Source organism: Thermobia domestica, chromosome 9, assembly GCF_964235325.1.
Source record: "Thermobia domestica chromosome 9, izTheDome1.hap1.1, whole genome shotgun sequence".
NCBI lineage: Eukaryota > Metazoa > Arthropoda > Insecta > Zygentoma > Lepismatidae > Thermobia > Thermobia domestica.
Window position 1 is genome coordinate 161,201,880 of NC_137462.1, and position 237,383 is coordinate 161,439,262.

The 237,383-nt window shown below is 35.7% G+C and overlaps 2 protein-coding genes across 5 annotated transcripts; one reads left to right on the forward strand and one right to left on the reverse strand.

The window, feature by feature from the left end:
• Positions 1 to 36,488: 36,488 nt before the first annotated feature.
• On the forward strand, positions 36,489 to 103,398 carry e(y)3 (PHD finger protein enhancer of yellow 3). 2 transcript variants are annotated; one of them, XM_081772086.1, is made up of 14 exons: positions 36,493 to 36,815; positions 46,763 to 52,242; positions 56,491 to 56,703; positions 58,462 to 58,561; positions 69,478 to 69,695; positions 71,119 to 71,238; positions 72,761 to 73,001; positions 74,953 to 75,090; positions 75,987 to 76,159; positions 83,491 to 83,638; positions 87,754 to 87,892; positions 92,158 to 92,219; positions 97,975 to 98,081; positions 102,923 to 103,398. In XM_081772086.1, exons 2-14 carry the CDS (start codon positions 46,803 to 46,805, stop codon positions 103,045 to 103,047), a joined length of 7,224 nt encoding a protein of 2,407 aa, XP_081628212.1. In that variant the 5' UTR covers positions 36,493 to 36,815; positions 46,763 to 46,802; the 3' UTR covers positions 103,048 to 103,398. The 2 variants fall into 2 exon arrangements, 1 of the variants encoding a protein (XP_081628212.1); XR_014133118.1 differs by lacking the exons at positions 83,491 to 83,638; positions 97,975 to 98,081; positions 102,923 to 103,398 and having other exon boundaries at positions 36,489 to 36,815.
• Positions 103,399 to 119,828: 16,430 nt separating this feature from the next.
• LOC145695150 (uncharacterized) lies at positions 119,829 to 183,422 on the reverse strand. Of its 3 annotated transcripts, none has more exons than XM_081772089.1 (13): positions 183,272 to 183,422; positions 177,014 to 177,211; positions 176,063 to 176,247; positions 163,341 to 163,414; positions 160,579 to 160,762; positions 147,064 to 147,155; positions 143,521 to 143,611; positions 142,158 to 142,491; positions 139,454 to 139,758; positions 137,553 to 137,714; positions 135,639 to 135,804; positions 134,579 to 134,683; positions 119,829 to 126,298 (listed from the first exon to the last, which is right to left on the reverse strand). In XM_081772089.1, exons 2-13 carry the CDS (start codon positions 177,129 to 177,131, stop codon positions 126,036 to 126,038), a joined length of 2,079 nt encoding a protein of 692 aa, XP_081628215.1. In that variant the 5' UTR covers positions 177,132 to 177,211; positions 183,272 to 183,422; the 3' UTR covers positions 119,829 to 126,035. The 3 variants fall into 3 exon arrangements, with proteins under 3 accessions (XP_081628215.1, XP_081628213.1, XP_081628214.1); XM_081772087.1 differs by having other exon boundaries at positions 142,158 to 142,506; XM_081772088.1 differs by lacking the exon at positions 183,272 to 183,422 and adding an exon at positions 183,013 to 183,152 and having other exon boundaries at positions 142,158 to 142,506.
• Between the last annotated feature and the right edge of the window lie 53,961 nt (positions 183,423 to 237,383).

Genomic DNA, 237,383 nt, shown 5'->3' on the forward strand with positions numbered 1-237,383 from the left:
TCCACTGTAAGATAGTTAACTGTTTTTCATTGATCATTTTCATAAAAACAATATTGAGTGTTTGAACAAAAATGATTATACAATAACTATTTTTTTTTTGGAAAAATCATGCGTAAAAGTAAACACTTTTTCTTTTTTTTAATTATGAGAAAAAATTTCTTTCATGAATGCAATGAGTTCTGTTTTGTTAAGTTTAGGATCCAGCTTATTCTTGATTAATGTCTGAAGTATCGTTGGGAAACGTGCATGACAGAATTAAGTTGTGCTGAATTAGTTCGTAAAAAAGCATTTAATTCATTTAATTCGACGTCTTGTTCTGAATGTTGTGTATCATCTAGAGGAGTAGGACGTTTTGCTTTGATATATGCACTATTGTTGAAGGAAGAAGGTTGAGTTGTTTCCTTATTAAAATTAGTGGTGTTATTCATTTCCTGATTTTGTTTAGCTATACGACTGAATGGTTTTCTTGCTGGCAAAAATTCTGGTTCCTTGCTTGGGAATGAAAATACACTACCTTCTTTTCTTATAGGCAGCGATTTCCGCAACCAAGATTTGGATGAACATGCTTGCTCCGTATTTGCATTTAATTCTGTCTTTGTTAGTTGTTTCCTAACTATGGGGTTTTTTGAAAAATTCCCAATGGCTCTATTTATATAAATATTTTCGTTATAATTTTTCCGTTTCTTCTCTGGAGGGCTGCTTGTAATGTCCTCCCTGGATTTGTCTGATAATTTTGAAAAGTTCCTAGAAACCACAGTTGAATATGTATGTAAATTAGTTCCTGAATCTACTGATGTGTTAAAAGACACATTTGAGCATCCGGTAGAAATTTGAGATGGCCCTACTTGTGGAAAGCTTTGAGTCAAAGCTGGCGGTCGTTTAATTATTATATTTGCTTCGTTGAAGGATAGTTTCTCCTTCGCCATTAAAAGCATAATTTGTTGTTGACGTAATCTTTCTGGACACTGTTTATAGTCCGCTCTATGATTATTACCACAGTTAACGCATTTTGTGGTATTTGTACAAGTGTCTAGAGAATGCGGTTGACCACAATTTACACAAGTTAGTTTTTTAGAGTGACAATTAATACGCCTGTGTCCATACCTATAACATCCCATGATGCATTGTTTGGTGGTGGGTATATAAAGATGGACATCTCTTTTTAAATAATACAACTTGACTTCGTTTGGAAGGTGCTGGGAGTCGAACGTTAGGATGATGGTAGAAGTGGGTTGTAATACGTCATGGTTATCCTTTTTGTGTATACGCCTTACTGAGGTTACAGGAATATCACTTTGAATATCATTTAGTAAATCATCCGTAGAGATGTCAGTGTCTATGCCATAAATTACCCCTGTTGAATATAATAAGTGATTGGGGATGAAAGCCTCCCATTTGTTTGTAGTGAGTAAGGGATGCGAAAGAAAGTTATTTGCTTCGGCTCCAGATCTGAACTTGACTTTAATCAAGTTGCGTCCTATTTTGTCGATTACTTCTATGCCAGGTATTTCTGCATAGTATATTTGTCGACTTATTGACATTATATGCCGTTTACCCAATTCTTCTGTACTGGAACGAATGAAAACAATGTAAGGAGCTAAGTGATGATCCTTATATTTGTTTATTCCTACTTGCGTAGCATTAGTATGAGGGTTAGTTATATGTTTGTCATTTTTGACTGGTGATTGGATTACTGGCAAAGAATTTATACTAGATTGTGAAGTTTCGTTCTCCTTAATCTTACAGGAGTTTTCATTTGTTGATTCAATTTCCATAATGGAACAATTTGAAGTTTTTGGAATGTCTAAAGATTCTGTGTTAGTTTCCATCATGGCGCCTTTAGCTTCCATGTATTAGAACATGCACATTTTTAAACATTGTTTTTATATTTATTAAAGAGAAAATTGATAATAAAGAGAAATATTTATTAGGCACCTGAGTGGAAAAGTATTTTCACACTTTAAAATAATTAAAATTGGTCTCACCTATCTGGAGCAGTAATCCTGATTTTATCGTTTGAGAATGTTCTAGTAACGTTGATCACTACACTCAGCTCAATGCGAATGTATTGTCTGTGATTTTCGTTATTCTACACTCCACAGTTTTATGCTTACAAAGAATTAATTATTCTTATTACACGTAGCACACACTGTAATAATTCTGTTGGAAATTACTTCAGAAATTAATATGTATTACCAATCTTCGCTTAGCCACTTTCACTACATTCCGCCATTCGCGCGAACCTCTAAATTTTTTCGAGGTGTTTGCATTGACGCATTTTACCTTCTATTTATCATTCATATGTCTCTTATGGTTCACGAATTTTTCAGTCAGAATTAGGAAATTATGGATTCTCCCTCATTTTCCTGTCATTATCTTTTCTATATCAATTTCCTTAATGTCAATAATTATCATAAAAATATTTGTATTAGTAGCTATGTGTACTAAAATTCCAATTTTATTCAAACAAATTCTAATTTACTTTAGAATTTTAAAAACAGCTTATTTTCTTTCAAATATTTTATTATTATAATACTTGCTTCTATGTTGTTGCCTGCTGAAATTAGTTGAATGTTAAAAGGACCGTGGGAAAAATGAAGATAGGGTAATTTCAACATAATTTTCTCTGAATGTGGTGTAAAGTTTACACTGAAGTATTATACGATTTAATAATGAACATATTTCTAATGAGCAGGAACGTAGTGGTGAATCCGAACGTTTCATTACGTACAGTCTTTTTTTTTCGGAGTGAGACCATTATTTATTCTAAATATCATTATCTATATAATATCACTTATGTTTCATTTTTAAATCTAGAAAGGAGGAATTGTGAATTGATGAGTTGAATAGGCCATTAATGTTTTTCTGGACCTTGTCGAGATGTTATCTTGCTCACATACTTGCTGCGTGAGTCCTTAGCTAATTCGTCAGCCATTTTTAAAATTATACCAATATTCGAGGGAACTTGGAAGTTATTTCGTATCCCCCCAAGAAAAAAAAATATATCAATAATTGACCAAGCAACGTTGTTTTGATAGGTGAAAATCGCCACCACTCAAATATTTTAAAATTAGACTTAAATATTGGTTTTAAATTAAACAATCGATTGTGTATCTTGTGTGCTCGACTGGCCTTTTATCAATGAAAATAAAGGAATGAGAAAAAATAAGTTACAATGGTTGTTTAACGTCAAGTGGAAATCGAAATTTTACACTAAATAGTTTACAATTAACCCGTCAGTGACTCAGGAATTTAAATAGCCGCTATTACGGACGGAAGTGTATTTAAATTTTATACCTTTAACTCACATTTCCAAAGCATCTCCTTTAACACGATAAACTCTGACATATGTCAAATAATTTGAAGTTATGTCATTCCAAACATTGAAGTACAAAAGTCATTACGACATAATGATGTTGGATTCATGTGAAGTGTTACCTTCCTTCAAGAATAATTTGGGAGTTGGTGTTTCCCATAATGACGTATAGTGGTTTTCCGTATTAAAATAAAATTTATTTCAAGACTATTTCCACATCTCCAATCGGCATACTTTCCCCTTGCGGCATATAAAATAGGCCACTTTTGACGATGATGTTATAGTACAGAGAGGTAAAAGTGCACAACATGTAGAAGTTCACTGCGCCATTATCTTTCTTTCTGAGCTCGCTCGTGGCTAAGCGGTTAGTGTACACGCTTTTGGCGTGAGAGACCCGGGTTGGATTACCGGCAGGAATCCATGTGGTTCGGATCTCACGTTAAGCTGTAACTCATATAGCCTCGCCGCTAAGCTGAAATCAAATAAAAAGCCTTCTTTCTGCATATGTGAGTTTAACAGAAGAGACGTTGTAGAAGGTATTACGGCAGTTTGCTATACGACATAGTCACAGGCAGTTGGAACCAACAACGCCGGAATCTTAAAATAAGTTTCATTTTTTATGGTTCTAATGTAATCTGTTTTTATTCTTTGGAATGTATACTATGTAAGAAGAAATTAACAAAAGTAAATAATTGATTAGATATTCATATTAAGTAATATTTGATTTGTGAGATGATATGTTAGATGAATTTAATTGTCCTCTGCAGAGACTAGCTCGCAAATTATGCTGGTACAAAAGTACGCACATGGCATTAATATAAATTATCGTTTGCCAACTTAAGAAAAAAATAGGAATTTCTTGTTAATGTAATTGCTAAAGATATGATTTATTTATAATAATAATTGAATCCAGTTCCACTTCTTATTGAATGTTAGAGGAAGTGTATATATATTTCGATTTGTGTTTCTATGTATACAATTGTAAGGAAACGCATGATATAATAAGTGTAGTTTAACAAGTATTCTTTAATAATTTGTATTTCGTTTAATGTCAAAACAATTTTACATTGTACAATATTATATAACATTAATTATTTTATGCTTGTGCTGTTTTAAGTGAACATTTACCCTACCGATGGCGTAAAATGACTTATTTGTCGTTTGTTATATTATCGTTTTTCGCAATCAGAATATTAATATTATTAATATTAAACATGCTCAAACTAGAAAAAGAAAGTTCCAAAATTGTCAGGCGTAAGTTACGAGCGTCTATTTCTCTATACAATGGAGATATGAATATTTAAACACTATTCATGCCCCATTCTATGTATGAAAACATAATTATACGTAATGTATTTCAACATTATTCTTTGTCCGCAAAGAAAAAAAAATACAACTGTAATACTAACAAACTGAGTCAACCTTGCTGTGAGTATCGGAAAAGCAATGAGTTGAGAAAGTAATTTTTCAAAGTTCAGTTTTTCCGTCGCCTCCAAAAACATGAAATTTCCTTTGCACTGCCAACAATTTATTTTAATACTTATGTCGATCGAATAAAATTATGTATATGTAGAACGTATGAAAATTATGTTTCAGTTAAAATGTTTAGTCCTGGAAACTGATTCTATTATCAATCAACTAGATACCATGCGATCGGTGTTCGCAGTGGTTTCTTATGTACTTCAACATGTTTCAAACTTAATATATAAAAATGAATAACGAATCACAAAATGTCTATATATGATTAATGTAAAAAATAGTTCAGCCCAAATAATATATATATATATATATATATATATATATATATATATATATATATAGTAGTAGAAAATGGATCGATCTGGGCCAGACCTGAGCCAGTTTTAATCAACTCACAAGCCCCTGGGAAAATGACCACCTTGCACCGTGAGCCCACGGCCTTTTACGACCTCCATTTTAGGGGTGAATTTTTCAACCCCTACGAACACATAACAGAACATCAGACTACGTAACATAACGAACATACAGCAGAGCAGATTGAACTCGTACCCTTTTATGAACACTTTTTCAGGGGTGAATTCATTCTCTTTTATGAGCATATTTTTCAACCCCTATTTTAACATAGGAGATAACACATAAGCTTACGAACACATAGAAGAACAGATAACACATAACACTACGTAACACACAGCAGAGCAGATAACACATAAGACTCGTTCCCTTTTACGACCTCCATTTTAGAGGGTGTACTCGTTCCCTTTTATGAGCACTTTTTCAACCCTTATTTTAACATAGGAGATAACACATAAGATTACGAACACATAGAAGAGAAGATAACACATAATACTACGTAACACACAGCACAACAGATAATACATAGCACAGCTAATAAAAGAGCATGGCGTATTTTCCAACCCCTATTTTAAGATAACAGAAATTACGAACACATAGAAGAGCAGATAACACATAACATAGCAAGGGTGGACTCGTTCTCTTTTATGATCATATTTTCCAACCTCTATTTCAACATGACAGAGACTACGAAACATGGCGGACATAGCACAGGGGGTGTATTCATTTTCTCCACCCCTAATTGAACATAGCAGAAATTACACTGAGAGTACGTAACACACAAAAACCTCCATTTTAAGGGTGGACTCGTTCTCTTTTATAATTACTTTTTCAACCCCTATTTTAAGACAATGAATACCTATGTAACATAGCGATTGGATACGCTCTTTGAACCGTTTTGGATGAAACTCAGCATATGGGGGTTTTCGACCATGCTGACTACAAATATCATACATATTTTTACCTGGGTCCTATAGTTTATGTGGCATACGCCCTTTCTATGACAATTTTAACCGATTTGGATGAAACTCAGCATATGGGGGGTTTCGACCATGCTGATTACAAATATCATACTTATTTTTACCTGGGTCTGATAGTTTATGTGGCATACGCCCTTTCTATGACACTTAAAACCTAATAACTCGAAAACGGAGCCAAATATCGAAGTGGTGTTTCCACATTTAGCAATAGGTCATCAGGTACTACAAGTTCCAAAATTAGTGGTCATCGAGGTCAAAGGTCAAAATACTTAAAACCTAATAACACGAAAACTGAGCCACATATTGAGGTGCTGTTTCCAAATCTAGTAACTGGTCATCAACTACTACAAGTTCCAAAATAATGACCATCGAGGTCAAAGGTCAAAATACTTAAAACCTAATAACACGAAAACTGAGCCACATATTGAGGTGCTGTTTCCAAATCTAGTAACTGGTCATTAACTACTACAAGTTCCAAAATTAGTCGCCATCGAGGTCAAATGTCAAAGTACTTAAAACCTAATAACTCGAAAATGGATCCACATACTCAGGTGCTGTTTCCACATTGAGTAATAGGTCATCAACTACTACAAGTTCCAAAATAGATACCATCGCGGTCAAAGGTCAACATACTTAAAACCTAATTACTCGACAACTGAGACACATATTGAAGTGCTGTTTCCACATTTAGTAATTGGTCATCAACTACTACAAGTTCCAAAATAATGATCATCGAGGTCAAAGGTTAACATACTTAAAACCTAATAACACGAAAACTGAGCCACATATTGAGATGCTGTTTCCACATTTAGTAATCGACCACCAACTACTACAAGTTTCAAAATAGTGATCATCGAGGTCAAAGGTCAACATACTTAAAACCTAATGACTCGAAAACTCAGCAAAATATTGAGGTGCTGTTTTCACATTTAGTAATCGGTCACCAAAGACCACATGTCTCAAAAGTGTCAACCATCGAGGTCAAACTCGAAAACGGAGCCAAATATTGAGGTGGTGTTTCCACATTTAGTAATAGTTCATCAATCACTGCAAGTTCCAAAATAATGACTATCGAGAGCTTGTAAACGGAGCAACGGATAAATTTTGTACAAAGCAGAAAAAGTGAAGGAGGAATAAATTTGAGTGGCCTATTGAATTTTGTACCAACGAGAAATGCCATTTTAACTAGCTGAGAATTATATGTCTTCTTGTACTAATTAAATAAACGAAGGAATATTGTACCAATGAAAAATGCCATTTTTTCTAGACCATGTTCTAATATTTAAACAAACGAAGGGGTGAATTTGAGTGACCTATTCAATTTTGCACCAATGAGAAATAACGGCGTATTTTAAACAAACAATCGGATAAATTTAACCGGCTCAGAAGTGTACTATTTAAACAAACGAAGGTCTCTTGAGTGAGTGAGATTTCCAATTTTGTAGCAAGAAGGACTATTTTCTAACTCAGATACTCAAATTTGGATGGAGTGTTTAGTTTTGTACGAACCAGAAAAATTAGATTGGATTATTTCCTTAGGTACCAACTGGAAAAAGTGAAGGGCCATTATTCAAATAAACGAAGGAATAGAGTATTTAGTTTTTTACAGGGCAAAAGGGAGTGAAGAATTAATAAAATTTGAACGGAATATTTTCTTTTGTACCAACTGGAATGTTCTATTTTTGTATCAATCAGAAAAAAAAACGAAGAAGAGCCATTTTAACAAGTTCATAATTTCTGTAACGAAAGAATAATTTCGATGTTCTACTTTTTATACCAACGAGAAAAAATGAACTAGCTGAATATTTAAATATACGAAAGAATAAATTTAAGTGACCTTTGCACCATTTTGGAGTATTCAAATAAACAAAGGAGTATTTAGTTTTGCACCATTTTGGAGTATTCAAATAAACAAAGGAATTATAACTTGTGTCAACTCTAAAATTAATTAAACGAAGTAATGCATTTGAAAAACCGAAGTTGAGTATTTTATACCATTTTGTATTATTTCAACAAACAAAGGATCATTTTATATCATTTTAAACTAGTCTAATAAACGAAGGCATAAATATGATTGAGCTATTTAATTTTGTAGCTGAGTATTTTCACGAAACAACAAAATTGTACTAATCAGAAAAAGCGAAGAAGACCCATTTTAACTAACTGAGAATTTCTGTACCTTTTTGTACTATTTAAACAAACGATGGAATAAATTTAAGTGACCTATTCAATTTTGTACCAATGAGAAAAGGCATTTAACTGGCTCAGAATTTGAGTTGTCTATTTAGTTTTGTACCAACCTAAGAAGAAGGGCGAACAAGGACTATTTTATAATTTTACTACTCAAATAAGCAATGGAGTATTTAGTTTTGTACCACCGAGAAAAACAAAGAAATTACACCATTTTGGAGTATTCAAATTAACAAAGGACTTATAATTTGTGTCAACTTCAACAAACAAAAGGAAAAAGCAAAAAGGACCATTTTAAACTATTTAAATAAACGAAGGCATAAACATGAGTGAGACCAGAGAAAAACCGAAGAAGGTCCATTTTAACTAACTGAGAATTTCTGTACCTTTTTGTACTATTTAAACAAACGATGGGATAAATTTGAGTGACCTGTTTTTTGTACTAACCAGAAAAATCGAAGAAGGTACCTTTATACTAGCTCAATGAACGAAAGAACAAATTTGAGTGTTCTACTTTTTATACCAAACAAAGAAGAACCATTTTGTACTAATCAAATAAACGAAAGACCAATTTAACTAGCTCAGAATTTATATACGTTTTGTACCAGCGTGAAATGTCTTTTTAACCAGCTCAGTAGTATTCAAATAAACAAAAAACCGAAGAAGGATCATTTTAACTAGTTCAGAATTTCTGTACTTTTGTGCCATTCAAACAAATGAAAAAAACCAAGCAGGAAAAGAAAAGAATTTGTACTGACCAGGAAAGGCGAAGAAGGATTTAAATAAACGAAGGAATAAATTTGAGTGATCTATTCAATTTTATACCAATCAGAAGAAAAGCAAAGAAGGGTCATTTTAACTAGTTGAGTATTTTTGTGCTACACAAATCAACAAATGAATAAATTTGAGTGACCTATTCAATTTGGTATCAACAAGAAATACCATTTTAAATAACTCAGCATTTTATATCTTTTTGTGCTATTTAAATAAACGAAGAAAGCGAAGGAGATCCAATTTAGCTAACTCAGAATTTTATACCATTTTGTACTAATCAAATAAAGGAAGGAATAAATTTTTGTGACCTATTCAGTTTTTGAAAACAAGCAGGAAAAGGAAAGAATTAACATTTTGTACTAATCAAATAACCATATTAACTAACTCAAAGAAACGAAAGAATAAATTTTGAGTGGCTTAAGCAAAGAAGGTCAATTTGTACCTTTTGTGCTATTAAAACTGAGTGACCTATTCAAATTTGTTTGCAATTAAAAAAAACGGAGAAGGTCTATTTTATGTACATTTTGTACTACTCAAATAAACAAAGAAATACCATATTCTGCTACTCAAACAAACGACGGAATAAGCTCAGAATTTCTATACCTTTTTGTGTTATTCAAATAAACGAAGGAACAAATTTGTGTGACTTATACCAACCATGAAGGTCCATTATTTCATTTTTGTAACAATCAGAAGAAAACAGCTCAGAATTTTATACCTTTGTGGTGCTACATTTTGTATTATTTTTGTGTCATCCAGAGAACAATTTAAATTGACTCTCCCTGACAATTCAGTTGCCAGAGTCCAATGTTAGTTATCTACAATACTACAAATTGATCCAGTTAACAGTTCAAGTTCTTCTATTCTTACACAATCAAATGCATATGCTACAGTGGGCTCAGTGTTCATTTACAGAATTAAATAATTGTTTATCTTTCTCTAAAAACATTTCTACTATTTTGTTGATATAATAATCACACTCTGTAATGTATTCATATACCAGATTAAATTTTTTCTCCAAAGTATAAGTGTTCTTAATATTACAACCTTTAAAATGCTTCTTTAAATAGAGTTTATAAATTTTTTCTCTCATTTCACGTTTAATCAAGATTGTCCACACCTTTTGCAATAATTCGTAATCATACTGCAGCAAACAGTTGTGATCTTTTTCATTCTCATTATGTTTAGAACATGCTTCACATAATAATACTGAATTTGGTGTATACTCACTAAATAATTGTATAACACATGTATCACTAATAGTTTCACTAGTACAGTCACACTCATTAGCTTCCAGTTCAAAACAAGTAATATTTGAAACACTGTCATCATCACTTTCCGGGAGTATTTCATCATTATATCTATTATAGCGTCTAAAATAATACACTTCTTCTATTTCTTGTGTTGGATATATGATTCTCATTTTATCACATAATTCATCTGGCAAATCGGTGTCAGACGGGTGAATTAACAGTATAGGTTTCTCGTTTTCACGCTGAATTTCTTTTTCTCTAGGTGAAACATAAACAATCTCCGTGCTAGTCATTTTTTCTGCTCTTTATATATCTACAATACAAGCATTCTATGTTTCAAGCATTATAAAACATCATAATGTATGTTCTATTATTTCCAAATATACTCCATAAACTTATATTCCATTATAATAAAACACATAAATGCAAAAATATATATTTGTCTTTTTTGACTTAGACGAGGAAGGAAAGTCTATAAATAATTGAATCGTTGAGCAATAGGCAGTACCTTAGCAATACAAATGTTAGGTAACGCATTCATAACGTTGCTTAAATATCTGCTTTTCTTACTTTGATATGATCTTTTCTTCTGCTGTGATTCAAAATGGTCAAGTATGCTGTTACGCAAATTGCTATGTAGTCTGTTCTACACAATTATGACTCAACTCTGGTTTGTTAAATCTTACGTTCAATATTTTATGAGCCTTTCTTAGTGACGGGAGAGTCAATTTAAATTGTTCTCTGGATGACACAAAAATAATACAAAATGTAGCACCACAAAGGTATAAAATTCTGAGCTGTTTTCTTCTGATTGTTACAAAAATGAAATAATGGACCTTCATGGTTGGTATAAGTCACACAAATTTGTTCCTTCGTTTATTTGAATAACACAAAAAGGTATAGAAATTCTGAGCTTATTCCGTCGTTTGTTTGAGTAGCAGAATATGGTATTTCTTTGTTTATTTGAGTAGTACAAAATGTACATAAAATAGACCTTCTCCGTTTTTTTTAAGGGCCTAGGACAAATCTGCCAATTACCAAATGCGCCAATCGTGAAAATGGACAAATCTGCCAATGGACAAATCCGCCAATGGACAAATCTGCCAATTGACAAATCTGCCAATTACCAAATCTGCCAATTACCAAATCTGCCAATTACCAAATGTGCCAAACGCAAAAATGACCAAATGCGCCAATTGTGAAAATGGACAAATCTGCCAATTACCAAATCTGCCAATTACCAAATGCGCCAAACGCGAAAATGACCAAATGCGCCAATTGTGAAAATGGACAAATCAGCCAATTGACAAATCTGCCAATTGACAAATCTGCCAATTACCAAATGCGCCAATCGCGAAAATGACCAAATGCGCCAATCGTGAGAATGGACAGATCTGCCAATGGACAAATCTGCCAATGGACAAATCTGCCAATTGACAAATCCGCCAATTACCAAATCCGCCAATTACCAAATCCGCCAATTACCAAATCTGCCAACGGATAAGTCACCGAACTATCATTTTATTTTAGATGTATTCTTCAATCATCATCCTACAATATTACGAAAAAGAAGAAGAATTATTTATGAAAGAAAGCGGAAAAGGGTATTTTAATTTTGATGTGTTTTACTTTAATTAATTCGCAATTATGTTTCAAAATGAATGTTTACTGATGTTGGTTGTTGGAGTTTAGTATCCCATTGCTGTACATAGGTTATATGAGACGTGACGTAACGCGATTGAATTTTAATGCCCTCTTACTGGGAATCGAACCCGAAAAGACTAATGTTTGTTGTAATTATTCGATAGCCAACAAATAATTTTCAGAGTAAGTTTCTCTTTATGTAGTTAATACGTTTAAAGTGGATTGAATATGATCCAAGATTAGTTCATATAAAAGGAAAATTAGTATAATTGAGTTCACTTCGCATCTATTAGTAAATACACATTAGTAACTGGTGTTTTGTAACTTGTATGCTTAGTGATTTTGTAATAATTTTGTGGTCCTGATTACAGATTTCTAAAGTGAAAAATATTAACTGTTAACAATCGGATTGTACGTTTTGTTACTTGATTTCTCTTAACACTGACACACATATTTCCAAGAATGAAACGCGTAGTTCTAACAGTCTTCCAATGACGAGACATATATCATTCCATTGATAATATTGAGGTAAACAAAATGTTATACATGCATGTAAAAACCCATGTAAACTTTTCTAGAACATGTAGTAAAATATCGTATTCGTAGATATGAACATTGATGCTCTGTTACAGCTACTTACTGATATAAAAGTGAAATTGAATTATATCGTCATTAACCATGCACACTGATCTTGGAATTGGCCTCCCTGGATGTAGATATCTTTATTCGAATTTGTGACAAGGATATACACATATTTCAATACCTCCCCAAAATTATACAGAAGTCGTCGTCGCTGTCATTAAGATCTTTATTACACCAATTCTAAGACTACATTACTAAGTTAATGAGATATAGTCCACACTGTTGATTGATTTTCTTCCTTTAAAAATAACATTGTCAAACACATTATATATGTATAAATCGATAAATCACATCGAACCAAATAAAATGAGATGCTCGAATACAAGTTTAGTTTATAAAAAAAAAAAATATGCTGCACTAACAACTGTATCTTTTGTTGCCAATAATCAGTGACAGCTTTCATTCATTGTCCTGGTAGTAGTGAACTAGCAGAGTTTCCTTGTCTTTTCGTAAGGTGACACATACACTTTTTCGAACATGATAGTTGTAATCGTAGGTAATAACAATCAAGTTAATTAAAAAGTCTTGGTAATAAGTATTTTCAAATTGGTTAAAATGAATACGAACCTGTTTTCGGAACGGGTAATTTGAATAGGGACATCAAAATATAAGCCGTCACTTTAGAATCTTTCTAAAGAAAATTACAAAAGTGTTTACTTAAAATATTTACTTTATATTTTACAAGGCTATGAAAATATTTCTTCACATTCTTTCAAATATTCACAACTTTCACAATTACAAACTAGAATTTCTCATCAAGTACAAGATCGTATAAAAAATAAATACCAAAATTTATAGTTGTAAAAGAATTTTTTCTGTTATAACTTTCGATTTTAAATTTCACGACTGTAAATCAAGTCAAGAGGACAAAAGTTACTTGTAATATGGGCAAAGTTCCTACAATCTAGAACCCCGCAAACCTGACTCTTAATAAATTATATAGAAAAAAAAACTATATATTCTAAACGTTCTAAATAGAGTACTCAAAAAAGATCTCAAGATACGTGTTTGCAAACAAGTCATGATTATACTAACTACTGCCTACTTATTAACGATGTTATTATTGCTAAAATAATTGCGTTTCTTCTTACTTTCCTTATCCATTTTCTGTTAAAGATTATCGATTCTTGTTCAAGACTTTTTATTATTAACTTTTACCGATTGTATTTTTCTACTTATAATAAGGAATACATATATTGGTTTATTTCGAAAATGTAAAAAAGAAGCCGACATCCGCTTAATGAATTAGGTCAGCCATGGACAGGGCTGCTCGTATATTTCATGGTCTTTCACACAAATTCTATGCGAGGTCCAACCAAACTTGTGAAATCTCCATCCCCGTAAAGGTCGTCAGCACAGTTGCAACTTCGTTTTTGTTGAAATAGTCAAGTAACAATATTTATATGGTTCAAGTCCTTTTTCTTTATTATTTCTTCTACTACTTTTAAATTTGAAAATTGAAAGAGCTTTTGTGTAAAGTGTATCCCTCTCATAGTGGGCTACTTACATGATGATGCACCACAGGCACTTCGTCGGTAACTTCAAACTTGAAATACTCATAACGGAATAAATTGAGTTGAGTTGATTTTAGTTTAGCGTCCCTTTCAGCAGCGAGGCTATATGAGACGTGGACCTACTGATTAACGTGGAATCCGAACCACATGAGCTCCCGCCGGGAATCGAACTCGGGTCTCCCACGCCAAAGGCGCGTACGCTAACCGCTTAGCCACGGAGGAGCTCTCATAACGAAATAAACCAAATAAACAAAGAAAAGAAATAAACTGGCTCCCCAAAGACCCGCTTTTCCACAATATTAGCCACGGTTACCCCCTTTGCGGTCATATTAGTAAAGAAACGCAGTTTGTCCTTTACAAGATAATATTTCCTCTACATACATTTACAGTCTTTTTAAAATTAAATAATATACAATAAGCCAATACATTACTCATATATTTATCTTCGTATTCTCTTGTATTTCTTTCATTATAATATATTCATGGGCATATACAGATTGATCCTTTGGAACAAATGCTATAACTTCAATAAAAGTATCACAAATTGCCTACTTATAATACAGCATATATAAAGTATATTCTCTTATTATTTGTGTAAGTGTTATTCTCTTACATACAATTTTTACTTTATGGTTTTTCAATGAATAGGTTAGGTTCTCTAAAATAACGATGTGTATGACATGTTCCCTTTTCTGTACTTATAAATTTATTTATACAAAACTTAACATTTCGACTCATATTTCTTTGATTTACTAACTAGTTATATATTTTTCATTATTCATTTCGATAACCTGAGAATAGTTGTAAACTATAAATTTATAAAGTAAGTAGTCATAACTTCGAAATCAACATGTTTTCTTCTTCCATTTCTCATTCAGTCACTTTCTTTTAGAAAAAATGTACTGTGTCTTTTTTACAATTGCAAACGTAATATAGAGTCACAATGATACAATTTAATGGCATATAAATATTATAATGTCTTAGGAATGTTCGTTAAAATGACATACATTAAAGTTTATACATACCAAGTTTTTGATAAAGTTATTACAACCCATTATGTATCAATAGTGGCACCTTAGGAAGAAGGGCAATGCATTATACGACATCACATTAGTTGAATCGCTTTTGGCGTTCTTTTAGGTACCTCATTGCAACCACAACCTTGAGCTACACCACGAGATGTAGAAAGAGTAGAAACAACATTCTAGATAAGTGTGTTAAGTCTGGTGAAGATACTATTATAGTATTGAAACTTTACAGTTTATACAGTGTTTTTACTAAAAAGTGCTGTACCTTGTCATGACAATTGAGTTAAATATAAAATTTGTTTACAAGGTCTACAGGTGGTTTATTTAACGTTAGAAATATTCTTTGAACATACCGTTGTGCATGTTAAGGAGATGCAAAGAATTTTCACCTATACAAAATTAAACATCACTTTCATTAATGCTTACAGTAACTGTATACATATACTTAATTTTCAACTCTTATCATCTCTAAAGCAAAAACAGATAATTCTTCCAGATATATTTATTTCCTTTCTACAGAAAGTAATTTATTACTTGAATTATTAAAAGTAAACTAAAATATTGCTCTGAATTTTACCACTATTTATGTATTTATTTATAGACCATTCTCGTGGGTAATGATGTATATAGTTATTCGCTGTATGTCGTAAGTAAGACACGTGCGGATAACCATAATTGATAGGACGATCACTACCAACTTCATTGGAACATGTGTGGGCCCACGTGAACGCACGAACAGTAACCAATCTACTATTGAATCGCACGTTTATGTTCTTTTCCTACGATTTTTTTCCATCTGTTCATCGCTTACAGGATCTTCGTCATTGACTAGGCACATGGAAGACGCTGATATTTCGATAATATTGTCGTTTTACCCTTTAACACAATGGCGACTATTGAGTGTGTATGAATTTCGCATATAGGATGAATACCAAAATTTTACTATAGGGCATTAAGCTACATATCTCACACATCTGTTGTTCCGCTATGGGTGCTTTCATCCTCAATTGTCATCTCTATAAATATTTGAACAACTTTTTGCGATTTCATCTTCGAGGAGGATAACACACTTTCATAACATGAATCAGGTGTATTCTAGTCACTTTATACACCTTCTACTCTCGTTTGATAACCTACCCTTGGTTCATCAAACATAGCCCTAGCATGCGATTCTGACAGACACATGATTATGACAGCATTTCCTACGATCATCACCTAGCTACTTTAAGACTATATACCTGCTCAAATATCAGTTTGTATTTGTACTGGAAGGTGATATTAACATGAGTACTATGCGTTTTTTTACAGCCTTTATAACGTATGTCTGATGCGAGCAAGTGATGCAGTCATGAACACCAAGTTTCCCTTCTTCTTTTGAGCAAGCTTTCGTATAGATGAATGAATTCTTATTCTATGTATTTATCTTGAATGGGGGCAGGCATCAAAGGGTATAAGAGTTAAAATGGTCTAAAGCAAATATTGTAATCCTCGGAGTGTATAAGAGTTAAAATGGTCCTAAACTAATATTGTAATCTTCTAAAAGTCCTTTTTGCACATTTATCTACAATATCTATAAACCCTCCCTTTGAGCCTTCGCGTTAATCTAGTCGCTAGTACGTGAGCATTTTGTATAAGGGGTCCCGGCCTTGATTCCTGGTAAGAGATACTTTGTGATTTGGACTGTCCGTTACATTTCTGTTTGTCACTAACGTGTATGCTTAAGTTGAATTGCAACCAAAAAAGATGACTACACAGTCGGGTGTCGCTGTTGCAACTAATTAAAGGAAATTAAGCTGCTATAGTGGCTGGTTGGTGGGTTTTTGGTGTATGGGTCCGAGGTTTCATCCGCAGTGGAGATTCTCTGTGATTTTAACTGTCCTCGATCTTTCTGTGTCCGTGTCTCTGTCATGTCTCATTCAATACAATTAGAATCAAAAGATAATTACAGAGAATATTGTCTCAGTTGGGGCGAGTTAAGAGACTGACAGCTGCTCAGGAAATGCGCATTGCACATTTAAGTCGGCCATACATTGATGTATTTTTCGGTCGTAACCATAAAATTTCATACGCTAGTCTTGTTAGCAGCTGTCAATACGTTAGTGTATGGGACCTGGCGTAAGTTTACGTAACGAATTTTTATACGCTGGAAAAGTCTGTCTGCTTTTAACTTCGAGCGTAAATACGGCGCGTAAAAACGGCTCAGATGAAAGTTTTCAAGCAGCAGGTGGTCTCTTGCCCTTTCCAGGCCTTCTCCCCGTTCTGGTTTTATTGTTTTCAGAAGAGAAAACCTGTTCTTGTGTTGTCCTCTCGGATCGTTGCTGAGGTTTGCTGGCAGACTCACCAGAAATCATCATTCCAATCTAGTTTCAGTCTTTCTATACAATACATGATTTCAGCTAAATTAATATTTTCTATTGCACAAAACGAGATATTATTTCCTAATTAAAATTCATAATTAATTTTCAGTACATAGAGAAAAAGCTATTTAAATCCAATACTTCCTAATCAGAATTCGCAAATGATGAGAGCTCCTCCGTGGCTATATGGTCACCGTACGCTTCTCTGGCGCGGGACATCCTGTTCGATTCTCGGCAGGAGCTCATGCAGTTTGGATCCCACTTCTCATATAGCCTCGCTGTTTAAGAGGTCGCTAAATTGAAACCCAATCCAAGATGATGTCTTTCGACTACGAATTTAACATTAAATTTAGTATTTGCATATTAGTCCCCCCCACCAGGCATGTAGCCAAGGGGTGGGTCCGGGGGGTCCGGACCCCCCCCCCCTTCGAGACCAGAAATAAAAAATTAAGGAAGGACGAAACAAAAAGAAACAAGAAATAGGAAGAATCAGCGTTAAAAATAAAGCTAAAAATAAAAATAGTTTTTTATCATCGCTTCCCTGTACTATCAAACACGTTATTTCAGAAACGGTTTTCTACTGCTCCTTTAACTTGTCATTTGGAACAGACAGTAATTGACGGAATAATAAAAACAAAAAAGTTATGTGGAAAGCAAGTCCTGTTAACATTTGATTCAACAGAGAAAGGAACGCAGATATAAAATATTTTACAAGACGTTATTGGATAGTACTTTTTTTTTTAAATAGTTGAGGTCATAATGAAAGGAAAATGGTCATATTTTTTGGATGAACAGAAGGAACGTAGATATAATACTTACTAACATGCATGGGCGCCGATCCTGGGGGGCCGGCCCCCCAAGGGTCATGTGGACCCCCTTGTTGTATTTATAAATATACAATATATTGGCATATTTGAATGCAATTTGTCTTAAAATTCTCATATATGCCTTCTGCATCTGAATGGACCTTCCGAAATTTACAGAGAAATCGGCGCTCTTGCTAATAGGCCTATGTCCTAATTTTAAAGTCTTAACAAACCAATATATGTTGCTAGTAAAATAGTTTAAATGGATCAAGCCCCTGGTGTGATAACCACAATATTTCATATCAAACTCCCCCTCCCCCCCTCATCACGAAATCCTGACTAAACGAACCGATATATGTTACCAGTAAAATAGTTTAGAATAATCGAACTCTGGTGTGATAACCACAGTATTTCATGTCTCGGACCCCCCCTATTACGAAATCCTGGCTACGTGCCTGCCCCCACCCACCCACACACACAGAGGTCGAGATGGTTATAAAGATGAAGTCACACCTTTAGAATTGCTCATGTTCTGATATTAAAAAGAGAAGTATAACATGACTTTTAATAGGGTGTGACCAATTCTCGGCAAACTGAAAATGTCACGCTATTTATAAAAGAGAGAGAAAGCAAGAGAAGGGAAAGAAGGAAGGTTAGGGCAACCAACAGCAATGTTACTTCCAGATATACTTTCGGGCACTTGGTTCTCTCAGTCGAATATGAATAAAAATGTCCCCAGTAGCAAAGATAAATTACATTTCACTCTTGTGAAGAACACTTCACCAAATAATCCAAGTGCAGCTTTCTGATAGTTTGTTTTGTCCCACGCTACCCATACAATACTTTTAGAAGAAATTATCACCAGTATAGAGGCTAGAGGTACCTACTAGGTATATTTAAGATAAAAAGTAGTAATCCTGACCTTCAACAAGATACTATCTCGATATCTGCATGATAAAACTGAGCAAAAATTTGCGTTTGAGTATCGAAATTCGCTTAAAAGTTTTATGCTATTTCGACCACCTACTGCTTGTTATTTTAAGTACCTTCTCAATCTTACAAGAACTTGTAGCAAAATGGGTTCAGAAAGTCACTATTCTTTTTCTCGTGACTTTACTCGTGAAAAAGAAAATGTAATAAACCACAATACATAGCCTAATGCTTCTTTCTTTGTGTATTATTTCAAACCTCAGAATGTACACATATTTAAGTTTAATAGACCTAATAATTCTATTTCTCTATTAATGCTCACATACTAAGTATAAATAGAAGAATCATTGTACCGCTTGTTTTAGTGTGCTTGCTTTCCAGTGATAAAAGTTCTAGTTCAATCCAGGATAACAGCTATATTGAATATTTTTCAACATTTTATTATATCTCGTCATGATGGGGACTGTACCACCACTTACTTGAAAACTTATGTAGGTTTAAAACAGAACATACCTAACATCAAAATTTAAATGACACCCATTTGCAGGAAATAGGAATACACTCATAATAGTTCATGTTAACTTGTAGTATTCCGTTAAAGCATTTCTCAACCTTTGTGGTATGGTTACTATCAATCTTTCCCAGATAAACGTTAACTTAAGGTATATTACCACAAAATATTAAATAACAATGAATACCTGACACTTAAATAATTTCTTTCCTGAACAACTCAATCGTTTTACTGAGCTCCTACGTCACTAAACGGTTAGCGTACGTGTCTTTGGCGTGGAAGATCCGGGTTCGCTTCCCGGTGGGAGTCATGTGGTTCGGATTCCACGTTAATCAGTAGGTCTCATATCATATAGCCTCGCTGTTGAAAGGGACGTTAAACTCAAAATCAACTCAAGTTATATCGTTTTACTATGTTTGTAAGTAGCATGTCCATCACTGTCAGGAGAATTGATATAATAATTGACGCAACTTCCTACTTAATAGTGTGTTATTTTAGTGGTATTTTAACTGCTAGAGCTTCGAAATTAATTGATATTTAATTGTTTTCAGTTTCGTATAACATACAAGTTTGTTTACATTTTTCTTTATTACTGTGCTTAGTGAGTAATTAGATTTGAATCAAATTAAGTACAGCAAAGAGAGCTTTTGAAGAAAAGGGATATTACAACTGGATTTTCAATAATTACATAGGAATATACTTTTAATGAAAATATTCCTGTTGTCTCGTTAAGTTATTTGATATGTTTCATATCAAATCTAACTCAAAATTAAAATAAGGTTTATTTGCACTCACAGTAAAGGAAAAATATATTTGACGAACAGTATCACTGGCACGTACATATTTCATACCAAGGTTGTTCGGTCGCTAATAACGCCAGAAGCAAACATATTTTACAAGAGGGAATCATATAATCTTCCGTGATCTCAATATAAATGAATCGGTCGCTCATAGGACAGATAACAGTTCCTGTCGCTAATAGGACTGTCGCTTCTGGGACTAATTCACAAGGAATTCAAAACTTGACTTCTTGCAAAGGGCTTTGTTTCGAAAAAGAGCTGAGATAAGTATCACATCTAATTACGTAGATTATTTTCAAAAGATGTAATGATCATAATGCCGTTTACAGCAATTTGGGTGGCGTGTTGTTTGCAACGGTGTTGTTTGCCACGACTCGATTTTCGAGTTGTTTGCCACGAAGTATTTGCATTCCGATCTTATCATATCTTATTATCGTGAAAATTTACACACATCTAGAGTAAGAGGAAGGGTTGCCAGGCACCTCTGTTTTTGATCCTCTGGAACAAGTGGTAAATGTTCTCGCCTTTGGGATGAGATAGGTCTCATTAGAGTCGCTGTTGAAAGAGACTCAAAACAAACATCAAACAAGAGACATTAAACAAAACAAGAGACATTAAACTCAAAACAAATTAACACAGAACATCATTAATATCACAATAACTTAATAAATTGATATAATTGCATTTTCTCTTCTAACGGAGTTTTAATATTATCTCCTGTTGTATAATTTTCTGTTTTCAATTTCAATTACGCCCTACCACTGGCGCAAATCCCAGGGGGGATGAGGGGGACATGTCCCCTCCAAACTTGGAACTGAGGGGGACTGTCCCCCCCAATAATCTGACAAAAAGTGCTTTTTGGGAAAGTGTGATGATTTGTGTCTGACTTCCACAAAGGAATGTAAAATTAAATTGATTTCTCTTGGCTTTTCCATTTTTAAAAAAAGAATCGTATTCTGTAGTATTTCGAACTGAACTTCGTGCTGTAGTGCGTTTAATAGTCTCATCAATATGTATTAATTCCACTTCCGCTACTTGGGCACAAATTGCAATCAGTGTTGGGTAAGTTACTTGTAAAAATGTAACGCGTTACAAGTTACTTTACTTTCTCTTAAAATGTAACGCGTTAGTAACGCGTTACTTGCCCCAGAAAAGTAACTGTTACTTTACTTCGAAAGTAACGCGTTACTTTTAGGTCCGAAACTTTAAAAATGTGAAAAAAATATGACTTCAATTTTCCGTACTACTATTACTTATTATTATTATTATTATTATTATTATTATTATTATTATTATTATTATTATTATTATTATTATTATTATTATTATTATTATTAATTATAACAACACTGTATATAAAAATGAAAGATAGGCGGTTTGTATTTGAATATTAAAAAACTAGTTGATTGCCGTCCTCGGTAGTCGTGAAGTCTAGGAGTCAAGGACATTGTTCACGAGCTTCTGAATTTAGGTTGAGGGTCTCGGTTGAGTATTCGGGCTCGAGCCAAACAATGTTAAAAGTTATAGGTCACTGGCCAAATATCTTCAAAACTGCTCGGCCCGGGTTTAGAATTGTAAAGGACTCGAGCAGCTCGGCTCACAGCTCATTCACTATCGACCCGAACCAAGAAGTGAGCCGAGCCAACAGCTCACCCAACCGACTCGGCTACAGCCCTCGGCTCAGTTGAGCCGAATCGAGCAAATGGCTCATCCCTACCAAGCCAGCTCGAGCCGATGGTTCACCCCAAGTTAGCCGGCTCGAGCCATCTTCTCAGTTGAGCCGAGCCGAGCTGAGCTTCTTATAAAAAATCTCTTGTGATCTCGCTATCGAGACGAGACGAGATGCGAGCAGTGTCCCCTCTCGTGAGCAACATTAAAAGTATTCCATGTTACTGTTTAGCTTACATTTCTCATGGCTTTCGTTTTCTAGTGTAATCAGACCATGATTTCAAGACGACTTAAAACGAACTAGCCATTTATCAAACTCGACTTGGCTCGAAACTCGACGCGAAAAACTGAATCGGCTCGGAACTCGACTCGAGGATATTACTCTTGGCTTGACTCGAAACTCGACGCGAAAAACTGAATCGGCTCGGAACTCGACTCGAGGATATTACCCTTGACTTGACTCGAAACTCGACTTGAATTTGATTCGAGTCGAGTTTTAGCTTAACTCGTGCTCATCCCTATGCGTTAGAAAAAATGGTTGCTTATTAATATTTCTGCTAAACTAATTATATAATAATAACAATGTTGTTATGTAAAATTAAAAATAAAGAATATAGAGAAACATTACACTACTCTATAATCAACGGGACTCTGGGATAAGCAAACTGATCTGAAAGAACTCCAATATTACATACCATCAGCAAACTATTTTCTAGTAATAAAGTAGGCCTGTTCATCAGAACACAGTTTATTCATATTAACCACTTATTGTAAATCGTTAATTATGGCACCCTAGTTGTTGATAACTATTTTCTGCCGGGACACTTCAGACACTTTACTTTTAAATTCTGTCCACCATCATCCTCAGCTCTTAAGAAAAAAAAAATATCCTTTCAAATGTTCGAACGGTAAAAATATTTTCGATCTCCATCTTTATAAAAACAACACCAATCAAAGTAAAATAGACTACCGGTATCATTTCACTCCTAGTTCACTCACTGAATGTATTGATTTGGAGCTGTCAAAATCTACGACAAAATCTTCCAGGTGCTTGCAATCAGTACACGTGATTTCCCTAAGGCTGTCCTCATCTTCAAAAAACAGCAAGTGGCACTATGAACTTGTCTGTTTCTCTGTGTATCTGTGACTGTTGGTCATTGACATACGTAGTTCATGCTCGATTGTTTCATTCTGAGAAATTCACTTAAGGAAAGAAACATTTGGTTCCGAAAAAATATATATATATACATATATTGTAATTACTCATCCGAAATGTGACGCGAAAAAAGTAACGCAAACTATTTACGTTACTTAAAAATTTGTAACGCGTTACCGTTACAGTTACTTAGGAAAAAATGTAACGCGTTACTGGGAAACGTTACTTAAAAAGTAACGCGTTACAAGTAACGCGTTACTTGCGTTACGTTACTTCCCAACACTGATTGCAATAAATGCCAGAGGAGGATATGCCTCTCTCCTCATGCTGGAAAGTTGTCTCAGCTGTAGGCACGGGCACAAATTCCGGGGAAATGGAGAGACATGTCCCCCCAACATAGGAACTAGAGACTCTCCCAATAATCCGATTTGAAAAGTGTTTTTTGCAGATAAGTGTGATGATTTGTGTCCGACTGCCACAAAGGAAAGTGAAATGAAGTTTGTTTCTCTTGGCTTTTCCATTTTTAATGAAAATGAAGGCGTGCAACTGTGTGTGACGTAACCTGATATGAAATCTTATCTCCTCCTCTCCCCTAGGCCCTAGCACGGGAAGAGTATAGACTATCCAATGTCAGTAGAACTCATCTTTTCAGTAAATGCGTATTTAATCTATTTGTAGTATCAGCCTAGGCATCTGCTCATGCTTCGTAAGCTAACTACCTTTGTAGCCTATGGAACCCGGAGGTTCAATGCCGCGTTCACAAAAGCTCTCCACTGGCTTCTATCCTTAACCAACTGGATCCAGTTTCTACTTTGTATTCCTATTTTTACGAGATCCATCTTAATATTGTCTTCCCATCTGCGCCTAGGTCTTCCTAATAGTCGTTTTCCGATTTGTCTTACCGCTAACACTTTGAAAGCGTTCCTACTTTCTTCCATCCTGGCTATATGTCCTGCCCACCTAAGCCTCTTAGACTTGATGACCCTAACTATGTTTGATAAGCAGTATAATTTACGTAGTTCCTCGTTATGAAGTTTCCGCCATTTCCCATTCCTCTTGGGTCCGAATATTCGTCTGAGCATTTTGTTCTCAGATACTTTACGTCTATGTTCTTCCCTCAGAATAAGCGACAATTCCTCAACAGAATTCGCGACGACAAGAGATTTTGAACTGAATAATAACACGAATTTCCTGTTTTTAGTCGACATTTAATTTCTTCGTGAATAGGATTTTCGTCTGTTAATATTGATCCTAGATATTTTAAAGTATCCACTCTATCAAAAGTATTATTTAATATTTTAACGCATTCATAATTTCCCGTATTACGGTCCCGACGCACTTTCATGTATTTAGTTTTCTCTGCATTTATTTCTAAACCCTTGTCCCTGCAAGCGTTTAATAAGATCTCTGCAATTCTTTCTATTGTTCTCCTACCATCTATTAAATTTACATCATAAGCGTACGCATAACCTGGTGAACACCGTTCAGCTCTAGGCCCTGGTTGCTATCTTTGATTTTCCTTGTAGCGTATTCCAGGACAAAGTTTAATAATAATGGCGACAACGCATCTCCTTGTTTCAGGCCATTCTCAACGTGAAAGCTCGTGGCCAAAAATTTTCCTACCCGGACTTTATTTTGGGATTTATTTAAACATGCTTTAATTGATCTAATTAGCTTTTCCGGCATTCCAAATTCTGTAAGAACGTTGTACAATGTTTCTCTCCTAACCGAGTCGTAAGCCTTTCTGAAATCAATAAATAGTTGATGTACCGGGCTACTGTATTCCCACTTCTTTTCGAGTATTTGGCGAATGGTAAATATTTGGTCGATAGTTGATCGATTTCTTCTAAATCCACACTGATAATCTCCAATAATTTCATCTGCGTATGGGGTCAATCTTGCTAATAGAAAGTTCGAAAGGATTTTATAGGATGTTGACAGAAGAGAGATGCCTCGATAATTATTACAGTCAGTTTTGTCGCCTTTCTTGTGGATTGAAACAATGATTGATTCTTTCCACTCTTGTGGCAATTCTTCCTTGTTGTAGATAAGGAGAATGAGTTTGTGTATCTTGTTCCACAACTTTTCGCCTCCAGCTAAAATTAACTCAGCCGGAATTTCGTTTACACCCGGAGATTTGTGTTTCTTTAATTTCTTTATAGCGATTTCTACTTCTATTCGGTTGGGTTCTGGAATATACGGTTCTGCTGTGAGTATCTCCCTTTCTCCATGCACATTTGTTTTTGACTGGGTGTTAAGCAAATCGTCAAAGAAATCTTTCCATCTATTTAAAATGCTATCTGTATCAGTGAAAACTGTTCCATCAGCTTTCTTTAATATATAAGCACGAGGTTGATAGCCTTCCTTAAATCCGTTGATCCCTTTATACATGTCTCGAATGTTTTTATTTTTACTATTATTTTCAAGTTCTTAAATTTTAGCTTTCAAAAAATCGCGTTTCTTTGTTTGGAAGTTTCCCGCCTGATATCGACGAAATTTTGTGTAGTTATTTCATTCGGATTTTTTAGCCAACATAATTTTGCCTGTTTTCTCTTCTCTGCTAGATCGAACCATGGTTTGTTCCTACGTATTTCCGTGTACCAATTTTACTTTTGAGAGAGGATGCTTCGTAAGCAAAGAAAAGAATTCAATTGCTGGAATATTTTTCTCCATAATCTTAAGGTTACATCTGTTAACTAAAGAGTATATGACATGCGTTAGATTTCTATAACGATTCATATAGTGTTATTGAGATTATCATCATTTTGCTCAAACAGTATTGTTGCGTCATACATAATTGATATTCTTTCTTCATAGTTTTGGGGAAGTCATTTATATTATTATATTATTATAAAACAATTTTAACGTTGATCTTTGTGGATGCCTAATTAGAAATATACCAATTATAAATATGCGTGTATTCAGATTTCAGAATGTGTTCACGGCAGTGATTTGTAATACTGATATGTACAACTACTTCACCTACATCGCCTAATATATAATATACTCCACAACAGTTGATCAGATTCATCTACCGTAATATGAGTTTCATCTCCCTTCTCTAGAGTAAGGCGTACTTAGTGTTTTGTTTCGAGGGGCTATGCCCAACACAAGGAAGGAAGTGGGAGTGCAATTGCCCATCTGAGTTTGAGAATTAAATATATTTTAATTTATGCATAAATTGAAGTTATAGTGGCAAGAATTGCAGACCGATAAATCCTATATATGATATGATACAAAAACTTATGAGTGAATCTAACCCTTTATTCTATTCATACTAGAAAAACGAAGCATCCTCTTGGCCTTCCTAACTTCCTTGACTAATTATTCCCCCGTTTTGATTTTCTTTAATTCAAATATTTCCTTCTTTTAAAAATAACTAAACGATATATTTTTTCCTTTATTATAATAACTAAAGTCCTGTCATGTTGATATCCGCGCATGTTGGTGTGGAACACCAGTTTCTCTTATCAAATCCTCTTAGTTTTGGTGCTACTGACAACGGCCCACTTGAATCACAACTGACAACGGTCGATAAAGTATGATAGGCGAAATGAAAGAAAGTAACGTCCAGAAAAAGAAACAGAAAAGTAGAAAGGACGAAAGAAAAAAACAAAAGGACGCAGTTCTTACGTGGAATGAAATTTGACAAATACAGTATTATTTGTGAACAAAGAGCATAAGAAAATGGAAAGTCAATTGCATTCTTAGAAATGGCAAGAAGGATTATTGTTGTACGTGGAATGCGAAAAACTAACAAATTTATTTCGGGGGAGGGACTTGAGCCCGATAGCCTCCTAAATACGCCACTGAAGACAATTCTGCTCCTCTGATCCTTCACAGCATTGTTTTACAACTTCATAAATATTTTGAACATCGCTTATATATATATATGAGAACGGTCTTACTCGTCCCCCCCCCCCCCAATGTTGAAGACAGATTTGCGCCGATGCGTCCTACCCTTATGCCGTGTAAGCTAAAGGATATGGTAATGATAAGAATGAATGAAAAATAGTGTAATGAAGAAAATGGGAGGAAGAAGAACCCCGAGAAACCTCAGACACACTGTGTTTGTTCACCACAAAATCCACTTCGCGCGAGGAAATTCTGAAGTTCAGGAAACACAAATATAACATCAATTTATAGTTTTTATTGTGAAGATCCGAGAAAGTAGCTGCACAGAGACTGACTTATATACTTGTTTCTCTTTGACAAAATTACAACTGAAGTCATCAGAGTAGATTGTAATTAATTTCTTGATTGTGACACTGTCATCCAAAGTGTTTACTCTGAGAATTGCTTGAAAAGTCAAGAAAATATATCTCATTTCTGTACACCGAGAATCCACCTGAGATACGATCTTGTGTACGATTACATCAAAAAGCCAATATTTTAAATTGTTCTTCTCTGATTTCTTCTCGGAGTGGTTCAGTGTCAAATGCGGGATTCAATTTCTTACATTGATATGATCTAGATTTTATCTTCAAACGTCCGGAAGAATTAATGGTTGTAACTTAGAGAAATGTAACCTACCCGTTTCTTCTGTCATAGGTTTTATAGTCTTAAATCGTACACAGGGCTCCCTTGTGGCTATGTGGATAGCGTACGCGCCTTTGGTATGGGAGACCCGGGTTCGATTACCGGCGGAAACTCATGTGTATCGGAAACTATGTTAAGTTGTAGGCCCAAGGCTCATAGTCTTCTGCTGAATGGGATGCTTAACTCAAATCCACTCCAATTCGTGTACATTCCATCTTGTTTCAGAAATGCTATGGAGGGATTGCCGACCCTTGTATTTTAATAATCTCTGTGGGACAGATTTGATTTTCAGTCTTATCGTCCCGTTCAGCATCGAGGCTATATGAGACGTGGACCTACAATTTAACGTGGAATCCGAACCAAATAAGCTCCCGCCAAGAATAGAACCTGGGTCCCTACGCTAACCGCTCATCCACTAGGGAGCTCTTTGTGTGGACTTGAAAATACCCCAGTAACTATACATAAGTCACTAAATTTTTGTATTATCAATAGACTAAATTTTTCTCCTTTCACCAAAGGTGTTTAAAAGATCGCTAAATCCAGATTTTTAAATCTACTTTTTAATTTGATCTCTAGAAAGGATATGAAATATATATCTATATATATCTATATCTATATATATATCTATCTATCTATCTATCTATATCTATCTATATATATATATATATATATATATATATATATATATATATATATATATATATATATATATATATATATCTCGCGTATCGCGCCCCCTCTGGAAGGTTTGGGTCCCCATTTATCGGGATTCCTATACCCCCTTTATTGTTAGTCCTGATGATATGCCTAGATTTAACGTTGGCTACACAGTCGAACACAAACAAATTGTAGGCAATATCAATTTTGAAAATGTACTTGGAGAGTTTCTAAGCAAACAAATTATTATATTGAGTGCTTGAACTCACCTTGAATAAATTTAACTGTGGCGTTAACAGTCGATAGCGTAGTAACCCAATAATGTGCTTGGGACAATTCGTATTGTATGCATTCTGTTTATAATATAATAGATTTGATCATTATAATATGCTCATCTGGCAACCCTTAGCTTATAAGTCGATTTTGTATAAGTCTTCACGATTGTGGTATAAGATAAGCTAGAGAGAACAATACCGTGGCAAACAACACCAAAATGTAGTCATGGCAACCAACACGTAATAGCAATTTGATATTTTACATGGTTTAGGAGATGTGATAATGAATGTTAATGTTGGCAATACTGCTAAAAGTCGTGAAATTAGGAGAATATGTAGTAATCGCGACTCCCAAAAACTGTTGGTCAAGTGTCAAAAGTACGAAAACAAACAACGATCGTTTTAAAAATTTCTCGCAACTACGTCATTTTAAGAAGTATTGCCAACTGTAACAAGTATAGTGTAATGTCCAAGAGGTCTGGCACCCAAAAATATAACCTCAGTGCAGAAAGGGGGCAATCACTCCAGCAAATAACAAAAACATTCATTTTTAACAGTTATAAATTCATCAAAATTAAAATATAAGAACAAACAAATTATCTCATTGCGTTAGAGCATGTACGATTTATTGAACTTTTACATCATGTCTCTCCGGTCTTCATAAAATAACCAACTTTTTTTTTTTTTTTTTTTTACATATATTGAGTAAACGTTAATGTTATTTTAAATGGTTACCTCGTTCAATTCCTTAAATATTTGATTTGATTGCTTTCTATTAATTACTTTTAGTTTCTTGCTTGATATTCATAAATACTTTCTTTCTGTATGCTTTTTACTAGACTATCCGGTTATTTGATGATAATACAAACATAGTTCGGTGTTTTCCGTTTGGCAGATTTGTCAATTGGCAGATTTGGTAATTGGCAGATTTGGTAATTGGCGGATTTGGTCATTGGCAGATCTGGTCATTGGCAGATTTGGTAATTGGCAGATTTGTCAATTGGCTGATTTGTCCATTTTCACGATTGGCGCATTTGGTCATTTTCGCGTTTGGCAGATTTGGTAATTGGCAGATTTGGTAATTGGCGGATTTGTCAATTGGCAGATTTGTCCATTCTCGTCATTGGCGCATTTAGTCATTTTCGCGTTTGGCAGATTTGGTAATTGGCAGATTTGGTAATTGGCAGATTTGGTAATTGGCAGATTTGGTAATTGGCAGATTTGGTAATTGGCAGATTTGGTCATTGGCAGATTTGGTAATTGGCAGATTTGTCCATTGGCTGATTTGTCCATTTTCACAATTGGCGCATTTGGTCATTTTCGCGTTTGGCGCATTTGGTAATTGGCAGATTTGGTAATTGGCGGATTTGTCATTTGGCGGATTTGTCCGGGTCCCTTTTTTAATTGCAAACAAAATTGAATAGGTCACTCAGTTTTAATAGCACAAAAGGTACAAATTGACCTTCTTTGCTTAAGCCACTCAAAATTTATTCTTTCGTTTCTTTGAGTTAGTTAATATGGTTATTTGATTAGTACAAAATGTTAATTCTTTCCTTTTCCTGCTTGTTTTCAAAACTGAATAGGTCACAAAAATTTATTCCTTCCTTTATTTGATTAGTACAAAATGGTATAAAATTCTGAGTTAGCTAAATTGGATCTCCTTCGCTTTCTTCGTTTGTTTAAATAGCACAAAAAGATATAAAATGCTGAGTTATTTAAAATGGTATTTCTTGTTGATACCAAATTGAATAGGTCACTCAAATTTATTCATTTGTTGATTTGTGTAGCACAAAAATACTCAAATAGTTAAAATGGCCCTTCTTTGCTTTTCTTCTGATTGGTATAAAATTGAATAGATCACTCAAATTTATTCCTTCGTTTATTTAAATCCTTCTTCGCCTTTCCTGGTCAGTACAAATTCTTTTCTTTTCCTGCTTGGTTTTTTTCATTTGTTTGAATGGCACAAAAGTACAGAAATTCTGAACTAGTTAAAATGATCCTTCTTCGGTTTTTTGTTTATTTGAATACTACTGAGCTGGTTAAAAAGACATTTCACGCTGGTACAAAACGTATATAAATTCTGAGCTAGTTAAATTGGTCTTTCGTTTATTTGATTAGTACAAAATGGTTCTTCTTTGTTTGGTATAAAAAGTAGAACACTCAAATTTGTTCTTTCGTTCATTGAGCTAGTATAAAGGTACCTTCTTCGATTTTTCTGGTTAGTACAAAAAACAGGTCACTCAAATTTATCCCATCGTTTGTTTAAATAGTACAAAAAGGTACAGAAATTCTCAGTTAGTTAAAATGGACCTTCTTCGGTTTTTCTCTGGTCTCACTCATGTTTATGCCTTCGTTTATTTAAATAGTTTTAAATGGTCCTTTTTGTTTTTTCTTTTGTTTGTTGAAATAATACAAAATGGCCGTTTTTAGAGTTGACACACACAAATTATAAGTCCTTTGTTAATTTGAATACTCCAAAATGGTGCAATTTCTTTGTTTTTCTCGGTGGTACAAAACTAAATACTCCATTGCTTATTTGAGTAGTAAAATTATAAAATAGTCCTTCTTCACCCTTCTTCTTAGGTTGGTACAAAACTAAATAGACAACTCAAATTCTGAGCCAGTTAAATGCCTTTTCTCATTGGTACAAAATTGAATAGGTCACTTAAATTTATTCCATCGTTTGTTTAAATAGTACAAAAAGGTACAGAAATTCTCAGTTAGTTAAAATGGGTCTTCTTCGCTTTTTCTGATTAGTACAATTTTGTTGTTTCGTGAAAACACTCAGCTACAAAATTAAGTAGCTCAATCATATTTATGCCTTCGTTTATTAGACTAGTTTAAAATGATATAAAATGATCCTTTGTTTGTTGAAATAATACAAAATGGTATAAAATACTCAACTTCGGTTTTTCAAATGCATTACTTCGTTTAATTAATTTTAGAGTTGACACAAGTTATAATTCCTTTGTTTATTTGAATACTCCAAAATGGTGCAAAGGTCACTTAAATTTATTCTTTCGTATATTTAAATATTCAGCTAGTTCATTTTTTCTCGTTGGTATAAAAAGTAGAACATCGAAATTATTCTTTCGTTACAGAAATTATGAACTTGTTAAAATGGCTCTTCTTCGTTTTTTTTTCTGATTGATACAAAAATAGAACATTCCAGTTGGTACAAAAGAAAATATTCCGTTCAAATTTTATTAATTCTTCACTCCCTTTTGCCCTGTAAAAAACTAAATACTCTATTCCTTCGTTTATTTGAATAATGGCCCTTCACTTTTTCCAGTTGGTACCTAAGGAAATAATCCAATCTAATTTTTCTGGTTCGTACAAAACTAAACACTCCATCCAAATTTGAGTATCTGAGTTAGAAAATAGTCCTTCTTGCTACAAAATTGGAAATCTCACTCACTCAAGAGACCTTCGTTTGTTTAAATAGTACACTTCTGAGCCGGTTAAATTTATCCGATTGTTTGTTTAAAATACGCCGTTATTTCTCATTGGTGCAAAATTGAATAGGTCACTCAAATTCACCCCTTCGTTTGTTTAAATATTAGAACATGGTCTAGAAAAAATGGCATTTTTCATTGGTACAATATTCCTTCGTTTATTTAATTAGTACAAGAAGACATATAATTCTCAGCTAGTTAAAATGGCATTTCTCGTTGGTACAAAATTCAATAGGCCACTCAAATTTATTCCTCCTTCACTTTTTCTGCTTTGTACAAAATTTATCCGTTGCTCCGTTTACAAGCTCTCGATAGTCATTATTTTGGAACTTGCAGTGATTGATGAACTATTACTAAATGTGGAAACACCACCTCAATATTTGGCTCCGTTTTCGAGTTTGACCTCGATGGTTGACACTTTTGAGACATGTGGTCTTTGGTGACCGATTACTAAATGTGAAAACAGCACCTCAATATTTTGCTGAGTTTTCGAGTCATTAGGTTTTAAGTATGTTGACCTTTGACCTCGATGATCACTATTTTGAAACTTGTAGTAGTTGGTGGTCGATTACTAAATGTGGAAACAGCATCTCAATATGTGGCTCAGTTTTCGTGTTATTAGGTTTTAAGTATGTTAACCTTTGACCTCGATGATCATTATTTTGGAACTTGTAGTAGTTGATGACCAATTACTAAATGTGGAAACAGCACTTCAATATGTGTCTCAGTTGTCGAGTAATTAGGTTTTAAGTATGTTGACCTTTGACCGCGATGGTATCTATTTTGGAACTTGTAGTAGTTGATGACCTATTACTCAATGTGGAAACAGCACCTGAGTATGTGGATCCATTTTCGAGTTATTAGGTTTTAAGTACTTTGACATTTGACCTCGATGGCGACTAATTTTGGAACTTGTAGTAGTTAATGACCAATTACTAAATGTGGAAACAGCACTTCAATATGTGTCTCAGTTGTCGAGTAATTAGGTTTTAAGTATGTTGACCTTTGACCGCGATGGTATCTATTTTGGAACTTGTAGTAGTTGATGACCTATTACTCAATGTGGAAACAGCACCTGAGTATGTGGATCCATTTTCGAGTTATTAGGTTTTAAGTACTTTGACATTTGACCTCGATGGCGACTAATTTTGGAACTTGTAGTAGTTAATGACCAGTTACTAGATTTGGAAACAGCACCTCAATATGTGGCTCAGTTTTCGTGTTATTAGGTTTTAAGTATTTTGACCTTTGACCTCGATGGTCATTATTTTGGAACTTGTAGTAGTTGATGACCAGTTACTAGATTTGGAAACAGCACCTCAATATGTGGCTCAGTTTTCGTGTTATTAGGTTTTAAGTATTTTGACCTTTGACCTCGATGACCACTAATTTTGGAACTTGTAGTACCTGATGACCTATTGCTAAATGTGGAAACACCACTTCGATATTTGGCTCCGTTTTCGAGTTATTAGGTTTTAAGTGTCATAGAAAGGGCGTATGCCACATAAACTATCAGACCCAGGTAAAAATAAGTATGATATTTGTAATCAGCATGGTCGAAACCCCCCATATGCTGAGTTTCATCCAAATCGGTTAAAATTGTCATAGAAAGGGCGTATGCCACATAAACTATAGGACCCAGGTAAAAATATGTATGATATTTGTAGTCAGCATGGTCGAAAACCCCCATATGCTGAGTTTCATCCAAAACGGTTCAAAGAGCGTATCCAATCGCTATGTTACATAGGTATTCATTGTCTTAAAATAGGGGTTGAAAAAGTAATTATAAAAGAGAACGAGTCCACCCTTAAAATGGAGGTTTTTGTGTGTTACGTACTCTCAGTGTAATTTCTGCTATGTTCAATTAGGGGTGGAGAAAATGAATACACCCCCTGTGCTATGTCCGCCATGTTTCGTAGTCTCTGTCATGTTGAAATAGGGGTTGGAAAATATGATCATAAAAGAGAACGAGTCCACCCTTGCTATGTTATGTGTTATCTGCTCTTCTATGTGTTCGTAATTTCTGTTATCTTAAAATAGGGGTTGGAAAATACGCCATGCTCTTTTATTAGCTGTGCTATGTATTATCTGTTGTGCTGTGTGTTACGTAGTATTATGTGTTATCTTCTCTTCTATGTGTTCGTAATCTTATGTGTTATCTCCTATGTTAAAATAAGGGTTGAAAAAGTGCTCATAAAAGGGAACGAGTACACCCTCTAAAATGGAGGTCGTAAAAGGGAACGAGTCTTATGTGTTATCTGCTCTGCTGTGTGTTACGTAGTGTTATGTGTTATCTGTTCTTCTATGTGTTCGTAAGCTTATGTGTTATCTCCTATGTTAAAATAGGGGTTGAAAAATATGCTCATAAAAGAGAATGAATTCACCCCTGAAAAAGTGTTCATAAAAGGGTACGAGTTCAATCTGCTCTGCTGTATGTTCGTTATGTTACGTAGTCTGATGTTCTGTTATGTGTTCGTAGGGGTTGAAAAATTCACCCCTAAAATGGAGGTCGTAAAAGGCCGTGGGCTCACGGTGCAAGGTGGTCATTTTCCCAGGGGCTTGTGAGTTGATTAAAACTGGCTCAGGTCTGGCCCAGATCGATCCATTTTCTACTACTACTATATATATATATATATATATATATATATATATATATATATTGTGGTGTTTAATTATTTAGTTAATTGTTTAAGTTAATTAATTGTTAGTTTAAATTAGTTAAGATCGTCATTTTGTGTAATTAGCAACAATAGAATGCATCTATATCAAGGATCTTATAAAATCATATCAGACTTCTCCATTGTACATTTTCAGCACATGTAGCTTCAATAGCGTTCAACACTGTACAACTACACTTCACTGTTAGGTTTAGTGATGATAGTGCATTTTAAATCTGTACACATTTGTATATAGTGCTATTTATAATAAAATATTTTTATGCTGAGTTAGCAATATTGTTTCACCTATGGCAACAATGTTTATGGTTTTCGATAGGGGATTTTGTTCGCATTATATTATGCAACTTTTGTTTTGATTGCTTTAACAGTTTTTAAGATATTTACTTTAAACGTACATAATTCCATGATATAATTCTTTGGATATTCAAATTTTGAATCCCCGTAGCTCCTATCCTTCTGGTCCATAGCACCTTAAATTTTGCTCATGTTCATTTCTCACGATGCTCTATCTGATGTGCTATATGGCAATCAGATTTTAGCGACAACTTGTGGGATCTCCCGTGTCAGCTAATAATGCAGGTAGAGCCTTCAAACAAAAAATTGCATCACCAAATCGTATGTGTAGAATCCATTAAATATAGTGGCGTATCGTGAATATCTCCAACAGGGGTCATCTGCAAAATTTGACATGGAAACAGGGGTTGGTTGTACCTCCATTGAAACAAGCGCACAATGGGAAAAACGTCGAGAGGAAACGCCTTGGCATATTTTCCCTCGTTGGCAGCAACACGGTCGCATTACTAGGTGAAAGTCAGATGGGGCAAGGGTGTTTCCTTTGGACGTTTCTCCCATTGTGCGCTTGTTTCAATGGAGGTACAACCAACCCCTGTTCCCATGTCAAATTTTGCAGATGACCACCGTTGGAGATATTCACGATACGCCACTGGTTTCGTAACTATTTTTTATTGCATTCTTCACATACGATTTGGTAATGCAATTTTTTGTTTGAAGGCTCTACGTGCAGTATTAGCTGCGATATAGGCATGGTACGTTCTTATTGAATCACCCGGTATATAATTTTATTCTTATCCTTAAACAAGGTTTCTAGAATATGAACAACATTCAAAACGGTTTTTATCAACGCAACCCATACTTTGCGTTTTAGTTTGTTTAAACATATCAAATATATTTTGCATTTCAAAACGCTAAGAAATTTTTGCGAAAGTCGGAACGGAATTACGCCCCATGATTATATATTGAAGTGTAAATAAGATGTAGTTTTAGGCTACTTACTATACGGATCCATAGATTGTAAAATGCACAGAAATAATTTGTCAAATCTTTAATTTGCCCATTTCGGACCCTATGCAGAGTCGTTCTGACGCGTGATTAGTGTATACTAAATGGTTTGATTAACATATGTTTCCTGCAGTAGTCAGTCCTTTGGTAAGAGTTAATCATACTTCAAGCATAAAGTGGGGTTCATGTCGACAACAGAGCCCAACCACCCTTGGGGGCTTCTGACCCGTTCTACTACTACTACTACTACTATCTGTATAGTAAAACTGCAGGGTAAAATAATTATGAATGTCTGTTTCTTGCCTCTTTCAGAATTACCTTTCTTGTGATCAAACATTTTATATGTTTATAGTTGGCTCATTGCGTGAGAAAACTGTCATTTTCATTTTCATAATGGAAGAAGAAGAATTGTGACGCCACAGTTGGCACAATAAGGAACGTAATTACGGGAATATGGCGGTTGCTGTATTAAGTTTAAGAATCCACTATTTGGACATTCTTTTCAATTATAAGGTACGAATGTGTTTTTCAAGAATATTTGCTGAGTACTTCACACTATTCGTTAGATATACTATTATTTGACAGGTCTGGATTTAATATTTGCACTTGTTTTCTTAATTTAGCAATTTCAATTTATGCCTAATATTTACGTCAGATATAAAATTTTTAATGAAGTTCTTGTATGTATTTTCTACAATGTTGCACTGCATTGTTGAGAAGTTAGATTTTAGTGAAATTTAATAACTTTGAATTGGCAATACTACCTCGGTTAACGATAGTATCCTAGCTTATATTTTCTACGATTTAATTGTCTGTAGAAGTTAATTATATATATCAAGTTTGCGTATTATCGACTTCTCTCTGAACAAAACAATACCGGTAGTAATAAAATTAGAGTTTACTCGAGCAGATTGTCCTACCAAATAAAAAAAGTTGGACAATGTTTAGCAGAAGAGTTCCAACTATTTTTTCTAACAAATGGTACAATTTCTGAACTTTATGTTCACGTTAGGTTAGTTTAAGGTAGGTTAGGTTATGTTACTTTATGTTAGATTATGTTAGTGTAGGGATCCAGCTTAATTTCCGAACTAATGATGGAATTTCGCTTATTTCTATTAATATTAGGATAGTTTAGGTTAGTGCAGGTTAGTGTAAGTTAGGTTAGATTTCGTTATGTAATGTTAGGTGTAAGTACTTGCATCTTCCATTTCTTCCGTAAATTTTTGTAATTTTTACGTACTTCTGAATTCCGTTTGCTAAATGTTTACCCCTCGTTTTTGCGTATACCCCCCGTCGCTGATGCACCTGTTTCATACAGACGCACCCCTGCACCACCAATCGGGCATCCCTGATGCGGTCTTGCCCTGATTCTATTTGTGTTTATGCTGCTTAGTGGCAACTTAACACAAGTTGGTTCGTGTTTTATGCACTTCAGTTATGCTACACATCCACAATGTATTTATGCTGAGTGATCCTGAAGTCAGTTTGCAAGTAGTAGTGGAGCTACTCATTTAGTGGATGCTCTGCTAAAAGAAACTGGGCAAAACAGTAATATCCTGTCAGTACATAGTATTGCCGAGCAAACTTCAGCCTGTGAAAGCGGGTCAGAGCTCCGGAGGGTACGTTGTTTTTTGTCTTTTGTTCTTGAGAATTGTAACTTTTACTGCGGGAACCGGTTCAGATGTATCGGTTATTTTCACTGCCTTGCCTAAAGTAAAGACTTGCTTTAACGTGTAACAGTTATAACTGTATTTTGGCTTAATCGGACATAGTCTAGCTGATGATCCAAACTAGTTTAATTATTACATTATTTTAAATGAAAGTGTTGTTTTGCTGAGCTAGTAGTTTATATGCTATCTGAGGTGAGCATACTGGGATTAATGATATATTCACTTGTGTTAGGTGCAACTTACTTTATCAGTGTTTTACCGTTTTGTTTATATCAGTACAGCGTCCGGATATACAAGAAGCTGCGTTTCAAAAGGGTACATGTCCATCTGAAGCAGTTTTTCGCAATATGAAAAACTTCTACGGCCGTGATACTACTACATGCATACTATTTTTCATGTGGTAAACTACAGGTACGATAATTTTTCTGGTTGAAACTATTTTATTGGATAGAGAAGCAAACAAATTGTAATATACAAATAAAATATCAATTTGTGATTTTTAATGACATATGTACTATGTTTTTTGTTGTCACCTTCGCATACGCAATGAAAACTACGGTGTAAAAACCACAAACGGATCAGTGCTAAGTGCTCACTAAAAATCATGAATACCAACTGAGTCAGGGCAGGGCGAAGCTGGCAAGACCCGCACAGGGATTCTTCCATAGGGAGGAGACACACAGGGGTATACACGTAAAGAGAATGTCGCAAAAAACGTTTTGCCTTCTTCGTGTGTATATTTTAAAACCTACTGTCGTATATAAGGATAAATTAATAAGTTGCCTCGAATTGGAACATTGCGTTCATATAGCACTTGAGTTCATCATGGTCTCTTTTTGCAGTATTACTTAGTTAGAAGCATACACTTTGGATTACGTGTTGAAACATTATTAAGCATGTCAGAGGTAATATTTCCAAATCTTTTGATTCCTTACACATTGCTCTTGCGGAGAAAGAAACACTATATCTTTCCGTAAATTTTACAAATGTATGCTTACCTAAACTAGGATTTGATCACATTAAGTTTAAGTAGAAATTTAAGTGCAGTCGTTCTTGCTCAGGTTAAGTTTAGGGATTTATAATAATATTCCACTGATTATCTTACCGCTAAAAGATTTGTAGTAGGAAATACATGTGGATACTACTTTTCCAAGGAAGAAGGTAGGACACTTCATAGAGGTTAATGGAGAGGGAGAGTACCAGGTGTCCTTTTTTATTAATAACATAATACAAGTGTTTTTGTTAAAGAAGGAATCATATTTATCTAATTAATAAAAGGAAAGCGACTTAATTTAAATCGTGCAGCTCGATATCATATAATAATAAAAAATATCACTGTTCTGAAAAACCCATGGCTTTTTAAAAAGCCAAGCCTAAGGGGTTTTATTGGACAAAATTAGGTTTTGTTAAATTGGTACGTACATATAAAGCTGTATTCCTATTTAAAGTAACACTATGGCATTCGTGTTCTATTGTATTTGGAATGAAACTAATTCCATTCTCTCTAAACGGAATCCATAAAGACCCATCCAGGTTTCGTGGGGCATATTTTGTACTTTGCATTCAGCGCTTGTACTTCGAGTTGTAGAAAGGAGGAAATAGACAGTTTTGTAGAGTAACAGAGAATAAAAATAGAATCCCCTTTTATACTCAGTATTCAAGTCATCCGTCCTGACTGAAGGTATCGTTAACTTCCATCGAAACATTTTAGTTACCTCATGTCAGGAGCCAGAGATGAAAGAAAGCTGTTTTAGTAACCGTTTTGGTACAAACGCTGTCACGCACACAAATTACTAATTATCCCCTAAAACCTAGGTTACATGCTTGCTTGTAAATGATTTTTGATTGTCTTAATGTCCAAAGGATTAGGATTAGGATTTAGATTTCTGGGCTTTCGGCATCTAAGGCCATTTAGCCCGTCACGTTTTGAGGGATGGCGGCCCTCGGCGAGCACACTATCCGGGGAAAGGGAGGAAAGAAAGGATTGTTGAAGGAAGGAAGCGGCCTGGGACATATAAGTTACCCGGCACTTGCGTGGTGTGAATGAAGAAAGCCCAGGAAAACCTCATTCATTGTGGCTGGCCTGAAAAAGCGGTTTACACTTTTTCGACCGAGTGTCCCCACCGGGAATCGAAGCCGGAACCGCTCTTAATGTCCAGAGGGTATGATGCAGATGTTCGCTCTTTGGGGCTTGAAATAAAGCTGCACGTTTGGGGGTTGCGTAGAAATATTTCTATCTTTGCGTAGCAAAAATTGAAGGAAAAGAAAGTTCATGAGTATTTCTAAGTCCATAGTTCATGAGTATATATTAAGAAATAAACGTTATAGCATATCCCCGTCTTCTCTTCACATTCCACTCTTTACATTCAGAAAACTTTATATAATTTAGTTTTAAGGGAAACAAGGGTAGTGAGTGTTGGTTTAGCTGCTGTTACGTGGATTTGTTGCATTTTTATTAGCGAATGATAATGGGATGGTGTAATTTGAGTAATTTGCGTGGTATGTTAGAAGGATGAAACTGTTGTTATTGGGTTCGATTCTTCCATAGTAGCCTATCTCATTTGTATCGTCAAATAGGATTGAGAAATATTTTTACCCACGTAATTATTCTAGGTATTGCAATGAAACTTCGCATATGCATTACGTATAGGCCATAGTATTTTTTAAGGTAGATTATGTTCGGGTACCTGTAGCCGGCTTGCTTTAGAGAGCCCAAAACTTAACAAAAGAGATTCTTTGGAAGGATTATTTATTTATTTATTCATTCAATTTTACCCCAGTTTCCCTTCTCTAGTACATCACACACACATGCACATGCTACCATTTGAAAGCTTGTTTCGTTCTGAAGTAAATATCGTATAAACCATAATACTCAGATGAATAGTGATGAAGCAATTGGTACTCAATTGAAAGTCAAACTTTTCCTCTAAAAATGCAGGAATTTTGAAAGGGTGAAGCTAGCAAAGGAAGATGGTTTAATGCACACAATTGTAACTCCCAGATTTGATAGGGATAGTTAACTTGACGTTTTATTCATTTGCATTTTAGCAGTATGTCGTGCGGTCTCCTACAGAGCGGGCTCAGTTAAGAAAAATGGCACAAAAATAGTAGTATGTTGCGACAAGCGGTTTTCTGCAATCGATTTTAGGTATCGAGAGAGCATTCAATCACAATCCGCAACACTCCACCAAAACCAGAATTGGTTGAAGTTCAATTTCCGGTTTCAATACTGATTCCCATAGAGCAAAAACAACAAGAGGTATCGAGACCAGAGTGGAAAATGATCATGATTTAAAAAAAAATTTTTTTTTGATGATTTTTTTGGATTTAAATCGATTTTTTTTTATTTAAATCAAATCTTTCTCCTCGTATAATACAAGTCGCGAACTGAAGAAAAAGCATTACATAATTTCGGAGAGGGGATACGCCCTATTATCTGGGAACAAATATATAAACGCGCAAAGAAAAGAATCTTCTTCTTAAATGTCGATGGTGATTTCCCCGTTGAAATAGTTAACGATTTACGATATAAAAAACCCTATGTTACGAAGAGAAGAAAACAGGATTGCCCTGTTACCCGTTCAAAACGGGATTTTCCCTAATCATCCTCTGCATGACACTTGTTTTCATACTATGCTGTACATATTGTACATTTGAGTCTCATTGTATTATGATTATCATCTTCCATAATCGAAATAACAGAACAGAAACGGGACTTTACTTTAAATTCATAATTAATTTTCACTTTCAATTAATTCGGAATTTGATTTAAATCAACGATTTTTATTAAAAAAATCAAGTGGTTTGAAATCAATCCAACCTGATCGAGACGCAATATTTTGCAATCGAGTTAGCTTTCCAAGAGTAGGTTCTGTCTCCTCTTTAAATCATCTATTCAATCCGGGAACAGTTCAGATTACTGTTTCCAGTCTCAACTTCCATCGCCATAGAACAATAAAGTAAGATTTAACGAGTAATGGCCTTTCATGTGGATTCGGCGTCCAAGGATATGGTTCGGATCTTTTATATTATTAAACCTTTTAAATTATGGCCTTTTTGAGGTATTTTATAGACTTTCACTCAATCAGCTATTGCGTCAAGACTATTTATCGTAGGATCATGGTTCATACCTCGTTTTGTTTCTAATAAACCAGTTTCTAAGTGCATCCACCAAATTTCCATAATGTGTACCAAATGCGGTAAATTCCCGCTCAAAGTGGGAAAAAGGGATTTTCTGAAAAAGAATCCCTTTTTTTAATCGCGAATATCTTCCATTTGGTACAGGACACGATCATTCGAATGCTACTAAAAAGTTGCTTCATTGTGAAAAGAATGAGATACAAAGAGTGGTCCTGGGATGCATAGTTTTGATGCTACAGCCGATTTACAATACAATCCGTTGATAGTAAATTTTTAGTCAATTTCTATACTATCAGCTTTATCATCAAGACTGTTCATTGTGGGAACATAAATTGTACATCGTTCTCTTCGGCGTAAAGCAGCCTTTCAAACGGTACTACTTGCATGTGTGTTTTGTGTACCATAGTGGAGAAAATTCCCGAAAAAGTGAAATTTTTTAGAAAAATTCCCTTTTTCCCAATTTTGGGTCCCTCTAGTGGGCCCCTGTGTTAACGCACAGAGCCCCAAAGAATCTCAAGCATCCTACATACCATATGTAATAACTGTATGAAGTTTCAATGTTATATGTTCAAAACTAAGGGAGTGAAAATTTTTTACCCCATGTGCAAACAATAGCAACTTTTCCCTATGTGAGAAAAGGAAAACCGATTTTTATATAAAAAATTCCTGACTCATCCCTAATTATCGTAGAAACATGATTGGCGGAAGGTATCTTTTCCAACGGTACCACTTGCATGTCTCTATCATGTACCACAGTGGGAAAAATGCCCGAAAAAGGGAAATTTTTGAGAAAAATCCCTTTCCCCTTTTCGGGAATTGCGGAAATATTTTCCCTCTATTAGTTTTAAACATATAACATTGAAATTTCGTACATTTATTACATATAGTATGTAGTATGTTTGAGATTTTTTGGGCGCTCTGTGCGTTAACACGGACCGGCCAGAGGGCCACAAAATCGGGGAAAAGGGGATTTTTTCTCAAAAATTTCCGTTTTTCGGAAATTTTCTCTCCTATGGTACACGAAACAGACATGCGAGTAGTATTGTTTGAAAGGCTGGTTCATGGCAAAGAAACCGAGGTACGTATCATGATTTTAGGATAAATAATAATGTCAGGGATTTTTTGAAAAACCTTCTAAAATTGACGCTTTTTTAAAACCCATCGTCCATGTTTGTGACGTCCCTGCCCCCATGCAGAGCACGCGAGACAGCAAAATGCCCATAAAATATGTTCTATGATGCTTCCATGCTTGAATGAATGCAAAAAACCTGGTCTAAAAAACTTTACTAGAGACTTATAAGAAGCTAATTCCGAAGGTCGACGCCACGGTAACTATAGTTGCCATATAATTTAAAAGAGTAGTTATATATGTATTACATTGGAGCCAGTAGTTGCATATGTATTACTTCAAGTTCGAAAGTCTACTATAGTTTAACACTTTTAAACTAAACTCACTTGTTTAAGACTTCTGTACATGATCTCCGTGCAGTTGCACATTTCTTCCACGTTTTCTGACGTGTCGAAGGCCGTCATTGCAGATTGTATGGAAACCCACTGTTTCACCTTCATTGTGACGTTATCTTGTTGTCAATACTGCGACCCCGAATATTGTGAATTATTTCATTTGTGGATTGGGAAGAAGTCGCTTGGTGCCAGATAAGGAGAATAGAGTGGGTTCATCAATATTTCAAAGCACATTTAGTAGCTTCCACTGACACTACTTGGGATACATGAGCAAGCATATTGTCTCCAAGGAAAAGGATCTCTTTTTAACTTTCTCAGAAGTTAGTATGTACCAATGATAGTACCACTTTTCTGAAAGTAGGCTGTAGGGATGACCCCAGACAGTTGCAAAGCACCGAGAGCATGACTTTATCGGCAGACGTTTGCATCTTTGCCGTTTTGGGGGAGATAAGGAGGATTACTCCCACTCCTTACACATCTTGTTATCTCGTTTGTTTCAAGATCCTATTGATACATCCAACATAGTTATTAGATTTAAAATGAAAAGAAGAAAAACTCTAAAAGATTCGATATATCACACCGTTTGTCTCCGAAGCGAAGTCAGCAAACACGAAACCTAACATGTTTTCACCTTAGACATTGCAGTTCTTCATGAATTGTTTTCCACGTACCACCATTGTTGAGTACGCTTTACTGCATACTGTTATAAATGGTTATTTGTGTTGAGATTCAGCTGTTCGATTTTCCTTATTGTGGCTGCTTCGTCCGTGATTGATGGATGTTATGTCTTAGCTCATCTGTAAGCGACTTGTGACCAATTCGGAAATTCCTCTTCCACCTCACGGCCAAGGTTGTTGAAAATTTTTTTCAAAGCCAAAAAAATATATTTCAAAATTTGAATTGAAATGATACCCGTAATGTAATCATAGGGGGCTCGGTGGTAGAGCGCTTACTTCTAGTGCTTGCGGTCTCTAGTTCGATCCCCAACCAAATAAGTTTGTGGTGGACAACATCGTGTCCGTGGGTTTTCTCGAAGTACTCCCGTGTTTTCCCCACATTCTCATTTCACCAATTCTTCCATCAGTGGCGTAGCACATTTTTGCGCCCCCCCCTTCCGTAAAGTATAGAGAAGGGGCCCTAGTTGTAAAGCCGATAGAAGTAAGATTGAAGTTCTACTTCTTTAAATCTTTATTCATCGGAAGACTTCGGGGCCCCCTATACGTCAGGGCCCCCCGCACTGCGGAGGTTGCGGGGGCAGCTGCTACGCCACTGTCTTCCATGATCATTCACTTACCTTAATTGTCGTCTCGGCATAATCGTGGTATGTTAAACTGAAAGACTTCATTTCATTTTCATTTCCTAATCATAATTCAGGGGAATACTTATTTCATCAGGTGTTAGTTACTCTGTGTATATTTTTTAAATTCATTATTTCTCTTGCATTTCCTGTTAGTGGTTTCAAAGATCCTCGTGGGTCAGTTTTATCATGGCGCAAGTCGCATGACTAGGTAGTTCAAAATGGAGGTGAATTAAGTGTAATTTCCTTTTACTTGTGATAACTCGCAAGCTAAAAATTGTTCATGAATAATTAGCTGAAATGTGCGTTCTTCACATGTGGAGAATAGGTTTGTGGAAAGTATATGATCCCTCTTTCCCTTCTTAGGATTCGTATTTCAGTGAAGGTGTGATGAACATCCGTAATGTCAAACCTGACCAATGAGGGATGAACTTGGACTTAAACGGCATCGTGAGTGCCACTGTTCATCTCAGCCACTCCTAAAACTGTTTATTGAACACTAGCGGTGGTTTTAAATTATTTCTAGTCTCTTCTCACCCCTCCACCAATGCCGATAGTGTGATGAAACTTAAAATACATCATGGTCCATGTATCAAAAATTGTTGATTTCTGTGCAGCTTTCTAGGAAGAGTTGGTTGTAAACATATTTACATTTTATTTTTATTTATGTAGGGCCGCGGTGGCTCAGTGGTAGAGCGTTCACCTCTGGTGCTTGGGGTCTCGGGTTCGATCCCAGCCCCCACCAAGTAAACTTTGTGGTGGACAAACACCGTGTGCGTGGATTTTTGGGGGTTCTCCCGTTTCCTCCTACTTTCTTCATTCCACCATTTCATTCATTACTCATCATCACTGTCTCCTTTAGCCTAACCGGCATAACTGTGGGACATAAAACCCAAAGATTTCATTTCATTCATTTTTTTTTTCTCTAAGATCGGCCATATAGCAATTATACAGCATGGGCAGTTAGATGATCGACATACATTGACAGCAAAGTGATATGTTACTTATTGCTTTCCGAGTGTCTTTGAAGCTTGAAGATCAGTCCACCGAAAGTCTTCACTGTCTGACTTCCTTTTTAATAGCGAATACTTTGGAGTTTGTACAGGAAAGTGGAGTTCGTATTCTACCGCATCCGGCTTATTCTCCAGATTTAGTTCCGTGTTACTTTGCTTTCTATACAAAACTCATGAAAAAGTTTCGAGGACGCCGCTTTCAAACAAGTGAAGAGGCTATGACAGCGTATCATAATGAATTTTTCATATCCTAAAAAAATATTTTTTTAAAAATATTTGACGACGTGGTTTTTAAGAATGCAAAAGTGTATTTATGCTTGTGGGGGCTATTTTGAGAATTTGTAGAAGGTTTAATGTAAATAAATTGGTTTTCCAATGCGTATCTAAAAACTTTCGTCATGTCCCTCATAACTTGATCAATATTTCGATTGTTTCCCATACCTTGACCTTATACTAAATAGTAAAAATAAAAATCAGTGGGGAAAAAAAAAGCAAAAGGAAAGGAGGAGGAAATTATACCAATGCCAGTTACTCACACTGACCTTAAGTAGAATATTCTATCCTGGGGAAAGCGACAAGAAAATGGTCGAAGTTTTGATTAAGTTATTTATTAATCACGCAAAAATCCAGGTAACAAGTTTTATTATTCACATAATATTGGCAAGTTCAAGTTTCTGTAAATTCAGTGGAAGGTGTACGGTTTTTATATTAGCACAGTGTTTGAGCTTAGAGGTTGATTAGTAAACACTGATAAGCTCTTAAAAAGATACATACGCTTTACATGGTTTATTAATGCTATTAAAAAAATATAAAAAGTTAGTTGATAAACGTATATCAAACTCATATGTATATAACTCGTTTTCTTTTTATTTTTAGTGTGCTAATTATTAGCTGAAATCGCAACTGCCTCAAAATAATGGAATCAAGTAATGCCTCCGCATCTGGTGTAAAAGACGAGAAAGAAGGTGAAGTTTCTTCTTCGTGTGATAGTCGTCAGCCTGAATCTCAGAATGTGTCTAGAGACAGCGAACCCTGTAGTTCCAATGAACCTGACGCTACTACTGCCGCAGTTCGCATGGAGATCGAGGAAAGTAAAGAAGTATCTTATCCTTCGTCTCCCGACACATCCAATGCAGGTGTCACCGGAAGTAATCGAGAAGAAGGAACAAGTGAAAGTCAGCAAGATAGAATTGTAAGTCCGTCTAATAACGAGTCAACAGAAAACGAATCAGATACATTACAAGAGGTTAATGTGAACGATACAATGGACGAAGTAGAAGGTACATGCAGCAACGAGAAGGAGGCGGAAGAGGAGCTGTCGTCGACAACGGAAGGGACGAAAGAGACCGCTGAAAGTGAAAATGTAACCGAAAGCACTAGCAGTGGTACTGAATCGGCAGGTCAGGAAAGCATCTCTGATGGTACGGAAAGTGTTGAAATAAGTAATTCGGGAAATGATGCAGATATTTCAGTTACTGTTCCCGCGAGTGACGTAGTGAGAGAAGATAAGCCAGACAGTACGACTGTCGAATCATCTGAAGCTGTAAATAAGAATAAAAGTGTGGAAGAAGGAGAAACGTCAGGTGTTTCAACAACTGCTGATGATAGATCCGTTTCGCCAAATAGATCGCAAGTGTCGGAGACTGATAACCATACAAGTGATTCGCGGTTGAATTCTAGCGAGTCCGAGTCAACTTCAGAACCTATAGTGAATCAATTAGATACTTCAGGCAGTGTTTCAACGTCTGTAGAAAATAAGGCTGATCTTAAAGGTAAAACTGTTGTGTCTGTGAGTGTAAGTGAAGAGAACAACGTTCCATCAACTTCTAGTGGACAGAGTGTGAAAGAGCCATGCGAGAGTACAGGGAAACAGCATATATCTGTATCCGACGGGGAGGTGTCATCCAAGAGTACGGTATCTGAGAGTTCCCAACATTTGGATCATCCTGAAGTTAAGGAAGTAGCCGAAGTAGTGGAGAAGGACGTTAGTAGTGTTACATCTTCCGGTGCAAAAAGGCCAAAGCCTGCTTTAAACAATGAAGGTACTGCGAGTAATGTTACGTCAACTAGCACAAAATTCCATATGAGAGGAACAAGCATACCATCTGTTTCCAAGACTGAAAGAGCAGCATCGTCTGAAGTTCAACAAAGAACCGTCTCTCAGGGAGATTTGTCACCATCAGGTTGTGGAGAACCGCTTTCTTCAGAGGTGTTTACGAGTGAGGCAAGTAGTTCTTCGAAAGACGCAAAAGAAAAAGGACCTAAATCATTAGATAGTTACGTAAGTACTTCCGACAATCAGCAATTGGAAAACCGAAATAGAACAACTTCAGGAAATGAACAGAGTGTGTGCAGAGATTTTGAAATATCTGGCAGTAGTAATGCTTCCAGTGACATTCCTATCTCCGGTGTAAGCGAGATAAAAAGTAATACTTCTTCAGAGGAAAATAATCGGGAAGTGTCTGTTGATTCTTTAAGTGATCAGGCAAAGGGACACGGGTCTAAGGAAGATATGAAATCTTGCACCAGTTCCGGTATGTCAGCACAGTCTTCACTTTCCTCTGGAATGAAAGCAGACACTAAAGGAAGTCCTTTAAAAGTTGATGAATTTGAAGAGAGTGGTGGAGATACCAGTGTTTCGTCCACAGCCTTCAAACGATCTAAGGAATTAATTATGAAACGTTCAGCTACTGACCGTCATGAGGGTAATTCCATGGAAAGTAATGCTAGTAGTAGCACAGAAACAAGGAAAATTCAAAAAGTTTTTGAAGGTGATAGCAGTGTTGTTACGTCGTCAGCAGGAAAGGAGTCTACAAAAGTGTCTGTTGGTAATACAATAAGTAATGTTACATCTTCAAGTGTAAAGACTAAAACTATGTCATCAGGGAGCAGCCATCAGTCAACAAGTCCAGGGCCTTCTTGCATAGCAGAACAAAAGACAGGAGTTTCGTCGTCAGATGGAGGAAGAAAGACATCAGATGCGAATGAACAATCTTTAAATATTTCATCGTCAATGCCAATAACTGATAAACAGAAATCTGTTAGTAGTAAAAGTAGTACAGGTGTATCGCCTGTAACAGGTGAAACAAGGAAACCAAAGGAGGTTAGTTCAACTTCTGGCGGAGAGAGCAAAATCGATGAGCTTCCCAAAGATACTGAACTCGGTGACACAAATAATGAGAAAGAAAGTGGTACTGTTACATCTAGTAGTGAGAAGCAAAAACAAGTAATGAAGTCCAGGGTGTCAAAAACAAGTGAGTCGGATGTTAGCTGTAGTAAAGATACATCAAAGACAACAGTGTCATTGAGTAGCGCAGGTAATGCAAGAGTTGAAGATAACCAAGCAAAAGAAAGTGAACAGGTAGATAGTGCAGTTAATTCAACAGAACCTGTCAAAATATCGATGATATCTAACGAAGAACCCGAAAAGAGTGAAGAGGCAAATGATAACATTGGAATGCCTACCGATGATCGTGTTGCTGCAGAGATGTCTAGTTGCAGTACTGAAAATGATAATATTACTTCGTCTGTATCAAAGTCTACGACTTCACATGATTTCACGAAGGGAAATTTAGAATATACTGAAACAGCTGCTGAAGACACGGACGTTGATCGAAGTGAAAATGAAGAAAAGTCAGATGAAACAAGAAATACCGTTAAACAAACTGAACAAGCTGCAACAGCACAGAATGAAGGTGTGACGGCACAGACTGAGGAAGCTGCGAGAGCAGGAGAAGTTCAGTCTGTCTCCAATAAAAAAGACCAAAGTACTGCAGAAGCAGCCGGAGAATGCTCTCAAGACTTAACCAAAGGTGAAAATCTTCGACAGTCAGATAAAGAGAAGGATGAACATAAACCACAAGTGTCTTCATCCCGCGAAAATATTCGTAAAACAAGCGATCAAAATACAGACGAGGGAATGGTAGGAGATGGTAAAGAAGAAATTCAAGAAAAGTCTGCTTCGGAAGGGGTAGATGTTGAGAAACCAAGCGATCAAAATACGGAAGTGGGCATGGTAATAGATAGTAAAGAAAAAGTCCAAGAAAAATCTGCTTCAGAAGGGATAAATGTTTTGAAAACAAGCGATCAAAATACGGAAGAGGGAATGGTAATAGATAGTAAAGAAGAAACTGAAGAAAAATCTGCTTCGGAAGGGATAAATGGGGTGAAAAACGATCAAAATATGAAAGAGGGAATGGTAGTAGATAGTAAAGAAGAAAAATCTTCGAAAGGGATAAATGTTCAGAAAAGAAACGATCAAAATAAAAAAGAGGGAATAGATAGTAAAGAAGAAATTGAAGAAAAATCTGCTTCGGAAGAGACAAATATTCAGAAAAGAAATGATCAAAATAAGGAAGAGGGAGTGGTAGCAGATGGTCAAGAAGAAATTCGGGAAAAATCTGCTTCGGGAGAGAGCAGTGTTCAGAAAACAAGCGATCAAAGTACGGAAGAGAAAATGGTAGCAGATCGTAAAGAAGAAATTCAAGAAAAATCAGCTTCGGAATCGAAAAAGTTGAGTGATAATCATGAGTGCGAAGAAGCGAAGCCATCGTTAAGTAGCAATTCTCAGACTGTGACCCAAGATCCTGAAACAGCCGGTAAAGCAGTAGCATTAAGTGGTACGAGCGTAAAAAGTAGCATAAAAGATGACGAGAAAGATGATAAAGGAGATAAACCTAAATTTCCGAAATCTAGTAATAATATTGGAAGTTTGGATCATAAAACTAGTAAAACAATACACGAAAAAGTAGCAGTCGCGAAAGCAGGTAACATGGATGTTGCCGTTTCAGAGTCATTCGATAGTACGAGTAAAGATCGTTCCTCTGAGTCTAATATACTACAAAGTGAAGAGTGTGAGGAACATCTTAATACTGGTGAAAGAGAAGATAATTTGGAAAGACAAGAACTAAAGGAAGAGTTAGGACCTGACAAAATATCTGAAACACAGATGAAACTGCAAACTTCAGACGTACCAAGTGACAAAGGTGATCCAGATGCAAACAAGGAAACAAAACCGAAAAAGAAGAAATCTCAAGATAAGCAGGAAATATCCGAGAAGATTGTCGAAAAGAATGAAAGACTAGAGAAGGCCGCTAGCTTTGAAAGTTCTAAACCTGATGTTCACGTTACGGATACCAAAAGCAATAAAACAAGTACTGTTCAAGCTGGTGGTGAAGAAGGCACAAATTTAGAGTCTGACATTGTTTCGGTTGAGCAAGTGCAAGTAGCTGATAAGGCAAATAGAAAAGACGAACAGGAAATTAAACAGACTGAAATACCTATTTCTGCTAATACAAGTTCTGAAGCAGTGGTGGAAGAATCACATTCTGTTTTGTCAGATATAGTTCAAAGAGTTGCTGTTCATGAAGAACCCAATATTAATCAAAGTACTGTAGGAGCATCTGATGAGGCAGCTAAAGTAGAAAAGAAAGTAGAACTTGTGGTAAATACTTCGTCTGAGTCACGAGATAGTCCTGCTAAAACAGAAGCCATTAATATTGAAGCAAAGGCACTAAATGTCGAGGAAAGTGACAAGCTTGAAGTGAATGTTAATTCAAAAATAGAAAGAGAAAAGTTATCTAATATATTGAGAGCTGCATTAGAACAGCCTTCTGAATCTAAACAAGCATGTGTCGAATCACAGAATGCTTATTTGAAATCTTCAAGAGAGAAGGCACACGTCAAAGCAAAGAACGACGGACAAGATGAAAAATTAGGTGAAAGAAGTGGTGCTGAATCAAACGACCACGTGGTTGAGAAGAATGATACAGGGAACGCAGTAAAATCCCCAGAACTTACATCGAAGCCTCAGATGGATATTCAGACAGACGTGAAGCAGTCGGAAGCTAACGATACTCATGTGCTTCCTAGTGTAGTAGGAACCCCGGAAAAAGTTGAAAACGGTAAACCGACTACGAAACTTTCTGTTGCTAAGCTGAAGTCTGTCAGGTTACCTTTAAAGCGATCTCGAGATTCTTCGTCTCTGGAGGACGAAATTCAAGTGCAACCTCCAGCAAAGGTAGCAAATTATGAAACACCAGAGCCTGCTACAACATCTAAGGAAACCACGAAACCATTTGATTCTAAAAGCGCTCCGTTTGATGTTGATTATGATGAATTGATACAAGTGAAACCAATCAAGTCCGAGCCAGAGAAAGTGGAGATAGAAGACGTGAAACCTGAAATCAAAATAGAGACTGATGCTGCACCACAGGAAGTTGTGAAGCGTAGGAGAGGACGTAGAAGAAAAGGAGAGGGACCACCACCACCGTCGCCAGAAGTGCTTAGAGCGAAGCGACCGAGGAAAGCAAAAGAGAAAACAGAGGAAGAAAAGCAAGAAAAGAAACCCGGGAAGAGTAAGTACTAGAATAATCTTGATTTTTTTACAAAATACGTTTGTATGAATTATAACTCATTGATTCCTTTGAGGAATTGTTTTAATTCATTGACTTCTTTCCGATGATGCATTGTAAAGTGATTTAGGCATACAGTTGAAGTCTTAATAGACAACAGTCAGCAATGATGAAAGTAGTAGTAAATTTTTACAGAGGGGCTGAGTGGTAGAGTTCGTGTCTGTGGTTCAAGAGGACCCTGGTTCGATCACAGAGCATGTAGGTTTGTGGTGCACAGTGTCGTGTTGTTTTCCTTTTCAGGATTTCCTATTTTTTTAGTCATCATTCATTTCCATTAACGTACAAGGAATAAACACAGCGAAAAAAGTTCTCAGTTTTATTTTGGATAATTTCTTAGCATTAACATTTAAAAACATACGTTCCCTGAAAATTTTACTATAGAGCTAGTAAGTAAAGAGCATGAAATGACAGTAAATGGATTCAAACTATTCAGAAGTGCCCCATTCCTACTACATATAAAAAGCGGAGATAAAAAAAAAAAATGTTATTCTTTACTTAGCTTTCTGTTTGTAGTGTAGACTTGTGTGTGACATTGATGTTTTCTCACGTGATCATTATATAGTTTTCGTTTAATCGTATAACATATTTTCACGAATGTTCTTTCAGTAGAATATATATATATATGAATTAAGTTACCAATTCGTGTAGAGATCAAACATCGATCAGATTCATAGCTTTTGTTTCTGTGATATAAAAAGCATACCTTCAAAACTGCTGGAAGATGTAAACCTCCAGTTAAAAAAGTGGTAATAGTGATAGTGCTAAGCAAACTTCGCACAGTCATTACAATTAATTTAGTGACGTTATGTCTTACAATTCATTCCAAGTAATAACTTCAAAAATATGTGGACGTAAATGAAGCATAACATACATATAATGCTGCTTGTAGAAGTGCCTTAATTTGTTTGTATTAAGATTGCTACGTAGGAATGACCTCTGTTTGAAGTTATTTGTAGTAAGCGTCATAAAATAGTATGAGGTATCTGGTGGTATAACATTCAGGAGCAAGAATGATAGAATCAAAGAGAAATATTGATAGAAGCTGATGAAATTCATTCTTCAGGATACAACGTGGTTAAATTCATAAGTAGTTGTTATTTTATCAGTATGAAGCATTTTCTGAAGTATCCTACCCAAAAAGGTCGAAACCTTCGGGGAATGGAAAATACAAATATAATTACGAAGAAAGATTTAAGTTCTTGATCTTCGGCACAGAAGTTCCTGGTGGTGGATGCATATGTGGTTCTTATTCTACTTTAAACTGCAGACTACGTGTCAAGTAGCTTCGATGCTGAAAAGAGATATTACGTTCCAAAATTAAGAAAGAAAGATTTAGACTATATTATTCCCATGATGTGTTAGAATCTTATTATTTTAATGTTTCTTGCACTTGTCTTATAAACAAATAGAACCTACAGGAGATAATGTACGATTACGTGCGCTAAGCACTATCGTTCTAATCATCATTCAGCAGCTAGAGTCCTACGCCAGCCCCATATTGTTTTGTATAATTTTTTACAGAAGGACAAAAAAGGTGTGCTACAGTACTGTGTATTCACTCTCTAACCTATGGTGATTTTGAAATAATTTTATGTGTAGCAGAAACTCAGAGATCAGTTCACCCATTAGAAAATTAGTACAAAAAAAATAATATTTAATAATTTTTCGTTTGCTAAGACTTTTTCCATAATTTGGAAATAATGTTTGTATGAAATGAAAAGTATTTTAGTATATCACTATACGTTTAGTGTTATTCTGCATTAAAACTTAACATACATTTCAAGAAGTGCACGTAATGTAATAACTTACCTGTATTATTCCGTAATATCTTCTCAGGTCAGCAATCGTTTAATTAGTTTGGCATAGCTTACCATTCTTCCCCATCCTGAACAAGACTTCATTCCCTGTACTTTTTTTTTTACCTAATTGTGTATTATTTAGTCCGTATATTTCAGTCGAGGACTTCCTATAGATATTTTTTCCTTTTGCCGTTCCGTCCGTAGCTATTAGTGTCATTTCTCCATGTCTCATAATGTCTCCAATCATCCTCTCTCTTCTTTCGAGAACTCTTCTGTGATTGTGTGGTTAGCGTATGGGCTTTTGGCGCGAGAGACTCGGATTCAATTTCCAATGAGAGTTCATGTGGTTCGGTTCACACGTGTAGATTCACCTGTTATATAGCCTCGGTACTGAATGGAATGCTAAACTTCAAATCAAGCTCCTTCTCGAAATATTTTTCAGTATACTCGTTTCCCCTCCTACATATCCAATTCTTTCATTTGATAGCGTATCCACCCATCTAGTTTTCGACAATTCCTATAACACTATGTCTCGAAAGCTTCCGTTCTTTTTCCCTCTTCTAGAGTCCATCCCTCACATCCATGCAATTCTACACTCCGTACACATACTTTCACACACAGGCTTTTCTTCAGTTCCATGTCAGTGTTTACTGTTAGAAGCTTCAGTTTTTCTTCAGATGGCTTCTTCACCTGAACTATTCTGGCTTTTAAACCTTGTTTACGCCAATTATTGCTTGTTACTTTACTTTCAGATAATCTGTTTTGATATTCCTTTTTCTTGTTTCGGTTTAGTGTACATCTCATTTCATATTCACATTACTGCATTTTCTGTTAATATCACAGCATAATACATGTTGATCATTGTATCAGGCGTAGTGTTGTAAAATTTCCGGAAATTTTGAACCTGTTGGTAAAAAACCGTTTTTCCCCGGTTTCGGTCCGTAAAATTTGGAAAAATTGGGAAAATAAAAAATCTTTGTTATAGGTCACTTTTACTAGTAATGGGACCGTTTTTCTTCGAACGTGTGAAAAATGCAAGTTGAGAAATTTCAATATTCCGAATATTTAAAAAGAAGCATTCGAAAATAAAACTGTTGTATAATTATTCTTGAATATTGATAGTCTGCACTCATTTCCTTTATGAGCAAACTTTAAAGGAGTGGTGCACATATATTTGTTGCTACACATTTTCCCTATTCTAATACAAGAAACATAAGCACTCAATAAATTAACTGTAAACTAGTAAATATAAAATAGTTTTCATTTTAAAAGCATAACGTAGTAAAACATTCGAAAATTTCAATTTTCCCCAAATTTTCCGTTTTTTCCATGCTCGGTAAAAAAATTTTTTACCCAAAATTTCCGTCCACCCCCCTCAGGTCTTCACAACACTAATCAGGCGACTTCTTTATGACATACTATGAAGTTGAATTTGAATCCATTAGCCAGCTTGAAATGGATACTATCTATCGTCTAAAAGTCATTTCAAACAGATCAGACATTTTCCCGACTCGAAAACTATGAATTCTACAGAAGTCACAGTTGTTTTTGACATTTTTCACCTCTCCCACCCCACCCTCTGTAAATGGGATGAACTTGGACTTAAACGGCATTGGACGCGTCACTATTCATTTCAGCGAACTATGGATTCGATACTAATAGCGGTCATTTTCAATTTTTACGTGTCACAATCCCCCCGCCCCGCGCCTTGGGTGCTAATGGGGGTAGAACTTGAGCTTAAATGGCATCTGGAGTGTCATTCTTTGTGTAAGCGACCCTGAAAACTGTAGATTCGACACTGGTATCGGTTGTTTATCATTTTTATGTCAGCCCTACTATTCCCTTTAGGAGTGCTCAGGGTGTCTTGCCTTTACTTGAGGTTACTGCCACCAGTTAACTTAGCGACGCTGAAAACTGATGCTTCGACACTAAAATCGGTCGTTTTCGATATTTTTACTTGTCATTATTTTGTCCCCGCAGGTGCTAATGGGGGCTTAAATCGAAAGTGTCACTCTTTATCTAAACGATCGTGAAAACGATGGATTCGGCACTAATATCGGTCGTTTTTGATCCTTTTGTCTTCTCTGCCCCTTCAGGGCACTCTTACCCCAATTGGGAGCTGATTTTGAACTTACAGGACATCAAAACTGTCACCAATAAACTTAGGGACCCCGAAAACTGTGGATTCGACACTGATTTAGATTGTTTTCAGTTATTGGTAAATGTCATCATCCTCCCCTCACGTGTACTAATGGGGGATGAATTTGGATTTAAATGGCCATGGAAGTATTACTGTTCATTTCAGCAAACCCTGTAAACCACGGTCACGACACTAATATTGTCCATTTTCGATAATTTTATATTTATAAAAGTACATGTATGTCTGTTTCAGGAGGGAGAAAGAGGGGCCCGAAGCCTAAAGCAGCAAAGAAAGAAGCAGATATCCAACAACCGCAGGCACCTTGTAATATTGCTAATGGCGAAAATAATTGTTTAATGAATCTGGAAGATGTAAAACCCTCAGTTCAAATATTTGAAGAAGAAACTAGAATGAGTGCTGATAGTAACAGTAGATCACAGACACCGGCAAGGACATTACCTTTAGGTAAGTTTTATCAAAGTTCTAAGTACGTGAGAGAAATTGAGGGTCATGTGTCGATGACGTACTTATTGAGTGTATTTCTCAAATTTAATTCAAAAATTTGACAGAAATGAGACTACATCATAGAGATTTGACGAAGGAAAGAAATATGTTTATGAAAAATTATTAATCCCGATAAAATTGAGAGTCACGTTTTATTTTTAATTAAACTTGTAAAAAAGGCTTTGGAAAATTGATATATATTTAAAATGTTACTCCTGGAACATTGAAAACGGTTAAGTACTATTGAATAATAAAATTACTTTTACTGCGAATTTTTTTCTTTTCTGTTACTGGATCAATTTCGATTTCCTGATTTTTGAAATTTTCACCAGAGGTTCATAGTTATTGAAAAAAAAAAAAAAAAAACACACACACACAAAAAAAAAAGCTTTTTATTCACATATGATATTTCTTGATCTCTGTGAATTCGTGTTACTATTCGGTTCAAAATCTCTTGTCGTCGCGAATTCTGTTGAGGAATTTGAAGCTTAAAATATACAAAACGATAATCATGCCTGTTGTTCTGTATGGCTGCGAAACATGGTCACTTACTCTGAGGGAAGAACATAGACTGAAAGTATTTGAGAACAAGATCCTGAGACGAATATTCGGACCCTAGAGAAACGGGAATGGGGAATGGCGGAAACTTCATAATGAGGAACTACATAATTTATATGGTTTACCCAACATTGTTAGGGTCGTCAAGTCTAGGAGGCTTAGGTGGGCGGGTCATGTAGCTAGAATGGAAGAAAGTAGAAACGCTTTCAAAGTCTTGACTGGAAGACCAATCGGAAAACGACCATTAGGAAGACCTAGGCGCAGATGGGAGGACAATATTAAGATGGATCTCGCAGAGATTGGAATACAAAGTAGAAACTGGATGCAGTTAGCTAAGGATAGAAGTCAGTGGAGAGCTTTTGTGAACGCTGCATTGAACCTCCGGGTTCCATAGGCCATAGAGTTAGTTAGTTAGTTAGTTATCTTGATCTCTTCGTGATTTCGGGTTTTATGTTGAACACATAGAAATACCGGAAGAATTCTTACTTTGTTCGTGTGCTCCTAAATTTCTGGTTAAAAGATAACCTAATTATTATTATTATTATTATTTAACATTGAGTTATATAAAGTCTGCCGTATTTATGGAATGTTGAGTTTCATATGTGTACGCGCACGCATATAATTGAATTTATATTTTGTTGAAATAACGTCAGTTACTATTTTATGGATTATATTTTTCTACTTTTTGAGTAATCATTTAGTATTAAAACAGTATTGAAAGGCAACATTTACGAATAAGAAAACCGCGTTGTTTTAACACTAAATGGTAAAATCGATAGAGATTCTGAAAAACAAACAATAAAAAAAAAAAAAAAAAAAAAAAAATACAATAAAATTAATAGAATTACTGTTAGTGTGTATGTTTCTTTCTGTATTTCTTTTCCGTATCAATTTGCATTTCACCAGTTTCTGAAATCAACAGCGGCTCATGGTTTTAAAAGAAAAATTAGTTTCATTTTTTAAAGAAAAAAATATAATTTATATCAAATAACAACGTAAAAAAGAAAAGAGAAAAACAGAAAAATATTAATCTTATATTATTTCAAGTTTGGTGTTGAACTCAGAATCTCAGTCACGTAATGTCAGTTTATGTTAATAATAATTATACATTAATATGAGTGAAATTGTAATACGTAAGTAACAGCTTTGTGTTTTCTCTAGTTATTCCAATGGAAGAAGAATCTCAAGGAAGCATTATAAGCAATGGTACGACAGAAAGCGCTAAGAAGAAATCTAAAATGGAAGTCTTTGATCCAGATAGGTATGTGTCTATATTATCCAACTTGCAGTAAAAGTAAATACAAATAAGCGTAGATATCGTCATGGCTGGGTACGTGCAGCATATTATCCGTTAACACAAAATGCTTTTCTATATGCAAGTCGTCATACATAAGACTTAACGGGTGGTCTTCTGATAGAGAGAATCTCATTGTCCGTGCCTATATCACTTCAGGTAAAATATAGGTATACTGAATAAGCCTACCTATTCAGTCGTTTCAGATAAGTTATGCCTAGGGTAATTCTTAATAAGCTATATATATATATATATATATATATATATATATATAGATGGTGATCAGAAAAATGGAAACACCTATAGTTGGCAACACGTGAGATGTATGGGTTGGCAGTGGTGTCGTGGCGCCCACAGCGCCGGACCGCTGGTGGTGGTGTGTTAGGTCGGTCTCCATACTACGTCAGGCGCAGTGAAACAGCAGTGTCCAGAGGCTGCAGCAGACGGAGGTAGTGTAAAATGGGAGACCTATCAGATTTTCAAAGAGGGCAAATTGTTTGTGCGCGGTTATGTGGAGTGAGTGTGATGGCAGTGGCTACCATGTTAGGTGTGTCGCGTGGGACAGTGTCGAAGGTGATGACGGCCTACAGAACACACGGGAAAACCACATCGGGGAAGCGGAACAGTGGGCGGAAGAAAATCATGAGTGACAGGTCACGCCGGGTATTAAAGCGCATTGTCATGCAGAACCGTCGTGCCACTGCGGAGCAAGTGACGGAGGAACTCAATCAGTACCTCCCCCACCCTATTTCGACAATCACAGTCCGCCGCGAATTGCATAACATGAACTTACGGGGTCGTGTTGCACGGGCCAAACCGCTCATCACGGACCATAACGCTTTCGCACGCCGCAAATGGTGCCGCGACCATGCAACTTGGACCGTTGAGGGCTGGAAACGTGTGATACTGTCGGATGAGTCATCCTTCACCCTATTCACAACCACGGGCCCTGTTTATGTGTGGAGAACGCCCAAAGAAGCTTATGATCTGCAGTGTCTCCGCCCAATTTTGAAACATGGCGGTGGCTCGGTGATGCTGTGGGCCGTCATATCATGGTTTTCATTGGGTCCTGTGGTCACACTTAGCGGACGAATCACTGCTTCTAAGCCAACCTATGACCGGAGCAGCAGAGTTTATGGGTGTTATTACTTTTCAGCATAGTCCCCTGGCAAGTCAACACATTTTGCCCATCAGTTTAACTGGGTTAATGCCGCTGGTAAAAAATGATTTGTCGAAGGCGTGTATGACATCATCATCAGTGTTAAAATGAATACCTTCCAACCTGTTTTTGTGCTTTGGAAAGAGATGAAAGTCAGAAGGTACGAAATCAGGCGAATAATATGGGTGGAGGACCAATCCGCAGCTGCAGTCGTGAATTGCTGTCGTTGCGTTGACTAACTTGGGGCAAGGGACATTGTGTTGATGGAGAAGTACACTTGCTGTCAGTTTCCTACGCTACTTGTGCCGAATATTTCAGCGAAGCTGTCGTAGAAGACGTGCATATTACTCTTTAGTCTCTGTTAGCCCCTTTGGAAAATAATCCACCATCACTATCCGTTCCGAGTCCTAGATAACCATCACTTTTTCAACTAAGGGCACTGACTTGGCCTCCTTCGGAGCGGAAATGAGGGGTGTTTGCACTGCTTGGAACTTCGTTCGGACTCTGGTTGATAGTGGTGGACCCAGGTCTCATCCACTGTTATGAATCGAGTGCAAAAGTACCTAGATTTCTTCGGAAGAAGTGAAGATTGTCTCTTGAAATGTTGCGAGTGGTGAGCTTTTGATCAGATGTCAAATGTTTTGGCACCCATCTTGCAAAAACCTTACCATTCGCAGATGCTGATTGATAATTCGGTCAACGTTTGCAGTAGATAAGTCAACTGTCCCAGCAATCTGCCTGATGTTCATTCGCCGATCATTCATAATGATTTCATACACTTTGTCAATGTTCTCCTGAGTTAGTTCTTCCACGGATCTTCCTGAGCGTGTATTTTCAATGGAAGTTCTCCCCCTCTTAAATTAGGCTGCACAATTCTTTACTGTAGCATATGAAGGGGCACTATCACCTAAAGTAGCAACTATGACGGCGTGATCTGCGGCTTTAAAACTTTCTTGTGGAGATAAGCAATAACATATCTTGCCTTCAATTTCACCATTTGGTCACACTTTGCTCATTCTTCTGTCTTTCTGGACCTGTAACGACAGAAAAAAGTCGATATTAATACTAAATTTGGTAGGACATCATGGGAATTTTGGGAATTTTTAATAAATACGGCCTAAAAGTATTATATGTGTAATTCTAATATTTCTTGGTTAGGCTTAAAATTTATGTAACAACCCTCGTATATATATATATATATATACCTAATTCTATAGGTTGTACTTAAATTACGGGTTCATATCAAAGATAAAAAATCATAACAGTTTTCCCTCTTAGCAATTTATTCAATAAAAATGAGTCAGGTGAAATGGTTCTCTACATCAATTATTTGAGAGGTACCAAACTGGATACTCTTATCTCTATAATTTCCAAAGTATCCCCTAATATTTGTTGTCTATAGTGTACCTTAATTTCTCTAAATATAGGGCCTGTGGAAGAGAAGAGAAGGTTAGCTCTCATTAGGGACACTTTCCTTCCCAATTTACTGAAGGATTTCAACTTATTAATTTAAAATTCTGACCTAATCGTACCCAGTATCTTCCTTATAGTAGAAGAGCAGTTTAAAGGAAATCTATCTAAGCTTTACATAGGACAGATTTGGTCAGGTTAAAGGTTTCGCCGTATTAAGCCAGGATCTTTATTTAGATCCAATAGGGAAAAAAAAAAAAACCAGTTCTCCGTTATATAGGAAATAGATTCAAAAAACAACCAAGCTGTCGTATAGAAAATAGGTTCAAAAAGCAACCAAGCTATCAATAGTCTTCTAAATAAAATTACTTTAGGGATTATCGAACCCAGTACTTTAAATCCGACATCACAAAGAACCTAATTAGTTCCTCACTGATGGAACCAGAGAGAGCACTATACTCTTTTTTCTTAACAATTCCCATCTTAGACCGAACACGGTTTAGAAAAATGTATTCTTTATGTGTGAAGTACGTATATAACCTCTTCAGTCCCCGTGTCTCGTCTAGAAGACATAACCATAGAAGACATTTGTGACTCACTGAGTCCCAATGTCGCCTACAGGAGACATAGGCTTCCGACATTGGCAACATTGTAACCCGTTTCTTCCTACCACATGCATGCGCGCCAAAGCTATAGATGGAAACAAATACAGAAATTATGCTTACAGATACAGGACTGAACAGGTTAAAAGGAGCCCTTAATAATTTTGCGCAATATCCACGTAAACATGGAAAAAGCTCTCTCGGACGAATACATCCATTTCCCTAATTACAAAGAAGGAGATCTACCTACTTATTTGTACTCACTTGATGCAAAAGGCAAAATGAAGAAAAGTTTACTTACTCCCTATTCACTGGAAAGACCTAATATAGATTCCGAGATCTAAGCTAAAACTCCCTCTTATAAGAACTATAAGTGTAAGAAAACTGTAGCGGCTATCTTGACAGCAAGTAAACCACTGTTTACGAAAGAGTCAGTTCTCTTTCCCTTAATGCGGAACAATTGGGCAAGTAATCTTTTTCAGATAAAAATTATGATTTTCCTCAACATTAACAATTTATTGTTTAAGTTATTCAACATAAAAATAAATTCAACAATAACGAAATAAAGGTGCGTACACAAATATTCAAATCCAAACCAAAGTTAACCCTTTTCCATTTTTCAATGATAGTACGGAAGTTTGGCAACATTATCATTCCACTTTTCAATTATCTACATGCAATTTACAGATTATATAATTTAGAAGATTACTCATAGCAAAATTTACTACTAAATTGAATTTAATTTCCAAATACTTAACAACAAATGATTAAATATAGTGACCACAGACATACTACTCACCAAAAATTTCATGTAGTTGTCCAAAAGAGAAAAATAATAGGATAAAATTTAGTACTTAACAAATTCTCGTTGAGCAATATATCCCCGTTCACTTCACATATAATTTTATACTTTACTTCTGTTCACCTTAAGTGTAGGAGCACGATAAGCCAAAATCATACTGAAATTACACTTCAGTAATTTTCAATTTGACGAATAGAATTTTATGCTCCTACCCCTGCTTACCTTACGTTTCAATCTAATGGAAACATAATAGTTACGGGTAGATTACACAAGATAGATGGCGTTTCGATCACTTCAAACAAACGAATATCAGAACCCTGACATTGACCTACAAAGTCAATGTTTCCATACATAAGTTTAACTAATCAGCTGTTCGGAAGATGTCCAAATTTCTTCGACTCTTTTTTTTCTTTCTTCACAAGAACTTGCAGAGAAATGTATCATATTAAATTCCCCACCTCTCTGGATGATTTAGTTATAACAAACTTTAATTAACATTTCGAAGTAAGTTCATCAAACATTCGATGCACAACATGCAGTAAAGAATAATAGAACGAACTCACCGATGGAAATTCTCCAAGTTCAGATCGTTAGTTGTTTAGGAGCTCCTTTTAATTCATTGTCCAATTGATGAAGCACTCACCATAACTGCAGAAAGATAACAAGTTTGATGACGGCATTGTTCTTGCTTATCCACCTGATGGTCCTGATTTATCTCCAGTCTACTATGGGAAGGATCTTTAGGACAAACACAGCCATGGCTAGACACACCCAATTCCGAACCTGCAGAATTGCATAAACAGAAGAAAAAATGAAATGAAATCTTTGAGTTTTACGTCCCACGGTTATGCCGGTTAGACTAAAGGAGACGGTGATGATGAGAGATGAGTGAAATGGTGGAATGAAGAAAGTGGGAGGAAACGGGAGAACCCCGAGAAAACCCACGAGTACGGTGTTTGTCCACCACAAAGTTCACTTGGCGGGGGCTGGGATCGAACCCGGGACCCCAAGCACCAGAGGTGAACGCTCTACCACTGAGCCACTGCGCCCCCCTGCATAAACAGAAGAGCACAGTACACAAATAGATATAGCACATAACATATACAATAATTTTTAAGCATTGAAGTGGATTGTAAGTGTCACAAAGATTTTTACATACAACTTTAATTTTCATTGTTATTTTGTTTTGCTGGATAAAATTTCTTTATAAAACTAACATGTCATTTTACTTTAATTTTCTTGTCAGCTATGAGTTGCAACCAAACGGTATTTGGCGTTGGATAGCTTAAAATTTCATAAGGCCCTTGAAATTAACTATCTAATTTAGGTTGATAACGTTTCTCTAAAGAAGATTTAGTAACTTTCTTAACCAATACTTTCTCTCCAACAGGTAAATCTATATTTCTATGTTTTCTAGAATACATTTTCTCTTTCCTTTTCCATGCTAATTCAATATTATCTACAATAGTTCTAGTAATCTCATCTTTATCTTGCGTACTTTCAAGAATTCCTAGATCTAGAATCCAGTCCTATTCCTATCAAAGGGGTTAAACATTTTCTTCCTAAGTACAATTCACTAGGGCTTTTACGAGTCAGCGAATTTTCATTATTGTTTAATGTGTATTGAATCTGATAAATATACTTAGACCATTTAGGTTGATTTTTATAAATATATGTTTTCAAAACAAGCTTTATACTTTTGTGTCTCCGTCAAATTACTTGACATGGAATAAGAAGCAGTACAGATGTTCTTAATACCTAAACTAAATAAATAATGTTTGAAATAATCACTTTGCAAATAACTTGCATTATCCTGAATCACTTTGTTTGGATATCCGTAAGAATAAAAGATTTTAACTAACTTCAAACATATAGATTTTGAATTCAAATTTCTGAGAGGTTCAATAATGACAAATCTAGAAAAACCATCGGTTAAGACTAATACATATCTAAACCAATTACTTACCAGGCCAAGGCCCCATTACATCTAAAAATAGAGAATTATTAGGATATTTCTCTTTCTGAGTATAGTAGATACCATAAGGAAGTCTATTCCTATCTCTACACAGCTGACAGTAATACATCTTTGAACAAAATCTCGAATTTCCTGGAATAAGTTAGGAAAGGTATAGCGTATTGCCACCTTTGCTATCGTTCTCTGGACGCCACTGTGTTCTCCGCCCACGGTCTTTGTGGTGAAACTTAATTACACTATATTTAAGAGATTCTGGTATAGCAGCTCTTAAACCTCTATATTGTTTATCTGAAGTTTTCTTTAAAAGTATACCATTTTTAAGAACATGAGGTCCTTTACCCGTCCCCTCTGTAATTCTTGAATTATAGCATTCAAACTAGGGTCCTCTCTTTGATGATCTCCTAATGGCTTATGGAAAAAAAGGATTATTCCAAAAATTAACAGAATTTAAATGTACTTCTTTATCATCCACTTTATCAATTTCCACTATATCTGATGAAGGAGGTGTGAAATCGATATAATTATGCATTCTTGTTAGAAAATCTGCCATATTGCACTCACTCCGCAAATGAATAATATCAAATTGATATCGACACCTTTTCAATAAGGGAGCCATATTTTCTTTGACGTTTATGATTTTTAAGTATCCACGTCAAGACTGAATTATCACAATAAATTGTGAATTTCTTATGCAAGTACATGTCAAATTTGTCAAGTGCATGAACTAAGCTAGAAAGTTCAAGATCAAACACTTCGATGGAGGAACTCGTTTACTCAAATGTCTTAAAACCAAGTACGGCTTCACTCAGCCGGCCAGTCCACAATTACTACCTCTTAAAGACTTCTAATATTATCCTATTATGGAAGAAAGCTCCCGAATGGCTCACTCAGCCAAACCGTGTTATTCGACTACATTTTGGAGTCTCCCCTCCTCTGGAATAAGCTTATGTCTTACATTTATATAGGAAAGCTATTCATGAAGGAAAATAGTGTCGTATCTTAAATTAAACAGAAAAAACGAGCAGTTGAAAGGTGGGTTCTACCACCAGCAAAAGGAATTGTTTTCTGATGCTTTGAACGCCATTCTCAGAACAGGGTTGCTATCTAACTATTCTTTTATCTAAGAGGATTTTTTAAAAGTAATTGCTGAAAATAAATAGAAATAATATGGTATAAGTATATATAGTAAATATAATCAAGTACAGTTACACACAAATAATAATTATATGAATTTCCAGATCTGGATTCCTTAATCTAATAACAATAACTTAAGATTATATAAAATCCATACCAATATATATAGATATATTCCCGGTGGGGTCACTTGGTCGAAAAAGTGTAAAACGCTTTTTCAAACCAGCCACCCTGAATGAGGTTTTCCTGGGTTTTCCTCATTCACACCAGGCAAATGCCGGGGTAGTACCTATCTTATAGGTCCCAGGCCGCTTCATTCCTTCAACAATCCTTTCTTCCCTCCCTTTCCCCGGATAGTGTGCTCGCCGAGGGACGTCATCCCTCAAATCGTTACGGGCTAAATGGCCTTAGATGCCGAAAGCCCAAAAAATCTAAATCCTAAATATATAGATATAGAATAATATACAAATTTAAAAAGTAAAATTTAAATATAAAAACCAGCAAGGAATCCAAAAATGTCATTTACAACACAAGTACAGCTCACAGATGACGAGAAGAACCCTAAAACAGGGGTAGCGGGGAAAGGTCAACGACACAGTCAAGTCGATTTTCGGTTTTTGAGGTGTGGTCTATACTTAGATGTCGTCTGCTACTCCGGGTAGTTATCTGTGTGCTATTCCATGGTGTTATTTGAAACCCCCGTGCGAAAAGTGAGCGAGCCCATACCTACGTCACACTACTTCTGCTAGGGTTCTTCTCGTCTTCTGTGAGCTGTACGTAGTTAGTTGTCAGCACTATGTTATTTATTTCTAGTTTTTTAAAGGTAGAGCCGACTAAGATGTTGACTGTGAAAAGGAGACCATTGAATATGCCAGTACGGTGGAAGGATTATATAAATCAGAATTTCACATTGCAGAAATGTGTAACAACAATTGTGATTATATATATATATATATATATATATATATATATATATATATATATATATATATATATATATATAGAGAGAGAGAGAGAGAGAGAGAGAGAGAGAGAGAGAGAGAGGCTTGCCAGTGACCTGAAAAACCTGAAAATGGCAGGGATATTGATTAGTGTCAGGGAATTTTGTATACTGATGACATTATTTAAAAATATAAAAAAAAATATTGAAAAATATATGAAATGTGCGAAATCTGTCATGTCTTATTCTAAGTAAAATTTGTAGTAACCAAAGATGTATAATGTTCTTGATTAGCTCCATAACAAGAATACAGTTGTAACTGCCAAAGGTGAAAAAGTAAAACATCAATTTTCCAAATTGTGTGTTTCAACAATAAAAGAGGAGGAGGAATTCGAATTATTTACTCTATACACAGATAGGTTAAATGTCTTTTATTGCAGTCTGCTTGATAATTGTGAATTCGCTGATTTGTGAGACATAATTACAATGTTACTTGTCCTTTCCCATGAAAATATTTCCGTTGAGAAGGATTTTTCAGTTAACAGTAACATGCTGGTGGAAAATATGCATGAAGAATCTTTGATGAGTTATTCATGATACTATACAAAGTGCTGGAGGGCCCTTTGGTATTTATATAGACAAAAATGCTTCAGTACGTATGTGGACCATATGGACGTTATGAAGAAGCCATGCAAAGGAGAAGGACGGAAACCACTGTAAACGAATTAAAGAAAATGGAAAATAAGCGCATAGCTGATCAAATTACCATAAAGACTCCATTGAATGCAAAAATTTGAAGCATGAAATTGAGACCTTGAAAGCATCTCTAAGGTACAGAACTGTGGAAACTAAGGAAACAAGCAATAGTAATTTGTTTAGTGTGAACTTTCATAATAGAAATTATTTATGTATACTGTAATCATAAGTACGGTACTGTAATTTTATTATAATCAAAGAGATACGAGGGCTAGTCAAGAAAGACTTGGACTGATTTTTTTTTTTCTAGGCAATTTATTATTACTCAGCAACAGGCACATGATCCTTTTCAAAGTAGTCCCCGCCCATTTGAAATCACTTTTTCATTCGAGTCTTCCAGTCCTCAAACACGTGTCGCAGGCCATTCTTTGAGAGGTCCTTCAAAATCGCCTCCGATGCCTTCAGAACCTCGGAATTATCGGAGAAGCGGCGTCCACGCAGTCTGGATTTTAGGGCAGGGAATAGAAAAAAGTCGCACGGTGCGGTAGGCGTCTCCACCATCCTCAAACCTTTGCAACAGCTCCCTGCAAGTCTCCACTCGAACGGCCTTCTGCTCTGGTGTCAGGAGTCGCGGAATCCATCGCGCACACACTCGGCTCATGTGGAGGTGGTCATGCAAAAGTTTGAAGGCACTGCCATGAGATATGCGTAGTGCGGCTGCCAGATCGTCGATACTGATGCGGTGATCTTCTCTAACAATGACTGCTGCCGTGTTAATGTTCACCTCAGTAACAGCTGACGCTGATACACCTGGTCCACCAGCTTTCGTGATTGTCATTCGGCCCTCTTTAAACTCTTCGAACCACCAGAACACGGTACTTCGTGGCAGAGCGTCATCTTTGTAGGCTGCTCTCAACATTCCTAGAGTTTCTGTTGCACTTTTCCCCAGGCGATAGCAGAACCGTATAGCTGCAAATTGTTCATCTCGTAATGACTCCATTTCTTCTACAGGCGACTTCTAGAGGCGGCGCAGAACATCACCTGCAATAAAAAGTCGTGGTTACCAAACATGCAATGATTTCTTAACAACATTTTATATATATGCACAGCAAGACCCACCCTACTTGTATGCCAAACTATGAAGCTCCAGCGTTAACAGAACTGCCGGGAAAAAAATCAGTCCAAGTCTTTCTTGACTTGCCCTCGTATATCAAAGATTTAAATCTTCTTAATTGTGTATTTACAAAAAGTAGAGCTTTCCATTTATTCATTCTTTGGAGGAAGGAATTATGTCTGGAGAATAATAGATCTTGCCTGGAAAACGTGGAATTGTCAGGGAAAATTGATTTGAAAAATTCGTGGCACCCCTAAAAGGTTAACTTAAGATAAAGAGCACTTTAGTTTATCCAAAATCTAATATATATATATATATGATATTACAGGTACGTGTTCCTGCCCTGTACTATTGTGTACTGGTTGCAATTGATAGCAAATCACGTTTGAAACTACAAAATCTTTTTCGCCTTTTTTTTTGTCGTGCTATATCTTTATGATAGTGTGTATGTTCATCCATCTCCCTATAGGTAATGTTTACATATAAACTAACCTTCCAGTTGCATATTTCAGAATCGTTTTATTCGTTACCATTTTCGAGAAAATTAATAGTTGCCATGACTTTTGCAATGGCCCTCGTGTATATACACATCGGTTTCTACGGTGTCTCTATTGCGTCAAATATCCAGCGGGATCAGTTAATTCCGCATAAGGCAAGTGATTTTATACCATGCTTAGTAGGACGTTCATAGGTGCTTGTAAGTTATATAATTTTAAAAAAAAATGATCAAATAGTCCAATACTTAAATCATTCCCAAACTTCGATACCTGTTATTGATATGATACAGTATTTTTACAACGACGTTCATGTATAAAACTACACTATTTTTTCGGTCACTTTGATGTCGTTGTAACAAATTCAGCTGTATATGTAATTCACAACAATGTTAATTATTTATTCTCAACAATATTTATTAGTTTGTTGTGTAACAATAGTGATATAATCAGTTAAATTTAACAATTAAGATTTATTTTAAATGTATTTGATATTATGAATTATTGTTATGTATTTGAATTAGCATCGTTACTATCTCTAGTATTGTTTCTTGCAGTAATGTGGAAGTAACAGCAGAAACGCTAATAGAATATCAGTGGCCGTTAAATGATAAAACAGCTGAGCATTATATGATTCTGGACCAAGTGTCAGAATTCTTGGGCGTAAAATCTTTTAGACGTCGTTATCCAGATCTAAAAAGAAGGCAGGTTGAAGGTAGTGAGAAGGAATATTTACAGGAGCGAAATTTGATTTCCAGTACTCTCTGTGATATAGGTAAGAAAGTAGTTTAATTATAACGAAGGTTACTGGAATTGGAAATAGTTGCTAATTGTCCAATACAGTCGAAGGGAGGGAATATAGTGACGTTTAACATTGACAATAAAGTAAAAATATTTTATTTCAGTCTTCTAGCGGAATCTCATAAACATCCGTACAGTTTCACTCCACACTAACTAAATAATGAGGTGAGATATAAAAATACTTTATAGTTTAAACTTGCTAAAGTGCGCTCCATTAATTACACGTAGAACGTCAGGCAAAATTCAGTTTCTTGCAGTGTTCGCTCTAGAATCCCCGCATCTTTGGTTGGGATGACTGCAGCATTTCTTAATTTTTGGTCATCCTAATATATTCCCATGAAAAATAATGCGGTAGGGGTAGTGTCGGGTGAGCATAGTGGCTAATGGAGCTTCCTGCCCACCCGCGAAGAAATTTGGTATAATGGGCAAGATACACTCAAAATCAACACCTAAACGATAGTTCAGTCGCTTTCATTCTGGAAATGTCAATGTCCAAAATGCTACTCGTAGTGGGTGACCAATCACAGCCAAAGTAAATGACATTCTATCAAAAGTCAAGTAAGACTGGCATGGAAGTAGTCATGACCTAAACATCCATCACTGTACAGTGTTAATCATTTAGAGTTAGCTAAGTTCAAGAAGCTTGACGTTTAGCTGCGACATGATTAGACCCAGAAACATGCATTCGGCCGAATTCCAATCTTCGAATCTCTACTGAAACGTAACGAACCCGAGCCGTGCCTGAAGCTATTCTTCACGAGCGATCAAAAATGGATAACCTAGAACAATGTGCGAAGAAAATCATGATCGAAGCACAGAGAAGCTTTACAGTCAGTGATAATGCCCACACTGACATCCAGGAAGCTACTGTACGTTTGATGGGATTGAAAGAACATCGGGCATCACGAACTATTGCTGTCAGGAAGAAAAACTCGTATCCGTTCTGTCGACAATTAGTATGAGTACATCTGCTAAATTACCAGACCAAGTATATTTATAACGACACATCAGAAATCGAGAAAACAAGCTTTTAATATATCCACTGTGAATTCCGTACCTATATCCACTGTGAATTCCGTAGTCAGACTATCATTTGTTTGTCTGTGCAGAACTCCTTGGATGGTTAAGTTAGTTTCAGAGGAGGCCTAGGCCTCACTATTAAAGTTTTGTAGCAACAGGATTATGGTGTTGCCAGAAAAGTAGCAAATGATCAAACAAAATGGTGCATGTGTAACTTCATAATGTTGTATTTATATCATAATAAATGTATTCTCAGCTTTAACCTTCCAAGGCTCAATACTTTCTAGACATACTCATACATATTAATTTAATATATTAATATAATTTGGTATTTGTTGCTTGTTAATTTTTTTGAAAATCTCGTTTTGTTCTTTTAGGAGTAACAGTTGTTCCAAGTAATGAAGTATTAGATATTATGTTTGCCGATTTTCCGGAGAAATTCGAAGAATATCAGCGAGTATTGCGTGATAAACAAGCAAAGGAAATGAAGCAGAAAGGTATGTAAGACTTCATAATTTGTATTTTCAGTACATTTGTTTCATTTGTGTCTGTTTCAAGGTACAAAGTGCGTTTCCTAAATATAAAACTTAGTATCGATATCTTATTATTATAATACTATACTTGATGTATATAGAAAACAAAAGGAATATAAGGTTAAATATGTAATTAAAAAATCCGGAAACAGCATTTTACTTTACGAATTGCTTCAGTGTGGATTTACTTATTAGAAAGGCAGAAGTGGAGAATTTTACAAGTGCAACTAAGATTCGCAGTGCCGTGAAGAAAGGCAAAGCTATCATACAAGCTTATCGAGAAGAAAATAAATTAATAAATGAATCACGGATAACCCTCCGTGCACCTAAGGTGGAAATGTTGTGTGAAATGTAACTAATTTTCGATGCTTTTACACAGATTTCTTAACATAACAGCTAAATTTTACTATATTAACATTAAAAATAAATAAATAAATAGTGCCTAAGAATAGCTGACTTCTTTACTGCATAATTTGTATATCGTCTACAAATAAATGTGTCATGAATAGAGTAATGTTTGTAAGTGGTAGTGAAAGATCACAAGCCCATGTACCTACTATCCATTTCATAAAGATAGGCCCGTGACTTCGCGGTGCTGCCGTGACGTTCACTCAGAACTTATATTGCATTGTCGTACCTCGTTGAAATTGTTGGCTTTTCAATACTTAGGACATACAAAATTTCTGCGTACTACGTAGTGAGAAAGAAACAGGAATTAATGAAAAAGTGCGTATTTTATCGTACGTTTTTGGTAAATCAATGTTTATAGGACTATATCTCGGAAAGGAGATCACGTGAAATAATTTCCTGTGTACGATATGTAGATACATCGATTAACTGTAAGTTGTAAAAAGTTCAATTTTCATCACTTGATACTTTTTGTGTAATTAAAATAAATGTATGACGCTCTGATCTCCTTTACCATGGTAGGTAGAGAAACGTACAAAACACAGTTCGAAAATTTGGAACTCTAGTGTTCCAAATATATGAAACTATCCTATTAACGAAAAAGGATGTAGTTGGTAGAGTGTTTATTTTTAAAAAAGATACGTGTATTCCAACATATTCTCTGCGTTAAGCTGAGAGCCATGTTGCAGCTCAGCCTTTAAATTCCTCGCGCTTATTTGAAGAAACAGTATACAGAACTGGAAGTGCGGCAACACTGTTGTGCTCTGTTGTCGCGTTCAGGAAGCTTGTAGCGCGGAGCTTACTTCATGAAAAATTTGTAATCGAAATAAAACGTTAAGGTTAACACATCCAAAAATAATTTCTAGTGAGCGTGTTGATACTATTGTCCATATTTTTTTCGGATTGTCTGTTTCCTTCTATTTTATTCCACTAATTATCTTATCATAAACTTGTATTTTTAACTTCAGCATACAGGACATAAGGACGGAATGTGAAGCTAAAAGTTCCATTTCATTTCTCAAATATCATCTATTCAAAGAATACTTTCCTGTATTTCATGTATTTTGTACTCTTCCAGCTATTCCTGTCGAGAAGAATAAGATGGTTGAATATAAAGAGAAAGCAATAAGATCAGCAGCAGCGTGGAATGTGAACTTCAATAAAGAGAGGAAAGACGACAGACGGTGTTGCTTCGATTTACAGAGCTTTACTATACATTACCCAAAATCAAGAACTCAAAAAATGACCAAAGAAACCGAAAAAGTTGGTCATTATCCAATAGCTTTAATTCCAGGACAATACACAGACTTTTATAAGAGGTACGTTGAAGCTCGTATATTTCTTTTTTAGAGTATATCGATATTATAATTTTAACATTTTTTACTATGGTTCAAATTTTATGTGTGTGTTAGATTCGTGTTTCTGGGTGCAAAACCTAATTTTGTTCTCTTACGTTTTCTTAAGACTGTTTTTAAACTACAATTTTATAAAATCAATAACATTTTAATTGTTATATGTGTAATTGAAAATATATGGGAAGATGAGTTCATAGAAATAACTCAACATTTCGCCTAAGAATTTTTTTTTTTCGAAACTTTAAGTCTTTGTGTCAACGATTGGAGAAAACAACCGATTTTAAACACCAGCTCCTCTATAGGTGCGAATTCAGTGATACCCAGAGTGAAAAAGTGCATGACTGAACCAGGACTCGAAGCTGGACCTGAACTTTGGGAGCAGACTAAGTAGCGTAGTACTTAACGCATCTACACGTAGTAGCTAACGCACTTTTTTCACGTGTGTATCATTGAATTTTCACTTACAGTGGAGTTGGTGTGTTCAAGTTCGGTTGTTTCCTTCATTAGTTAATATAATGACAATACAGCCGTTAGAGGTGTTCTGAATATGGACACTGAAATGTCCAAGTACAGCAGGATGTTGTGGTACAGACCATGTGATTTGAGAAAGAACACCGATTTTAAGAGTGAGCGAGTGTATCGCTGCTCCAGGAGCGGACTGGGTAGTGGGTACAGTCTACTGAAGATCCTGGGTTCGAGTCTAGGTCCAATCATGCAGTTTTTTATTCTTCGTATATCATTTAATGATTTTGTCTTAGTGTTGTTCTTTGGGCACTAAACGTCCCATTGTTATCTTCAGTAAATGTGCATACATTAGGAAATTTTCGAATTTAAATATTGAACAGTGAAGGGATGTGGTACTTTCGACATTACGTACCTTTTGTACGTATTTGCAAACATGTTTAAGTAACTGGTGTCTGATGCTAGTGTAATGAACAGAGGATACATTCACTATCCGAAAATAGGAATAAGGATGAATTGGTTAGGTTCCATTATTTTCATATCTTACAACACCCTAAAAATGTAATTTTAGTGGAACTGCTTCTAGGAATAGGATTTCGATCTTTATTATTTAAACAAATTCACTTATTCCTGTTTGCAGTAGGGTAAGCGTCGATAATTCCAAATTTCATTGTCAAGTTTGTTTTATTAGAGTTCAGACCAAAATTTAAGAGCATTGAATAATTAGTTCTACTATTTATAGAATTGTGTTGTACGAATAACAGAAATGTTTCAGGAGTCAGTCCATTTCAGCTAAGCCATCACTGGTCGCTTGACAATCTCTTCCTCTCCTTAAGAGGGCTACCTCAGGTTAGAAGTTCAAAACTATAATTGTTTGGCTTCTGTGTGTTCTCTTCGTAAAGTTATGATCATGTTCATATCATGCTAACAAGCCTTTTTAACATTTTTAAATATTCATGCGAAATGTTTCACTGTTTTAATTAAGTTTTAGGCTGCACTGTAATGATAAGAGTAACCATAATTACTTGTTTCTTATGGCTTAAGTTTAAGCCTGAAATAAACTTTCTAAATGTAGTATAACGTATTTCAATAATTTTCATAATAAAAGAGATGAGCATCGGTCCCAAAACATTTAGGAGACGGAGCCGTGATGTAATGGTAGTCACATAATCGGTTCTGATATATTTTAAGAGTGAAAATGAACGCTCAACTTCAACAAAGAAACTAAGGAAGAGTTTTGCCGACACATACCTTATTCTTTGCTAATATGTAAACCCATTGTTTTCATTATGTCTTCCACCATAACCAATTTACCTTCCATCTTTTGAAGTGAAACAAGTAGAAAACGATACAATAGAATAATAAAGAGTACTATCCACTATCTATAGTAAGGTGACTGAGTGATCATTTTGTATAATGTAACTTCTATTTTTATTTATTTATTTATTTTTAGGTATACTACGGCCGAATTGAAATACTTCCCGTTGAACACAGTATTATACGGACCTATACGCTCCAAAGATTTGGAGGACCAAGGCTCTGATGTTAGCGATTCAGATTCTGATGAATCAACAACTTCAGATAGCAGTAGGTAAGTATAAGATTAATATACATGATACATATTAGTTAAATATACATATACTAGTTAAATATAATACATACATAACAGTAAGAGGACTTTCCGTTGCTCGGTTTGGCTAGACCATGAACAATTTTATATTTGAACATAACTAAAACCAAACGGCTTGGCGTGACAGTCCTTTATGGGCCTCAATCTCTCCAACGCCATCTGTTAGCGACCGGCTGAACTACAGCCTAGCGACTTACATGTGGACACAGCCATATCAGGAGCTTTCTAGACCTAGTGGCTGCGACGTTTTTATTCACGTGACTCTCCAGTTTGCCTCACGACGCCGAAAATTAGAAAGCACCGACCGGGAGTCGAATCCGGGTCCACGGGACATGTCTTTAGATTAAGAGTCCTGATACGCATGGCCCCTCGGTACATTCTAGCTTAAATATGCTTCATTTATTCCTTGAACTTCCAAATATACTTAAGTCTTCGTCGGGATTAATTAAACTAGAACAAAACTCCAACTGTTTGTTTGAATCACACAATGTTGTTGTTAAGACTATGAAGAGTCCTATAATAAGTAAAAGGTAAATATTTGAACTTGTAAACACCACTTCCATTCTTGAATAATGTCTACCATATTGGTACCAATGTTGCCATTTCCCAAGTCCGTGCAAGTGATTTTGGATGTGTGGAGAATTCCCTGTATTGAATATTGCTGTAAAATATTCAAGACGAAACGCACTTCAAGTAAATATTATGTCGTTATATGCGAGTGGATACAATCAATATGAAAAGAAACTATCATTTTATGCAATATATGATTAAATATAAATGACATCATCAACAACTGTTCGTAAATATATAAAATAATTTGATGAAAGTGTCCTAATTCTCTTTCTTCCTATATGTAGTAGTAGTTCGTCAAGTGAAGGATCCGAAGAATCGGAAGACTCTAAAGTTACTCCCGAACCTGAACCAGAGGAAATTCCAAGTGCCAAATGTAAAGTATGCAGTGGTGATCTCAATCATAATAAACAGGGACAACCAGAAGTACTAATACAGTGTGGACAATGCGGATCTCATGGTAAGTGTCTAAACACAAAATGAATCTTTGTTGCATTGTAGTTTAGGTAGTACAGGTAAATCCCGTGTGCAATTAAGGACTTCATCTTACTTTCGAAGCGTATAGGGGTGTGCTTGATCAATGTAACTTTGAAAATATTAGTTTTTTTTTGGAAAATTAGGTGTGGTTGTGTGATGAAGAATGCTTTTAGTAATCGATACAAAAATCTCAGAAATGGACATTCCTTATTTGCTGTTTGAGTAATATTATTGGGCAGAAGTTACCATCTACATCGTATTGTACACGTGAACGATTTCTTAGTATCACGCCTTCATAAGTGCTTGTGACTAACTTTATTTGCCTTCATGTAATTTGTTTGATTCATCGAATTTTCATTGGACTTCAGTCTTCATTTCCAAGATGTAAGATATTACATAAAAGGTAGATAGAAGACAAATGTACGGCACACCACTATATCTGATCTCCTACGCCACACCACTATATCTAATCCCCTATACATCTTTTATCCAATCTCATCTGTATATGTTATACCTTTTGCGTCTTGAAATACAGATAGAAAGTTAAAATTATATGAAACCAAATAAAATGAGACTCAAATATGACTTTTTTCCAGCAATTATCTCTACTGAGGTCGCTATGGATTTAGTCTGCCACTGCTTTTACTACAGTACTACTACTACTACAAAAAAGATGTGATATATATATATAATTTTATATAAATATCTATTTTTGTCAGTTGTTAGTAATAAAAAGAATGCCTAACTTGGGTGGTTTCTAAGAGATTTTATCAGTAATGATACTGGTAGAGTAATCACACTCGTTATTGAGAACCTGCTTGATATTCGATTTGTTCCTGCAGTCGATCCAAGGATTGTAAAATCGAATCATAGCATATCATAACTTCCAGTAACGTCCATATTACCAGTGTACCGAAAATGGTTAAGCTTATAAACTAGCAGTATTGTTCCTAAAAGTATTCAATAAATCTATATCTCTTTTATATTAGTAGAAATACATTTAAGAACACACCGTGTATCGTTCGGTTGGAGTGATAAATGCACCACAATACATGTACATACGGAGTGGTGAGTACAAAGGTCTCAGCACACCAACCGCTATCGAGAGAAGGCTATGGTTATTGTATTTGTAGAGGACATTCTTTTGGTAGTATGAAGGCCAACACGATGAACGTTCTTTATGTGCAGCTCCGTTGTGTTTGGATCATAGGTTATATCTGGAATTGTAGGCATGTTGACATTTAAGTGACGCTGTGACCATATAGTGAGGCTGAAAAGGCCGGGTAGTCTTTTCGCAGAATTGCCGCTTGCGTAGTTTGTAATGTGTCAGTGATCCTTGTTGTTGAACACGTTCAAAAGCACAAACATGAAGAATCAGTTGGTTAGAGACAGGTCGACATTTTCGCTTTCCTTTGACATCTACTCATCACTAAATACGTTAACGGAAGTATTGGTAGAGACGGCAGTGGCCGAGCGAATGGAAGGGGGTAGTATTCAGCGATGAGTCATTTCTGTCTCGTATGCAGTGACGGTATGCAGTGACAGTATGTGCATATCAGTAGCCATGCATGTGAGTAGCAAAATCTAACGTATGTCCGCGTTCACTATACAAGACCCACAACTGGTATTCTGGAATGGAGGTCGGTACTCTGTTCGCTGTATGCTTTGTATCCTAGATTCCTAGGTCTTTAGACCCCTAACGAGTAAATGAGGTTCATCGTGGACTGCGTCTGATCACCAGCCCACGTCCGACAACAACCGTTGCGCAGCTACACCAAAATCAACAGCGACTGTGGGATTCCAGGCCATTGGTTCCCAACCAGAGTCACAATACACCAGTGTGTTGACAGTCCAATAGGATATGTCACGAGATTTTAGAATTTAAAAATCATGATGCATTTAATAATTAGTTAAAATCAGTTTTAGATGACTGTACCAGTGAACACCTCCAGCATCAGCAACAATGGTTAATACTTTATAGAGTCATTAGTTTATAGAAGCTTATATGCTTACACTATTGTAGTTTATATATTATTAATTTTAAAGAAACAAATGAATGTGTCGCAGTGTTGTGGGCGTTCAGTAAAATGTGTGGCCAGTTAAAATAGGTTGGGAGGGCAGTTTTAGGCAGTTATCCTTTATTTGTAAGGCTGGGCACATGCTCGAACAGTTGGTTGTGTCCTGTGTGACATGTTCGGTATATACCATATTGGAATCACTTTGGGTCAGATTAATGAGTAAGTTCCTCCAGGAGGTGGACAAAATGTGAACACCTAGTAAAAGAGGAAATGTCATACCTGGTAGCGTTGGAGTTTTTGGAAACAACTTGGATCCATCTAGAAATGGAAGCATACACGTTTCGGATCGTGTTAATGAGATGTTCATGAAGAAAAAGAAGAAAGTAGCTCTTATTTCTTGAGAGATGTTGTTGGGGGGAGGGGGGATGAGACTTATTGTTTTCCAGAACGGATCGCATTGGCTCAGTTACGTTCAAATCAGGTGATGGTGAAACCCAGTGGAGGGTACTAGTTCCTGTTAATGCTGCCCAAACAACGTTTGGATATTCCTCGGAGCTACGTCATTCTGGTAGATTCCATTACATAGGAAACAGTCGGCTATTAGATGTAAATGCCTTACCAAAATAGACTCGTTACTCTTGCGGTTTACTAGTGAAAACATGCTCACAACACAAAAATATACTGTAATCTCTTTCACTGAATCGCTTCATCATGTAGGGAAGGAAGGGAATTGGAAGTTATTCCTTCTTCCCCCTCTTCATCTGAGAAGCCATTTCGTAGTTTATTTTTTGTGTTGTGATTATGTTGTATCATGTATTGATTATATATATGTATAAAAGTCACTTATTTTCAAATGTTCTGCAGATATGTAAAGATTGATCGGTATGTAGATTTACTCTTTTTGTAAACTAACTTGAGAATTTTTGACTAGATGTAGTGGAAACGGAAATGATGTTTTCTTTACTTTACATTCACGTACCATATTTTTAGTTACATTTTGCTGGAATTTTCTTTTATTTAATGATATTTTATAGTGGCATTTATGATTATTTTTCGGATTTGTTTTGTCGGAAAATTCATATAAATAACTACTTTTTCTGAAGGTTTGTTACATTTAAATTGTTATACGAGGGCTGCTGGAAGGCTACTACTAACAATGGAGCTAGTGTTCGGTTATTATAACATTTAGGAGAATAGACCTTTCTATGTTTAAGTATCTTTGTTTGTTTGTTTAAACCTATTCGTTTATTTTTCACATCAGTTTGAAGTAGTTTTGTGTGAGAATAAAGATCTTTTATAATTTCAAATATAGTTTAACACCAAAATAATGCTTCGAGGGATTTAATTTGGCTTTTGAGGATGAAGCACCACCCAGTAGGGCTGTGTACAATTGGTTTTCCAAATTTCAGCGTGGTCGCACATTTCGGTGATAAATTTCGTAAAGGTCGTCCATCCACGTGTTATTGCCAGCAGTATTGATGCTGTGTGTGAAATGATAGAGAGAGATCGTGACATACCGTGAGATTCAGACATTCTTGAACGTTAACATGAAAGCAATCCATACAATTTTGCATGGCCACTTGAACGCCGGAAACTTACAAGCCGTTTCATCTCACATAACTTGACCGAAGCACAAACACAGGCTCTTTTAATTGGTATAAAGAAATGCTCACAAAATTCAACCAAGGTAAGTCAAATTTGGTGCAGTATATCGTTGCAAGAGGCACAGCTTGGATGTATTCATATGAACACGAAACTAAACAGAAATCTACTGTTTAGATCAGCGTTTCCCAACCGGTGTGCCGCGGCACACTAGTTTGCCGTGAGTGGGCCGCTGGTGTGCCGCGAAGAATCGAAACAAAATTATTAATTTTATAGCAATCAAATTGTAAAACGTAGGGAAAATGTATATTTGTATTTCACATTACTATGAACCTCTAGTATGAATCTACAATTTTAAGTTTCATACCGTGTTACTGTTCTGTACATTTCTTATGTTGAAAAAAGTATTTGTTGTTATTGTTATGACCATTATTGCTTCTTTATTGTTGTAGACTATTTCGCAACTTGAAAATTTAAAATACCATTCAATCCTTTCGACAAATTACCTACATTTGTGTTTTAAAAGTAAAATAGATTTGTTCGTTCGTTCGTTATTTATTGATCTTCCTTCTTAGTAAAAGGTTGGATACAGTTTTTAAAAAAGAAAGCGTATTTCTAAAATCTGAGTCCAATGTTTCATTGTAATTGTTTTCTTAAATTAGAATGAAAAATAAGCATAGTGATTTACCACGGGGAAAAACCAGTGTTCGAGCTTTCTTCTCTGTAAGAGTGAGATCAATAATCACAGAAAAAATACCACTGTGTTTTATATTTACAAATAATATCTATAAGTGTGCCGCAAGAATCCAAGTAACACCCGTAGTGTGCTGCAAGTTGAAAAAGGTTGGGAAACGCTGGTTTAGATGTTGAGCCGACACAAACAAAAGTTGTTCATTTTAGGAGTACTGGCAAGCAAATGATTGCTTGTTTCTTCGATTATACCGTTACCGTCCAGTAAGACTATATACAATTGGTTTTCCAAATTTCTGCGTGGTCTCACATTTCTCAGTAATGTATTTTGTGAAGGTCGTCGATCCATGTCTGTTATTGCCAGTAATGTTGATATTTTGCGTGAAATTATTTAGAGAAATCGGCATATGTCATACCGTGAGATTCAGGCATCGTTGAACATTAACATGAAGCAATATATACAATTTTTGCGTGGTTACTTGAACGCACGGAAACTTGTTTGCCAGAGGACACCAATGAATTGCGTAAAACAAATTCAAATTATCGTATTATTATTCTCCACAACACCAGTTTCCACTTAGCACACCAACTGTTGATTTGTTGATTGTCCGTTGAAATGTCCAATAAAACTCATTGTTTGTACTCACCTGACTCGCTACCTAATGACTTCCTTTTGTTCCCACACATGAAAAATAAGATGGACGGTGAGTGATTTCTGTTGCCTGAAGCAGCTGAACAGGGTTTCCAGACAAGAGCCTCAAGAGTGGAAGTAATGCTTTCAAAATGAGTTTGATCGTATGTTAAAACGTGTCATCTTAAAGGTGAATACTTCGAAAAGCAGTAAAACCATTTGCAGAATTTCACATGTCCTTTTTCCTATTGATTTCAGAAACTTTTCCAGCAGCCTTCGTATGACATACTTCTGTATATGAAAATGATGTTAAATAGAGCAACTTAGTTTCGTTGGTTTTAGAATAAATTGTAAACAGGAATAATATGAATTATTTCATTTATAATACATACTAGGGAATTGCTGTATGAGTTCGTTAGTGTTAGATTTCTGTACAGTTTTGAAAATACAGTTGTGACTGTATTAAGTTAAATTATTACTATTATTATGGTATCTACCCGTTTTTTGCACAAAAATTCAAGATCACATAGTAATTCGTTTGTATAAGATTTAAGTATTACGGTAACTGCAACTTTTTACTCTTATTTGCAGTTTGTAGTCTTGTATGTGAAGCTCATAACCATCGTCTTTGTATTGGAGTTAATTTGAGAGTAAAATGCGCTTTTCATTCTCTCTTTTTTCTCTGTCTTATTCGTGTGTCTTGTTCTCGTATAGACAAGAAAGAATTAATAAAAAGTAACATCTTTTAAATAGATACAGTAAAATGCTTTACCAAATACTTTTGTAGTTTTAAATCAATTTCTTTGTCTTGAAAATAAGTTCTGTGGTAAGTGTGACGTGTCATGTTAACATTAAATTTACGGATTTCAAAGTGCACAGTTTGAATGTGCGTATCAATAGGTCGAAGGAGCCTGTTATACAGAGTGACGGATACAGCGTTCAATATGGATTTTTTTTTTTTTTTTGGTGGGGTGGGGAATATTTAACCAAGGGCCACCTCCTCACATTACGATTCCATTTGTTTCAATGTGATGCAAGAAGGGCGTAGTCTGTTTCAGATTAGTAACAAATGTCTTGATTGTGTGTTGAGCATTCCTTATATGCCTAGACGGTCCGGATTGAAAACTACAATTTTTGAATCTGTCTTTCAATGTGGTGTGTATACTGCGTTTTGTCATCCCTGCATTACGCTCGCACCGCATTCCACTTACTGATTATTACATCTAAGTTTGCCAAATCTTATGTTTTTACCAGATGTTTTACGTTTTTCTGGCTTGTTTTACTATGTGAAACTATACATGAATATCACATGTCGCCAGTAATCTTCCATTTTTTTTCTCGGAAAAATCTGGTAATCCTAAGCACATCCAACTTAGTGTAGGTGTTAAGAAAAGTTAATGTTAATAAACCTAGGATATACATCAATGATCTTGGCACCTTCGTTGAAAGGTTAAAATACAACTTGAGAAAGTAAGTAATAACATTTATTTGTGTCTTTGCTTATTGAAGTTTAGCATTCCTTTTCAGCGCCGAGGTCATATGAGAAATGGGCCTACAGTTTAAGGTGGAATTTGAACCACTATAGTACGTTCATTGCTCTCCTACCGAGAATCGAACCAGGGACCCCGTACACCAAAGGCGCTCTCACTAGCCACTTGACCAGCGGTAAGGTCTAGTAACATTTAGTTATAATAGGCAGACAGAAAGTATAATCTCTATAAACAAATACTTAGTGACAGTAATTACCATACTCAGTTGAATACATAATAAATAAAATAACCATCTGGAGCAGTTTTTACACATACATTTCCCAAGAATGGCAAGACCAGAGAAATCCTTCCCTTCATTTTTGCTTTCGATTTCTAATTAATCAAATGTGAGGAAAATTATTACACATCTAATATATATATATATATATATATATATATATATATATATATATAATATTCCTAAATTGATCTACAGTCTCCAAAGTGTGATAATCCTCAGGCTTTATGATTAATTTTGCGTTTCATAAAATTATTTTTACCCTTCCTACAGACATTTGTCCTCCAAACATAGAGATTTGTTTAAAACAAATAGTATTTGAGAAAGCTTTTCTCTGTATCTACCCGAAATATATACCTTTTTAATGTATATGACGAGAATAAGATCCAGTAATGAAATAAAAAATTAGTGAATGAATTATAACTATGAGGATCAGTTTAGTTCAGATTCCTCCATTTGTATTAATTGTAACAATATTGATCTTACTGCTTGTTCCATAATGTTTTCGTGAAGGTGAAATTTTTAATAAATAGTAATCGTTAATACCATCATTGTTGAATACTTATGATGTATACAACCAGCAGAATATTTGTATGTATTTGGCAGGTCATCCAAGCTGCCTGGACTTGACGCTTGACATGGTACCACATATCAAGTTATATGACTGGCAGTGTACAGACTGCAAGACATGCATAGAGTGCAAGGACCCGGCTGACGAAGACAAGATGCTTTTCTGTGACATGTGTGACAGGGGGTAAGACAGTACTTAGTTTGTGGATGAGTGTGTGTGTGTATGTATGTGTGTGTGTGTGTGTGTGTGTATATATGCATTTTTCATTCTTTTTCTTTTTGGGTTTCGTTGCTTTATTCGTAGTCCACGATATGTAGTTATATATGCTGAAGGTTTTTATTCGTAATAATTAATTGTGTAGAACTTAAAATGTCACACTTTTTTATTTGATTTCGGTGGATTGGTGTAGTTTTGTGTGCTTGTTTCTCGAGTTCTTCAATGTATAATCTGTGGAAAAAAATAGCAAATTTTCTATACGGTTTGTGTACGAAATTTGCAGTGTTCTTTTGTCGATAATTGAACGACTGCAATATCGATAAAAGAAATAGAATATTCTCTACAGTTACTGATATATTTTCTCTTTTGTTGTTTATGAGCTTTTCGAAAATATTATATATTAGTAACGTTTCGCTTGATTATTCATGTTGGTATTTGCATTTGTATGATTTATTTTATTTATTAATTGTTCGCTGTATAAATATAGTAATTATAAATTTGAGTAGTTTTCAAGTTAGTATAGAGTAAGTATTTAATTAAATAGTGTTTATTGTTTGTATTATTTTAAATGCAAATGGAAAGAGTAATTGTACAGTTTATTGTTAATTTTTTTTATTTAATTTACAAGTTTGTATTTCTCTGTTTTTGTGTGTAATTCCTATTATGTTTAAACTGCGTATCTAACAAGTGTTTCGGTAATATTGGAAGCTGAATAAAAGTCGTTTATTTCAAATGCATTTGGGTAATTCGTAGTCGAAGGCAAATATTGTGTTTGCCTTCGACGAAGAAAGGCCGGAATACATTCGAAATAATCGGCATTTATTAACTCCGAAACATTCTTGAAACGTTTGTTAGGCAAGAAATTAAAATGTAATATAATGTTTTCCCTGCGTTCAGTTTCTATTGAAATTCTGTTATCTTGTACTTAAAAATCCAAAACATAGAAATTAGTATTTCATTTGTTCGTACCAGGTAGTTGAGAAAGGTCGTGCCATGTCTATCGGTAAACTAGGCCTACTGTTGAGTAGGTTTCATATGAATTTCTGGTTTGCATGGCAGAAATTATCTATGTTTATATAGTATTATACTCATGATACCATGTAAGATCCTGTAGTATATTGTTCAAAAATTTAGGATATTAACTGAGTAAAAGTAGAACTTCGGAAGCCTACATCTAAATATCTTAATTCTGGGCTGCTGAACGCGTGTGGTCCTGAAGTAAGTAAGAGGTGGAAATAACTTGTTTCTGATAAAAGTCACGTAGTGGTTTGAGGGTTTTTCTTTAAATAGTAGATTGTGTCTCATCTAGCCTGATTGTTGAAATTAGACATTAAGTCCAGTCAGCCAACCACTCTAACCCTGGAATAGTTATGCATTTAGCTTTGGCGCTGAAGCTCCAATGAAACCCTAATCAGTCAATCAGTGTAGACTGTTCCAAACTCATGAACGATGTATTCACTAATTTAAAATAGTTCGTTCATAATTCTGACATTCTTTTTGGGATTGGTGGAGGTATGGCGGGATAAAGTAAGTACAGTGTCGAGAACATTCATTCTAGTCACCATCGAGGATGACTTTCGTTTGGACCAGCGTTATTAGTATGGCAGGTCCGTAAGTGCTTACAAGGAACTTCAGGAGAAATCCACTAAACTGTCAGATTACTCAGTCATCTGACAGTACTATTCCTTACGATCTGAGTCAGCTCCCCCTACGATTGGGGGCCTACCATCATTAGCAGTGACGCCACTGAAGGGTTATAAGACAGGCGCACCTCCTGCTTGGAGAACATAGCCCCAAGTTGACGAATCCCATGGTATGACCACAACCCGGCAGAGTCCAGCCGAAATCAGGAACACCAGGATAGCTTGGGGAAGAAGGGCTCAAATCCTGACTCTGCCGACCTCATTTAAAGGAAGAGGTACACCGTACGTTACGAATGGTGATATAGTCCATCTGTTCCTGGTAGATATTCCCATTTGAGAGGTATCAATCGCTCTTTGCCGGTGGGGACTGCTTCAATAGCCTGTCTCAATAACCTTGGTGAGGTACCACATACACTCCTAGCATCAATGGTCCGTGTCATTGTCTCGTTTGAAAGGCTGGCAGCCTCTTCTGACTCCCTCTTGGTGTGGCGAGTAGTATCAATTGTGCCTTCTTATTCTCGCATATGTCAAGACCAGAAATAGAACGATTTAAATGTGTATGAGATGATCCGAAAGTCTCGCTGCTCAATTTCGATAGTTTCCCTTTATTTGCTTATAAAATTTATTTTCATATGTGTATTTGTAAGAATGATACAGGTGCAACTATTGCATTTATTCATATTATTATTATTATTATTATTATTATTATTATTATTATTATTATTATTATTATTATTATTATTATTATTATTATTATTATTATTATTATTGTAAAGTTCATCAGTATTTTGTAAACACACCTTTTGATTTAAAAAGATTCTCAAATACAAATCAGAAGAAAGATCCGATACCAAAGAACTGATAGATTCGTCGACCATTATGAAAACCCAAAATTATCCTCTAAAACAGCATAAGCTTTGTTATTCTATTAGCGTTATTCATGCTGTCCAGCTTCTTCAGTTTCGCATCCTGTCGAAAAGAATAATCAGCTCCCATATTGTGCCTTCCCTAGCACTTCCGACTCTCTCAAACTCTTTAACTTTTGTGTGTTTTAAGTTAGTTCAGTCTTTATATTTTGTGTTAAATGTTCCGTTAGGTTCTGCTATAATTGTTTTTACTTGTTGTACAGTAATGATTGCTGCATTTACTTATTTTGTTGTGATAGATTCGGAGAAGTACGAATCGCTAACAGCAACAACAACAACAACAACAACTACTACTACTACTACTACTACAAAACTCATTATCATAGACATTCTGCTATTAAGAACAGCCCACTTGCGGTAAACTGAGAAGCTTCCTTACACCACGTCCCTTAGTTAACCGTCTTGACGTAATTTTCTGTTTTAAAACTGTCACTCAATTATAGATATTTCTCTTAACCTCAGTACCTCAACTATTTTTATTTTCTTTTTAATTATATCTGTAAATTCAAGTAAACCGTAGCTGATGTTCTTAACATTTCCTTTATGCGTTCACTAATATTTTAAGTTGTTTTGCATATATAATCTTTTCTCCCCTCCATTGCTAACTTCCTCATTCGTTTTCTGTTCTACCAAATTTGGTTTCTCCATTCTTACCCACACCCACATTTCGAAATTCCTTACAGTCCTATTTCGTCCCATTTGCATAATATCCCATGTTACGAAACAATTTGAGTCGTTTTCTTAACTATTCTGAGATCCACAAAATAGACTTTTCTAAAGAAATAATTACTGAGTAGTTTTTATTAACGTAAATGAAGTATTAGCAGTAGACAAAATGCTAATAAGGGCAGTTGTTTTAAATACTTGTAACCCGGTGACATGGGATTTTGTCAGATGCTGTGGAAATACAGCGGTAATGTATGTCGTTCTCGAAGGCAGACACGTGATAAGTCTGGCTTAAAGCTGTAACGGCTTGAAAATAACCTATCTTAAAGAAAGGACTAGAATAAGACTGTGTTAGTGTGTAATACGAACAAAATTGTGATGTGTTACATGATTACATTTTATTGATTTTATTTGATGTAACATTAAATTTCATTTAACATAGGATAACATACCAGTGAGGAGCCCAAACGGCTGGTGTGATTGGAAAAAATCCAGAATTTAAGAATTGAAAGCCACCTATTTCCAATAACTTGCTTCTTTTTCATTTTTCTCGTATAACGGAATTGGTCTATGACCCCAGAGCCTTTTGTTACATCCGGTATATTAACAGGTTTAAGCGCTATACTGTTAAGAAATACACGAAGTGCATAACTTACATATGCCATAGTTATTTATCTTTACTAGTTTATTGTTTATGTATCAAAGTAGAATATTCATTTTGAAAAAATAATAAAATTTAAACAGACTAAAAATGGATTAAGAGTAATATTTTGTCCTTAATATCAAGATAATATCATACAAATATAACTTCGTTTATTTATTTATTTACTTATTTATTGTTTTGTAGGTACCACATCTACTGTGTAGGTTTACGCCGAGTGCCTAGCGGTAGATGGCATTGTCAAGAGTGTTCTGTGTGTGGTTCTTGTGGCACTAGAGAGCCTGGAGGGGGAGAAGGGGATCCGAATGCCCAATGGCAGCATGAGGTATGGTCTTAAATATTCCAAATACTGGACTCAATTTAAAATATTGGCTTCTAGTTTCTACTTAAACATTGTAGTAGTGCAAATATCATTAGATTGATTATGTTTGCATTGTGTTTTTAGTCGATATAGGGTCTTTAGTTCATAATTGTTTCTGTTTTTCGTAACAACGTTGTCCTTAAGGCTGGATATCAATCTCGCCTTACTAACTACATGTTTCAAAATACTCCAAACAAAATATAGTGTTAAAATTTCTCTTAGTGGTTATTTAGTCATTAGAAATATTATTTACGAAAATAGTTTTTACTATCTATATATTTTCCACTTAAGTGAATACATCTTCAGATCAGTTGTGACATTCATAGGCTTAGACGACGAACTGGACAAACATGAATGTCATCTTTATTACATTGGTTAGTTTATTTAGTGTTAATTTGTACTTTTTATAAAGTTATACAGAGAAGAATGAAGACCACCTCACAAGCATTGATTAGTATACAAACCAGTGGTACTTTCCAATTTTAAAATGGGTTGTGCATAATCTGATAACAGATTTAGATAGCCATTCCGAAAGCATAATATATTTCAAAGTTGTAAGTGGCAATGGGTATAAATAATGAAGTTAGGGCACAATAAAGATTTGATAAAAGTGAGCTTACCAATAAATTTAGGTAACTTCGAAGGTATTTACGCATTCTATAAGAGTATTTAGTAACATTATACATACCAGAGGTTATCCAAAAGTATTATCAATGATGTAAGCCGAGAACTGGTAAATGAAATTCATTTTAATGATTTTCACCTCACTCTCTCGCCCTGGTTTAGTTATTTCATGATTATTTTGTTTAATTCATTGTGATAGTCTGTAATTTGTATGGTTGAAATACAGGGTGAGCCACGGGAAACGTGACACTGCCAAACTGAATCGCATGGTGACGCTAATTGCCATGCTTGTACATCACAGAGGTCTGCCATTTAGTTTACCATGAGTCGTTGGCCAGTGTACGTGCGTGTTCAAGTTGTGGAAACCTGTGTTTCCGAGAAGAATATAGTTGTTGTTTAGCGGGAGCTGAGCGACATGGACAAGACTGGCATTTTAGTATGCTAAACAACTGCTATCATTATTTTTCCAAATTAAAGCATCTAAACGGGGAGGGAAAAAGTCAGTGGTTGGGTCAGAATTAGTGCTTGGGACAAAACGGACCGAGTTCGCCAATTGCGATAGTGAATTAATGCTTAGTACATTGTAAGGTTCCTTATATTGTGCACATAATTTCTATTTCTCTTATATTTTAGGAAATCGAATACGTAAATCCTTTTGTTTGTTATTCATATAATTAAGCTATTAATAATACTTCTTTTGCAAAATGTGAAAATTTATGTTATCATTGTCATACGTATCTCTTAAATAGACAAATGCAACTTAAGTAAAAAATACGAGATTCGTGAGGTACGTTCAAGTTTGGATAGAAAAGTACCCATCACTTCATATGAGGAGATCGAATACACAAATCCATATTCACTGGGGTTTAACCTTTCTACTTCCGCTAGGGATTGGAACGAAATCGTAGACAAACATTGGGGTCCCTGGTGACCTCCTAATTATCATAGTCATAATTGATACATCGTTGGAAAGCTTATGGAATACAGATTCCAGCAACGTAACATTTGTACAGTTCCCGCCCTATTCGTAGAAGAAGAAGAAGAAACGTCCTAAAATAATATGAAAAAATAATAAATTTGAGGGCCCTGGCAACCCTTGTAGTCTCCCACAACTGACAAAATGATGCTAATATGTAGGCAATACACTTGTGGCAATAATATAAAAAATAGTAGCCATTGCTGCAATACAAAGAATAGCTATGAGTAGAAGAAAAATTCATTGAATTCAACATTACCCCCCCCCCCCCAATCACGTTATATGCAAATTATTATTTTCGCTGCACACATCATGTACAGTAACAAGAATTTTCAGTGAAAAGATATCGTGTCTTATATGGAATCGTCCTCAAAATAAATATTGGAATCCGAGACTTAAAAAATTGGCCAACTTTACCTCCCTTCCTCCTCCCCCATATAAGCAACAGGTACACATATAAGGTATTAGTATGTACAGGACTATTTCATTGCTTTGCACACCAATTTTTATGAGTACCCCAAAAGGTTAATGACATCCCCCCCCCAAAAAAAAATATGCGAAACAGAAAAGAAAAACGAACTTTACCCGCCCCCTTTCTGCCGTGGTAACCCCCCCACATAAACAAAATGCATATCGGCTGAAAGCTTTATCCTTCAGGAACATATTGATACCAAACTTACCTTCCTACCGTAATTCAGGACTGAGCTATTCAGGTGTAAAACCTTAACGCAGCAGTTGCGTCAATGGGCGTGTAAAGGTAAGCCCATACGTCCCGTAAAAAACGGGTCAGTCCTGATTTTGGACTCGGGTGTCTCGCTTCTCCGTAAATTTAGTCGGGACAGGCGAATGTCCCGTATTTTAATTCTGTCCCATTTCTGTTCTCAATATTAACTTATCGAAAAGTGAAAAATATAAAAATTTGTACATTGGCTGGGAACTGTTAGTAGTGAATGAACAATAAGCTGTGACAGTTAACAACTTGGAGCAAGTTATCATACCACCCTCTCTGATTTCATAGTGAGCAAACCAATAGACTCGCAGCGTAGAGTTGCAGTTGTCCGTCGGCAGTCAAAGGTATCTAGAATCTTTGAAAAAGTGCACCAGCTGAGCTATTGTTGATAACAGCCTACATCACAAGTGAAGTTTTCCAATTTTGTATCAGCGAGAATGCCTAAACCGAAATGCACGTTTTCTTCCAATTTAAAGAAGTACCCTTTCCTGAAAGCAACGGAATTGAACTATCAAGTTGACTAACAAAATTTGCCATGCTACTTTTTCCATTGCACACGGTTCAAGTTAACAGAAATTATAAATAATAGACTAGGGGCGTAGAATTGTGCTTTGGTTTAGGGCTGAGAAATGTGTGAATGCGGCCCTGACAATCACACACGACACAAGGAGGAAAATTAGCTAAGATGTCCCGTATTTTTATGAAAAAAATATTGCAGGCATATTTAACGGTTAATGTCGTGAAAGATCGTACGTATAATAATGTTAATAAAAGTGGTGTTTGAAAATTTAAAACTAGGAAAATTATGTGCATGTAAAACTTTGGTGAAGCTGTTGATATGCTTGTGGGATACTTACGATGAATTTTTATATACACGTAAATGTAAAAATCACCTACAGTATTAGTACTAACTTATTCCTAACTTCAAAGTTTGCACCTATCAGTGACTCCCCTCCCCCCCCCCCAAAAAAAAAAAAAAAATTGGATATTATAACGACAATCCTACGGCGAGGACCACCAAATTTATATAACGTATAACGAAATCCCCACAGTTCATATACATTTATATAGAACTACAAGGCTACTGATCTAACAAAATCCATTTACACACGACATGATATTACCTTTTATTATAGTATGTGGCACATTAAACTTTTACACTCTTTACTATCTCTGTAAAGCATATATGTACGAATATTACATAAATCAGCATCACAAATAAAGAGAAATGCATCTAAATCATACATCCACATAAAAAATCACGAATTACACACACACACACACACAGAGAGAGAGAGAGAGAGAGAGAGAGAGAGAGAGAGAGAGAGAGAGAGAAAAGAATAAAGACCTTCAATTTTAAGATTAACATACAATTTTCAACCTTTGCTCCAGCTTTCAACCACAAAAATTGTACATCCGTGACAGTATTTTGAAAAGATATGCAACATTGAAAAGATTAAAGATAGCATCAACGACATATAACGGTGATATTTAATATAGTGAATGTTCATATATTTATGCATCACACAGTGACTTGTTTATGGTAATAGTTATTTATTAAGAATATTTAAATAATTTTGTGTATACAAGTTCAAAATTTACTGAACTCAGTAGCCAGTTCAGCCTCAGGTACCCATTTTAAGCGTTCAAGCAAATAGAAGTTTTTTTTCTTCACTTTATCAACTTCACTAAACCACTATTGAAGAAGATACTAAGGAAGGTGTCAAAATCATTTTAGGTAAAATACTTCAAAATTAGGAACACTATAAGATTACTAGTAATACTGTAACACTTGAAATGTGTTCTTTGCATATAATATCTGATTGTAAAAGTGACCTAGCGTAGATAGATGTTTGAAGTACTATGTTAATTAATTATTTTTATTATTACTATTTTCAGTTTAAGAAGGGTGACAAAGGAATGAGGGTATATGCGCAGACGTTATGCGTTCCATGTTCTAAGTAAGTATCTCTCTGTTTTTTGTATAACGTTTTCCGATGCAAAATTGGTGTGAAACATAGTAATTAGTAATGATACTTGCTAATAAGAGTCGTTTTTGTAATTTGTGGTGTTTTAGACCTTATACCTGGATATTATTAATTTATAACCTTTAACTTTTAATTGACCTTTCAAGATAATGAGTGCTTGTCTTATGTTTTTGTCCTTATTTATACTGAAACAGTTTCGGTGGACATTACCATGTTACCATCTTTCGGCGAATATTCGTGCAAATACTATTTACATTTCTGATTTGTTTGTCGGTTTCTTCATTTCAGTCACATATTTCGTGGGCTTTCCTGCTGAATGTGTGAAGTTGTTCTACTTTACTCAAGTTGGGAAAACTATTCATATCCAATTCACTTACTGCAAATATCACACTGGTATTATAGCAGATTTATTCCATTAAATGTTACATGATAGATGTAAAAATTAATAAGGAAAAATTAAAACTAACACAGGTTCGTAATTAGGTGCATTGAGAGTCTTGATTGCCAAGTACAAATGTTATTTAGCGAATAAAAACATCATCTTGGAACTTTTCGCTGTGGAATTTTCAGTATTAAGACTTCAGCTTAGAATTTAGCTTAGAATTTATTGTAAGTATTATCATGGGTTAAATTTTGTGAATCCTGTCATGTATTATTTAAAATTTTGTAAAACTTTTATTTATAGTAAATTTTCAATCAGATGATGATTTGTATATTGAGGAAATTTAACATACAAATACCCACAACAAATAATAGCAAATTGTCAGCTGTTAGTGTTTACACTAAAAAGTCCATACTGAAAACTACAAGGTTATGTTTATTCGCTGAACAACAATTCTAGTAATGGACCTAGCATTTACTCCCGATGCATTTAATTACAAACTTGTGGTAGTTTCAAGAGGATGTATGTAAATGATCACAATGGTATAGTTATTTAATTTTTCGTTATTAGTTTTTACAGTTTATTATATCTCACAGCATATAATGGACTAAATTTACAATACCATTGTGATATTTGTAATAAGTGAATTGGAAGAATTCTGAATATTTTTTTCTTTTTCTTTTTCTTTTTTTTTCTTTTTTTTTTTTTTTTTTTTTCAATTTCATTATAGTAAAACAATTTATACATCCAGAAGGAAAGCAGTCGAAAGTTATGGCTGAAATGAAGAAAGCGACATAAACAGGGAGGCAAATAGTATTTATGGTACACTTTATGGTAGCCTTCATCGGAATTGTCTCAGTACAAATAACGAGAATAAAATAATAAGACATAGTAAAATGAGCACCCATTTTCTCTGTTTATTAGCATGCGTCAGTTGCGTACTCGTGACTTATTATGACTTTAATATTGTTTGCAAAAAATTTACTACCACCTTTAATTTTTGTATTTAAATGGTGAAGATATATGTGTGGAAATAAGCGAACACATTGTGTAGAACATAGTGCTTCATAAAATTGTTTTCGACAACTGCAAGATGAAGGAAAAGATTGTAGCATCTTGCCAAGTTATACATATCAATATCATCCTAAGTACGAGGGGAAATTTTTTACAAAAAATCAGTAAATTTTTTATCATCATAAATGCATTACCAAAAACATATTTTGAAGCATTAATATTCCTCTACTTTTCTAAGTAAAAGCCATTGACACACATTCCAATGTAACACCAAGTTTTCGATAACCGTGTGGTAGAATTCGTTCGACTGAGCACTAACCGCGACGCACAGCTGTGATTTCCTCACTATTCCTGCGGAAGTGTTGGCTGGCAAGGTGTTCCTTTAGCAGTCCGAAGAGATGAAAGTCTGATGGAGCTAAGTTTGGATTGTATGCTAGATGTATCAGAATCTTCCAATCTCAAAAGGAGGTCTTGCAAAGGAAGGAGTGGACATTTCTGCAAGATCAGAGAAAAACATGAGTAGACAGAATAGAGGGAGTTGACTACGAGGAGACTGTACTACTCGTACGCACTGAAAGGAAATCACGAGAGACCACCCGCCAACAGTCTTCTTACATATCACAAACGAGTACCTCTAATGAACTCCAGACATCATCTTCTGATGGCGATGAGTCAAGTGTTGATGGTTACTTTGCGAAACAACAGGATATTAGAGAAAAAAGAAGCAAGCAGCAACAACATGTCCTTAGAACTCTCGTTATGCTGGCAGACCGATTTGGAACATCTGATCGTGCACCTGCTTTGATAGCAACAGCTACATTGCAATCTTTTGAAATATTTGATCCAAAGAATGCTGGCCAGATAATAGACCACTCAACAATCGGCGAGAAAGGGAAAAGATACGACAAAAGGAAGTGCTAATGGCCAAAGAAAAGGTTCTTAGAGGCTAGTACTTTGATGGTCTTAAAGTTCAAACTCTGTGCAGGAAAGAGACTGGGGGTCGCTGGTTTTCAGTAAAAAGATATTCTACTTGTAAAGATGAAGCTCAACACGTGTACCTAAATGATAACTTCTTCAAGATACCTACCACAAAAGGAACGGCAATCCAAAATAACTGCTATTTCGCACACCCGGAGAATATATTACTTTCTATGGTTGACAATCGAAGACTTCACGTCAAAAAAGAGTCATGGAGAAAGATAGTCAACGCGAGGGAAAAGGCTAAGAACCAGAAGAGTAGAGATAATGACAGTAGCAACAGTAGGAAGACGAAACGAGGAAGCCCAGCTAAAGTAGACAATAAGCCACATGTTAAAATAAATTAAAAAAAAAAAAAATCAATGCAAACTATTAGACAGTCCTTATTAATTGGGAATCGGTTGAAGTAACACATCCTCCAGCACTGTCTTGTTTTCCAACAAAGAACTTGAAATTTACAGTAATAATCGTGGACATCCAGGTTCAAGAAAGCTTTGAAATATTCCTGTCAGATTAAGAGTGCAGAACCTGCGTGAAACTTGTTACAGAAGCATCTGCAGCAGTTTGTGGCAGAGATGGTTGTATCAAACTTAAATCCCGATCTGTAAACCCAAAAGTAGAAACAAAGGTAAACTATGCTCTATAAAGAACCAAAGATCTAATTTTGAACATATATGTATGGATGGTGGACATGGAAGGAACCCAACCTCCACCCACGTCCTCGTCGTGGGTCCTGAGTCATTTCACTGAAACAAGCAGAGAGGTGGAAAAAAAAAAAAAAAGTATTTTGTATTGAGTAGATTGTTATTTTGATCAAACTGGCTATTGTGTGATTCCAAATGTGCCTAAATCATGCAGAAAATATTTCTTAAATTTTATGTTACTTAAGAAATGTAGGTAATACTTTTGTTCATTTACCGTAGAAAACACAGAGTGATATGTACGGCGGGTTTGCATACCTTATGAAGTCACAAAATCTTTTTTGGCGATTCGCCACCCGAAGATATTCGATTTCAGCGATGAAATTTTTACACATCAATTGACAACTTTTCCCCACTATTGCGTTTTCGATATATAAAAAAGTAATTTTTCGCTCCGCCCTACTATTCATTAAAGAATGATAAAATCATGTAGAAAGAGAATAAACAATAAATTGGACCGTTGAAATAACTCAATTGACCTTACCGTTATTTCAATACTAAAACATGTAGGCCCTTATTTCACTTCGATTTCAATATGGTTTTCATGTATATGTCACGGATTATTGTTGTTTATTTTCATCATCGGACTAAGGTCGTGGTGTGGGAAGGACAGCAGGTTAAACATAACTTTGGTTCCACTGACTGATCCAACGGTTGAATGTCGAAATGTGGAAAGTCCTTATTTCAGCTGCAGTAGGTTTTTCGTGTAATAACTGTGGAAAACTTCTCTGCAGTGAATACTTAATATTACTACAAAAGTATCAGCATATATTTCTGAGACTTCGTAAAGGTTTTGGTAGTAAAACACCTTCAATATTAGCTCAGTGTCACTGAAATGTGTTTTAAAATTATCCTTGTCAATATGCGTTTATGTCAATATTAAACTTATAGTAAAGTTTTGAATAACTTAAGAAGCTACTTTGGAAAATTCCCGACAGGCTTCCACAGCAGAAAACGTTCTTTACGTGGAAACATGGTTAGCTTAAAGTTCCCAGAGCAGTGGACAATGTTACTAGTTCTGTTAATGAAAGAACATTATGAAATAAATGTATTTATATAATATTGAATGTAAAAAGGAGTACAGTAAATAGCAGATCTAGGAAACGTTGTATAATCAAGATAAGATATTTTGTCTCACTAATGTTTTCGCTTGTTGACGAAAAAAATGTAATATGAGAAATAGACTTTCTACTATGAATATGTATACTTAGCTAGTAACAAAATAACATGTTTGTGATGCCTAAGTGAAAACACTTTGCTCGAAGTTCAAAAGACTACAACTCGTAGAAATTCAAGTAAACATATTCATCTCGACATGCGCCACCAGTGGTACACGATTTTCATTCGTGGCTATAAGTTGCTTTTGGGTGTTCAGTTAGAAAAGTAGAACAGTGTTACGGACTTCCTATGTTATTGCACTGTGTTAAGTGTATATATTGAATACGATATTTTGAATACGTTGAAGGAAGAATGGCATGCGTCACCGATGGCTTACGTCGGGATTTTCGAAAAGCATAGTTTCTTCATTACTGTCAGATGTCGGGCTAAGCGTGTTAATAATTTAGTTCTTCAGGGCATTACGGGTAAAATATAAATCGAAAGTGTTGGTAAAGTTAAATAAAATAGTTTCTTCTACATTTTACATCCATAGAATTGGTTACAGTATCATAAGAACAACACCGAAAGATGATCATCGCGCCCCTTACGACGTCACCAGTGTGACTAATAAAAATATTTAAGAATTAAGCATCGATTCTGCTAAACAAGACATTTCAAAACAAATTAACATCGTATTGCGTTTTATGGAACTGCCTTTAAAGTATAGATTTGAATGTATTTTTGAGTTTTTTGTGCTTTCATTCGTCGTTTCTTGTTATTTCAATGATATTTACACATTTCAATTGATATTTATCTTTCACATTTACCTTAAATAACCACCCGCTTCTGACGACATCAGCTGGTGGCTGATGAAAGTACTTGAGGTACAAAAACAACGGTGTTTCAGTGGTCCGCCTACAGACTATTGAAGGTACAGTGATACCTGTCTATGTTGGCCACCACCGAATTCATTTGAAAGTTGCCAACTTACAGAAAATAAATGCATTTTAGAAGCAAAACCTATTACGTAATGTAAGTACTCCTAATTATTATCTACGTATTAGTTTGTATTTTATAAACGATGGGAAAAATTTCAGCAATATTGAAAACATTGGATATAATCTCAATCTGAGTTTGTTATTCATATGCTGTGTTTTAAATGTTATAATTTCACTTTCTAAACACCTACAAAATGCTGTACATTCTTTATTCTTTTCTCTGTCCCACTTATGACGATAAATGCAAGTAAGATCTTTACTCGTACGATGTACTCAAAAATATTTGTCTCACTCCTCTAAGCATCGAATCATGAAGGTCGACTGTGTTGTGCATTTAGAATCCACAAAAAAATTTAAAATATAGACATACATTATCTTGTTTTCTTTCATTTTAATGCTTTGTAATATGAACCCGGTCGTGTCATTCGAATTGGCATATATTTCAATAAGTTCCTCAAACAATGTGTTCGTATGACTTCCACCATAACTGTTTGTGATTGCCTTTAATTGTGGATCTTGCATGAAAGTTCGCTGTTTGAGGGGGCTCTTTTTCTCAGATTGTGGAGAAAAGGCAGATACTGTCAGATATGCTGTAGATGCTACCTAAAACCAGAGGAAGAAGATATGGTGAATTGCAGCATTTGCGACAGATGGATGCACACAGGTAATATTATATTATTTAACAGTTTAATTAAGGTGTCACGATTGTATTCTAGATCAGCCAGAATAAAATTAGTTTCTAAATGATTTGTGATTCAGCTCTAGGGGGGGGGGGGGGAGTCTGTGTATTGCACTATCATTTTCTTCCTTTTCCACTTGCATATTTAGTAGATTATCGAAGTACTGCTTCCACATATCCCAAAGGTGGTTCGAACGATGCATTAATATAGTACAATTATTCAGTTCTGTCGGAAAACACAGAAATAATTTGCAGGTATGAGAGAACTTTTAAAGCTGAGTTGTCAGTTATATTGTTACCTATCTTAAAAGACCGTTATCTGTTAATTTTGGGTTATTATTATTACTACAGAGAACTGGATCAAAATAAATATTGCCACTTGTAGAATGTAGTAACATCATCAGTCATAACGATTCCGACGTTTGTTTTGATTGCTTTATGCTGTCTGCGCGTTGGGCTGCTAACCGTGTGTATGTGTTTGGAGCAATTAATTTAGTAACGATTCTTTCTTATCCCCTTATAATGAGTTGAGCGGACAGTAACATAACGGTCTATGCTCGTAATCAAAGCCATTTCTACAGTCACCAGTAAAAAACAGTACATTTAGTGATTTTATATACATGATAGAAAAATACGAGGTGAACACCAAAAGTACGTGCCGTTTTCTAATTTCCAAGAACAAAGAAATACAGAGACTTAACGTGTATCTATTTCTTAACAAGCTCTCCCTCTTGATACACAGATACCATCGCTCTGTCCACTTTGTGTAGCATGAAGGTCGACTGTGTAGCATGTAGCATAGTCATATTTGGGGATATATTTCAGATACTAGAAACTAGCACTACCCAAGGATATCTACTGACAAAATGGCCTCCACGAAGAGAATCCTTGAGCTTTGGGAACAACCAGAAGTCACTCGGGACTAAATCTAGTGAGTAGGGTAGGTGTGGCAGAAGTTCATTACCATGGTCAGCCAAGGATGAGGTCAGAACACTAGCAGGATGTGGCGGTGCATTGCCCAGGTGGAGCATGAAATTGCCATTTGCCATTTGTGGTAGTTTCTAGTTTGGACAAAACTTCTGTATCCAAAAGTATACGAAAATACTTTCGTGTATTTGTATGATCTTTCAGAACAGGATGGGACAATATCACTCGTGGGAATTCCAGAAGACGTACAGCACTTTCTCTTTGGATGCCACCTAACTTTTTTTTTTTTTTTGGGGGGGGGGGGGGTATGATTCCACTGCATCGACTGCCTTTTTGTTTCTGGGTTGAATAATGAAATCTGTGATTCGTCCATTGGCACAACACTTTCCAAGAAATACTTCCCTCTTCTGAAGCGTGTCAAACTTGATCGATCAAATCCGTGTCTCTTTTTTAAAGTCATACGCATTCGTGGAATCCAGCGAAATTATTCATTCTACTGTTCCCATTGTAAGCTTCAGTGTACCGTAATGCTGAGCTTTGACATTCGTACGCCCTGCTTTGAACTCACGTACCCGCTTCCTAACAGTGTTTTCTGCACGCTCTCCAGTTGGCGATAAATATTGGCTGCACAGTGTCTAGTTGCGATGAGGAATGTCACAATTACCTGTTTCTCTTCAACCGAAAATTCCATGTCCGGGTAGTATCAGAAACACGTCTTATTCGTTCAGACACCACTCACTCAGCTGCTGCCACCTAGTAAACAAAACCTGCATTGCGTAGAGCGAAGGAAGGAGGTTTTTCAATGCCGCAAATGCGTTCCTCAGATGACAAAAAATGTAGACTTCAGTGCAAAATGGCACGTACTTTTGGTGGCACCTCATATATTAAGATTAGCATAGTTCTTAATAAGACTAAAAGGTGGAGGGCGTATCACTTTTTCTGGTGATTGAACAAACTTATATGGTGTACCAGCATCAAACACCGAAGGGTTTGATATGATTGGTCGTCGCCTTTTCATGTGAATACTTCAAATACAGGGTTTCGCAAGAAATGCCATACCATTTGTTTTGTTCATTACACATGTAATATTATAGATGGAATGTTGAAAACTCGTATATTTTGGAAAATTCATATACTTTGTTTTATGGAAGTCCGGTAGATGTCACGAGAAGTTAATATAGAATATTTACTTGGCGTCAAACAACAGTTTTCAAGATGGCGCATAAGAGCAGATTGAGTGTTGAACAGAAGGTGAAAGTTGTATTGTTTTATACAGGAACGAGGAGTTTCGTACCGACACAAAGACGTTTTCGTGCATAAAGGACTCCATGTAAACAGCTATTCTGAGATTGTATCGTTAATTTGAAATAACTGACTCTGTGGTGAAGAATCGACGGCGCGAACCAAGCGTCCGCACCCCTGAAAACATTAAGTAGTTCGCATTGCATTGACACGAAGTCCTACTAAACAAACAAGGAGGACGGCTGCAGGTCTCCCATTACAAACTCAATGGTTCATGCAAGACGGAGCCCGCCCACACACTGCAAATGTTGTTCTTGATAACCTGTATGACATGTTTGATGGGCGGGTAATGTCACATCGGTTTCCTGAGCGTCACCAAGGTGGAAGAGAGTGGCCCTCGAATAACCCCGACATCAATCCCTGTGATTTTTGCTTGTAGGGATGCTTGAAAGATAATGTCTTCGCAAGGAAGCCTGCAAGTGCAGCTCAACTCAGGGCTCTCGTCATGCAGTTGTACCGTCTAATTTCGGAAGACTTGTGCAAGAAGGTTATGACAAATATAAAGGTTTCCTTGCAAGAGGTTGTGAAACAAAATTGTGATCACATTGAACACATACTTCATTGAACTAAATTTCCATCTCATACAATTAATTCTGCACTAATTTTGTAATATTTTGATGATAAATACCTGTGTAATGAACAAAATAAATGGTATGACATTTCATGGGCCCCCTGTGTATATGATGGAGTTGCGTGTGTGAAATGTTCAAGAAACATGACCGGTGGCTGTGTTGCTGCTGTTAACATTATATTATAGTGTGAAAAAAAAAAAAAAAAAAAGTAGGAAGATAATTCCCTTTCTTTCAGTTATTTAAATAAATAAAATTTAAGCCATACCGCATATGTCAGACTATTCCTTAGTGAAACGATAATATTACAATGACTAATCTGTAGGGACAGGAGTTTTTCGCAATTTGAAATGAAATATTTCGCATTTGAAATTAAACACTTCGTATCTTGTCGCATTTTGAGATATAAAATTTCTCATTTTGTCGCTAAGTAAATTATTTTACCAAGTTCTAAGAAACAAACTCTAGTATAAATTATACAAACTAATGTAAGCCCAATATAATTAATAAGCAATAAATCAATAATTCTACGTAGGACAATGAAGTTATTCTTTATGCATTTGCTAACAAGAAATTACTTCCTTCTTCTTTTACAAATCCAAAAACTTAAAATACGCTAGCACAGTATCATCACAAAACACCACACATTGTATTAGTTATACACCGAAAACATGTATACATGTAAAAACACATACATACAATACATTAGTGCAGTATCTTCTAGTATATCTCGTCTGCAAATCTGATGAAAAGTACAGCATGTTGCATGTTTTCACATTTTCTTTTTTTCATTTGTAGCTTTCTATCGTTGATTACCAAACTGTATTAAAAAAAAAAAAAAAAAAAAAAAAACTTTCACAATCAGTATTCGTTATTGGAAGCCATATTGCCGACAGGGACAAGTTATTTAAGTTTAATTTTTTCTCCCCTTTGGAAAATTGTACTTTTTATTGATGTTTTTAAAAATTCGCAATTTGTCGCGTTTTGCGACACATTTCGCTCAAAATGTCAGTTATTGCATTTTGTCGTGACTTCAAAATAGCTATTTCCTTATTCAATCTGACGTAGTTCGTTGGAAAATCAACTCTCGGCTTTGTCAGAAAACTTTCGCGATTTCGCAACTTGCGAAAAACTCCTGCCCCTACTAATCTGCCATCATGTCAAATCGGCGTAGAACGGATTATTTTCAGAGAAGTGTCGTTACAATCAGTTATTAGAATTACTGCACACATTCCATTTCAACAGGATTGTGCCTGAAATCGCAGCAGTATTCGTCACATCATGCAAAATATTTCTCCCAGGATATACTGCTGGGAGTTTTATGGTTGTAACTTGACGTTCTAACAATAACATCCCCAACATTAAAGAATTTTCCAAACATCTTTTTCACTGCCACGAATCTCACAACTAGAAGAAATAAGAAATAGATATTGGAAGGAGTATTTTGTAGAGTGCGAAGAAAATTGCTATGATTTCGTGTGTTACGTTTGCTAAAAGGGAAATTCCTGATAGATTATTGTAAAAACGCTTGTCTGATATTAATGGAAATCAAGAAAAAATGTTTTATTAACCTTCAAGGGCTATGTACCACGATGATAAATAGGTGCAGAAGTATTTATTTCTCTAGTGAGCAGTGAAGTGTATTATAAAGCTTAGTCGGCTGAATAATTCATAACTGTTAAGAATGATTTGTTACATTCAAAAATATGACTTTTATCTTCAGATAACGAACTCATTTCTGCATTTATTTATTAAAAATGGCATATTAGCCATTAAAGTACTGTCGTTTCACCAAGGAATCATGTGGTATATTGGGTATTAATCTTTCATTGTCTATGCGCGAAATGCGCACTTTGTCAATGTTAAGAAATATTTATTTATATAAGGCATTTCAAATCAATAGAAATTATTTTCTCTCTAAATGAAGATACTACAACGAAATGTATCATATGCGATGATTTAATAATACTATAGTAATAAAAAACTTACTTGAACTCCGAATTAATTGTTCTTATATGTTTCTCTTAGGGTGCTGTAACTTAACTGGAAATGAAATCGAGAAGCTAATGAACTACATATGTGAATCTTGTCAAGAAAAGAGTCAAACAAGATTACCCTTACTTATAAAGACTGCAAAACCATTAAAACTGTGAGATTGCTGCCGGTGTGTGCTTGTGATATATATGTGTGGAGTGTAATATATATATAGAATTTCAAGACCAAACGTTTGTATTTACTTTCTGTGAGTATGCATTGCACTGTGAATTACATCTGCATACCTGTGCATATGTGTGTATATAATTATTATAATTTTTTTTGGTACTTAAGAAATATGTTGCGTTATTTTATATTCGCGAGTGGCTTCAAAGGCATCGTTACAGGAAGATTGGAATATCTAGAGGCAACTTCGCAAATTTATCCCTTGTAGATATTTTATGGTGGTGTATTTATATTGTGTGAATGTGCTGTCAGGAACATTTTCAGCAAATAAATCTTTTTATGTATTGTATAGTTTTCTTATAACAACGAAATCACAGTTCATATATCTATATAGAACGTCGTTACTCAAAGGTCCTCAGTTTGTGTATTTATATAAGCAAGGCTACGGAAAATCACCATAAAACATTTTACGCGCTGTATTTAAATATTACCTTTTATTAGGATACATAACAAATTAATCAATTACACTCCTTAGAATTGTTCATGTAACTTACACAAGATGGATCCTTTTTTGTATATATTTATTCTTCGTTGCTATGACAACTAGAAAAAAAAATTACATCTATATCTTTTCTTTTTTTCATAATCTTCTTCCTTTCTAGAGCAGCTTGTGCATAATTTAAAAGTACTTCTGCCCACAAATACAAATAAAAATATAATAAAGAGTGATGAAATGCAAGTATCATTATATATGGCGCCTTGAACTAAAGGACCTTTTTTTCTCTAAAAAAAATAAAAAAAGAGAAATCCTGGGCCGTTAACTATTACATATTAAGTACTGGAGCTTCCGAATGACCCTCATATATATAAAAATTATAATTCACATAATCATATAACATATTTTACTTTTATAACAATATTATTTTCATATTTTATGTTAAATTCTTAAGAGCCTGCCTTACTAAAAATAATACGAAATTTACCATTTTTCTTTTGCTTGATTATTCATCAATGAAAGGAGATAATGAAATGCAACTTACCACAATAATATATAATGCTATTCTACAACAGAAAATATGAACCTGAAGAATGTCCAGTGTTGCCATCCATAGATATTCCAGTGTTGCCGGAAAAACAATTTCCCTAAAATCTAAGTTAAGGCAGCGAGTAGAGGAACAAACTCAACTGTATTTGGTTACGTATCATATTGTTTTGGTTTCTTGTGAACTACTTTTTAATTAACATTATTATTTAGTTTTAATAACTGTATGTTAAAACTATTCTGTTTATTACAAACTAAATACAACTATTATTTAAAAAGTAGTTCACAGGAAACCAAAACAATATGATACGTAACCAAATGCAGTTGAGTTTGTTCCTCTACTCGCTGCCTTAACTTAGATTTTAGGGAAATTGTTTTTCTGGCAACACTGTAATTTCTATGGATGGCAACACTGAACATTCTTCAGGTTCACATTTTCTGTTGTAGAATAGAATTATCTATTATTGTAGTGACTTGCATTTCATTATCTCGTTTCACTGATGAATAATCAAGCAAAAGAAAAATGGTAAATTTTGTATTATTTTTAGTAAGGCAGGCTCTTAATCAATTTCATTGCAAATATTCATATACTTCAACGTTGATAACATAAGGTACATTGGAATAACGGCATAGAAGTAGTTTAATTTTAAGGTCCTTTTGGGGCCACTGATACATATTATAAGTTGAAAATAGAGAGCAAAACTTATTATGACATTTACATAATTGCTCTTTTACACAAGAAAGGATCAAATATATGATATGTTCAAACAAAATATAAATTAAGATTGAAATATCGATAATAATCAGAACATAACATAATAATTAACATCACAATAAAAATTAGTATTACGGTTTGAACAGAAGAAGTTCTTAGCAAGATCATGAATGTACGAATTGTTCCATTTATTGATTCACTGAATTACCTTCATAGAATTCAAATGAAATGCAAATAATAAACGAAATCATAACGGTATTTACAATGAAATAAAACAAAAATCAGTTGAATATATTCTCCTCGGACGGCGTAATTTTAGCTTAAGTTACATGACCAACGAATTCATTCAAGTTACATTGAAAATCATAAATCGGAATACAATGTTGCGCGTTATTTATTTCTATAGTTCTTTGTTTCCTATTTTGAGAATTTGTGCCATCTATGAAATTTCTACGAAATTCACTTCGAAGGAAATTAGATCTAATGATTACATGCTTTTTAAGTATAAGTAATCGTACTACACTAGGATTAGGTTCGGTTACGCGATTACTATTACTGTTACTACTAAGGTTAGGTTCGGTTATCTTACCGGTAAAATTAGGTTCAGTTCTCATTCGTTTTACTGGTGGAGAAATGTCGTGTTTCCTAACAGATCTGTACCTATTCTTTCCACAATATTCACGGTAATTTGTCCTACCACGGTTTTTGTTTCCTCTGTGATTAGGTTCGGTTACATTACCGGTACACATGAATTTAACATTACCTTTTACATTGAGATCACACTTCAATCTCACATGGATATTTCGAACCTGGTTTCGATTAAGGTTAGTTTGGTTCAGGTTAGTACTGTATTGCACCATTGGTGGATTTTCAAAATTTTGTAATATCATACCTAGGTGATTGGAGTCAACGCACTGCATCACGTTCGGTAAAATCACCATCTGATTGTCCACTACCATTTTGGCCTTTTCGTTGAGTGAACATTTCAACAGCTCCAACTCAATCGACCAATCACAAGCGTTGATGGGAACACACGTTCTCTTTCTGAATTTCACAAATACTGGAATCAACTTTCTTCCTGCTACATGAACCAATGTCGTGTACATATCATTAAACGGTTCTATTACCATTACTTCATCTCCAGAATTAATATCATGCTAAATATATCGTAAATACAAACAGACAATAGCATTCACTAGACGAAGATGACCATAACTTTTCGCACATTGATGCATACCAAATCTTCATTACACGCAGCATCAGTAAGGCAATCAAAAACATTAGAATGAAGAGAGAAGTTGGGATAATCTGATCCAACCAATACCGCATTATGTTTTTGCAAAAACTCAGTAAATTTCACCAATGCAAATTACGGATCTGCATTTTCTGTTTCTATGGAAGGTTCAGGTTCATTTGGAGCATTCATGTTAACCTGTGATGACATCTCTTCAGTAAACCTACGTATAATCTGTTCCATGTGCTAATTCATTTGTTCCATTTTTTCACCAAGATCTTGCCTTAATTGTCCAAACTGCTGATCGATTTTACTAAGTTGGTTCATTCGTTCCGTTTGTTGATCCATGCGATCACCAAAATCTTGCTTTGATTGTTTAATGAGATTGGCTAGGTCAGAAAAGTTCATTTCCCTGTTACCATTTGATTCTGTTGCATTTCCAATGTCAGGACGACTCATTTTGATATTTCTGAAAATTTTTGTGTCACTCCTTAATAAAGTGTACTCTGTTTTGATATTTTCTTTTAATAAAATCACTACGTAGCCTTAAAGTCAATCTGTACACTTGGAGTTTATTATTGAGGAGGTTGTCTACTAAACTTCATACAAATCTCCTAAGGTCCTGGCGGCAAAACTACCAAATTTTATAACGACAATCCTGCGGCAAGGACCACCAAATTATATAACGACGAAATCACAGTTCATATATCTATATAGAACGTCGCTACTCAAAGGTCCTGTTTGTGTATTTATATAAGCAAGGCTACGGAAAATCACCATAAAACATTTTACGCACTGTATTTAAATATTACCTTTTATTAGGACACATTACAAATTAATCAATTAGACTCCTTAGAATTGTTCATGTAACTTACACAAGATGGATCCTTTTATATATATATATATATTCTCGTTGCTATGACAACTAGAAAAGAAATCACATCTATATCTTTTCTTTTTTTTTTTATAATCATCTTCCTTTCTAGAGCAGCTTGTGCATAATTTAAAAGTACTTCTGCCCACAAATATAAATAAAGATATAATAAAGAGTGATGAAATACAAGTATCGTTATATTCTTTTCCTTCAAATTCGTTTACTCATCAAGAGCAATCTATATATTATAGCAGTGTCTGTAAACAAAAAACTTCAGATCCAAATTGAAAGTCACTATGTTTGTGACTCTCAATCTCTTGAACCACCCGACCGATCTCGATCAAATTTTTGACGTAGGTGCAGTTCTATCCTGGGAGTGTTTTTAGCTATTCACTTTGACGGTAGACTTTAGGGGAGGGGTAGAAGGGGAAATTATAAAATAAATAAAACTTAATAACTCTTGAACCAAACGACCAATCTCGATCAAATTTTTAACATAGATGACGTTCGTGCCCGGGATGGATTTTACCATTTTCTTTGACAGAACAACGTAGAGGATGGGAAGGAGGGGGAGATATACAAAAATCAATAAATACAAAAACAAAAGTGACCAAAAGTGTTCGTCAATTAGTAACTCTTGAACCACCCGATCGATCTCAATCAAATTTTCAACTGGGAAGTTTATTATTTCATTTTGATGTAGAACTTAGGGAGAGGAGGGGAAGGCAAATATATGAAAATGAATAAAACTTAATAGCTCTTGAACTACCCGACCGATCTCGATCAAACTTTCAACATGGATAGGTTCGGACCTGGGATGTTTTCATCATTTCACTTTGACGGCATAATATAAGGGAGAAGAAGGGGGGACATATGTTAAAAAAAAAAAAAAAAGTAACTGTCTTTGTGACTTCATCACGCTTAAACCACCGAACTGATCTTAATCAAATTACCAACATAGATGAGGTTCGGATGTGGAGTGGTTTTTATCATATCCCTTTGACGGTAGAACTTAGGGTATGAGGAGGGGAGGGGAGATATATATATATAAAAATAAATAAAACTTAATAACCCTTGAACCACCTGACCGATCTCGATCAAATTTTCAACATAGATGACGTTCGAGCCGGGATTTTTTTTTTTTTAATATTTTCACTTTGACGGTGGAACCTAGGGGAGGGGGAGATTAATATATAACAATAAATAGAACCTAAACCACCCAACCGATCTCGATGAAATTTTCAACATACTTATTTTTAATTTTGTATAAAATTATATAAATATTTTTAATTTTGTATCATATTCAATCATTCAGATAACAATAGTGTTCTGCGCTTGCGCAGGACGTGCGGGTTCGCTAGTAACTCTTTAATAGTGTGTACATTTTAATTATGATTGCTCTGAAGAAAACTTAGGAGAATAACAGGTTCGTAATCGCCTACTGTGAATTTTTTACGTATACAGGAGGGAATTTAAATTCTACTATCTGAAGTCCATCCTGTCTTCGCAGTTTACAAATTAAGTAAAGTAAGATTCTAAAACCTGTAGAAATCGTAAAATACCAGTATCCAGAATAGATTGGAGTGGAATCAAGATGGAACACTGTGAGCTGAAACAGGAAACCAGCTGATTAAAGGCCAATATCAAGTAGAATTTTATTGTGTGTTCGTTAAATAAGTCTTTTTTTAATGAGTTTCTACTCTTCAATATATATTCTAGTTTTCCATCTTCCTGAAGGACATGAGAGATTTGTGAGACATCAAGGACTTTAGTAACAAAGTACAATATGAACTTCTAAAATAATTTGAGTAAAGATGAAATTGCTACTTCTGCTTAATCATACACTTCAGCTTCTTGGATTTCTTTGTACCTGACTGGTGGGCGCTAAGGCGTGGTGTTAATTTTTTTACTGTTACAATTTGTGTAATTGACGGTTACAGAGGAAGAAGACCGAATAGGCTTTCAAGTATTGCAGATGATTATTCACAAATATTTATCTTCAGAGAACATGGAGATGAATGTTAAAAATATAAATAAGTAATCCGTACGTTCTTTAAGGAACGTAAGATTTTCCGTTTTTGAAGTGTTGCGAAGATGGTTATGTATTTTTATATTTTTAGTGGTTGCTCAGTAGATCGAAGGGGACGTCAAATTTAAATGCTGCTGTCTTTGCTTACGCATTCAGTTATAAAGTTTCATATACTGGATAGTTTAATCATAAAAGTAAACTCGCGAAACTCATGATTCAACGGAATCTTAGTTTTATACATATTGGAAATAGTAATGATTCTTTTTGTGTTTCTAAAGACTGAAGCATGATGGCACTTAAAATAGAAATTCAAGTTAACCAACAACATTCTCACCGTTCGTAATCACTAGAAACACAGACACTTCGATGGTACTTGTGCTAGGACTCGAATCAAACTCCGTCATCAGCCAGCATCCTTTGCCAACGTCCCTGTAGCTGCGCTAAGCCCGGCGATAAAACGTGGGGATATTGACGCAAAGAAGTCTGCAAGTTTGCCTTATTGTCGAAGGATTTTTCATGGAGTGATTGTCCGGAGAATGAAACAAGTGGCAATCTGATTATGCTAGGTCTAGCGAGTATGGTGAGTGACAGTAAATCCCAACCAAGTCGCTGAATGGTGACATCGGCCGTCCTTGTCGTGAAGGTACAGCTTACCTTTGCAATTAACCAACTCTAGTTCCTTTTGCTACAATGCATGTTGCACCCGTTGCAACTACTACAAGTACGGATTTGCAGTGCTGATGTGACCGGGTGAAGACTACTCATAATGCACTACTTGTCGACCAGTCCACCAGACACAGAGTATGGTCTTGCAATGATCTTGAGGTGTGAGGCACGGGGTCATTTTGTGCGAACCAATGTCTAGTACGCTTGTGAGCGTCATACTGTAACTACTTTTCGCCACTCGTGAGCACTCGACCAAATATGAGTGTGCTGCGGTGCCGAGTCAGCAACGACAAACCGGTTGTCACCCGTTTTTCTTTGTTGGTTACCGACAATATGTGGGTTACCCACTTGCTCAACTTGTACACATTCCTTTATGGTACAGGTGGTTTGAGTTTTCTCAGAAACCTGGAAGTTGTCAGCAAGTTCACCGCACGTTTAAAATGCATAGTAATGTGCTCGTTCGCGGTATTCCTCAAATGCCTGACATTTAACGATTTGACCAGGTTCCTAAGTGGCCCACCTGTAAATCATATAGCAAACAACTGCGAGCGAGCTGTTTCGATACCTCCATTTCCCTTCAACACAACACGAGCTGTGTTGCTGTAGGACAATGGTCACACTAGCTCCTTCTCCCTTCCCATCTTTTTTCCGGTGCTTAAGTAACATCGTTTCTTTTCTGTGAGCGCTTCATTACAAGAGACCACTAAAAGGCAAAAACATCTGGTTTCCTGGTAATCAGTGCACTACCCCATTTTTTTTCCACATCTCAGTCACCTTTTTGTTTTTCCAATTTTGAAACTTTTATTATCAAACTCGAGCCAGGTTTTGAATCACTACTTTGAGGGCGTATCCTATAGGAGGTATGAGGTTCAAAATTGTGGTGAATAGAGTATCTCGTGATTCCCTTAAGTAAGGAAGATTAAAATGTGAATTAAAACTGCTCACTACAAATAAGCGGACACATGATCTAGCATTTTTCAAAATTCCTGTTCTAAGGGGGGAAAAGTTGCAATTTATTTTCTTGCCACATTGGAATAAACTTTGTTTATTGTTTGTAATTGCATCACGAAAAATGGTTTACCCGTTTGAAATGAATCCTTAAACAATAATTTTAAGGTTTTTATGTTACATTGATTAAGGAGTGTATCCCAATGGGGTAAGGAAGTTTAAATTGTATTAAAAAAAATAGTGTATCTTTGGGTTTTATAATTACACTTCCATTGAAATACGTCCTAAAGGGAGGGAGGAGTACAAGTACACTTGTATTTTCCATAAACCTATTCTTCCCATGCAAAGAACGGGAATTCCAGTTAGTTTCCTCATAAAACTTTAGGGAAACAAGTGTACCTGCTCCTTAATGTTTAAATATGATATTTATCCTTTCATTCACAAGACAAAGTACAAAATAAAATAAAAAAATGTATATGTATGTAATAATTCAAAATGTTGAACTAATTTATATTTCAATCGTTTAAAAGCTTATTTTTTTCCATGATTATTTTTTTTCTAATAGAAAACATGATTCTATTGAAATGCACTTTTCAGTTATAAGTTTCATGTAGTACATTTTCTGACAAATAAAATATCTGTTAAAAAATATAACTTCATTAAGCAAATAAAGCTGTCTGTTTTCGTGAGAGAAAAAATATATATCGTTTTAAAAGTAACTTTTCTTATGCGGAACAAAATGTATTCAAGCTTTGGTTTATTTTCTGCTAGGTTGTAATACTGACATTGCAAAGAAATGTGATTTTGCTTTGTTCCTTGAATTTTCTAGCTCTTTTTAGAAACAAAGATCAATTTTGTCTCGACGTCCTATGGAAGAAACGGGTCGGATGAATCAGCATATACCGGAGAGCAGTGGAATGCTTTCATATATTCTTGCTTTTACCCTGCCTACTTCAATGGGTTGTTCATAAATTACTCCTTAATTTTGACTCTAAGGAAGGTAACTGGACAAAAATATGTTTTGGGGACACTTGAACTGGTAGTGAAACAATTAGCAAATCTCGTGAAGCAGATAGTTCATCATTGTTCAGAAATGATCTGTCTATATGCGTCCAATTTAAAACCACTCCTGCTCTCAGAATCGACATAACCGAATGATTCAAACAGCAGGAGAAAGCTAAACTCCTTTGGTATCGCGTCAGGTTCGGTGCGTATGATATGTGCAGCGTAGCTCACAAGGTGAACTGGGTTTGGGAAGACTACGTCGTAGCACTTTTCCACAACAAATTTTCCTCGACACAGATTCAAAAATAGGGCGCGGAAATTGGGGTCAACGACCATCAAGAACAAAATCGAAATAAACACCACAATGTTGCAGTATTACTTTCACCCAGTAAGGGGAGTAGAAAGCGACCGTGTATTGCGGTGACTTCACCTGTAGCTCTGCAGTTGAGCCGAATCCTACACATGTGATGATGTACGACGATTGCACGTGGCACAATCAACTATGAACCGCAATATAAGTGACAAATTAAAGCTCCGGATTATGTTTAGAAGTCCTGGACATGTTCTTACTGCGGCCCATCGGAGAGAGGAAGACCCAGTGCAGGCGCCTCTACGAATGCCATCTATCTCAAGAAAAGAGGAACTTTGTTGCCACAATCGATTAAGCATGGATTGCGGCAAATTTCGAGTCGTAATATACACCCCGCGAGACACAAAATTCCGTCATGACTTCCGTCAGTGCAAAGCAAATTTCTCCAAGTGATTTCTGGTTGTCGCTGGATAGTGCTATGAAGGCAAGTTAACTGCAAAATCAACCCATTTTATCAGCAACATATCCTCCACCAATTTGTATATAAAACCTGCCACATTCGTATGGAAATGCAATAAATCAAGACCATGTGCATATGGATAAGGCCTTATCACATACATCCCGTTCTACACACGAGATTTCTGCGGCAGACACCGGCATCCAGGCTATTCTCTTCCAGGACATATCAGTGAAGTCAAGTGATACCAGGCTAGTAGAGTTGTGCGGGTTTAGCCTATTGAAAAAAGCACTTGCAATCTCGTCGTGTCACTACTTTCCGTGGTCTCTGGAAAGCCTGCCAGGAGGAGTGGCTCAAAATTCTTGTTTCTGTACTTCAACGAAGCCTCCTACAATGGAAGTTACGGTGTAGGACTATTGCTAGGACACATGGTGCTTAAATCGATGGCAACCGGTGATAGTTCCGTGGTTTTTCTTAAGGGTTGGTAAGACGTCAAAATTGGATATACACAGACCGATCAACCTTCTGTAGTTATGATGTTTTCCCTACTTTCATTGCTTATTTAATCGTTGTAGGTTAAAAATATAAATACTGTATATCAAATTTGGGACTTAACCGTAATTTTTTGTATTGTAGCTATTTTGTTTGTCTACAACGAAATTTTCACATACATAGTGCATTATTATCGTTCAGTTTACACCCGTGATTGTGTAAAAAAAAAAATGCAGGGGGAAAGTCAGACCTAAAGGGAATTCGTGAGGATCTAGGGTCATTTTTTCGGACTTAGTTTTTGGAAGGTAGTGTAGGTTTTTGTGACCAGAAGTGTACAATCTGAATGGCTGGTCATTTTTAAATTTTTCGTTTGAAAATGTTTCAACTTATTGTAGTTACAACTGATATTCTAAGCTTATTGTTGGAAAATTATTATTAGTGCAATTTGATTAGCTGATCACTTTCAATTTTTTTTTTTTAGTTTGAAAATTTGCTTAAAATTTTTAGTTTGGAAAAGTCCCGATCACTGATTTTTTTAAATCTTTAGAATTGTAGGTCATTGATGTAAAAATTAGGAAACGCTCCAGGTAGTAAGAGCAAACTCATTGTCTGGTCACTTTATTTACTTTCGAACAATGAAAGAAGATAAAATTTCTAACTCCTAAGGTTTTTATAAAATTCTCCAGAGATTTTCGAACTTTTTGCTTACATCCAAAAATACGGACAATTTACTGACGGATGAAGATAAAAAGATTGCCTATTTTCTTAAAAACGGCTCTAACGATTTCATACATCAATATTTCATTGACAACCCTATGCTGTGGTATAAATAAATCTCTCTTGAAAAAATACAAAAGGGGTAATTTACTTATAGGGGTGGATTCTTTCTAGACGATTTTCTCAAACACGAGTCACTCGATTTTGTTCGTATTTCATAATGTTTTATCAATGGCCTGAGGATATGATGTAAGTAGTTTGCCCTGAAAAACACACAAGGGGTAGTTTTCTTTCTTCCTTTTTAAACAATTTCTCAAAGGACTGAGACGATTTTGTTCACCTTTAATAAAGAAATATTTCATTAATAACTATAATACGGCATAAGTAGTTTCTCATGAAATAGTCCACACGGGGTAATTTATTCTCAAATGTTCGTTTTTTATTATTATTATTTTGCAGTTTAACTCTTTGAGGCACGGTGGTACTTATATTATACCACCTTTTACATAACGTTTGCTAAACTCCGTGCCGCAAAGAGTTAATTCATTCATGTTTCTTATACTCAAAGAAAACTCGAACAGTGATGTTAGAAACAGTGACGGTTATCTTTTTCCTCTCTCTCCGCAGTGTACCTGCACTATCAAGTTTACATTATAATCACAACACAAACCTCGAGGTATAAACAAGCTAATGGTAATGGAAGAGAGCAGAGGGTAAAAAGGAAAGAACGAAGTATAATTTCTCAAGTGAACATCTGCATATATACTATGGGGTTACTTTGCACACGATTTAAGGAATTTTTTAAAAAAAGCGCATGTAACTTACAAACGTAATGATTTAGAACACTGTATTTTAAACATATAATAGGTAGACATATGTGGAAACCATTCGTGCAAGTTCATTAGTAGACATTCAGTATGACCATAGTTATTGAAATATAAACTTTGGTGCAAAGTAACCCCATAGTTGGGGTTACTTTGCACAATATACTAAAAAATATGTTAACATACGAATATAACATTTATGTGCAATGTTTTCCCTTCAGTGTTTGTACATTTTACTTTCTACACAAAACTGCACACAGTTTACAAATAATGATATTAGAATGAGGGTAATGGTATCGATACTTAGTATGAATTACCAATATTTGTGAAGAAAATTATGTATTTTCTGGTACCAGCACAGGAACCACATACTAGTAGTTTAGCATATGTCCCACACAAATGCCAACTCAGGAACAACAGAAAAAAAATCCCCGTCAACTGATTTGTCTTGGCTATTCCTTATGCCCAAGAATATCATCCCAACCATAATTAGTGGAAGATTTACGGAGTTTCTGACTTTCAAACTGAAGTCCACCCAAATTGCATGATTTCTTTTTTAAAAAATCTAATGTTAGTCATTCCTATGCGTATGAGCGTCAATCCCCGCCCCCCCTAAGAAAAGTCTAGTTATTTCTTTTAAAAAAAGCGAAGCCTTTGTGAGTGACCCCCTCTCAAACTACTCTTCTGGATCCGCCATTGTTCATAATTTATTTTCCAACAAGAAATTCATTCTGGCATCTACCTAAATAGGAAATTTACGTAAGTTTAGAATGCAGGAGGTTCCAGTAGTAATAATTACCTAAGAGGTATTTTGAACCTGTGCAAAGTAACTCCGATTAGAGGCTGAAACCACCACCTTCCAGTTTTACTTTTTTGGTTTCACATTTCAATTTCAACTATTGCATCAAAGTCCCATTATACACAGTAGTATTCTACGAAACTGACTTAACTTCGACGGAAATTCTTGTAGGTGATACCTTTCAAATTTTGTCGGCCTTTACAGTGACTGCTTTCCATGCCTCTACAACAACGAACCCTCCCGGTAATTAGAACTGATGTTAACTGCCAATATTATAGCCAAAATACAGTTAGATGTTCTATCTTACGGTGGTAGTTGAAACTTCCTTTTTACTGTTCATGGTTTTGCCGACAGAGGGCTGTGAAACTTTTCATATTTTGTGCAAAGTAACCCCGTTTTACTACAGAAAATATGATAGATAATGTAAAACAATATGGTTTTGTGAATGATTTATAGACATTCTACTTGACTTGTATGCAGTAATGTTCTTATATATTAAAAGTTATCGCCAATCTATTAACACTTCTACGTAGATAGTATTTTAAAATCAATTGTTCTTAGCATTGATGTTGTCAAGTGATAACTAACGCTTCTCTAGATTCAGCAAATAAAAGTGTGATTGTTGCATCATAACCATAACTATTCTCTGCTAGAACAGTTGAAAGTAGTACTATCATGCTACGATTGACAAAGTTGAATTGAAAACGAAAATATGTGTTAGATGGCGTAGTTGTGTCACTTGCCAGCAGCGTGCATCGGACAAAAACTGGGCGCCTGAAATTAGTTTTGCCAATCTCTGGTCTAGATGATCTCTTGTGTACTATCCATTTTACTCTTTACAATAGACAATATAGGAATTGAATTTTTTGTGTGTGTGGACCTGTGCTTGTGTAGATCTGTGCAAATTGAGAAAGATATCGGCCGAATCTTCGGGATTTGGCCTTTGAAAGCTTATTTTTTATATCAAGGGTTTCATTACGTATAAGTTTGCGCCAACTCAACGCAAGAGTTTCAGTTTGATAACTTACATAGCACTTATAATTGATTGTGCGTCTTTTTGTATTGTTGTTGCAATCCTGCAAATTTTTGTAATGTCTTATACAGAATGAGACCTCAGGAGAGTACAGTGTTTTACTGAATATTAAGTTTATTTGCTGAGAAAACGATGGAGCCATGAAGGACAATAGAAAAGAACCACCAACCGAGGTTGCTTATTTTGAGTATATATACGCATTGAAAGCCAAGAGAATGGTTCAGGATGGCTGATGCGTTGCTCTTTCAACTGGGAAATTCCCGAAAGGGTTAACAGTAGTTCATCTAAATACTTAAAGTGAGCAAATGAAATTACGTATATGCAGCATATATCAGGTGTTGCAAAATAAGTGTTACAACTCTTGGGAGGTGACTCCTGCCGCTGAGACAAGAAAAAAAGTTATCTTGTACTTTCGGTTATCGGACATAGTTTCAGATCTACAAGGTGCCGAAAGCGTGGAAAAATGACTTTCGGACGACAATAGTTCGGAAATTATCCAACGTAAAGAGGGCGGGTAAAAAATCACTGAAGAAGTCACACCTGTTGCATTGAATTTTACGTTTCGTAATCGTACGCGCAAGGGATTCCCAAAAGGAACGTAGGGAGTTCCGGATAATCTGCCAAATGAAAATTGGTCTAAATGGATATGAATTGATAGGGTTTCTAACAGGTATCAACAATTCGTTTGTATTAAGTCGATATCTGGAACAAATACAAAATGGCGGACACCATGCCTGTTGTGGGTGGTTGCATAATCGCCAGGCACGGATGCTGGCCAACAGTGACGTTTTGAGTATTAAGTGTTGCGAATTTGTACTCAATTTGCTCTAGAAAGACCTCTGGAGTGTCGGTAGAGCACAACAGATGAAGCAGGGTGATTCACATGTGTGGAAACACGTAATTCAAAATGCCCCGAAATGCACTCATACTCAGTAAACGTGAGTTGAAAGCGTCGAAAATGTAAGGAATAGCATCAAGAACATGAAAGGCGTTGCTAATTCACCAATAATATTCCATCAAACCGATGCAAGATGATGTTCACGGTTGCATACCAATAAGGATGCAACAACGGAGGTCAAGTTGAAATTGTGCAAGGGGACTCGCTAAGAAACTGGGTAAACTAACTGAATGTCCCATGATCGATATTGAAATGTGGCCAATGTGTGTGTTGATATCAACATGTAGCTAATGGACAAATGTCAACATGTCCCACTACTGCTGGGACACCGTCTCACGTGCGAAAAATAGGAAAATAACTACTCGGGTCTTGAATCTGAGGCTGTGGGCTACCAGTAGGATTGGAAACTGCGACCACGCGAGCGAAAGCGAGCGCTCTAGCCCTCAGGCTTCGAGGGAGCCTCTTTTCCTCTGTATTCATTTCTTTGAGGAGTACCCACTTTGTTTGGCAAGCGCTCTTGTACAGCCTCCCAACATGCTCGTGTGTTTCATTTTATTCCTACTGCACAGTTGTAAACAATCAGAGCTTTAAGACGTTTATTCCTATTTCTCATGTCGTTTAATTTTCCATATGTATGGTGTTCCAGCAGTAGTGTTACATGTACGAAATTGGTTCATTTTCGTCTTTGTCTTGGCATGTGCACTGTGTAAGATACGAATTTCTGGAGGTATTTTTCTATATTTCGAGAACGTCATATGTCCCAAAAGACGTGTGACATAAGTTTGTTATTTTCACGCTCTATCAGAATTTGAACCATGGATTTAGAGATTTCTTTCCATATGTGTCGACGGTGGGACAATGTCCCAAACAAAGAGGGACATTGATACAACCGTGTTCTAGTTACTTTCTACCAAAAAGTGCACCAGATGTAATAGCAGAATGTACAACGTTATTATCCTAGTTTTCGCACGTGGGACAGTGTCCCAGCAGTAGAGGGACATGTTGACGTTTGTCCATTAGGTACATGTTGATATCAACACACACATTGGCCACATTTCAATATCGATCATGGGACATTCAGTTAGTTTACCCAGTTTCTTAGCGAGTCCCCTTGTCGTCTGAATGAGTTATACTAAAAACCCTGAGCATACAAACAGCAAATCTGGCTCTTAGTGCTTTGCATACCGTTACATTATTGTTAGTACATCGATTTCGCGACATTTTGAACATTTCTTTTTTCTTAACTTCATGTATGCATTTGTTAAAACTTTTTTTTTTTTTCGAGTTCCGCGAAGCAGCTCAAAGGCTTCTTGTGAAGAAAAAAAAAAAAAAAAGACGGGGAACTTTAGTGAATATTATTATTGTACCAAGCATACAGACCCGAAGTAGCCCCAACTTGAATTTGAGTGAGAAAATGAAATCTTTGTTTAACGTCCAACGATTATGCCCTTTAGCCTTAGGAAGACAATTTAATTTAAATGAGATGGACAGTTTTAAGTTTGAACTGTCGTATTATATTGTACATATTAGTTTTATTATTATTTTCTTTAGTTTTCGAATTGCATTATTTAGTTTTCTAATATCTTTCAATTCTCCTGTTTACTGCTGCACCTCTCTCCATGCAACCAATCAGGACCAACTATCTTTTGTTTCAAACATTGTTACCATGATTTTTAAAGCTGACTTGCAATAACCTCGCTGTTTTTGGGTATGCTTCGTGGCCGTGCGCCATTTCACTAACTGTTATTTAAAATAAGAATCATACAAATATACCAAAGTTTCGCATCTGTAATCACATCATTAACCAAGTCTCCTGTGCAATTAAAAAACTCCTCATAGGTCCTGCAGATTTTGTGTTAAATTATGTCCCTTTATACGAGTTCGGGTACCTATTGGAAACATTTTTCTGCATCTAAATTAAATCACCATGGTAAGACACTCTTTGGAATAATGTAAAGCTCTCATCATGAAACATGTGGAAGTACACCTTTCATCTTGAATCAATTCATCCAACGTCGACAGAATCACTACTGATTGAGGTCTTCCGTTTTTGAGTTGCTCAAGGATGCTTATTTTGTCAGTCTTGTGAAATGTCAAAGCAATCTACAAGTGGTATTGACATTAATATTATCTTCTTTGTGTAGTCCACAGCAAAAAACCTGCAACATGAGCATATAAGTTTATTGTGAAACTATGCCTAACAGCGCAGGGAATCAACATATCGTCTAAGTGGCACGAATCACGTCAGGAGAAACATCGGCGTCCTCCCATGCACACTTATTTTGGTGCAAAAGACTTCGTCGTTTCACAATAAACTTACATGCTCATGTTGCAGGTTTTTTGCTGCGGACTGTACACATCTTTCAGGTTTCCATGCATTTATCATAGCGTTCGGATTACAGCATGCTACTTACAAAGTACTTTTATGAAGATTGGTCGGTCATAACTGTTCAACCACTGCAAAGAAATAAGATAAATTTCACTGCTGGTGGATAAGTAAATACACTTCTATACGGAAAAATATTACTAGCCAGAACTAAGGTTTATTGACTCGTCCTTGTATATTTCCTTAGGAACTACCGTTAGGAAATATGACCAAGGGTTATCGCCAACATTGCGTACACGAGTTTGCGATCAGAAATCACAAATGATGATATTTTCACTAGAAGTTTTGGTTATGAAATAGAATCACTCGATTTCATATTACCATTGAAATAGTACAAGTCCTATATAGCAAGAGAAAAAGCATTTAATATTCAAGAAAAATTAATAGTTCATATTTTTTAAAAATATTTTTACAATTGTACACTTACATAGTTCTCGCTCACAATTCGATCATCAATTAATCATTATGACTTAAATTGCTATACATATTACAAAATGAAAGTCATATCCACATACACATTATATACATACAGACTAGCAAGAAATACACATTTAAATGGTATTTTTCACTGCTATATATCTACATGCTACGACCCGTGCTAGAAGATCGAGAACATATCTTTACTTACATTATAAAATAAATTACAGAATGCCAACAATCTATAAAATCTACAAATAAACTGTTTTAGTTTCTCATCTTATAAAAAGCAAATTTCATTTTCAATGTATCTACCCTTTGAATTTTCTTACAACGTATGTTACACACAGTGAGAGTACTAATGTTTCTTCTAAAATTCTATCATATCGAAAATAAAACTACGAGTATCATTTTACTTCCCAACTAGTGTGCATCAATTTTAACACAACATAAAGCTTTTATTTTAGATTTCTGTGATACTTGATTAGCAATCTTCTCCGATTTAGAAATTATACGACACATGATTTGAATTCATTTACACGTGTGCAGAACTGCTGTACATACTATAGTGCGTTGCTATGATATTCAATCTATCACATATCTATCAAAGTTTTATTGTTACGTTTCTATTTTTTTTCTATTGGGACTAAAAAAATATTGAGCTCCAGTGTCACAAAAATATTTTTTTTTCTTTTTTCAATTTGTGTGTGTGTTTAGGATTGACTTCACATTGCGTAAGACCTGTTTCCATATACAGCATATATTTGCTAAGAACATTTACATTCTTCTTGAGAACAAAATATGGCAACTCAAATTCCTTTACATACAAAGATCGTACACACAATCCATGCCGTGATATATCACAAAACATTCTCTAACTGAAAACTAACAATCAAAGGCACTGGCGTTTAGCGTACGTGAATAATACGGCGTAGTAGAACGTTAAAACAAGCATCCCGAAGAAACGTCCTAGCTCTGTACTACTAAAGGCGTACACAAGAGAGACCCCTCCCCAAATGAAAAAAGCTTGCATTGGGTAACATAACCTTTTAATTCATTTTCAAGTATTTCTAATAGGTTTTGCACTTTTCTTTTCTTTAATGGTCTTGACGCTTCTCTAGCACGACAATTTTTACTGGAAAGTACTTTCTCGCTGTTCTAATTACATGTATATTAAAATATTTTAAAATTAAAAGAATTTAGTTGATTTAGCTACACGCTACGCACTACACTGCCCAAACCTTCTGTATTTAATTATGAATCCTTTGTCAAATATCAATTTTGTTCATTTACTTCACATTTATTACTACAACAGAATAAAATATGAATAATTTTGGTGAATCTTCTTTTTGCTGAAACAAAGAGCTCAGGGGCCTAAACTTCATAAAAGAATTATTTGATAGGAACTATACAACTGTTTTTCTAATGAAAAAAATAAACTGTCATTACGTTAGAGTAACAAACACTCTTTGATTAACATTTCACGAAAAAAAAAAAAATAGTGTGTCCTTTATTCAATTGTTAAGAGAATTTCATCATCATTGAATTTCTGAGAGTATTGTAATTTCATTTTGGAAATAAATAATCGATAACAATCAATTAAGATAATTGAAATTAAGAAAAAATGGCGAACGTGATAAGAATAGATAAATGCACAGTTTTCCGGTAAGAAATACCATACTTGAGTTTTCTATAAGATTTAATCAAAGAAAACTGTTTTGTTGTACTTAGAAAACATATTTATGAATTTGTTCTGGTTATAAACATTATATAGTATTTACAGTTTCTTTTTTCTTCGAACTAACTTCCGCAATGCTGCTAAATTACATTTCTTAAATACTTATCTCCAAAATTTCTTACCGGATGAGAATTAAAAGTTTAATTTTGTTAAAACGAATATGCATATTTATATTTTCTTTAGTAAATTGGAACCCATTAATTTCGGTATGGTATATGGCTCAATTTTTTACTTTTAATTTGCCTATTACATATCTAAACTATTAAAACAGCAATACCCACATCATACTCTTTATACTTGTTCACAAATGACACGTAAGAGGCAAAAGAAAGCTCACCGATTTCGTATGAGATCCTTCTGTATCAAACTTATTCTTTAGGCCTACCGTTTTACCACTATTGGTGAATACACGTTGAGAAAGGTATTCTTGGGTTTTAATTTAGTAAGAACAGAATTGTAGATTGTGTTTGCACAGCATCAAGTACTATAAAAATGGAATCTGAATAAGAACTCGACTTTATATCTGAGAAGCTGTACTCTCAGCAGGGTTTGAACCTTGAACTCCGTTTAAAAAGTGAGAACACTAGTCATGAGAATATGGAGAAGCCGCCGATAAGCGCACAATTATCTATCATAAAGTTTAAACAGTGCCTTTTTCTGAGAAACTTTTCGTTCAGCATAGTTCGTTGTGAATTCGTATTGTGAAAAGCACTGTTCTTGTTCAGTGCAGAATGAACAAAATCCCAAAAACACTTCCTTAGCTTCTATTTCTTAGAAGCTTGTAGCTGTGTATCCCGAAAATATACGGGATAAAAGTTCTCTCTTTCGGAAAAGGTCAACCTGACATTATAGCGAAGTTTAAGAAAATCATTATTTCATATTCATTTTGTGTGTCATTTTTCTTCTATATTTTATTCAAAATGACTGTTGCCCTGTTTATATATGTATATTGGGATTTCAATAAATTAAGTGTTTATCAGTAAATTTTCTTTCTCTCTACTTAAAAAGAGTTTGGACGGCACATCTTTATCTGTCAAAAGGCATAACTTATACGTTCCCTTTTGTATGTTTTCTTGCAACTACCTCAGCGAAGTATTTTCACCACTAATTTATAATTCCTTTAAAGAAATAATAAAATTAAACCTGTTTTAATTTCATTCAAAGTCTGTTAACGTGTGACAAAATAATTTTTCTAGGTAATCTATTCATGCCTAATGTTGCATGTTGCTTCCTATTTACAACATAACTAATGAAGTATAATTTGCAACTGCATTATATACTTTACACGAGAAGTTTGACTCAATTAAAAAGAAAAAGAAAAAAAATACTAATATTTACGTCATTAACTAAAGGTTTCTCTAATAATATCTTCAGCACCAACATATCATATGTACACATTTTACTTATACTTCATATATACATTCACTGACAACACTGCAACATCAAAGTTTAAGCTTTCGTACGTAGGCAATAAACCTTGCAACATACAATATATTCAAAAGAACTCAAGGAAGTCCTTTACTGCAAATTAATATTCCTTTTCATAGAAAGTTCTTATGAAAAACTCAGTAGTTATAGTTTTATTTTTGATAATTGTGTAACAGCGTTTAACAATTTTCTCCTGTAGTTTATGACTGCCACCGTAAGGCACTAACAATTCATTCGTGGTTTAATATGTGCAAACATTAAAAAGAGACGAAAAGAACTCAATATTTTTACAAGGTCAAATACTTTCTTATTTGTACGAAGCACATTCATAAAAGAAAATAGAGAAATCATACATATATATATATATGTATAAAAGCAATAATTCAATTGACAGTTTAATTTTCAATACATTGTCTTAGCACCAACACAATTAAAAAACAAAAAATGTGAACCCTTATAAAACGTGATCTCAACAATATGAATTATTACATCCAAATTTACAATAGTTTTATACTTAATATATATTTCTTTTATTAGTAGTGTAAAATTTTTATTAACAATCAACTGAAAATCTTTCTGCTCTCACACACATATATAGTCATACATCTTTCAAATCCGAAATTTACAACTATTATATAATCAATCAAATATTGGAAAAAATATTTTATTCAAATATATACATGTGTGTGCTAAATACATTCATGTAATAAATATAAATTTACACCGATTCGTTTTCTGCACGTACTTTATTCAACCTTGGTTTCCTGCTAACGTACATTTCTTTTTAAATACAAGGTAAGAAAACTGTATCCAAACGGCAAATAATACTATAAAACTGTCCCCCATATCTTCGTCGGACACAATATTATAGGAGGCTCGTTCGGAAAGTAACTTCCGATTGGTCACTGTGCGTGAAGTAGTGGGGGCAGCGCTAGCATCTTTGTACTACGTGAGCGGTAAATCACTCTGCATCCAGCCGTGGTAGAGTGAAGGTTGTTTGATCACTAGTTCCACTTTTGTAGCGTCTCAAAATGTTGCTGCAATAGAAAATCCCCCACCAAGTGCAAGGTGCGAGCTGTTCCACGTTTTCTTGTGGCAAAACAATATTGGGCAGCAGCTATTCATCGGGAACTTTGTGTCGTATATGGACCAAGTGTCATGAGTGAAGGAATGAAGGAAGTTGTTCGTGAATGGTTCATTCATTTAAAAGTGGACGAACAAACATTCATGACGAAGACAGCAGTGGCAGGCCATCAGTAGTCACTGATGAACTCGTTCAGAAAATTGATGGAAGAGTTCGTGAAAATCTAAGTTTCACAATCTCTGAGCATTTCGATGAATTTGCACAAATTTCCAGGACTGTGTTCACAGACTAGCTCAAGGCACAGGCGAAAGATTTTATGGTGATGGAATTTCTAAGCTAGTGCAGAGATATGATAAGTGCTTGAATGTTTATATGGAAACTATGTTGAAAAATAGAGCAAACAAGTAGTTTTCAGATGTATATAATAAATTCTTCGTATTTACTTTGGTGTTTCTTTTTTAATCAATCAGAGGTTATTTTCCGAACAGCCCTCGTACTTAGTAAGTGCGCCACTGTTAGGAGCGTGTCTGTCACCGTTAGAACAACTAACAGATACAATGTAATACTTAACTGTATTCTTTATATACACATATACAGTATATAAATAAATAATTTGTTCCAGTAAAAATTAAAAAAAAAAAAAAACTATCTATTATTATTGGCAACGAACGACATACTTTTCAGTGCCATAAAAATTCGTTTTTTTTTTTTTTTTTTTTTTGGATTTTCTCCAAAACTTTCGTAGAGAATTTACTCTCAAGCATCTCATTTTATTCACCTGGATGTGACCTATCCACTGATGTATTTCTCATCTTTGGACAATATTGTAGTTTAAGAGCCAATGATAATTTTGAGCTATATCTCATTCACCATACTATGTACTGTCGTCTTGCTAGTGTCATACTGAGAAACCTTACTGAGGCTATATTTCATTATCAGTTTCATCTTAATATGAGCGTGGTTATCGTACACGTTACATTATCAATTTTAAATTTAGAAAAAAAAATTGTTTATCTCGATTTTCTCGAAAATTACTCATGAGGATTTATACTCATCCATACATTTTTGTTAAACTCAATGAGATGCATCGATTGGTATGTTTCATCTTTGGGTCTTTTTTTTTTTTTTCTTTCGTCAAACGCTGATATATTGTAAAATAATGTCGGAGTTTCGTTGTGTCTTATTTTCCTTCTGTGTTACCATATTTTTTGTTCAGTTTTAGTATGACACTTTTCAAATAGTTATTTTTTTTAAGTAGTTCATCAATACTACAGTAGAAAACAGCAGAAAAAATGAAGTATTTCAGTGTAACGTCCTACAATTATGCCCGTTAGACTAAGGGAGACGGATGATTAAGTCAAGTGAATGATGATGGAAGAACGGATGGAATGAGAATGTGGGAGGAAACAGGAGCACCCCGAGAAAACCCACGAACACGATGCTGTCCACCACAAACTTTCTTGGCCAGGGACCAAACGCATCAGAGGTACGCACTCTACCACTGAGCCACCATGTCTCCTAAGACAGCAGAATCAAAGTGGAATAACGTACGTACAGTAATATAAGATTCTCTGCATTTAATTACGATTGGGGTCATATATATGTTATAGTAACTCTTGTCAATCCCATTAATATGCACAATGTGTACAATTTTTTAGAATTTTTATCATTTTGTAATATAAATTCATTATTTATAACATTCCACAATGAATCACAAACTCAGGATAAAAATACTACAAATAAAATATTATTTCCCCTATGAAAGATATTGAGCAACAGTTGTTAAAAATATCCATAGCCATCAACAGCGAACTTGACAAGAGACCGACAAAAGACAACGTCCTCCAGGAATGAGACTAACAAAACACACTGTACCAAATTAATTTCACTCATGCCTTAATCCACATATCGAGAGAAATGTTTCATTATTATGCAGCTGACACACGGGAATAATCGAGTGAATTAAATTAAATCCACATGCGCGGTTGAACACGTCTTGGATCTGCTGCGCTCGTAGCGCTTCCATTTTGTAGAACACTTTAAAACTACAAACTAACGATGGGTCTGCATCATGAAGCAACTTACATAAAATATAACTAAGAACTTCAGTCAAAGTTTCTTCAGTTACTTTGCTTCCGCTATCAGAGCCTGGAAAGCAAGAAATAAAAAGATTATTAAAGGAGAAGGAAAAAAAAAAAAGCTGGAACATTATTCAATCACAACTTCATATTTTATAAACAATTTGATAATTGCTGAGAAGGTGGTTGTGTATCGTTGCTGACCATAATTGAATATTGTACTAGAATGTTGACTAGAGATCACATGTTAGGCAAAACACATGTACCTATATATCTACAACCTCTGACAATAAAGTTCGGTGAATGATCCCGTAAACAGACAGCAGATACAATATGAATGAAACTTATTTTACTGTCCTTCGAAATAGTCCCCTCCTGCAGCTATGCAACGCTGTACATGTCCTGGAAACTTTCTGAGAAGTCTTCTTTCGGGATGGTGCTCAGGAGCATCGTCACGTTTCGTTGGATGTCTGGAATATCGTCAAATCTCTTTCCTTTCAACGCGAGTTTGAGGTGTTGGAACAGGAAGAAATCGGGATGATTCAGATCTGGATGGTGGATGGTCAATTTGCACCACCCACTTTTGGGCCAGGAATTGTCTGACGATATTGGCTGTGTGAGGGCGAGCATTGTCGTGAACCAGAAACTATGAACCTTGTTCTGAGGTCGTACTCTTTGTACACGTTTAATGAAACGTCTCAAACTTTCAACGTACGTAGCAGCATTCAATGTTTTACCCTCTGGTAGAAATTCCTTGTGGATTATACCATTACTGTCAAAAAAGGTGATTAGCATATTCTTGATGCGTGATTTTTCTGCTTTGACCTTTTTCAGACGAGGTGATGCAGGAGAACGCCATTTCATGCTTTAGTGTTTTGTTTCGAATCGTACCTCACACACACACCATGATTCATCCTCAGCAACAATACAGTTCAAGAAATTTGGCTTTTCATCCGCCATAGCGATAAAATCATGTGAGGGAAGCAAGCACACGTGCATGCTTCTGGTCATCAGTCAAGTAATGTGGCACGAGTCGATAATAAGTTTTCCTTTTCCCTAAATCATTCGTGAGGATAAGTCTCGCTGATTCACGGCTAATGTTCAATTCCTTAGCAATCATTCGCACAGTTAATCGGCGATCGTTTGTGATTAATGTCCTCAACTTTTCAATGTTTTCGTTTGTGCGAGAACCTGATGGCCTTCAGCTACGGTGGTTATCAGAAACACTATCCCGCCCTTCTCGAAAACGGCCGAACCACTTGTAAACACACTTCAAGGACACTGCTTGATCTTCATAAACCCGTACCAGCATATCACGGGTTTCTTTCAGTGTCTTGTGAAGCTTAAAACAAAACTTCAAATTGATTCTTTGTTCGTTCATTTTACTGTTATCAGTTTGGAAGCGGGAACACTAACACTTACTTGGTATAACGCGTCTCACACAGACCACAGTTGACTCACAACTGAACAACGGTGGGTGTACAATGGCGGCACCTATCGCTACTCGTGTGCAGTGTTTCGTTGCACCAGTGTAGCCAGGTCGAGCACAGCGACTTCGTTCACCGAACTTTATTGTCAGAGGTTGTATATCTATATAGGGGAAGGTAGTACACAGTGGATCAATTTTTAAAACTTTCAGCATAAATCCGTTTAATGTAAGTATTACTGGAATTTGTTTAGTGTAGAACATGGGCACATGTCTCCGCTACATTCGTAAGTAATTTATTAATTTGTAGCGCTGCTGTGTATCTTACAGTTACAGTTAACGCTAATGCTTGTAAAGTGATTCACTGTGTACCACCATCGTACACAGTGGATGATATGTGCGTACACAGTGGATCAAAGGAACAATGTATTGAAAGTAATGAATAGAAACGTATGATAAAGGTCCCCATCATTTGAAAATCTCCAAATCTACATAAAATTGTAAGCATTATTGTCAAAATCTGTACTATTACTCACAATACAAAATACATTTTAAAATTCTAAATAAAAGTTAGAACTGAAGTATTACAAGATCTTAATAGCATACTATTAATTTCAGGAATTGATTACCAAAATAAATAATACAAACTACTCTTATAAAACAAACGTTTTAGAGAATTAAGTTGATATCTTGTACACTCATTGGTTTCGGATTAGTAAATTTAGAAGTTTAAGTAATTATACACAATAGCATAAACAATTTGTTATAAGAATGGAGAATTTAACTTTCTGTACTGGATTCAATTTGTCTGATTATGCAAATTATTAGTCAAGAGGTTTTGGAAGCCCTCTTACTATGCAAATATTGTGTATGAGTGAAATATCTCGATTATTTGGTTGAATGAAACTTTCAGGTATCTTCTCGCTTCTTAGAAACGAAATCTAAAATCATTTTCACTGTTTTTCCTAGTCGTAATTTGACCAATGTAATGTGTCCGTGGAAGAAATCTTACAAGAACGTAATCACCAGGTTGGACTTCTCTTTGACTCTGTTTCAAATCATCATAAGTAGTAGTTTCTGTCTCTAAAGTAACATCGACCGTCTTCCTTAGGCTGAGGGACATAATCGTGTGACAAACTAGAAGATTTCGTTTTCTAAAGTATCATCATCATCTGAAGAATCTTATAATACAATTGGATGAAAATCGTCATTCTCCGTTGAACTACGATTTTCTTTCACTTTCTTCCGGACGGAACATCTTTCTTTTATCCTTTTTGTTTTAGATTGCTGCTGAATTTGGACTCCCTTTATTTACTGGCTTTGCCTTCAAAACGTTTGACTCTTTCCGGAGTGTGTGAAGAAACAGCTTCTGCCTTTCTTTCTACTATGTTTCTTGAGGTGACACAAAAACACTGTTTAAGTTCTTCTTTCTGGAAAGCATTTTCTTTTGAATCTGCATCTACATTCTCTACTTCTTGAATTAAAGGATTGTTGCTTAAGGAAGGTACATTGATTTGGTCTTCTATCTGTTTTTGCGTACATACAGCGTAAAAAAAAACCATTGTCTGTAAATACATTTTGATTGTAAGGAAACATTCCTGTCTTTCTAAAACCTGCTTTGATGTTGGTTGGAATCACTGCTCGTGCAAATACTACTCCCAAGATTGAGCTGCTTCGTATATTGACATGGGTACTCTTGAGTTTTGTAACAATCAAGTATCCACAGCTGCATTTTAATATGCTTTCAATGGTACGAAAATGGGCACATCCAACTGGTTGTATTTTATTGCTAAAAAAAGTAACAATTTTTCATTCATCCATCCTAATGAAGTTTTCAAACTAAGTGGGTTAGGCGATGCCTCACTGATCACATGCTGTTTAAAATATTTCCTGGGAAAAAAACATAGCTGGTGGCAAAAATATAAATGATGCTCACACGTCATAACGAGGACCTCATTTTCGCCACTCGTGCATAGATTGTAATTGCTTGGCTTCTTTTTCTGCTATTACTTTCTTGGATATCTGAACTGTTCAAGTTCATGTTTAAGTTGGAAATACGTGAAAGGCTACAGAATTTTGGATATTTCGTAGATAAATTACATAAATTACTAAAGAATGCCTAAATATTGTGTTTGTTGAATGACAATAATCTTGAGAGTCCAAGATAGACGCTTTCCAACACATCTTCGGGGTTTCTAATACTAACATCTTTATAACGATTCACTCTAGACCTGAAATTTTGCTTTTTTCCCAAGAAACAGGTATCGATATATTGTTGTTCTTGGCAATTTCATACTCCAAATGCCTCATGGGCACGGTAGACTAACATATTTTGTTGCACATTTTTATATATTTCGGAAATAAATGCTCCAACTCTGAAAAGAAAATTTGTCGTACAGAATAATTTGGCTTCATTTTAGCATTGTCACCTGGTACTTTTTTACTTTTTGACATGTCTGTTCAAAGTTCTGTAATCAATGTTCTTGAATTTACCAACACGTCTAATAGAATATCACTGCTCTACCACTAATTGCACTGCTTCTCTCATTGAGATGTCTTTTATGTTGCCTTGCGTGTATTTCCTCGTGGTCAAACCATTCATCTGTAACATGATAGTAAAAGTTCCGTAAGATCCCAATATTATGATGTGTTTCTAAATGAGTATGCCAAATACATGAACTTCTCTAAACACAATGAGGTACAGAGTGGATCGGTCCACTGTGTACCACACCGATGTGATCCACTGTGTACTTGTTGCTGTCAACCCAAACAATTTCCCACGCCAAGGAACTATTAAAGTAGAAGAACAAAATAAACAATGCTATATTACAAATACATTCTTACCTACTTCCCATGCCCATGATATTCTAAATTACAAGATAAATCACAAAGTCAGAGCATTCACTTCTGTTACTTAATTTTTTACTTTAGCACGAGGAAAACAGATATTTCACTTCACCACAAGTTAGAAGCATCCACAGTTGTTGACATTTCGTTAATAAGTGTGTAATCTGAAAACAGAATAACTGGCATGCTCTAGTTGAATTTGTGCAATAAACAAATGAATAACGCCTTCTGATCCACTGTGTACTACTTTCCCCTACATGTATGTGAACGTGTTTAAGTTCATTTCCAGAGTATTTGCTTCAATTTAAGCAACATTTATTTTCCCTATTTTGTTTAATTGTTATGCTGATTAAAATGCAGAATAGTGTACATATACTTTGCAATTTCTTCAAATTAGGATTTCAGCTCTTGTTTGAAAATGGTTTCTGTTGATTTCAAGAAAAATACATAGAAAGAATGTCTCAACAAAGAGTGACTGATTCTGTTCTGATTTACGTCCCTTCTTCGTAAGAAACACTAAGGTTTAATGACATTGCGCCTATCTCTGGTTCCAGGGATTCCCATTTCGATCATTTAGCCCAAACATAACTGCGGGGTGTTAAACAGGGTGTCTACTGGAATACCAGAAAGTAAATTCATGACTTTTTCATGACTTTTCATGACCTTTTTGTTCAAATTTTCAGACTATGGCGATAAAAATTTACCATTAGTAATAATAAACCCCTACCATCAGTGGTGCATCGGAACTATGCGGGTTGCTAGTCTTAAATATCACTTATTGTGAATCTTAAAGAAAGAATCTAAAATTCTGCCGCCTTGTGCTCGAGCACAGAATAGCACTTACCTAAATACGGGCCTGCTCTTACCAGTGAATCACTCTATACTGTATTTGAAGTTTTAATTCTGAGTATAATTATCCATCTAGCAGAAATTTGTCTGAAATTAAGCACTCAGAGAACTGCTCAAAGACAAAAATTATAAAAGAAATTCGTTTTTAAAAAATAGGTCATCAAATTTAAAATCTGCAAACTCAAACGAATAATATTATTTGCATAAGTCTAAAGGCCCAAAAATACACAATTTACATTTCTTAGAAGTAAAGAAATAGTAGATCAGAAAGTTGGACAGTAAAAAGTTGTTACTATATTACAGAGACTAGAAGATGAAATGGGGAGCAGCTAGGAAGACAGTAAAGTACCAGTTAGCCAGCACTAACTGGTGGGGGAAATTCTCACGATTACTGACCTGATACAACTGTTTCAGTACATGCAGTATGAGGTATAAAAGTATGAAGTATAAAAATATACTCTGAGATTTCAGATTTTCATGACCAGTTGGGTAAATAAAGGACTTTTTCATGGCTTTCATGACCACTAAGCAAAATATATGACTTTTTCATGACTTTCATGACCAGTAGACACCTTGTTAAAGATTTCAATTCACTGCATCTTCTTTATTACATTGAACTTAGAAATAATGCCATGCTTCTTTCTTTAAAAGATTTCTCTACAATGATTAGTCGTAGCTCTGGATTATCTGAACATTATTTATGACTTCATTTCAGTCTATTTGTATATCATTACTTAGATTTCAGTGCATATTTTACTACTTATTTCTTGAATTACGTACCCATTTGGTTGCCTATTTTCCATGTTTTTGGTGCATATATATAAGCACCTCGGACAAAATACTACGAAGTGTCAAGAAGGGATGTGACTGAGTGGCAAAAGGGAACTATTATCTTCGGGAGTGAACATGGGCATACCTTCCGCGAGGTGGCACAGTTCATTGGCGTGTTCGAATCCACGGTCAATACTGTCCATGCAGAGTGGAGGACGTCTGGTAGAACTCAATCCTCTCGGAGCAACAGTGGCAGAAACCCATCATGTCCGAGTGCGACCGTAAATGTCTGGGGGAGATTAGCGACGTCAACGGTTCCAAACCCGGCAGGAACTGCTGCAGGATCCAGTCGTCAAGTCTCTGAGCGAATACTGCGACAAGAACTCCATAGTGTAGGCATATTCAATCTCGTTTAAGAGCACGCTCCAGACTGAATGCAACACAGAAGAAAAGTTATCTGTCGTGGGAGAGGGATCACCGCCATTGGACTAGAGACCAATGGCGACGCATCCTCTTGGTCAGACGAATCCTGGATTTTGCCTCTATTCCAGTAACGGCCGCTCCAGCGTAACGCGGGACCCGGAAAAGCCTATAAAGCTGAGTGTGTGCAAAGGGTTGTACAGAAGGGAGAGGTCTAGTGTCATGTTGTGGGGGTGTATTTCGAATGTTGATGTGGGTCCCTTGATAGAGGTGCTCAACCGAATGAAGGCTGTAGATTACGTGTCCATTCTGAATAATGATGTGCTGCCATCTGTCCAGTTTCTGCGAGATGGACACATTCCAGAATCCCAATATCAAGACGGCAACATTTTCGAGAGTGCCAACATCGAAATATGTTTCTTCCAAGACCTAACAAAAAGAATGAGATCACTTCCACACTTGCATTGACAAAGAGTCCACGGATGTACACTCATGCCCAAAATGATTGTCGCATATCTATAACTGTCTTAATGATTTTGCAGAGTACTTTTAATACTGATACTACGTGTGTAATCGGGAAATGTATATTTGTGGTAAATTTCATAGGAAAAGAATTATAAATACGAAAATTAGTGAGTAAAACAAAATGTTGCTAAATGAACAAGAAAGTTTTATTTTCGCTTTATTGTTCTTATTTACTGCTCTTTTGACATGAAATTTGCCACATTGATATCTTTGCCGACTATACACACAGTAACATTATAAGAAATACCGGGCGAATTCGTTATCAAATTATATTTCTACAACAACATATTTATAGACATGCGACAATAATTTTGGACATGAGTGTACATTTGATAAGAGGACTAATGTAGATATATTGACCAGCCAAAATATTATCAAAGTATTATGGCCATCTCTACTTTTTAAACGAAGTCGTTAGGCTGATGCGAGAGGCACGGAGAATAGCATAACCGCTCACCACACGGTGACAGGGATCTCACTTGCTCATTCAGAGTGATGCTTGTGTATAGAATGGGAAAGGCCGGCGATATATCAGAATTTGATACGGGCCAGATTTTGATGGTCATATAGCTAGAAACGATCATCTCGGAGACAAAGCGACTTATGCGAGCTGCCGTGGTTAGTATCTTCCAAAGGTGGGCAAAAGACGGTAAAGCTAGCACTAAACCACAACACATGGGGCGGTCACATTTTATTAAAGATGTCGGACGTCGTAAACTCTCGAGGTTGGTACAGTAGAACACGGTGCAAAGCACAGGTGTGTCTGGGCACACAGTTCATCGTGCACTGTTAGATATGTCAGTGTAGCCGACATCCAACACGTGTACAAATGTTAACCGCGCGGCAATGGCACAACGTTGCAAGCTCCGACGAATCACGATACTGCATCACATCGATGGCTGAGTTACAATCAGTCGTCTTCCAGACTAACAGCTGCTCGAGATTTGCACAGGAGGAGGACAGACCAGTGGTGGCTCAATTCTAATTTAGGAAACATTTACGTGTCATTCATGAGCTCGGAAATCCTTATGGAGGACACCATGATGGCTCCTAAATATGGGCAGGTCCTAAATATGGGCACATATGGAAGGGAAGCCATTGGAAATACACATAGAATATCATAAAATGACAAGAAACTGAAAATTACTTAATTCTGACGCATTTCGTTTTATCGCGCATTGCGAAATCTCGTGCCTCTTCGGATGTAACTGAATGTCAGATCAGAGCTCGCTGCCTGCTATTCAGAATTTATAGGTATTACTTGAATTACGTGAGCAGATGTGGTATGCTATGTCTCTTGTCACCTACTACGTCTTATTGCTTCCATGTCAAACCGCACTACTGTTGTCCTGCGAGCCGAAGTTGGACATGTCATATATTAGGTAGGTGGTCAATGTTCTGGCTGGTCAGTGTGTATTTATAAGTTTCATCGAATTTTACCAAGTAATTTATAACGTTTATATAAATATAATAATCGGGTTATAAATTATCATAGGACACACAATTTCTTACCTCTTGAAACATAGCACACTATGGCAGACACATTATTTTCGTAATTCCGACGTCGTCGAATTGAAACCCTAATGTCATCCCCAATACAGTAGCCAGTCTCTTCATCTGTAAATACAAAGTAAATAAATTTGAAATCCCATAGTTGTGTGATTATGACATGGATGATGAATTTTTCATTGTTGATCTTCGGTAGACTTAGAAACTACAGGGATTTAATTTTGTACAGCAATTTCAATAGAGGAATAAGAGGAGATGGAATTTATTCTTGGGACGCTGACTCTATAAATAAATCTACTCTCGGATTGCTTATGATATGCTTTTGAAACTAAACAAGTAACTTCGTTTTAAATACAAAGAGTAGCTCTACGCTTCCGCAATACAGCCGTCTCTTCTAGTGTAGTGGCTAGAGTGTGTCTTTGCTGTACGAGACTTCGGATTCGATTCGCACTACAGTGTTTTAGATCCCACTTTAAACTGTAGGTTTCGTTATAACGTAAACACTTGAAAAGAAATGTTATCAATAACCTCAAAGATACTCACTATGTTTCCAATTATTATAGATTGTTTAACACACCATATTAAACGTCGAATTTTCTCTCACAGCTGTTAGAATTATCAAAACTTAACTGTAATGAAATGTATTTAGTAGGAATAGGTAGTATGAAAATGAATATTGGCATTCGAATAAAAAATCTTCTATTCTCGCTCCTGGCAAAGGACGTAAACATAAATCAATAGAATGAAACTTCGACATTCGATTATTATTATTGATGGTGCTGGACAACAATTAAAGTTTGTTGTCGTTATCCAGAACTTCTTGCGTTGTACGTTAACTTTTTTCAAATCATTTGTCCACAGGCACTTACTAACTACGTGCTGAGTCAAAGCCCATTACAAAGTTTAAAATAAACTCCTACAAGTATTGTTTAATTACAACAGACTTATAAGCTGAAATGTCACACTCAGTAAGTTTTTTTTTTTTTTTTTAATATTCTTTACATTATTTAACTATTTATTATTTAACTAGTTGTCCATGTACATATTAAACTTGCATACTTACATTCAAACCTAGTGTTGTGCCTATGTGCCCAAACATGCCATTCAACAAGAGCACCTCGCGGAAGATTCGAAACTACTAAGTAATCCATTATGGCATTATTTGTCCTCTTCTCCCACTCATCGCGGGCCTCAGCAACGTGTGAGGGATGCGTTACATAGCAAATACCCTTCAAAACAAACAAATTTATCTATAGTTAATGCATTAAGCAATCTTCGTAACAATGATATGCCTACCAATAAAATACCTTATGACTAAAAACTACAATGGAACTACTAAGGTGATGGTAAATAGGGATTGTATTTGCCCTTTTCCCTTTACACATCAATTATTCTCTTAGATATTTTATGTTGCAGAGATTCAGAACAAAAACATTTTAACTAATCTGACAAGGTACATTCGTGAAGTGTCCCCTCGGTATTCATGTAAAACTCATTTAAATGCAAAGTTCTACATGGCTCAATATGTATTGTACTAATTTTAGCGGCCCATACGGGTAATTTGCATTTGAGTTTAATAAACAAGCTGTATATCTTGCGATTTCTGACATCTCATGCGCAAAAAGTTTGCTACTTTTTAGACTACCAGATATATACCAGGGAAGCAAGAAAGTTCGTGCGCTTTTATACTATGAAAGAAAACTGTCAATTACAGGGATTTAATGGTTTATTTATTCGGCAAAATAGCCTCTATTTGCTTCTACAACCTTCTCCCGGCGCCCAACAAGCTTGTAAATGTCAGTTTTGTAGAATATTTGTTCCCGAGACTCGAAAAACTCAACAACTGCATTTTTGACGTCTTGTTCAGTCTTGAACTACCTGCCACGCATAAAGTTGTCCATGGCCAAGAATAAATGGTAATCGGAAGGGGTGACATCTGGGGAGTAGGGAGGATGAGGTAGAAGCTCCCAACCAAGTTCTGAGATTACCTCCAGCGTCTGTTTTACGGTGTGAGGGCGCGCGTTATCCTGGTGATAGAGCACACCTCTTCTGTTCACTAGTGCTGGCTGTTTCTGGGTCAGTTTGGTGGCTACCATTTTCAGTTGTGATGAGTACACATCTTTGGTAATTGTCTTACCACGTTCCAAGAATTCGTAGTGCACGATACGGTTTGTAGTCCACCAAACACAGAGCAAAACCTTGCGTTGATGGATGTTCGGTTTGGCAGTCAAAGGCTTCGGATCATTCGGTAATAGCCAATGGTATGACCGTTTTTTATTGTCATACATGACCCACTTCTCGTCACAAGTTAATATACGATCTAAAATTGGACAGATTTTGTGTCTCGTCAACAAAGATGAACAGATATTCAGTCTTAGAACTTGGATCGTAGCGGTCAGCTGGTGAGGGACCCATTGACCCAGTTTCCAGGTCTTCCCCAACTGATGCAGACTTACCCGAATTCTTTCCCTGCTTACCTCGAATCGGTGAGCAAGTTCCTCACATGTTTGACTGGAATCATCTTCAATAGCGGCCTTCAGGTAGTCCTTATCCACTGATTTAGGCCTCCCAGAGCGAGGCTTATCTTGCAAGGTCTCGTCACCAGTTGAAAAGGTCTGGAACCATTTTTTGTGCTGTACGTTTACTTATTACACCCTCTCCGAACGTAACACATATTTTTCTAGCTGCTTCTGCACCATTTGTCCCCAATTTAAACTCGTAAAGCAAACAAGCTCTAAGAACTTCATTTGACACTGACATGATCACGAGCAATTTTTACACACCACACTAACAAATGCGTTGTTGTATTCACCGTGGCTGATGCGTCAATGAATGAGCTTTCCCAAACAGTCAAATATTTCATGCTACGGCGACAGATGTCGCCGCAGCAGCCAAATGAACGCGGGAGTGATTAAAAAGCGCACGAACTTTCTTACTTCCCTAGTATTATGCTTGGAAAAAAACTTAGGTTTCATACCTGAACAACATCTCGTAGCTCAGTCTTTGAATCAATAGCCTTAATAATTCTCTCCACATGCCTTAGGGACAACCCGCACTGCCTTCGAACTCCCCCTTCGATTAGCTGCATTGTCCCAGGAACAAGTGCAATTTGACCCGCGACATATATGAAGTCTCCAACCTACAAAATATTTTGGATTTCATCAGTGTAACTAACCATTTCTTTTAAGCGCTAGGTTTAACAAATAGTGGACTTATGTAGGTAACAAAACTCAACGATATTATATACAAATAAGTACTGTGACATGTAATACGTATATACTTCAAAGAGAATAACACAAGAATCAAGACAGAACTATACAAGATTTCACTAATACCAGACCTAGTCCTACACATACTTTTATCACAAAGTGTAAAGAACGTTCAGTGTGAAAATAAAACAGATTGTTAAGCAAAAATGTTCTAGCGTGATTGATGAATGAAAATAAGAGTTTAGCCCTATCCACATATTGGAGTACTTTTATCAATAATAGCTAAAAATCTCTTACTTACGTAAAGTATAAGGAATGCGTAGAAATAGCAATTTTATCACTAGGTGCTCACTAGCAGACCAACCAGAAAGCGCAAAATCGAAGTTCAATAGTATACCAATGCAGTGAGCCGTTTGATTATTTTTGAACATATATTTCTTAGTTGAAGTTTATTTACATTCAGATGTTTTAAAGTCTTCCCTCGTTTCAGATCTTACCAATAAGATTCCTTGCAAGTTCCAGGAAAAATACATATAAGTACCACTAATAACTGTATCATCCCACCATTTACCTCTGATTGAGAAAGATTAACTTGCTGAACAGCGTACTAACACACACTGGACCTGGTAAATCAAAACAGTAGGTGACAATAGCCGCAGATCATCCCTGTGAATCCAAAGAGCTTAATACCACTTAACATTATTTTTGAAACAGTTTTCAAATTCAAATGACAAATGATCTTATTTATTTGCATACAATACCTTACGAAAAAAGTCTGTTTCTTGTTTTCGTACTATTTTTGTTATCACGGAAGTTAAACTGATACGAGTTCAGAACATTTAAATCATGCTTTCGATGCTTTTAATAGGTACATATATTGTTAAATTACTTGGCTTCATTATTAATGTAATAAGATGTCATTGATTAATTTAGTAACTAATCGTTTCCCTATTAAGGAGTGATGGGAATTAATCTTACATTATACGTATAAATTGTATTACGGTATACGTATTGTATATTTAAATCTCCTGCGAAAACAGAATGTTTATCTACTTCGGAAAGTGATCTTGTAACTCAGTATTTTAAATAATAATATTAATACAACTAAAAGAAAGACATGTGATCAACTTTTCATTGTAGACACACATGACAATTGTATTAATTTCTGTAGTTTTTCTTTCACTGGGAACAACGAAATCAATTTAAAAATCAGTAATGCAAAGTAAGAATATGCACTGATAGACTCCGTAGTGTAGAAAATTTAAGAGCGTGTGGAAAATTTTAAACGCATATACAATATGAATGATTTTTTTAAAAAAAAGGCAATGACAAATTTATTCTAGAAACTTTCCTTTTTCATTAAATTATTATTTTCGTATTATAGAAGTAGAAGTTTAAAGTATGTGTGTAACAGATTGAAGCTACCTGTACACAAAACAAACTCTAACATAAATGAAAAGAGATGAATTTCCATTACGAATTGACATTTCTACATATTACTTAAGACTACAGTCTTATTTACCTTTTCCTTCATCAAACACTTTTTCATTTTTCACATAATAACCTCTTGTTAACTCCCCTACATTCGAAGAAGCCAACTATAGTAAAACCGTTTATTTATTTTTTTCAAGTCTTCCAGAAACACACATTTCATTTTTATCTATCTTACCCTGACAGCTTGACTGTAGGGTCCAATATTAGCAGGTGCCCAATGAGACACACCCTGCACATGCATTGTGTGTCGAGTATCTCGAACATCTTCTACGGCCTCCTCAGAGGCACGAAAACCCACGGCTTCCACTAAAATAGGCGATTCCTTAGGAAGCGGAACTTCTACACAGATTCTCACAGGAGGATTAACACTAAAATGTCTAATATATTCTGCATTTACGCTAGCATACTGACTCATATCACTAACGTATAAACCCAAGGCAACGAGTTCAGAAACTAGCAGATCTTGACTTGATAGAAGAGCTGGAATGGAAAGGAGGAAAACAGATTATTAGTTCGATCGCTTGTTCGGATATGCGTGAAAGGCTTTCTTCGATCTCAGAAATCTAAAGCAGAATATAGTTATTACGAAGTGATAATAAATATATTCCTACCAGCACCATGTAGTTAATCCCAGTTACATCTCAAGTTCTTTATTAATCAGAGGATTGAAAACTGGGAACAAATTAAGTTTTAATTTTGTGAGGCATTATCCGACCAGTGTAATGTTAGTATCTGTATTCGACCACCTGAAGATAATGATGAGTCTTACCTGACCTTTAGATAGTAAGACTAAAGAACTAATTCACAATGTATACAGGGGTGGAAACGTATTTTAGAATATACCATTTAGACATTCGAACGAAATTAACATCGCAGAATGTGTGTCTCTAGATGACATGCTAATCTTATCTGAAGGTAATCGGACAAAACAAAAATGTAGCTGTGTGCGCAAATCCGTTGTCTGTTTTATCACAGTGCATCTGCAATGTCAGCACAACGCCAGGAAACGCTACTGTGAAATTAAGTGACTGAGCGTTGCCAAATAGTGAAACTACAAAATGCAAGATTGTCGTTCTGCCGAATTGCCGCCTGCGTAAATCGCGAGATGTAAGTGGTCCGTTAGAAGTGTACACGAGGCAGGGAGTTCTCACAACGATATATCTAAGGAAGACCTGGGTCGTTTGGGCCGCCCTAATTGTTGTTGGGAGCCAGCCTAAGTTCCTGCATCCCTTCTGCACGGTTACCCTTGACGTTTGGTCATCGCCATGGCAAACCGAATGGAGGATGGTGGTTCTCTCTCGAACACAGTGTCGGCCGTATGTGTATCCATAACGGTGAGGAAGAAAATCCAGCGTGCGTTCGCAGTCATGTAAGACCCAAAGCTAGTAATCTAATGAGGTGCAATAAGCTGCACATTCCTCTAACCTCTAGTCATCATTCAGCAGAGAGTGACTAGTGCGTCGTACATCTCTGACTTAGTCCTGTCTTCCAACCTTAACACTTTAAGATCCCCCCTTCCAACAGAATAAGGCGCGTCCTCATATCACCAGTGAGCAGATCAATCCAGTGTGCTCTCCTCGGCATACGCCTTTTATCCTGGGTGCTTTGTCTCCAGACCTCGATCCTATTGAGAAAATGGGGGACGGGTATGACCGACGGCAAACTCTGCAAGGACTATCGACCAGCTACGCCGAGATCTACAGCGAATGTGGGATACTAACATCAGAAAAATATTCAAGATCTGTGTGACTGTCTACTTTCCTTAATAGCTGCTTGTGTGGGCGCTCGGGTTGACTGCATTTTATTTATTTATTTTTTTTATTTATTTATTTTTTTTTTTTTAAATTTATATAACGTTCTGTACAATAATGTTCGGAAAGTCCCGAGGCTCTATGTTGAGACCACAACCATTTACTTACTTACCTTTTTAACTCCTTTGTGCCAGATCCTTGAATTCATACGGGTATTTTTAAATATGTTTCCCAAGTGTAGTTAACTGATACTATATTAAAGGGAGGATCTATCGTACGTAACTTTGAGTACAAAATAATAAGAAGCCTATAAAAAATAATCTGAAAATATCTTACGAATGATTCTAATAATGCGCATATAATTCAAATAATGCATATAATCTAACAATTTTCTTTTCTTTCTTTCTTTCATTAATGTTCGCAGTATACAGTAAATCATAATTATTTCTTTGCTTGGAGGGAATTGAGAGTTATACTTCAATTGCTAAAACTCGCAATCACTGTCCGAGCCAAAACTAGGAAAGAAAAGGAAATGTGATAGATTATGTTTATGAATATAGGAAGCTCCAACGGTTTTTATTAGCTAAGTTTTAAAATTGAATGTAAAATTCTATTATAACATAGTCTTGAAGGAATTTTCTACCAGTTTACAGCCTTGCCTTGGGCTGATACCCATATATGTCTCATGATTTCGTGTTGTAGATTTATTTTTATGGATGATGCCCCCCCCCCCAAAAAAAAAAAAATCAAACCTGAATTTGTACTATTAATGGCAGCTGAAACAGTTTTGGATTTTTTATGCGTATGGAACACCTAATGAAGCGATCTTATGCAATTTTTACAATACTATGTATCCTGACGATTATATTTTTTAAAACTTCTTAAAATATCAAATTCTCGTTTCATACAATCCTTCTGCTGGCTTAGACAGTGACTCAAGGGTTTAGCTAGCACAAGACTCAATATCATATTGTTATAAAGATGTGTCCTGTGCATAGTATCACCGAAGACTTTTACAAATGTTAAAATTATTGATAAAATGCTTGTATCAAGAAATCTGACCAATTTTTAATCTTTATCATGATAGTAAAATATAATAATTATACCATAATATGAAAAAACACTTACTTCCTAACTTTTGCAAGGCATTTCTTGTGGCTTGAGCAACATCTTCGCCCGTCCCTAAAATATTTCCCAACCAACACCATCCTGCACTGTTTTTCTGTGCCATTGGTTTGTCCGGAAGAGAATTCTCTTCTAAATTAATATATAGTCTAATAGAATTATCTACATTCTGATGTTCACAATTAAGATCATTATCTGTTTCATTTTTTTCTACATCAACTTCTACTTCAGTCTTGTCTTCATCACTCGAAAGGCCTGACTCTTCCAGGTCAACCAAAAAATCTCTCGGTGACTTCACTGGTATTCCTTCGAGCCGCTCTCTCATGGAGGCTGGACACTGCAACATATGAGACTATTAATTCGAAAATTATTTTTGGCATTAAAATGTGAATTAATATAAATTTCGCCTACACTAATTCGATGTGGAAGTATTGTAATTTCAATCGCATAGAAATTATTAAAAGGTTCATTTAATTGAAACTGGAAGCTAGTTCAATTTTACAACATGGCAGCAGAACACAGAGAAATGCGAAGAGTTTTATTCCTTTTTTTAAGTTCAACTGTCTCTCAGAAATAATCTGAGATTATCTAACTTACGGATTATTTCAGTGCCTAAAATATAATGGCATGCTAATCTATTCAATTTTGACTTAGTGCTGCGTTTATTATTATTATTATTATTATTTTTTCCTGTATGCAAGAGGAAAAATGTGAGCAAACAGAAGTTCAAAAACTAATCCAGAGAAAAGGTCCGCTGGATGAAACAAACGATAAGGTTTGAGAAATACTGAGTTGAGTTGATTTTAGTTTAGCGTCCCTTTCAGCAGCGAGGCTATATGAGACATGGACGTACTGATTAACGTAGAATCCGAACCACATGAGCTCCCGCCAGGAATCGAACTGGGTCTCCCACGCCAAAGGCGCGTACGCTAACCGCTCAGACACGAGGGAGCTCTTTGAGAAATATTGGGGGACACGGTGGCTTAGTAGTGAAGCGCTTACTACTCGTGCGTGGGGTCTCTGGTTTGATCCCCAGCCAATGTACGTAGTTTTTTATATCGTGTACTCCCTGTCCTCCCACATTTTCATTCCATCATCATTCACCTGCATTGATCCTCTGCATAATCGTGGGACGTTAAACTGAAAAATTTCATTCCATTTTTGCGAAATATTACAGCAAAATACAACTGCACAACGCATCACATAGATAGCAATATTCGCTCATGGATTTATGTTTGTCTTTCCTTATCACCACACCTATGGGATATGCAAATCCACGCTCACAACTTGAACATGTAACCCTACATTTATGCAGGAAGTAGAACACTGACTATCACTATTCTACGTAACACATCAATTCACTTACCTTTTTACTTTCTAGATGCATACTCTTGAAATTAATGTACCCCACAGGAGCAATAGCGTCATCTGAATGTATAACACTTTCATGTTCATCTCTATAAGAAATGGAATATTACGTTCAGAAGAAAAAGAAACACAATTATGAAAATCGACTACTGTATTTTGTCTCTATCTTACACACAATTTTTACAAGTAGATTCTAGCATAATAAAAACTTCGCCGGCACGTGGCAAATCCGCGAGGTTCATATGGCTCTCTATAAAGAATTTGCACCAGCTGAATATGCTGCTACGTCCCATACAATCTTTCTTATATATGAACTATGAATTTTATCCATTTCCCTATGAATTAGTTCCGTCTTTTTGTCTCTCTCTAAACGAACTATACCCTTTTGCTCTTCACAAGTAGACGACTGTAACACACGCGCCATTTCTCCTCAGTAGTTCACGCTTCTGCCACTCGATGTACATCTCATCGAACAACGGCCAACTACAGTGCGAACTTCAAAGTACTTCTCTTTCAATTTTCACATCTCAGATCAGTATAAAATCGCAAGAAAAAATTACTAAATGAACTGATAGGTTGCATATTTATTAATGAAACACTTATAATCTAAGTAGCTTAGCTTAGCTCGAATTATCGAAATAAACTAATATTGGGGCACTACTTCCTGTTGTGATATCTTTGATTATTCACTTTTCATCACTTGTGATCAACCACTTTAGAAATGGCTCCAGTTCGTCACGTTTTTGTAGAGATTCGCAGATAATAATTCGATGAAGTAAATGTTTTTGAGTCAACTATGTGTCAGCTTTCCCCCAAATGGTTTTACACTGTTTGAGTATGGATGTTTAGGTCACTGGAATGTCATGACTGCTTACAAGCCAGTCTTGCTCGACTTTCACCAGAACGTTATCCACTTTGGCTGTGATTGGTTGTCCACTGCGAGGAGGATCTTGGACATCGAAATATCCAGAATGAAAGCAACTGAACCATCTTTTGGCTGTTGATTTTGGGTAACGAATCTTGCCGATAAACAGCACAAATTTCTTCATGGCCCTGCGCAGCATTTGCACCTTTCTCGAAATAAAATTGTAAAATGTGGCGCACTGTTGTGAAAAGTTCATTTATATTCACGGCGAAATACATTACATCTGATTATAAGACTTCCGACATTTTTTGTACATCAACTAGCTTCAACTTCGAATGATGATAGGCCTGACCCGCTACGACTCATGCACCCTGAGATTTTGGACACTACGCCATCTTAAAATGGGTGTGGAGAAGTTTTGCAAAAGATTGAGTACCGTATTTACGCGAATCTACGATGCCCTCAAATGTAAGACGCATCCTTGGCGAAGATGAAAAAAAACCTACACAGCATTGATTTTAAAGAATTAAAAAAAAAATATATATTAATAAACATGGGAAAACAAATAATGTTATGAGAAAATAAAGAAACATTGAACTTACTGCTGGAATTTACGGTATATTCGTGTGCATCTGCTGGTACTTTTTCTTTCCTAATGTAACAGTGTGTCTACTAAAATTCCAAAATGAAATTTCGTGATCTTTTCTTTATCAAATCATAAAATTTCGTAACACTCTCAAGAATGAATTTGGGTGTGAATTAGGCAGAATTTTCATCCATGCGATAGAAGTGTGGTTTGCATGCGATTTGATAGCGTCTAAAGTCGACCATAGACAATTTTGGTGGTAAATTTTGACGTTTTATAGAACAAAATTTTCCAATATGTACTTACATTTGTACAGATTAAAAAAAAAAAAAAAAAAAAAAATCGTGACCCAAAAGCTAAATTTCTTTACTTTCATGACCGTTTTCTAATTTCGTGACTTTTTCGTGACAGATAGATACCCTATGTAATTACGGTACAGCACTTGCTTGCGTCAGTTTTATAGCAATCCATTATCGGTATTATATTATACCACTTTGTACACACACACACTTGTTTGTGTTCTTTAAACGGAGGAGGACACCGGCCACGGTATGTGGGAAGGGAATGAACAATCTCAGTTGTTGTAAATTCACAAGAATGATTCATCTCTTTCATTTGCCACTGGTTTGCGGGCTAATTTTAAAGGATTTTTATTTCGCGCAAAATGCAAGATTTTAGTTCTGCATTCTGTTCGTACACACACAACACACATTCTTCGCATGTGATTAGCAATTTTTGGCAAAACTCCATCTAATCTGGCCTAAATTTGCATCATTCAAATCTATCAAGACGCACCTTGATTTTGGAGGCAAAAAAATCGACAAAAGTGCGTCTTAAAATCACGTAAATATGGTATTTTTGGACTCTTCATACGAAAGTGATATTATTCCATAATTTACTTCTTCCAAAATTACTTATAACATTACTATAACATTTTGGTCCAACAAATCCGTTCGGTATATGATGATATATTGATATACACTACCAAACCTAGTCCTAAATTTATAAAATACAAACTAATTTACCTTCTATTCTCATCGTAAACTTTTAGATAGAAAACACGATTATTACCGCATACCTGCCCATTATTCATTGCTCAATAGCATTAAGTGTTCAAGTTTTATTGAGTAAAAGTTAATAGTATTACAATATAATCAAATCAGTCTTCTCAATCATTCTAATATTAGTGTTCGCATATTAAAAAATTCTCTGTCCAGCATTAATTATTATTCTATTTGTTTCTCTATTTAAGACAATTAGTCTGTTTTATTAATTATTCTAGAATTATCATCAAAACAGAGTAGAACAAACATTAAGACAGCAAATTAAAGCAAAATATTCATATCTGCAACAATTCACAGACACAAAATAATGAAGAATGGAGTTTGACTGACATCTAATCTTCATGAATATATTTTTTTCTTTTTTCCTTTTTTCTATTGAACTTTTAATTTAAGAATTTTCAAAACAACTTCAAAATATAGATGTAACTAGGTTCTACAGAACAAAACTGTTATTCAAGATGAGTGTAATACTCATTTTATAGAACATACATTAGAAACTATCGGAGTTGTATTTGTGAAATATAAATATAATTTCACGAACAAACTTTGAAAGGAGTGTAAAATAAATAAATACGTAGTAAATAATCAAATAAAATTTCTATGAGAAACTTAGTGTGAAATTATTAAACTAATGTACCAAAATTCATGTCTAATAAGTGAAGGTAACAACCGACTTCCTAACACCCAATTCTTACTATAAGCAAAATTACACGGAAATTTAGAGAAAATGTCCAACTGGACAAGGATTCGAACTCGGGACCCCGGCATACGGTGCCATCGTGATAACTGTCACACTAACTAGTCCTCCAAATGATCATTCGCATCTTTTCTCTCTTGAGTCTGAGTTCTACGACTTATATAACGTAGGCTGTAAGAGCATTCATTTGCTTTGCTTGGCCAAACCTAGCAACTATTTGAATGAACATTTCAGCGGTTTTAATGTACTTAATAATTCTTAATTCTCGTGACCTTTTAAGTGTTAACAGCACAATAAATTCAACTGAAAATTCTTAACAATATACTTACATGACTATTGACTTTAGGAACAGTGGACAATCAAGTGTAAAGGTTTCATATTCTCCCCCTTCTCCACAAACATTCAATCCATACTTCTCTTTCTACAATGGAAGAATTAAAAAAAAAAAAATCGTATCATCCACCAATAATTCAAACATTTTAGATAATCACTTAACTGTTTGTTTATAATTACCTTTCTCAAATACATTGCAACTGATTCTAGAACAACATATAAGCACTTAAAGTTTCATTAATATATCCTATACACACACAATCACCTACGCTAGCAGGAGTGCAAATACATAAGACTGAATAACTGTTACAGCTGATTCTAATATATGTAAAGTTATTTTCCAATTATAACAAATATTCAATTACAAGTGCAAAATAAATGAATAACAATTTATATACCAAAAACCAATTACAGATCATGTTGAGCATAACATGCAATACGGTTTAGGAACATGAACTATTATGGATAATTTCTCATATTAAATAATCATATCTGTTCACATTTACACACAGCTTAAATCATGCCTGGCAAAGTGGAAACAATTACTTTAAAAGAAGAACCACGGAAGAAGCTACTTCGAGTCTGATTCAATTAAGCTGCCGAAAATGCTGGTGGTGTTATTCCCCCCTTCCCCATGAGTGGGTAGTCTCAATCTTACTGAAGTTAATTAAGTTTTCGTGCTACCTATTTACATTGCGGAAATCTCTCTGGTTGTTTCAGCTGAGTAACAGTACGATCTAATAGCATGTAAAATATTCTGGTAAACGAAGACACACTCAGGTAAATACATTATTTTACTTACTATTATATTTTAATACACACGTACACCTTGTCTCAAAAAGGTTGAGCGCATTCTTTACTGGTGTTTTGAGGCAATAATTTTCTAAGTCCAGCTTCGGGTATCTTCGGGAAAAAGTAAGCCAGGTTCGAACCTCCAAGCCAGCCTTTGCAATCGGGAAAAAGTTTGCAGATTTGTTTTTCTTCTTTTAAATATAATAAGACTTGTTACCAAGTGTTTAAAAAAGCAACATTGATTGAAATACTTAATGATACAATATTTCGAAACTTTTTTTTTTTTTTTTAATGTCAGCACATGCTTGTTTGTCATTTAGCTCTCCATACGTAATGGAACATTTAAATACGTTAAAGAATCTTTCCATATGTAAAAGAATGCTCAAAGTTAAGAAATAGAACATAATTATCGCCTGAGTACTAAAATAAAAGTCAAAGTAGAACAGAAACAGCGTTTGTAATGGATATGAATGTCATAATTATCTTGAGATCCATTATACATCGCTAGAAGCATAATTCTAGAAGTCCTTGTGCTAGCTCATTGGTAAGCTGTCGGATTTCAAATCATAAGGTTTTGAGTTCGAATCCCGTTTAGGTTAATCCTTTTTTTTAAATTATATTTTCCGCAATGCATGAAAAATTATATAAAATAATTACGTTAGAATACATAAGTTGTGTATATATAACATAATCATTGCAGAACATAGTAATTATTATGTTTAAAATATAACATCTGAGATAATTTTCACAGTAGGTCGGTATTATATATGAGGATGTAAATACAACTTAAGAAACTCGTTCAATAGCAATAAATAAATCATGTAGTGTATTTATTTGCAGCTATTTGTCATATAGAGGGTAATTCTCAACATTCATAATACAGAATGTCATTTACGTTCTTGAAAAGTTATTCGATGCATAAACAGAAGGTATAAACAGAGAATCCAAAGTCGGAACGCTCACAAAAAAATTCATGAACCCCAAAGGTCACGTGAGCAGACTGGAATTGTCCTTATGAAGCACGCCACAGCAGAAAGTCTTTACATAGATTTTCAATTCAAATCCTGATATATGCTTTTGCAATGTGGAAGTGGTGATGCCTTCAGTCGCCCTCTCTCGCTCGCTCGCTCGCTCACTCTCTATTTATACAGAATATAAATGTGGATTTATGTGTGTATTTCAACATAATTCTGATATATCTAGAGCAATTTTAACTATATTTCTTACAGTCTGGAAAAAGAGTACTGTCGGAATACCTATCAAAAATGCTAGAAACGGGTCGATATTAGTATCGAATCCATAGTTTCGTGGTCGCTTAGGTGAATGATTCTACTTTCAATTCAAGTCCAACTAAGCTCCCATTAGCACCCAGGGTGGTTACGTAGCGACATAAAGATATCGAAATCATTCGATATTAGAATCGAATCGTAAGTTTTCAGCGCCGCTAACAGTGCAGCATTTCCCATTAGTCCACAATAGTCCACATTTCACATTAGTCCCATTGCCTAGAGGGCAACATGTTTGCAGAGTGCAAAGTTTAAAACTTGAATAATATTTTATTTTTTTCCGTATGAAAAAGTTATAAATCAAGAGCAAATATACTATTTCACGAACAATCCTCTTTTACTATTCTAATATGTTTAATAATAGCGTAAGAAATCTAATAGTAATTCAGAACATGTTTCACAGTTGTTATTTTTTGTTACATAGTTGTAGCTGTAGCATGTAGTGAGTGGAATTTAACTGTAATAAATTCACTAATTAACCATATTCGAATTAAGTTTTATTTTTAAGTTCGGGATGAAGGGGCGGAGAAATATGTAGTTATTGGGGGCACCGACCTTTTCTACATTTTACTTTCAAGATCTCCATTTTTCTTTTGTCATTTGTTCCTAATAAAAACAGTTCAGTCACTTTTGGATTGTCATAGGATAGTAGGAGTTGGATTTTGGGATGCAGCCTGTGAGATTCTAGAGGAGCTAACTGCTTGAAAAAGTATTTTTGAATCATCTGTAACATATGAAATAAGGATATGTATCATAAAAAATTGAAAGTAACTATGTCTGCGTAATCATCACGGTCAAATTGCAAAGTCAAATAAATTGACGTTTGGTATATAATCAGGCTCCAATCCCAACTGGGAAGTTATCATACGCGTGTCACTTTCATTATAATACATATCCTTAGGGGGAGTAGAAGTCCGAATTTTTGCGAAAAATTGAGTTGAGTTGAGTTTAGTTTAGTTTAGCGTCCCTTTCAGCAGCGAGGCTATATGAGACGTGGACCTACTGATTAACGTGGAATCCGAACCACATGAGCGAAAAATTGAGTATCTCACAAGCCGTTCAACTGAGAGCTGAAATTCAGCATATAACTCTTTATTAAAAATAAAGAGAATATGTCCTGGCATTTTTAAAAATTATCTTTTATGAGCGGGGGGACGGGGGTGCATTTGCTATATATTGGAAATTGGTAGAGGGTTGATTTGTAAAAATAATCGAAAACGATTGATATTAGTTGAGAAACAAATTGAGTAATGCAAATTAAAGTTCTTTTTGAATTTTATACCCACTGCTTTCTATTTATAATTGCTGAAGCTGGTGTTTAATATATGGAGCGTTCCGAGCATAAGGCAATCAAGCCATAAAGTTAGAGAAAAATGGCCATAAAATTTGTATTCTAAACTTAATTACATGGGCATTTTCAATTAGTACGGCATGCTTAATTATATAGAAAATTAGTTTCCCTCTCTCTCTCTCTCTCTGTTTTTTTTACGTTGGTCTACTTTTCCTTGATTTGAAACTTTCAAATTTCACCCTATTTTCTACTGAAATGTGTCTGTAAGGCAACAAAGAAATAATTATATATGATAAATTTAAATTCATTTTAATTTGGAAGATGAGAAACACTTTGCCATTAAATATCGTAAAGGTCAGACCCACCAGTATTGTAACAGAGAGGTGCTTAAGCCATTAACGGTAGAAATTCAAACTCCGATAAGTGATAATTTCACAGTCTTGTTTTATTACAAGTGTAACCTCTTTAGCCAATGGAGAGGAGGACGTGGGCCATCGGTCAGAGTTGATGTCGATGGGTTTTGGTGGGTCGGAGTTGGTCACAATGGTTCAGAGTGGTTCATAGTTGGTGGTGGGTCAGAGTGGATCACGATGGTTGATGGATCAGAGTGGGCCAATGGGGCATTTGAGTGGTGGGTGATAGTGGGTCATGGTGGGTCGTGGATCAAATTTTCATTGACCCACACCATCTCTGGTTAAAATTGTACTAAAGATAAGAGGCACCGAAGATGCATGTCGGCTATTATGCTCAAATTTTGCTCATGGATAGTACTCCACCAGGAAGCAATAAATCTGAAACGGTTCACGGTATCACCTTCTAGAACTCGAGATGTAGGGGTTTGTCTGATTGGCTAAATTAAGACGTCAATGATTTATCCTTCAACAACCAAGCTTTTTATGATCGTTTCCGTGGGGAAGTCAGAAGAACACGTGCCTAGTAATCGTAATATTGATAGTTTGCGTCCACCCCGGGTATTTGTTTTGTGTTTTTTGATTCATCTAAATATAAACAAATCACACATATAGGCATTTTGACATATTTTGGGAGAGTAATTTTGTGGTTCGTTGGCGTTTCATCGCGTCTCTGCTGCTGGTAGTAAAGTTTTCAAAATGGAACTTGGGCCACCACGGATTGTCGCTGCGGGGCCACCAATTTCTGGCGAGAGGTCAATAGTTGACCATCTGTAGTCCACCGACGCTTACAGCTTAGAGTAATGAACGATGTCTTTGCCTTGTAGAGTTCATGACTACCGACGTCGGCAGTCAACTAGCTTTTAGTATTCCTTTACTAACCATCTATTGTTCATGTTTGTACACGGTGTTGTAATAATAATAATAATAATAATAATAATAATAATAATAATAATAATAATAATAATAATAATAATAATAATAATAATAATAATAATAATAATAAGTATTATTATTATTATTATTATTATTATTATTATTATTTGTAGTAATAGTAGTATAATTGATGATAGAATAATTATTGTCTATGTATTGTCCAGGTAGGACTATACACAGGATTTTGCTCGTTTTGGTTCGACTTGACTCTAATCCGAGTCGAGTTGGAAGATATTTTTCGCGCCGAGTCCAAGAGTAGACCTCAAAGATGTCTGTTTCGAGTCGAGTCGAGTTTCAAAGAAAAGTCGTTCGTGCCCATCTCTACTAATGAGAGCTTAATCGGAGTTAAGCGAAATTGAAAGTTTCACTATTTATCTAAGCGACCCCGAAAACTATGAATCTAATATCGATCATTTTCTACCAATCTTTTATATGTATCCCCCTCCCATTCACCATAGGTAACCCGACAGCACTCTTTTCGAAACTATAAGAAATGTGGTTAAAATTACTCATGGAAAATCAGCGCCCGGGGCGAGAGTATAGTACGATGTCACCGTATATATGAGTGACGTCGACAGACTAGCTACGAAGCGCCACCATGGTTGGCACGAAGCTCAACAACATTTTCAAAATAAACCCTACCTTTCCTTAATTTTGAGCACATTTTATTACGTTTTTCCTCCTATTTTACACATGTGCACATGCACTTTCCTAACATGAGTAACACACTTCCTCCGAAATGTTTGGCCCCTTTTTTCGGCGCCCGGCACTGACAGTGGATACAGTAACTGTAATATATATATTCCCAACGACGAAGGTGCTGGTTCAAGATGGATGTTAAACTCCTTCATTGAAGAGGCCATTAACGTATCCGATCTAAGCCCACAACTTCTTGACCAAATAATAGAATGATCATGCGACAAGTCTTTGCAACTGGTTTTTTGTAACGAAGACTTGGACAAGTTCTGCCTGATGAGGAGAGAAGAATATCCTGGTCTGGGGATTGCTGTTTTAAAAGTAATAATTCCATTTGCTATATCGTACTTGTGCGAAAGTGTGTTTTTTATGGTAAACATTAAAACAAAGATAAGAAATCGCTTATCAGTTGAAAATGGCTTGATAATGTTCGTCATGAAGATTGAACCGGACATTGCTGAACTAGTGAAATTACACCATGCTTAGGTGTCTCATTAGGTTTTTTAATTTTAATTGTATTTCAATGTGCAGGTTTTGTTGCATGTGTATTTTTCTAGTATTTCTATATACAGTTCTCATTAGTTTTATATCATACCTCTTTGATTTAAATTCATTTTTAAACAACTCTACTAACTAACTAACTCTATGGCCTATGGAACCCGGAGGTTCAATGCCGCGTTCACAAAAGCTCTACACTGACTTCTATCCTTAGCCAATTGGATCCAGTTTCTACTTTGTATTCGTATCTCAGCGAAATCCATCTTAATATTGTCCTCCCATCTGCGCCTAGGTCTTCCTAATGGTCGTTTTCCGATTGGTCTTCCAGTCAAGATTTTGAAAGCGTTTCTACTTTCTTCCATTCTAGCTACATGACCTGCCCACCTAAGCCTTCTAGACTTGACGACCCTAACAATGTTGGGTAAACCGTATAAATTATGTAGTTCCTCATTATGAAGTTTCCGCCATTCCCCATTCCCGTTCCTCTTGGGTCCGAATATTCGTCTAAGGATCTTGTTCTCAAATACTTTCAGTCTATGTTCTTCCCTCAAAGTAAGCGACCATGTTTCGCAACCATACAGAACAACAGGCATGATTATCGTTTTGTATATTTTAAGCTTCAAATTTCTCGACAGAATTCGCGACGACAAGACTTTGAACCGAATAGTAACACGAATTCTACACCCTTTGAAAATGTTCAGTAGACTTATTTTTTATTGTTCTTTACAGTGTGTATAAAAAACAAAAGTATGCCTATCAGAACAAAATTAAAAATAATATTTAAAAATAATTTCTGGTATTAGATTCTAACTATATTTATCTCTTCCGCCTATCTTCGCGATCCCCTAGGGGCCGCGACTCCCAGGTTGAGAAACCCTACCCAAGGCATACATGAGTTATGTTGGAACATACGTACATACACTTTTATGTGTATAAATGCAGATAAGAGAGAGTTGAGAGAGAGCGATTAAGGAATTACCGCTCTCAATCTCTTCACTTTACTTTTGCGATTCGCGAATTTCTTACGTGACAGTTTGGGGCTAGCTAGTTTTTTGTCTTGGACCACGATCCGATTTTCGATATGCTCTACCTAAATGCTGTAATGCGAATATTGAGAAGTTATCTGCGATGAAAGTAGCTGCAAATAAATACATTACATAACTTATTTATTGCTATTACACGATTTTTTAAATTTGTATTCAATATTCACACATAACACACCGATGTTCTGTCAATACCTCAGATGTTATATTTTAAAGATAAGAATTACTTATGTCGTGAAATGATATGAATATATATATATTCAACTGATATATACAACTGATGATATGAATATATATATTCAACTGATATATACAACTGATGAATTGTAATGTAACTATTTTACATAATTTTCATGCATTGAGGAAAGTAGAATATCATAAAAGAATTTCACCTGAACGGGTATCGAACTCACGATTTAAACGCTCGGTGGTGTACCACTGAGCTAACATGACCGCTTTTCGGAAGCTGCTTCTGAAATATAACTGAGCTCATACGTAAATGCTCTTTTCCGTATGGAAATCACAATGACGAAACGAGAGTGTGAATACATAGTCTCGAAATATTGTATCATTAAGTATTTCAATGTTACTTTTTTCTACATTTAATACCATTTCAACATGTCTTATTATATTTAACAGAAGGAAAAACATATCTGTACATCGTTTCCCGATTACTAAGGTTGGCTTTGGAGGTTCGAACCAGCAGCTTTAGTTTACTGTTTTCCGAAGATACCCGAAGTTGGACTTCGAAAGAGTTTGTCTCAAAACAGCTATCATCATATCGCTCAATCTGTTTGGTGTATGGTATATGTTTTTATACGTGTAAAGTCAGTATAATGAAATATTTCTTGAATTAATTTTACAGTGGTAATATTAGTCTGCGAGAGACCAGGTTATGATATACTACTTTGGCTGTGTAAGAACTATCTCCTTTAAATTAGGCAACAAGCAACGCTGCTCTAAATGTAAATAAATCTTTCTTTCAGAGTGACCGAGCCCTTGGTCACCGACAATACACACTTAAAGGAAATCTATTTTTACGAATACTGAGCTCTATCGCACTAATTACTACTAGATTTGTACCTTTCTTAACTTTCGGGTGATTGTCTTAAGAAATACTCGACTCACTATTTAATTTGGTGATAATGTGTGTTTATTCACATTACTTGTGTAATTAGGCCGTGTAATGCCTCATACAAGAAAACTACATTAACATGGAGATTCCATGATCCTCACAAAGAGCCTTTAGATACCCTAATGCCAAAGTTATAGATTAGTTGTCACGTTAATTGTTAATTAAATTAATTAAAGCAGAACAAAACAAAATAATTGCCAGACACTCCTTAGGTCATTTGGCGGTGATTTATGAGAGAAACCTCTTTCAGAGTGTATCCTTTAGAATTCAGAAATCTACATTGCAAGAATTACTTACATTTTCGCTTGGTTTGGTCCCAGCTTCATGAAGCACACACGATTGAAAATAAAGCACTTCGCGCACTTATTACAATTTATTGTTCTTTCGGGTGATTACATCCCACAGTTTCTTCACAAGTTCTTCTTCTATTTTCCTCTGTGGTGGAACGCTGTTAATTCATGGTCTTGGTGGCCCAGACTGCTACCGGCAGAATGGCTAAACGAACCCAGGACCTCTCAGATGTGAGTAGTTGTCTAGCACACTAGACCTAGTACATGGAGCCGTCTTGGAGTATTACGTACGTCGTCTAGTAGCCTCTTGCTGTGGATGAGTACTCGAAAGACAAATTCAACTGTTGTATAATCTTGAGAATTTCGGGGTTCCTCACACAGTAACTCTACGAGTGTGAATATTGTAAATGAGACCTCTTGACCCACATTTTCTTTGTTTATATAGTTGGCGTTTGCGGAACTCTACTTTCTAGCAAACGGATTTCTATTTTAGATTTAGCTACTGAGAGCTAAAAGAGAATGCTAGATCCTGATTTCTCTTTCTACCTGGACTAGATATACAAGAATAACCTGTGTTAACCGAACGATGTTTTCCATTTTCCAATTTTTAAATAAAATGAATTTTTTTTTTTTTTTTTCATATTGTCCTGGTAATATTAAAGATTCATCACAATAACAATTCATTCTTTAAACAGCTTTTCGTATGTATTAATATTCCTTTATAAAAACTGTTTTTGATATTATTATTACGGCACACCGTTTTCAGATTTCTTTCGCGAGTCGTTGACCAAGTCGTTCCCCATCAGCGTTGCCAGACTCACAGCTCGGAATTATTCCAAAACCTGATCGAACTTATGCTAGATTCGGTCAAATTATGCTAGATCCTCATAATTACTAATTCAGGAGTTAAAAAAAACGAAGTTGAGATACGATAACGTAACTTAAAATACACAGAGAGCAAGAATGCAATATTTCACGCACCAAAATTTTAACTCAGCTAAATTAATGCAGTCGTTGCCAGACTCAATGGCGTATATATCGTATAAATGAATGCAAAGTTTTTGTTTACATATTTTGAAAGAAAATTACTTCGCAGCATAAGGGGAGTTGGGAATCGTCTGCTGGGGGGGGGGGCAGATTTTTGGTCGGTCTCGGAGCTGTCATTTCAGGAATAAATATGATCATGAAGTCAGAAATAAAGATGGTGAAGTTGTCAAAAAGTTGGGGGGAGAATGGCCCCCATAGCTCCGCCCATGCCTCGGAGTTAAAGGATTAGAAAACCCTGGGTGGAGCCACAAAAAATCCCAAAGACGTTTCGAACTTACTTCGGAAAATAAGACTGCCTGTATGGTTTACCGACTGTATGAATCAATGGAAGAGGATACATTTCTGCCGTTCTTTTTCTTCCCACGACCAACTTCTTTCTCATCTCCAGGTTTTACGGCTTTCTGATAAACTTGCTGAAATTGTGCTAGATTTGGGTAGGATGCTAAAAGCTAGATGCTAGAGACATGCAAATTATGCTAGATCTAGCATCATTATGCTAGATCTGGCAACGCTGTTCCCCACAATAGGCGTGTCGTGCAAGTAACCAATCACACGTCAGGTACTAGCTTTTACCTATTGCTTCCTTCTCACAGCTCAGAACATTGGTAACTATGGATAGACGTACAGCAGTAATTACTTTATGGGAGTTGGAAGGTTATTCTGCAACTGCAGCTAGCAGGCGAGTAGGTGTCCCGGCCTCTACAGGAAGGCGATGGAATCGGAAATATGGTGCTACAGGTCAGACTGATAATTTACGATCTCCTGGTCGTCCGCATGTGTCAACCGAAGCCCAAGATGTGAGATTAGTAAACGAAGCCCGGTTAGACCCACTAAGGACGTCTAGACAGCTAAGGGAAGTTTCTCTCTTTCCTGGTAGAAAGCATACAGCTCTGCGAAGGCTTCGTCATGCTGGGTTACGTGGCCGTGTTGCTGCTGTGAAGGAATAACTCTCAGACGACCACAAAATTTACCGTCTCGCGTTTGCACAGGCGAATGTGGGTCTCAATTGGGAAAACGTAGTTTTCTCAGATGAACCCATATTCACAACATCAAAGGAGGGACGCCGTTTTGTGTATCGTCCGAGAGGCACCCGATATGACCATGGATATGTGGCTGCTTGCAATCGCAGTGGCCATGTATCTATTTTATGTTGGGGTTGGATTTCCAGTCGCGGAGCAGGACAGCTTCATAGAATTGAAGGACATCTGGACAATGCTCAGTACTTAGACATTATCAGTAATATCATGGTGCTATCTGTACGAGTATTTCAGCCTGATGGTGTAATTCAGTTCCAGCAATACCAGTCGCCAATACATACTTCCCGTGTGATTCAGGAATGGTTCGCAGGGCATCCTGAGATTGATTTAATCGACTGGCCGCTCGTGGAGCAGACCTCAATCTCATGGAAAATATGTGGGCAGAAGTGAAGCGTACTCTAAGGGAAAGTTGGCCTGAGGCAGATCCACCAAGAACTCAGGATGACCTGTGGCATCTTGTTTCCGAAGCATGGCTGGAGGTAGGGGAAGGAGATAGATTTGTCACCCATGTAATAGATTCTATGCCCAGAAGAATGGAGCGTGTAATAAATTCAGAAGGGTCTTGGACACAATATTAATGTCCCCGCCTTAACTCCCGAAAACAGCCCTTTTCAGGGCTACCTAAACGCTTCTGAAAATATTTCTAGAAGTAAACCACTCCTTGTATCCGATTTCTGTGCAATCCTACTAACAAAAGAATGATTATTAGCTGTAGGCTTTGAACTCAAGACCTCTTTATTGGCAAGTCCGTACTCTACCAGTGAGCTAACATGAACACGCAAACCCAACCTGAAGAAACACGACTTTCAATTTCTGGTATTCGATGACAATGATGCTCATATACTTGGCAAATGTTGTATTCAACTTGGGATATTCCGCAACACACACACACACACACACATAAACAAAGCGAAAGAGAGAGAGATGAATATACAAAAGCATATTCAACGTATTCGAATGAGACTCTAAGTAACGACATTCCGTTCTAAAGAGAGTTTGTGTTTCTTCCCGTGACGTTAAGGGGATCGGGAAAAGTTATGTGTCTTGAAGCAGGATACGACTTTGGATACTCTGTTTATACACTTTCTATATCCGTAGGAATATATTGTATTTCACGAATGTAAATGACATGCTGTAATGAGAATATTGAGAAGTTACATCTGTATGACAAATAGATGCAAATAAATACACTACATAACTTATTTATTGCTATTGAACGAGTTTCTTAAGTTGTATTTACATCCTCATATATAATACCGACCTACTGTGAAAATTATCTCAGATGTTATATTTTAAACATAATAATTACTATGTTCTGCAATGATTATGTTATATATACACAATTTATGTATTCTAATGTAATTATTTTATATAATTTTTCATGCATTGCGGAAAATATAATTTAAAAAAAAAAGGACTAACCTAGACGGGATTCGAACTCTCAACCTTAAGATTTGAAATCCGACAGCTTACCAATGAGCTAACGCAAGGACTTCTAGATCTATGCTTCTAGCGATGTATAACGGGTCTCAAGATAATTATGACATTCATATCCATTACAAACGCTGTTTCTGTTCTACTTTGACTTTTATTTTAGTACTCAGGCGATAATTATGTTCTATTTCTTAACTTTGAGCATTCTTTTACATATGGAAAGATTCTTTAACGTATTTAAATGTTCCATTACGTATGGAGAGCTAAATGACAAACAAGCATGTGCTGACATTAAAAAAAAAAAAAAAAAAAAGGTTTCGAAATATTGTATCATTAAGTATTTCAATCAATGTTGCTTTTTTAAACACTTGGTAACAAGTCTTATTATATTTAAAAGAAGAAAAACAAATCTGCAAACTTTTTCCCGATTGCAAAGGCTGGCTTGGAGGTTCGAACCTGGCTTACTTTTTCCCGAAGATACCCGAAGCTGGACTTAGAAAATTTTTGCCTCAAAACACCAATAAAGAATGCGCTCAACCGTTTTGAGACAAGGTGTACATAAACGAAAATGAATACGTTAACGTTTTACAACACAAGTTACTTTTATTATACTGGCGTGTCAGGTACTTTCAATCTCTATTTTCTGGTATTTCGTTGATCCTTGATTATGCACACAGGAAGCATTACTTCTAGTGATTATGTAGACATTTTAGATGGCAAATGCAAGCTATCATCCAGATGATGTTTCCAGGCAATAACGAAGTTTTAGATGACAATACGCCAATTCACAAGCTTGGGGCCATTGACGCGTGAACACTGCGATGAACTACAACAGCTACCTTGGAGGATCCAATAGATATGTCTGCACCTTATTCAACACCAATAGTCAGTTCCAGAGCTCAGACTTCAGAGTAGGATATCATCAACTCCTAAGTAAAGTAACTGAGCGCTGCATCGCATGAAAAATATTACAATATTCCTCTGCAATCTATTCAGGATTATATGCGTCCAGGCCACAAATGCTGGCTAACGGTGGTCCCACACCGTACTTAAGTTGCAGTTTCCCAGGTGTTTACATTATCTTAATAACTATCTGTACATCTCTTTTAATACTACAAAGAATATTTCTTTTTTTTTTATTAAAAAACTCAAGTTATCCAGTTTTGTTGCAAACTAGTTTTTGATAATCAAGAAAAATGTTTATGTTTGGTACGAATATCCCTGTTTATTTTATTTATTTATTAAATCTTTTTCCATTTTTTCAGATACTTAAACTTCCTAAAAAGAAAATTCATACTTGATCGAATTAGTAACACTGACAAAAATGTATATAGTCCTTTGTGTATTCTAATGGCCACTGCATTTGCTTCAAGTTTGACATTCTCGATACGCGCTTAAGTTCATCTGGATTTGCGTGAGAACAAGTCGGAATCTTCTTGAACAAAGAAGCACCGGATTGCTGTTTAATAAAACCAAAATAATAGCACTGAAAGGCAATGAGCTGAGCATCACTCAGTTGAACACATATTGTTTAGTCTGACAGAGTAATATTAGACATTACCACAAAGTCAAAACATCTACCTACAGCTTTCAAGCAGGTTATTCGTTATTCTTACCATTTTCAATAAATGAGGCTGCATCTCCGCAATGGTTTTTCCTAGATGGACTCCGGGATCCAATCCGAGTGATGCCACTTTTATTACAATAGCATTAACTTGACATTCTATCATTTCTTGTAGCAATTCTGATTGATCCCTTCGCCATAAGTACGCCAAAGAAACTAGACCTAACCTTGTGCATCTGTTAAAGTAAAACAATAAGAACTATAACATACTAAATAATGATGTAAATAACAGACTAAATAATGACTCAGCACTAACAATACAGACTAACTGCCTCCTATAGATATGCCTCTTCCTACATAGTGAAATACCAACTTAATACAATTTTTTACTTTCTATTTACGTGACTATTCTATATTTTACTACGAAACTAAAATTTTAGCACTAGATGAACTCAAATTTGTAAAATAATATAGAAATGGAGATGATACCTTATTGGTCTTTAGAAAGGAACATCCCTCGTACATCATGAAATAAAGTGGTAAGAAAAAATCAAACAAATATAAACAGTAATAAAGAAAATTGTGGAAAATAAAAATTGACACACACACAAAAAAAATGAAAATATGAATCAATAAGAATAAGAATAGATAGGTAGATGAGAAAAAGTCGTGGGATCGTTATAGAAGATTACGATTAGGGAGTCGGTTCGCGGAGAGGATGGTAATGTATTTTTCCTCCTCTTTCTAAGTGATGTGGAGAAAGATTGAAAAAAAGGATACTGAAAATATACATTTCGAAGTGTGGCTGAATGTACTTTTGTGGAAGCTGTGTGTTTAGAAACAAGTAGAAAGTCTGAGTGTTGTGGAAATATCAATGATTGTTGGTGCTTTGTCAACCTAAAGGTGGTACAATCCGTGTATATTTAAAAGATGTAAATGGAGTTGAGTAGTGGATTGTGTTAATATGTAGTGGAATGCTAGAAATTGACAACTATCAATATAGGACTACGTTTTCATTAGGTTTCTGGTATTTCTTCAGTGGAGGTGCGCGTGTTTGAAGGAGTTATTACTCGCGATAGGGTATGAAGATTCGGCATACAATTTTCAGAAGAATCAAGAAGCGGAGTTTTTTCGGTTTTAGGTAGGGCGGATCGTGTGCGATCAACAAGATCCATGTCTTTCCGTAGGGAATGCAAGCTGGGATGGTATTTAGTATGGAAATGCGAATTAGAGGATCTACAGCAGTAGGTTTTTGTATTTTCGGAGTTTTCGGTAGATTTTATGCTCGAATGAATTATTTGTGAATAGGAGCAGAAGTGTACCTGGTTGGACAGTGCTGCCGATACGTCTTCAGGTAGCTGAGAGACGGTATTTGGAAAATACTTGTTCCTCTAGAAGTTTAAAGAAGAAGGTGTAATACACTTATTTGTGCATTATTTTTGGTGTGCCCAACTCAGACAATTTAATCATTTTATTTTGAAGGCTGTTACTTCTCCACGCATAGTGTAACTAATCGTTGTATGTTCTCACAACGGATATATCAGCATCAAAGCAGACGATAGCAGTCGACGGCCTTGGCCGCCTCCAGCAGCCAATCATAGTCCTACCTGTACTTACGTAAACCTGGTAGGTGGGAACTCACGTGAGCAGCAAGGACAAAGAAGCTGCATGACGTAACCAGCACTTGGATGCGAGAAGTATGGAAGAACAGGCTAATGGACAAACGCTGCTAGAAATTGTTCAAGCAATTGCATTCATAATGGACACACAGCCTTAATTTTATTTGTATTTGCCATTTACATCTCTTTGTAATTTCAAAAGTGTTGCCTTTATTGTTAAAGTCATGTAAGTATACTATTATTCAAAGATAGAGCACTTATTCTACTCGTAGCAACAGCGTCAGATTGATTGAGTATTGTTACCTCGTGTTGTTCCATGGTGTGGCGCCTGATGCGATATATATTGATACGAATCTTTTATTGTTGTACCTTCTTTTTCAGTTCAAATGATGCTGAAGCTTCAGTCTATTTATAAGGTCGTTGTTTAAATCTTCGTCTATATGTTGTTAGCATTGAAAGAAGCTATTACTCTGGTGATAACTTGTTTCGTCGTTAATGCTCGGGCGAAATATTCGATCAATGATTATCTATTGTAATGCTTGCTCTATTTGGATCTCCATCCTATAGGGTAAACATCACAAAGGTAGGAACGATTAATATAGTGAGAGTGAGAGCTCTTAAAGTAGAGGTGCTGCATACTGTTAGCCGATCTGATCTGCACGCCAGTCTCGAAACTGAATATTTTATTGTTCTTTAGGAATTAGGGGAATAGTTCGAGTATTTGTTGCCCTGGGTTCATATAAGGAAAACGTAGTCCATAAATCAACGTCAGAGCGAAAATGTAAGATGATGAGCGTAAAACTTATTCCTCGAGGCATCCCATGAACAGGTGTACGAATGGCAGTGTCCCTGATTTGAATATAGCGCTTATTTTCAAATTAGGCCAAACTGCACGTGTTGGTTAAGAATTGAGTGCTTACTTCTGAAGTTTAGGATGCGTACTTCGAGAATGCAGAGGTATGTGTAAGTAGAATATTGGTGTATAATGAAGTTAAAAGTGCCTCTCTCGTGTATAGGGAAAGAGGTGAATATTTGCATGTTCATTACGGACAAATTACTCGGAAGATATTAAATATATATTATCAAACTTTCAAAGCAGTCTAATAACTTCAAGATACAATAAATAAATAAATAAATAAATAAATAAATAAAAGGAAAACGAAGAAAAAATAAAACAGGCTAAAACTACACTTACATGCTTTCTACTCGGACTCGTTGGTAATCTGAAAGGATAGCACCAACAGCAACTGCTTCCACAGCCACCTGTTCCTTTAAAATATAAAATATGGAAATCAGTAAAATTTAAAATGAATTTATGGAGATACAGTTTTGAATTATTCATCATGTGAAATGATCACAGAAACAACATTCTTGGAATTACTAACAGCACAACAAAATTGTCTGGGATTTTACAAAGAACGAAAGTGTATATTGCAAAACACAGTCACAAAATTACGAAGATTATCAGGAAAGTAAAGGTAGAATGAAAAATAAGACATAGAAGAAATCAATTGGACGCAAAAGAAAGCTATGTGGGATACATTGGTACAGAGCTATTTCTCCATCATTGTCCAAACATTTATTCAAACGCGAAACAAATTTTTGTATCCCAGAATCGTAAAAATCCGGTAACTACGTTGTGACTTCTTGCTTGACCTCATCGTCGTCGTCAAGGTGTCTTCCACTACGATGTTTCTTTAGGAACACAAACGAAATATACTCGCTGGGTTGCGAGGTTGAGTTGTATTGTAGGTGTTCAAGGATGCCCACTGAAAATCTGCACGCAACTCCTTGATGACATTTACTGAATGGAACCGAGCGTTGTTATAAATAAAGCGAATTCCATATAACATGCCCCACCGTTTATTTTCAATTGCACAACGATGTTTCAAATTTGGCAGTATGTTTCAGCATTAATCGTTCTCCAGGAGACATCGATTCCACCAGTAGGATGCCGTAGCAAATTCAGAAAACAGTTACCATCAACTTAGCAGGTTGAAAATGAGGTTTTAAGCTGCTTGGTTTTCGGATAATGGGTATGGTGTCTGCGTAGCGTGTAAGGAAGTGCAGTGCCTATCCTATTCGTTTAATTTTGTGATTGTCAGTCAATTGTTTCGGGATCCAGCGGGCACACAACTTTTTAATCCCAACCCAATCACAATTTCATGAATACTGTTTCTTGAAACGTCAGGAAACATCATACACAATACTCTAATTGCCACCCGCCTGTTCGCATGCACCTCTGTTTCAATGCATGACCCTCTCTTCATCGTGAATATTTCACCAACCTTCTGCAAAAGCCGATTCGTTATGTTCCCTTACATAGACAGTATTTCTCAATGATCTTCGATGGATGCTTTTCTTATGCCTACAAAAACCTGATCATGCAGCTCAATTTACACCTGTTGAGATTCGGTATTGCCGCTACGATTTCCAACACGTTCTTTGCACAAGACAGCACAGCACTGACGAATCACTCCCAATTCTTGTCGTATGGATCAAGGTTACTGCCTGTGTTACTAACTTCGGTACACAATTTTTCCCTAACGTACAAAACGTGTTTGAATCTTTACTTTCCTGACAAGTCTCGTACATATACACATCACATAGTCATACATATATCATTTAATATATATGTATACAGGGTGTTTCAAAAAAACACCGACAACGTTTGGGAGGTGATTCCTGGCACCAAGATAAGACTAAAAGTATAGACCATCCTGGGAGCACAGATACTTCCTTTTGGAGTTATAGCCTGCCGAAAACATGAAAAAATTAACTTTAAAGGTCAATAGCTCCAAAACTATGGGACCTACTGTAGTCGGGTCAAAACTTCACTTAGGAACTAGTATGTGCCCTATCCAAAAATACATGTTTCAGAATCCTGCGGCACTTCTGCAACATTTTTAGAGAGGCAGTTGGAGAGTACTTCAAATTATATGACCGTAGCCAAACTACTTGTATAAAAATTGCTTCGTGAGTACCTTAGGATTCTGAAACATGTATTTTTGGATAGAGCATATATTAGTTTCTAAGTGAAGTCTTGACCTGACTACGGTAGGTCTCATAGTTTTGGAGCTATGGACCTTTAAAGTTCATTTTTTCATGTTTTCGGCAGCCTATAACTCCGAAAGGAAGCATTTGTGCACCCAGGTTGGTCTATACTTTTTGTTTTATCTTGGTGTGAGGAATCATCTCCCAAACGTTGTCGGTGTTGCTTTGAAACACCCTGTATATGGTGTCTACTAGAGCTCACTTTGCTTGAGATCCAACTAGAGATGAACTCTCTACCACTGAACCACTGCACTCCATTTATACTAAATATACAAAATAAAAATTTATATAATACATATGTAAATAAATACACTTTTAAATAGCAGACAGAGCTTCAACGCAAACTAAATAATAGAATTCACGGTTTTCACGGTCCAAAATTTTCCATTTCACAGTCAATAACTTTTCCTGCCCGCACAACAATAAAAACCACCGTTTGCTCTCGTTTAACCTTGCAATAAACTACATACAACAAAAGGGGACACACAAAAATAAATGATTTTTTTTTAAGTCTTATATTGGTATTAATTTACCTTATCTGTTAAGGGTGGCTATTACAAGGTGTCCAATTACAAATACATTAAGAACCCAGAAGATTAATACAGCACATTAGAGAGAATTAAATACAATATCATTAGTAATTAATACAGCGTCTTGAAAATATCATGCTATAAAACACGTTAACATAGACAAAAATTCTTATTCACTTGCAATATGCCAGTGAACACAGTGACTCATCTTTCGACTTATATCAAGTGTTTAAACTAGCAAAGTCGTCATAATTAGCCAGGAATTTTAAAATAATATCTTCATTCGCATCACTAGTAATACTGGCACTGGCATAGTTATGGTTTTACGTAACAGGTAACAGTGCAGGTTGTTGGATACTATAGTTCAATTCACATAAGCTGATAGGCAAACAAAACAAACTGCCCTTCTCCCCACCTCTCAGCCATCGCAGAAGGGAAAACAAGTCGTTGATCTTGACGGAAAGGAAAACATTTTTAATACAAAGTATCGTGTAGAATCTAAATTTTTACCCCAATGCGTTTGCACTTAACATCGTTGAGAAAGCTTTCCTATTCTTTTAACTAGCCCACTAACAACAATTACTATTTTTTATTTTTCTCTTTAACAGAACTATTTATTAGTACTTATGTACTAAAGGTTTGACTCAGTCGTAGGATTAGGCAGAATTTCTAGAAATTAGAACTTATGCGTTATAAAGTTAATGTCTATGATTATTTCATTTAAGAGTTGGGAGAGGCTGCGAGGCAAAACAATCCTTTCGATTTTTTCTTCTTTTCTGTGGAATATATATATATATATATATATATATATCTGAAACAAATCTTAGTGTATAATAATTTATAGCAAATCGTTGTGATTAGTGAAGTACAACAAGAAGTCTGTCGTAGTTGCTAGGGACGATATTGAATCACGGAGAAGAAAATATTTTTAGTTTGATTGGGAAGTTCAGAGAAGAGGGATAGGAAAACATATTAATCTATGACTTTGATTAAGCATGGGTAAATGCTTCTCACAGTATCAAAGTTAACGGTGGCTGATATTCCAGAAAAGAAGTCTTTCATTATGGACTCTCCACTGGACTTAAGAACCCTACCGACAAAGGTAAAAGATTAATTATTATAGACATCGAAAGTGACGAGGTGATTTGTCACCCACGGAATGTACATCTTCGAATTAAAATCTACTACGAACTATTACGAAGAAATCGATAGTCCAAAATTTGTAACACGTTTCAAAACGTACTTCCACATCTTGAACCGAACTGTGTGACAGCCACGGACAATACACCTATTACAATGTGAAGATACATCGGACTCCCACTATGTCTTGAACAAACGAAAAACTAAAAGAACAGCTGCAAGGCAAAAACATCTGTTTTGACGATTCTCTAGTTAGAACTGGATTAATTCGTCTTATACCTCCTGCAATCAAAAATGAATGCTCCAAGTATAAAGTATATAAAATGGCGGCCTTCCACTGTATACTTAATCCTATTGGATTGATTTGGAGTTAAGGGACACGTGGCACGTAACAATAGAAGTTTTATCTTTAGTGAAATGAAAACCCTTTTAGAAGGGAAAGAGATGGTAACTAGTGAAAAGTAGAGAGACTGTGTGCAACATGTAGTGGAGGAAGACGAAACATAAAACTAACTTGACAGGCTCACTGACGAAATTGTCAAAAGATTTATGATTAACCTTGGCGACAGTAGTGACGAGAGTTATCAGAGCCAATTCTCGTGTCTATATGTATAGTTCTCGTATAAAAGCTAAATTTTACAACTACACTATATGAATGTGAAAGTTGGTTGCTGACATGAATAAAATAGAAACAGGATTGTCGAAAATAAAATTGTGAGAAAAGTATTTGGCGCGAAATAGGCAAACAATCAGGTGAATTTAGAAAGCTACACAACACTTGACTTCACGACAGGTAAAAGTTACCAAATATTATATAGATAGGAAAGTTAAAACGTCTATGAAAAACGTGACATGTTGCTTAATGGGAAATATACACTAACTGCACTAAGTCTTATTCGAGAAGCCTAGAAGAAAGACACTTATGTATACGAAGAACAAGTTGTGAGGATAATGTAAAACAGGATCTTCAAAGGGTGGGTGATAAGTCCTGGTTGATTGACTTGACACAGGATAAAATCCAACAGAAAGTTTGTTTCTGCTGCGATGGCCCTTCGGGTTCTTTATGCAAGACAGTTTGTTGTTATTTCCGTGTAGTTCAACGAATTTGTGTTTACCTTGTACTTTTTCTTTAGAACACAGTTCAAGTCATAACTACTGTATATATCTCTCTTGTGAAATAAATTATTGAATAGTATAATTATTTATTCCTATTTTTAATTGAGACCAATAATCTTTCTACGATAGTTCATTCCCCTTTTCTGAGGAGACAGAACAAACCAGCATTATTACTGGAACAGTATTATCAGTGTATATAACAGTATATTTCTTTTCTTTTTTTAAATATAAGAACACCTATTTATAAAAAGAGAATAAGACACGTGCTTTTTTTCTTATCATTTCAAGTTCTGCCGTTATGATGTTAGTGCTTTGATACCTTACCAATACAGAAAGTATTTGCTCTTGGATTCCATATTATACAGAAAGTAACAATTCAATTTTTAATCCTGTCATCACTTGTAATTTCAACATTATCTCACAACCCTGGCTGAAAAAAAAAAAAAAAAAAAAAAAAAAAAAAAAAAAAAAAAAAACGAAAACTGTTCAATTAAATTCAACATTATATCAAAAGATGTGTATGATTAATTATTTAGACGTATGTAAATAATTCTATACCATCGCGTTCGGGGGTCGATGGTCGAAAGAGAGGAACATTAAAATTCACGTTTTCAAACCACGTGCGTGAGCGTCGTGACGAGAAATCTTGTTTTCATCTTCCATCAGTTTATGTGAAATGAACCATAATGTCAACTTGTTCATACGTTTATTTCACACTTAACCTTGTGCAATAAATGTGTGCTTTTGCTCAAATGTACTATCTTTTCTTCTTTTTTTTCCTTTATTTTTTTTTAACGTAACTATATGAGGGGGTGCTGGGAAATCTTTAGCTTTGCCCTCTTCCCATTGGCCGATTTAAGCAAAATTTGTTTTGTTTGAAAATAACTTGTTTCTATGTTTCTGACAAAACCAAAGCACTGAAACTAATGGACCTATTTTTGCTGCATGTGTAGAATGAAGATGGAGAGTCAGCGAGTGGAGTGTTGAAACAAGTCATCCACAGGAAATCTCCATAGACCATCCATGCTGAGATGCTACGAACAATAGGAGTTCACGTCCGTGCTATGCCACTTTTAAAAACTGGGTTATGAAATTTAGAACAGGACATTTTGATACCGAAGATGAACCCAGCTCTGGGAGACCCTTCATAGTGATTGTGCCCGAAACAATTGAGGAGGTGTACGAAATGATTATTTTAGACCCACGTATTTCTGTAAAAAGATAGCAGAGGATTTAGACATCTCCTGTGAAAGTGTTCGCGTCATTATTCGTAATCATTGAGAAAACTTTTCGCCACGTGACTCTCAATCGTTTGCATGCAGAACACAAGCATGCAAGGATGCTTGTTTCCAGAGCTGTTTCAGGCACGATGCAACCAAGTTTAATGCATGTTTGGTCACGGAGGATGAAACACACATCTATTTGTATGATTTAGGGACAAAAGAACAATCAAAAAAACGTCACAGTGGTTCATCGAGGCCAAAGAAGTCTCGGGTACAAAAGTCCAATTCAAAGGTTCCTGTTAGTAGTGTTTTCTGGGATCATGATGCGGTAATTCTTGTTGATTATGTACAAGCTAACATCGTAACTAGGGCTTACTATGCACCGTTACTAGATAGGTTTCACTCAACAGCTGAAGAAACAAAACGTCGTGGAAAGCTGTTCAGAAATGCTACCTTCATGACAATCCACTCACAAGAGTAATGCTACAATGGACAAGTTGACTACATTAGAGTTTAAAACCTCGAATTACTCACCCCATTCACTTGACCTAGCCTCATCTGACTGCCACCTATTCCTAAATTTAAATACACCTGAAAGGACAAAACTTGAGGAACGTTTCTGAATAGATTGCAGCTGCAAATGCATACTTTAACACTCAACCGATTTTTTTAAGGGATTAAACAAACTGCAAAACCGAAGCAAAAGATGTTCAAACTGAAGAAGGAGTATGATGAATAAATCCATTATAAACCTGACTACTTGTTATTCTTCGGAAATACAAAGATTTCTCAGGACCCCCTTGTATCTACTATTTTGTCATATTGTAATTGTACAACCTCTCTAGGTAACCATTCACACGATCTACTTTTACTTAATTTATTTAATTAGCTTCAACCGCTAAACTTACAGCTATACAAAACTTGCTTTACACTACTATAAATAGCAACGGGATTTAATAGTTTCTTGCATCTTATATCTAGTAGTCAATTTTTGTATGAAATATATAAATCTAAGTTCACTAGACAATAGCCAGCCTTTATACTGTAACAATAGAAGTTCCCATTTGCGGAATTTCATGCATTTATATTTTGCGAATGCAATGTCCTTACATTTCCGAGCCTCAAACTAAGGGATATAATATCAGATCTAGTTCGCCTTCCAGAATGTACTTTTTATTTATTTATAATCCTTTTCCAATTTAGAGGTATCTAAGTCTAAAAATAATTTCATGCACTAAAGGTAGTTACGATAAGCAATCTATATTATAACACACCTATCGTAAATATGGAAGTTAAAAAAATACTGAAGCTGAAGTTGTGAAAATGTATTCTGTGCGTTCAATATTATGTGGCATATAATGCGAAAATTTACGTTCTCAGAATACCAAATAACAAGAAAATATGTTTTCACTAGCATATTCTTAGTATATATATGCTAGTAAAAATATATTTCCAATATATATATATATATATATGTATGTGTGTGTGTGTGTGAGCGTAAACGTCATTGAATGGCGCCTAATCAAACTGTTAATGGAGATGTTAGGAATATGAAATATAAAGAGGCTTAGAGTATGGAATGAGGCCAGGCTTTAGTAATACTTAAGGGCGGAAAGTACTTTGGGTTTGAGCTGTACCGAAAAAAAAGAGAGAGAGAGAGAGAAAAGGAAAGGAGAATGGTTGCTCTGAAGTTAAGCAGATATTATGTTGTTGTATATGGGGTTTGAGTGATAACAAGTTAGTTGTTGTTAATTCAGTGTTTGTGCCAGAAATACGTGTGAGGTTTTAAACAGACTAAAGTTAGAGAAGTGAATGTAATTAATAGTGCTGTCGAAATCGGTTTTTGAAAAAACCGAAAACCGGTTTTTGAAAAAAGTGAAATTTCATAAAACCGAAATGTCGGTTTTGAAAACCGCTTTTGCAGTTTCGGTTTTGAAAACCGCTTTTGCGGTTTCGGTTTTGAAAACCGCATTTGCGGTTTCGGTTTTGAAAACCGCATTAGCGGTTTCGGTTTCGAAAACCACATTTGCGGTTTCGGTTTTGAAAACCGCATTTGCGGTTTCGGTTTTGAAAACCGCATTTGCGGTTTCGGTTTTGAAAACCGCTTTTGCGGTTTCGGTTTTGAAAACCGCAAATCTCACAAAAAATCTACAGCACTAATATCAAGTAACGACGAGAAAACAGCAAAGAATCTTTCCCTACACCGGCTCACAGTTGCCAAATGGAGTGAAATTTCCCTCGGCGGCGTAGGGAAAAAATGATCAAAATTTGCAGAAGGAAAAGAAGATTTTTTTTTCTTAAAATGTCCTAAATTTAGGGAAATTCTATACTTTTACAATTGTCAGAATAAAAAAAAAAGTTGCAATTTCTCAAAGAGGCACGCTATCGTTATTGGGAAGTAAAAAGATACAGAATACAATATGATCGGTGTTTCCGTCTAGTATAAACTATTGCAGGTGTCTGGGACTTGCGATAAGAAGCCAGTCGACACATGCAAAACCACAACATTCACATTTATCGGAGTGGCAACAAATCAACAATAAAATTGTGTATTGCGATAGAGATTTTCTTTCTTTCTTTTCCCTTTCTTTATATTAAGAAAGGGAGGTGGTGCCTTTTTGTTAACAAAAGAAAGAGTGGCAGTACTATTTTTAAAAAAATATGGGGAAAGAGTAATAATAATACAAAAGATGTCAGTCTAAGTGGATGATATTTCAAATTTAATTTCATGAGTTGCATGTGTAGTGATTTTAAATAGGGATATACCTTATTTCTATTGAGCTTAGTGTTGGCTTATTACCCTATTTTAGCGGGTACCACCCGATTTTCAGGTTATATATTCGTCCCCCGCTTAAACATATCTTAATCACGAAAAACCACCCGCTTTTTGGGATTGGAGAAAAATCTAAGAGGACTTAGTTGATAAAGTGTTGGTATGGTATATTCAACGTAAACCACTACACCTTTGACAATCTCAATCGCGATTGAGTTAAATTTGGACTCGCGCTCAGGCTCAGGCTCTTTCACAAGCTACAAGAATGCCGAACGACAATTTCAAGTGTAACTTTAAAGACTCTTATAGAAGCGAATTTACGTTTCTTAACCAGGGCAGAACTCAGTTTGAAGCAAAATGTATACTCTGGAAAACTGTTTCGTTTGAAAAGTAGGATGCAGAGAAGCAAATTGGACCTCCCCTGATTTTTATATATTTTGTAAACTAGATCACGAGGAACACGAATCTGAAGGCGTTTTGACATTCCGACCTCAGGAACTCGAGATATTAAAACTTAAAGTTTAATATAGACGCTATATGAAAAAAACACAATATTCTCTATACGAAACATATTATGTCCTGTGAGATATATAAAGGTAACCAAGAAAGTTCTGTCGCTTTTTGTGGAGTTCTGTGTAAAATTGACCCTCATACCGTGAGTTGAATGCGAATGGAGATAAGGCGAAGGTCAGTTGTTGGTGTGGGTATATCCGACATTCTACCTGGTTGTGACAGTTCATGTATGTAAATGTATGTAAATGTACGTAAATGTATGTAAGGACGGAGTGAATATTGAACCTCCACAGAGCGTCATAGGGGCGTGTATGCTGTACGAGTTCCAACTTGGATCAAACGCCACTGTAGCGGGGCGGAAGATACCTCAGGCCTTTGGTGAGGGTGTCGTGATTACGCAGACAGTGCAAGGGTGGTTTAGCAAGTTTAAGAACGGTGACGAAACACTCACGAAAGACGCACCACACGTGCCGGAAGACCAACACATGTACAAAATGAGGATCTTCAGGTAGCAATTGAACCGAACAGACATGTGAGGAACTGGTGCTAACATTCAATGTTAGTCGAGAAACCATTCGCCAGCACCTCCATTAATTTGGGAAGCACTACAAGTTGGGTCTATGTGTCCCAGATGATTTGTTTCCGGGCCAGAAGGCTACGCGTGCAGACACTTGTGATTCTTTGCTGTCTCGTCTGAGGAAGGAGCCATTTCTGGACAGGATGTTGACATGTGATAAGAACTGGGTCCTGTAGGAAGCTCCACGGCGTCGTCATCATTGGTTAAAATTCCATGAACCGGTTCCAAAACAGCTGAAATCAGTAATGCAGCAGAAATTCCTCCTGTGTGTTTGGTGGACTGCTCACGACATCGTGCATCGGGAACTGCTACCGGGTGGTCAGAGAAGAACATCAATGCAACTATCTACTGTCAGCAGTTGAGCCGTGTTCAAGAAAAACTCAAAACCCTGGAGCCAACACTTCTCAATCGCTAAGGGGTTCCCTATTACGGGACAACGCTATGCCCCACATAGCTAGAATGAGCCGGGACACCATCCTACACCTTGGATGGGAAACATTATTGCATTCGCCATACTGTCCGGACATTATACCGTCCGGTTATCACCTGTTCCTTTCCTTGGACACTCACTTTAGAGGACTCCAGTTCAACTCCGTAGTAGAGATGCTAAATGCACTTGATACCTTCTTCGCTTCACGGCAAACCAAGTTCTACCGCGAAGGAATCCATGCCCAACCCGAACGTTGGCAGAAGGTCATTGATACTGATGGGTACTATTTTTGATCTTCCAGGTACGTCTTAGGTGACATATCGATGCTCTAAGTGATAGGTCAAAAAGCGACAGAACTTTCTTCGTTACTTTTATACATATTACATAAAACTACTGTATAAGTTCTAGTGTCTCGAGATCGGGAAATCGGAATGTCAAAATTCGTTCAGATAATTGCTAAGTTTGGTCCAGTTTACAAAATATATAAAAATCAAATAGTGTCCTTTTTGCTTCCTGGTTACTTTATGTTCGAATATCTCGAGTTCCGAAATTCGGAATGTCAAAATTCCTTCAGATTCGTGTTTCTCGTGGTTTAGTTTACAAAATATATAAAAATCAGTTGGGGTCTAGTTTGCTTCTGTTTTCACTTGATGTTCGAATATCTCGAGTTCCGAAATTCGGAATGTCAAAATTCCTTCAGATACGTGTTCCTTGTGGTCTACTTTACAAAATATATAAAAATCAGGTGGGGTCCAGTTTGCTTCCATGGTCAATTTATGTTCGAATATCTCGAGTTCTGACATTCGAAATGTCAAAATTCCTTCAGATTCGTGTTCCTGGTGGTCTAATTTACAACATATATGAAAATCAGGTGGGGTCCAGTTTGCTTCCCTGCAGCCGAAAAGTACATTGAAAGTGTCGTCAAAGAAATAACTAAAAAAAAAAAAAAAAAAAAAAAAAAAAAAAAAAAAAAAGCTAAGGATCGAACGTCAGTACTTGTCACCCTAATTTAGCTGTGACTTGTACAACCATCGAACTATCCCTTTCGCACTGTGCTGCACATTACCATAATAGTCTTGGAGCAAATAAAAAAAGTTAAAACACACATATACATCAATACATTTGTCTCGATCGATAGATGCTTTCACAATTGTTAAAAGGTATAATTAAAAACAGCAAACATTGTTTCTGCTTTGAAAAGGACAATCCTTAAAACCGCAAACACGGTCTCGGGCGGCTTTCGCTTTCGAAAAGAGCTTTTGCGGTTTCAGTTTGGAAAACTGCATTTGCGGTTTCGGTTTTGAAAACCGCTTTTGCGGTTTCGGTTTTGAAAACCGCATTTGCGGTTTCGGTTTTGAAAACCGCATTTGCGGTTTCGGTTTTGAAAACCGCATCTGCGGTTTCGGTTTTGAAAACCGCTTTTGCGGTTTCGGTTTCCAAAACCGCTTTTGCGGTTTCGGTTTTGAAAACCGCATTTGCGGTTTTCGGTTTTCAGAAAATCGGTTTTCTCAAAAACCAAAAACCGCAAATGTCACAAAAATTCAACAGCACTAGTAATTAAGTCATGAGATATGGAGATGTTTAAATAATCAGATATGTTTATTGTGAGGAGTGAAATAAAGGGCGTCAAGAAAAGTGCAATGTTTTTCTCAGAAGTTGTAAAGGAGTTCATAGAGCATTAAATAAAGACATTGATATTGTTAGATTGATTAAGGCAAGAGTTTACCTTAACTGATTTTAAAGACCAACAGGAAAGTATATGTCATAGTACTTTTTCATGCTCAGTTTGCTTACATATGCATAGTGAAATAGTGTCGGAAGAATGGTACCACACTTCGGGTGGCTACAGTGAAAGCTATCGTGGTACATTACACATACCAGAAGCACAAAACGAAACAATCACCCACGAAAAGCTCCAGGAAAAATGCCCCCCCGCCCCCGATTGGACATTGGTGACAGGAAAATTCACCGACCCAATGTGCGATGGGCCAGCAATTAATTTGGCAGCTTCAACTGTAGACACAACAATTCTTAAGCTATTCCGACTGAGGTGTGTCCACAACGCCCGCGTATACCACCTGTTCCTGATTCATATTGCAGAAAGAAAACTGAACTGCAGAAAATTGTATGAAAAGCATCTAACAAGGGTCAAATGGCACATAGTCATTCGATAGCTGAAGTATACTTTAATCCGCCTGCTGGTGGTCACATTAGGGCGCTGACACATCGTGACAGTGATGCCAAGGACCACTGCAACTTTGCACCACTGCCAGGAAGGTTTCCCGTGTATGTTTAAAGTTGTTATGGGATTCAGTTATGCGGAGAAGGTGCTGACACGCAAGATGAACATCGACATCAGCATTGAAGAATTGCAACTGGTCAAGAAGTGAAGTGATTAGCGCACTGGTACAGTAATCCAGAGACCTGAGTTCGATTCTCGGTTCAACAATACTCCTTTACTCTTTGGATTCTGTTAAGTTTTCGCTCATGTTCTAAGATAAATAACTGTCTAAGTTACAGTGTTACTATGCAGGACCCTCACTTGCAAAGTTCGTACTTACTGTGACAGTCTTAAGCAACTGATACATATCTTCTACTTCATCTTCTGGTGTTGGCGTATAAACCTTTCCTTGTTCCACAGCAGACCCCTTAATAGATTGTCGAAACAAAGGTAAACCCATGGCCTCGGCATACAATTCAATTCCATGATGTCCAACAGTTTGGTACATGTAACTGTCGAGTTCATCTGAATACAATGAGATAATTTCATAAGAAAGACCAACTTCACATGTTATAATAGGTAGCTGCAAAAATTTTCGGAACAAGTCATTTTACACAAACACTGCGCATAAAACATATTATATATTTAATTCAAACTTAACGGTAATACCTTTAGACAGTTACACAGATTTGCCAACATAGATAAAGTTATAGGAAGTATTCCTGAAATATACTTTTCGAAAACTTAACCAAATTCAAACAGTAAGTACGGATTGGACGAATCTTCTAAATCCACTAAATAACTGTTCACTACAACAACTGGCAATCATATTTCATCATCAAATACTCAAAAACATTCAGTTTGACAACAATATTTCTCTTGTCTCGCTATTCTGCACGAAGATAGGTTTTACGCCAGTCAAGCAGGGGTAAAGGTGACAAGTTACTTTCTAATGCGACTTAAATGATAACATGGAATTTAAAAATTAGGAAAATGGACTGAAACGATAAGCTGGGAATTGTGATTTAGGCAGTTATTTACTCTAAAGTAACCAGTAAATATTTATACCTGAGAGATAGGTACTGGCGTTATAATATAATTCGCCTATTTTACATCGCTTTCAGTGAAAATCTGAACTAAACCATAATTTCTATAATACCTGTGACTAATTACTTATTCCTCTGTTTTACTACTTTATTATTTTCAAACTCGTGCATATCACATATTTTCTTGCTATGCACAGAAAATGATTAATATGTAACAATAAACAAACAACATTAAGAGCTGTTACCTTTGTTTTCTGGTCGTAAATTTGCCAAAGCTACAATTTCATGTCCAGCTGCAACACATTGGATCATGTTATAACAACTATCTTTCCCACCACTCACTAACGCAACTACTTTCATCATAAAAAGTTGTAGAAGTCTGTATGAGTAAAATATGAGAATCAGGCTAGTAACTCATGACTGCTGCTAAGTTCTACAGTGACCTGAAAGAAACGAAAAAAACAAATTCATTAAAGTCTGACACATTTTACAAAGATTAACTAGCACTCACCTGTGTCTGGAATTAACCTTTAACGCACCAAGTCTAAATCGTCAACGTTGTTTACCAAGTTGGGGTCTTCTAGGGACCCCAAGTATTACTTTAATTTCTCAACTTATTTTTTTTTCACTTTTTTAACGAACGTATCATTGATCTAATTATGTAGCAGATATCCCACAAGGTTGCAGGGCACATATAAAAATCGAGAATAAATTGGTTCTTATAGTTGCAACAGTATCACCAAATATCACCTCTGGGGTCCCTAGAGGACCCCGCTTGGCGTGTTAAGGGTTAAGAATTAGGATTTAGTTATAAACAGCTTCATTCAAAAATGCAAACATCTATAATTTTAAAATATATCCGTAACATGATCTTTCATATGTATACAAAGGTACAATCGTATAAGTTAATGCAATTTGTCACTTGGTTTTTTATATATAAAATCACCCGAAACTGCTTTTAAATTTGTGAGTTCGAGTGTAGAGATTAACGACATTTCAGTAGGTTATTGCTATGTTTTCTATGAAAGATATATATATATATATATATATATATATATATATATATATATATATATATATATATATATAAAGAAAGAAAAAGCAGTATTTTAATTATTTCTGCGAATAGTATTGTACTCGCCATCCTTCTTTGACGTTCCAATAAACTTGTAGGAGTTTTAAGCAGAATTGTTGGAATACTCTCTGTCCAAAAATATACTTCAAAACTTGATTCTTCAATTGTGTTTCTCAGTACACGCCAAGTTTCAGAATTTGCTAAACTATGTATTTATTAAGACATCTCCGAACAGAAGACCACACAGAAAAAAGAATGTTTCGGAATCATGCATAATGAATTTTGTTTTCGCTCGATCAAATTCGATGTAACACTGTTCAACTGAATCTGAAACAAATAATTTTAGAAAAACTAAAATTGGATTATTATTAAAATAAATAAATAAATAAACAAATAAAAAAAAACTTGCGACCTTGACCAATAATTACTGTAATTATTATAATTAGTTTATGGATCAGGGGCCACAAAATTTTTGAACGGCCCCTAATTTGAAATGAAATGAAATCTTTGAGTTTTACGTCCCACAATTATGCCTGTTAGGCTAAAGGAGACGGTGATGATGAGTAATGAATGAAATGGTGGAATGAAGAAAGTGGGAGAAAACGGGAGAACCCCGAGAAAACCCACGCACACCGTGTTTGTCCACCACAAAGTTCACTTGGCGGGAGCTGGGATCGAACCCGGGACCCCAAGCACCAGAGGTGAACGCTCTACCACTGAGCCAGGCCCCTAAATTGAGTTTTCGTATTCTCTACGGAACAAGCACAACATACTGAGTCAACTAATAGTTTGGATTTGGCTACACCATGTGTAGTTCTCCAAATATAACGTCTACAAGAAAATTTTTGTTGAAATATATTGGATCTTTTAGACCAATTGGATCAGGGTACACAAAATTTTTGAACAGTCCCTAAATCAAGTTTTCATATTTTCTACGGAATAAGCATATCATATTGAGTTAACTGATAGTTTGGATTTGGCTACACTATATATAGTTTTTAGATATAAGGCTTACAAGAACATTTTTGATCGAAATATATTGGTTTTTGATCTGAAAACAAAACGAAAACATTCCCTTTGTTTTTATACATATTCGGATATTAGTACAAACAAACAATAAAATGTATTTTTCCACGTTTTAACTTTAAATCAAAAATGCTTTACTTAAAAAAAGAAAATTACTAAAGATATACCTCTATTTTCTCAACACTACATTTGGATAATTACATTACATACATATAAAAAAAGAGCTGCAAAAGCTGAAAAAAAAAGCAAATACAGACTTTAATATAAACTTTATGTACAAAATTTTGTAAGTAATTAAATACCTGTTTTCTAGTGCGACAAATTATCTATACATATAAAAATGAAAGTGACTATATTTGTAACTTAACAACTCTTGAACAACCAGACTGATCTCGATAAAAATTTTCAACATAGATGGGGTTCGGGCCTGGGATGAATTTTACCATTTCACTTTGAGGGTGCAACTTGGAGGAAGGAAGTGCGGATATATATTAAAAATTACCGATCTTAGTGTCGAATCCATAGTTTTAGAGGTTGCTGAGATGAACAGTAGCATTTCCGATGAAGCTTAAATTCAAATTCACACTGCAATTTAGAGGAGGTGGAAGGGAATATATATATATATATAATGATCGAAAATGACCGATATTAGTGTCAAATCCATTGTTTTCGGGGTTGCTGAGATGATTAGGGGAAGGGGAAGGATATATATACATATAAATGATTAAAACAAACCGTTATCAGTGTCGAATCCATAGCTTTCGAGGTCGCTGAGGTGAACAGTGACACTTTTGATGCTGTTTAAATTCAAATTTATCCCCGCAAATTGAGGGAGGGGAAGATATATAAAAATGATGCAAAGTGTTCGACATCAGTATAAATCCATAGTTTTCAGGGCTGCTGAGATAAACAGTGACATTTCCGATGCAGTTTATATCCAAATTCAGTGCCAGAACTTGGGGGACGGAGAAGGGGTGGGTATATAAAAATGATCGAAAATGGTCGATACTAGTGTTGAATCCATAGTTTTCGGGGTGGCTGAGATAAACAGTGACATTTCCGATGCCGTTTAAATTCAAATTTAGTCCTCATTAGTACTCCTAAAGGAAGAGGATGACGTAAAATTAATTGAAAAGGACTGATACTAATGTCGAATTCATAGTTTTTGGGGTTCCTAAGTTCATTGGTGACAGGTTTGGTGCCCTTTATACCCAAAATAAAACGTATTCTACGGAAGTTTTACATGTTCTTTAATATATTTGTCGCTGCTCAAATTTACGCTCTTGTGCTTTGTATGAGTGTACATGCAAATAAAATCATCTTTCTTTTTGAGTTGTTCGAAAAATATACAAATAATAAAGAGTGATTTTTGCCAGAAATCAGAAAACTAAAAGCTAAAATTAAAAGCTGTTGCTTTAAGTATTTTTCCTGCTAGCGAAATACGTTGTATATATGATGCAGACACGTTATAGCAAATAAGATTAGCATCAGGCGAAGAAATAGTTTGTTATTATATTTTCCGGGTTTTGCCAATATTTCCGAAAATATTTTTTCTATTGGGTTCCAAACTTCCTGAAATTTTACACACTGGTATTAACTAAAATGATTCTGTCCCTGTTATTTTAACACTTCCCTGCCATAAAACGGTAACTGTATAAGATTACTTAAGATAATTTAAATGCGTCTATATTAATTATCAAACTAGGATTATATTTTAGTAGCTATTGTAGCCATAACTCCATTCTACCACGGTGCTAACTTCGAAGGAGAGCTGAAAACACATTTGTTGCCACAAAATTTCCCTATTCTAACACAAGAAACATAACTACTCAATGATCTTAACTGTAAACTAGTAAATATAAAATAGTTTTCATTTTAAAAGCATAATGTAGTAAAATATTCGAAAATTTCAATTTTTCCGTTTTCTTCCAAGCTCGTGAAAAAAACGATAAAAAACTGGTCTTTTAGCCAAAATTTCTGTTTTTTTCCAGGCCTTTACAACACTAGTCTTGACTTGGTTAGATAGCAAAAAATGAAATGAAATCTTTCAGTGTTACGTCCCACACTTATACCGGTTAGGCTAAAGAAGACGGCAGGGTGTCTACTAAAATTCCAAAATGGAATTTTGTGACCTTTTCTTAACCAAACCACAAAATTTCGTAACATTCTCAAGAGCGAATTCGGGTGCGAATTAAGCCGAATTTTCATGCATGTGATAGAAGCCTGCTTTGCTTGCGATTTGGTAGCGTCTAAAGCCGACCATAGACATTTTTGATGATGAATTTTGACGTTTTATAGAACAAAACGGCAAGTCTTTACTTTGACTCAAATAGTGACTTTAATCAGTTCTTATACGTTCAGTTACTTCCTGGAACTGTTTCTGCGTGAGTCACTTGTTGGAACTCTTCGTGCCTTTGGCGTGACGTCTTAACTCAGAGATTGGTGGTAGTTCATATTTTTCCCACTAGGTGTCTCTGCAGTCATATGGTAGTTTGTTATTGTGATGTCACATGTTCTGTCTGCTTGTATGTGTGTGCTGTTGCTGGTGGCATGCGGTGAGCGCATAATTGAATTTTCGTTTCATGGCGACGATCGAGTTAGCAAATGCGATTGAGAAACCGTTTCATGAATTTAATACAGTGAATTTGAACTTGTCATTTTTAAATAAGTTTGTATTAGATTCGGAACCTGTCATGGTTGTAGTCGAAGACTGAAGATAATTCCGACGTTTGGTAAAAGTGGGCGTTCATTGGTTTTTCTTGTTTGTAATAATAGCAAGTGTGATTGTTTTAATAAATCGACGTCTGTGTGGAAAGGAACATTCTTCAGTAATGTGAAGTTGAGTGTTGCGCATGTGTTCTTGCTATCTTATTTTTTCGTGTGTGGAATCAGCAATTATGAGTTCATTATTCAGGAGTGTTCCGCTATGGCGAAACGGTAAGTGTTTTCATTTTTTAATTCATATTTTTATTCTTGATTTGTTTTGCATTTCAGAACCCCGAGAAAACCCACGAGCACGGTGTTTGTCCATCACGAAGTCCACATGGCGCGAGCTGGGATCGTACGAGGGACCCCAAGCACCGGAGATGATCGCTCTACCACTGAGCCACCGCGCCCCTTTGGTTAGACAGCATTCGTACTTCTTAAAGCAATTTAGCACAAGTTGGTTTTAAGTTAATTCGTATTTTTATGCGCTGCAGTTTTTATGCTGTATGTGCACACGCTGTGGTTATATTCAGGTTTGCTATGTCATTTTGCACCCATTAATGCAACTCATCTCTTAAGAAACACCATTCAAGGTAGTAAAAGTGAATTTATTTCATAAATATAAGTAGGGCCTATCTGGTTGTGTGACAACCTGGGATAATTTTGGAACTGGGTGGACAAATTTAGGTAAAATCACCATGCTTACAGGAGAAATCAGTTGATTTTACGTAAGTGCAATTACTAAGTACTGACATAACCTAAACTAACCTAACTTAGCCTAAACCATCAAAAACACAGAAAATATAGGAAGAAAATACGAATTTTAAGCAAAGAATTCTGGTCCCCCAAATCCAAATATCCTAACCTAACCTACATAAACCATCAAAAAATACAGAAAATATAGCAAGCACGAAATTTAAGCAAAATATTGACCCCCTAGTTCCAAAAATATGCCTGACAACCTAGTAGACCTACAGGAACGAAGTATTTCTGTATTAGTTTTGTAACGTTTCATGTCCCAGGGGCATGTATCTGGTAGGAGGCTCCGTCCCCAAACCCCCATCTCAAGTTGATTTAATACTGTAATACGTGTTGTTGGGAAGGTTCTAGATTACTGGTCCCCCATGTAGGTTAGTAGTTGGTGGGTTTCTTTCTGTACTAAAGTTTATACATTTAATTTACAGTATTCCTGAGCGGGCGTTAGCAAGTGAAGGCGGGTTAGAGCCCCGAAGGGCACGTTTTGTCCTCGCACTTCGGGGTCGCCATCTGTGGAAGTTAACCGAACCTTTCTTTCCATCTGGCCATTCGTACCCGGCTAGGCTAGAATGCTGGTATTGTACTGTATTTACATAGTGCATGTTTAATTTTCTTGCATTAGTTTTCTTTGATATAATTTTACTTTAAATTTTCCATGTTAGTACGCTGATATTTTCTCACATGGTTAATATCAAAGCTTCAGCAGTATCATTTGAAGAAGTACGTATCTGTCACTCCCACTTTCGACGAGAATATGCTCTGGAGCACAAATACATCTGAATTCACAAGATGGTATTCCATAATTTATTAATGAAATCCACTCTTACGTCATCCACGTCATGTATACAAACTGCTTCTTAAAATTTATGTGGATTAGTACCACTTTCACAACACATTCTTCTAAACCAAACACCCACAAGCTACCAAAATTATTTCTCACCTCATGACCATATAGCATACATTATATCAATCCGATTAAGAACTGTAGTGTAGTGTTCACTTCTCAGTCACTGACAAGAGTTTATTCTTCAGTTTCTCAGAGCAGAGACGGCCTCATTCTGTAACGGTCAACGCAAAATGTGATAACTACAACAGAACGCAAAACATCTAATTATAACTGCTATGCAGACAATTGCAAACTTGAAAGCAAAATGGTAGAACTCTTCCGCGTTTGTACCATAATATTTTTCGCAAGTCGTAGTAGGTTATCCACTTTAAAATCACTCGTGAGCAACCACTTCAGAAATGGCTCGAGTTCAGTAGAGACTCGCAGATAGGAATTCAATTGAGTAAATATTTTTGAGTCATATAAAGTGCCACCCAAGCAACGACCTTCTTTTCTGTAGCCAGATTTCTCCAAATGGTTTTGGCAGTGGCGGCCGATGGATTGTGGTTTCGGGTGTTGCAGTACGAACGATAAGAGACAGAAGATATAAAGTTGACTCATTGACTAATCAGCATAACTTTAGATGCAAATGCTATGTGACATGTTAAATTAAATAAAATTCTGTTTTTAAAAAATAAAAAATGCAGAACATTTAATCCGATTAATCACCTTAATTAATTAGTAAGTTCATTCTTCTCTCTTTGATTGGAGCAAATCTGTCTAATACATGCTGGTTGAACTCTAGTATTCTTATTGTCAGGTCTTTTTCGATGGAAAGCATAACCAATGGTGATAACCTTCCTTGGGACATTCAATTCCTTGAAAGTGTCAATTCTTTCTCATGTGTAAAAAAAACTTTTCGTCTTTTGCTGACGCCATGGGTACAGTTAATATTAATTTCAGAACCTTTGTAGATTCACTAAATATTTCTTCTAGATTATTGTGAACGATTCATTCTAGCAAACTAAGTCCCTGACAGTAATCCGAATTCCTCTTCAGCGTTGACTGAAGAGAGTTCGTAACAGAGATTAATATTATAAAAAAAAAATGTCCATTGAACAAATTTTACTCACAGTTTATCCAGGAAAATTTAAAATAAATTGAGAAAATGTATCTGGTGCAAACAACACTACTGCCATAAGATATCCTGTAAATTTAAACTGGATTTTTATAACACTCTCCTGAATTGCCCTTTGCTTGTTTTGTCTAATCCTCAATTGCAAATTTTTCCTCAGTTGAAAGCTTGTCAATGTTTTTTGTAAGTTATTTACAGAAGTCATGGTATACAATTCATTCAGAATTTGTAGGTTATTTACAGAATTAAAGCACACACAATAAAATTAAACTTAATAATTAAAAACCAAACCAGCTGATACAAAAGAGATACCTTGGTACTGGTATATGAATTCTGAATGTCACATATTCATACACACACATGTGCGTAAAAGAAAAAAAAACTACATTTCAAATCATCCGTCTTGGTTGTTACGCAATGCACGATGAACACAATATACTTCCACATGAGGCGAAGCAACGCTTACCAATGTGATATGTTCTGGAAAGGAAACCTCGAAACCCGTCAGATGAAGGATCCGCATGTAACAGAAGCCAAAAATGAAAGAACATAAAAACAAACAGCACTGCCAGAACTACACCCAGAAATGTTAACTGGGAGGTGTCCAAAGTATTTGACGGAGGTCCAATACGTCTACATAATATGGAACCTGTCTTATACTGCACCCGAAAAGATGATAAGAAATTCTTACTTACTGTCACCTATATTTTTTAGAAAAAAATGATAGAACAATTATTTTTATATAATATGATTTATAAAACATAACATAACTTAATCTATAAAAATGTTTATGGATTATAAAATCTGGTTTTAGAAAGATATAAAAAAAAGGAACTTTAATGATATATTCCTGAAAATACATCACTGTAGGAACAACAATTTTTTGTTCTTGTACTTATAAGCTTGTCATGATACAGTAACTGATAAAAAAGATTATAAACTGTCAGCAAACATTTCAGTTGGTAGTTTGATACGTCCACAGGTGGTAAAAGAACGGCGAAGATGCGGCCAATAGAGGAAAAAGGGCCAAGATTACTGAAATTTCAATTAAACTTATATATTTTGGTAAAAGATAGTTACATCGGAAAACTTATACATGGAACACAAAAGTTGAACTGTGCTTTACGAAATATGAACTCAAGGTCTGTATACCTCTGTCCATGTAGGAACTAGAACTCGTAAAATGAAAATATTTAAATTCGTGTCTTTGCCCCTGTATGTGGAGCAAGAGTACAAAATCAAAGGGGCAAGAATACGCACCCAAAGAAGCGTTAACAACTGTCACAAATGAAGGTGCTCACTTTTTAAAATATGATTTGCATTGTTCATGGCACTATCCATTGCAACTTGCACACTGGATCCAGTCTTCTGTTGGGTGATCGCTGTAGATAATATTGCGTAATGGACACTCCTACACTACTTGCTCACTGATGTAACAAGTGAGTTGTTGTTTTCGGTTGTAGTTTTCTTGGTGCAAGTTGACGTTAGCCGTTGCTCTTTGGAGGGTGCTGTTTCAGAAGTAAGTTCTGTTTGAAAGGAGAGGATATCAGAATTTCTGATTGACTTCGAGAAGATCGAGATTTACTGGTTGAGGGTTGGGTGGCAGACCGATGAGAACTGACAACCACCAGAGGAGTGTACGATTTGGACGGTCCGCATTCGCTTCTGCTTACTACAAGTGAAGATCCAGCTTAACTGGATGAAGATTTGGTAACAGATGAACGTGTAACCGGTAGAGGAGTGTTTGATGTGGACAGTCCGCATGAATTCCTGCTTGTTTCTAGCAGGTCCAGCGTTACTGGTTGAAGCTTTGATAACAGATGGGGAAAACGAACAACCGGCAGAGAGATATTTCATATAGACAGTCTGAATAAGCTCTGCTTGTTCTAGTAAGGATCCAGCGTTACTGGCTGAAGTTTTGGTAACAGATAGAGAAGAACGAGGAACTGGCAGAGGAATGATTGATGTGAACGCGTAGCGTAGGCTCCTGTTTACTTCCAATGAATCCTCCGTTGAAAGATTTTGGGCTCTATTCGAGTCTTCTGTTTGATTCGTTTCAAGAATGCTTTCATCTTCAGAGCTGGCTTCTACATTTACGACATCCACAGTAGAAGGAAGAAAATATTCTTCAGTGAACACATCTGGGTTCACTGGAACAATTCCACATTCTTGAAAACCGGACACTGTACACTGCATTATCAGTGGTTGCAGCTTTGTAGAAAGCCTCAGCAAACAAAATCGCAATTTAGAATTGTGTTATTGGGCGGTATGGATTATTTTTCATCCAGTTATCACGCTGTGTTGAATACCAGAATTTCTGTGCACTAAAAAAGAAGCGGTCTAATGGTTGCAACTTACGACTGTTATGGGGTGGCAAACTTAACATCAGAATCCCATTTTCCCTGCAGAAATCAATCGCCCAATCGAAAAGTGAGAGGACTGGTTGTAAAGAAGTAACAATACCTTTTTCGTGACCGGATTTAATGTCACATGTTGGTATAAATCAGAGATGCAAATAAGCAACAAGATTTTACTAGCCGAGGAAAAAAGCTACTAGCCCACATCCCACATTAGAAATAATTTTCTTACCTTCAGTATGATATTAAATACTCGCCCGCAGTGATGAACCACTCGCCCGGGCGAGTGGATGAGTGGTTATTTGCATCCCTGGTGTAAATGATGCAGCTATTCTACGAAAGTTGTGAGTTGATGAAACCAGAATCAGATATCATTCCCACAGAACCCGGCGGTGCTCCATCGAGTAACTCCTGTTTCATTCGTTTTCTGGGAAATATCAACGCAGGTGGAATAAAGGAACCAGATGCACCAATGCAGCAAACAGCTGTGATGTAACTCCACAATCACTCGATACAATTGTCCTTTAGTTGACAACACTTTTGGTACTTTATAAGGAACTGTATTTATACCAGTTTCGTCCACATTGTAGATATCCTGTGAAGAGAAACAGTTTTCTCTTACAAGATCTTGTAGACAATTAAAAAAGCGTTCAACTTGTGGCTTGCTAAAATCACGAGCACTTCCCAGACTGGTCTTCCCAGCTCTTTGAGGGCTGTCGCAAAGCAATAGTTGGATGTCTACGATAGAAAGAGTATGTCCAATCTCTTCCTACCATTCGATTCACATAGCTAAAGGGATAGAGCAACTGGTTACGTTTAGCAAAATCGCACGCCACTTTTCTTAGATCTTTCAAAGTTAATCCATGAAAGAGTTCATCCAGTAATGTGATTTATTCCACTAATTCATTCTCCATTTCTTCGGTAAATAATGGCTGTATTGTGCCCCAAGACGTTGCAGATTCTCCCTGAAAAAGAAACAAAGGAAAGAAAATCCTTAATTCTCCTCGTATCAGTAATAAGAATGCATAGGATACAAAAAATCAGATAATATTGAAACTATTTATAAAAATATATTTTCCAACTTCAGCTTATTTCATCAGTTTCTTGAAGTAAACAATGCTTATCAACTACGAGGGTAACTTGAAAAGTTATCGGCCTACCCTTGATGAAAGCTACGTATTGTCAAATGCTAGGTTATCTTCTTATCTCTTTATAGGATCCCCTTTCAAACTTTGGACTAATAGAATGCTATTACTAATGACTACTGACATTTAAGATAAAAGAGGACAAAGTGTAGCATTTCTGAAACCTGAACAAAATAAACAAGCCTGCTGTTATTCAATGCCTGCAAATTTAACTGCCTTAGGCTCTTATCTGTTTCGAAAACTCCAATACCACCATGACGGAACCCACTTTCTATGAAATGATGATGATGTCATGGCTGCTGTGGAGAAGATTTTTAACGAGCAGGATAGAAGGTTTTACCAGGAAGAGATCATGGGCCTGGTCTGTTTTGATTGTCAGATCTAAATCAAATTGGATTTTTCACAAAAAAGAAAAGACAAGAGTACGCATGCTTATCATCACCCCGTCGCTATCTGCGTACTCTTATCCCCTAACTACACAATGAATTTTCCCGTGATGTTGAACAGTCAACTGTTAGAAAAGAGTCAATTTATTCCATCCTGTCAAACAATGGATATGTTAGAAACTAACGCCTTACAGTACTTTGAAATCGAAAAAAATTGTGTAAGTTTTTCCTTAAGTACTTACGTCCCAATATTATATCAAATTATTAGATTAACATAAATACTTACCTAGATAGCTTGAAGTTTCCCGCAGCACACTCAAACTTGTTTAATTTCTAGACGCCATTAACATCAAACTCCTAGTGACGCGGTATTGCCATACACGAATATATTCCCCTGCTTTTGAGAATCGTATCCCTAGCCCCCACGTACTCTTGTCCCCCTCTACTCTATATACTGAAAAGAAAGAAAAATGTAGAGATTATATAAAAACTACTATTTTTAAAGTATTTCTAGTGATTCATATAATACATTTACATTATATTGTAAAAATCTTGAGGCTCCTCGCTGATATACTCATAGCGTGCACATCTTGTATGTGGTTCCGAGTCCGACTTCCGCTGGAAAAGTCTTGACATTTGAACGCTTTATGGTGGTTTGAATTCCACTTGAAACTGTATGTTCACTTTTCATATAGACTCGGCTTTGAAAAAGGATGCTAAACTCGAGCCAACCCAAGCAACAACCATATTGTGCACCAGCATCACTCAAGGGCAAAACGAGTAATGCCAATGCCACTTACTGTCTTTTGTTTCTACACAGTATTTTGTAAAGTGAGCATGTTTTCACTGAAATTTTACTTTTTGGGTATTTTTCATGTCTCTAAACCGCATTTCCCACTATTTATGGAGGCTAGCGAGCGCACTTTCAGTCCATGAGTTCAGGATTCGATTCCGGTTACAAAGCCTTGGAAAATTTGCACGCATTGCTGTGGTTCGGGTTCTATCTTAAACTCTGTAAATTTGATGCTGAAAAGGAAAACTAAACTTGAATAAACAAAATCTTCTAAGAAACTCCACATCAATTATGCAATACAGGGTGGCCCACATAAAAAGTAGCTTGGCATGTTAATATGGAATACTAGCCATAACCCTTAACACACCTAGAGATGTCCTCTAGGGACTCCAGAGGTTGATATTTGGTGACACTGCTGCAACTATAAGAGCCAATTTATTCTCGATTTTTATATATGCCCAGGATGTCTGCTACATAATTAGATCAATGATACGTTCGTTAAAAAAGTGCAAAAATATAAGTTGAGAAATTAAAATAATACTTGGGGTCCCTACAAGATCCTAGCTTGATAAACAACGTTGACGATTTAGGCTTGGTGCGTTAATGGTTAAAGTGACAGAAATTGTAAAAATAGGCCCACCTGCATCTGTCAGAATTACTCAAAGTATTACACAGAATTATTGGCTCGTCTTTTATGTAGGTCACGCTTTATAAAACCGTTAAGTATGGTTTTATCTATAGATTAAAAGCTGAGACAGTACCTTAAGTTAGCCAGTACAATGGACAGAAGACACTCCATTTAGTTTGTAAGAGAACAGATTGAATCAAACAGAGTGTATCGAGAGCATAAGTATTGCGCTGAGAGAAAACCTTTTACCAAAATATTATCTCAGAGTGTCTACTGGAGTTTAATTGGATATTTAAAATATTTCCAGTGTCCTACTAGAAAAATTTCTACTAAGGTGCACTAAAAAAAGGTGAGTGTTATAACTAACAACTGCGTGCTATTATATTTAACAGCCTTAATATATGTTGAAAAAGCAAATCTTTGTAAATATTGTAATAGAAAGAATGCACAGCAACTGGTGGGTTAGCATTGAAGGAAACAAAAGAGTGTTTTCTGAATGTAATTTCTCCTAGAATTCCTATCGCAATCCACACTCACCTTTGTGTGTGTTTTAGTTTCCACTCACATCTCACAAGGAACCCTTTATCCGCCTGGTACATCATATTATATATATATATATATATATATATATATATATATATATATATATATATATATAGATAGATAGATAGATAGATAGATAGATAGATAGATATACTTTTATTTAACATTCGTATTACATTTGGTACAGAAATACTGTTAATTAGAAGACCAATTCATCACAAATATCACAGAGTAACATATATAATGTTCAGATATGCACTTCAGATTTGTTACTGTGTTGTCACCTCAAAAATATTAAATGAATATAAACTGCATATGAAATAAATTAAAAGGTAATATTTTATAAACCCTATTCATCAGCAGCGGTTATCTCATGCATGTAAGGTAAGCAGTGCATACCAAAAACAATACCCACACACTTAACATGAATATTTCTTTAATTTATTTTACTCCGAGTGATTTTCAAATTGCTCCTGAGCTTTCCTATCTTATCCTATTAATGGGGCGTTTACACTTAGTCGATTTGCGTTCGATTCAGTTGAATTGACGTCACTTTCAACTTAATCGACCGTGTAAACGTGACTTCAACTTAATCGCTTGTTGATCGAAGGCGACTAATCGACTGGCAACTGAATTAAAAGACGTTCTATTTTCTGTGGTTGAAATAATTGAACACATCCATCAATCTGATACGGCCTAGTTGCTTCGATTTAGTGGCAAATGCAGCTAGTCGATTTAGTCGTGCGACTAAATCGATTAAGTGTAAACGCCCCATAACTCCCATACGGGTATGCATATATTTTAATCACGCTCTACCCTAGCCATAGGAGCTAAATACACGCTTCTGATTGGTTGAATTTATCCGTTTCTCTCCGCGTAGCATACATATAGCACAAATCACACACCACTTGCTGTCGGTCCTCCTGGCAGAGCATGCTAGTACACGGGCTAGTAATAAAACTCGCTTTGGGCGTGGGTTCAAAACCAACTCCAGAATTTTTTTTATTTTCATAACACTTTTATCATTAAAATAAGAAAAATAATAATCATTTTCCCTTGTACGTAATACAAAATGCATAGAAAGTGATTTAATTACGTTACGAAAGATACCAAAGCGAGCGAAGGGGGTTAGGAGCACCACATGGCACAGTTTGTTCCACGTTGACCCCCATGATAATATCACGTGACATTACTTCATACTCGGGTGGTGCAACTTCGATGTAAATCTAACTTTACCCGTTTCCTTGTGACCAATTTAAAACAATATATAATGTGAAAAAATATATGGTAAAAAATATATGGAACCCAATGTTGTTGAGACTGTCTCATATAGCCTCGCTGCTGAAAGGAACGTTAAACTCAAAATCAACTCAACTCAATGCTGTTAAGAGTTCCTAATACTGTCATTAGTAGCAGCACAATAACATAGAATGTCAGTGTATCCTCTATCGCCATTCTTTGGAACTTCTTGTGGGTCTGGATGTAATCGTATTACTTACTCCCACCAAAATTTATAACAAAGATTGCTAAGAACTGCCCATTCTCGTGTTACCAATGAACAAAATTTATACTAAAATTAGTAAAATAATAACCGTTTGTAAACTGTATTGACGTGTGCCCATTTTACTGCGATACTCTGTGTTTTACGAGGTAATGATATAATGTAATCTTATGTAGTTGTATGGGAAGAAGATATCCAGTAGCTGTGTCTGCTTATTGCAGTGTAAGCGAGAATCTTGTTAAATGCAGACAAGCGAGAAACCTGAGAAATGGCAGAGGCAATGACTGTATAATTTGTGATATTCGCCAATTTAATTTTACTTCTACAGCATTAAAAAAGGACGATTGTCCAGAATGGTCGTCCAGCTCCTCTACTAAAGTGAAAGAGTGTTCGACATAGTATTAATTTACATATCAGTAATTCATTTTTATGTGGTTTTTGTTCTACAATAAACTATATTGCTGGCAGTGAGGACGTGGGATTTAAACATTTCTTAAGCAAGCTATGTATTATTGAATAATAAATGAAGGGTAAGGGGAAGAAAGAAGGAATGTCGCAAAACTGCATTTTCGAGAAAACGGTGTTTTAATATTGAAAACCGCATAAAAAGAATAGGGTTAGTTAAATTTTTGCCCCTTTTTACATGGACATTTCTCTATCTACGCATTCATGGAATATACAGTCAAATAGTACCAAGAGTCACCAACAGATAAGACAAAGCACCCGATAAAGCACATACATGGACATTCCTTGTTTTTTCCCCTTACCCTTCAAATATTTATCATATTAATATTTTGTGTACCAAAATCAAATTTGTCCTGAAACAATTGTCAATCAATCCTGTCCAGACTTAAGGATATAATTATTAATAATGTACACGTAGCTAAAAAAATATTTTCCAATGTCATCTGGAATTGAAATTAATTATTTAAAAAACGAAAACACGATATTTACTATATGCATGATGAACAAAAGAAAATAAGCAGTCAGCAATATTAAGTAGTTAGGGAGAGGATTCTAGTCGGCAAAGGGGCCGCCACCTTGTAAAATTAATAGTTTTCTCTTGTAATTACATAATATCACATAGGTGAAATTAGGTGAGGATTTTCCTAATTGCTTGTAAGGTAAATGGTCTGTATCACGTGATTTTCATTTGTTGGTCAATATGACCGCGCACGACTCGCTCGGGAGAGTGATGCACTCGCAAGTGTTTTCTCGCACGCCACTCTAGCCTGCTGTTTTACGCGCTTTCCTGGCCAGTTGTTTTAAGTTGGTCACAAAATTTATATCATGGAGTACAAGGGGAACAAAACGAGCCCTGCGGGTCTTCTAACCCGTTCCTACTACTACTACTACTTATCTGTACAAAAGTAAGTAAATCACTTTTTTGAGTATTATTTTCATCTTAATTTAAAAAGTGTTATAAAAATGTAAAAAAAAAAACTTTCCTTGGCCCGGGTTTGAAGTCACGCCAAAATAGATTTCCGTTACTAGCATATAGCGCTAGCACACTCGACCACGAAGACCGACAATACCACTTGTTTGATTTCTGCTATTTGAATGCAATGTGGCAAGAAATGGATAACGCCAACCAATCAGAACTGTGTTTTTCGTTCCTACTTCCGGGAGCATTATTCTCCTGAGCTAGTCTTTGACCGCACTGGCAAAATCAGTATGAGGTCATATGCATAGCATACGCGATGTTAAATATTGCCAGAAAAAGGAAGAAGAAGAAGAATTTAAATTTTTTTGTATGCATAGCATACGTTTTCTCAATATGGGTACAGTGGTAAAAATTGGCGGGAAAGTGAATTTTATTCTGTAGTAATAATAATTTACTTAATGAATACTTAGGGTGTGAACATATTTTTACGGGATCGTTTACATAGAAAACTCAGAGAAATTATTTACCGAAAACATTTTAAAAAATTGTGATGTAATAATTTTTCGCAGTTCGTATGCATGGCATAATCCGTAGAACAGACCTTCTTAGTATGCTACCACATGTCTACAGAGGAGGGAAGTTTCTCACCTTCGCACCTCCTTAAAAAGACATTTCTACGCCATTTCCTTCCACCTATATATAATTGAATATTATTTATTACATCATAACAAGTTTCTCTTAACGACTTTCCATAGGAACTTTTAACAGCGAGTAATTTTTAAAATTACATTTGAAATAATATCGTTCCAACTAATTTTATCATTATCGTTCAGTACATTGTAACAAGTTCCTCTTAACAACTTTTCATAGAAAAGAAGAGGGTAAAATAACATGAACCATTTAAATAAATATGCTACAATCCCGGTTCAATCCTACACTTTTGAGGTGTATGTCGATTATGGCTGCCATCTTGGATTCAAGTCGATTTTTTAAATTGGAAAAGGGACATGTGGCATTATAACCACACCTCAAGCTCACGAATGAATGTTCGGGAGTTGTGAAGGCCGAAAGTTGGCAAATTACCTGTCAAGTGCATGCTACAACACAAGTTTTATGTGGTGTCCATCCCGTGCAATTCATAATTATAGTCGTTGCAAGCACTCTGACTGCACACGGAGAATGTCAGATAAAATTTGGTCACAAGCGTACTGGATGCTTACCTCAAGGCGTGTCGAATGGCGAATTCTCTCATCATACACAATTTGCCTAAGATGTCGCCTCATAAAAATCAAGAGGCGTTAGGACAGGGGATCTGCATGCCCACTGTATGGGACAGTGTCGACTGCATGGCTGAAGATCTTCATGAATACATAATGGTGTATTGTGTTATATCGCTTCTCTTTTCATAGTCACCACTTCTTTTCCGAAACAATATACGAGTTCAGTTGCAAGTAGATCGAAGAGTTCATTCTTGTTTTCACCACTGTACAAAACGTTCTTTCAATTTCTAGGTACAGGCGTATTACTACAAACTTTTCGTGTTATGCGAGTACCTCTAAACATCCTAGTCTCAGCTTTCAAACTGCCAGGTGTGTAGACATCCCAGACAATATCAATCCCATTGACACTGTCCCATTCGTGAAGCATTATGCTCTCAATTTTTTGCGTACACATCAAAAGTCTTGGCATCTCCAAGAGGTAACAACATTTCCAAAACAGAATTTTTTATCGCAACGGAAAATTTAAAAAAATCCAAACTGAAAATTTTCCAGAGAACTCAAAATAAAATTCACAGTATTTGGTCGTCTATTATGTCGGTCACACCAAGAAAACTTTACTCGAAACTTGTGAAATCTCACTTTCCACTGAAAGTTAAAATACCTCTGATACTGCTCATGCATTTTGCACCTTGACTACATATCTAGATTTTACTGTATATATTATTCTAGCTTGATACGCATTTTAAATTCCCAATTCTACTTGAAAGGAAAATTGTCAGATTACTACTTCTACATTTTATTGAGAAGCATTTTGTGGATTTATACAAATGCTACAGCTATATCTTGAACAATATTGAAGAGAAGATTTTTTAAAAAATCATCCATAATAATAATTTCACAAGTTGATATTTGATGTAAGGTTTGACAGGAATATCTGGCAACATGTACATTTCAAGGAATAATGATAAAATAAGAAAAACAAGTTGACATTCGAAAATCCATATTAGTAATGACAAAACTGACATTAAACCGACATTCATCTATGTAATCATTTTCCTTTATGTAACTACTTAGCAGGTGATTGGTGGGCTAGAACTTCTCAAGTTTACTGTAATTTATTTTACCTTTATGTCTTTGCACAGTGAATCCGGCGACAGGATCTACGTACATTTTTAACTACCTGCACTCTATGCATGGAGCATCTTCATTTCGTTATGTCTTTTTATTTCATATTTTCATCATACACATAGTTTGACAGAGTAAAAATAATATATCTATATCAACACATAGTAAAACTTAACCTACACCTAATCTAAACTAACTTAACCTACTTCAATAGAATTTTTTCACACATTTAACATTCCTAACATTCCTAGCCTCCACATAGCACCTGAGTTACAAAGACGTAGTAATGTAAACGTTACTGATCAAACGGAAGAAATTAAATATATATATATATATATATATATATATATATATATATATATATATATATATATATATATATATATATATAATTTTCAGACGAAATTTAATAAATGCGGTATTAAATATTTTATTTATATTCTCTTTAAACAAGATTGGATAACGTCCATAAGCTATTAGAATGAAATTATGTTGCCAGAAGATACCATGATGCACCCACAAAGTACATCTGCACCAGGTTTTCAAAGTAAATATGACACGTAATTGAGAATTTTAAATATTTCATTTGGATTCACTACTACCAAATCAAAAGAGGTTTTAAAATTTCGTACGTTAGGAGCAGTATCTTTGTTTCTCAAAAATAAATTGTATTTCGAGTGAAATATTTTGTTCATGGAATTACATTATTGAAATGTTGCTAAATAATATTGGGATGAGACTTGCACTCACAAGAAGCACAAGCCTGTCTATTGCGACAATCGAATCATTTTATTTGAGACCCCTTCTTCCCGGCTCATTCGCGTAGGACCTCTGTTCACATGATAGATGTATATGATAGCAGTTTCAAGGGAAACAGAACTTTTGTTTTAGCACTGCATGTTAATATCATACACGAATACTACGCATATGTAAGCGATCACTTCAATCCAAATAAAATTTTGAGGTTAAAAGAACGCTAAACCACAATTTAATGTTCCATGTAGAGAGGTAAAGTACAACAGTCTAAAATTCCATGCAATGATTAACTTTACTGCAGACTTCTCCGTATATCTTCACATTTGACTAGACAAATCAAACAGGATAATCTTTTACCTGCACTGGTCTTCTATACCGAATCCCACATCTTGTGCATACAAAAATTTAAGGACAGAAATGAGCGTTATAAAATGATTATTTTTTTCATTGATTGCAAGCAAATTTTCCAGGGGCGTCATTTGAGCAGGAGAGGAGAATGTAATTCTTTCCTTGCCTGAGTTTATAAACGCATACGTTTTGATCAAATGTATAGTAAAACAGTAACGAAAAAATCAAAACTCTTATATTGGCGGACAATCTCCGCCTCCCATTTGAAAAAAAATAATATAATGTTGCTTTTAGCAACAAACCTATAGATTTACGATAGCACACTGCCAGAACGATTACACTTTGTATCAAGAGTCGAACGTTTCGTCCTAAGCCATGCGAGTTCATAGTGGACGACATTGAGAGAGAGAAATAAGCAAATACATACACAAAGAACGATGGTCTACCCATGCAAGTTTAGAATTGGAGAAAAATGATCGGACAGCGTCCATATTATGACGAAATTTGTGATATTGTGAAACAGAAGAAGAAAAATTTTCGAACTGCATGGATCAAATCAGGCAGTTGTCGAATTAAGATGGATAAATCTTTCTTTTTTGGAGCATCAGATGATTGCGAAGGAAGAGAAAGATCTTAATATCTGAGAAATTAAGATTTGATATAAAAAAATCATCAGGTTCCGAGATGGGTTTCGAACCACCAACCTCTTATTTATCGAACTATGACTTTATCCATTCAGCCACGTAGAACTCTACACAGTCATTCACATATGTTCCCTTTAGAAACGTTTGAGAGACTAATAGAATGGAATATTCCAAAAGTTGACTCGGTGCGTGCGCCGCTGACATTGGACGTATCCCTCTTGTAGTTAGTTTAAGGGTGCATAATTAATTTCCCCTTGTTGAGAAACATTTTTAAGGCAGTAAAAGTTCGTTACAACTGTGTTGATTGAGTTATATTTGATAGAGCCGTCTGATAAAGTAGTGCCAAATGCTCAGACATAAATCACCATTCGCAAAGCTCTAAGGGAAACTGAAACAAATCGTCGGAAGCGTTAGACTTTTGAATAGAAAATTTAAAAAAACAATTGAAATGTACATAAGAGTGTATTAGAGAATCATAAAGTAAATATACTCGTAATTTTAAAAAAGTCTCTCAAGTATATTTTAGAGTAGTTTTATCTAAAGTAATTATATCAAGAAAGTTTTTATAGCTTTTTACAAATGCATGGGTAGTTTATTGTATAACAGACACGGAGTTACAGATTTGCGCTTGGTTCGGAAATTGTCAGTATTAGAATGAAGTGTGAATTAGAAGAAGATTAGATATTGATTGATGTTTCTTTTGAACATCGATGCTATATGAGAAGCGGATCTACAGTTTAACGTGAAACTGTAATTACTGTGGTGGGCTCAAATATTGAATGCTCACCCACTGAGAATCGTATCATTACCATATGCACTAAAGACGCACACGCTATCTCTAAAGCAGCTGAGGGGACTATGCATTATTTTCTTTCTAACTTAAAAAAGCTCGGCTTGTATTCACATGCTTAAAAGTGTTACTTTGTGAATTTTGTTAGTGAGTTTAAATAAATCTCTTGATAGTGTTTGAACGACAAAACTTAGTCATTATCGTTGCAATTTCTTACAGTTCCTGAATTCTAGTATATAATTTTGTACAAACGCTTACAGTAGCGTATGCACAACATTAAATAAGTCTACAGGAAAGTGCCAACGTCCCAGAACTTCCAAGATAGCTGTCAGAAACTATTAGAGAAGCTACTTAATATGTAAAGGGAAATAAGAATTTTTGTAGAGTAATGTATGTAGCATACAAATAAAAGGAAAACAACAAACAATTTAACTTTTTGCTAGCAAATACACAACTGAGTGTAGGAAAGGCTCTGTGAGTAACTTGAATGCTGTACTGAATTTTAATGGAAGATGAAAAATGAGATTCAGCTCAATAACACAGCACTGAACGGACATGGTGAACAACAACAGTATTTTCAAACAATTGATGCTCACTATGTGTTCTTTGCCATAGTCTTTGGTTTGTGGTGATACTCGTATGTTTGTGTCACTATTTAAAGGCTAACTTTTCATATCGAACGCTGACGATTAAAACATTCTTTTTTAAAAGTGATCTCCGGTTTGAAATGACTGTCTCAGCCGGGGATTGGAAACCTTACTATGGCAGAACGGATACCAATTCTAATTTCTGAGAAGCATTTTTTCGATCCTGACCAAAGAAAGAAGCAGCAGTCATTGGGAAAGATATAGGAGGAATACAGTGGGTAAAGAAGGGTGTCACACTGCAACTCAAGAACAGCCTATACCGTTCTTTCCCCAATACGGGACGATCATTGTACAGCAATGTCAATTGCAGCTTTTGGCAACCTGCCTTCATCACGATCTAACACTATTCTGACCATTTATAATTGTCATAAGGGATCCATTTTTTTATCTGAAGTGACGATCAAATGCAGCAAACCTTCTTGGTTACTCCGTACACTCAAAGAACTGTATACATCTAGAGGGCAATTCTTGTTGACCGGTGAGAGTCCAACTTTCTACCACACCGCTTGCAAGGAGTCGCCCAACGACAGTCGTACTATATACTTAGCTGGTCTGCAATAATAAGAATATTTTTCTGAGGACCTGCTTCGATGTTCAAGGTATTCGAGGAGAGTCATGCGAACAAAATGTTGGTTAGTAGTTACAGGGCTGATTTTACAATACTGTGTTACCGGAAGGAAATTTGACAAACCAGCTACGAATGGTCAGTTCATTCACAATTTATGCCTACAACACACTGTTATTATCTTTTGCAGCTTGCTGTGTATAATATCCTAGTTTGAATTCGTAGAAACAATTTGCAATTGTGTGTTCTTCAAGGTATACCTTCATATGACCCTATCAGTGTTTACAGCGGGTGAGTGTTAACTTACTGGGGAATGTAGATCAAATGAAAGAACAAGTCTTCTGCATGAGTTGACAGTTAAAACAAGAATAAACAAGATTGCATATCATTGATATAGGAAGCAGCAAGAGTAGTGAGTATTTACAGACTTTTTGTCAAGTGTTCATTTTGACTTTTCTCGCCTTCTTCTAATGACGGCATTCTTCACTAGTGCTGCTGGGGTTGATAAGACAGTGTGCCAAAACTAGAGTAAAAAAACGAGCTTGAGGACCTTGACTGGACTAACAATTCATCCTACTTTTTTTTACTTCACAACAATGAATTTCCAATTGAATTTGTGAACAAAACGCCTCCTAGAGTCAGGGAATTTTTTAAGTTAACTTTTTGTATCCAAATGATACCCAGGTCCAGCACTTAGATACCCAGGCCCAGCAATTTTGATACCCAGTGCACTTCATAAATCTTTAAATTACGGGAAGAGTACTTGAACAATAAATTACTTGAATTACTGTAAATTTAAAATTATTTCAATATACTTTGGTTTTGTAAGTATATTTGTTAGCTTGTATTCTGTGGATAGGTATAAAATTGGAAAGCTTCATTCTTGAAATTTCAGATATTTCTCATTCCATCGTTTCGCGTACTCATTTGTCTACCTTGAGATGCTAGCACTTTCATTCTACTTTAATTTAGAGAAAGTAAGTAGATCGACTAAAAAGAAGAAAGGTTGAAGCCGAACTCTCACATGTAATGGTCCAAGTGACGTTTGGCTTATATACCTTTGAATAGACTCGGAGAGAAAATAAGAGAAGAAAACAACTTGCTATTTGGATACTTAATTTTCATGAAATGGAATGTTTACTTATCTTTAGCTTACAACACTGTTTCAGTTCGTTACAATTAAAACTCATTATTTCTGATAAAATATTGTAAACATAACTTTTACACCTTTGGGAAACACTTTGCGTTACGGCGTTAGCCAGTAGTGTTTCTGACCTGGCAACCTTAGCTCAAAACGGGGAGATGTAGAGCAAGAAGGAGCTGCTGATTCAGTGTCGACTCCGACAGCCTTTTTAGTAAAAGTGTCTCAAGCCGAATGATTGATGTTGCTACGTGAAATCACAGCCGCGATTGCCGTCTGTCATCTATAAGGTAGGCAGTTTCTGATCTTCATTACAGCGATCCTGTAGTTTATCAAGAGATGCTGGTAATAATTGCGAAGTTATGGGGCGTTTACACTTAGTCGATTTGCGTTCGATTCAGTTGAATTGACGTCACTTTCAACTTAATCGACCGTGTAAACGGGACTTCAACTTAATCGCTTGTTGATCGAAGGCGACTAATCGACTGACAACTGAATTGAAAGACGTTCTATTTTCTGTGATTGAAATAATTGAACACATCCATCGATCTGATTCGGCGTAGTTGCTTCGATTTAGTGGCAAATGCAGCGAGTCGATTTAGTCGTGCGACTAAATCGACCAAGTGTAAACGCCCCATTAGGAAGAGAAAAGTTGTGCGAAAAACGGAAGAGTGAGATTTGGTATTACTTACAAGTAGATCGCAGCTGTGACTGCCAACAGAGACACAATAAATTTGTTTCTGCAAGATACGTCTCAGGTAATAATTTTTCTGTTAAAAATTTATTTTTATCTATTGTCGAGCCTGATGAGTGCGGTGCACAAGGTTTGTTTCACTGTGTAGCAAAGACTATTCAGAAATTCCAGAAACTCTGCATACAGAAGCTCTTCTAGGGCTAACTACAGATGATGAAACTGCGAACACGAGGAAGGATGGAGGATTATGGCATCTTGCAAGAAATTACGTAGGGCACAATATCCTTACTGTTTGGTGTGTTTGCTACAGATCCGATCTTGCAATGGAGGACATGTTGGACTTATCCACATAAAGCACTTATTCACAACACTTATCCACATAAAGCATTTAATTTTCTTATTACTAAGTGCAAAAATGGACGTACTTAAAAACGAGATAAAGAATTATTTGAGACTCGAGACAAGACGAGACTTCTTCAACCTTAACAAGACGCCTCGTCTAGTGGACAACACTAGTCAAGGTTGAGTTAAATCGTTTTTGCGCGTCCCAAAACTAGTGCCTTACTTTAACCAAAGGAGATCACATATCGGAATAATATAAAATAATCCTAAACAACATTTATTTAATATTACCAGTTTATTGGCTTCAATGATGAAGCCATATACCCAGCCCACATCACTAACCTTAGGATACGTTTTCATGTAGGATATTTGCACTCAATTGAATTACATTGATTTCAATACAAAAGTAAAGTATTTACAGATATCATTCTCAATAGCTTGTTTTCAATTTTATTTTAAGTTTCGGTACTGACAGATTTATCAACCGAGTGCTAATCAAATTTGCAATTTTTCTGACATTTTGCACTAATCTTTGTTTTAATTACCTGAGGATATTTCTTTAATAAAACTAAAATTATAATATTATAGAAATTGACCCATTTCCCCTTCTCAGGAACGGAATTTTTTAAAAAAAAAACGAGGGTCGCGGCCTATATTTTTTTAATGAGAAGTGTATGTGCTGAATTTTACACCTTCTTAAGCGAATCCTCACATTCGGCATTTTCTAAACAAGTAATCGGAAATTTGAATATTAATACAAATCCCCCTCTTTTCTCCTATAGGAGCGAAGTTTTCATAATCGTTGAAACATGCTTTCGGTTAATTTTAATGAAGAATTTATCCCTTAGTTCCATCTTCTTAACTTCAAGAATTTATGATATATTATATTCTTTTAACAAAAGAGACACTGACCAAAGCTTAAAACTTTACTTTATTTTAAATTATAATTTGTAACTGTTTCGGATATCTAGCATATCCTTCTTCAGACACGATCGAAATTAATGAAAATACAGACATATATATAAATGTTGTTATCTTGTCAGTGTCTCTTTTGTTAAAACAATTAATCCAAAGCCATGAATAGTCTTATTATATTCTTAGAAAAAAATTGAACTCTCTTTCAGTCTCCTATAGGACATATATTTTTAAAATTCTTTTATTAGCCCTTGCCTTTTGACAAAGGAATATTCTGTACCAATCCATGTTTCCATCTGTAATAGTTTGAGTAAGGTATTGATGAGTAAGGCACTTTAGATATAATCTTTTTTAATTGTTCAAATATAATAGTGTATATAAGTATATCTTTTTAAATCTCATAAATAATTCGTGTTCAGTTTTGGTATTTTTGCCCTATTTGAATTATGTTATTGGCACTCGATCATTTAACATTTTTCTTAGATCACTTTTTATTACACAATTCACGAGTCAATACGTTTTTACTACGGTTTTCTCAATGGTTTTCTCTACAAGAAAGAACATTCAAGAAAAAATGTGACTACCTTGTCCCTCAGCACGTGCAAAAAACACTTTTGTGGTCACTTGTGGTCATGCTTTCGGAAGGGGCTGTATCTTACGAAGGGTATGGGTAAGGGTCGCTTATCGGTGGCCGCGACTGTAGGATCTATGGACATCATCATGGCCTGTGGTCGACTAAAAGAAACATTGTTCAAAATTACCGCTTGCGCCAGCTGTTAAATGTTTATTTACTAGTTATAACATTCCCTTAATTACTTGGTAACTAACCTAAATCAACAGGCTTCCGTTTTTAGCTATTTGTTTACTTCACAATCCATAATACATCATTGCTTGCTTAGTATTCTATTCTATTCTATTCTATTCATCTCCCTCGCGGGAGATTTTATAATTAAAAGTCACAGCACTAAGGCCAAGTTGACTGCTTCACTAGAATTGTTTTAAATCTTTTTGTTGTTATTATAATTGTAGAAAGTGGCCCGTTCCAAAATGGACGAATTGGCCTGTTTCAAATAGTTCTGTTTCCACACTAGTTTGTGAATTAAAAAGGAAGGCAGAAGCGTAGAACATACAAAAATTATATAAAACACTATAAAAATTGTAATACACTAAATTATGTCCAAAATTGAAATTGTTGTTAAAAATTAAATTGAAATAAGTGAAGAGCATGACGCTCCATTGTGTAGAACATTCTACGCCATCTTGCCAACCTTGCTTAGTAACAAACTATCTTTCAAAAGATCATCGTCATTTCCATCTATTTTTTCTACTCTTTCTCTTCTGTTTTAGATGAGTGCATGTGCACAAAACCATAACTCTTTCTGCCCTAAACACCTTGTTGAACTTCATTTCATCAACAAGAATTTGTAGACGATGACGTGTAATCATCAATATGTTGCAAAGTGTCTTTGGTAAAAGCGAAAATTGGCATATTGTTTTAGAGAATAATATTCCACTGTACAATGTCTAGTAGAGATGTTCTTTCTTACCCGACGGCGATCTATACCCACTATTTTGATGCAGAAAGAAGGAACGCTGTTTATTATAGTCCATACTATATAAGTTCTTAAATAACTTGACCGTTTCTTCATAAATAGTCAGTCCAGATTCGTATTGGCTTGCATATTATACCCTGTAAACCATATATATAACCTTCTTCTATTCCCTCAAACCCAATGTAACCTAAACAAAGACGATAGATCCCTCCCTTCCAAACTTTTGGCTTCTCAGCAACAAAGGCAAAAACCAAGATTCAAACCCACAAAGTGAGTTTTATAATCATCAAGCGCACCCTTTAAAACAAAAACATGTTTTTGAATCGAGTTAGCCGAAAGTTGGCGTAATTATATCCATAAAACTGCCAAAGGCAAAATACGACTGTTGTAAAGAGAGGTATCAAAAGTGCAGTATAAAACCAGCCACAAACTTATTTCACTGAGATGCCCGACGCCCAAATAATAAACTTGCACTCTGCACAAACCAACCAACTTTTATTTATAATTACAAACAACGAGGAAGTCAGCCATAGCAAATGCACTCAAAATATAAACAAATCCTGTCATATATATACATTCTTCGCTCAAAATTATCTCCCAAAATACACAGATTATAAACTAATACGAAATAGCAGCAGTTTCTTGTGTTTTAGTTCTTGGAAATCTTACAACTGCAGTGTATAGTAAGGTCTTCGCTCACATATTGAGTAAATATTTTAAACTCCTTGTTTTCAACTTTACATCTGACATGCAGAAAATTCTGTTACTTCGTAACATGTTCTTGGTAGTGGTCGAAGTGAGATGGTATGCGGTGGTATACCATACCGAATCTGATTTTTCATTGATGAAGGCATACAGCCTCTGGTATTTTTAGTGAGCAAGACATAACATCACGGGAGAGTAGATGCTAAATACCTTTAACAAATCCTTTTTTGTACACAGTAATTGACGAATAGCTTTGGACGTAAAAAGATTTGGTCTTACGTAGAAATAACTTCTAAAGTTTTCTACACCGATATTTTTATATCTTTTTCCTTCCTTTTTTAAAATGTGGTGTCTTCAAAAAAGTTCATCTAGTTTATATTTTGATGTGCTTATTAAAGTATTTCTTTCGTATGTATGTGTGTGTCTTCTTGTCATAATTCATATAAATTTCGTGTTTTGAGCATGAGCGGATTTAGGAATTTTCTTCTGTGGAGGCGATTCTTTCGGAGGTTTGGACTACCCTTCAGTAGTGGGGGCTCCGAGAGCTTACTTGCAGAAAATTGTCAATATAAAAACTCGGTTTTTGAGCATTTTCGTGTATAATTATCTATAATACAACATATGGGGAGACTTTAATTTTTTTTTAGAAAGTTATTGGTGAGGGATCAAGGCCTTTCTAATCCCCCCACGTAACTAAGAAGAATCTCTCTAGTGTTTTAGTCATTATGTAAATCGAAATGCAATCTTTTAGGCAGCACAACCTCACTGTATTTCAAAATTTAGTTAGCAGGTTTGTAGAGTTAAAATCGTAATAAAACACACCGCCTCTGAATTTTTTCCACTTCGAGCACTGGTTCTTGGTTACAATATGAACGATAAGCAGGTCAAGTTAGTAATATTGTTACTAAAATAACAAACCTTTTAGCAGTAATACTGCATACAAATTTAATTAACGTCGGTTGCAACGTTGTTCTACTTACTTCTTCAGGTGGTAGTTTGCTAGGCACCAGCTTTCTTTTAGATATATGGATTTCCAACATCTCTTACACATTAATTTTCCTCTTTTTACCATTATTTAAACGATTTTGGTCAACAGACGAGAGAATGACACTATCTGCGACTGACGTTACCTCGGTTGCAACGTTCTTCTGAAGGAGAGTAACAATTTCTTGCTCATTCCACTGGCTATTAAGTGCTGCCAATCACAGTATTATGGAAAAAGAAACAATCCACGTGGTGGGGAAAGTAGTGAATAATACACTTGGGTAAATTTGACCTTGAGCGACTGTTACTATGCGGTTGTCACTAGGCGAATGTAGGCATAGACACGTATTGGGGCAGTGTTGCTAATTGGTAGGACCCCATGGGAAAATTTTCGCCTTGGGAACGTTCCCTGGGCGCTGAATGGAGTATCATTCTCTTAAGTGCCTGTATAAGCAAGATGAAACATGATGTTTCCTCATCTTCTTGTAAAAATTGGTCATCGAAGCTTCCCATAGTATTGTATAGTTATATATTGATTGGCCTTGGGTTCCATGTACTATAGTATGTGATATGAGAAAATGTGGATGAGATATTGGTTGATCGAAGGTCCTCATTCCGAATAAGCATAATGTTTTAAAGTGTTTAATGCTCTCTTTCTCATTGAGAATTGAACCCGGGCCCTCATGTAAATATCAAAAACATATGCGCTAATCAGAATAGTAATGGAGTATTCTGTAGATGGTCTTAGAACACACCCCTTTTGTTTTTGGCAAAGGTATGATCTTGTAAAGAGAGAGAGAGAGAGAGAGAGATCATGTTCGTACCGAGAATCGAACCCGGACTCCATGGAATGGGTTCGGACCCTGAACACACTTTCTCATCACAGGAAACGAAGAGAAAGAAAGAAAGAAAGAGAGAGAGAGAGAGAGAGAGATTATGTTACTACCGAGAATCGAACCCGGACTTCATGGAATGGGTTCGGATCCTGAACACACTTTCTCATCATAGCAAACGAAGAATAGGAATGAGCATTAATTGAGCTTTGTTTTACTAATGGCATGACTAAATGAAAACAATCCTGCAAGGAAACTTCCATTATCATGTCCAACGTGATACGAAAATAAATTTTGTATAACGATACAGCCTCAAATGTTGTGTAGGATCTCGGTCTCAATCCCAGCTCTCACCAAGTGAACTTTGTGGTGTACAAACAACCTGTGTGAGTAGGTTTCCTTGTGGTTATTTGTGGTTATTCCTTTTCTACCCACTTTCTTCAGTCAACCATTTCATTCATTTCTCATCATCACCGTTTCCTTTAGCCTATCCGGCATAATCGTAGGACGTAAAACTGAAATATTTTGAGCCAAAGCAGAAGCCTAACCCTGGTAGTGATGTCAATTGGTTTAGCTTAACTTTTGGATCGATCGTAAACACTTGCTCCTGCGAAAACTCAAACTCAGAACTTCGTGAGTGCTGTCCTTGTCTCCAAAAGACTTCTTGACGACCGAGATCTGCTGTCAACTAGTGTTTAGTATTAGACACAATTCGCCTATGTTTCATGGTTATACACAATGTTGTACGGATAAAATATTGTCCACCACAAATGTATTAGCTTGGAGATCGAACCAGGGATCCTGAACACCATAGATAAGAAAACTTTATTATTGAGACACAGTGCCCCATCGTAAGAGAGAGAGAGATGAAATCTTTCAGTTTAAAATCCCACAAATATGTCTTTCCCTTAAGCAAGGGGGCAAGTGAGTGATGATGGAATAAAATGTGGAACGAGAATACATCGAGAAAACACAGTATACAGAACTTCTTGTTTAAAAGAGAATAGAATTGTTCAACTGAGAATAACTTACGGCAGTCATCGGACCCTGGAGAATCGGAAATCAAAGTTAAACATTCATATTAATTGATGGCAACCACAACTTCAATTCCCAACAGTGTTTTAGGTCTCACGTTTCATATAGTCTCACTGTTATTAAGTTATATCTTGTCTTTATCAAATCGCTTAAAACTTATAAGACTATGTATTATAAAATGTCAAAAGTCCTGTAAAAGATACAAACTATCCATTCTAAATGCCCACTCTATTCTATCATTTTGCGATATCATTCTCTTCTGCTGCTGCCTTCCTTCTGATGTTTTGCAATTGTGAAAATACTTACCATCTTTTTCTGGTTACAAGTTGTAAAATAAAAATATTTTCCCTCATTTTCTTAATTTGTCAGACAACCCATAATTCATTTCGAAGGTATATATCATGTGGGTCGGATTCCCGGGGAAAACCCCACGAAGAAAGTTTCTTCTAGGGATATACAAAATATAGCCTCAATGCTGAAAACAACAAATTAGAATTTCAGTTTACAAGTACAGATCATCTGCTCGGATTCTACGTTAAGTAATAGGTGTATGTCTCTAATAGCCTTAATTACTGTTAAGAACAGCTTTTTTCCTTGAAGAAATGCCTGATGTAGTAATCAGTAATCTATGTTTTAGTTACACAATTTTTAAAAAAACACTCACTTACATATTAGAATAGAAAAGGGAAAACACACTTCACTTTTCCCGTCACCCAAAAATAAAACTATTTATTTGCATATAATTGCACATTTTTTTTCACATTTGTCTTTTCACGTTTTATAGTTTCTCAGTCTGTTTTAAATACCCAAAATCACTTCCTCATTCATCAGTTCCTCTTCTGCATCATTTGTTTCTCTTTCTGTTTCTTTCATCTTCTCATTCGTCGTATCCCTCATGTTCAGCGCACACTTTCCCTCTAAGTCCCAACTTAAACCTAAAATGAAGTCACACATAAGTTTTTTTCTTTTTGTAAATAGGTTTCTAACACTGTAAAATTAACACATAAATGACATGCGTGCCATTTTTTAAACATTTTATTAATATTTGGACACGCATGTGATAAATAATGTGCCCTTCTTTCTCCTCTGTTTTTATTTTTTCCATACAATAGTCAGCTGGCATATAATCAACAAGCTCGTAGAACAACGTATTTCTCTGATCGGCCATCCTTCTGCAGAATAAAAGAAACAATTATCAATAACAAATATTTTCAAACCTATACACAGTAATAAATTAAGTATTCAATCTAACTTAAACATCCTAATGGGTAACCAGTTGACGTAAAGGTGTCGAGTTCAGTTCTCGGGGTAGCTTATGTAGTTCGAATTCTCCATGGGAGCCGCACTAGCAAAGTTTCTTCTGAGGATATACAAAATATAGCCTCAGTGCTACAGAGGAACGCTAAATTTCAACCAGTCAACCAATAATAATAAGTGAAGTACGTGGGTCGATTTCAGCTCCTACCAACTGGACTTTCAGGTGGACAAATACTGTATGGGTGGACTTTCTTTATTGGTTTTGATATGTAAACATGGAACGTTAAACTTTGTCTCTGTTTCTTCAGGTGAAGTAGATTTTTAAGCATAAATTTAAAAAAAAGTGTAATTGAACGTCTGATATAGCTTGTAAAACATATAAAACGATAAAAAGGCAAGTTTGTAACTTAGAAAGGAAATCCATCTGAAAACGTCTACATAGAATAAATTAAATAGGTTTCCCCACCATTTTTTACTGTTTGCTATTTAAAAAGAGTACCGACTATCTGTTTATGAAAATCATTTCTCAGATACAATGAATTTTGATTTCGGTCATTTCAGTGTACAAATAGTCTAACCGATGTAAAAAAAATAGTCATGTTATTCACATTTCTGTACATGCATATCTCACGTAACCTTTTTGTGAAATGATACTTTAAAAGAGATCAGTAAAAAAAACTCATAGATATGTAGTATTGTACTGTAAAGAAAAAAATAATTAAACGTTACTTTACATGATGAACATGAATTTGTTTTCTGAAAGAAAAACAAGTAATTATTCATCTCACATATCCTAAAGAAAAAGTTATTGATCTTTTTATCCAAAAAGAAAAAATACAACGCTTGCCTATTCGTAGAAGACAGATGCGTCACAGTCCTTTGATCAGTTCATCTTCTGACAGATTTAAATGCAAGAAAATTCTGTTTTCATTTCTTCTTCTTCGTCTTCTTTAGATATACTTGCATGTGTAGGAAAAATGTTAAGGAAATACTATATAGGCCTAGTTACATGTACAGAGAAAGGTTAAGGGAAATGTTTAAGTGCTACCTTGAAGTACAGTGAAATAATGAAAAGAAAAGCAAATTTCGAAAAATAGCAATAAATAATAATCTTGAAATATAACGAAAAGATAAAAGAGGAAAGCAGAAAAAGGGTTTTGAACGTAATTATTTTTTTTAAAAAATAAAGAAACCACCTTGCATTTCCTCAAAGTGGTAATAATGGCTTCTTGAGGAGTTTTGTAGAGTACAGCAGCGCTCCTCACCCAATGCTGAAAAGTAATTACTTTCAAAACGGAAGTCTAACATTAAAACAATCAAATGATTTCATTAAAAGGTTGAAAATAAGTTGCGTCATATATTCTACATACTCATGATCTTTAAAAAGCGCAAGGTTACATTTTAAACAATGAACTATAAACGTTTAAAGATAACTCATGAAGACAAACATCAACAAAAGTGAGAAGCGAAAATAATGCAACATTGATGTTCTCACATCAAGTATCGTAATGTTAAACAACAAAAGATAACCTAAACTTAAAGAAAGAAAAACTGATCTATCCTATATACAGAAGATAACTTACATTCAAAAAAACAGTGTCTTCATCCACAATTTGAATCATAATAATAAAGATATTCGTTTCTGCAATTTACCTAAACATTTACATCACGGAAAATTGCAGAAAATGTCCTTAATACGAAAAAGGTTGCATCACGTAATGGCAAAGAAGTTTGACAAGTTGTGGTGGGCTAAAGTGAACGTGTTGGGCATAGCCAGATTTTGAAATTAAAATACTTAAATATTCGCACCACAATGGTGAAGTGCCCTTAATGGACAGTCCCAAGAAGTATTTAAATTAAGTAATTAACAGAAGTTATGTAAATGAGTTATATTAATTACTTGTGATTACTTAAAATTTTAAAGATATAAAAACAATATTCGGTAGAGCTTTTTTTTAAAAAAGAAATATGTGATCTGTAACTATACAAAATACTCTTTAACTCAGGTAATCAGTGACTTTACTTCAACACAGATGCTCCATTGAAATGGTCAGATTACAACCATACACCCTTCTCTGTTCATGTTCTTGCCATGCTGTAAAAGAAAAAAACATTTGCGAAATTTTCCACATACCTTAATTGATGTCTGGAATCCGTACAAGAAAGACTTCCATACTATTTTGCTGCATTTTTAATGGTGATAAAATAGACACTCCACTCCTCCACAGATATCATACAGATTTTACACACTGATATTCACACACACAAAAAAATATTTTATATTCACACGAATATTAAATTGAAGTGACCGGTCGATAAAAAAAATGAATTATTAATTTCTTTTTATGAAAATTTTGCCTTTATATTTATTTGTTCATAGTTCGTGCACGTGTTGTTTTGACGTGTTCTTCATTATCTTCTTCCTTCAGTCCTCTCTCTTCTCACTGAAGTTTGCACAGCATCCTGGAATCTCCTAGATGGTATCAATTGCTGCTACTGGCCGCTGTTCTGGTTGTTTCTTCGCTGCACTGGTGTCTCTCTCTCAGTATTTCTGGATTTATTTGAAGACATCTGGTTTATGCAGTGTTACTGGATAATTTTCATCTGGATTGCCTCAAAGTCTCTGGAAATGTGCTGCTTCTATGGTACAGTTCCAAAATTCACATTACACTGTCCACATAAGGTGCACTTTAAATTCCACTATTCAGATTAGTTTTTTTTATTACATGGCGAACTACATAGGAGAGTTATATGCTAGTAGTCATTGTCCTAGCTGCAGATTCAAAACTCAGTCTCTGCATTTATAAAAAAAAAAAAAAATATTCTCACTCTCCTCTTTTCAACATCTCGTCTCGTAACATGCGTTGCCAGTAACGCTTATACCGAGATGACGTTAAGTTCAGATACAGAGTTACGACAGATAATCTGTCAGATCAAGACGAAGAAAAATTAACTCAATCTCGAATAACGTCGCGATCCCGCTATTTAAGTGCCTATCTCATAAAACAGACCATTGTCACGATGAGTCTTGCACAAACTATGACAGAGGATGACCTCTGTGTATCGCGTCTTAACACCAACTAACTCACTCCTTCCCTGTCAAACAGTTTTCTTTCAGAGGAAACAACACGATTTTCAAAGGTTCGCTCCTGACCTACCCAAAATTCAATGTATAGTCCCTTTTCGCGGACCCTAATGGTTTTGTCGCCAAAATGTCTGGGTAGTACACTTTCATGTAATCTTTCATTTCTTAAATTATTATTGCTTGTCATCTGTATTGAGTTTGACCACCGGATAGAGGAAATACTAAGCTTTGAAACGGTGTATCACACACTTTATTATTCAAATGTTAAATACTTGTTTTCGTATTGTTTTCCTCGGCGTCACTATCCATTTTCTTTGTAAACAACCTTCCTTGCCGAACCAGGCCATGTGCTTTTGTTTACCTCGCCAGAGTACTCTAGCGGTGATCTCTCGCAACCTCCACACACACACACTTGTTCTTGTTTTTTTTTCATTTTTTTCACAATAATTATCATGAATCAACAATATATTCTATATTACATTGTACCTAATATTCCTCTGATTATATTTACATAGGTTTCCAGCAGTGACATTCAATTTAGAATTAATAATCAGTAAATATACACATATCGGCTGCTATGACATTCACGGTAGTGCGTATCGCTGTCGTCTCAATTACAGCAATGTCAACACCAAGCACAGTAAAGTAATAAGCTTTTATTTTAAAGTTAAGGTAACAACGAAAACATCTTTTCTGACCAAAATTATATCTTATCTTACATTTCTACAATTCTAAATATGTAATAATGCTAGGATATGACTGCATTCATAATTTTCAATGGGGGGAAAACCCACTCGCAGGAAGAGCAAAAGCTCTTCACTCTTGAAACCGCGCTTTGAAGAAAAAAAACATAGGCTGGTTTTGCTGGCGGGATCTAACCCAAGCTATCGAAGTTTCTAGTGTGAAAAATGGTCACTTGACGAAAATCTAACGCCTTATTGTTCCCAAGAATTCTAACCCACTTGCTAAAATATCTGAGCAGAAATACACAAAGGTAATGGGATAGGATCTATGTCGCCAGGGCACTATCTGCAGCAACGTTAGCAACTCTGCTCACTTCTACCTAACTAAGTTAGAAGTATGATTTAAATATATGACCTAGATAAAATTTTTCTCATACCACAATTCTTCTTTAACTGTAGATAGCAATCCTGGGTGCACGTACACAGCTTTTAACTGCTACGGAACATTTTCTCTCTCATTTTTTTTTTACTCAGTGGTGCTTTTCCAAGTTGTTTTCTTCCTTACATATATTATTATATTCCAAATAAAAATGTTTAATTCACCTATCCTATATACTAATTAACCTAACATTACACATATATGTAGATATATACCTAAAAGTATATATATATATATATAGTCATCCCTCATGTTATAAAACTAATCCTATGCATAATTCCAAGAATACCTGAAAAGAAAATACTTCTATCCTAAACTAACTTATATACTCTTAATTAACATACGAGATATGTAAATTATTCTAATATTATGCAAAAATTTCGGGTGAAATTAACATAAAAATTCTAAATAGAACTAGCTATATGTGTGCCTCCTATAAAGTCCTGATACTACTAATAAGAATATCTATGACACTACTAATAAAAATATCTCTTTTCCTAAATCTATCAAATCCTTAAATTCAAGGCTAATAGGAGTAAGATAAAACAAAAACCAACGCGGTTATCTGCATATACGTACAAATTTCTTGAACTCAAATCCTTACATTCATCGAAAATAGGAGTAAGATAAAGCAAACATCAAAGCTATATAAGACGTGAATCTACAGCTTAAAGTGGAATCCGAATTACATGAGCTATCGCTAATAATCGAAATCAAGTCCTTATATTTAACAGTAATAGACGTAAAATAAATCAAAACCAATACTGATATCTTGTATAAGTGTACAAATTTCTGATTCCATTATTAATTTTCTCTGTAAACCTAGTCTAGAAGAATCAAGCGATGCTGGCGTGAATCTACAGCTTATCGTGGAATCCGACCTACGTGAGCTACCATCAAGAATCGAACTCAAGTCCTTATATCTAGAAGGATCAAGTAAGGTACATTCAACAGTAATAGGCATAAAATAAGTAAACCAAAAACCAATAATGATATATTCTATACGTGTACAAATTTCTTATTTCTCTGTAAACCTAGTCTAGAAAGATGAAGCGAGGCTGTATGAGACTTGAATCTACAGCTTATCGTGGAATCCGAACTACGTGAGCTACCATCAAAAATTGAACTCAAGTCCTTACATCTAGAAGGATTAAGCAAGGTTATATGAGACGTGAATGTTAGGGATGGCACCGAGACCGAGACGGACTTTTATATACCGAGACGAGATCGAGACCGAGACGAACTTTTGCATACCGAGACGAGACCGATACCCAGACAGACCTCTATAAATCGAGACGAGACCTTGGTCAGTCTCGGTCTCGTCTCGAATATTGATAGCTATTTTGCCTTTACTCAAAATTTGTTTTATTTCTGTGTGATATAATATGAGAACGGTTGACTGATGTACAGTGGCGTATTTAGGGGGTAGGTATCGGGCTCAAGCCCCTCCCGAAATAAATTTGTAATAATTTTCTCGCATCGCACGTACAACACAAATGTTTCTTACCCGTTCTTCAAGCCTCTCCCGAAACAAAATCCACTGCTGTTTCATATAATATTCTCTCTCTCTCTCTCTCTCAGGATTGAAGCTCATATCATTCAGTGTATGCCTAAGCGTTAAGGGGGGATAGAGCCCTTGTTTTAGATCCGCGTGTATATATATATATATATATATATATATATATATATATATATATATATATATATATATATATACAGATGGTAATCAGAAAAATGGAAACACCTGCAGTTGGCAACACGTCAGATGAATGGGTTGACAGTGGTGTCGTGACGCCCGCAGCGCCGGACCGCTGGTGGTGGTGTGTTAGGTCGGTCTCCATACTACGTCAGGCGCAGTGGAACAGCAGTGGCTGCAGCAGACGGAGGTAGTGTAAAATGGGAGACCTCTCAGAGTTTCAAAGAGGGCAAATTGTTGGTGCTCGGTTATGTAGAGTGAGTGTGACGGCAGTGGCTACTGTGTTAGGTGTGTCGCGTGGGACAGTGTCGAAGGTGATGACGGCCTACACAACACACGGGAAAATCACATCGGGGAAGCGGAACATTGGGCGGAAGAAAATCATGAGTGACAGGTCACGCCGGATATTAAAGCGCATTGTCACGCAGAACCGTCGTGCCACTGCGAAGCAAGTGACAGAGGAACTCAATTAGCACCTCCCCCACTCTGTTTCGACAATCACAGTCCGCCGCGAATTACATGACATGCACTTACGGGGTCGTGTTGCACGGGCCAAACCGCTCATCAGGGACCATAACGCTTTCGCACGCCGCAAATGGTGCCGCGACCATGCAACTAGGACCGTTGAGGACTGGAAACGTGTGATATGGTCGGATGAGTCATCCTTCACCCTATTCCCAACCACGGGCCGTGTTTATGTGTAGAGAACGCCCAAAGAAGCTTATGATCTGCAGTGTCTCCGTCCAACTGTGAAACATGGAGGCGGCTCGGTGATGCTGTGGGCTGCAATATCATGGTTTTCATTGGGTCCTGTGGTCACACTTAGCGGACGAATCACTGCCAACGATTAAGCCGCAATTTTAGGAGACCACTTGCATCCTATAGTTCGGATGTTGTTCCTGGACAATGACGCCATTTTCCAGGATGATAATACACCCATTCACACAGCAAGCGTTGTTGCAGTGTGGTTTGAGGAACATCGGGATGAAGTTCAACACCTCCCCTGGCCCGCCCAATCCCCAGATCTCAACATAATTGAACAACTGTGGTCCGTCTTGGAAACACGACTCCTGCGACGATTTCCACCTCCATCTTCTCTCACAGAACTGGCCGATGTCCTGCACGAGGAATGGTGTAAGATTCCACTTACTACCATTCACGACCTCTATGCCTCCATCCCACGTCGCATCAAGGCTGTTCTGAAGGCGAAAGGTGGCCCGACACCATATTAATCTGGTAAGTTGCAATTTCGTTCAGGTGTTTTCATTTTTCTGATCACCATCTGTGTATATATATATATATATATATATATATATATATATATATATATATATATATATATATATATATATATATATATATAGTGGCGGATCCAGGATATGATCAAGGGAGGGGCTAAACCATAATTTGCCGTTTTATCCAGTGTAAAGCTGAATTGAAGCCCATTTTATCCAGTGTAAACCTGAACGTCAAGGGGGCTATAGCCCCTTAGCCCCCCTTAGATCCGCCCTTATATATATATATATATATATATATATATATATATATATATATATATATATATTAATGCTGAAATTTTTTACCATGATGTGTGAAATATTGAAGGGATGATTCTTCTAGATACTCTGCAATACCATTAGACCCTACATAAACGTGCAGTGTTGCCAACGCAAAATAAAGTTTATTTTCTCAAATTGCACTATGTAAGGTACTACCTATTTCTAATTTAGATATTAGATAAAACCACAATACCACATACATTATTCAGTGTAACAAATTACAATACAGTATCACATCAACATTTTGGAGATCTCTAGTAACTCAAATGTCATAGACGGTGCAATGCACGTCATTTTTATCTTAGCGTCAAATACTATGATCGTGGTACAATGTATTTCGAATGAATGAAGGAACAAAGTTACCGGAAAATGTAACATTTTCTAAAGACTTTACTTCGAAAATGTGCTGACATATCACGTCTAATCATGTAGATGTTTCCAAAAGACTTAAGTGATCATAATGTTATTTACAAAAATTGTTATTTTAAACGGTTTCAGAGATACTAAACACATGAGTAGTGATTGTTATACTGCTTAAAATAACGTATTTGTGTTAATTTTTTGTAATCATTGTTGTTTTCGTTGCTTCCATAACATTACAACAATAGTTTTTGGTGGTTTTAATTACAAGTCGCAGTTCCATTATTTAAGCAGTGTTGCCAACTTAAATAAATTGCTAAATATTATTCTAAATATAGTGCAAATTAGGGATGGTACCGAGACCGAGACTAGTCTCGGTATCGTCTCGGTCTCCTCTCGAATTATCGATACGAGACCGAGACCGAGACGGACTTTTATATACCGAGACGAGACCGAGATCGAGACGGACTTTTACATACCGAGACCGAGACAGACCTCTATAAATCGAGACGAGATCGAGACGAGACCATGGTCAGTCTCGAAAGTCTCGGTCTCGTCTCGAATATTGATAGTTATTTTGCCTTTACTCAAAATTTGTTTCGTTGCTGTATGAGATAATATGGGAACGGTTGACTGATGTACCTGCACAGTGGCGTATTTGGGGGTAGGTATCGGGCTCGAGCCCCTTCCGAAATAAATTTGTAATCATTTTTCACATTGCAAGTAAAACACAAATGTTTGATACCCGAAATATCTCGAAAACGGTTAAACATAAATGAACTGAACAAAAACTAAAATAAGAAATTCCATGGGGCAGATCGAATAGCGATGTCATGGTGCCCCCAGGGCCGTTCTTAAAGGGGGCTCGGAGCTCAACTTTAAAATCTTAAATAGAAACATGGGTCGAGTGACACCTCGTTCGATAGGTCTTTAAAAACTAAAAAGCGATGTGGCAAAAGATTTTTCATATCGGTCACCGTATTCAAAATAGCCCCCAAGATATGTTACCTGCATCAGATGAAGGTCCAGTAGCACTAATATGAAAACGGTTGAACATAAATGAACCAAACAAAAATTTCAATATTAAATCCACGACGCAAATCGAATGATGTCCCGGCAGCTCCCAGGGCCGGCTTTCATGGGGGCCCAGGCCCAACTTAAAAATTTTAAACGAAAATATGGGACAAGTGATACCTCGTTCGATAGATCTTAATACACTAAACAGCGTTTTGGCAAAAGATTGTTCATATGGGTCGCCGTTTTCAAAATGGCCGCCAAGATATGGTGCCTGTATCAGATAAAACGTCCAGTGCCACTAATATGCAAACGGTTGAAGATAATAAGGGATGAACAGAATAAAACTCCTATAGGATATCACAGAGGGTATTTATCATTGAAGGACTCGAAAATGTTGCAACGGAGAAGATGCCTAGAGTAAAAGTGCCATAATGCAAAAGAGGAAATCTAGTTCCTAGAAAATCATCGTTCCAACGTCCTCCGTAAGTGGGTGAAGCGGGACGGAAAGAAACGGTGAAATTGCAAATGAGAACCTTAGTTTTTGCAAATTGTATCTACACAACAAAACTATTTGAAATGTGATTTTATAACAGATAGGTGTCTTTAAAAAAAGGTAGGTAAATTTCTTGTTAAATATTACTTTCCATTTTGATTGCAGGCAATGATTTGTGTAAAAATGAATCAACTGAAATGCGAAACCAATTTGTCGTACAATGCAATTTTAGAACAACGTATACAAATGTTGGTTTTGCTCAATAATCGTCTGCACAATATTGGTACATTACTTCATTACAGTACCAGTCACTTGTACACCCATGTGTTTCAGACAAACCATACCTATTGCAAGTAAAAGTGGGGTTCTCATTTGATTATTTTACCATTCATTTCCGCTTCACCCACTTACGGAGGGAGATCGGAAAGATAATTTTCTAAGAATTAGATTTCCTCTTTAGCATTATCTCACTTATACTTTAATAATCTTTTTCTTCGTTGGAATGATAAATACTTTCTGCTATTCCCTATACGAGTTTTGTCCTGTTCATTTATCTCCAACCGTTTTCATATTAGTGGTACTGGACGTTTTATCTAATACAGGCACCATGTCTTGGCTACCATTTTGAATACGGTAACCGATATGAAAAATCTTTCACCACAACACTTTTTAGTTTTTAAAGATCTATCGAAAGAGATATCACTTGCCCTATGTTTTTTTTTTCATTGACAATTTTGAAGTTGGGCTCTGGGCCCCCATGAAAGGCAGCCCTGGGGGTCACCACGACATCATCTGACGTATTTTATGTCATTTTCCTGTTTCACTTTTTGTTCTGTTCATTGTCATAACTCTGTTTTGGTGTTTGAAGGTCTATCGAACGAGGAATCACTTGCCCCATGTTTCGATTTTAAATTTTAAAGTTGGGTCCTGGGCCCCCATGAAGGGCGGCCCTTGGGGGCACTGCGACAACATCATTCGATGTGCCCCCATGGCTTTCCTATTTGAACTTTTGTTTGGTTCATTTATGTTCAACCGTTTGCATATTAGTGCTACTGGACCTTCATCTGATGAAGGTAACATATCTTGGGGGCTATTTTGAATACGGTGACCGATATTTAAAAAAATCTTTCCCACATTCCTTTTCAGTTTTTAAAGATCTATCGAACGAGGTGTCACTCGCCCCATGTTTCCATTTAAAATTTTAAAGTTGGGCTCCGGTCGCCCTTGAAGAGCGGCCCTAGGGGAAACCATGCAATCACCATTCGATTTGCTCCATAGTATTTCCTATTTGAGTTTTTGTTCAGTTTATTTATGTTCAACCGTTTTCGAGATATTTCCGTGGAAAGATTAAAATTGGTCACCCTGTATATATATATATATATATATATATATATATATATATATATATATATATATATATATATACAGGCGCGGATCCAGGATATGATCAAGGGAGGGGCTAAACCATACTTTACCTCTTTATCCAGTGTAAAGCAGGATTGAAGCTCATTTTATTCAGTGCATATCTGAACGTTAAGGGGGGATATAGCCCCTATAGCCCTTCCTTTGGATCCGCGTCTATATATAAACAAGCAGTGTTACCAACGGAAAATAAAGTTATATTTTCTCAAATTGCACTATGTAAGATATTACCTATTTCTGCCACATATATTATTCAGTGTAACAAAGGACAATACAGTATCACTAATATCAACATTTTGGAGATCTCTAATAACTCAAACACAATAGACGGTGCAATGCGCATCATTTGTATCTTAGCGTCAAATACTATGATCATGGTATAATATATTTCGAATGAATGAAGGAACAAAGTTACAAGAAATGAAAAAATTAACTTTTCTAAAGACTTTACTTCGAAAACGTGCTGGCATATCACATCTCATCATGTAGATGCATCCAAAAGACTGTGATCATTATGGCATTTACAAGAATTGTTATTTTAAACCGTTTCAGAGATACCAAACACATGGATAGTGATTGTTTTATTGCTTAAAATAACGCATTTGTGTTGTTTTTATAATTATTGTTGTTTTAGTTTCCTTCTATAACATTACAACAATAGTTTTTGGTTGTTTTAATTAAAACAAGTTGCAGTTCCATTATTTTATACAGTGTTGCCACTTAAATAAATTGCTAAATATTATTCTAAATATAGTGCAAAGTAACTAAGCTGCAAAATATTTTAATAACACGTAATTTGCTTTGTGGTGCAAGAATGGTTTCAAAAGACGACGTTTTTCATGGTCTTTGGGCTATTTATAATGTTAATGTCAAAGTTTTCGTCCCAGCAATACATGTAAATGCAAATTGTAACTGAAATTAAATGTAACTGATAATTTTTCAGTAACACTAGTTGTTCTCCTAAGCCTTAGGCCTGATGTACACAAAACCATGCCTAATTAAAAGTTCTAAATACACCCTAGTTACATTTAACTTGTTTTAGTTAGACCACCGACCACCTCAAACTCGATCCATACCATTAGTTATATGCAATTATTCAAGGACTTACAGTTAGTAATACACATTGTGTTGATTTTTGGTTTGGTTTGTTTTAGTTTAATGTCCCATGATTATGATAGGGCGTCTAAAAAAGACATGGAGCTAATGATTATAATGGAAACCGAAAGACTTCGGTCGTTCAACTGTACCCCCACCGGAAATCGAATTCGGGACTACATGAACCGAAATCAAGCGTGCTAGCCGCTAGACCAAATCGAGGTCCTCACATTGTGTTGATTTAAATAATTTAGTCAGGGTTGCCAGATTCGAAGATCAAAAAGTAGCGTGTCTGTGCTCGAAAAGTAGCGGATTTGAACTATTTGTAGGCCAAATATATACAGTAGAAATGAATTATTTGGCAACTAATGACTGGTACTAATTGAATAATTTTTAACATGGGTTGGAAAATGTGCTGGACATATTGCAAGAAATTATGATCGATGAACAAAAACAATTCTAGACAGGATACCACGAGATAAAAACAGCCTAGGAAACGTCATTATACAAAAAGGTTTGACGAAATCAAGAACAACTGAGGAGTAACCTGAAAAAGAATTGCTCAAGATAGATAGTTGTGGAGAAGACTTGGAAAGACCTTCATCCAGCAGTGGACTGACAATGGTTGATTATGATTATGGCTATGATTTTATTATATCTGGACATCAGGGGTAAACTAAAGAAAGTCATAATTTCGTAATTTTACAAGAGAAGCGAAAAACCAGTTCCTTAAATTAGACCTATAGTACTGTTTTCAAACTATACTAAGTAGTTACAAAGTAATAGGATGCTTTTCGACTTACATTGTTACACCACTAGAAAGAACATAGTCTATTAAATAAAAAAGTATTCTTAACTCAATTTCGACCAAAAAATGACTTAGCATAGTCTACCTCTAAAGTTCATGTATATATATAACTTTTACTAGGTAAGGTAGGGTATAAACAGATCCAAAATTTAACGAAATTCGTACAGCGGAAAACAAATTTGATCCTTCATATTGCAGCAAAACTACGAAAATTAATACTAAAGAAAACTAGAAAGTTAAGAATCACTTGTTTTGCCGGGACAGAGAAAATAGATACATATAGCTCGAATTACCTACATACTTACATAATATGTATATCCATGTTTCGCAAATTTCAGCGTAATGAACGCATGATTAGTTTTCTCGAATAAAGATCACATGCACAGCTGAGAAAAATGAAATGAAATCTTTGAGTTTTACGTCCCACGGTTATGCCGGTTAGGCTAAAGGAGACGGTGATGATGAGTAATGAATGAAATGGTGGAATGAAGAAAGTGGGAGGAAACGGGAGAACCCCGAGGAAACCCACGCACACGGTGTTTGTTCACCACAAAGTTTACTTGGCGGGAATTGGGATCGAACCCGGGAGCCCAAACACCATAGGTGAACGCTCTACCACTGAGCCACCGCGGCCCCATGCGCCGTTGAGAACTCAGGAATAAGCTCAGGAGAACTCAGGAATATGTTAAGACACTGGATATATGCTTCTATAATACATTACGACCTTATAAACATGTATAAGAAACAGAATGTACTTAAAATTAGACGCGAACTATACGAAACATAAGACTTGGAATCTAACTTGGGACCACACATAGCAAAGATGAGTGCCGTAGCTCCCACTATAAGGTTAAGGAAGTGCCTGTTTTAAAGTTTCAATTAAACATTGAGATGTGAAACGGTAATAAAACAATTTATCAATTTGAAACAAAATATATGAAAGTAATAACTTATACTATTTGTTAAGATAATGAACGTTATATTCTGTTTTTAAAATGACGATCAAAGCAGAGTGTTTTGGATAATAACTGAGAAATTGTAAAATTTCAATTTCGGTACGATTAAATACATGTGTGCTGCTATGTGTTACGTTATCCGTTAGGAGATATCGAACAATTCTGATTCAAAGGAAGTAAATAAACTATTGTATAGTACTGAAGTTAATTTAATAGAGTTAAATTGTATAGGCAGTGCTGAAGCTATTTGAGACAAAGTCTATTGCTGAAAGTGAAATATGGGTTACTATTAGTGTTTTATCCCAGGTATGTTATACCCACTGATGATTGAACCCGGAGAACACACGCATGGAAAGCGTTAGCGCTAGCAAATTAGCTACGAAGAAGTACATCATACCATAATTCTGTCAACAATGAAGGCAAAAAGTAAGAACCGGAAACGACAGACTGTACGATAATAATACTTTCACAATTTTAATTTCATACCATTTATTTCGAGACTTTCGAGACGAGACCCGAGACGAGACCGAGACTTGACCTTCGAGACCGAGACCGAGATCGAGACAAGCATTTGTTGACCGAGACGAGACCGAGACGGCGATTTTTGACTCGAGACGAGATCGAGACCGAGACCGCTACTTATCAACCGAGACGAGACCGAGACTGTACAAAGTCTCGTCTCGTCTCGTCTCGATACCATCCCTAGTGCAAATAACGTAGCTAAACTGCAAAATATTTTAAAATTACTCGTAATTTGTTTTATGGTGCAAGAATGTTTTCAAAAGACGATGTTTTTCATTGTCTTTATAACGTTAATGTTAATGTCAAAGTTTTGGTTCAAGCAATAGATGTAAATGAAAATTGTAACTGAAATTAAATTTAGCTGATAACTTTTCAGTAACAGTAGTTGTTCCCTTAAGCCTTAGGTCTGATGTACACAAATCCATACTTATTTGAAAGTTCTAATTACACCCTAGTTACATTTCACTTGTTTTAGTTTGACCACCGACCACCTCTAACTCGATCCATACCATATATCTATATGCAATTATTAAAGGACTTACAGTTAGTAATACACATTTTGTTGATTTTTGGTTTGGTTTGTTTTAGTTTAACGTCCCATGATTATGATAGGGCGTCTAAAAAAGACATGGAGCTAATGATTATAATGGAATCCGAACCACTTCGGTCGTTCAACTGCACACCCACCGGAAATCGAATTCGGAATCATGCGAACCGAAGTCAAGCGTGTTAGCCGCTAGACAAATGGAGGTTCTCACATTGTGTTGATTTAAATCATTGAGTCAGTGTTGTCAGATTCGAAGATCAAAAACTAGCGTGTCTGTGCTCCAAAACTAGCGAATTTGAACTATTTGTAGGCCAAATATATACAGTAGAAATGAATTATTTGGCAACTAATGACTGGTACTAATTGAACAATTTTTAACATGGGCTGGAAAATGTGCTGGACATATTGCAAGAAATTATGATCGATGGACAAAAACAATTTTAGACAGGATATCACGAGATAAAAACAGCCTAGGAAACGTCATTATACAAAAAGGTTTGACGAAATCAAGAACAACTGGGGAGTAACCTGAAAAGAATTGCTCAAGATAGATAGTTGTTAAGAATACTTAGAAAGACCCTCATCCAGCAATGGATTGGTAATGGTTGATTATGATTATCGTTATGATTTTATTATATCTGGACCTCAGAGGTAGACTAAAGAAAGTCATAATTTCGTAATTTTACAGGAGAAGGGAAAAATCGGTTCCTTAAGTAAGACCTATAGTACTGTTTTTCAAACTATACTAAGTAGTTACAAAGTAGTAGAATGCTTTTATACTTACATTATTACACCACTAGAAAGAACATAGTCTATTAAAAATTATTGTTAACTCAATTTCGACCAAAAAGTGGCTTAGCATAGTCGTCTACCTCTAAAGTTCATATACATACATACACATATATATAATCCCAATAGCACAATTACATAGCAGGCATATGCCTGTTATGTTCCCTCAGGTACTACCATGAGCAAAATAAATGACGCGTCTCTTTATTTTGAAGTTTTTTGAAAATATCTCCGTTTTCTTTATATGTTCGAAATTTCGGAAGGTTTCCCCAGCAGGACAGGCTAATAACAAACCCGTTTTTAATATTTGTGTTAGATATTAGCTTAAGATAAAGAAATTAGAAGAAAAAGACATTAAATCGACAGAAATCTCGAGAATTACCAACTCTGCTAAAGTGGGAAATTTTCAAGAACGCGAGGGAATTCTGCAGTTCAACACAAAGCAGCGACATCTATGTCATTGAGAGAAGCGTGGATTAGATCTACAAACGAAAATTTTAACGAAATATTTCTAGTATGTCTTATTATATGCATTATCAGCGAACTCCAAATATATGAATCTATGCTAAGTATTAACGTATAGATAGTGCAAATAGTGGAAATTACCTATGGAAAAAGACGAATTGTTAGCCCAATCGTAATGAAAAATCGTCTTTATTGTAGAACAGGTTCAGCTTACGTAAGAGAGCAAATAGCTCAGTTAGGTAAAGATACGAGATAGTGTACCGAAGGTAGACGGTTCGAATCCCGTGGAAGTACTGTTGTCATTTTTATCACTAAGGTTATTTTATTTATTTTTTATTTGGGAAAGAATCAAATTGTAACATATGTGTAAAACTCATGACGATACCAAAAAAAAAAAAAAAAAAAAAAAAAAGAGAGAGAGAAAATATCGTCGCATTTGCATTAGTCTCTAATTTTTGTTTGCAAACAGATTCGTAATTATTTCCCCTGTGCTCACTGATGCATAACGAATGTTTTCCAGTAAATGTTAATTCTAATTTGGAGAATTTTATAGTTTCACAATGTTTCTCACTATATAGTCTTCTATCTACGTGTTTGGATATTTTGATAACAGATTTCCCTATTAAATATTTAATTTTCTCTATAAATATTGTCTTAAATTGAAATTGTTTTGAATTTACTACATAAGCAAAGTTGCCCGAAGGAGGGGAGCTCAAATAATAGATATTCTACGTAAAAGCAACCTATTGTAGAATGATGATGCTTCTTACCTTCAGCACATAATCTTAACGTTAGAGAGTCAGAGAGAGAAAAATCCTGGTTTTTCCTCCTCTATGACCACCCATCTTAAACCTCTACATATCATTGTTCGTCTCACATAATTTCGGCTCTGCAAAGACATTCATATTTATTATTATTATTATTATTATTATTATTATTATTATTATTATTATTATTATTATTATTATTATTATTATTATTATTATTATTATTATTAATATTAATGAATATGCCACCCTTACATAATGTTGTAACTTTACACATCTTAGTTTAAAGTGCTTTCTTTAGTAATAATTTGAGCAACCACGTCACAAAATTTAAAATGTATGAGGGGGCACGACGTTTTATTTCCCCTCCTCTCTTTTCAGCACCCTCCAACAGAAGGTATATAATTTCTGAGAAGCAGGGCAGACAAAATGAATAATATATTTAGAGCATCATTTCCTCCTTCGTGAATGTAATATCACGTAGCATTTTTTATTCTACTGAAGACGACCCTAGGCCGTTATGGTTAGGTAACAAAAGAAATACCTAATATATTTATAGCGCCCCTTATCTGTAATATTACCTCTTCTTTATTTGTTCGAGGCTTCCCTACACAACCAAGGGTGACAAAAAGAATAGGAAAAGTGTCTAAAGATTACAAAAGACTTTATATTTTGTCAGAAACAAGGCAGTATATACACAACATTGCTTTCGTTAACAAGTGTTTCACCCTTGAGTCGCTTATAAAATTATGCAGAATAACTTTTGCCGATCATTGTTCTAGAGGGATTTGTCCAGGATGGTTTGGTATCGAGCTAATAACGATAAGTATATTTATTTACATCACTGTTAAAGAAATAGCAAACTTTCTGAAAGGAACTTACTTAGGAAACAGATCTTCCTTCTACTTAGCCAGAGCCCACTCTGAAAAATTGCATCTGGCATTCTGAGTGAAAGTTCTATGGGACTATTAGAAAAATATATTCCCGTTTTCACGCTGATGGTAGAATTTCTTAAACAGTTATTGAATTACGTTCGAAGGGTAGGCATAAATAGCGCCCCCGCAACAATGTGGCGTGGGGACCGCACAAGCTGCAAGGCCAAAAAATATACAGAAAGTACGCAGGGGCGGAGCAGGCCAAATTTTCACACGGGCAAAGTGACTTTTTGGCGCCCTTCCCCTAGTAGTAGCCTATATTTTACATTTTATCATAGTGTTTTTAATAGTTTAAACCAGGAGCGTCATTTCAGATTTTGCTTTGGGGGGGGGGGGCAAGACCTCTTGATATAAGTAAACTTTCGCGTTTTTCACTGATTTACTACTATTCTAATGATAAAATCTATATACATCTCAAACTCACGGGGGGCAAATGCCCCTCCCTGCCCTCCCTAAATGACGCCCCTGTTTTAAACCCATTTTCAAAAAGAAATCCATTACCTAGGAAAGGTTCACAAAGAATATGGCCCGCTATAAACAATACCAACTCCACCGCCCCTGGTCTAGTGGCTAGCACGCCTGCCTTCTGTGGTAGCGGGTCCAATTCCCGGTGGATTACTGTTGAACGATAAAAGTGGTTCGGATTCCACTATAATTAGTATCCACATCTCCCTTGCCCATTAAGGCATAACCGTGGAACGCTAAACTCAAGCAAACAAACAAACAATACTTAATACCCGGCACTCTTTATTCTACATGCCATCTCTCAATTTTTCGATACAGCCCCCGTAGTACTATGAAACTCTCTTCTTCCATAGTGAAATGGAAAAAGATCATATAATTGCCACTACTTTACAAGAATATAAACCAAAAACCTCAGTAGAAAGCACATTATAAAATTTACTTTTTAAGGCTCGTTTTGGTGCCCCTCTTTCTCTGGCGCCCCGGGCAGTCGCCCGGCCCTTAGTCCGCCCTTGAAAGTACGGACGCATAACTAAGGACTGCGGAGGAGAGGTTAACCTTCATGTTATGCCACTGGTTTGACGTGTTTGAAATGTTCAGTAAGTGATCAGTTGGTGAAATAATTTCGACAGTTACTGATGTTTAAAGTTTAGCTAAGACAAAGCTACCTAATCAAATACATTTGATATCGCGATGTCACAATTTGATTTTTCCTCACATAAAAAAGATAAAAACAATAGTAATAAAAACCCTTACTCGTACTGGGCTCCTAACTAACTAACAACCTAATTCGTACAGACTAGTTGCTCTGACCAACTGAGTTTCGATTTCTTACGCGAAAGAAGTCTGTTATATTAAGAGGCATGCTTTTCATTATCAAAACTGTTCGAAGTAATACGAACATGGCTTAAGAACAGAGACGGAACTGAATTACCACTTGATTGACCTTGAGGGCAAATCACCAAAGCGTAGCTATAAACGTAAGTTCAGCATGCATTTCTCTGGAGTTGTGTTCAGTATTCCTATCTGCCAGTCATGCTTGTTCGTAGGAGTAATATGTTACAAACCTAACCTTTCGATAGAGCACAATGACAGAGAATCAAAATTAATGAATTCTTGCCCTTGTGAACTTGGGATACCACCATGTGCAATAAAACTGTCACGTCTTCTGAAGTGATATTTTATCGAAAATAACTCGTTTTCCTTTATATATCCGAAGTTTTTGAGGGTTTCAAAATGAGGAAACGTTACTGACAAACAAGGACGCATTTAGGGGTGGGTCCAGGTGGTCCGGACTCCCCTCTGAAATCCCAACTTCTCTGTAAATTTAGCCTAAATTTAAGGATTATCTTTTAAATTTTATTATAATTTATCCTAATATTGAAGTCGGACTTCTCCCGAAATAAATTACTGCATACGTTCCTGCTGACAATTTTCAATATATTCCTTAAATAAGTAAAATAACTAAATTAGGAGCAAAAAGCTTCAACACGGGCTAACTTTTGTCCACTGCCAATATTGTTAGAAGGGATATTAATAGCAAAAACTGCTAGGCAATGCTGAACCTTGGAACTTCACTCCGAACAGCAAGCTTATTATTGAGAACTACATATGAAACATTTTATCAAAACTTATCTAGCTTTTACCTGGCATGAAATTATTATATACACAAAATTCACTCTCCTAAAATGTGTATCTAAACATTGCTCTACGTATCTACAAAGCAATGAAAATTATTTATCGAAATATGTGAGCAGGGAATTCTAACAGCCAGCCATTTTATTTAAATCGTAGTAAACCCTGTAACCGGGCGTTAACGTGAAGACAAAGCTTGGTCCATTGGTAAAGTGTTGGAAGAATATAAACTCAATGTTCGTAGGTTCGAATCTATCCACTCACCATAACATTTTGTTCTTATGTGTAACGATGAAATAAGAAAGAAAAAATGTATAACCGTTAAGACAAAACTTCAACCAAGTCTGAAGAGAACAATACTAAAATAGTAATACAATGACGTCAACCAAAAATTATTTCATGTAGCGTTTGGACGAAATTACAGCTGTTAACAATTGCAGAAATAAAAACAGGCTGTAATGCAGTCTACACTTCTGAATGCATTTACTTCCTGAAAACTTCCGTCTCGTCATTGGTATGCCGTTAATCATTGTAAAACCTTTCAATTGGAAGTGAAATGACACAAACTAAAACAGTTTTAAATCAATAAATGTCTATGTGTAAAAGTAGGTGTCTTTTATCTGTAGTTCTGAGTTCCTTTTACTTTGAAGTGACAAATGAGAGAAGAAAGTATGGTGTTCGAAAAAAAAATCAAATTTGAGATTTCAACGAATTTACACGTATTATAGCCGCTAACACCGAAAAAGTTATTTTTCGATACATGTCCATCAGTTCGTCCGTCCGTTCGCTACACTATTCTGTGCACTCGCCTATAAGCCATACCTCGCCTAGAAGCCATACTTGAACATACTGTAAATTAGTTGAAAAATTTACGGTATGTTCAAGTTATCTGCACCAAATTTTAGTTTAAGATTTTCATATTAATAGTATTTCCTATAGTTTTTTTAAATTTCCCTCCTACTCCCAAAACAAGGGTAGTTTCCTGTACGATGAAAATAAAAAAAGATATTTTCTCATAACTGGCTCTAACGATCTTGTTTTCTTTCTTTTTTTATAAATCAATATTTAATTAGCAACCCTATTTTGTGGTATAAGGCATTTATCTGAGAAAAATCTACAAGGGGTAGCTTATACTAAGGGGCTGAGTTTTTTCTCAGTGATTTTCTCAAAATGGACTCAAATGTTTTCGTTCATATTTCATAAATAAAGATTTCATTAATAACTTATCAATATGGCATAACTCGTTTGTCCTTAAAAAAATGCGAGGGGTAGTTTATTCTTGGTGGAGTGTTGTCTGGGCGATTTTCTCAAAAATGACTCAAAAGAGTTTATTCATATTTCAAAAATAATTATTTCGTTAATAACCGAACAATATGGCAAAACTCGTTTGTCCTGAAAAAAATATGCGAGGGGTAGTTTACTCTTGGGGGTGTTTTTCCTCCACGGTTTTCTCAAAAATGAGTCAAGCAATTTTGTTCCTACTCAGAAATAAATATTTCACTAAAAACCTAGTAATATGGAATAACTCGCTTACCCTGAAAGAATCCTCAAGAGATAGTTTATTCGGGGAGTTATTTTTCCCTCACGATTTTCTGAAAAATTACTCGGACAATTTTATTGATAATTCATAAATAAGTATTTCATTAATAACCCTATATTTTAGTATAAGTCATTTCTATGAAAAACAATTACAACGGATAGTTTATTTTTGGGGTCAAGGTTTTTTCCCCGACAATTTTCTCGAACGACAGGCGATTTTGTTCAAATTTCGCAAATAAATATTTCATTAATAACCAAACGTATATCTTAACTCATTGTTCGAAACAATTCACAAGAGGTAGGTTACTCCTGACGTGTTCTTTTTGAACGACTTTCCCAAAGTGACTCATTTGATTTTTTTCATATTTCATAAACAATGATTGCATTAATTGGTCTATTATATGTCTAATGAAAATGTGCTCAAAGTGTGAGTTAGTTTTGTAGTATGGATTTTCTTCAATCGAAGTTTTTTATTCGATAATGTGACATTCGATGTATTTGAATAATACGATAATTTTATTCGTATTATCCAAATACACACTTCAGTAACAACTGCGGCCTAACACAGTTAAGAAATTGAATTGAAAAAGTTTAGTGCGGTGGCCCTGTAATTGAATATTTTTTGAGAAACTCCCTAGCTTTTTGTGGTAAACTCAGGCTTTTCTTTTTCGAGCGACAAAAGAGAGAAGAAAATATAGTGATTGTGAAAATAATATCCAATTCAGATTTCAACGGATTTACATGTTTCAGGGCGTCTACATACCGAAAATGTGACTTTTCGACACCCGTCCTTCCGCTCCGTCTGTTCGGCACACTTTTATATGCACTCGCCTAGAGGCCATACCGTTCAACTTATCTACACCAAATTTTAAACTTAGGGTTTACTTAGTATTCTTACAGGAGCTTTTCCATTTTTTGCTACCACCTAAAATAAGTGTGGTTTACAAACAGCCGAAAATCGAAAAACGCTATTTTCTCAAAAATGGTTTTAACAATTTTGTTTATTTTTCATTAATCAATATTTAATTAACAACCCTATATTGCAGTATCAGATATTTCTCTTAGAAAAATTTACGAGGGGTAGTTTATTCTTGGAGGTGACTTTTTCTCGACGATTTTCTCAGAAAAGACCCTGGCGAATTTTGTACACACTTCATAAATAAATATTTGACCTTACAACATGGTATAAGTCAATTGACCTGAAAAATATATGAGTAGTAGTTTATTCTTGGACTTGAATTTATTCCCAGTGAGTTTCTCAAACACGACCAGTTGGCAACCCTGTATCTCGACAACGAAGCTGAATTCGAAAACTGCAAGAGGACCATTTGTCTCCTTTTGATGTCACGAATCACCTCCCGAAGTTTGTGGACATCTTTCAGGTTCAGCCTTAATGAAGCTTCTTTTCGAAAAGTTAACTATTAACTTTAGGCATTGTTTATCTTTTTTTAAATCACAAATGTCGTTATTAATTTTAAGGCAGAGAACTACTTCTGAGAGAATAGATCTTGAAAAATAATTTTAAAACTTAGACTTTTGTTTTCGAGACATTCCAGACAAGACGAGACATTTTACAAGCTATCTCATGTCCAAAACAACACTTGGGAAGGATTATCTTTCTACTCAAAGCATTGTTTTTATAATGGTTTCATATTTATGATAATTGCTGTCCACATAAATTACAGTCCTTTCAGTTGAATTAATTTTTATTATTATTATTATTGAAATTGCAATATCTAGTTTAACGTTGGACGATTATGCACCTACGCTAAGGGAGAATGATGATGAATGAAATGGTGAAATGAAGAAACTGGGAGGAAAATGGAAAATCTCAAGAAAACACATACCCATGCACACGGTATTTGTCCACCTCAAATTTCACTTGGCACGAAGTGGAATCGAGCCACGGACCCCTTGCACCAAAGGTCCCTGCAATGCTTTATTATTATTATTATTATTATTATTATTATTATTATTATTATTATTATTATTAATAATAATAATAATAATAATAATAATAATAATTGAAGCGAGCTTAAGAGCCTGTCTTACTAAAAATAATACAAAATTTACCATTTTTCTTTTGCTTGTTTATTCATCAGTGAAAGGAGATAATGAAATGCAAGTTACCACAATCATAGATAATGCTATTCTACAACAGAATATATGAACCTGAACAATGATCAGTGTTGCCATCCATAGAAATTACAGTGTTGGCAGAAAAACAATTTCCCTAAAATCTAAGTTAAGGCAGCGAGTAGAGGAACAAACTTAACTGCATTTGGTTACATATCATATTGTTTTGGTTTCCTGTGAACTACTTTTTAAATAATAGTTGTATTTAGTTTGTAATAAACAAAATAGTTTTAACATACAGTTATTTAACATACCTGAAACGGAAAAACACGGCAGAAATACAATATAAAGAATTGCAATCAGAAATAGTAGAAGAGTTTACGAAATCTAATGTAACAATAGATATCGAAGATAAAATTAAGGAACGGTTACAGCATGAAGACGAGGCTGTCATCAATTATGTATATGACATGCTCGTTCTGTGTGAAAGACTGGATTCAAACATGACCGATATTAAGAAAATAGGTATTATAGTTGGAGGATTACATCCATACTATATGGAAAAAGTAGGAACGCGAGAATATTCTAGCCTAGACAAATTCGTTGAGGATTTGCAAAAGATAGAAAAGAATAAGTGTAAAATAGCAAAACGTGTGAAGAAAGAATCCGGTAAAGTTACAATTAAAGATCTTGTTAAGAAAATTAGGGAGCAAGTAGAAGATGACGAGAGTGGATCTGATTCAGATCACGTAGTTGTAAGAAAACATAAAGAAGAGAGTAAGATCAAACAAGAGCCTCAGAGTATTACACAAATCGCAGAGTTAGAGAAGAAGATAGACAAATTACAACTTGCATTATCGGCGAAAACACAAAACGAAGAAAAACACGAGAATAACGGTAGAAAACAAGGGAAAAATCAGTATTATAGAAATAACAGGCAGAATAGAGGTAGTAACCGAAATCATTACTGTGGAAATAAGAATAAGAATTGGTATAGTAATACTAATCGTAGCCAAAACAACAATAGAGGTAATAATGGTTATTACAATAAGCGTGGTAATAGAGGTAATTATTGGAGAAATAATAGAGGACGTGGTCAACAAGGAAACTGGCAAGGAAATTGTCAGAATTCGTGTTGTCACCAATCTTATAATTTCGAAAATCTGAATCAGCAGAGATTTGTGCAAGTGGTACCAGCACAAGTAAATGGTACTACTTACTATCAAACACCAGGTCCGAGTAATTTAAACGGAACACATCTGTAAATGGGCGAGGCGCATTTACAGGCAATCGAAATGTACGAACAAGAGAGATAATTGCCTCAGTTAATTTAGATAATAATATGGTATATTTACCATTAGAAATCGATGATAGAGAGATTAAAGCGTTACTCGATAGTGGGTCGCAAATTTCGATTATTAATGAGAAATTAGTGCCACCGAGTGCAAAAATAATCCCAAGACAAACTAAAATCAAAGGGATCACGCAAAACACTCTTGTAATTAACAAATTAGCTATAATCAAGTTCAAAATTTCAAATCAAACTTTTCACCAAGAATTTCGGATAATAAAAGATTTCCCATATCAAATGTTGATTGGGAATGATTTTTTGCAAACGCAGAATTGTAGAATAGATTATGGTACTGGTAAAATTATAGTTCAAAGGTTTGGGAAACCGATCAAAATTTGTAGAAATGATCAAGAAACCAGAACAGTATCTGATAATATAGCAATTAGTATAAAAACAAGTTTAAAGCCTAAATGGGTTCTTGGACATAGAGTAAAGTTGTTACCAAGAACTAGGACAACTGTTGAAGTTAACCTAGTTAACTCTTGGGCAAACAACGAATTTTTGTTAGAGCCAGATAAATTGTTAGAGTCTCAATATAACATATTTGTACCTAGAGCAATATTGTCGAAAGAAAATAGGTGTTTAGAAGTAATCAATCCGTCAAATAAGACGATCATGTTGACGAGAAATTTAAAAATTGGAGATGCAGAAGCATGCATGAGTGAATCGGAATTGAGACAGGAAGGATTAACAGAGGAGGAAATTGAAGAGGTTTTAGATGCGAGAAAAAACTACGATAAATCACGTTTAAAATTTGGCGATAAGACTAAACCAGAAATTAAACAGAAATTAGAGAAGTTATGTTACGATTACGCAGATGTTTTTGCGTGGCGAGAAAACGAATTAGGAAGAGTCAAGGGAGTAGAACATAAGATAGAGTTGGAAACGGAAGTTCCGTTTCGACGTCAACAGTATCCAATACCTATAGCTATGAAAGATAAAGTTAAAGAACAGATAAACATCTTACTCGAACAAAACATCATCGAGGAAAGTAATAGCTCGTATAACTCACCTATGCTATTCGTAAAGAAGCCAAATGGATCTATTAGAGCCTGTTTGGATTGTAGATTGCTGAATCGGCACGTAAAGTTCCATTCCGTGGCGTTGCCGCCTATACATCAGATCTTAACATGTATGGGTGGTCACAAATTCTTTAGTGTGTTGGACATTAAGAGTGCTTATCATACGGTATCAATTTCTAAGGAATCTAGGAAGTATACAGCATTCAATATTCCTGGCGTAGGGGCGTATCAATACTCTAAACTCCCAATGGGTTACATTCAATCGCCCGCTATATATACGAAAATCATGGCAATGACATTAGCTAACGTTCATCCGGAGGCGGTGTCATATTACATGGATGACGTATTCCTATATGTAAACAATCAGGAGAAGATGGTATCTGTATTACACTCAGTTTTTCAAAGACTAAGGAAATATGGCTTAAAGTTATCGGTGGAGAAATGTCATTTCATGGAAGAGAAAGTAATGGCATTAGGTCACATCGTGAGCGAAGCTGGTTACGAAATAAGTCCTAAAGTAATTCAGGCAATAAAAGCTTGTAAGCCACCTACAAGCGCGAAAGAGCTTAAGTCATTCCTTGGGTTGACTAATTATGTGCGGAAGTTTTGTAAAAACTACGCGGAAATGTCATCTAATTTCCAACAGTTATTAAGGAAAAACCATAAATTTGTGTGGAAGGAAGAACACCAACTTAGTTTTGAAAAATTAAAGGAAGCGTTGATGAATGCACCTTTATTAGCGCCTTTCCGTGAAAATCTGGAAACTAGAGTGTATACGGATGCATCTACAAAATCAATAGGGGCTGTACTTATGCAAAAACAATTGAATGGACACCTATAGCATATTATAGCAGAGTGTTAAGACCAAACGAAACACGAAGACATATAGTGGAGCTAGAAATTTTGGCCGTGGTGAGTGCCTTTAAAGCATTCAACTACTATTTGTACAATAAAGAATTCGAGTTATACACTGATTGCAGATGTATAAAATACCTTCAAATGACGCCAAAATTATCACCGAAACTGTTAAGGTACAGTTTAGAGATGGCACAATATCAGTACACGCCAGTGCATTGTCCAGGAGAGAAAAATCCTAGCGATGTATTATCAAGAAACACGAACATCCAACCAACCGATGAAGACATCGATTTAGATGCGTTACCAGTAAAGACAGAAGACCTCGAAGTCAACATCACGTTCGACGAGGATGTGGACGTAGCGGAGTTGCAACGGAAAGATTCTTTCTTCGGGTCAATAATGAAGGCTATAGAACATCCGGAAGAAGCAGATGAAAAAGCGGAAAAGCAGGCACGCTGGTATGAAATTAAGGACGGAAAACTTTTCAGAACTCAAAAGATGGCTAATGGAAAGAAATTTCTATTATGCATTCCTTTTTCTTTAAGGGAACAAGTTTTTAAGAACTTGCATTGTTCGATATACGGAGGAGGACATTATTCCTACACGAAGTGCTATAATCGAGCATTGAAATCCATCTATTTCCCAAATATGAAAAGATTTTTCCAAGAGAAGGTCAGCCAGTGCATTAGTTGCCAAATTCAGAAACGTAAAACTGGTAGGACACCACTGCATCCACAAACATACCCGAGTTATATGCCATTCCAGCATGTAACTATGGATGAGATTGGGCCGTTTAAAAGATCGAAAAATCACAGGAATAAATATGTTATTGTATTCGTTGACAGTGCCACTCGATACGTAATTGCAAGAGCAGTTCCTGCTATAACTTCAGAAATTATAGCAGAAGCAATTTTTGAAGAATTAATTACAAAACATGGGATTCCTGAAATTCTTGCGATGGACCGGCACAGTACACACCGAAGCCGAGTGATGGAAGAGATGGCTGAACGGTTTGGTATGCGGTTGAATTTTGCCAATATAGATGCCCACTATAATATCGGAACATGGGAAAGAGCTATAGGGTCAATTCAACAGATTATGAAGCACTATATAGACCGTGAGTTTACAAACTGGGACGAGATCTTACCTTCAATAGTGTTAACCATGAATACACAGATTCATGACGGAACAAAACACTCGCCTTATTATTTGCTTACAGGGCGTGAACCCAGAACGTTCTTGGAACAGGATCTGGACATACCTTGTGAGTATGTAGAAAACGAAGAGCGAATAAGGAATGTAAAGGAAGCAAGGAAGGTCGCGTACCAGAATTTGCAGAAGCGGTTTAAATCCCAAAAGAAGCAGATTGAGAAGAAGTTCTCTCAACCGAACTTCGACGTAGGACAAAAAGTATGGATTCGTGAAATGCCAAGAGCAGGCATTCCAGCTTGTTTTGGAAAGCGATATAACATTCGAGGAGTAATAGTGCAAAAGTTGAATAATAACTCATATAAGGTGAAATATGAGACTAAGAAAGGACAAGAGAAAACGGATTCCGTTGACATAAGACGTTTAAAGCCATTTGTAAGTGCAAATGAGGAAGATTCGGATAGACAAGAAGAAGAGTCGGATTTGGACAGTGATGTCTAAAAGAAAAAAAAACAACGCGTGGAAAACCAAGAGATTTTTAAACTCAAAGGACTACATCACGAAAAAAAAAAGAGTTTTTGCAACTACAAAATATGAATAAGTTTTAGTATACAAGTTATTTTTTTTGTTAGGTATCTGTATACAACATGTTTTTATCAGTGAAACAGCGAGGTGGACCGCTGTTTATCAACAAAAGTCCGTGTCCCGAAATCAAAGTAAATGTTGATTTCCATCTGAAAATCCCTTAACTGGTAAAAATATATTGTGTACAGAGCGTAAAGTGAATAGGAAATTAGAGAATTTTTTTAAAATAGAGATATCTAGTAAATATATTTAAATTGGTAAATAATCCAAGGTACACATACAAAGTAAACTAAATAAATAATAACATAAGTATTAAATAAATAAGATATATCGAAATAATTAAAATAACTAAGTTAAATTCAGAATAGTAATTCTAAGTTTTAATTGTTTACAGTTATCATCATGTTCAAGATTGTCGTTTGTCTAGTACTATTGATTAGTATTGGGGTAGCTGAAGAAGAACATCAACAAATAACATTATCAGA

Excerpts from the sequence above, each read along its gene's own strand:
- LOC145695150 (XM_081772087.1), bottom strand. The coding sequence starts at position 177,131 with ATGATGAAAGTAGTTGCGTTAGTGAGTGGTGGGAAAGATAGTTGTTAT. Across the intron at positions 160,763-163,340 it reads CGAGTCCGAGTAGAAAGCAT|ATGCACAAGGTTAGGTCTAG; the intron begins GTAAGTGTAGTT and ends TTACTTTAACAG. Across the intron at positions 143,612-147,063 it reads TTCCTAAAGTCAATAGTCAT|AGATGAACATGAAAGTGTTA; the intron begins GTAAGTATATTG and ends CATTTCTTATAG.